General features: G+C 39.0%; 8 protein-coding genes and 2 pseudogenes across 15 annotated transcripts; 5 read left to right on the top strand and 5 right to left on the bottom strand.

Moving 5' to 3' along the window:
- Nucleotides 1–9373: 9373 nt before the first annotated feature.
- On the bottom strand, nucleotides 9374–10207 carry LOC148804324 (uncharacterized). The gene is made up of 2 exons (XM_088900594.1): nucleotides 10055–10207; nucleotides 9374–9937 (listed from the first exon to the last, which is right to left on the bottom strand). Exons 1-2 carry the CDS (start codon nucleotides 10205–10207, stop codon nucleotides 9374–9376), a joined length of 717 nt encoding a protein of 238 aa, XP_088756720.1.
- A 24446-nt stretch (nucleotides 10208–34653) lies between these two features.
- Nucleotides 34654–35515, bottom strand: LOC104602269 (21 kDa protein pseudogene; annotated as a pseudogene). Its single transcript, XR_016080867.1, has one exon. The product of XR_016080867.1 is annotated as a 21 kDa protein pseudogene (transcript).
- Nucleotides 35516–40392: 4877 nt separating this feature from the next.
- Nucleotides 40393–44038, bottom strand: LOC104602405 (IRK-interacting protein-like; annotated as a pseudogene).
- A 615-nt stretch (nucleotides 44039–44653) lies between these two features.
- Nucleotides 44654–71183, bottom strand: LOC104602268 (myosin-4 protein (DUF641)). Of its 2 annotated transcripts, XM_088895747.1 has the most exons (4): nucleotides 70911–71183; nucleotides 69930–69979; nucleotides 52231–52343; nucleotides 44654–46248 (listed from the first exon to the last, which is right to left on the bottom strand). In XM_088895747.1, the coding sequence occupies exon 4, from the start codon at nucleotides 46178–46180 to the stop codon at nucleotides 44912–44914; it is 1269 nt and encodes a 422-aa protein (XP_088751873.1). In that variant the 5' UTR covers nucleotides 46181–46248; nucleotides 52231–52343; nucleotides 69930–69979; nucleotides 70911–71183; the 3' UTR covers nucleotides 44654–44911. The 2 variants fall into 2 exon arrangements, with proteins under 2 accessions (XP_088751873.1, XP_010264192.1); XM_010265890.2 differs by lacking the exon at nucleotides 52231–52343.
- A 15881-nt stretch (nucleotides 71184–87064) lies between these two features.
- On the top strand, nucleotides 87065–88190 carry LOC104602404 (non-specific lipid transfer protein GPI-anchored 7-like). 2 transcript variants are annotated; one of them, XM_088886792.1, is made up of 3 exons: nucleotides 87065–87447; nucleotides 87698–87748; nucleotides 87866–88190. In XM_088886792.1, exons 1-3 carry the CDS (start codon nucleotides 87108–87110, stop codon nucleotides 87973–87975), a joined length of 501 nt encoding a protein of 166 aa, XP_088742918.1. In that variant the 5' UTR covers nucleotides 87065–87107; the 3' UTR covers nucleotides 87976–88190. The 2 variants fall into 2 exon arrangements, with proteins under 2 accessions (XP_088742918.1, XP_010264392.2); XM_010266090.3 differs by having other exon boundaries at nucleotides 87863–88190.
- Nucleotides 88191–92063: 3873 nt separating this feature from the next.
- On the top strand, nucleotides 92064–109829 carry LOC104602267 (FAM10 family protein At4g22670-like). The gene is made up of 11 exons (XM_010265889.3): nucleotides 92064–92316; nucleotides 92414–92477; nucleotides 92652–92822; nucleotides 92926–93013; nucleotides 93082–93162; nucleotides 93259–93323; nucleotides 93581–93721; nucleotides 93823–93939; nucleotides 94027–94194; nucleotides 94729–94786; nucleotides 109530–109829. Exons 1-11 carry the CDS (start codon nucleotides 92207–92209, stop codon nucleotides 109625–109627), a joined length of 1161 nt encoding a protein of 386 aa, XP_010264191.1. The 5' UTR covers nucleotides 92064–92206; the 3' UTR covers nucleotides 109628–109829.
- A 7299-nt stretch (nucleotides 109830–117128) lies between these two features.
- Nucleotides 117129–118982, top strand: LOC104602266 (MYB-like transcription factor ODO1). The gene is made up of 2 exons (XM_010265887.3): nucleotides 117129–117520; nucleotides 117976–118982. Exons 1-2 carry the CDS (start codon nucleotides 117258–117260, stop codon nucleotides 118544–118546), a joined length of 834 nt encoding a protein of 277 aa, XP_010264189.1. The 5' UTR covers nucleotides 117129–117257; the 3' UTR covers nucleotides 118547–118982.
- A 17437-nt stretch (nucleotides 118983–136419) lies between these two features.
- On the top strand, nucleotides 136420–137230 carry LOC104602403 (putative acetyltransferase At3g50280). The gene has a single exon (XM_010266089.2). It carries the CDS (start codon nucleotides 136433–136435, stop codon nucleotides 137228–137230), a length of 798 nt encoding a protein of 265 aa, XP_010264391.1. The 5' UTR covers nucleotides 136420–136432.
- Nucleotides 137231–140510: 3280 nt separating this feature from the next.
- On the top strand, nucleotides 140511–150765 carry LOC104602265 (arginase 1, mitochondrial). Of its 2 annotated transcripts, none has more exons than XM_010265886.2 (7): nucleotides 140511–140867; nucleotides 142758–142900; nucleotides 143519–143678; nucleotides 145088–145221; nucleotides 146479–146688; nucleotides 149819–149929; nucleotides 150208–150765. In XM_010265886.2, the coding sequence occupies exons 2-7, from the start codon at nucleotides 142760–142762 to the stop codon at nucleotides 150466–150468; spliced, it is 1017 nt and encodes a 338-aa protein (XP_010264188.1). In that variant the 5' UTR covers nucleotides 140511–140867; nucleotides 142758–142759; the 3' UTR covers nucleotides 150469–150765. The 2 variants fall into 2 exon arrangements, with proteins under 2 accessions (XP_010264188.1, XP_019054168.1); XM_019198623.2 differs by having other exon boundaries at nucleotides 140529–140862.
- A 2661-nt stretch (nucleotides 150766–153426) lies between these two features.
- LOC104602263 (putative serine/threonine protein kinase IRE) lies at nucleotides 153427–278253 on the bottom strand. Of its 4 annotated transcripts, XM_010265884.3 has the most exons (17): nucleotides 277685–278253; nucleotides 277459–277526; nucleotides 277196–277366; nucleotides 275767–277086; nucleotides 247150–247322; nucleotides 246641–246890; nucleotides 204373–204465; nucleotides 204140–204280; nucleotides 203926–204018; nucleotides 163519–163723; nucleotides 163312–163397; nucleotides 162440–162528; nucleotides 154545–154596; nucleotides 154390–154446; nucleotides 154125–154301; nucleotides 153953–154033; nucleotides 153427–153865 (listed from the first exon to the last, which is right to left on the bottom strand). In XM_010265884.3, exons 1-17 carry the CDS (start codon nucleotides 278106–278108, stop codon nucleotides 153785–153787), a joined length of 3561 nt encoding a protein of 1186 aa, XP_010264186.1. In that variant the 5' UTR covers nucleotides 278109–278253; the 3' UTR covers nucleotides 153427–153784. The 4 variants fall into 4 exon arrangements, 3 of the variants coding, with proteins under 3 accessions (XP_010264186.1, XP_088751870.1, XP_088751871.1); XM_088895744.1 differs by lacking the exon at nucleotides 154390–154446; XM_088895745.1 differs by lacking the exons at nucleotides 163312–163397; nucleotides 163519–163723.
- Between the last annotated feature and the right edge of the window lie 10105 nt (nucleotides 278254–288358).

Below are 288358 nucleotides of genomic sequence, written 5' to 3'. Positions count from 1 at the left end.
CCATCCTGCACTACACCATCTTCAGTGGGAGCAGTCTTTGGATCCTTCCTTGGGCGTGAACACCTTTGTTGGGGGATATTATTTCTCTGTATCAGGTATAATCCTCTCCTACTCCTTTTGGTTCAGATCTGGTTCAGTTTATGGTTCAAGCATGATCCTTGAAAATATGATTTTCTAAATAGGGAATGTGATTCCCAGTTGAAGGGAGAGAAAAAATTTTGAAATTCGCCCCCTTTATTCCGCAATCTTTGGGCATCCATAGGATGGATCTCTCATCCCTTCACAGTATCAGAGCCACGGTTCAAATCTTGAACCAATTTGTTTTAGATCTGAACCTGCGCAAATGGGCAGAAGGCGTTCTACCCAATTTGCACAGATATGGGTTTTGGGAAATTTGTTCCCAAAATTAATGGGCGAATAATCTGAAATTAATTTTATATAAATCTGATTATTATTTAGAATTGTTATGTATGATTTTCTTGATTTATGAACTGTTCGTACAAGAGGAGTCAAAATCTTGATTTGCGCAGGGAACCTGCGTTTTTGTAGATTTTGGATTATTTTGTTACATTTGGTCTGTAAAATAATTTTTTTATTTTTAGACTGAATGTGTAGGTATTCGATCTGGTGCAATCATTAATAAAAATATGATTTCTATTTATTTTTATTTTTGGATCAAAAATGGTAGCGCAGAAAAGGAGATTTCGCAGAGAAGGAGATTTCGCAGATGGGAGAACTACAATCTGCGATTTGCAGTTTATGAAATTGCAAACTGTGATCTAACCTCTGTTTTACCGGATGGATTGTGCAAACAGCCCTGTTTGATTGATTGTTGATTTTCTTTTATCAGTATTTAATTTTAGATTATTTTCTTGAATTAAAGATTTAATTAAAGATCAAACCCTAAACCCATTCGAACCAATATTGGTTCAAACTGTTTGGACCGAATCTAGGGTTTAATCAAGGCTGAAAGTCAGCCCTAATTTTCCCACTATTGGGCCTAAGGATTGATATTTAATTAAATGGTTAATTCGGCCCAACCTGTAAAGGTCCAGTTTTAAATAGTTAAAACTGCTAAAAGCCCACTTAACACATAAAGCTATATGGGTTGAACCATTCGACCCATATACCCAGATAATATTAATTGTTAATATTATAGATTAAAATGGGCTTCAAATGGGCCTTACAGATGATTAATTGATTGGATCAATTTGTCCCTGCATGAGATGTATGGATGTGTGATGTGCTACGTACATGGGCCATAAGTGCTTGGCCCATGCTTAATCGACAATGGCTCTTGCGCACACCCTGGCTGAATGCACATCATTGCCTTGGTGTCCCTTTTGGTCATTGGATGACCTCCCTCAGTGGTGGGCCCCACACCTTCATTGTTGTAGGTCAGGAAAACATGGTTTGTAAACTTAATAGATCCATTTATGGACTTAAGCAAGCTTCTAGAAGTTGGAACATCCATTTTGACTCTGCCGTCAAATCGTTTGACTTTGAGCAGAATCCGGATGAACCCTGTGTCTACAGGAAGTACAGTGGAGATAAGGTTACCTTCTTGGTTCTGTATGTAGATGACATTCTACTCATTGGGAATGATGTAGGAATGTTAACTACGGTGAAAGTATGGCTTACACAGCAATTCTCCATGAAAGATCTTGGAGAAGCCTCCTATATACTGGGTCTTCGACTCTATAAAGATAGATCGAAGCGGATAATAGGATTATCCCAATCTGCTTACATTGACAAAATAGTCGAAAGATACAGCATTGAAAACTCCAAGAAAGGAAATGTTCCTTTCAGGCATGGAGTCACACTCTCCAAGATGTCTCCCAAGACTTCTAAGGAGATTGATGGCATGTAAGATGTTCCCTATGCCTCTGTCGTAGGGAGCATCATGTATGCCATGCTGTGCACTCATCCTAACATTGCTCAGGTAGTGAGTATACTAAGCAGATTTCAGGCCAACCCAGGGCAGAAGCACTGGACTGCTGTGAAAAACATACTTAAGTACCTTCGAAGGACAAAAGAGTTATGTCTAGTATTCGACGGTAGCACACTACAGATCCAAGGGTATACAGATGCCGATTTCCATTCGGATCCAGATGATAGAAAGTCTACATCTGGATTTGTTTTCACAATAGGATCGTGTGTTGTTTGCTGGAAAAGCAGCAAATAGGGGTCCACTACAAACTCCACGACCGAGGCTGAGTACATTGCCGCAAGTGAGGCTACCAAAAAAGCCGTGTGGATGAAGAAGTTCGTTCACGAGTTGGCAGTAGTTCCGTCCAGTACATCACCCATCCCATTGTTGTGTGACAACAATGGAGCCATTGCTCAAGCTAAGAAGCCACGAGCCCACTCAAAGTCGAAGCACATCGAGAGGAAGTACCACGTACTGCGGGAGATTGTTGGTAGAGGGGACGTCCTGATTCAGAAGGTAGCGTTAGCGGAAAATGTAGCAGACCCATTGACGAAGCCTTTATCACAGAAAGTGTTTGAGAAACACGTGGAAAGCATGGGACTCTGGCTTGTACCTGATTGGACCTAAGTGCAAGTGGGAGCTGTTAGACAGTAATGTATGCCCTTAGCTTCAATCAGAATGATGTACTTTATGAGTTTATTGAAAATTAATAAAAGTGCATATTTGATTCATGTTCCCTTGGTATGTTTCTGTGTAATACCCTTAAACTGGACACTTAATGAAACTCGTGTTAGTTTAGAATGTTCACAGCCAGTGGGTCGGTCTGGGGAGACCTATCCTGATAAGGCTGACACTGTGGTGCCACCAAGTCGGTTGGGGTGGCCTGTCTCAGCTGCCAGGGTGAGACCCTAGGCACATACAGTGTAGGATAAATTGAATCTTTGAACTGGACCAGATTTCCAGTGTTGCCCTGGACCTTGGAGATTAATGGGCAGAACTGGAATGTTACACCCGACCCCTAGACTCGATTATGATACTGCACTGGGTGTCGGATTGGGCTATCTTTGATGTACCAATCAGTGAGATCCTTAGCGGGGGCCAAAACCTGGGTATGTTGAGACAGTCTGAGAATTCATCTGAGTGGGTGATCGTAGTGACAGGATCAGCCCCTTGGTCAGACAAGGGTAATGATCGGGGATGCATTCTCACTGATGGAAACCAAGACTACCAGCAGCCGATTTCAATCGTTGAGATTTGTTTTACAAAATATATTTTATATGAGATATAAAAGTATATAAATTATGGTTTCTAAAATGTTTGCAAGAAGGTTTTAATTCCCGGGATCCATATAAGTAGAGAGTGCAACACTATTCCTTGCAGCCGAGGGAGAGGTCATCTCTTGTCGGGCAGTGTATGATCATTATGGGCTGAGAGGTTAAGTGTAAGACCATTGAGGATAATACCTGATGGGCTAATCTTGCATCTGCCCACAATCCCTGGGTGTTACAAGGTGGCTTGGCCCAGGGACCACTTAGGGTAAGTGTTGGGTCCATAGAGCCCATTTGATGGGTTTCAAGGGGTGCACTGTCCATAACAATGTATTCGGCCAGGCCTTGTAACAAAGGCTGGGCCGAACCCATGTAGCTGATGTGTAGATCAATGCTTGGGTCCCTTGCCATACAAGGAAGCCCAACTGGGCAGTAGTTAGGAAGGTTAAGTGAGCACATAAGCTCAATGGGCCTAAAGCCCATTTCGAACTGGGCTATTTAATTAGTTAATTATGGGGGGAATTCTAATATGGATTAGCAGATAGGATAGGGTCTTGACCCTATCCACTCAGAGAGTCCAGATCTGAATGTGATTCAGATCTAGAAACCTCATAATGGGATTAGGAGAAAGCTAATCTAATCTGCAGATAAGATAAGGGTTTATCTTTATCACCTAAAGAGAGGACTGATCCAAATATGATTTGGATAAGCAGCTCCTAATTGGATTAGGAGCTGATCTTTTAAATTAACAAAAGAAGGAGGGGGCGGCAGCCTTTAGAAAACACACATTCAGATCCTCTTCAGGGCTAAAATCAAAGATGGAAGAATTAAGCATCCCTGCAGAATTCTTTCTTGCCGCCTCCCTGCTCTTGCCGCCCATGTTTACCAGTTCGATCTTCAGTTGTGTGAGAAGTCAGGATTCGATCTTGACATCAATTCTTTCCGGAAAAAATTGATAGGAAGTTGTGCTCACGTGCCATCCTGTTGATTCTTGCGAATGATAGAGTTCTTGGAAAAGAACATTACTTCATCATGCACTACACCATCTTCAGTGGGAGTAGTCTTTGGATCCTTCCTTGGGCGTGAACACCTTCGTTGGGGGATATTATTTCTCCGTATCAGGCATAATCCTCTCCTACTCCTTTTGGTTCAGATCTGGTTCAGTTTATGGTTCAAGCATAATCCTTGAAAATATGATTTTCTAAATAGGGAATGCGATTCCCAGTTGAAGGGAGAGAAAAATTTTTGAAATTCGCCCCCCTCATTCTGCAATCTTTGAGCGTTCATAGGATGGATCTCTCATCCCTTCATTTAGATCAGCAGATAGGATAAGGGAGTGTCGCTATCTACTCAGAGAGTCCAAATCCAAATAGAGATTTGGATTAGGAAACTCCTAATTACATTAGGAGGAGAACCTCTCTTAAAGAGAGTCTATATCCAAATACAAGATTTGGATTAGGAAACTCCAAATGAGATTAGGAGAACCTCTCTTTAAGGCTATAAGTAGAGGAGCAGAGCAAACCTCCATATCATCCCATCAGTCTACTGATTTAAGAGAGAGGACAGCATACAGTTTGACTGCTTCTGTCTTCTACTCTGGCTCTCTCCTGCTATTGCCACCATACCAGTTCGATCTCCACTATGAGAGAGATCAAGAAATGGTTCTTGATATTACCTTTTGGTAAAAAAGTTAATCAGAAGTCGTGCTCACTATCCCTCCATCAGATTCTTGCTGAAGAGCCATCCTGTTGATTCTGCTTCATCCTACACCGTGTCATCTTCGGTGGGAGCAGTCTCTAGATCTTTCCTTGGGCGTCAACACCTTCATTGGAGGTTATTGTTACTTTGTATCAAGTATAATCCTCCACTCCCTTTTGGTTTCAGATCTGGTTTGGTTTAGGTTCAAGATTGATCCTTGAAAATGTAGTTTTCTAAAATAGGGAATGTGATTCCCATGTGGGAGAGAGAGAAATTTTTGAAATTCCACCCAACCTTCCTGCAGGGTTCGGTCATCCATATGATGGATCTCTCATCCCTTCTAGAGATGGAGTGTTTTTGTAAAAATCTGAGCACAAGAGGGCGTCTCCTATCTGCTAAACCCAAAATGGCGCCCCCCTTCCACTGTATTAGCATACTCCCCTCTCCTTAGAAAACCCTAGGGCACCTCTCCGCTCATTCCTTTCATCCTTAACAAACCCCAGCCGCCCCTAACTGCTAAATCCTCACCTTCCATAACTTCTAATCTCCACCATCCATTCTAGGGCACTTTCTTTTTAGCATTCTAACCCTAGGGAGCCACCTAACTTCTAATCTTAACCATTCAGCATTTAGCCATTAAATCTCAGCCCTATATAATATTGGGTGCCCTCTCCTTTTCTTTTCAAGCTTAGGATCACCTTAGAACAATCCTAACCCTCCATTCTAAACCCTAGGATGCCCATATTTCTGCAAAAACCCACCTGCTGCCCCCTCTTTTTCTCTAATCTCAGTTTTATCCACCATTCTCTATAAAAAGGACTCCAAGGGCCCTGGAGAAGGGGTTGGTCAACTCACCCAGTTCACAAGGTTAAGGTTTCTTGAGGAATTCAAGGGTTGTAGAAGGGGGGGGGGGGGGGGACACCTAGTTCTTGTCAGGAGGGGTTCCTACAAGTTGTTCAACCAATCTGCAGCTACCGCCACTGGATCTAATCAACCATCATTTTATTTTCTTTATTTTCTTTCATGCTATTTTTATTTCAGCAATCTTTTAGATTTAATTTCTGTTCGTATGTGTGTTTTGCAGATCCGAATTCATCTGGTTCAAGGCTAAGGTGTCTCGAGGGGTTCGAGGGCTGAAGAAGGGAAGGACGCCCAGATCTTGTCAAGAGGGGTTCTTGCAAGCCTTCCAGCCAATCTACAGCTACCACCACTAGATCCAAATTTTGGATCACTTTTATTTATTTCTTTTGTTGATTTCAGTGTTCTTTTATTTCTGAATTTTCATTATTGTCTTGTTTAATTCCGAACCTTTAATTTCAACATTAATAAATTTCATTTTCTTATTTCCTGCAATTCCCAGTTCCATTTTCTTTTATTTGTTCGGAACGAGAAAATTATAATTTTTCCCTCGCATCCCTGTGGATACAACCCGCTCTCACCATTAACTACGTTTGTAGTTGTTTTGAGAATTGGAGAAATTTATAAATATTAAAACTGGTGTTCCGAAGTGGTTACCGACACGCTTCTGGCTACATCATGTATATAATTAATTCAATTCGGATTTTAATCGAATCGGATCAACGTGAATTCAAATTCAAATTTGATAAATTAATCGGTAAAATGTATAAATTCAAATTCAACCGTTAAATTTATTGAACCATTCGAATTCGATTTGGTTACGTCGGATATCGAATTCAGAATTGGATAATCGAATACGTTTACACCCCTACATGTATGCATTTTACTAATGCTATCTCCCCACATTGCATGATATAGAACTGATAAAAACCACTTAATGATGAATTCATTATCCCCAATTCCCCCATTGCTTCATCATCCGACCGACTTAGTCACCAACTCACAAGTGTAGGTGAAGTTTGATGAGAGGTTATGCAGCCCTCATTGGCATGTAAGCTAACGGAACAGTGGGATGACCACCTACAAATTTGGCAACATCTTGAACTCGCCTTTGCATGATACCCCATCGGTTAGAAACATCATGGCCTGAATTGCCTCTATTTAGCAATCCGTGGAACAAGGGCCTTTACTCTTCGTGCTCTTCTTAGCCTCTCCTGAAAGGGATAGGGTTTATAGCTACTTTAACATCTGAATTGGCGTTGTGTTTGACAATGTAATCAAAGTCAACATGCTGCTATGAGTGCAAGAGAGAGCTGATTTTCTTAACCCCATGCACTAAAATGTATATGGGTTTTTGGAGGGATCCACTCCACTACAAACATCTCTTTGATTTAATGTAGTCGAGTTTTGTTTTTTTTTCTCTCTTTTTTTTTTTTACTAGTTGCGGTGCTACAATCATCTATTGTTTGAAATTCATCCACATGAACATTGCGACTAATGTTGCACTTCCTTTCTTTATTATAGAGACACTTGCGAAGCGCTCTATTTGGTGGAAGCACAATTCATTTCAGGTCACATGAGATCCATTTGCTTCTATGGGTCGAGCTGAGCTAGGGCTTCACCACTTGGTACATTTGTATGGCTTCATCATCAGTAGGCCCTTGCAGACCTTTAATGGTCTGGGGTCCCTAGGTCCAGAGCTTCGTAGGCTTTCGGGTCCGAAGTCTCTTGGATTTAGGGATTAGCTTGTATAGATCCTTTTCACTAGTGAGACACAACATGCAAAGCTTCATCAGCAGCGAGACCTCGCAGACCTTCAATGGTCCGGGGTCCCTAGGTCCAGAGCTTCGTAGGCTTTCGGGTCTGAAGTCTCTTGGATTTAGGGATTATCTTGCATAGAGCTTCTTCACAAAAGAATCACATCATCTGGAGTTTCATCAACAGTAGGCCCTCACAGACCTTTAATGGTCTGGGGTCCCTAAGTCCAGAGTTTCATAGACTTTTGGGTCCGAGATCTCTTGGATTTAGGGATTACCTTGCACAGAGCTTCTTCACTTGAGAGTCACATCATGCAAAGCTTTATCAACCGCAGGCCTTCGCAAACCTTCAATGGTCCAGGGTCCCTATGTCCAGAGATTCGTAAACTTTCAAGTCTGAGGTTTCTTGGATCTAGGGAGTAGCTTGCAAAGAGCTTCTTCACTAGAGGACTTGATGCACAAAGCCTTCTCTTCTTCAAGGTAATGTACTTTTATAATTTTTTATTGTATTAACACTTCTCTTTTGCTTATGCAAGTGATGTCTTCTTCTGGTTCATTTGGTTTTGAAGCTTCATCGCCATCTTTGATACATCCTCTGCCGAAGAAGAAATTGCCTCAAGAAAGAAGATTAGCAAAGTCTGAAGACCTAACTGTGAAAGGGTGATACCTTTACTTTCCTTGTAGAATGATCAACACACTTATGGTTGTTATTGATGAACTTTTAACAAGTCCTTGTTGTCAACACAAAGTTGAGTAAGAGAATCTCTTTGAACCTGATGAAGGCATAAAAGATGTGTTGGAAGACAAGAATGATGATTATTCTCCTTGATGATGTGATACTTGGGCATGTATCATGTTGAGGAACAATCCTTCGCTAATCTCATAGTACCAGCTTTTTAATTTCTCCAGATTCATCTCTATCTATCCAACATAGAGGAGTTGTCATGGTTCACATAGTGCTAGAGTCCTTTGTTGCTTCTAGAGAGTTTGTTTGACTTCTATGAGATCTTATGGGATGAGCACATTCCTTTAACATGGGAGGGAGAAGATTCTTCGTACCCTTTTAAGGAAGCTTGTTGTGAAGATCCTTACCCACATGAACGAATGGGTGAAGATCAGTTGACATGTCTTCCACTGATAACAAGAAACCCCACATTGATGTAATGTCTTGTACCTTTCAGGAGGAATGGCAAGGAGTAGAGGAGCAATAATAAAAGCAGGTGGAGCAATACTTTTCCTTAACCTCCAAAGACAATACTCTAGCAAGAAGCAATAGGAAGATAGTAAAGCACTTGTAGCGGAAAAGCTCAGCATGACAAGTTGAAACAATTGAAGGCAGCCAATAAGCAGGAGATGCAAGTCAATGTTAAGTGACAACACAATTTGTAGAAGCATCCATTGCTCTTTGTAAGAGTGTATTTAATTATGTAAAACTCCAAAAAGTGGTCTTTCTCTTGTCAATGAAACAACTTTTACATTGTAGTCAAATGATGTTGGAAATGGACTTGATATTTCCTTCATTTTCTTTTAAGAGAGAATTTCTCATATTTGACATTTGTTTTGTCGTTCACTGTTTAGGCTCATGTGGACCAGGAGCGTTACAATGCCAAAAAGACTTTTTTTTGTGTTTTTTTTTTTTGTCGTTCATAGTTTAGGCTCATGCGGGCCAGAAGCGTTACAATGAAAAAAGACTTTTTTTTTGTTTTTGTTTTGTCGTTCACAGCTTAGGCTCATGTGGGCCAGGAGCGTTACAATGCAAAAAGACTTTTTTTTGTTTTTGTTTTGTCGTTCACAGTTTAGGCTCACGTAGGCCAAGAGCGTTACAATGCCAAAAGACTTTTTTTTTGTTTTTGTTTTGTCGTTCACAATTTAGGCTCATGTGAGCCATGAGCGTTACAATGCAAAAGAATAGGGGTAGTACCTCTTAAGGTATTTTCCATTAATGGGCCCAAGACATAGACCCTCTGCATGACAAGGAGAAAAGCACCATTAATGTAGACTTCTTTTACCACGTGAGCCCCATCCCATTTAGGGTCAAATTTCCTCCCTGAACGGTGTGAGAGAACAATAGGTCGTCGAACAGCAAAGACAAGATCTCCTTTCTGAAAGGAGCAAAGACGAACATTCTTGTTGAATGCACAAGCCAAACAAGCTTGGTAGCACTCTATTCTTTGTTGAGCATCTAACTTCTTCTCGTCTAGCGCTTCGATCTCAGCTAGTTGTAACTTTGCATTCTCATCTTCTGTAATTCCCTCTTGGATAGCCATCCATAGGGAGTTCATTTGTCTCTCTGGGGGAAGTACAACTTCTACACCATATACTAAAGCAAAAGTAGTTGTATTTGTAGTGGTGCGATAAGATATCTGATATGCCCATAAGGCCTCATCCAAGTGTTCATGCCAATCTCTCTTAGACTTGGACACAATCTTCTCAAGTAATTTACACAGAGTTTTGTTAAAGGCCTTTGCAAGTCCATTGACCGTTGCATTTTACATGGTTGAAAACCTCTACTTAATGCCAAACTTATCACAAAACTGTGTCACCAATGCTGTTGAGAATGGCTTCCCATTATCCGTGATAATATAACGTGGAACATCGTAGCGGTAAACAATGTGAGTCCGGAGGAAGTTGACAACATTTTCTTTCTTTACTTCTCGAAAAAGAACTACTTTAGCCCATTTGGAAAAATAATCCATTGCTGCTAGAATGAAGAGGTGCTAGCAAGAAGACTTAGGCAAAGGGCCAACCACATCAAGTCCCCATGCATCAAATGGCCATGATGCAATTGTAGGATGTAGAGTTTCTGGTGGTTGGTGAATAAAATCCCCATCAAATGGCTTGACATCTTTTGACATTATCAATTGTGTCTTGTACCATTGTTGGCCAATAGAAGCCCATTCGCTTAAGGTGATCATAGAGCTTAGGTCCTGATTTATGAGCACCACAAGCTCTAGAGTGTGCTTGGTCGAGTGCACTTTGGACTTCGTCTCCGTGGATACACCTCATGTAGACATCATTGAAGGAATGTCTATAGAGGTTGTCATTGAGGTATAGGAAATGAGATGCTCAACGTTGTATCTCAGCTCTACGCTTGGGATCTTCGAGCAACTTCCCATGCTACAAGTAGTCAATGAAGGGTTGTCTCCAGTCCCCAACATCTATAGTGAATACAGAAACCACATTGCTCTCTTGCTCTATCTCTTCTTGAGGGGACTTAGGGGGAGAACCCATTTTGCACAAATGGGTATTATTGTTGCTTCATCATCCGTGAGTGCTAAGACTGCCACTAGATTGTTAAGGGCATCTACTTGCTTGTTTTCGTTTCATGGTACATGTTTAATGGTAGCATGCTCAAACTCCTTCAGTAATTGGATTGCATAATGGTGATAAGGAACTAGGTCATCCTTGCGCACCTCATACTTTGTCTTCAATTGGTTGATTACCAACTTCAAATCCCCATATACTATGAGGTGGTGGATTTCCAAGTCAATGGCCATTTTCTAAGCCAATGATTAAAGCTTGATACTCTGCCATGTTGTTAGAGCAAAGCTTAGTTAAGACAAATGAGCATGTGAGGATTTCTCTTTGTGGCGAGACAAATACAACACCAGCACCAACACCATCTTTGTGTGCTTCTCCATCGAAAAAAATCATCCATGCTAGTAAGATGTCTATGTAGAAAACCTCTTCATCAGGAAGGTTTTCGGAGAGTTCCCAATCTACTGGAATAGGGTGATCTGCAAGAAAGTTTGCTAGTGTCTGTCCTTTCATGGCCTTCTGTGAGACGTAGATGATATCAAATTCTGACAAGAAGAGAGCCCATTTAGCCAATCTCCCTGAAAGTACAGGTCGTTTCATGATGTACTTGAGGGAGTCTTCCCTTGAGATGAGGTGGACAGTATGTGCCAACATGTAATGTCATAACTTCTCGTGGAAAAGATGAGAGCAAGACAAGTCTTCTCTATGGGTGAATAGTTCAACTTGGCTCCTATTAGTGTCCGACTGAGGTAGTAGAGTGTATTCTCTTTCCCTGCCTCATTGACTTATGCCAACAAGACTCCCAATGACTACTCTTGTGCAATGATGTATAGGATGAGTGGCTTCTCAGGGATTGGTGCAACAAGTACTAGGGGTTTGAGGAGGTATTATTTTATGCTTTCTAAGGCATTTTTGTAGGCCTCATCCCACTCAAATGGAACATCCTTTTTCATCAACTTGTTGAATGGTTGACAATGTCCTGCCAAGTTAGAGATGAATCGTTGAATGTAAGCCAATCGTCCTTGGAGACTCTTCAACTTTTGTAGGTTTCGCGGCACTGACATGTTTTCGATGGCATCAATCTTTGACTAATCAATTTCAATCCCTCGATGGCGAACAATAAACCCGAGGAACTTGCCTAAGGTGACTCCAAATGCACACTTAAGAGGGTCCATTTTTAATTGATATCTCCTTACCCTATTAAAGATGCTACGGAAATCATTGAGATGGTTTTCTCTCTTCTTATACTTGACAACCAAGTCATCGATGTAGCACTTGACCTTCTTGTGAAGAATGTCATCGAAGATCCGTTGCATCGCACGTTGGTATGTGGCACTGGCATTTTTAAGCCCAAAAGGCATCACTTTGTAACAGTAGATCCCCTTTGGTGTTCGGAAGGCCATGAGTTCTTCATCCTTAGGTGCCATGCGAATTTGATTGTATCCAGAGGAACCGTCCATGAATGATAATGCCTCATGGAATATAATTGCATCTACCATGAGTTCAGTGATAGGCAAAGGAAAGTCGCCATTTGGACAAGCTTGATTTAGATCTCAGAAGTCAACGCAGACCCGAATTTAGCCATTTATCTTCCTCACAGGAACAACGTTCGCAATCCAAGTTGGATACTTCACCTCCCAAATGAAACCAGCTTCAATGAGCTTGTTAATTTCTGCTTCAATTTGTGGGATCAACTCGGGCCGGAATCGATGTTCTTCTTACTTGATTGGTCGTACCCTATGCCTAATAGAAAGTGGTGGACAGCAACCTTTGGGTCTAACTTGGGCATTTCCTTGTATGTCCAAGCAAAGACATCCTTGTGCTCTTAAAGTAGTTTGAAGTATTTGGGTTCTTCCTCTGGGCTAAGGAATGCACTGATGTAGATTGGCATGGGTTCCTCATCAGTGCCAAGGTTCAACTCCTTCAAATCGCCCACTATTGCTTGGCCTCCTTCTTCAAAGGTAGGTAGGGCAGGTTCAAGTTCTTCATCTAAAGAAGTGTTTGACAAATCATCATCCTCCTCCTTGATGGTGATGTGATTACCTGCGACAATGTCTTCATCCTTAGTTATCTCTTCACTTTGTTCTTTCATGCTTCGTCTTAGTTGAAGGTTGAACTTTAATTGAGAAGATGATGGAGATGTAATGACAAAAATCTGTTGTCTAACTGTCAAGGTCTCGTTAGAGTAAACTTCCAAGTTCACCACCCTCTTCGTATGAGAAGGAACAACACTTTGAGGCTTTGACTTCTCCTTTGTAGCAATGATGCACTATAGGCTTTGACTTTGTTGTCGGGCTCTTTTCTTCATATTGGCACCCTTGGACCCTATGCGGAAGAGTACTGAAGTCCTTTGTGGTTGAGCAGATGTTGTTGGAGTAGCATCTTGTCCTCCGATCCTGCCAAACACTGATTGTCTCTCTTAGTTCTCCTAGCTTGTCAAAGACTGAACTCCATTGTGTATGCTTCTTTTCCTTCTTGTCCACCACTTCTATAGTGATGTGGTTGGATGATGCCTTCCTTTGTGAAATTTGAGTTGGTGGATTTCGATGGTATCCTAAGCCAATATTTTGCTGAGGGATATGGGAGCCTCCACTTTGCCAAGTTCTTTGTGTGTTTGTTAGGCCATAGGTTTATCCACTTGTAAGGACTGGCTCAAGGTTCCCTAACTAATGATTTTTACATTCCTTGTAACCTACCTTCTCGAGGTGCTTCTCAGAGTTGGGGTCAAACCACCCTTCTTGATATTGCCCCACTTTACTGGTTGATGAAGCTCTAACAAATCCTTTTAGAGGTGGTTTAGAAATGGATGACTTCGATGCTATGGAGATTGAAAGCACAAGATCCTTCTCGAGAACTCCAATGTCACTCCTTGATTTTGCTTCAGTGCTTGGTGCAGCAATGACCTCAAAAGGTAGTTGCTCTTCCCTTCTCTTTGAATTTGGTGTGTAACGAAGCACAGGGACTGATTGGTTACAAGAAGAGGAAGTCGATGGTGGAGTTGTTGGCAAGGAAGCATATGCATGCTGGTTTTGTAGATGCTTCTTATCACCACTTGAATATGCATGCTAGAAGATTTTGGCACAAAGACCAAAAGAGCTTCTAAAATGACCTTGTTAACAAAAAACTTTGCGTCAGCAAAATGTGCTTCAACTTTGTTGAAAGGCTTTGGCTTGGTGACTACTTTCCTTTGTATTCCATTACGGTAGTATTTAAAGCATTGGCGTCATGTTGAAGGAACCACTCCTGTCTCATGCAACCAAGGACGTTCCAAAAGTATTTGGTAGGATGTCTTAGCGTCGATGACATGTAGAAGGGCCGAAAATGTCAAGTCCCCTATTTCTATCTTAAGATGCACCATGCCCACAACACATTGTCCCTTTTGATTGAAACCTTGGATTGTCAACTTGCTCTTTAGCAATTCATCCTTGTCAATCCCAAGTTGTTTCATAGTGGAGACTGGCATGAGGTTGATGGCAGATCTACAATCAATGAGGATGCATGACATCCTCTGTTCACAAACATATCCAACAACATACAAGGGTTGGTTGTGTGGACTTGACCCAAGTTGTAAATCCTCATTTGTAAAGGTAATTGTTGGCATGCAATTCTTGTAGTTGTCCCCTTTTAGTACTTTGCTTTGGTACTTGTTGGGGAGAATCATGGTCTTCGTCATTGCAAAGTGAACTTTTTGCAGAAGTTGTAGTGCTTGGGTGAGACTTAAGTGGGATGACATTTCCCTCAGTTGCTTTGTTACTTCTTCATCACACATGTGGTGCTCTTGAAGAAACCTTGTTATGTTGTCTTCGTCCTCGTCAAATGAAGCTTCTTCTATTGATAATGTTTCCTCTTCATCAACTATCACCATGTATGCTACTACACACTCCTATGGAAAAAGATCTCTAAGCAAGAACTCTCAAAAGGGTTACTGGAGTTGGATGAGGTTGTTGAAGCACTTCCTCCTCACTAGCTAGTGGTACTTGAGGTTCTTTCTTCTTTGGAACTTTCTTCTTCTTTAAGGAATTGTATACTCGCCATATTCTAGTCCGCTTTAGTTTGGTTGACACAAGGATGACGGGATGAGGAGCCTTGTTCCTACGCTGAGAAATGATGGTCCATCCAATCTCGTCTTGAGGAGATGTTTTCGAGTCACTAGAGTAGATGGAGATAGTCTTGCGCCCATTTGAAATGATTCCTTCAGGTATGTGTCGTACCTTCTCCTTGGGTTTCTTACTGGTGAAGGTGGACCACCCATCTTCTATCTCATCTTCTAAAACAGATGACTCTTCCCAGTAGTCCAAGTCATCAGTCATCATCTCATAAAGAGTTGGAATGTCGGGATTGCCGAACCTTGGCATGTAAGGATAGGCATAAACCATGGTCACCACTTGATCAACAATAAACTGGACAGGAACTGCCCCCTATAAAAGGGGTATCGTAGGAAAAGATATCGTTGGGGGTCCAGCTACCTTGCCTTCAATCTCTATAATTTGGTGAGAATCCATTGAATTATGTTGTGGTGTTGGCTTCCTTTTTGCGGGTGCAGAGTTCCTTAAGGTCTGGACACTCACTGTAGCTTGAGCAGAGGAGGAAGAATCTGTAGAGGGTTGCAGTGGTACTGGGTCAAAAGACCCAAAAGTCACCATAGTGGCATTAGTAGCAGTGAAATTATCACCAAGGTCTAACTCGATCTTTCTTTGTTCTACAAGATGGAGTATTTTGTCCTCCAAGACAAAGCACTTTTCAGTTGGATGACTTATCATCCGATGGTATTGGCAATACTTGGGGTCTGTCACACGTCCTTGCTCTTCAGGTCGCTTGGGTGGTGGAAGCTTAATCAACTTTGATTGGAGTAGTTGGCTGAGCATTTTTTGAATGTTGGAGTCAGGGAATGGATACTCCTTCTCTTCTAGTTCCTTCAGAGTAGGTCTAGACTTCTCTTGGCCTTGGTTTGCAAAAGATTTCACTTTGATCTCCATCTTCTTCTTCTTGCCAGAGATCTTAACTGGTGCAGTGGTAGTGTTCATGATTTCCTTTCCTTTGGAGGAGGAGGAGGTATTAAGGTTCTTCTTGACTTCCTTCTTACCTTCCTTCTTTTCACAAGGATCACTTAGTTGGGGATTCCCATGCTTGGCTATCTGGATCTCCAAGTCATGAACTCGAGTAGCTAACTCTTCGAAGGTGGTAGGCATGTTCCCTTTAAGGTTGTAGAGTAGACCCAATGCATCCCTTGGACACATGTGTCTATAGCAGAGGATTGACTGATTTGTTCCTTGCACTGAAGGGCGAGGTTTCTCCACCGCTCGATGTAGTCGATGACGGACTCATCCTTTCTTTGCCTTGTAGTGGAGAGTTCTGGGAGTCCAATCGTTCGTTGTGTACAGTAGAAGCGAGTGAGGAATTTTCTCTCAAGCTAGTCCCAACTGTTAATGGAGTCGGGCTGGATGTCGATGTACCAATCAAATGTTGTAGACTTGAAGGAGCGAACAAACTACTTCACCATCTGATCGACATAGGTTCCCATGTTGTTGCAAATCTCGATGAAGTGGGCTATGTGTTGCTTTGGATTACCCTTCCGTCAAACTGCTGGAACTTAGGAGGTTGATAGCCAACTGGCATGTGCATCTCATCAATGCGATGTGTGTATGGTTTGGCATACACTAGAGAGGTCTGTGGAACTCCTTCATATTGAGCCCTTATGGTGTCAGCGATCATGTACCAGAGCTATTGCACCATTAGAGAAGCAATAGAGACCTGGGTGGTGTCTTGCATCATGTTCTGCATTGTAACACGATCATGCTCCTCTTGTTGCTACTTCAATTGCTCTTGGAGGTTGGGAGTCGTCGGAGGAGTTAATCCTAGAGGGTGAGAAGGTCCTTGACTGGATTCTACTTGACGGTTTTGTATCTCTAGTTTGTTCATTAGGAAGGAAATCTGGAGATCCTTTTCAGCATTGGAGCTCTTGAGGTTATCAACGGCTTCGGCCATCTTCTAGAGTCGTTCTTCCATCGTCGCGGCTTCTATCATCATCAATGGTACGATGCCACTAGAAGTAGAGTAGGAGTTGTGTGATGGAGAGGAGTAAGACTCCGTCCTCGATGTAGTGCTAGATTGGTCTTCTGAGAGATATTGCTTTTTTCCCTTCACATCAATGTGAGGAGAGTTGAAGAGCCTTTCTCTCTGCAGAGTAGTCGCCTTGGTGATTTTCCATGTTGGAAGCTCCACTGGAGACAGTAGCTACACTTTGTTAGATTTCGCCATAGCACATGTGACAGAACGGTTGTAGGAAGAACCAAAAGCACCAGAAGACTTGTAGAAGGAAGTTGCAGCCTTCTTGGTAATCATTGGATGACTTTTGTATTTGTCGACTCAAAAGATGAGAGGAAGAGAGCGTCCCACCGGACATGCCAGAAATTTGTCGACACAAATTTCGTGTATTTTGATTAACACAAAATATGAAGACAAATTACAAAAATAAATTTGTAATAAAGAAACAAACAAGGGAATGAACTCTCTTTAATTTATGCTCAACGACGTGAACAACCTCTAATTGATGGTCGAATTTGGTGAAGACGAGAGTCATTGGCATGTTTCTCGTACTTCTTGAAGTGTTGATGTAGATTTTCTTGATTTTGGTGCTTTAGGAGATTTGATATAGATTTCTTCACTCTGGGCTTCATGTTTGATCGGCTGTGAATGATGCTTCTCTAAGAAGGGCCCTTTTGTGGTGGCTTGATCTTCTTTAAAGACCTTGAATCCAAATGTTGTAGAGAACGAAGAAGCTTTTCCCTTCTTTCTTATCTCTTGATCTTGTAGTTGCTGGAGCTTGTAAGAGCTTGTGGTTGCTTGCAATCTTCAGTGTTGGTGTTTGAGGGCTTCTTATAGTGTGATTCTCCCAAAAAGGAAAAGGAACCCTCTTTCTTCCTAGGCAAGACTATTTATAGCCAAGGGTTAAGACTGCCACTTCAGCCCACTTAACTAACAAATCACATGTGAGTGGGGTGTTGGGTTAGAGCTAACTCCCATACATGCACCATTATGTAGGAGTTAGTGGTCTTGCCAATGGGACCACCCTATTACAATAGGACATGGGCCATATTGGACTTAGTACACTTGGATCCTTGAGCCACCAAGTCATATTTATGTAGATTTGGGCCTTGGGCCCATGGAGGCCCATATTAACTTGAGAGGGCTATCATGTATATTAAGCCCATTTATTTGGCTTAAATATCCACATGTCTACACTCCTCTCTATCCAAAACAGAATTTAGTAGACCACTTGCAACCAAAAGAAATTGGGTAAATTGCCGAAACCTCCACTAAAGTTTTGGATTGTTGCTAAAACCTCTCCTAAAGTTTGTTTTGCAATCACCTCCCCTAAAATTTCTTATACATTTGCAAGTAAACCCCTCTCTTAGAATCCTCTATCAAGAGTCATGAAAATGACCAAAATACCCATGCAATTATTATTAACATATTTATTTTACAATTTCTCTTCATATCAATTGCTACCCCAAACCCTTTCAATATCTTTTCCAAAAATTTCCTTTCATTAAACTCCTATTTTTTGTTGTTCATAAAGTTTGTATTTTTTTTTTCTATGAAACCAACCATAGTAGTAATTGCTATGGGATTTTGGACATTTCCATGCCACTTGCTAGAGAATTCTAACAGAGGGGGTTTACATGCAACTATATCAAAAAGTTCAAAGAAGACGATTGCAAATAACAAACTTCGGGAAAGATTTCAGCAACAATCCAAAACTTCAGTGACAATAGATATAGTAAGAACTATCATTGTTGATATAAGGAGGCCATCTTACTATAGTAGCAAACTCAAGATACACTGTTGTTGGAGGATGTTTGATCCATGTAAGAACTATCATTTTTTGGATTTTTTTTTTTTTGCACCATTGGCAGAGGTTTCACGGTGGTCTATTTCTAGTGCTAGGAATGCAAATGAATTGGATCAAATTTGAATCAAGGTATATCCAAATCCAATCTAATATACATATCCTGAGGTCTGATTTGATCGATCTCAATCTGAATCCATTTAAGCATGTTAGATATCCAAATCTGATCCGATCCGATTCGTATTATGAAAAAATTAATAAATTATTAAAAGAAAAAGTAACGTGAAGTTTATAAAATAAAAACAATAAAATATAAGTTTTTTCAACTATTTTCATCATATATATACATTAATATATACATGTCTTTTTATAAAAAATTACAAATAATACAATATAAACATATTTATAAATAATAGTATATACATGTTTATTTATAAGTAAATGTATTTATAAATACACACACACACACACACACACACACACACATATATATATATATATATGTCGGATCAGATCGGATAGGGGGTAATCCGAATGCAATCCAATCCAATTTTCAATCAGATCCAATTATGCAATCCAATCTGAGCCAAAATTTTGATAATAGGTTATCCAAATCTAAGAAAAATATGATCAGATTCAGATCCGATCCATTTGCACCCCTACGAGGTGCCCAGATTACATCTTTTATTAGTAGCTTAGGTTTGTTTTTACTAGGATTGATTATTGTCACTACTTCTTAGTTTGGTTTGCCTTTTAGACTTAGTTTGGAAGGAGTATAAATACAAATATGTAGAGTGCAAAACCTTATATTTTGTATGTATTTGTAGTTTGTACTCTTTCCAAACTAGCCATATGTCTTAAAAAAACAAAATTCACTTACGCTATGTTTGGTTTGAAAGAAAGAATAGAGCAAGAAAGGAAATGCAGGGAAACCTATACAAGATTTGTAAAGATTTCCTTTCCTTTCCTTTACCTACTTTTTCCTTCAAACCGAACATAGCCTTATTGTCTTCATCTCCGTGACAAGGACTGTTAACTATAGGATTCTTCACCAGGATTCTAGTGAAACATGAGAATCCTAATCCCACATAGATTGAGATCACTCTTTCATCCTTATTTTTTCTTCATTGTTTATACTTTATATCTTCATTATAACAAAATCAATATATAGTAACGGAATGGTATCCCATTACCTTTATTCTCTTTCTCTTTTACGTTATTCTCTCTACCTCTCTTTCTATTTACGGTTGTTATAGGGATGCATCTCCCCTCCCACCCAAACCTCTCTCTAGAGTCATACAAGTGCACTTAGGGAAATACCATATGCATGACTGAATCATTCAAGGAGTGTTTGGTACAAATTGTTATTTCTACCTAGAATGTCAAATGTAATGTTTTTCACATACATACATTTTTCTACTTTAGCTGATGGTCATATGAATTGACAATGCATATTTCTCACAAATTTGTATTGATCAACCCAAAATAATACATCAATTCAACACCACAATAACAAACACCCCCTCAGTTATGTAAGGGAAAGTTGGCCATTATAACGCCTTCATTTGCTTGAAGGTAGAATATTGAAATGTGATACCATTTTCCAATAGTATTTTTCAATTTTCCAAAATACATTTTGCAGTTGTGTGACTATCTCGTGCATGGAAGCAGTTGCCCATAGCATTGCTCTTTTTCTTTTTTTCTGGCTTCTTTTATGTGTTTGTGGAGTCCAGATCTGCTCCTTATAACACCAACTTTACAACACATCCCAACCATACATTGGAAACATCTCCTATATTGTGTGTTATAACTCATGGGAAGATGTTCTCAATACACGGTGCGAATGTACTGTAAGGTCAATGTGAGGCCTATTCTGTGAAGAGCAAATCCCAATTAGTATTTGTACATACATAAAATATGAAAAGGATACCTGATTTGAGGAATTTATACTACATTAAACCCCACCCTCAGATTGAACCCCTTGCAAATTTTAAAAGGTATTCAGCCCAGGCCCAACTTCTTTGCTGTAATGCCTGTTTTCTTGGTCTTAACTTTGGTTCCAGATTAGCCTCACTCACCTCACGATGGGAGAGGGGTGGATACCAAGTTTCCATTGTAAGAAGGGCAAAAATATGGTAAATGAAAATTTTTCAACCCTAACCACTACAATTGGAATAAAAGTTGTTGGTCTACTTCACTCATGCCACGAAACCCGGCCATTCCAGAAGTTGCAAATTGAAAAACATGATAACACGGGGATGATGATAGTGACAAAAATGATGTTATGATGTGGAGGTGATGGTTGAAAATGTGATGACCATGATGATATGATTGACCATAGCATATGTAGTTTTAGAGATAATAAAAAGCTGTGTTAGCGTTCATGATAATAAAAAGCTGTGATTGTAGCTAATATCTCAATGGTGACGATGGAGACATGTGCTCTGTCACTGGTAAGTTATTAAGACCAACGAGGATGCCGGCTAGATTGCCAATGTTTATTAAGACCACGAGCTAACACGGTTTTCAAAACCGGATAGGAAAAATCAGAATAAAATTGTTTATTTGGTCAGCGAATTGTTGACCTAGGCAGTCGGTCCGTTAAATCGTTAATTTAGATAATAGTTTTTGGTCATTTTTTGTTTTTTTTTATTTTTTTCTATTAGAATGAATCATCCTTTCAGACCGGATGGTTCAGAAATCAAACCCCAGAATGATTCTCTGTCTGATCCGATTTTAAAAATCTTGATTTGAAAAGTTTTTTTATTTGACTCTCTCTCTCTCTCCTGACACCACTCCATGCTCCAGGCGTGTTACCTCGTTTAAAATCACCAGAATTTTTATTTTCTTAGGTAAAATCACCATAACCATTCCTTGGCTATACGGGCCCAAAGGAAATGCACAGTCATGGCAAAAAGGTTGTGCTTTTTTTTTCGCTTCAGATCAAAAAAATCAGTCTATGCAAAGATTATTTTGGCCACTTTTTTAGCTCCAAACTTACTCAAGATGGAGGGATGTACACCTTAAGATTTTATTAAAAATAAATAGAATAATTAAGGAAAACAGGGGAAGACATAGCCCACCTTGCCCCAAACCCAAGATGCAAACTCTCTCTCTCTCTCTCTAAACCATTCAAGCGCACCCAATAGACAAAAGAAAAAACTAAGCACTTGAACTGGATTACAAACAGTCCAATGCAATCATTAAGATTAGGGGTGTCAATTGAACTGGATTTGGTCCAATCCAATCCAGTCCAATGTGAGTCCATTACAAATGAGCCAGGTCCAATCTAATCTAATGAATATTTTGAACCATTTTGAACGAATCCAATTTAATGTTCAGACCATCTAATCTGTTCAAATTCATTTTAATTTAGATTGTTCTCAATCCAAACCCGTTCCATTAACACCTATATTCTTATCTTAGATCAATGGACTGGATATTGGCTTAATTCAACCTAATCCAATATAAATTTATTACAGACAGACCAGGTCCAGCCCAATCTAATAAATATTTTGGACTGGAATGATCCAATCCAATATGTCTTGTTGGCCCGTCCAATCCATCCAAATTGATGTTGGATTGGACCAGGTCCAGTTCAAAACCGGTCCATTGACACCCTTAATCAAGAGCAAGTACTTTGGCATTAAATGGTAGTTGATTAACAGATTGATAGCTACATCTTATGCATTTTTAATGCCAGTATTAGCTAGCGCATCTGCAATCCTATTTGCCTCCCTGTATATATAATAAAAAGAAATTCTCATCTGAGAGACAATATGCAAAACTTCCCGAAATCAGAGTATATGCTCCCGGAAGGAGCTTTGCCATCATTAAGAAGAGAAACAATGATTAGGTTGTCACATTCCACAATGATGTTAGTTTTATTCAGATCCAAGCAAAGGAGAACACCTTCACAAATTGCTTTCATTTCAACTTGAATAGAAGTGCACTGGCCATTGGAGGAGAAACCTGCAATAATATTTCCTTGACAAGCACCATCACTATCAAGCTTCAAAAATCTTGAGTAGGGGGTGCCATTTCACCCTTTTATTTTTGTGGGCAATTGTGTTTATAGGAAGATGGAGACATCGCGCCCACCTTTTATCAATTTAGGTTCGGTTTGAAAATAGTACAAATACAAATATGTACAATACAAATATATAAAAAACATATAAGGTTTTGCACTTATACTCCTTCCAAACTGAGCCTTATGAAATTCGAGGATTTGGTTGTAATTTATTTAGTTCAAAAATCCAAGATTTAATTCATATTATTACTTGACTGGCTGGAATGGCTTTACCATCATACCGGCGTCTACATCTCTCCACCCAGATTTCTCAAAGCAAAATGGAAGGAACAATCTTTAAAATTTGGCTCCTTTGAGAGTTTCTCTTACATAAATTCCACGTACCAGCTCAAAAACCGGTGTTGAGTCCTATAAAAGGGAATATCAAATATTGTTGCAAAGAAATTGGAGCATTTCATAGCTAGGACCCCAATAGAAAACAAGTGATCAAGGGTTTCTTGATTTGAATGCCCACAACAGATACATTTTGAACCAAGAGATACACTTGAAGAAGTGGTCCAAAAATTTATCCGAAGAAAAATACATTTTACATGAACCCAACAGTTCTCTACAAAAGAATGGGAAAAAATGATCACCTCCATGAATTTTGACTTTTGAGATGGGAAAGGTTATGGTTGTCTTATCCTTCTATTTCTTATTCAAATATCGTTTTAGTTAATTATAACCAGAGATTTTGGTACCCATTAACAAAGCCACCAAATGAATGGATTATATCTATAGGAATATCCACAACTCTACTTTGTCAAGATTGATTCTTTAATTAGGTATAACAGAGAATAATGGAGGAATATAACATGATTCATGATGCCATCTCCGGTTCGGTGGAAGAAGGTAATTGGTATTATTGATGGTGAAACATCGCCGTTTTACTCTATAAAAGACATACGAATATATTCCTTTTGCTTTAATCAGCTTCATACTTTTGATAGGATATATTTGGCTCTACTTCAACTTGTAATCTTTAATTTGATCGCCGTTGTTTCACTTGAATCCCGTGTTTTGAACCATTATTGACTCAGAAAGTCGGACCATTTGGCCCAGGAATCGCCAGGCAAACTGTTAATTTGGTCCATTTCATCTTTAACCGAGTTCTTGGCCCAAAACCATTAATTTGGTCAGTGATCCGCTAATTTAGGCGGTCAAACTGTTGATCCATTAAACGGCATTGATTGTTTTTTATTTTAATTTTATTTTTTTAAATTAGAATGGGCCATCCATTTGAACTAAACAGTTAAACCGTTGACCCAAAAACTGGTAAACAGAACAGTTTTCAGTTTTAGGTTGATTTTTAAAACCCTGCTTGAATCACTTCCCTAACATCCTAAATATATAACTCATTTTTGTTGTCTTTAAGGCACATTTGGGAGGGCTCAGAGTCTGAGATATAAGCTTTGGTTCAGCTAAGATGGTTCAACTATTTTGAAACAGTTTTTTTTCCCCATAAATTAAGCTGCTATTATCTCTAATAATTATTATTTCAAAATGATCCACCTGGATAACCTTTTCTAGTTCTTTCTCCTTCTTCTACTGGTCTCGTAAGCTCTTTTTTTATTTTAATCTTTCGGTAATCAAAGTTCATGCTTGTAACTAAGAAAAGTGAAGTAGTTAACCTAATTGGCTTTAAAATAAAGGGAAAATTCCCAATCAATACCATGTATTTTGGCTTGAGTAACAATTTGGTTTCCGAACTTTAAAATGCGATAACCCAGTATCCAAATTTTCAAAATGTGACAATCCAATACTCGAACTTTCAAAGTGTGACAATTTAGTACCTATTGTTAACTAGTCCGTTAATCAGCCATTAAGTGACATTTGAAAGGACAAAAATGCTCTTTGAATGTCATCTAATTCTCTTTATCAACCATCCAAACATTGACAATAAAATGACCAGTCCCAAATTCTAGCTTCTTCTAAACAGTCATTAGCTTTTTTTAATAGAAGAGGCTAGGATTTGGGACTGATTAGTTTTTTGTCAACGTTTGAATGATTGATAAAGAGAATTAGATGGCATTTGAAGGATATTTTTTACTTTTCAAACGTCTCCTAACGGCTGATTAACATATTTGATGTAACCGTTTCTGGTCACGTACCATTTTTTGTGATGTATAAATTTTTTGGCCAAGTACCTCGTTGTTTGACCCGGCGGTGACGTGCCTTGGTGATGAGCTACTTGGTGGCGAACTGCCCGGTGGTGAGCTCCCTGGTGGCGAACTGCCTGGTGGCGAACTCCCTGGTGGCGAACTGCCTGGTGGCAAACTGCCTGGTAGCGAGCTGCCTGGTGGCGAACTGCCTGATGGCGAACTGCCTGGTGGCGAACTGCCTGGTGGAGAACTCCCTGGTGGCGAACTGCCTAGTGGACTCGTCACTTGACTTGCTCCTAGGCGGCTTGCAACTCAGAGGATGGTGGAGCTCCCTGGTGCAGCGCAACCCGACTACCCCCCGCGTAAGGTGATTTCCTCTCCTTTGTAGGCAGCGGGAGTTGAGGGACCTGCGAGAACTGAATCAGAGGACCCGAGGGTATTTTCCCGGTGGGGACTCTCCGATGCCTAAGTTAGCATTCTGATTACAGAGAGCTTGGAGAGAAATGAGAGAGCTAGAGAGCAGGGGTTACCATCCTTTTTTCTTTTCTCCTTGGCTTTGGGGGTCGGAGTCCTTATATAGTGGTGTCCTCGTGGGTTAGGTGGGTGAAAAGCCTTCAAACGGTAAGACTCGTCATATCCCGTCAGAACCGGGGTACGGTGATGAACTCCTCAAGGTTGTCAGGCCGGCGCTTGTGTCAGGCGGCCAGGTCGGCGTCTGGGCCAGGTTGTCAGGTCGGCACCTGTGTCCGGGCCAGGTTGCCAGGTCGGTGCCTGTGTCCGGGCCAAGTTGCCAGGTCAGATCATGTGCCAGGCTGATCTGGCCAGGTCGCACAGGCCGCACAGGCCGTGCCAGGTCGCGCGCAGGCTGCACCAGGTCGCACGCAGGCCGCACAGGCCGCGCCAGGTCGCGTGCAGGCCGCGCGGGCCGCGTTAGGCCGTGTGCAGGCCGCCCGTAGGCCGCGTGCAGGTCGCGCCAGGCCAGCCAGACCGGTGCCCGGGTGGGACACCAACTTGGTAAGTTGTTTGCCTGGGTGTTTGCCTAGTTGTCACGAGGTGCCACGTGTCGCAATTTCATTGGAGGGCCAAATCTGCCCTCATCAATTGCCCCCCACTCCCGAGCTGAGAGTAACTCGGCGAAGGGAGTAGATTTCTTTTGGCCCGTAAGTCGACGAGCTAGTAAGTGCTGATCCAATTCCTTAGGCTTCGGGAGTTGCCTGTATGTGGCAAGCTGCCACTAAGGCAAGGGGGTCTCCGCCAGTTCAGTAGTGTAGCCCTTAGGCTCTAGGGCAACTTATAGTTCACTGTTGCTGATTTTGCTCCTACTGAGGAAGCGGCTGGATATTTAGCAATAGTGTGGTCCGTAGGCTTTGAGAGTGACTCATAGTCTACTCTTTTTTGACTTTGGTCCATGCCAGAGAGGCGACCGGGCCTTAAGCAGTAATGTGGTCCATAGGCTTTGGGAGTGACTCGTAGTCTACTCTTTTTTGACTTTCCCGTGCCGGAGAGGCGACCGGGTCTTAAGCAGTAATGTGGCCCGTAGGCTTTGGGAGTGACTTGTAGTCTACTCTTTTTTTGACTTTGCCCGTGCCGGAGAGGCGATCGGGTCTTAAACAGTAATGTGGCCCGTAGGCTTTGCCTGTGAGGTGTCGAGCTATGATTGTGCTGCATCAGCTTTGTAATGCTGGTCACCCACTCCTACAAGAAGCTACTAGGAGCTCGACCTTCGGGGGCAGCACTACTAACTTTAGGTTGCCAGCTCACACGGGAGCCTTGGAAGGCTCGACCGGTAAGGGCGCCTATGTAGTCTGTTGACCGTCAACTCCCGCGGAAGCCACGAAGAGCTCATCTTTGTAGGGGGGACCTTGCGGAGAGGACTGATGAGGCATTATCTGAATTGAAAGTAAGGTTGGTAGAGCTACTTAGTCTGTTAGCTCCCTACATAGTCTTTGAGTTCATAAAAAATGTAAACTATAAAGTGATAGCTTCAATTTCTAAAAAGTGAGGACTTAGCTTTGGTAAGATGAGAACTTAGCTTTTTGTAGCGTGTTCCCATAGACGGCGCCAATTGATGTAACCGTTTCTGGTCACGTACCATTTTTTGTGATGTATAAATTTTTTGGCTAAGTACCTCGTTGTTTGACCCGGTGGTGACGTGCCTTGGTGATGAGCTACTTGGTGGCGAACTGCCCGGTGGCGAGCTCCCTGGTGGAGAACTGCCTGGTGGCGAATTGCCTAGTGGCGAACTGCCTGGTGGCGAGCTGCCTGGTGGCGAACTCCCCGGTGGTGAACTGCCTGGTGGCGAACTCCCTGGTGGCGAGCTGCCTGATGGCAAACTGCCTGGTGGTGAACTGCCTGGTGGCAAGCTGCCTGGTGGCGAACTTCCTGGTGGCAAACTCCCTGGTGGCGAACTGCCTGGTGGCAAACTTCCTGGTGGCGAGCTGCCTGGTGGCGAACCGCCTGATGGCGAACTGCCTGGTGGCGAACTCCCTGGTGGCGAACTGCCTGGTGGACTCGTCACTTGACTTGCTCCTAGGCGGCCTGCAACTCAAAGGATGGTGGAGCTCCCTGGTGCAGCGCAACCCGACTACCCCCCGCAAGAGGTGATTTCCTCTCCTTTGTAGGCAGCGGGAGCTGAGAGACCTGCGAGAACTGAATCAGAGGACCCGGGGGTATTTTCCCGGCGGGGACTCTCCGATGCCTAAGTTAGCATTCTGATTACAGAGAGCTTGAAGAGAAATGAGAGAGCTAGAGAGCAGGGGTTACCATCCTTTTTTCTTTTCTCCTTGGCTTTGGGGGTCGGAGTCCTTATATAGTGGTGTCTTTGTGAGTTAGGTGGGTGAAAAGCCTTCAAACGGTAAGACTCGTCATATCCCGTCAGAACTGGGGTACGGTGATGAACTCCTCGAGGTTGTCAGGCTGGCGCTTGTGTCAGGCGGCCAGGTCGGCGCCTGGGCCAGGTTGTCAGGTCGGTGCCTGTGTCAGTCGGCGGATCGGTGTCTGGGCCAGGTTGTCAGGTCGGCGCCTGTGTCTGGGCCAGGTTGCCAGGTCGGCGCCTGTGTCCGGGCCAAGTTGCCAGGTCGGATCATGTGCTAGGCTGATCTGGCCAAGTCGTGCAGGCCGTGCCAGGTCACGCGCAGGCCGTGCCAGGTCACGCGCAGGCCGCGCCAGGCCATGTGCAGGCCGCCCGTAGGCCGCGTGCAGGTCGCGCCAAGCCAGCCAAACCGGTGCCCGGGTGGGACACCAACTTGGTAAGTTGTTTGCCTGGGTGTTTGCCTAGTTGTCACGAGGTGCCACGTGTCGAAATTTCACTACGGTAAGTACTGGATTGTCACATTTTGAGAGTTTAGGTGCTGGGTTGTTACATTTTGAAAATTCAGATACTGAATCATCACATTTTAAAATGGGAGACTAAATTTTCCCTAAAATAAATAAAAAACAACCCAATTAACTATTATCGCGATGCTTTAGCTATGACAGAAGCACATGCACATCGTGAGGGCGTGAGGCTGTGTGATCGTATGAGCAGCGTAGTTACAGAGCTAGCTATTAACTCCCTCCGATCAAAGCACCCCCCATTAACTATTACAAAGAAAAATAAAAAAAGCAAGAGCTAATGCACACAGATTCGAGATTCAGTTGAGTGCCATTAATTCAATGAAGAAGGCAACAGCTTTCTTAAATGTTAAATCCAAGGACAGAAACTGGCACCAGCTCCATTTATGACTGACCGACCTTCTCCCTACAAATTTTCAGACTCGTAAAAAAAAGAGTCTGCATCCATTGACTGTGGAAAGTGGAGACGCTTCCGTCCACATTCTTCCATTAAAATCCATTGATTAAAGTCGCACTACTGTCATCAGTCTCCTTCCTATTCTATTCTATGTTCATTAAATGGCATGCTGTATGATTGGTACATCATTTCTTTATATGGATACTATATTGTAAAAGAGGGGAACACCAAGATCCCCCTTTCTGGGGATTAAAGCTTTCAGACACTTAACAACATAAAAGATTCCATATTTCTTGGGTATTTTTATCTCCCCAACATCAAATTCAATTACTCGCCATATACCGAAATTAAACTACTCTTTGATAGTGAATTCGGATTGGCTCCCACAATCCCATCACAAATAGGGGAGATGTTTCCGATAATAACAAGTAGGGGAGATGTTCCCAATAAACAGTTGGAATATGGAATGTGGTAGGTCACGTTGTTGTGGGGAGTCAATGCGAATTACTTGACAGTGGGGTAGTGAATTGAAATCACGATTCAATTGTCAATATATAACCAAGGCAGAAACCCTAGACCTAGTCAAGAAGGCTGATCTGGGACTATTCTTGTTTGAGTTGGGATCTCTTCCAATAAAATCAGTCCCAACACTCTTCCAACTATGGGTGCAAGTGGGGTATTCAATTCTAAGATTTTACACTGCATCGGACCCGGATTTTCAGTTCAGGCCCATTCACTACAAGTCGGGTATCCAAGTTGCAGCCCTGCTTCCAAGATCTATGTTTACACATACCATCATAAGACTGAGACTAACCATGTATGAAATTAAATGCATGGACACAAATCATATTGAAACATGTTAAAACTGTGTTTTGTTGTGAAGAGATCCGGACCACTCTGATTTGTCTATGCCGAGGTCCATTTCATTCTTTAGTTATATAATACACCAAAGTGTGCATACATACGTGTATGTATATGTGTTTTAAGAGTTGGGATCTATTTTCAATAAAAATGCTTCCAACACATTCCGATATGATTTGACACCGCACATCTCAGACACGATGGATCTCGTGGTGAGATGTGTGGTGTCATATATAAGGTTGGAACAAACATCTTTCCTTTCCTTGGAAAAAGATCTAGTCATCAAGGATGTAACTCGTATTGGCCCAAATTAACATTTTGCACTGCTTCCAAATTCTAAACTTGGGCAAGGTTCATTTCAAAATTTGACAAAAAGCTAACCAAACTCAATCAGAGATCACATTGGCACCCTGCAGAGCACATCTCACAGCACATCCAAACCATACATTAGGAACTTATTCCAATGACAAATATAAGAGATGTTCCAATGCACGCATGAAAACAAATGCGAGGCACAGATGTGAATTCACCTGACCCCACCAAGCCTAAAAATTTTGAATAAATTCTGACAGCCTATACTGCCACTGGGGCTAGAGTTCCTTGTACACTATGATCCCGGCTGGCCTCTTAATTTGATTGCCAGCTCTGGGATCAAGGGGGGAGCTGGACATAAATCATAAATGTATGCATCATGCACGTGAAATAGAACCAATTGAGCTTTGAGCAGAATATGGAATCAGTCCTGCTTTCTTTTTTTATTTATTTAATTTCATGACCAATCACATGTTGGCTTTGTATTTTTTTTTTTTTTTTGCTTAGGGTCATTTATTAGATCATCCCTTATAATTTCACATATCTTCCTTTAATCTGTCTTATAGTTTGTATTTTACTAAAATACTTTTTATAGTTTGCAACTTATTTACTTTTTGATCTTTCATTAAGAATTATTTGTTTTGCCATCTGAAAATAGTAACATGTTCACCTTGGGCCCATGGTTGTTTATTCCAAAAGTACCCTTAAATTGAGTGGAAAATATTCAAGGGTTTGGATCCATAGTTGTTTATTCCAAAGGTATCTCTAACACTTTTTGGTATTGAAAACAAAATTTCCCAAATAGAGAAAAATAGAGTGATTGTTTGTGTTTTACTAAGGGCAAAAATGGAATTTTTGTTTTTAATTTATTTTGATTAAATTTATTTAAATGAATGTTAAAGTTAAAATTGTCATTTTCTATTTTCATCTAATAGAAGATCAATTAAATAAAATGATTGCAAATTACTATAAGGAATGTTTTAATAAAACACAAAATTATAAGGTAGGTTTTAGTAAATTCATGAAACTATAGAAAATGTTTTAAATAACCCATTTGTTTATTCATTTATTTGTCTTGCAGTATTTACAAGGAGAGAAGCACATAGACATCCTTAATTTTTCATGGCTGAAGTGCAGTTCATCAACAAATAAAACTATGGGTATATATGCAGCAAAAGAAAAAAGAAAAACAAATAAAACTATGGGCTGAATCAATTAATTACCTGCTCTCACAAATATAGATGCCATATGTAGGCTATTTTAGTCATAAATAAGCTCATCAGTAGGCCATAGACGCTACCTAATAGCAGGGCTCATTGGCTCAATAAATTTTTTAGAATATTTTTGAGTGGAATTCTTTATTAGGGAATAAACACACGCATTCTTTCCTTGAATTGAAAAAAAAAAAAAAAAAGAAACAATGCTTATCTGAATATCCTTCATTTGATTGCTTGCCCCTAATTAATTTCCTTGTTCTATTGGGGTAATGTGCTTTCTGAATGAATTAAAAAGCTAATTCTAATTTTCTCATAAATGAGCTCTAAATTTCAATTTACAAAACTTCTGCGAGTCCCATTGGGGGGCATATGAAAACTTTTCATAAAAAAGCATATATACCCCTTCACCTCAAAACTCAAAAGCTTTTCCTTCTCTGCCATCTTCCGACCCAAAATCACTGTAACAAATTTAAGATATTGTAGATCATGTTTGATCTTTATGTCTAAGGAACTCCTAGATCCTACGCATAATCATCAAGAGAAGAAAGGTGGAAAATACAATTTATTATTAGGCCAATAAAGTAGCACCCAGATTTTGGATTGTTGGGCTTACTACTTTGCTAGAAATCTTGATAAAGAGCTTCTTCATACTGTAATAATTAGGAATAATTTTGGATATGAACTGACCTCTTTATCTTATCTTTATGGCTAAACATGCCTACGCCCACGTGGTTACTTATCCTACATATTTCAGCTTTAACAAGGAATACTGGCATTTTTCTTCTAGCAAAGCTTCTTTTACAAAGTGATGAATTCTAATTTAATAAAAATAAAAAGAAAAAGATGAAAACAATTTATATACAAGAATTGGCATATTTATATACAAGAATTGTCATATTCATTTAAGGTTTTAGGTTAAAAGTGGTATCTAATTTTTATATATAAACCCTATTCACATATACTTAATTCCCTTGGCAAAACATTGCCACCTATTGTGAAAAAATAATTAATATTGATGGCCACTTGTATCGTTATAAACGGAGCCCATGCCTTCCCCATCTCTATACCCATAACCAAGGGTAGCCCATCCCTTACATCCTCACTCAATTTGATTTGTTAAAATCCCAATTCTAACTTTAAAATAATTCATTACGTTTTCCTTGCATCAATGGATTTTTAGATTGGTCTTGAATTATAATGATTTATTTACTTTATTTTGTACAATTGAATTGGGCAATGCCTTAATTTTAACCTAATCTAGAAATTTTCACCCAATTTCGATTTTTTATTATTCAACCTAAAGGCTTTTATGTATTAAGTGAGGTCATTGAATAAGTTGTTATTCTCTAACAAAAACCGACTGTGAGATGTTGAGTATCATTTGCTGCTCTCTGGCCCATAATACCAGTACCGTACATCATCGACGGTTGAACCTTTCCATCTACCCAAATTTTCTGTATATCATGCATAGCCACGTGGCTTAACTTAGTACGTACCATTCAAACTACAAAATTCAGTTCATCATCAACAACATCGAAAGGAAGAGAAGGGAATCAAAGGCAGGGTCCAGCTGAAGATTTTCCCTGTTTTTTAATTGGAGGGAAATGTGACCTCTGCCTGCTGGCTGGTGTGTCTTCAGTCCCCACTCAACAGTCACAAAAGAGTCCACCGTCTCCATGTGACCTGCCATGGCCAGCCCCCAATACTTTAATTCGTCCTCTCCTTCACTGTTCCTTTCTTTCTTTAATTTCTCCACTTTGGAAACAAGGTCACTCCCCACCTGGTAGGGCCCCATGTTTTTTGGTGCTATCACTACACTTTGCTTTCACACTTTGAAAACAATATGCCATTAATTTACCTGTCTTGTTATTCCCACAACACATGCTTCTGGTTTTCAATTGCACAACTCTCTTGAATCCTGATGAGATCAATATGAGTGAGTCATGTTTAATTACTGCATGAAACTGGTTGGATCTTTAGGTGGATCCTCTCAAATCCCTATCCATATCCCAAAAAAATGGGAAATGGGTTCAAATGCGGGTCTGATCATCTCATATGGGTAGATCAGTTTATGCATCCGGGCTGGATTATGGTTCAGAACCTGTGTAGGAAATACTTGTATGGTGGATGGAATACATGTAACTTGTCCCTGGTCTTTACAATCCAAACCCGCTAAATATGGGAAAGGAGAGGGTTTGGATCTCAGATGGACCAATTAAATTTCATGTCCCATGTTCAATTTAATCTTCTAAGATAAATGTCTATAAAAACTTTTAGTTCTGTTGAACTATTTTCCATTCCTTTTTTTTGTGTATCCATTTGTTTACATGCTTACTCACTCCAAATGGAACTACTACATTTCCCCAACCACACTGCTGGCTCCCGTGAAGTGGGAAACCCAAGGGGAAAAGGGTAGAAGATATATTTTTGAAAAGAAAATTCATGTCTGTTCTGTTTCTTTTGTTCTTTTGCTGTGTTTCAACTTTCAATGAAATTTGAATTCCCACTTCACCAAATTTTCTCATTTTCACATGTTCTCTGTCTAACATTTCCACCTGTTTTCTTGTTGGGCAGTGGATAACAAAGAATATATACAACCCTGTTTCTCATTTAGTCATTTTGATGGAGCAACTTTTTTATTTCTGAAAGGTAATGGGCTCAATCCAATGCCATGAGAGAATAATGAAGTGGGCAGAAGAAAATCGATACAGAACATTGGTAAAAGAAGAAGGAATAGGAAAAGTTAAAGAGAAAGATTGAAAGAGTAAGGTTGGACTCTGCTTTTTGTAACTTTTACTTTGTCCGTGTTTATCTTTATCAAGCCGTAAATTGCGGACACATTTTCCAATTCCAAGTGTCCAAAACTTTTTCAACCCCCAACGACCACACCAAGAACAGTTGAAAGTCATCAATGAATGAACTGATCAGAATGTATCTCATATTAAGCCCAACTTTTGCAGGTTTAATTGTTTGAAGTGACTAATACAGTGGTTAAAGCTAAGCTTATTGGGGTGATCGACAATGAAAGCAAATGCTTGGCTCCACTAAATTATTAATAAATAATGCTTGAAGCCTTGAAGGGTCTGCAACATAATCAAAGATTTATTTGTTCTATTCAGAAAACCTATCTGTTACACAATCGTGAATAACTTAATCCTAGCTGACTTGTATGTGATATTAAATTATCGCCAAGTGCCATTAGATAATTACTATTTAGAAGATTCGAGAATTGACCGCGGTCAATTAAATACCACTAAAAAGACACCAAATGCTGTGTTCGATTTGACAGATTAACAGAGAAACGGATAGTTGAGAGTTGAGAGGGGGAAGTTCTTTATTTACACGCAACTGAATTGCAGAGTTAATTTACAGCAATGACACGTCGGAGGCATTAAAATTCAGCACAACTCAACCAAGAACCAATTGGGGGTTCCTTTGCTGCAAGCGGACTTCAGAGTTAAGAGACTCGTTTTGAAGAAAGAAAGAAATGGACCATTGTTAGTAGTTGGATTGGACAACGGAAACAACATAGACCATGTGATGTGTTCCTTCCCCAGTCAATCATGGGTCAGATCAGGCAGATGTGGATTGGAATTTGGAAGCTTAACCAACTGATCAACCAAATGCAGGTGGCTTCACTTTGCAACTTCATTCCCTCACCAAGGCAAAAGACTCTTCTTATACACACGGATCACAGAGTGAGAGACTGAGAGACACACGCAGAGGGGGAGGGAGAGAGAGAGGGAGATTATAAAAGACCTCCATTAAGGATTTACATATACATGTTACATTTACAAATTACAAATATCAACTAACTTTCAGACTCTTTTGCGCCATTAGCACAAAAGGAAGGCAAAACTAAACCAGAAACAGGAGCAAGATAGCTTTGAAACTAAGAAACATACTAATAATTAATAGCTAAGGCTTGTGCACGGCTGCAGCCTGGTGCCCTGAGGCAAATCTGTTAAGCAACGCCAAGGCATTGCTAGTAACTTGGGCGACATTGAGGATCTTCCCCCTAATGGCCGTCTTCACATGTCCGTCCATGCCGTGACCAGCGAAGCCGTCCATACAAGTGTTCTCGTCGGTGAGCGCAGCGCTAACCCAAGTCTGAACGTTGCTCATATGCCACATGAAGTCCTGACTGGCTCCTCGGTTGATCTGTCCCAGCTCATGAATGGATCGGCTGATCCGGTCCACACTGTCACCCAGGTTGTCAACGCAATCCTTCACAGCTTGGTATTGTCTGCCCTTCAACCCACGAAGCCTGGTCATCTTCGACACGAATGCCGTGGCCGATCTGGCCCGGCCTAGGCTAACCTGCAAGGCTGCTTGAGCCAATTGGCGCGGGCTTTGTTGGATTGCGTTGGCGTAGACGGAGAGACTCTCCACACAGACGGCGGGGTAGCGAGTCACACCACAGGAGGCCTTGATGAAATCTGTTGGACTGGAGGACTCGACCCTGCCGGTGCCGGCTGCATACACGATTATTGAGACCAGTAGCAAGGAAAGGCTAACTTGTGCCATTATCGTTCGAGTTTTGACAGATGAAGAGAAGGGATTGGATTGAGATTGAGTGAGTGGGGGGAGGGAGGGTCTATTACTTTGTTTATATAGGCGGACGTCTCTCATGACTCATGATTAGTCCTATTCATTCGTAAGGTTGGGTCACATGCCTCCTACGGTCCTACCCTATTTACTCCGCCTATGTGCCACAATTAGTTGAGTTGCACCACACAGATGTGAACTGAACTGGGTTTTGGAAATTGGGACAATATTTTACAAAATAAAATAGAGCAGAGGGCTAGAGAACCATTCATTCAAGGCGTAAATACATATATGGTGGCAACGAGCCGAACTTTTAGCTGCTCGAGCTCGGCTCGTCAAAAGTTCGGCTCGGCTCGGTCGGCTTGGTTTCAACCGAGTTTGAGTTCAAACTCGAGTCCAATTCAGTGACTCGATTATTAAATGAATCGAGCTCGAACCTATTAGAGCTCGGTTCGTGAGGTTCACGAGCTGGTTCAAATATATATATAATTATAGAAAATAATATATATATAATAAAAATATTATAATTCTTAATTTTTTTAATATAAAATAAAAAAATTATATATAATTTTTATTTTTATAAAATATTTTTATAAAATATAAAACGAGCTGAACCAATCCGAGCTTGAGCTTATGTACTTTTGACTCGAGCCGAGCTCGAGCTCAAGGTTCTAGCTCGAGCCTTGTAGAATAGTCTCGAGCCTGATACTATTTGGTTCGGCTCAGCTCGACTCGAATCCACCCCTAATATATAATAAGCATATTAGAAATGGGTTTTTCTTAACTTTATCGAAAGCTTAGGCTCTGTTTGGCAATATTCTCACCTGTTTCTGTTTTTTTTAAAGAATCCTGTTCCAGAACAAGAATTTTATATTTTGTTCTTTAGGAATAACAGATTCGTTTGACAAATTGTTCTTCAAAAATGATTTTTTGTTCTATAGAAACAGAAATAGCGTTTGAATAATGAAACTATTTCTTAACATCAGCTTTAGAAATTCCTGATTTTCTTCTATTTATCTCTCTAATCTACCACTACTTCTACTCCCTTCTCCTCCAACAATATCAAATCTAATGATGTAGGATAAACCCCATGATACTTATAACCTTTCATCCCACCAAATCTCATCTCCTTATTTCATAATTTTTTATGTTACTTCACAACCTAGAATTTTCATCCTTGTGCAAGACAGACTCGAAACTACACCAAACTTGGTCGAGCATTTACATCCATCTAGGGCAAATTACTTGCAATGTTACATTGAAAAATTCCAATCATAGATAGAATTTGATGCCGGTCAAGCATTTACATCCATTTGGAGTTGCTACTATATCCCATCAAATGTGGAGTCTAAGGCAACTCGTTGTAAAAGATGTTCAATCAAACAAAGTATCAATACTTCACTGAGAAAAAAAAGAACAGAATAATCAATACAAATCATCACCATCAAGCAATTCTGAGTAGGCATCAATCACCTCTTCATAACAAACCAACATAGCTTGTAAATGATTGGGTTTGCGGTAAGAACTTGGATTTGTGGTGGGAGCAAAAACATATATAAAAAATTCCAAAAAACATATATAAAAGAAAAACTATCATCTTCTTCCGCCTCCTCTTCCAAAACCATCTAACGGTGCGCGAACTTCATCAAACTTGACTCAGAGAGGGAACATTACATCAGCCAGGGAAGAAGAGAAGTTAAGCAAGAAAACGGGTCCAAACGGCAACATTAGTAAGATGAGTGATGAGATTTCAATTTCATACGGAGGAGATAATATTAACGGTTGTAATAGACTCTGTTAATGCGGTGAGAGCAAAAAACGACTTCAAAGGTGAATATGGTCGGAGTTTAAAACAGATGCCAAAAACCATACCTATTGACGCTCGCCGGTGTGTTCGGTTGGAGCCAAGCCGAGATCCTCCTTCCTCTGAGTTCTATTGTTTAGTGCGAAAAACCGAAAACACCCCTTCTCAGTTGGAACCACATATTTCATGGGAATGCATTTTCTGAGACCGTCGATTTTTCACTCCCAAAAAACGCAAAATTTGAGTGTTATTCTCATGCAAGAATAAGGTGTTTTTTTATTATACCAAACGCATATCTGCTCCGTCAGAACACCGGAAATGCACGAAACGTTCTCAGGAAATGTTATCAAATAGGGCCTCAAACTCTAGAAAATAAAGTTAGAAAAACAAGTAGCCACTAGCATAGCCAGGGCACGAGCCAAAAGGTGGGATCAATGACCCACATCTTTGTCCATTTTACGCATTCGGTCTGGAACTACGCAATAGGACAAATGAATATGCACTGGTGCCCAACTTTCTTATTGAAAATTGTCGTTGTATTATATATTTTTTAGATGGGTCTTTAATTAGGACGGCCCCTCGGATTACTTCAACCCGCTCCATATCATGTCTTGGAAATGAAACAAGTTTTAATTTAATGAGGTTTTACTTATTTTTTATGTTTTTTAGTATTGAGTCTGAAATAATGTATGTATGTATTTAAATAATAAAGTTCCTCACACGAGGTGGCAAATAAATAAAATCGCGCTAAATAGGTCACGTCTTTTTCCAAATTTATGTTGATGTTGAATCGAATGCTGTATAGGCTTCAGGAAGCTAATGTAAATGAAATTGGTCGTTTAGTTTCGTACTTTTGTTTGGCATTTTTTGTTTTAAAATGCTGTATAAGTTGCTCAGCTAAAAATGGAATCGATATCTTTATATTCTCTCTCTTACCCACAAAAAAAATAGAAGTTTTAACTTTTAATTTATAACGAACTAGATTCTCTATCTTGTTGTTATTCAAATCCAACTTAAAAATGTTTTTTTTTTTTTCAATCTCAAATTTAACGATTTTATTTGGCTCCAGACGACCCATCTGTGCAATTAATTGGGCGGAAATTTGGTCTTGATTCCGGTAATCTCTCGCTATAATCTGATTAAATCAGCAGCATCATAAATATTTGTTGAATTTTCGTCGAGCATTTGGTTGGAATTTTGGTTTTCTGTTTCTACTTAGAGTCGCATTCTAAAATTATCACGAGAAGAAGTACGGACAGGCCATGCAGAATTCTGAATTCTTTTACAAATCTATAAACATTCAAAAGTTCAAAAACCCGGATTCTATAAATTCATATCCATCGGTAAATTGACATCAATTTCAAACTAACAATTACTCTAATTGTACTTTGAGCTTATGAATTCTATACATGGGCTGAACGGTCATTCTTCCCCTCTTAATCAGTGTCACTGGTCCAAAATAATGTATTATTACATATGGAGAAGGATGATAGACGATTGGGACGCACGTGTCCGAAGGTCCTAATTATCCACATGAGTCGGTTGATATGTGCACGTTCTTGCAATCAATCTAAAAGTAGGTTTTGATTGAATTGGGGCCTGTGAACTCCGTTTTCTCCCTGCCGAGCGCCGAGTCGCCGACCTCTAATCCAAGGTTTTTAACCCAGACCAGAACCAACAATGTTGCCTCTTAAAATTCGAGATAGACCGACCGAGCAAATGGGCTTTAGGAATTGTTTGGGTACTTGGAAGTCCCAACCATCCAAATCACCATGTCAAGTTGCGTGATTAATTGAAGTAATATTAGGCATATATCATGAATGAAGTTGGGGAGCTTTGTCTCCCAGCCATGAGCCATGAGCCATGAGCCATGAGCCATGGGGCCTGGCGCCTGGACCTAGATTTGAGATGGAGATAAGAAAGGAGACGCTCTCCGCTCCACCGCCTCTACGATACAGGGCACATGGACCACTTTGATGCAACAGCAAATGTGAAGTTTCCCAGGCTATTTGGATTCCCAAGATCCAACAAAACCTTAAAAGAGACTTAACTCCGATAAGATGACAGGGCCCATTGAATGGTAATGAGTGTCCCACATCAGCTTCACCGGCCGACGTATCCAGGAATACTAGGCTACAACTATAAATCTACAATTATGAAGTGAATATGGTCCCAGACAGCCAGACTGACTGTTGCCTGCCTGTGCGAGTTATTAATTCAATTGAATATAAAACAGACAAGTACGGATACACAATTCTGAATTCCAAACCCCTTACTACTGGCCCTTTTCCCCTATAAACCACATCCTATCCATGAATTTTACATCAATTCACGGTCATGATGCATTCTTTAAGGCTATAAAATTTTGACCTAGGGTGATTGGTCATTCTCCCAATATAAAAAGGCTAGAATAACAAAAGTATGGAATGCCCTCCGCCCGTCATAGGCCCTGGATTGGATCCTTCCAGACTATCCAACAATAGTCCAAAGTCACGGCTCACGAGTTAGCTTTTCAGTTTCGGAAAATCTGCAATGCCCATGTCGGTGAGTCTGAACACTGGAATAATAAGCAAATTAAGCGGAGTTCAAATCAGCCCCCATGAGATTGTCCCACACAACGTCTCATACCACATTTCATGACATCATTATTTATGGGATTATCATCAGAAGATGTTTCCAATATACAGTGGGATGTATTGTAGAATGTTGTGGGGGACAATCTTGTGAGGGTTGATCTTTTGTTTGGTATCGTTGCCATTGTTCCAGAAAACAGCGCCATATTAGTACTACGTTGGAAAAAAATCAGTGCTTTAAGAAACAGGCATTTGTATAGAATCGTTTTTTCATTAAAAAATGGTGCGTTAAGCCATGTCTCGGAAATCGGAAAGGCATGGCTTGGAGCAACACCAAAGTTGGTGTTTCCTAGAGCTACAATTCGTTGCTGCCAATAGGACAGTGATGATGTGGCATTAGATAATAGGTACCAGTACTGAAAATGTTTCCTGGAGCATTGGAACCAAAAAGAAAAAGTTATAAACACGGTTTTCTCAGAAAAATGATGCTTCCAATTCACACATCAGTAGTGCTGCATCTGCAGCATTGATGCCAAACATATACTAAGAAGTTGCAAAATTTATGGTCACATATTTTGTTTGTTCTATTTATTTGTTTATTTTTAGACTATCTCATAAAGGTAAAGGGAGGAGTCGGGTTGGATTGGATTGGATTATTCTGGTTTTTTATGTGAGCCGGGTCAAGAACATCTCTGATTACGGGGAAAATTCCCGATAGGTACTATGTACTTTAGGTTGAGTGCCAATTTAGTACTTGAACTTTAAAACGCGACAATCTAGTATTCGAACTTTCAAAATGCAACAATCTAGTACCTACATTAATGGACCATCAGTTATGTATATCACGTGACCTCATGTGCCATTTAAGATTTTTGAAAATATCAAAACTACCCTTATGTATATCTCCATCCACCACCAGATTATGGTCACTCATGTATTTGGCATCATCAGAGGCAAGATACAGTGCGGCATTTGCAATGTCTTCAGGTTCACAGTTGGCCCCAACCAACTCTCCAAGACCCTGAACCATCTCCACAAGGCGCTGCTTATCAACGTCGAGAAGCATCTTGACCATTTCTTCCATCACAAACGAGGTGGGAATGGCGAACAACGAGACTGTAGACGTAGAATCCTGGTGCCACCATGATCCGAACCACGGCCGGAACCAGCTTCCGAGCTTTGTTTGCACCCATGTCCTCGTCCTCCATGTACACCCCATTAGACCTCATCCCCTCATCCACCCTGAATACGGACAAGCTTGGGTGCATCAAACAAGCCAACAAATGAACCAGCCAAACGTTCTTCACTGCACCAAAGAATGCTTGCAACAGTGGCTCCGACCATGCCAGGTTCCACCCTAACATCGCCACGATCTCGCTCATCTTTCAATCGCAAAACCGGTTGAACTCCTCGCTGAAGTGTCTGGTTCCTTTGTTCAACACCTCATCCCCCAAGTGAGTCTTCTGAGAAGAGTAAAGGAAGCGTAGTTCGCTTTGCATTTTTGTATTGGGTTGAGGATTCGCTGGGACCCACTTTTTTTAAATCCGATGGATTTGAAGTCTTCGTAGAATGCTCGGTTCAGGAGTGCTTCCAGGTAGAATAGGTGATTCTTGGGTCCTTGGAAGATGAAACCCTTACGTCATAAGGTTGGAGAAGAGCAGAGATGCGCTCATAGACTCTGCAACCCATCTGCCGAAGCTGGAGGGTGAGAGACCAGCTTAGAGTCTGGACCGAAGACCGGGCTTTAGACATCGAGTTGAGAAATGATTCAATAACTGAGTCTTGATGTCTGAGTCCTTTAACTGCACTCATCACCATCACAGGGTTGATATTTTTCGGCACCAGATGTGGTGAATTGCTATATACCTCGAGACCAAACTTAAGGTTGTGGCAGTAGATCTCAAGCTTGTTGAGCTTCTTCTCTAACTTGGACATGGAGTACTTAAGTCGAGAAGCTTCTTGGAGAGCTTCATCTCTCTTCCAAGTGGCTTGATTGAGCTTCTACGATAGGTCTACGACAACGAGCTTCCATTGCTCTTCCTTGGTGGTTGAAGGCGACAACTCTAACAACCTGGGGCTCTTTCTCGTTAAACAAGAAAATTAGATTGCTTCCATTGCTCTTCCTTGGTGGTTGAAGACGACGACGATGAACTCCCTCTCTATAGTTATTGTAGTCTTGTTAAAAAAAATTAGATGACATTTAAAGGGTATATATATCTTTTCCTATTGTATTATTGTATTATGTACATTGATATTGATACGAAGTGAACAAAGTAAAATACCAAATTATTAAAAAAAGAAAATAGCTGATAAGGCTCATACCATCACTCCCCTATCCCTGGAGCCTACACTAGATGATGGCATATAATTATTAACCGGCAAATAAGCACCATCATTGTGTAGAAAGTCAATGAATTGGCTTTTGTATAATTGTTGCTGAGCAGTTTTTGCTAGGTGATGATATAAAAAAACGGGTTGATTAAATCGGCATAACCGCATAATCCCCTTGATTCCGGCTCAAGGTGAAAAGGACTACGAAATTTCCGCTTAAAATAGATCTAGACGTCTCACAATACATTATATTGGGAACATCTCTCCGATGATAATATGATGATGTCATCATGGGGAAAATACAAAGCGCAAATATATTGTGAAACATTATGGGGGGGGGCTGATTTAAACTCGATCTAGATAAGAAAAATGCAGAGTGCAGAGAAAGGGGCGTTATTGGAGTTTGGAGATCTGATTTCCATAGTGTATGTGCCGATTTTCAAATTTCAAACCACTTACCTGCCTCTGCCTCTGCCTGGACTACCGCCTACCGCCTCATTAATACAATCTTAGGCAGCATAATGTTTCAATCCTTTTGGAATTGGATGCCCAAACACATTCTTTCGGCTATAACTGCAAACACCCTTCGGCAGGGAATGGAATCTATTCCTCACACAGGGGCGCCTCATATGTACATCCACTGTACATTGAGAATATCTCCTGTAAATAATATAAATAATAATTTATAAGTACGACAAATATTCTCAATACAGGTTACGATGTACATGTTAGGCGCGAGTGAAGCGCCCTATGTGAGGAGCAGATCCTGTCTCCTTCCGCAGTTGAGCACGAGGTCTGTCTCTGTGATTATTGGCGAGGCAAAAGTCAGGTTAGAGCACATGGCTGATGGCTCCAGTGAAGGGGACTCACGGGCCACGGCCGGACCGGTTTAGGTGGGTCCCGTCCTACGTCAGTCAGAGACCACCTTGATTGGATGGTTGTAGTTATCCGACTTGTTCTTTGATATTTATCGCCACCCGTATTGCACATGCCTCCTAATCAAGCATCTGAAGCACTGAACCATCATCCCAAAAAAAACAAATCTATGGGTACGGTATCCCATAGGAAACTGTGGTTGTAAGTTGTAACTTGCAACCCAATGTTGTTCCAGGAATGGATGCATTTATGGTGTGAATAGTGAATTCTGCAAATTACAGATTTGCATCTCTTCAGTCGTCATTTCTCTCTTCCAAGTCCTAAAAGCCCTCCAATTTTCACCAAACTCTGAATTCAGATGCTAGTTGAAATGAAATCGTTGTAGATTGCAAATAGCATTTGAATTGAACCCACAAAGCCACAATGTCCTCGTCTCAAAGGATGTCGGTTATGGACTCTGGTTGTCAAGAATCATGAAAAATAATTCGATTATCGTAGCCCCCAAATGACCCAACGCTCAGTTTGGAAAGACGCAAAACCCTATATTTTTTGTAAACAGGATGAACCCTGCCTCCAAAAGAGGGGAAAAACGGTGAACTCAAATTGAAATCTGAAACAAAATCATGTTTCATTCCAGGTGATCTCCAAACGGTCCATTTTATCAGATTTTCTGTCCAAAACTCAATAATTTGTTTTTATAATATTTTCAAAAAAATCTTGTGTTTTATTTTCAAATGTACTGATTCTTTAATGGATGTATACTTCTTTTATTTCCTTTTCGATCATGATGTCAGATTTTGTTGTTTTTCTTTTTCTGAAAATTGTCTTTTATGTTGTATATCCACTCAAAAAGAGCAAGGAAAATAAAATAATGGAAGAACCGACTTATCCACATCATAATTCTATACCAGTTCCCACTTACCAGAGATGCCCCATTCAATGAATGGCCTGCGAGTTCGGATATTTCAACCAAGTGCATAAAAGAAGGGTTAAGCATTTAAACGAGTCCCCTGTCAAACACTCAACGATCAAAGGTGGGTCATTGTTCAAACCGTAAAATGTTCTCATCAACACGCAAACCAAAGCTTGCATTAATATATAAACCCAACAGTTGATCCATCTTGAATTTGGACTCTTGCCTGCACTCATCATGTAAACATGGAAGTTGGCTTCTAAATGGGATTGGACAAAAATAAACTCACCGTATCCGTATGTGTGGTCCTACCAACAACCTCATAATGCAGCCTGTACTGTACAGCTCTACAAAAAATGAATAATAGGATCTTGATTCATCACCATGTGATGTGAGCCCACAATTGTCCAATTTCAGAAGACACTTGCAGAAAGCTGATCTTATAACTTGCAATATTATAAATTCCAGCCTGTATAATAATAGCTCTGTTGCATAACTCATGGACTCCCACATTACATGAAAGTAAATATGATCCACCCAACAGAGAGAACTACTTATTGCTGCTCGTACAATTGAAAGATTAGTTGTTTATGAATCAAACTTAGAGTCAACACAAATTGCTGAGCTGACCAGGATACCAGCAGAAATTGCTAAACTTTATCAACCACCTTTTAACTTTAAGGCACTAGTACAACTATATCACTAATATAATGTCAGGAACTTGATTAATAATTCGCTTAAGAAATTCATCATCGCTACAAGAAATGTGCAATGTTGTGCATAGGCGAAGACAATTTGTGGACCAGAAAAAAGTGGCAGCTTCCCAAGAACCATTGGGATTGGTACATGCACTAACACCAGCAGGGATAGTATTACATATAAGTATATAACGGAGAAAGAAACACAACACACATCATACACATTCCCAATGCAAGTATGCACTATAGAGAGCAACAGTCATTCAATGCACTTCATGCCTGAAAGGTAAACCCGGCATTGGATGATACTACCACCAATACAAAAACCAGGCATAATCATAAGTCCAACTTTTGGCTTCTGATCACTTTCAACTGGAACCACATCTTTCACCACACTTTCCATATAAACTTCTGAGAACTCGCTTCCCCTTTTGACTTGAAAGACCTTAACTTTGGGATCGAAAGAGTAGGCCAACCTATGCAAAAGCCAGATTGATTTAGCCAGCTTCAGAAAAGCCTGGTAGAAAGGTGTCCTTGGGTGCCCACCACCTATGACGTAATTCCTCTGATCCAGATTCCCAATGAATGAAGCCTCCATTTTTGGATGAACAACAACCAAATACTTGCTCCGGCAGAATTTTCCAAAAACAGAATCTGGGTTTTGGCTCAGGATATCTAAGGGATCCATTGTCCTCAAAGCCAGGAACTGATGGAAGAAACTCTCCTTAGATACTGTAATATTCTCTGGCTTAATGGAGAAACTTTCTTCCTGAAATCCACTGAACATTCTTTGACATATGTGGGATTCAAACGCATACTTCTTGTGAGCCCTCTTCGCATAAACCACTGTTGGTTCAATTGAACTTGCAGCTGCATCAAGGTCCCACCCAGCTGCTTTCATCATGTTGATCAACGGTTTAGAAAAATCATGTATAGCTTTGGAGGCAGCCTCTAGGGCAGATGAGAAGAGATCTGGAGTTAGCTCCGTGTTGAGGAAACCATTATCAGCTTGTAATTCTTCAGACTCTTTTGTTGGCAAGCCCCTCAGTTTCAGTTTCTTCTCCAATTTCACCCGCTTCTGGTTGGATTCTTCTATCTGCTGCTGCAATTGAAGAATTTCAGAATCTTTAGTCTGCAGCTGGGACTGGAACTTCTTCACCATAACCTCGTAAGTCTTCAACAGGTTCTGCTGTTCCTGGATTTCAGCAACTAAACGGGAGTCCTGAGGAGAAGCCAAGGTAGATTTGGGGTTGTTCTCCCTATGGGAATGCTTCAGTTCAGAGAGGTTCTTGAGTTCTGAAATTACAAGCTTATCAGCAGCTTGGATCTTGTCTGGGTCATAAGGAGTATGGGCAGCTTGGAGCTGGATGTATGCCGATTTTAAGGAAGAAATGTTTGTAAAAATTTTGGATATCAGGGCTTCCACAGCTTCCTGGTTCTGATTCATGGACTCTTCCATGGGTTGAGGGTGGACCTTCTGATTGTTATTCTCACGGTTTTGGGTTTCTCTCGATCCTGTGGGTAGCATAGTTGCTTCCTCTGTAAGTAAAAGTGCTGCTTGGGTTTTCTTCGGAGAAAACGCCAACCAAGTTTAACCTGCAAACCGTCACAAATATTACAGAAGCCATCGGTTAAGATTGATAAAGGCCTTAAAGAAGCAAGATAATGATTCTAACTTCAACCCCCCCCCCCCGGCCAAAAAACAGAGAGAGAGAGAGAGTTTTACTGCAGAGTATTTTAGTGCTTTTCATGTATTATAATTTTTGCTCTCCTTGTGAACAATGATTCTAACTTCAACCCCCCGGGCCAAAAAACAGACAGAGGGAAGGAGGGCGGGAGAGAGAGAGAGAGAGAGAGAGAGAGAGAGAGTTTTACATGTTGTACAAGATAAATGCAGAGTGTTTTAGTGTTTTACATGTTTTATAATTTTTCGTCTCCTAGTGAACAATACACTGATACAGTACAGAAGAATCTGTTTTCCTTGAGATAAAAGGCGTGGGATATTATGTTCAAACTCAAAAGATACTACTGTAGCATAAGAAGCCTGAGAAATGGTATGAACATCTTATATCTTCCCAGCCCTACAATACCCATGTTGCTTGTCCAAAGATCAAAGAACATTTTCAGAAAAGGAATACCAATGGCCCACTTTTCCACTAAGTTTTTCCATGTCAATGTGGTGATACAAAGTACAAATCCAGTACAAGGTTTTATGGACGTACTCGAAGTTGATCATGAAGGCGTACATACTCACCGAGACAAAACCAAGATAAAAGGGACATAATCAATTGATCATATGGATTTCAGAACGAAAGAACCAATCACAATAAAAGAGGTAAGAAAAGGGAAGAATAAAGAAGTTGATACCAAAACATACAGGTACTGGCCCCTAATGCCATCAGTACCAATACAGCTCCTAAAGGAGGGTCATAAAGGCACTTTAGAATATCCAAAAAAAAGCATGTTTGCATACACCATTTTTGGAACTGGCATGACATTAAAGTAATAATTTCAGTAATGACCTGAAGTGGCTTAAACTTCTTTATTAATCAGTATTAAGTCGCATAAACTTTAAGCAAAGGCAGAAACCTGATAAAAATGTTTCTGACTAGGTCAGATCCAGATAAAAGTTTCATGAGAGATCACCTTTCACTCGGGATTTCTAACCTCCACTATAATATCACCACATGCAAGTAACCATGCATCAACTTCTGCTACGTGTACTTTTTTGGCAGAGAAAACTTGATCATTCTAGAAAGAGGGCGTTTTGAGATTGGTAGACCTATATCCACCTTACAGCACTGGATCGTTGACCATTTTCATGTATAGCCTATCTTTGATCTATTAGTAACTTCCAAAGAGGAAACAGGCTAAAAACAAAATTTCTTTTTCCAGATACACTTCTTGCCTCAGTCTTTGGACCAAAATAAGAGAGACAAGGAAAGACCCCAACACACACTGCAATCAACATTGTACAAATCCAGTACTTTATGAAGGTTTTACAGAGGTACTACACCCTTACACTCAAAACCCATTTTCTGTGCATTGATGGCAGGGCATCAGAGCATTAGGGTCTAGGGGACAGAACCCCAACCCATTATCTGTGCATTAATGTTAAATTCATCCATATGCCAACCATAGAGTGGTATTTTCAATAAAAGTTTCATTCTTGGTTGCAAACAAATTAGGAACTTCAAGAAAACATAATTCAATAATCTCTGAATATAGTGGTCATAGTGCCTAGGTGACTAGGCGGTTTTCCAGTTTCGCCTCGCCCAAACGCCTATAGTTTTGTACCCAGAGACTTAGGCGGGTGCCTAAATCCAGCTTCAGTGCTTTTTTTCAAAAAAACAGGGGCTCCACCCCTATACACCTCCTTCTTCCCAGCTTCGGTTCTTTTATTTTTCGAAAAAACAGGGGCTCCGCCCCTATTCTCCTCCCTTCTTCCATCCCAGATTCAATGCTTTTTTTTTCGAAAAAACAGAGGCTCCTCCCTTCCTAGTTCCAGGCTTCCTGCACTTAATATTTTTAACAGCCGAACCTACTCCCTTCCTAGTTCCTAAACTTATAAAATAGTTTAGGTCGAAGTATAGAAATCTATAGATTAACATATTTATAGATTCCATCGCCTAGGCATTGCCTAGGTGCCTGGATGCCCCATGGTCGCCTAGTCACCTTGACAACTATGGTAGTGGTATTTTCAATAAATGTTTCATTCTTGGATTCCCGGTTGCAAACAAATTAGGAACCTCAAGAAAACCTAATTCAGTAATCTCTGAATATATATACTAGCTTGCTCACTAAGGCTGTACAAAGTTGAATTGAGAATGGTGAGTTTTGTAGGGATCTTCCATGGACATGGGAAAAAAATGTCAAACCATGTAAATCCCTACTAAGGTGGTAAGGTAACACCTTGAGCTTAATCTTTCAACAACCAACAATTACAAAAAGGAAGTCTCATACAGCAACTTCGCAAACTAAATATCAAATACTGTTCATCGGCCTCTCAACTCTGCCCCTACTATTATTTTTGTTCATTCTCTCTTCCTTATTTCTCCTCTCAATTCACAAGCTCTTCTAACAAATGCCTTTCCCCCCAAGAACCATAAACCAAACCACTTACCAACCTCCATCTCCCCTATCGACAATTTTTTCAAGCTCCATATTTTCATATCTCTCCTCCTCTCCTGATAAAATCTCATCAGTTCCCTCCTTATTTTCACTTCCACCCTCCTCCTCCTTTGCAGCTACAGAAATCTCCGGCTCCCCTTCAAACCAAACCATCAACTGATCCTTATCTTCAGAGTCTTGCTATTCATTTGGGATAACTAAGGAATGTACTGACCAAAAGGGAATCAAAAGCCTCCAAGGCCAATGATTATAGGAAGTCTTTGGAGCATACTCACTAATTAGCAAAATCAATTCTACAGCATAAAGATGACCATGGAAAACAAAATCAAATACACCTAGCCTCCACAAATTGCATCTGCAAGCTTCTTTACAAATCCCTGTCTTATATCTAGTTTTCTTCAAAGCAGAGGACCAGAGTAACAGGAGTTGCCAGATTCTTGAATTCTAGTTTACATATCACCTATATTCTCTAGAAATACAGTTATAATATAGGATTATAATTTATGATATAGGACTATGGTTTATGGGTATGAAAAGGAGAGAGGTATATGGAATATAACATAGGTTCAAGGTTGTCACACAGATGTCAAAGAGTTAAAATACCAACCAAAGGACCCTTGGAGAGTAAAACTAATAAAAAACAAAATTTTTATTTGTTGATTTTAAGGTATAAAAATTAGTTTATAAACCCATATGTTATAAAAACTAATAGAAACGTTACGAATATATCATTAAAAAGAAAGCCAAAGAACTATGCCAATTACTCAGCATGAACTGGATTTACTTTACAACAATTGACAAATTACTCAGATCTAAGAGCAATATAAAAATAGAAAGTTGTACATGTTGAGTAAGAAGTTTAACAGTCCTACTAAGAATTGCGGAAATCAGTATTCAGTTCTGAAGCAATCTAAGGAAACCAATGTAAATAGTATACTAAGCACCTTAGAATATCAACACAATGAAAAATCTGTTGCATCACATATAGTTTCCATCACAACAATGCAAAGGATGTACCGACTGATTAACTACCAAAGAAGAAGAATGTACCCATTGGTTTAAGTTAGAAAGACTAATTACAAATCTAGTTAAGTAAGAAATTGTGCATGTGACTGACAGTTTTGACTCCAAGTGCATTTCATTTCCATCACTGTGAGATGGCGACTCATCTTTTGATTTCTTGTCCTTTTGCTTCTTATTTGTGGGATTGATTCTCTTCATTGTTTGGTTGCAGATGGAATCCTCCCTTGGGTGTGCTGAACCTTTTTGACTCTAGCTTCTTCCGACAACCAAGGAAAAGACGCAAGGTAATGTGGAAAATAACAAGAGCAGCCATCCTATGATCAATTTGGGAAGAGAGACAATAGGATCTTCCTAGGGCAAGAAAAATCCAAGGAAGCACTTGTTGAGGTTGTCACCATCAAGGTTATGCATTGGCTGAAAGTACATTGTCTCTTCAAGGACTTCTCCTCAGCTGACTTAATTAGAAATTGGAGTGCTATAGCTGTATGCTCTCCTTCCTCCCCTGTGGTACAAGAAAGTTGGGTACCACCACCTCAGTTCAGGGTGAAGCTAAACTTTGATGGAAGCTCCTTGGGTAATCCAGGTCAGTCGGGAGTCGGGGTGTGTTCAGAAACAAGGAAAAGTCTTGGCCCTTTACTCGGGCCCAATTGGGGTGGGAGATTCATTAAGGGCAGAAGTAATGGCCTTACTTCTAGGTTTGAGACTGGCGAAACAATGGGAATGCAGCAATTAGAAGTGGAAGGAGACTCCAAGCTGGTAATAGGGTGAATGCAATCTGGAAACTTGGGAGTTTGGCCTCTTAGACAGCCTCTAAGAGAGATTATTAGCTTAGCAAGGGAGATTGGGGTGCATTTTAAATGGATATGAAGGTCAGCAAATGGAATGGCTGACACTTTAGCTAAGTAAGGAGCCACTAGGGAGGCTTTGTTTTGGGCTTGTTTGTAAGATTTTGTTTTGATATTCCATCCATTTTGTGGGTGGTAAGTCTGTAATCTTTTCAATTCTTTAATGAAAGTTACCGTTTCCTATCAAAAAAAAATTAAAACAATGAACTCAAGCACATGGTTTTCAAGGTACCAAGGCAAAGCTAGGTGACCAAGGAGAGCCTAGATGGCAAGGCAAGCCTAGGCAATGAGTTTTGAAAGTAAAAGACCCCATATCCTAAGCTGATTTCTTATTTTGCATAGTTACCAATAATCATCTACGCTAACAATTAACAATAATATTCATTAAATAACTATAATTTCATATCAAAACATGGAAAATCATCATATTCATGAGAAGATAGACATTTAAATATAACAGTTTCAATATTTCAAATATAATAATTTAATATAATAATAAAAATAAGAATTCAATAAAGCAACTACATTAAAAAACTAAGGAATGATAAAGTACTTCCACACCAAAGAGCACCTAAGAAAGTATTGAGTATTGACCATGAGACAAAGCAATAGCCATAGGCCAATAAACCAATCGATTCAACCATTTCATCAGCCTTTATCAAACAGACCCTAAGATAAGTTATCACATAATTTTTCTTCAATTAAAACAATCATAATCTGTTTACATGATCCTAATTTATATTTTAGAGTAACAAATTCCAGAAAAAAAAAAAAAAAAAAAACATACAAGTATAAAATAGAAATAGATGCAGAAAATATATGAGCTCAAAGTTGTTGATAATTATCCGGCGTGTCATGTTTATTTTAATAAAATGAATTCATCAATTGACCAATTAAAATATTTTGAGCATGTTTTTAAGTGCCTGCCTAGTATCTTTAGACGTAAAAATGTGGCAAACTATTCTAATCATAGGCAGGTAGTACCTAGAACATGGCAATCTGGGACAGTCCGGAGTGGGGGTACTATGAAGGTAATATCTTGATGAGCTATTCAGGGTCAGCAGGACAAAAGAACACTGTAAGGGCAGAGATACTCACACTTCAAAGGTTGAAATTGGCATCTAATACTGATTGAAATGGCATTATAGTAGGAGACTGCCAAGTGGCATTTCATTAGATCCTATCAGTGGCAGATGGGCCTTTGATGCTTAGATCCTTCATTAAGGAAGTTAGAAATTTAGTATCCAATCTGAATCACTCATTCAGGTGGGTTCCAAGATCAGCAAATTGAACCAGGCAATAGTTTAGCAAAGGTCCACAAGAGTACCTTAGAATGGGATACACAAGGTCCACAGACAGTTTTAAATTCTTGTGCCTGATATATCAAACATGTGATTGTACTTGTACCCGATGCTATCCATCTATTTCTCTAGGCATCTAGAGAGTAGTGTTGTATTAGACTTTTCTGAAAGCTTAACAAAGTTATTTCTTGTTACTGAAAAAAAAGTAGTGTCAAACATACACAATAAAATACATATTTATCTGTTTATCCATTGTTCTTGCCTAGACATTGGCTTACCGGGCCAAAATGTGTTGCCCATCTGCCTTGACTACACTGCTTAAAGTTCTTCTTCCTTCAAAATAACCACCACTCTTACTACATCTCCACGCTACTGGTTTTGATTGATGAAACTACAGTGTGCATTGGTGTCAATGCACTAAACCTTATGATATAAAGGAAAGCAAATAGCAATAGATTCAATAAAAATCTAGGTGCACAAGTGCATAGTTGTTATCTCCATGCCACTGCTTTTGATTGATGAAACTACAGTGTGCACTGGTGTCAATGCACTAAACTTTATGATATAAAGGAAAGCAAATAGCAATAGATTCAATAAAAATCTAGGTGCACAAGTGCATAGTTGTTATCTCATGTTTTAACTTTTAACAAGACCAACAAAAGCTTCTTTGCATATCATGAAGGTAAGTGGTGCTCCATAAGTCAATGGGTACACTAATGAAGAATTATGTTGTTGTACGGGCACTCATAGTGAACACTATGGCTTACTTTTTTGCTTAAGCTTCTAGACAACAACAGTATTCAAGGACATAGCCAACAAATGCACAAATTATCTTTTCTACAAGTCATTATGTTGTTGCACGGGCACTCATAGTGAACACTATGGCTTACTTTTTTATTGGGGGCTTCCTTTTTCCCTTTTTTCTGGCTGGTGGTTCTTTTTTTTATTTTGATTAGTGGACTCTATGGATCCATAATGCCCGACTGTTGTTCATGACCAACCGGCCCTTGTAAAGTGCTTAATAACTCTACCATTAGAAGTCTCCATAACCAATTGACCTAGAATTCAGTGTTAAAACAGCACCATTGCCATCCCTAAATACTCTGCCTATGAATTACATTTCTGATTATTGACAATCCAGCCACCATTCTCCATCCTCTAAAGATGCCATCCATTGAAAGTGGGGCAAACACATCCATGGTTTAATCCAAATCGCCACCTTCATAATTAAACTTTGCCCTTTGAAGAACCTAGCATTTCTTTCCTCCCTTATAGTCCAGAGAACCACTGCTCTTGTGTACATCCACATTATTCTCTCCCTCTTGGTAGGCAACACAGGGAAACCATGATTGAAAAGACTAGCTACATCTTGCAGAGGTGTTCACTTGCAATAAGAGAAGAAAAACACTTCCAAATAAACAGGAATTAACATATTTTGAGTAGTCTCTGGCTCTCTGCACTTGCACTACAAAGAAAGCATATATGGGGAAATAAATACCAATTTCATATCATTTTCTGAAGAATGTCACAAGTATTAATTTTCCCAAGAGTAATCTCTCAACAAAAAGACCATATTTTGGGGGGCATGGGTCCACTCACACTTCTTTAACTGGAAAAGACTGGATGGAGGTGGGAAAATGTGAAAGTATACAGAAGAAACAAGAACAAATAAAAAATAAAAAAATAAAAAAACTGAAGGAGATACAGTTCAAATACAATTATCCAAAAGTAAATAATCCAAGAACACTCCTAGAGTATTCAAAAGATCAATGATAAATCTGAACCCACTTCCCCAAGACCTCTTCGAAATTCAAGATCCCAACTACCCCCAAAAGAAGAGCTCCACAAAAATAAAAATAAAAATAAATGGAGATAAGTTCTTTCTTGTACGAGGAAAGGGAATAAGGGTTAGGATAACAATCTTTCAAAGTAGTATCTCCACGCAAAAGGTCTTACCAGAATAGGATCTCATTGCCAGAGAAACAGATCCTTATAACCTCTTGCAAATATATATTAGTTATTAAATAATACAAAGTAATGAGCTTGTATCAATCTTAAGACACAAGGGTAGACTGGATACAGACCTAAACTCTTGCTAAATGAATAAAAGAAGTTGACATGCATATTAGGATCCCATTACCCAATGTTAGTCCCAGCTATTTGGAGTCTTGAAAAGGGTAGACTGGATACAGACCTAAACTCTTAACACTTTTCACATAAAGTGGCCAGTCTCAGACTCAAACCCATCTGTAGGTTTTCAAGACTGCTATTCAGTCTTGACCACTAAGAGATTTCAGGTTCGATGAGAAGAGAAAGTGAAGAAGAAGTAGAAGAAAGAGTGGTGAAAGAGCAGTAGAACACAGATTTTGAGGAGAACAGAATGTCAATATTCTGCCGCCACCACTTTAAGTTAAAATATATAGGTTATGCTAGTTACATGAAAGGACATATCTGCCCTTGGTGTTTACATCATAACTGCTAACAAATAACAAACAATATAAAACGGAAACTAGAAATAACAGAATAGCAAAATAACCACAGCTGTGACTAAATACATTCTACCCTACGGACAGAGTGGGACCACAGCCGTGGGGCCCACATCAATGTTCTCTACACTCCCCCTCAAGTTGGGAGTATATGTTCATCATTCCCAACTTTGATAGATCCGCCTCTAGCTTCTTTCTTGATACGGCTTTAGTGAGGATGTCTGCTAGTTGCATACTGGATGTGATGTAAGGGAGGCATACTTCTTGAGATGAGACCCTCTCTCGCACAAAATGGCGGTCAACTTCAATGTGTTTGGTTCTGTCATGTTGTACTGGATTATGTGCTATATTAATGGCGGCTTGATTATCACAGTACAGCATCAGGGGCTTCTCATACTCAATACCCAACTCCTCAAGTAGAGATCTTAGCCATAGGATTTCAGCCACTCCATTGGCCATGGACCTGTATTCTGCTTCAGCACTTGACCGGGAGACAACACTTTGTTTCTTACTTCTCCAGGAGACAAGGTTTCCTCCCACAAGGGCACAATATCCTGAGGTAGACCTTCTGTCATCAACACTCCCAGCCCAATCTGCATCAGTATAGACCTCCACCTTCATGTGATTGTTGTTCTTGAAAAGTATACCCTTACTTGGGCATCTCTTCAAGTAGGCTAAGATTCTTTCTGCCGCAAGAAGATGTGTGGCTCTAGGAGAATGCATGTACTGGCTAACAACACTAACAGCATAAGTAATATATGGCCGAGTGAGGCAAAGATATAGGAGTTTTCCTACCAGTTGCTAGAACATAACTTTGTCTTCAAGAAGCTCCCCACTCTCGGCACTAATCCTGTGATTCTGTTCAATTGGTGTATCTGCAGGCTTGACACCTAACTTTCCAGTTTCTTCCGATAGGTGTAGGACATATTTCCTCTGAGATATAAAGATCCCCTGTTTGGATCTAGCAACCTCAATACCCAAAAAATACCGGAGTACACCAAGGTCCTTCAACTCAAATTCTTGGTGAAGAAGTTGTTTAAGAGACTCAATCTCATGGCTATCATTCCCTGTGACCACAATATCGTCAACAAATACGGCCAGTAGTGTCAAAGAGGACTCCATCCTCTTGATGAATAGGGTATGATCTGACTGGGCCTGTACATATCCAAACTTCACAAGTGCTAGTATGAATCTATCGAACCAAGCCCTAGGTGACTGTTTCAAACCATACAAAGCCTTGTTGAGCCGGCAGACCTTCTTACCTATTTCTGCATCATAGAATCTAGGAGGCAAACGCATGTAAACTTCTTCCTGCAGATCTCCATTCAGAAAGGCATTTTTCACGTCCATTTGGTATAAAGGCCAAGTGTGACTTGCTGCAAGGGACAATAGAACTAAACAGTAGTCATCTTGGCTACCGGTGCAAATGTCTCCAAGTAATCTATGCCATAAGTCTGTGTAAACCCTCTTGCAACTAACCGAGCTTTATACCCCTCAATAGATCCACCTGCATTATGCTTCACCGTAAATACCCATCTGCATCCAACTGGTTTCTTTCCTTTTGGCAAATCAACTACCTCCCAGGTGTTGTTTTTCAATAGGGCATCCATCTCAACTTGCATTGCATCTTTCCATTCAGGGACGGATAGGGCTTCTTGCACTGTTCTTGGAATAGGGACATTGAAAATGGAGTTAAGGTAGGACCTGTAGGTAGGAAATAGGCGATCATAGGATAAAAAATGGGAAATACAGTGGGTTGTGGATGTGGTACAATGTCGTTTCCCTTTACGGACTACAATTGGAAGGTCAATCTATAGGGGAAGCCTCTGTGGGCTCTGGGACTGAAGTATCTGGACCTGGAGCTGCAGATGAGATTGGAGTTGGTCTGGACTGCTGATGATCAGGATCAAGCTGCTTGCACCGCCTATGATAAACCCTCAACTCCTGATCCCTTTGACCACCCTCACCATTGCAGCTTTCCCTCAACTCCTGATCCCTCTGACCACCCTCACCATTGTAGCTCTCATCACCCAATGGAATAAGTAAAGGAACTACCCCACTCTCACTGCTCTCCCCCTGAAGACAAGAACTCAAACCCCCACTCTCACTACTCTCCCCCTGAGGGGCAACCCGAGGATAATAGGGTGTCCCCTCAAAGAAAGTGACATCCATGGAGACAAACTTCCTCCTAGAGACAGGATCATAACAGCAATAACCCTTTTGAGTTTGTGCATAACCAAGGAAGATGCATTTGGATGCTTTGGGTTCGAACTTGGAGGGATGGGGTCCGAGAAGCTGAACAAAGCAAGTGCAACCGAATGTCTTAAGGGGAATAGAAAACAAGTCCTCACGTGGGTGTAGAAGCGAAAAAGGAGATCGCATATCAAGGACCCTGGAAGGGACCCGATTAATAAGGTATACTGCCGTGAGGATAGCATCCCCCCAGAAGCGAATAGGGACATTGGAAGTAAACATGAGGCTTCTAGCCACTTCCAAAATATGCCTATTCTTCCTCTCGGCAACTCCATTCTGCTGAGGTGTATGAGGGCAAGAGCTCTAGTGGATAATCCCATGATGAAGAAGATAAGATGTCAATGATTTAGCAAAGTATTCCTTTGCGTTATCAGATCTGAGAACTTTGATCTTGGCATCAAACTGGGTTAGGATCATTTGGTGAAAATTTTGGGTCAGGGAAGGTACCTCATCTCGTGAACGCATGAGATAAACCCAAGAAAAACGGGTATGGTCATCAACAAATAACAAAAAGTATCTGTACCCACCCATGGAAGGGATATGATAAGGCCCCCAAACGTCAGTATGCACAATATCAAAAGAATTATCACTCCTTTTATTACTCAATAAATAAGGCTTTCTACAATGCTTAGCAAACTCACAACTTTCACACTGTAGCTGAGACAACTCAATAGACTCAAATAAAGTAGGAAACAGACTCTGTAAAGATCGAAAAGACAAATGACCTAATCGGTTATGCCAAAGCATAACCGGACTCACACTCTGAGAAACAAAAGACAAGTTCTCTACTGACTCTCCCTGACGGAACCGCTCCCCGAGCAGATAGATCCCATTCGTCTCACGGCCAGTCCCAATCACCTTCTGCATCTCCAAGTCCTGAAAAACACATCGGTCAGGGAAGAAGGTTACTGAGCAGTTCATATGCTTGGTAATACTACTGACTGAAAGAAGGTTAGTATCAAGCTTAGGAACATGCAAAACAGATGATGGGGAGATAGTATCTGAAAGCTTGATGTCACCCTTCCCAGAAATAGGAACCAGGGAGCCATCAACAATAGATACCTTATCCCTACCAGAAGACAAATGGTAAGTAGTAAACAATGAAGGCAAGCTAGTCATGTGATCAGATGCACCCGAGTCTATTACCCAACAGGCTTCAGTAGTACCTGGAGCTGAGGCATGATAGGCTGAAGCTCGAGTACCTGAATGGGCGAAGGCAGATATGACAGGGGCTGATGGAGGCTGCAGTGGCTGAGCTAAATTTCCAACCTCCTTTTCTAGCTGTATTAAGGCAGCCCGAACTGCAGCTAAGGTCTCCAAAGATGTTCCTTTTGTGCCAGATGAGGATGCTGAATCAGTGTTCATGGCTACATGAGCAGTGCCCTTCTTGTTTCTTAACTTCGCAGGAACCAAGTGGGGATGCAGTTTCCAACATGTCTCTTTTGTATGTTTGGGTTTCTTACAATGTTCACATACTACATCCTTCTTGTCTTCCTTCCTCCTGTCCTTCTCTAAATCACCCCCTGATTTTGGTGTAGCCGCTAAAGGCTGATGTGGGTTGCATCATAACCTTATTTCTGGTCTCTTCATTGTGTACAAATGAGTAAGCCTGAGAGAGAGTCACACTGTCTCTAGTCAAAATCTGCTGCCTCATAATATCATTATCTGAGTTCAGTCCCGCCAGGAACTCAAACACTCTGTTTGTCTCGATGTGCTTTCTATGGGTCTGAGCATCTTTGGGACTCTCCCACTCAAGAGTCTCTAAGTGATCAATCTCGTGCCACAAGGACTTCAAGGTAGAGAAGTAGACCGACACCGGTTTCTCTCCTTGTTTAAGGGTGTTCACTTCACATTTCAATTCATATGCTCTGGCAACATTAAGGGGTTGGGAGTAAGTTTCTTTCATAACATCCCATATCTCCTTAGCTGTCTTTGCCCACAAATAATTCCGGCTAATATGAGGCTGCACAGAATTACACAACCATGTCATAACCAAGTAGTTTTCTTGCATCCACTTGGTATATGTCGGGTCTCCCTTGGAAGGTTCTTTCATATCTCCCAAGAGATACCCTAATTTACCTCTTCCACCAATAGCCATCATGGCTGATTGGGCCCATTCCAAATAGTTTGATCCATCAAACTTTACGGTCGTAATCTGACCACCCATCTCAGAAATACCACCATAACTGATGTTCCCAAGACTGCCTTCTACCTGAATTTTAGACTCCATTTCTGTCAAGTCTCAAAATAGTACTTGAATCACCAATCACAATCAAAACAGTATAGGCTTGATCTGTATTATGAGTGTATGTGCACAAAACCGAAATAATTCTGATCTAAAACCAACTAGCCAACATAGCAATAGCTATCCGTAGATCTCTAACTCCCTTAGAACTCTGAGAACAGCTTTAAAAAAAAAAAAAACTAATATGCTAGGGAAAGTTAGGGTTTTAATCAGTCCTGAAAGGAAGCAATTCAGTGCACAGTTAAAACTATATACATGAGCTTGTAGTAGGGTTTTAATCAGTCCTGAAAGGAAGCAATTCGGTAGCACAGTCCAAATTGTATAGATGAGCTTGCAGTAGGGTTAATAAGAAACCCTAGAATCTGATCGGACCTACCAATAAACTTAAGAGTAGCTCTAGGTAGATCACAGGGTTCAGTCAAACACTAGGGCTTGCCGCAGATCACTTTCAAACCCTAGAGTAGAGAGAAACACAGTTCAGCCAGGGTTTGCTATAAAACCCTAGTGAATCGAAGAGAGAAAGAACTAGAATGGTTCGGCCTTCCCCTCTAGATAGGTCCAACCTATCTTCTCTGATAGAACTTCTCTTAAAAAGTAAACAACTTACAAGGAAAAAATAGTTCGCTGCCTTCTAGGGCTACCTGAACCCTAGTCTTCTCTGATCCTTCCTGACCACCAACACTCTGCAACCCTAGCAAGTTTCCAACAGCTGCTAGCACCTCTGGCGATCTCCAAGAATCAGTCTGCGAACTCCTCATTTTCAGCTTTCAGTCCTAGGGAATTCTCATGTGGTCGGCTGGTATTAGACTCACATGAAAAACCTTAACTTGGCTCTGATACCATGTAGGTTTTCAAGACTGCTATTCAGTCTTGACCACTAAGAGATTTCAGGTTCGATGAGAAGAGAAAGTGAAGAAGTAGAAGAAAGAGTGGTGAAAGAGCAGTAGAACACAGATTTTGAGGAGAAGAACAGAATGTCAATATTCTGCCGCTACCACTTTAAGTTAATATATATAGGTTATGCTAGTTACATGAAAGGACATATCTGCCCTTGGTGTTTACATCATAACTGCTAACAAATAACAAACAATATAAAACTGAAACTAGAAATAACAGAATAGCAAAATAACCACAGCTGTGACTAAATACATTCTACCCTACGGACAGAGTGGGACCACAGCTGTGGGGCCCACATCAATGTTCTCTACACCATCTTCCCCATACTTGTCAGCTTGAGATTTACCATCGCACACAGCAATGACCCCTTCGCAACCCCAGATTAATCCCATGAAAACACAATATTATTAAACCTTCCCTTAGGAAGATTTCTTACAACTTACCATCAAGATAACTATGCACATACTAGAATTACATATTCACTATAAGCTGAGAAAAGAAACTATTTGGTTAGAAAGGAAAAGCAACAAATCATTTCTTCCACCCACCACATAAACCGGGTTAACTACACATGATTCATCATATGAGCTGTTGACCTTTGGGTCACATCTCTATGTATTTGATGATAACAATCACACCATGAGTTGTTGGTACCGATTGTTTGTGTTAGAGTTGGTCGAGTAAGGGTACCTTAGTACTCTCTAATTCGACAGCTTTCTTCTTCTTCTTCGTCTTCTCTTTGAACAAGACTTATCTGAACCACTAAAACATGGTATCAAAGCACTAAATAAAATAGAAGGAGGCTGTGATCTCAAGTTCCTGGACCTGCTATCTCTTCTCTTCTTTCCTCCTTTTCTCTGAGGTGTGATCTCAGTTACACAGGTAGAAGGCTGCGGCAACCCTTTGTTGGTGATCCAGGACTGCCGCAATCCCCATTACAGGTGTTAGTAAGGTGTGGCAGCCCTAGGTGAGTAGTTCTCAGATTGCTATCACCATGAGTGACAGCCCTAGTGGTTGTGTGGTGGTGTTTGTTGTGTTACAGACCCTCTACTGAGCAGTTTCAAGAGGGGATTTTTCTTTGTTTATGTTTTAATGGTGATGTGAGAAATAGTGTGGTTAACAGTAGTTGTGTGAGAAATCAGTTTTTTTTATGAAGGAGATGGCAAAATGTGTCTGAATGGTGGTATATGTTAGTGTTTTTTTATGGTGACTGGTTGAAAAAGTGCCATAAGGTGATGTGCAGATTGCAGCAGTGTTGATTGAATAGCAGAAATCATTTTTGTTGGTTGATAATTCAGAACTAGGAGAAATCTAGTGTATTGAGAACAAAATGGCAGCAACCGAGATGATGGTGGTGATCAGAAATCTAATGTGGTTATCCCCTCAGACTATTTAGGTGTGCACATGACATCAATTAAACTTAATGGTGAAAATTATGTTCCATGGGCCAAGTCAATGAAGGTTTTTCTCAAGGCCAAGAGGAAGGTGAAACATGTGAAGGAGGATAAACTATCAGTTGACTCTCCAGGGTTTGATGATTGGGAACAAGAGGATGCCCAAGTCATGACATGGTTATGGAACTGTACGGAACCCAAGAAAAGTGCAAACTTTATGTTCTTAGATACAGCCATGGAAATATGGGAACATGTAAAGAAATTTTATTCTAGACAGGACAATACTACAAGAGTATATAAGCTCTATTAGGAGTACTTCAATTTACAGTAAGGAAATCAAACCTTTGAAAAGTATTATGCCAGTATGAGGAACCTCAGGAATGAACTTAATGTCCATCACCCCCTCACTTCAAATGTCAAAATTCAGCAACAACAACATGAGCAACTTGATGTAACCAGGTTTTTAGTAGGGCTGAAATCAGAATATGAACCATTTAGAGCACAAAGGGAGGTTCTGCTCTTCCTACACTTGAGAAAGTATTTGCTCGGCTCCGTAGGATTTCCCTGGGACCCACAAAGAGTACCACAACTTCTAATAGATCAGTGTTTGTTGTAGCAAGAGGAGGTGGACGTGGAAATAGAGGGGAAGGACATGCATTTCGAGGAGGCTGTGGTAGTCCCATATTTGGTCGTGGTAGTGGAAGTGGTGGAGGTCGTGACTCAGGGGGAGGCTATGGTAGAGGAAGAGGGCACACTACTAGGAAGTGTACACATTGCAGTGATTTAAAAAGGCGCGCCTCTAGGCGCTCAGGCGAGGCGCATTTTAGGGTAGGCGCCTCGCCCAGGTCCTAGGCGCACGCCTGGTGCACCTTGCGCCTTAGCCCAGGTGTGCGCCTTTTGAAAATTTGCTACTTCTTCCCTTTTTTTGAGTCTAGCCGTTGGGTCGGGGGCTTTCACTCGCTTGCCGAAGCTTCAAGAACCCCCTATTTGGTAATGTTGTCCATTCATTCATCTTAATAAAATATCTTCTTAAAAGCAATTTAAACTATAAAATTATTATTTTTTGTGTGAAATATAAGAATTTAAGACCCTAACATGGACATGTTTGGGCTTGCCTCGAGGGGCGTGGCACAAAGGCGGCTCGTAAAATTAGGAATGTAATATATCACATTAGCTACTTGGTGCAATTGAGAAAAAAAAGGGATTGTAGGTTTTATATTCTTGAAAATGTTTTATATGTTTGATTTCATTTTTAAATTCTCATTTGAATATGCTTTACATATTATATTTATGTATTTTAATTTTAGATAATAGGTTTTTTAAAACGTTTATTTTAAAACTTAAATTAATATTTTTATTAATATTATGTTTTATAATTTTTTAATTTTTTGAATTTTTTGCATTTTTTTCGAATTTTTTGCATTTTTTTTAAATTGTGCACCTTGCCTCAAAAAGGCGGGTGCCTCGCCTTGTGCCTCAGACGCAAAATGGCCCTTGCGCCTTGCACTTTTAAAACACTAACACATTGTGGCAAGGAAGGACATTCAATTAATTTCTGATATGATTTACATGGCCCACTTTCCACATGGGCTAACCATGCAATTGCTAGTAGTGGTGATGTGAGTGATAATCAATAGACAAATCAAAGACATTCTACATCTACATCTGCTTCTGAGAAGGAGATGATGAGTGTACCATGAGATGAGTATGAGAGGTTCCTTCAGGCCACTTCACAACAGAACACTGCTACCCTTGCTCATTCAAGTATGGTTTGTCTGGCATCCAAACATTCTCATTGGATCATTGATTCTAGAGCCTCTGATCATATGACTGGGACTCCAAGTGTGTTCTTTTCCCTCTCTAAAACTTCTACATCCCAAACTGTTACCCTAGCCAATGTCCAATGGTTCTTCTTCACCCATTTGTGGTGTTGGTAATGTTGATACTGCATCTCTTTCTTTATCCTTTGTTCTATATGTGCTCAAATTTCCATTCAACCTTATACCTGTTAGTAAATTAACTAAGGCCCTTCATTATTCTATCACTTTTTACCCTTCATCTTGTGTTTTTCAGGATCTCAAGACGGGGAAGAAGATTGGTGGAGGGCATGAAGCAGGTGGATTGTATTATCTTGATGATGGTGGATCTTCAGTTGCACTTCAAACTTCCCTGACTCCTATCCAATGGCACTGTCAGCTGGGACATCCATCTCTCATAGCTCTCAAGCTACTAGTTCCTTCTTTGTGTCATTTTCCTTCTTTGCAATGTGAGTCGTGTCAGTATGGGAAACACCATCAAGTTTCCTTTAGTCTTAGGGTCGATAGTCGTATGTTGTGTCCTTTTGCTTTAATCCATTCAGATGTTTGGGGTCCAATCGGAATTGAGTCCTATAATGGTTACAAGTATTTTGTCATTTTCATTAATGATTGTTTAAGGATGACATGGATTTATTTAATGAAAGAAATAAGTGAATTGTTTTCTATTTTTCAAAATATTCCTTGCTGAAATACATACGCAGTTTGGTGTTCTAATAAAATTTTTCGTTCAGATAATGACAGAGAATACTTTCTTACTTCCTTTCAATAATATTTGAAACAACATGGCATCATTCATTAGACCTCGTGCATCCAGCCCTCAACAAAATGAGGTGGCTGAACGAAAAAATCGTCATCTTCTTGAGGTTGCTCAGTCTATCCTTCATCATATGAATGTTCCTACGCGTTTTTGGAGCAATGCAATGCTCACAAAATGTTTCCTCATTAATCGGATGCCCCCATCCATCCTTCATGGTCGGACTCCCTTTTCTATTTTGTTCCCCACTTTATCTCCCTTTCCATTAACTCCCCGGGTCTTTGGGTATGTGTGCTTTATTCACAATCTGGGCACTGTTTTAGACAAGTTGGAGTGTTGGACGCACATTCTATTAAGTGTATCTTTCTTGGCTATTCTCGGACTCATAAAGAGTATAAGTGTTACAATCCTATCACTCATAAGTCATTTGTCTGTCCTGATGTCACTTTTTTTAGTCCGTGTCATTCTTCTCGGGTCCTGATGTCCCAACCTCTTCACCGTTGATCCTTCTTCCTCTTCCCGTTGGTGATCCCATTCCAATTGTTCCTGTTATGCCTGAACCTTCACCTCCTCTAGTGCAAATTCCTACTGAACGACCACCGATCCGGCATGTGTATACTCATCAACAGACATTGACACCTCCAGCTTCTACCTCATTTGCGGATCCTATAGTTGCTCCTATCCCAAAGTTGCCTACCTCTTCTAACCTAGATCTTTCCATTGTGTCGTGAAAAGGTAAATGTAGTTGTACTTTACATCCCATATCCAATTATGTTTTTGTTTCTCATCTTTCCACTTCACATCGCTAGTTTGTTTCTTTGTTGTCCTCTATATCTATACAGAAGGATCTCCAAGAGGCTCTTACTTCAATAGGATGGCGTCAGGCAATGGAGGAAGAACTCTCTGCTCTTCAATACAATCACACGTGGGAGCTCACCACTCTTCCTCCAGGTAAGCATGTTGTAGGTTGTAAATGGGTGTATATCACTCAGTGTTTTAAAAACGCAAGGCGCAAAAAAGGTGCAAGGGCCAATTTACACCTGAGGTGCAAGGCGAGGCGGCGCATGCCTTTTTAAGAAAGGCGCAAAATTACAAAAAAAAAAGCTAAATAATCAAAAAAAAAGTCAGAAAATTCAAAAAAAATGCCAAAAATATTAAAAATGCAAAAATAATCAAAAATATTAAACATAATGTTAATAAAAAATATAAACTTAAATTTTCAAATAAATGTTTTAAAAAACCTATTATCTAAAATTAAAATACATAAACATAACATGTAAAGCGTATTCAAATGAAAATTTAAAAATAAAAGCAAACATATAAAGCATTTTCAAGCATGTAAAGCCCACAATCACTTTTTCTCCTTAATTGCATTGCTTCAAGTAGCTAATGTGATGTAAAACATATTGCATTCTTGATTCTATGAGTCACCTTGTACCACGCCCCTCGAGGCAAGCCCGAACAAGTCTATGCTAGGGTCTGAAATTCTTATTTCTCACATAAAAAATAATGATTTTATAACTTTCATTGTCTTTTAAGAAGATATTTTATTGCAATGAATGAATGAACAACATTAGCAAGGGTTCTCAGAGCTTTGGTGAGCGAGTGAAGAGAGCGAACCGGAGCGGAGTAGAACCCCCTATTTGCTAATGTTGTTTATTCATTCATTGCAATAAAATTTCTTAAAAGGCAATGAAAGTTATAAAATCATTATTTTTTATGTGAGAAATAAGAATTTCAGGCCCTAACATAGACTTGTTCGGGCTTGCCTCGAGAGGCGTGGTCGGGGGTCCGGGGGTGGAGCCCTTGGCCCAGTCGTTAGACTCAAAAAACAGCAAAAAAAATGCAAAAATTTAAAAAGGCACACGCCTGGGCTGAGTCGCATCGGGCACACCAGGCGTGCGCCTTTTGAAAGGGGTGTGTCTAGGACCTGGGCGAGGCACATACCCCAAAATGCGCCTTGCCTGTGCGCCTAGGCGCGCCTTTTAAATCACTGATATAACTATTAAATATTTACCAGATGGTAGTGTGGAATAGTTGAAAGCCCAACTGGTAGCTAAGGGTTACTCTCAATTGTATCAGGTGGATTATATGGAGACATTCTCTCTTGTTGCTAAAATTGGTTCAGTTCATGTCTTGATTTCCTTGCCAGTTATGTATGATTGGCATTTGTTTCAACTTAACATTAAAAACGCCTTCCTCCACGGTGATCTTTTAGAGGTCTACATGGAGCAACCATCAGGGCTTGTTGCTTAGGGGGAGGATGGTAAAGTGTGTATACTCGAAAAGGCAATTTATGGGCTGAAACAGTCTCCTCGTGCTTGGTTTGGGAAACTCAGTGAAGTGGTGAAAATTTTCAGAATGAAACAATGTCAAGTCGATCACTCAATGTTCAGCTATGATTCTGAAACCGAAACGATTTTATTAGGGGTTTATGTGGATGATATAGTCATAACTAGTAGTGACAAACTACGGATTGACAGGCTAAAGGCTTGTTCACAAAACACGTGAGTTCAGGTGATCAATGGGCAGACTTGTTCACAAAAGGTTTGAGTTCAGGGAGAGTGAACTATATATGTAACAAGTTGGGATTATATGACATATATTCTCCAGCTTGAGAGAGAGTGTTAGAGTTGGTCGAGTAAGGGTAACTTAGTCTTTTCATTATAGTTTAAGTAGTGTAGTGATGTGGCAATTCTGATTTGTTTTTTATTTCTCTTGTCCCATACTTAAGTAGGGGTATATTTGACTTTGTACCCTTATTTTAGTATAATAGAGATTATGGTTGACTAGGAGGGTTTAAACTCTCTAGTTCGATAGCTTTCTTCTTCTTCTTCTTTCTCTTTCTCTTTGAACAAGGCTTATCTAAACCACTAAAACAGTTTGAAAATAGCTTTTCGCGGCCATTTAAAGTTCAAGTGGATTAAAACACCTTTAATCAAATGGTCTGCCTAAGAACTTGTTCTGGATGATGCTCAGGACACTAGAATTGGCCAAAGCTTGAAAAAGAGCAATTAGACTACAAATCAGGGATTTAGAATAGGTCTTATCTTTCATTTGATGTATAAAGAACACCTGCAAGCACCAGAGCCTCAATTTTGATTTCATCCATAGTTTTCAAGGCGTCTAGGTGATTCTAGGCGACACTAGGGTGCCTAGTCGCCTAGGCGACAGCATGTACGTTAATTGAAAAAATAGCAATTCTCTTTATTAAGAACATTAAATTTCCTCTAAAAATGTGGCAAATCATCACATCTAAAAGATAAAAATCTTTTACATATATTAATTTCATTATTTTCAAAAATAATACTACTATAATAAGTATGTAAAAGAGAAAATTCATATTAATTAGCAGCTAAGGATGGTTATCAACTTTATATGATAAATATTCAAGATGGAAAGTAGAATAGAAAAAAAAACAAGGATGGAGTTTCTGTTTTATTTAATTAGAGAGAGAATAGAAAAAATAACTTTATTATTTTATTCTTTCTTTCCTCTTTCTTTCCTCTTTCTTTTCTTTCTTTCTTTCTTTCTTTTTCTCTTCTCAAAACCCTTTGATCTTTTAAATTTCAATAGTAAAACATTAAAACAAAGTATAATTGATATATATAGCATATAATAAAATGTATTAACACATACATTAATAAGATACAGCAATATAAATGATATTATAAAAGGCGCCCGCCTTGTCATTTGTCTCCTAGGCAGGCACTCAATCGCCTAGGCGGGCGCCTAGTTGCTGAAAGTCAAGGCATTTGGGTGAGGCGCCTAGTCGCCTAGGCGACACCTTGACAACTATGATTTCATCAGACCCTAGAGTACAAGACTCACCTCTCACAATCATTAGAATATTTCAAAGTCAAGTTACAATGAAATTGGGATCAGTTTGGATTGATTTGAACAAGGGAAGCAAACTATTAAAACTTAAAACTGCTAAGTTTCTAGATTGTGGGATGAGATGCACCCCTTGAATGAGGGGACATCGCCCCAAAGCCTTTGGTTTGAACCAAGTATTTTCCGAAAAATTGGAGATGACCTCAAGTGTTACTGGGACCTCCCTTCTTTCTGGAAAATTGAGAAGCTCCCAATGAGTCACCCCCACTTTGCTAGAAGTCAACGCTGTGTATCATTGGAACAAACCCAGAAAATAAAGACAACCCCAAGTTGAGAAGGGAAATCCCCATCGTCAACAAATACTCAACGGTTAATTTTTTAAGCAGAAAAACTGCATTCAATGCTCTATTTTAAACGGGAAGAAATGCATTTAATGCTCTGATTCACGCTCCAACGGTCATCAGGTCTTTCTCTATAAATACCTTTATGATTTGCTGAAAAAGATTATGAAAAACAAAGGAAAAGGGAAATGGATTTGAATTTGAAATGAGTCTTTGAGCCCTACCTTTGCTCTGTTCCTTGTCTTTAAGTTGTATTTGCCTATTCAATACGTTTGGGATTCTTATTCCTGCCATTTGTAGATTGTATTTGAGATTTATGAAGTAAAAATCAAAGGTTGAACTACCTTTGTGGTGTGGATAGCGCTAGATCAACTAGATAGTTTACAAAAAAGTTCCTGTGAGAAAAATAGGGGGTGTATGGTGTGGCTAGCACTGAATCAACTACCTAGTGTATGTATGGTGTGGCTAGCACTGGATCAACTAGCTGATGCAAGTTTTGATTGAAAAGAGTGCCACAAATTCTAAGAGAGGACATAGACCTGGTGCGCGCATGTGTGTGTTCAGTCCACTTGCATTTATCACTTCTTATTTACTGAACACTGTGTTGTAAGTTTTTAGTATTCAATTGCAGTTGGTATCTATTTTATTACATTTACTCCAGTAGTGTATTGTAAGCATTAGGTTGCATTAATTTGCACAAAGCCACCTCATTTTACAAAAACCCAATTCACCCACACACCCACCCCCTGTTGGGTTGTATTTCTGGGCAACATGGGCTTCAGAAAATCCAATAACTCAGCAAACATCCTAAGCTTCTGCTCTAATAAAATTGTCTTTCCTACATATTCCTAAGCAAACATAGTGTTTCAATCTAGTTGTTCTTAAACATACAAGCATCTATGTAGACCCAAGTAACACAATAGGCATCCATAATAACTTTTCTTTGTTACAATGGATACTCCAAAAAAAGGTATCATACCAATGTCAAACATGTAGAACATCAAAATAAGCCAATGACTTGGCTAGTTCTCTTACCTTATAGGGTTTTTTAGGTCTAAGTTGGTGTGTGAATTTTCAGGCCTAGGATAAGGCTGTTTATACCATCCACAACCGAATGCTAGAGTTTCTTATATGCTTTCCATTAGTTGAACTCATTTAACATCATCGCTGAGCAAGAAATGGGAGAATGGAAGCAGGAAGAACAACAAACTAGGACTGTTGCTTACTTACAAGCACCTTATAAGTATCAACAAATGGAAGGTGTTTGAATCCTTCTACTTTCAAGTACTTTTAGTATGGCTGTTCTCAGTTCTTGTTTAATCAGGCAAGGTGAATATGATTATGCATAACCATCAGATGGTTGCATAACCCTAGACATTCAGATATGTTCCCAAAGGATACATGAGTTCAAAGGGGAATGCAAACTAGGACTGTTGCTTACAAACGCCTTATAAGTATCAACTAATGGAAGGTGTTTGAATCATTCTGCTTTCAAGTACTTTTAGTATGGCTCTTCTCAGTTCTTGTTTAATCAGGCAAGGTGAATACGATTATGCATAACCATCAGATGGTTGCATAACCCTTGTTCCTAAAGGATACAAGAAGCTCAAAGGGGAATTCAAGATCAAGTGCACTGTGTGTATGAGGGGGGGTGTGAGAGAGACAGACAGAGAGAGAGAGAGAGAGAGAGAGAGTAAGACTGTGAGAGAGACTAGATTTAATTAAAAAGTGACGATAACATCTGGTGTGGTCATGGTATAATGAGTTAAAGTTCAGAAACGATGGGTATTTGACTATCTGTCTCCACAGTGCAGACAAATCAAAATCAATCCAATATGTGCTATGTATTTGTGCAATCAGCCATTTCATAGCATATATATGAAGAACAATATATAATTCCTTTGTGTCACACATACAAAAAAAAGGTATAGGAAGAGAGATGAAAGAAACACTTGCCTATATTGTCTGCATGCTACAAATGGAAAATATCCAGCAACCATAATACCCTGCAGCCAAAATAAACTTGGTTAGGTAAACCATCATATTTATAAGGCACATGAAATTTATCAAAAAAAAAAGTGAATTTTTCAAATTTCAAACGAATCTCAAATAGAATTGAAGTATTGAACATCAGAGGATATATTCCTTTTCCTTTTTCACCATCAAACTCCAGAAGCTGGTATAAATTTTTGGTACATAAATTGCAACTCAAGATTATATTATCCTATAAAGTATCAATGCACATAATAAAACCGGCTGTGAGTGTACAGTGAATTCATCAAATTTCAAATGAGCCCCGAATGGAATCAAGAGCCAGGATTTTTTTTTCTTTTTTATCACCAAAAATCAGGACAATCTAATGGGATCTTTTGCTACGATCAAAAATACGTTGCAACTCAAAAATGTTTCACCCAATAAAATACGGATGATCAATTCTGGATCATCTGCAACAAATTGATAAAACAGCTATAACAAAATACGATACACCTTTTAGTAAAAGTACCATTAATTATTAGAAAAATGCTGACTTCATATTTGTCCATTGGGTTGGGTACTGAAAATGCATTTCGGTAACAAAATACCAATCCCCTTTTTTTCCGCATTGCACTAATTAACCATTAAACCAACCCTTAAAATTAAACATTCTTTCCCAAAATAAATTACTCTAGCCTTTACGTTTGAAATGAATATTAGAAAACCTGAAAACCACTCTTGAGGAACTCCCCTCTACCAATGGTTCATAGGCTCTTCTAAGACATAAAAAAAAATGCGATCTTTCGAGATGCAAAGCCGTTATAGTGACGATTTGCGAATTAGATCATAACCCCAGTTTGAGTGGGCTATACATGGCTAAAAAAGGAGCAGAAGCGGAAGCGGATTACTTTAGTGAGGTAAAGAACTCCTGGAGGGAGGAGAGAGAGAGAGAGAGATGCTTACCCGAAATTTAGGGTTTCGTTTCAGGTAGCTAGATAACGTCACTGTTTCTCACTATTTGAATCTTCCGCGTTCTAAAGCATAGTTGCAGCACATCCGGAATTCCTCAGTTGCCGTGGACAAAGGGGAAGCAGCAAAGTGGGGAGAAGTTTAGAGGAAAAGAAGGCAGAGGGCCAGAAGGGAGGAGTCAAGAGAGGGAATCTGAAAAAGGGATTTGGCGTGGTTTCGTTCCCAGCTTTAATAATTGCTGATTATCTCCATATCTTCTTTCCATGTGCCAGTAGCAATTCTTGTTTTATTGTGGGGGTTACAGTACACTGTACACCCCATAGTTTCAAACATGCCAATTGGCATGATTGTTGTGATTTTTATACGTTACATATACTTGATACGAATGTATATGAACTAAGGGCCCGTTTGGAGAAATGATCTGAAAATTCAGTTATTTAGCTGCTTTCAAACGCTCCGGATAAACTATTCTTCGAAGAGGCTGAAGTGGACAGACATTCAAGAGCCCGTTTGGGACAGCTTCTGCTTTGGAGCCTTGAAGGTGAGTTGCATTGATTGACGTGGTTGGTAAGCACCTGTGTTCCAGACCAGAGTAGCAGCTTACGGTCCTGTTTGACAGCTGATTTGGAGTTTTACCAAACAATACTTTTATGAATTCTGTGTGGGGGACCAGCTTGGAATGTGAGGGAAGTTGCGTCCAAAGCCCTCCCAAACGGTCAGTCGGTCACCAAATGATTGATTGACAGATGATTCGGGTTTTTTCGGATTTTTCCAATTGTGAAGACCATCTCCAAACGCCCCCTCGTTCAGCCCTCCCTGTCCCAAATGAATGTGAATGAGAGGAGTCGGGTCCAAATCAGTCCCACACCAATTATTAAGCATTGGATAAATTTCTTAAACTACTATTAGGCTCAGTTTGGAAGCAGTACAAATGTAAATATGTACAATGTAAATACATACAAAATAATGTAAAATATAAAGTTTTGCACTCTACATATTTGTATTTGTATTCAATCTTATGGGTTAGCTAATTGGGTAAGTGTACCTTTAATATTTGAAATTTGACTAATGTTAATCCTAATGTTTCTAACAATTAACAAAAGCGGTGTTCGGCAAGGTTCAAAGTATCAATACGTATACGTATCGGCTGATACGTATCGTTTCGGGACCACTCCGATATGCCCCTATAGTTAGGGCTGCAAGTCGAGTCGGGTTAGGTCAGGTTAAGGCCAACCCTAGTTCAACCCTAAGTTTTAAACCCCAACCCTAACCCTAACCCAACCCGACCAATCCAATCCTAACCCTAACCCTAACTAAATTCCTTCAACCCTAACCCAACCCAACCCAACCCGAAGTCAATTTTGGATTGGGTTGGGCTCAACTCAACCTTCTTCACATCCTTTAAAATCTCATAGAATTTCTCAATTTTAGATCTTAACTCAACTTTCACTACATATATTAATCCTATGTTTCATTAGTATTTGTTTGTTGACGTTATTTTTTCTTTTTTTGTTCTTTTAGTACAAAATTCAGAAAAACAAGTGTTAGAAATGACTATAATTTATTATGAGTTATGACTTACGATAGATCTTTCTTGGGCGGCAAACAACAGAGAGGAGATGAAGAATAAAATTTTTAAAAAACATAAAATAATGTTATTAAGGTTTTAGTCTTTCTGATTAGGATAAAGTGAAGTGATTATCTTAAAAGAAATACATGATACTATGTGGTGGGGGCTATACAAATATAATGCATCTAAACAAATCAATGTATATTATATATTACATATAACATATATTTATATATGACATGTACTATAGAGTCAAGTTTTGGTTGCGTCGGGTTGGCTAAGGGGTCAACCCTAACCCAACCCAAAGTAAAGTTGGGTTCATGAATTTCAACCCTAACTCGAACATTAACCCGACCCAATCCAACCCAACTTTTCGGGTTGGGTTAGGGTTAGGTTTGGGCCAACCCGGCCCAAGTTGCAGCCTTACCTATAGTGGGTGTATCGGGGGTCTGACCGGTTCAAGGGGTGGAGGAGCCCTAAACCGGCCCCCTGAACCGGTTTCAGAAAAAAATAAAAAAAAAACAATATCAATTCGCCCGATACGCCCCTACCGGCATGACGAGCGTATCGATATTTTGAACCTTGGTGTTCGGTACCATGTTCATCTCCCGTCCACAGGATGAATACTCGTCCGATTGGGTGTGGACGGTCCTCACCACAATATAGCGTGGATAGGTCCCGTCCACACCCCAATATATTGTCAACGGGAAAAACTCGTGGATATGTCCCGTCCATGGTTTATTTTTTATCCCATGCTTCAAGGAGTAGGGTCAAATGCCATGTGATGTAAGACAAACAGTAGATACACCTTCGGTTTTATCTCTGAAATTCTTGTAGTTGCATTTCGGCTGTATGATCTAAAATATTAATTGTTTTATTTAATTTTTTAATTTTTATAAGTTCTAATGTTTGTATCAATAAAATAATAATTTTAAATATTTAAAATATATTTTTTAATTTTTTAATTATTTTACTATTGTTTTATAAAAAATTAATATTTATTGCAAGGTTTTTAAACCTGACCCCGAGAATGAACCGGTCAGGGGTCTGGTTCTCGGGTCAAATGGTCAACCCATTCTGACAAAAAATAAAAAATGGTTAAAACCATTGAATGGTTTAACCACCCGGGTCAATGGTTTGCTGACAAAATCAATGTTTTTTTTTTTTTGCAAATTTCTAATTTTGGAGAAAAACGGAACCAATCACCTAACCGGTTCCCAGTTTTCCAATCGAACCGCCCAGTCCGGTTTAGTTTTAAAAACCATGATTTATTGGTTAACATTAATTCATTGATGCATTTTTTAAAATATTTATCATATAAAAATACAAAAATTAGATATTTGTGATTAACTGTGTATATCATTCATAAAATGTATATGAGATACATGGGATCAAAAAAGTGTGGCGTGGACTGGTCCACACCACGCTATAGAACACCACTGTGGGTGTGGACTGATCCAATCCACACAATTTGTCCACAGTTCAGAACAGTTGTGGACTGTGGTGTGGTGTGGATTGGTCCCTACCACACGGTGTGGTGTGAACCAGTCCACACCCACCAATTTGTCATCCACACTACAGAACACCCCCTAATAATTCACTTACTGCTAATATTCCGTCATAAACCATTCAAATGTGTATCACGTGACTATTATAACTTAAAAAAATACCCAACTTACCCTTATTATAACTTCCAACACTGGCACCGGCTCTAACGGAATATCTCATTGTCCCCTCTGGCACCGTCTCTGACGAAATATCTCAGTCGACATGAAAAATAAGATTGATCACAAGTTTACCATTTGCTTTGGCACATTCTATTGCAATATCCAATGCTGATTTCCAAAATCCCACCACTGTAACACACTTTCCTTTGATAACTCAGTTGTAGTAGCATCATCGATGGCTTTGTAGTCCATTGCATGTATTACCTTGCCATTGAATACCTCTGGTCCCTTGTTTTCTGGGAATACTGGAATATTTGGGAGGTTGTTGTAGTGTCCAATGCAAAGAATCACAAATTCCACTTCGTAAACCTATTTTTTGTTTAACCCCTCTCTGTGTCTATGGGAGATCAATAGAGAGTACCATTTTTTATCATACCTGAGTGGTTCTATGTTGGCCTCTTGAACGATGATGTTTCACTTGCCTCTAGGACCAAAGGCCTCTCTAGTGCCACCCCAAAGACTCCAAGAGAGAATCACATCATTAGAAGCTCCCTCGTAGTCGATGCCGACGATTCTGTTCAAGTGGAGCTTCTGGGTTTGAAAGGTTAGGGTTTTAATGAACCAACATCTTTTTCCCTTTTGAAATTTTTGAAAAAGAATAAAGGGTAAAATAGTCTTTTTTGTCTTTCTGTTAACAGACGCTAACGGTAAAGGAAGTATTAGTCAATTGTTAGAAATAGTAGGGGTAGCGTTAGTCAATTTTCAAATAGTAAGGGTACACTTAGTCAATTAGCTAAATCATAAGGGTAGTTTAAGAAATTTACCCTTAAACATTTTTAACTAATAAATTATTTATATGTTAATAAATTAAATATTTTTAACTAATATTATCTTACATATTATTTATCAAATATACCATTTCAAGCACAAAATATGATAGAAATTATAAGAAAATCTTATATATTTAATAAAATAATTGTTCTATGTCTAAATTAGTTCAGGACATACCAGAACCAGAGCTAACCCAATTATTAATCATGACAAAATCATGGAACCAAAACCATTATAATCGGTTCAAGTCCATTTGGATCCATCGAGTAGATCTGACCCATTGATAGCCCTAAGTAGTCATGGTGAAGTAAAGAGTCTCCCACCACAAGCTTCACACAATGTCTCCCTTATTCTCCTCTTTCACACTTGTGGAAAATTAAAACTAAAGAGATTACTAAAATGAAAAAAAAAGACTTTCAAATCCCAAATATATATCTATATATTAAAACAAGGTTATCTAGGCATAGCTCTTTTTTTTTCTTTTTTCTAAATGTTGAAAACTCCAACCGTTTCAACGACCACAATGGTCTCAAGTGCTCATAAAACAAAATTTACTAATATGTGGTAATCTTGGACATCACAAATCAAAGAGAAGTTGTATTGGTCTTTGTGATTTTTAACAAACTCGTAACTTAAAAAAATTTTAACCAAAGTTATTTTATTGGCAATTTCTCATCGAAGTCTTCTCATAGAAAGGTATTATGGTAATATCTCCAACAAATACAAATTAAGTAAGAAACTATAAGAGGTATAGTAGTTGGTTGAGATTGAAATGAAAATCAACTTTTTGAGTTTCTAATGTCAAAGTCAAATATCACAAATAATATTGTATACAAGCCATAATAAGCAAGATATTTGTGGTCTTACCTTTCACTCTAATATACTCTCTTGGTGTAAAATTCCAATAAAAAAAACTTTTAATGTTTGCTAAGATAGATAAAATGGATGGTCAAACATAAATTGAATGATTAATTTACGTTATAGTATATAGGACCATATAATATTTGCTCTTATAATAATTAATAATTATGATAATAAATAGTAATTACTAAAATTAATAATTTTTATTTTATTTTGCCCATTTTTTTATTTTACGTCCTTCTATGATGTTATGGCTTCATGCCGAACGCCATAAAAGTTATTTGACTTTTGACACAAAATGAATTGTGCACACCACATTTGGGCAATTTAATTTGATGTGGACACACCACAAGTGATCTATATTTGATATGGTTACACCAAATTTTACATCCCATTGTATGCATGGGGTATTAATGAAAATATGAATAAGATTTTATTATTTGAGGTAGGGTTGCAAACAAATTTATGTTTTTTATTTAAGAAAATGAAATAAAAATAAAATATGGGCTACTCGCATTCAATCTCTCATTTTAACATTGGCATATGCATCACATTGGGCTCTTCTAATATGTAAGTATGTTACATGATAGAAGATTTAACAAAGCTAGTTCAACTACTTTGAAGCACTCCAATAAGCCAATTAAAGAGGCTTAAGTGGAGGGCCCTTTAAAATGATTGACTAACAACCAATTTGCCCTTTTTACATTTTTCACCAAACATGGCTTATAAGTTGTTCCACCTAGGAAAGCCAAAGGTTGTTGTGCAAATGGATTGGAGCATGATACAACCCGATCCGAAATCATATCCTATTTTGTCAAACTCAAATATCCCCTTTCAGATTTTCAAATCAAATTCAAGTCATCCCCTATCTAATCTTATTGTATGTGTGTATATGTTATTTATTTATAAATATGTTTATATTGCACTTTTGTAATTTTTTTATATTATTCCTTTTTTAAAAAAACATGTATATATAATGATGAAAATAGTTGAAAATACTTATATTTTTTATATAAACTATTATATTTTATTTCATTTTAATAATTTATTACTTTTTAAATTAACTGGATCAGATCATATTCAAATATCCAACATACTTAACGGATTTGAATTCAAATCAATGTTTATGAGATTTGATCAGAACTTCAGATCTGATCAAATTGGATTTATGGTTTATAATATCGGATCAAATTCGAGCTTGATATGATTCGTTTGCATCCCTATAGTTAGAGAATAAGGATCACTTTCTTTATGAACTTTCATCTGTGACAAAGGGCCCCCTTAAACTTCCAGATTACAACACTTCGTCCCCTTGTTAAGCATTTTTAAATCCCCAAACTACATTTTTCTAAATGTGTGAGACCATTTTTCCCTTTATCTTGCATATTAACATAAACCCTCTAGTTACTTATGTTGTTTGTCTTGTTCTTTTTTTTTTCTTCACGAGGGCATTGTTTGATTGTGATTTAGAAGTAAAAAGGTAAGAGATATTGTGATTTTTCCCTCCCACTTTTATTATTTTGAAACATCATTATCACATTTATACAAATCTTAAAGGGCATTCTAGTAAATTAGTTTACTCCATCAATCCAAGGAAAAGGCAAAGTGTTGAAATATAAGTTTAAGGGGTATTTTTTGCAAATGAAAGTTCATAGGGCTAAGTGTCACCACCCCAATTTACAAGGTGATAATTTATCCTTTTTTTGTGATGATGTATGGTGCTATATTAATGAGAACTTGTTCATGTTTACAACAATCTTCAAAAGAAAAAAGTGATATCAAACCCCTATTGTCCTGGTTGTCAATTTCAACTGAAACAATTGATCATGCAATCCTCCATTGTGAGTCTATAACGCCGTTTTGGTTAGGTTCTCAACTGGGTCTCAAGTTCGATAGGGATTGTCAAGTCTCAATTCATAAGTTGCTCTTAAACTAGGTGGAGGATAATTCCAAAGCAATTGTTTTTACTTTTTTTTTTGTTACAACTTGGCAATTGTGGAACAATATAAATAGTTTTATGCACACAAAGCCCTTAATCCTGTATCTTTTATTGTTTGGTAAGTTCCTGTATCTTTCATTTTCGCCCTTTTCAAGTTCTCCCTGCTAGAGGCAGAGTTCAAGAGGATCAACCATTCTACTTACCTGGAAGCATTCATCAATTGTAACATCAATGGCATCAATCATGTAGAAAAAGTCATCACTAGAGGGTGCATGTTTTATGGCATCAGACATTTTAAAAATTATTTCCTCATCTTGTATCCGAAGGCTGAGTTGTCCTTGTTGGACATCAATCATTGCTTTCCCGGTAGCCAGGAAAGGTCTCCCAGTTTCCTTTTGTTTGCCAATAGTTCTTTCAAAAATTTTGCATAGTGTGGCATATGGGCTAAAGCATCAGCAAAAGGAATATTAATATGTAAACTTTTAAATATTTCAAGGAACTTACCGAATTCCTTCTCCATCTTTTGTTGCTTCAGCCTGTTAGGAAATGGGACTTGTGGTTGTTAGTGTATCCCTTGTTGTGCTTCAGGTTGTTCCTTCTTCTACTGTCCGGTTCCAAGGCTTGTGTCTGCCTTGAGTTCAACCCTATCTTTCTTCTCTACCTCGGGCAACTCCTTACCACTCCTTAAAGTGAATGCCCCACTCTGGGAGGAACCACAGAGGGCTCAGAGAAAGTTGCACCTGCCACTAGGGGAAGTGGGGCGCTCACCTACGTGGTGCTCGGTGGTGCAACAGTCAGCGATGGGACTCTAGACGTTGTGAGCGGAATGGTGAACTGACCGATGCACACCGTAGGAGCTTGGGGGAAGGTTGGCTGCTGGGCTTGCTCCCCGGTGGTGTTCATCTCAACGCTTTTCCCGGTGTGGCTGGAGGATGCCATTGAAGTTGAAGTTGAGCTTGAAGCTGCAAAGAGATAGGAATGACCTTTCGATCGAATTCCCACGTACGGTGCCAATTGATGGTGCACGATCTGACTACTCCTAGCTGGAGGGTGATCTGGACTCCAGGTGGACGGTGAGCTGGATCAATCTGCAAAATAGTCTATCAGAAAACTCGGGGTAGCTAACCCGACGAGGTCGCTCTGATGCTTAAGTTAGTAAGTATGCCGTAAATGCAAGCTGAATGCTTGAGAGCTTGAGAGCTTGAGAGCTTGAGAGCTTGAGTGCTAGTGAGTAGAGTAATCACGCGTACCTTTGCCTTGAGATTTTGAGTCTTTATATACTGGAATAGTCGTGTGCTTCACGAAAGAGCTCTGGGTTCCCCGAGCTGTAGAGATAAGGTTGGTTCCGCTTTTGGAGGAGGGTGGTACGTGGATGAGGCTTATCGTCCAACTCCAATTCAGGCGGAACTGGGATAGGTTCTTATCGTGACCTCAGGAGATTCGGGATCAGTTGGGAAGGCCTTCGGAGTTGGTTATACGACGCTTCAACCCGTTAGCTCCGAGCTGGAACTTCGATTCTTCAGTCCCGAACTGGACTGGATACCCGAGGTGCCTCTAGGCCGAGGCGGGTTTGGAGCCGAGGTGGCTGGGTACCCGAACTGCGCATGTTGCGAACTGGGCTTGCCCGGATGAGCTGTCATCCTTCAATCAGATCGCGCTTACGTGTCCCCTTCCCATCAGGTTGTGCCAAATCACCCTTCATCAACTTTAAATAAATAACAACTTAAGACTTGGCTTTTAATAATATGATCTTAATAAAAAGGACACTAAAATAATAAATTATTTATATGTTAATAAATCAAGTGTTTTTAATCAAAGCGATCTTATATATTGTTTATCAAATTTACACTTTTACACATAAAATATAATAAAATTACAAAAGATCTAGGAAACCTTTATATGTTATTAACAAAATAATTGGTTTGGGCATCAATTATTCAGAACAATTTTTATTAATTGATCAAAAAATATTTTCAAAATTGATCCAATTATTAATGAGGACACAATCACATGACCTGAACCAATACGTAGAACCAACTTGTTGACAACTCTATCCTTTGTTAAAAGATGGGATGTGCCCGAATTACTCCTGCAATATTAAGCACATTTTGTCAGATTTTGCTAAGAGCACTTTGTTCAACCATGCAATATGCTTGAGATGGGGCTTCGTTGTTAGGTGGTCAATGGTCACTAATCACAAATTCATCGCCTTGGTCAAGTCTAGGTGTTATTACAATTGAAATTAATGGATTTCATCATAATTTATGATATACTAGGGCTAAAGTATTGGGCCTAGGCCCAGGCTGAATGATAGAGTGCATAATTTCCATATTATTTATATTTTTACTTCTTATTTTATTGGCAAATTGCACTTAATTGGTAGATTTAATTGTGTTTTATTTTAGAAAAGTGCGAATTGGAAAATTGAGCTGAAAGGAGCTTGAAGCATAATTCTAGCATCAATTGGTGAATTTCCAACACTTTGGAAGGAGATTAGCACGATTTTAGCAGAAGACTTGAGCATGCAAGACGTGGGCACGCTCTATCAATCTCACACCTGGTGGAATTCAGCTAAATTGGAGGCGTGAATTACATCTTGAAAAGGGAAATTATTAGAGTTTATTTCATACTGTATTTCTGAAAAGAGTCTCATTTTAATTAGAATTCTTATTCCTATTTAGGGATGAGAATAAATTAGATTTGGGGTGATCGTTATCTCTTAATGAGGATAGACTTCTATTTGAGGAAGAACTCTTAAGAGATGCAAAAAGCAGCCTCTCTAGGGCTATATTAGGGGATACATTCTTTTTGTCTTGGGACTGCGTTCTCTTCATGAAGAGCGACTAAACTCCTATTTTCTGGTTGAAGGTTAAGGAAGCTTTGATTTTACAAACAATTGTGAGATCTAATTGATTTTATCAATTCATTATTTCTTGAGTATTTATATATTTTTTGTAATTTTCTGAGATGATTAATTTTATTGATTGAGTAAAAAGGATCCATTGCTCAATTGGTGAAATAGTTTATTGCCAATTAGATAATCAAATTCGTATATGTTTGTTAGGTTTAATATTTGTGGCAAATAACATAAATTGATTATGGACAAGTTTTCGATTTATGTTATGAAAATATATAATCTAATTTAAATGAACCGAGCTTGCGTGTTTGTTGATTAGAATTGGGTCTCTCTAATTCTTAATGCTATTGGTAGATTAAATCCTAAGAACTTGTTTAGGATTGTCTATTAATAAGAGAAATAATCAAAGAGCTTGTTTTGGTTATCGAGAAATCAAGGAGAGATTGGCTATTAGAGCTTGTTAATAGCTATAACCAATTTACTCATAAATATATGAATTTATCTTTGCATCAATGATCAATTGCATGAATCAAATCTGAACTTATTCCTTTAACCAGAAGTTGCCTCCTATTGATTTAATCTTTATTTTATTTGAATTCCTTTTCACAATAACTTCCCATTTTTATTCTTGGAAATAAATCAACCCAATCCCTGTGGATACGACCTTGTTCATCGCTATATACAAAAGTATTTATTTTGAGCAGGATTTTTATTTTTGTTGGATTCGACACCCACCACTGAACTTGTACACAAAACCAAAGACCAAGCCTATACATTTATGAGTCCAGATCTCCTGTACATTTGTCCCTGTAGAGGTTCCTGTACATTAAATCAGAGGGTGCCATGTTAGCACCCTCTCATGCTTAAATCTCACATGTGCGAGTTGGAATAACAGAGGTTTCAAACATCCACCCACCGTGTTTTTAATACATTAAAATTCTAAAATAAATTAAAAAAAGGGGTTAAAAGGACTTCTTTCTATTTCATTAAAATCATTCTCCAACGAATGAACTGAATAACACTAAAAGAAAAATAGGAATAAAGGGTTTAGAGAATCGAACACCTAGTTGAGATGACTCTATCTCATATCTTTTACTCTGCTGTTAAATATCAACTATCAACCAAACTTCAACTAGAATCATTGGATCTCCTACAGATTCGCCCCTGTAGAGAATCATTCAACAGCCAACGATTTTCACAAGATTTGAAACTCAAATAAGCTATAGCTATCTGTTTCAATTGTTTTTTTTTCCCTAGATTTCCATTGCTTTAAGGGTTAAGATAATCAAACGCCTGGCTGAGACAATTCTCTCTCACATCTCACTCAATGTTGTTAAGTAAACCAAACACCAACCGGTTTTTTCTGCTTAGTGATATTCAGCTTTGTAAACCCTTGTTTTTTATTAGTGATATTCAGTTTTTTTTTTGCTTAGTGATATTCAGCTCTATAAACCCTTGTTTTTTATTTGAACGAAATAGGAAGAAGAAACCCTAACCACTATTTTTTATTTGTTTTAGACTTTTAATATATTAAAAATAGGATGGGAGAATGTTTGAAACATTTGTTACTCCCACTCCCACATGTGAGATTTAAGCATGAGAGGGTGCTGACATGGCACCCTCTGATTTGGTGTACAAGAAGCTCTATAGGGAAGAATGCGTAGGAGATCCGGACTCTACATTTCTAGGTTGGGCTATGAAAGAACATAAGGGTTATATTCTGGAGACAATGGTGCATTTGTTAATCCCTCCTTCAATCCTTTATCAAGATTGGGAAGCATCCCTCCACCCCCTAGGTGCAAGTTCGACAGGTTAGGTTAGGTCGAACTCAACCCTCACCCTTAATCCAAGGTTCAGGTTGGCTCAATTCCTTCACCTTTTGTTTTTTTTTGTTTTTTGCTTTTTTCGTTACTTGTTAGTTTCCATTTGTTTGTAGTGTAAATCTAAACTGCATAAAAGTAGTTTCATATCTAGTTTAGTATTTGCGTCCATTTGTTTGTAATATGATTTGCATTCCTATCAAACATATAATTTGTACTTTTGCCTCTTTTGCACTCATTAGTATTTCAACTTACCTCTTGTCTCACTCTAAAACAAATAACCTTCCTCCTACTTTTGTTGTCTTTCATATAAAATGGGGACCATTGCATTTTACGTCTTACAAACAAATAAGACAAAGTCACGTCTTAAGCAAAGATAAATTATAATTTACAAACTTTTTGCACTCCCATGCATTTAAAGTTTAAACCAGTGCAAATAAAGAGCATCTGAGACTAAGAATTAGGACGTAAAACTTGAATCATCGTATTTGAGAATGTCTTCCCTGTTTGTGTGCCTTTCTTTTGTGTACTTGGATTTTGATTAACTGAATGGTGATGCCATATGTATTTTATTTTCAGTCCAAAGTCCTCTAGCTAGACATATTTAATGCGGAAATTAAATATCTAATGCCTTGTGTCATTTTGCTATTATGAGTTTATCGAATTATTAGAAGAAATGCTATATATTTTAGAAAGTTGTTTTGGTTGCTTAGTTTTTGTTAGCAAGAAAGAATCTACTATAACTAATCTTGTCCACGTGGAAGACAAATTTCCAAGTGGCTTTTCACCGATCATGTATACCAAACATGAATAGAAAGACAATTTTCTGGCTTTCTTCTTCGGTTTGTCCCTTTGTCTTTGTCATGGTATCAGAGCGATAACAATCGACTCTGCCTCCGCTGCCCCTATCTGTGTTCCGGCTTTATACTCCGACGAATTCTACAACTTCAGTCAATCTTGTTCAAAATATGAGTGATCATCTGGATCCAATCTCACCATGCTACTTACAACCCTTGGACAATCCAGGGGCGATTCTGGTCTCTTGTCCTCTGACAGGAGATAACTATGCAACATGGCAGCGAGCCATGAAGAACGCTTTGAAGGCAAAGAATAAGTATGGTTTCGTTGACGACAGTCTTTAGAGACCTGAATTTGGTTCGACAGAGGAAAGATCATGGTCCAAGTGCAAATCCATGGTCATTTCTTGGATCTTTAACTCTCTTTCCCGTGAGTTGCATTAGAGTGTTGCATACACTGAGCTCGGAAGGGAAATTTGGTCCAATCTTCAAGAATGATTCGCACAGAGCAATGCTCCACAAATCTATGAACTCAAAATAAATCTCTCATTCTTGCACCAAGGAGAAGATACAATAGCTGCATACTTTACGAGAAGATACAATAACTCTCACACCAATACTTGCCTGCACCCGCGACGCGTCTAAGGAGATGATTGCAGATCGTGAAAGAGAAAGGCTCAACCAGTTCTTAGTGGGCCTCAATGACACCTTCAACAGCATCCGATCGGGTATTCTTGCTTCTGATCCTCTGCCTAGTGTCAATCGTGCCTACACCTTGTTGGTACAAGAAGAGAAACACAAGCTGTTCTTTCTTAGAAAGGAAACATGACCCCTAATGCTTTTGCATGCCTTTCAAACTTTTGCACAACGTCCAGGTAATTGTGGCAACTTCAAGTTAAAATATAAATGTGATCATTGCAAAAAGCAAGGTCACACAAAGGAACGTTGCTATGAATTGAATGGCTATCTGGAGGGATGGGAAAAAGGCAAAGCATCTAACAAACCCAAGAATAGCCATTTCTAGACCACAACAAATTGTGTACAATCTGATCCTCTCACGGACTCATTAATCCCAAATCTCCTACATGAGCAATACACTCAACTACTAAGGATTCTTACCAACAATTCTACCAATACATCTGATGTTGCAAATATGGCTAGTAAGACTCCTTGTTCCATTGATCACTCAAGTACTTGGATCTTAGATAGTAGAGCATCCCATCATATGGCCCCAATAAGGATCTACTACTGCATCTTGAAACTTTAACTATGCAACCCTTAATTTGCTTACCCGATAGTTCCACCTTGAAGGCCACTCGCAGAGGGTCAATTCTCTTGCAGCCCAATCTAACCATCGCAAATGTCCTTTATGTTCCCCAATTTAAACACAATTTATTGTCAATCAACAAATTAATATCTCAATTGCATTGTAGTATTATACCATACTGTTTTCCTCCAAGCATTGCACAATACAGGACCCAGTCTCTCACAATTTGATTAGCCAAGGAGAATTGCGGAATGACATCTATCATCTATAGCTACCTCACCTGCATTCTCCTTCCTCCACTGCCTTTTCTACATACATGAATAAAGAGTACCAGACATGGCACAACTGCCTTGGACATCCCTTTGTTCAACAACTTTCTCTTTGTTTTGATGGATGCTTTCCTTCACAAGTAGAGGGTGCATGTGATGCTTGTGAACAAGCTAAACATGCACGTATCCCATTTCCAATAAGCTCCACACGAGCACCAGCACCATTTGATCTCATACACTACGACATATGGGGAACATATCACACACACACCTTCCTTATCCGGTGCCAAATTTTTTCTCACAACTGTTGATGACTACAGCTGTTGTACCTGGTTATTTCTTATGAAACAAAAGTCTAAAACCTATCAACTACTTGTATCATTTTACAACATGATTCTTACACAATTTGATCAAAAAATCAAGATGGTTAGATCGAATAATGGGAAAGAATTTTTCTTTGGACCTATTCTACAATTTTTTCTACACATGGGATCATCCATCACCACTCTTGTATTGATTCCCCTTAACAAAATGGCATTGTTGAAAGAAAGCACCACAACCTTTTGGAGGTAGTATGGGCCCTTTGATTCCATGCTTCTTTACCCAACTCATTTTGGGGTGAATGTGTGCTAACAGCTGCCAACATCATCAATCATCTATTGTCTGCACCCCTACATGGCAAAACCTCATTTGAATTACTTTTTGGTAAGCCACCAACCTACGATCACTTTCGAACATTTGGTTGCATATGCTATGCATTAGAACAACCCCTTTCTGGTGACAAGTTTGCCCCTAGAGCTGTCTGATGCTTGTTTGTTGGCTACTACCCATATGGTTAAAAAGGATATCGGGTTTATAACTTATCCATAGGGCGTAACTTCACCTCCCGAAATGTAACTTTCTACGAAACCACTTTTCTTTATGTTGGCTGATATTACCAAAACATTTCAAAGTCATGGTCTTCCGAATGTTGTAATACCTCTTCCACAACTTGAAGATGACATCATTGCACCCATTGAACACCACAATAGGTCTAATTCTAATTCTCACTCTATCCTTGAGCCAACATAAAATGAGACTGAATTCACTCCTAGTGAGTCTTCTAATGGGCCAAACACTGGAAACTCACCAGCCCCATCAACCAAGCACCCTCGAAATCAAAAGCCACCAAGCTACTTTCGTGATTATGTTTGCCATGGTCCTACACATCAGCCCCACATTGATGGCTCAAAGACTATTGCCATCACAAAGTCCACATCATATACTCAGGCTTCTCGAGATTCCAATTGGCGTTAGGCCATGCAAGAAGAAATTAAAGCACTAGAGCGAAACAAGACTTGGTCCATTGTTGACCTTCCTCTTGGGAAGCATCTCATTGGTTCCAAATGGGTCTATAAGCTCAAGCATCCCATTTGTCCCTTTGTCTTTATCAGTTTTCAACTTGGCCAGCCTACCAAGCTCACCTAGGTTTGATCCCAATCCGAGTCATGTGCTAGGTCTAACATAGATTATGATTGTGATTTAACCTTGAGGTCAGACTGAGCCTTGGCCGAGGTCTAGATTTTAAGGTTGGCCTTGTTGGCTAACTCAACCCACTTGGGTTGTTCTACAAGTACCCTTGGTTTAGTCATGTATAATGCTATTATAAAAGATATATGCCATCTTTCTTAAAATTAGTGTTTTTGAACTGTTGTTGATCCGAAAAGTTGGACCTTTTGGCTTGGAAATCGTCCAATCAACTGGTTTTGTTTCATCCTTAACCTTGTCTTTGGCCAAAAACCGTTGATTTAGTTAATCACCCGTTGACATGGGCAGTTGAACCCGTTTGACCCATTCAATGGGTTTAGGCCATTTTTTATTGTTTTTTAAGTTGGAATAGGTCATCTGTTTGAATTGGATAGTCGAACCATCGACCCAAAAACCAGTGGCAAGAACGATTACGGTTTTGAATTGGTTTTTAAAACCTTCCTTAAAATGAAATTAAGAGAAACTAAGGATAGCTATTTTATTATTAATTTTTAATTTTTTTATTGAAAGACGTACAAATAAAGAAAAATTTTAAACATGAGAAGTGGAGTAATTAAAATTTGAATGATTGGTACTCTTAATAATGGATTGGATCCATAGATATATAGGTAGATAGATATGAAACGATATAAAGGCTGTAACATTCACGGAAAACAGGTAGATGCAGCTGTGAGCTGTGTTGGAAGTCTAGAAAGTTAGAAACTATAATTGCTTGTTAGAAGACGGTTAGAAATCCATTATAAATGAGAGAATAGCTAGGAGCTAGAATCGAGTAGAGAGAGAGAGATGATGGGTCGTTTTAAGAAGAGCGATGTTGGTGCATTGGTTTTGGTGGTGCTAGCAACTTGGTTGTCGTTGGTGGGGGGAGGAAGTGATCAGCAGGCAGAGGAGCAGAATCCAGAGTGTGCAGCGCCTTTGCTCGCATGCGCCAAATACTTAAACTCAACCAGTACTCCGCCCGAGTCATGCTGCAACGCTGTTCAAGAAACCATAAGGAACCAATTTGTTTGTCTCTGCAACTTCTATAAAAGCGGCCTCCCACAATCTCTTGGCATCAACGTCACACAAGCCCTTGAGCTACCCAAGTCCTGTGGAGTTAAGACTAAACTTACTGGCTGCAGCAACGGTAACTTGACTGTTTCTTTAACTCTCTGCTCCTCTGCTGCCATCGTCCTTTCTTTAATTAATCCATATTTTAGATTTAATTTGTGTATGTGGTCATGGATGTGTTGTTAGTTCTGGGCACTTGGAAAGCTCTTCATCAGCAGTAAAGAGTAGAGACGAATTAACTCATAATGAAGATCAGCCCGTTCGACTTGGAATTAGGTGTTCTAGTACTCTATTAGCTGATTTATTAATTTACTTTTCATTTTCAGTTGCTGCATCTTCTGCCTCATCTCCATCAGTTCCACCTCCATCTCCCCAAGGTATAGATCTCTCTCTCTCTTAATCAACTGCTTAATTGTAAATTCTATGTTTCTTCTTCTTCTTCTATGTTTCTTCTTCTGATACCATATATAATTCGAATGAAACAAGAGTAGCAGAGAGTGATGGAAGTGGGGCGGCGAGCAAGATAGCATGGACGGGAATGTGGAGATTGCTTTTACTTTGGATTTCCGTGAACCCCATTGGAGGACTTCGTTTTCTTCTTTGATTCTATTATTCAGATTTATTAATTTGAACAATGATTTGGTGATTGCTGTAGTTCTTCCTCCTTTTTTTCCTTAAAAAAATTGATAACTTCTTCGTTCTTGTACTCATGAAAGTAGTTATATTATATATAGGAAATAGAAGAAACCATGTGAAGTGAAAGTACCGTTGGAACTGTTAGCTCATCACCACGAGGCTACGTGAACGCCGACAAGTGGCAACACAGACATTTTGTTGGTTGGGGGGGGGGGGGGGCGTTGGACATTATTGATTTATTATTCACGGTTATAAAGGTTGGAGTTTGATTAGGGCCCCTCTAGGAGTTAAAATTTGTTTGGGAGAGCTTTCACTGCGGTTTTTGACTTTCCCAAGTGGGATCCACTCACAAAGCCCCGATGAACAATTTCTTCAAATTTTGGAGAGCCAAACTTTGGTCACAGTACAGTCGCTTAATTGTTGATTAAATATGGCTGGTGCTTTGAATAAACTACTGCAAGTGGAAAGGGCTTGTGCGAAGAGTCACCTAAGTAGTTGTTTGTTTATTAAATATGGCTGTTCATTTTATGTTTTTTAACTCTTTTTACCAAACATTATTTGTAGGTTTTTTTGGTTAGGCACTACTTTCCAAAGAGCTACATCCCTCCCACCACTAATTACAGCTATGCACCGGAAATATCTCCCTCGGAGATTTTCTCAATTTCCGTGGCTAAGGAGTTCTTTCCAAAGCCAAAAGCCAAAATGTGAAAGCCCTCTCAGCTGAAATGAGCGCCTCTTTCAGTAGCTTCTTCAAAGCAGCTTAACTAGCCCTCATAGAAGCATATATGAATTGGAGTGATATTTTACGCCTAAATTTTTTATCATATATCAAAATATATGGTGCTCTTGGTTTTATGCCATTTTTAAATTAGGAATTTTTTTAACATCTATTTGAGCAATTATCAAACAGTGGCCCCAGTTTGGTTTGTACTTTCATTTTGTTTCTATGTGGCTTCAAAAGGGGAACAGGCAAAACTTGTTCTCTGACGGTCTAGCCTATATTTTAACCATTAGTGAAGGTCATCTCTGTTTGAAAAATACCCTTCTTTCTAAGTGGGTAAACCTTTCATGCACTATATATTTATATTAGAAAAAAAAAAGAGAAAGTTGGACTGAGTCCACAATCTCAATCTCGATATTTGAACCATTGACCCATTTGACCCATTCAATTCAATGGGTTGTCAATATCATGGTTGACATGTTGAATTGGATGACTAGACCATTGACCCTTTGACTCAGATCTGAGAGAAAAAGTGGTTTGGGGACACCTACTGACCTACAACTAGAAATGAAACCCCTGGTGGAACACCTCATTATACTTCCTTGTTAACAGCTAGAAATGACTACTTGTACAAGGGACTTCTATCCAATTAAGGTTGATATTAAGTAATCCCTCAATATCTCATGAGTGTTTTTCAATTCGACTATGGGGCGTTAAAGAAGATGGATAAACTACAAAGAGGTTTCTATGGGGAGAGAGAAATGGGAGGGGTAAGATGGCCTACATGAAATAGAATGAAGCGACTAGTCCAACATCCCAAGGAGAGCTAGGTATTTGAATAGCAGATTTGGTAAATAAGAGGGTGATGATAAAGGTTATAGCTCAGGCCCAGCCGCCCAGGCCCCAGGCCCAGACCTGAGGCTAAAATATAAGCCCAAGCCAGGCTTTGGAGTTTGGACCCAAGAAATTAATAAGGAAAATTTAGGCCATGTTTGGTTCATTGTCTTAGGCCTCATTTTCTTAATTCTTGCTCATTCTAGGCAAGAATGGGCAATAATGAATAACATTAGAGTGTTTGGTTATAAAATTCTTGCCCATGCCACATTCTTTTTAGAATGAAAAATCAGCCCCATAGCACAAAAATTGACTAGCTTGCAGCATGAAAAATAATCATGTCCCATCTTGCTCATTTCATTCTTTGAGGAAACTCTACCTATAAAACTGTTGTCAACTTGCCATAAATGTTTACTTTTGTGAAAGCATTTTTACAAAAGTACTTTTACGAAAGCACTTTTATAAAAGTACTTTTACATGAAAGCACTTTTATGGAAATACTTCTATGAAGGCACTTTTATAAAAACATTTTTTACGGAAATACTTTTTATGAAAGCACTTTTATGGAAGTACTTTTACGAAAAAACTTTTATAAAATCACTTTTGCGAAAGTACTTTTTATAAAAGAACTTTTATGGAAGTACTTTTACGGAAGTACTTTTATGAAAGTACTTTTATGGAAATACTTCTATGAAAGTACTTTTATGAAAGAACTTTTACAAAAGTACTTTTATGAAAGTACTTTTATGGAAGTACTTTTATGAAAGCACTTTTACAAAAGTACTTTTATAAAAGCTCTTTTACAAAAGTACATTTACAAAAACATCTATGCCAATTGGTAAACATTGACTATTGGAGACCTAGGTTGGCAGTTTGTGAATTTTTTTTTGAAGAATGAAAATGAGCAACATAGTACACTTGTCAATTTGAAAGAATTCATTTTTAGGAAAAAAAACATTTGGTTCATAGCAATATTTTCTCATTTTGCTTATTTTTACCCATTCTTTTCCATTTTAGAATTTTATCTTGGGTAAGAATGAAAAAGAATGATAATTGAACCAAACATAGCCTTAATATTCTCATTTTGAAATCGTTTTTAAATTCATTAAAAAAATCATTTTAAATTACTGAACCCAAAACTGGGTGGTGAATCCATGATATCTACTCCTATTATTCACTCTGTTTTCCTCTTTGAAATAATAATAATAATAATAATAATAATAATAATAATAATAATAATAATAATAATAATAATAATAATAATAATAATAATAATAATAATAATAATAATAATAAATAAATAAATAAATAAATAAATAAATAAATAAATAAATAAACAAATAAATAGTGATAAAATTACAAATAACCCTCTATATTATGGGGTCAGTGACAAATACCCTAACTATTAGAGTTAACTTTGAAAAAAAGATACTCATTCAGCTGTTTAAAATTTTTTAAATTCCCAAACTACCATTTGATTATTTTATTTGAATGATTTATGATTTAATTAGTTTTCTAAATATAACATTGAAACCCTCTTGGTTGCTCCAATAGGTCCTTTGCAAATTTCTGGTTGGAATCAATGTTCAAATGACATGATATAGGTTTATTCCTTATAGATATAAATTTATGGTTTAGTTTTTTTTTCTTAATTTATTGGAGAAAGGAGTGGATAATTTTTATATTTTAAGATGAAGAGACACATTGAAGTGAGTGAAATGAATAAAGAATTTATTCTTTTTTATATACTAGTGAAATGAGTATAGAAAATGAAAGTATTTTTCGTCAATTAGGGTTTAAGAAAAACATGATGAGAAAATGAAAATAAGAAGAGTTTATGTAAACATTTTGGTAATTTAACATATTCTAACATCTAATTTAACCATCAGGGGGTATATGTTGCAAGGTGAAATTTAAAGGGGTCTTCTAACAAATGAAAGTTGAGAGGGTATTTGTCAGTAAAAACCCATGGTAGGGGGGGTCTTTGTACTACATAAAACTAGGGGTAGCAACCTCCGAAGTCCTTTGAGTATAGCAATTAAAGTAATTTTTTTTTATATATTTGAAGTTCGTGCAATAATTGTCTATAAAATTACCTCCCAAAAAGAAAAACATATGTTGTGCACATATGCAACGATCTGACTCATTTATAAATAATTGAATAAATATTTATACATATGAAGTTAAATCCAGTTAGGGTTGATCTAGGCTTCAATTCTAATCCAAATCATATTTATGTCAAATTCATATTTTTCAATCTTAACCCTAACCCTAATTCTAACCCGAACTTCAACCCAACCCAATCCACCCCTACATTTTAGGCTGGGTTCGGATTAGATTCGGACTAACTCGATCCATGTTGCAAGCGTACCCATTAGATTATCAGCCGAAAATCCTGAGATTTATGGGAAAATTTCATTTCGGGTATAGGCTCCGAAATGTCGGGATCCGGGTGGTCCAAAAGTGAAAATAATTGGCTAACCGCTAGTGCCTATCTATTCGAAACTTTGGAAGCTACTAGACGGACTGAACCAGATCTTTTGTCGCTGCCTCGTCAACTTCCCGTTTGTTATAGAAAGTGGAAACCGAAGAGAAACAGAGAACTGCGAAATATCCCGCTCGCTTTTCCTATTGAGAAGACGCCATGGATGCGGCGAAGGTGACCCAGTTGAAGCTCTTCATCGAACAATGCAAGTCCAATCCTTCCATTCTCAGCGATCCTTCCATTTCCTTCTTCCGAGATTACCTCGAGAGGTATAAATTATTCAATCAAACAAAGAGAAACTTAACTCTTTCTATGTTTGCTTGTTCGAATTATCTCATTTCTCTCGATTCGATGGGTTTCTTTCAGTCTCGGCGCTAAACTTCCTCCCCCAGCTTACAAGCATGGCGAGTCACCTCCAACGCGCAGCTCGGTACTCTTTCATCTTTTCTATACCTACGCTGTGTTGGGTTTTGAGTGTTCCCAGAAGTAGAAATTTGAACTTTTTTTTTTGTAGTTCTTTCTTCTTCTTCTTCTTCTTCTTCTATTTTTCCCTTTGCATTTTGTTGAATTTATTGAAACTATTAACTTGGCAATTCAACTATAGAAAACCCAAATGGTGAATGAGAGCGACGAGGAGATGGATGACCTAGAAGGTAAGGGCTCTCACCCAGAAGGATCAACTACAGCTGATGAAGGATACGAGAGTGAACTTATCGAATCGGACATCGAGCTTGAAGGAGAGACTCTAGAGCCGGACAATGATCCTCCACAGAAGGTGAATGCTAAATAAATCAACATTTTGAGTCCGTCGTTTTCAGTAGTCTTGTGTGTATATGTGTAGTTGTATGGCTCTTTATCGCTGATTTTTATCCACATAGATGGGAGACCCGTCTGTTGAGGTTACGGACGATAACCGTGATGCGTCTCAAGCAGCCAAGGCACAAGCCATGGAAGCAATTTCAGAGGGTATGTTTTTGTTCATGTTTTTTATGTATTATTTCTTTACAAGAATCTTATAATTTTATCTTAATCAGGTAAGCTGGGGGAAGCAATCGACCATCTAACGGAGGCAATTTTGCTGAATCCAATGTCTGCGATAATGTATGCAACCAGAGGTATTGTTTATGGATTTCGTATTCTGTTAATCGTTTTACTTCGTCTTGTGAGTTAAGTTATATTGAGTTTCCACTGCTTATCTGTTTTTTGTGCAGCTAGCGTGTATATCAAAATGAAGAAACCTAATGCTGCAATTAGGGATGCCAATGCAGCGTTGGAGGTCATTTCTCTTCTCCCTAGTTTGATTGCATCGCAATACGATAATCAGGCTTTTTTCCTTAAATAAAAAATAAATGCATCTTATGCAGAAGAATCTGCATGCATAAACTGGCTTTATAATATGACTTAGCATGCACATGGATGTAGAGTTAGTATTATATACGAGACTACGCAAATACTTTTGCCTTCTGCATATTTCTGGTTTGTTGTGCAGCTTGTGCTTACCTTTCATATAATTATTTATAAACATTCTCCCAGATCAATCCTGATTCTGCTAAAGGTTACAAGTCTCGTGGTATTGCACGATCAATGCTTGGCCAATGGGAGGAGGCTGCTGTGGACCTTCACTTAGCATCAAAATTAGATTATGATGAGGAAATCAATGCAGTACTTAAGAAGGTGGTTTTATCTATCCATTATCATTTCTCTTCTACAGTTCTACCCATCTATTAAGTATTTTTGGAATGTTTACAGAACTTGACCTGTTGGTTGGTTTACAGGTTGAGCCCAATGCTCATAAGATTGAAGAACACCGTAGGAAGTATGAAAGGTTGCGCAAGGAGAGAGAAGAGAAGAGAATTGAGCGTGAGAGACAACGTCGAAAGGCCGAAGCTCAGGTAATGGCTGTTATATTCATCTGGTGAGGAAATAATTCCTATTGATTGTTTGTCACACAACTAATATGTTTTCATGAAACTCTGTAGGCTGCATACGAGAAGGCCAAAAAGCAGGAGCAGTCATCTTCAAGTAGAAAGCCTGGAGGCATGCCTGGTGGATTCCCTGGTGGAATGCCCGGGGGCTTTCCTGGGGGTATGCCTGGAGGGTTTCCAGGTGGAATGCCTGGAAATATTGATATGAGCAAAATCCTGAATGTAAGTGCTTAGTTTCAATGAGTATACACCGATTTCTTATTCTTGGGTTTGCTTTTGATTGTTGGTAACTTGGTATTTTGATCTCTTAGCATGTCTACTAGTTTTGGGTGGTTATATCCCTACTTCAAATTTCTATTTCATGGTTGTACCTATGCCTCTCTGCACGGATATTTTCAGTTTTTTGTTGACCTGTGTTAATATAGTAAGATGCCCATAGCCATCTGAGCTAGTTTTGGGCTTTTTTACAATTTACATGAAACTTTATTTTATTTATCTAAATTGAAGTACTGTAAAAAGATACTTGGCTTTGAATAAGATATTTAGAACAGAAAGCTAAAGTTCCAATTTTAATGTCAGTATGTTGGATAAGATACTTGCATCCATATTATGTCTTGAATATTGATATACGAATTGTCATATACTTATATCATGTACAGAGCAAATAAAAGAATATTTATTTTTAAGCATCCTAGATGCACATGATGTGATTTTTATTGATAGTGTTTTCTTCTTAACTATTTTCTTTTGAAATAGGATCCTGAGTTGATGGCAGCATTCAAGGATCCAGAAGTCATGGCTGCTCTTCAAGATGGTATTCTTCTGTAGCTTCAAATTGTTTTCTTTTTTGTCTTATCTCTTCCTCCTCCTCCTCCTCCTCCTCTCTCTTCTTCACTGATTTGGGGCCCCAGTGTTGATTTTGTTTAAAAAAAAAATCAAAATCATACATATTGGTGAACAACCCCTTAGTTTTTTAAGTGGTAGTTTCTGTTAGGTTTCTTGTTTATACTGATGTAGTAGGGGTTTTATAGGCTTTTCTATTACATTATGCTATTTAATATGCTCTAAAGGCACTAAACCATTAAAGAGCAAGTATTGGAACTGGATTTGTCAACATTATTTATAATTGTTTTTGCTGTAAGAATGTTGGAAATATTAGCTTTCACTCATCAAAAATAACATTAGAAGCATGTCTTGTTTCCTATGATTTGTTTTAAGTGTTCTATGATTTGATAAGAATATAATATCTTGCTTAAGTGGTTCTGTTGATATTCAAAGATTCAACAATGGTGTTGAAGCATTGTACTATATGGATCTTAGCTGAGGAGTTTCTCTTGTCCCAATGTGAGATGCATCACAATCCACTTAAAAGGCATTAGCTAAATATATATGGTAATTGAAAAGGTAACTTGACATGTTAGGGGATTCATATTCTTCACCAGTTGAATTGGTTATTAGTTAGGGTTTTGGATTTTTTTTTATTTGCTTAGAAGCTACCTCATGATCATGTATTATATTTTTGTGACTTAGTTGCATGGAAATTCCTTTATCAATTTTGTGTGGTCAGTCTTCATAGTCCTAGTCTCATTGTGTGTGGTATAGTATATTAATTTTCTGTCAGAACCAACAATCAATGGGATTTTCTTTTCCCTAATATGAATGAGAATGACAAAACCCCCACATACCAAATCTTTGGAATGTAGGAGACCCAGTGATTTAAAAGGCGCACCTCAGGCATGCCTAGGTGCTCAGGCAGGGCACATTTTAGGGTAGGTGCCTCGCCCACGTCCTAGGCGCAACCCATTCAAAAGGCGTACGCCTGGTGCGCCTAGGCGTGCGCCTTGCACCTTAGCCCAGGCGTGCGCCTTTTGAAAATTTGCCGCCTTTTCCTTTTTGTGTAAAATCTAAGAATTTAAGACCCTAACATGGACTTGTTTGGGCTTGCCTCGAGGGGCGTGGCACAAAGGCGACTCGTAGAATTAAGAATGTAATATGTCACATTAGCTACTTAATGCAATTGAGAAAAAAAAGAGATTGTGGGTTTTATATGCTTGAAAATGTTTTATATGTTTGATTTCATTTTTAAATTCTCATTTGAATATGCTTTACATATTATATTTATGTATTTTAATTTTAGATAATAGGTTTTTTAAAACATTTATTTTAAAACTTAAGTTAGTATTTTTATTAATATTATGTTTTATAATTTTTTGATTTTTTTTTGAATTTTTCGCATTGAATTTTTAGCTTTTATTTTTTTTTTTAAATTGTGCGCCTTGCCTCAAAAAGGCGTGTGCGCCTCACCTTGCGCTTTGCTCCTCAAGTGCAAAATGGCCCTTGTGCCTTTTTTGCGCCTTGTGCTTTTAAAACACTGGGACAGATGAGTTAGTGATTGAAGCAAAGAGGCTATTGTTCGAGGAAGGAAAAAGTAAGGACTGGCAAACTTTGAAGATCAGAGAAGGGGTTTTGGTTGTTGGTTGGTGAGGGTACTCTTTGGCTCAAATGTTTTATCGATGGGGCAAGCTTTTCTATGAAACATAATAGGTGGAGAAGCTCTATGGAGGTACCAAGAAGAAGGTATCAGGTGGAACTATGAAGTAATGTAAAAGGTTGGTTCGTGGTGATTTCGGATTTTTTTGGCACCAACAAAAAACAAATGGTCTGTTTCCCGGAGGGTAAAGAAGGTAAGGGCTGGAAGTTGGTAGCAGAAAAATTGCAATTCTTTCTCCTGTTAAAAGAAAAAAGCGAAAGGAAATATTTAAATTCTGTGCTTGAGGGCCAGAGCTTAAGCTTTGGAAAAGAAACGACAGAGGATGGAGCTCACAAAGGAAAAACAGTCAGGCGGTTAAGAATTGCAGAATGAATGCAACCATGATAAGCTCTAATAAAATCCAAAAAATCATGCTGGAGGCAGAGTAAAGGTTTTGGGAACAGAGGTACATTATTACCGCTAGTAGAAAGGTTACAGAATGGAACAACATTTTGGCATCTGTTGTGAACAATATGAAAATCAAGGATAAGGTAACATTGATACCTTTCGATGATATGAAAGCCCTTCTGGATGTGGGAGAAGAGAGGGTGGAATCTTCTACGTTTGAGACAGAGATAGGCATGGTTCTGGTACAAGAATGGAAAAATGTAACAGTAACTTAAAAAAAAAGTCATGTAACAGCAAGGAAATTCGTGACAGAGAGTTCACCCTGAAACTGTTGGGGCTTCTCTTTCATCTATGGAAGGAGACAATCTTTCATAACATTGCTAGAGCGATTGGTGGTGTGCTCATCAGCTTCAACATCACTGATCTGTATGTGGCAAGACAAAGTGGCAGGGATTAAACCGGAAGATGCACCACATTTGTTCAATGCTCTCTCTGATGGACGGTGGTGTAGAGTGTGGCTGGCAACGGAAGTGGAAGTGTCGCTATGGAGAGGGCTTACCAAGGTTGAAGATGGTGATGAGGTGGAAGGGTGGTGCACACGTGGAAGGAAAGCAGAGGGGGTTGGAAGTGGGATGGGAGGATGTGGCCTTGAGGAAGGCGAACAGTTGAATTTTGGGAAGGGTAAAGCATTGGAAACAGAAAATGGGAGAATGAGCTTTTGTGCCGAAGGAGTTAAAAAGGGGGTTTTGTCAGACCCCACTTGTTTACTTCCCAAGATCATTCAGGTCAGGTCATCTGCTCCAGTCAAGAAGTTGATCCGGGTTAGGTCAGTTCACGTGATGATGTTAATACTCACAGGGGAGAAGGCTTGGTTGAGTCAGTTGAACCCAATGCAAGGAAGCCCAAAGTTGTTGGACTGAGCATGGACCAGGGTTTGTTTATTAATAGCCCTATGATAAGAGAAAAGGTTCAGGTGACTTCAAGTGATCATGTAAGGGTCATTGGGAGGGGGTTGATGATGAACAAATGTTCTGGTCTATCATCATCTTCCTCTATTGGTGTTTGACAGGAGAATTTGGGGACTGTCGCTGATGGGATGGAGCATGGAGAGCTTCAGGAAGATGAGGCAGATAGGACAGCTGGGTTACTAGTGGAGGGGGTAGATGAGGAGTGGGATTTTCCTGCTGGAAGCGATTTACAACGTATTGGTATTGAAAATGGAACAGGGCCTGGTTTGACTGCTGCAGGTGTTTGGATAGAAGCAGTGGAGAGAGCAAAAGGGAAGGGAAGCATAGAAGTAGAAAGGGATTTAAGGAAGAATGTAAGGGCTGTTAATGAAGGATCTTTAGGATGAAACCTCCCAATGAAGATTTGAATGATGAAAAGGAAGAGGAAGAGATGGTTATGATGGATGAAACTCATGAGGTCAAGGGGAAAGCTGATCTGGAAACGGTTATTGACATAGAGGTGGAGGTTAGTAAAGTTCTAGGTTTATTTTTCTTGGGTGGAGAGGAATTTGTTAGAAAAGCTTTTGCGGAGGTGGAAGAATTGGCCGGGGGATTATTGGGAGAGAAGGCTGAAGGTCCAAATTCTGTTTGTGGGACTTTAATTGAAGATGCGGAAAAGGGCGTGGTTTTGACAGCGGAGCAAGTATTTGCGAAGAATGCGGTTTTAGAACTAGAAAGGATTAATGATGATTATGGGCAGAGAAGAAGGATTAAGGCTAATTCTTCTGCTGTTAAATGATTCAAACATCAGAATAGTTGCAGAATTGTGACGGTGTCAAAGGTATTTGATAGATTGAAGGGAGCTCTATTCGTGGTCGGAATCAAGGTTTTTAAAACTGAACCGGACAACGAACCGATCAGGGGTCCGTTCCCGGGTCAAACGGTCTAACCGTTTGAACCAAACGGATGGCCCGTTCTAACAAAAAAATAAAAAATGAGCAAAACCGTTGAACGGTTTGAACAGTTCGATTGCTTGGGTCAGCAGTTTGCTGACCAAATCAACGTTTTTTGGCAAAATAACGGTTCTAGGGTAAAACGGAACCGATCACCTGACTGGTTCTTGGTTTTTCTGGTCCAACCGTCTAGTTCGGTCCGGTTTTGAAAACCATGGTTGGAATTATGAAAGGGGAAAGAAGACAAGAAAGGGCCCTAAGAGGAAAAAAGAATGTAATTTTTCAATAGAGGAAGGTTTGAATTGATCGAATCCTAAATTTAGTCTTAGGAAAAAGGTTTGTCTTGAGGCGGTTCGAGTTTGGGCTTGGGATGATGGGAGGAAAGGATAAGGGAAGGTTTTGGTTTCTTTTTTGCCTTGGGTTGGGTGGTTTTGAGGGTTGTTTTAAGTAGGTATTTTATGGGTTTGGGTGATATCTTATCACCCCTTGTAATCTTTTTCTCCTTTTCCCTAATAATTTTTTTTTCTTTATTTATCTTTGAAAAAAGGTTGCCTCTTATTGTTAGTGGCAGTTTGGGCGTACACATACATGATAAATGGGTAATATTTTATGCACTCATCGCCCATCCCCCAACCTATAACCCCCCACCTAGGGTGTAAACGGATCGGATTCGAAACGAATCAAGCAATATCCGAATTCGAATTTGATTAGAAAATCCGATATCCGAATTCTATTCGATATCTGATGGATATTGAAAATTAATATTCGAATATTATTTGAATTCAACCAATTAATTATTTTAGGTAATTGGTAAATATATAAAATAAATATTTTATTTATATAAATTATATAAATATATAATATGATTTAATTATTTATATTTAAATTATATAAAACATTTAAATATTTTATATATTATATATAAGTAAATTAAATAACCGGTCGAATTCAGATATTTATCGAATCAAATTGGGTCATATCCGAATCTGAATCTGATTAGCTATTCAATATGACTAGGATATCTGAATTCAACCGATTAGATATTCGAATTATCTGAATTTGATTTGATTATTTTGAATCTCGAATTTGGAATCGGATGTTCGAATACCATTGACACCCCAACCCCACCCAACCCAAGTGCAGGTGGGATTCGAATCCAAATCTCCACTACGACCAGCAAGAGACCTTACCAACCTGCTGGTTGGCACCTTGCCATTTTTTTTACATACATATAAAGATGTATGTATGTATGTATATATAAAATTATTCTTTTTAATCTGCACATATAAAATTTTGATATGATACATCTAATACAGGGTGCATCATATTGTTTTTTGAGGAGACCGTTGTGTAGCACAGATGGAACTGCCCAGTTTTGGTGCCATTACACCTGTTCTCAATACATCAATTGATACATACCATCAAATCCTCTATATTTAAAGCATTAATACATTGCCCTACTTATTTAATGCTTTATTATTTTTTTTTTCTTATTGAACTCTCCCATACATATCCCTGACATTAATGCATTAATTACACTATATTTCTTATTAAGCTCTCTTTTTTCAAATCACCCACATTTAATGCATTAATTAAACTATACCTATTCCTTTTATAGATTGATTAGATTCTCCTAGGCTTTCTTTTGTCAAACGAAAAGCTCTCTCTCTTTCTCTCTCTTGAAGAGTTCTCATTGTTCAACCAAGCTTGCTCATTACATGGAATTACCTAGAATTAAAAAATCAAAAATAAAAAATGAGAAAAAAGAAAGATGCCATGTCAGATCATTTCATTTTAATATATAGATATAGATTATACTCTAAATTCTCCTAGAGACAAAATTTGCATGTTATTTCTGTGATTTGAACCTGTGTTGATTACATGACATGCAAGCATATATCCAATGAGAAAAAATTTGCAGTACACTACACCAAAGCATATTTTTGGATTCTTCTTAGTTCCCCTAGCGTTTTCAAGTGCATCCTAATCATTCCTCCATATCAATGTGATTCAAAGCATATATCAATACATATATTAAAAGTAGCCTTACTGATACTATTTGCAATATCAATAGTTTGAATATTAGTCCTACACAACACATCAAGTGACTATTTTCTTTCTCACGTTTCTCGTGTGGATACCATATTCTTTGATCATTAACTACAATCAAAGAAATTTCATTAATGAAAATAGAATAAAGCTAGCAAGTGATAGAAGGGACTCATGTAGATGCCATATGTACAACTGTTTGGCTGGACTTGTTATTGCAAAAGTAATATGTACATTGAAGTGCAATAATATGATTGGCATGCCAAGTGTATATGTAGATTTCATTTTCTTTTGGGCTTTATTTCCATTTTCCAGCCATAGCATGGAAAATATATAGTTGAGAAGATTTTAAGCTAGAGGAGAATATACATATTACTTTATGGTTTAGAAGTTACTACTTGTCATTTTCAGGAGCTTCAAAAGATATTTATATTTACTTTCTTCCGTTTTAATTCATAACAATGAATTTAGTTAAAAGATAATTTTTAAAGAAGAACAAAACCACTGCAAAATCTTAGAAGAGGACAAACGCTTCAAGACAGCCATTGGCTGGTATTATAATCCAATCTGCTCTTGAATTTTATTAGAATAATGACTGTAGAAGTAAGAGAAAGATGAGAAGAAGAAGAAGAAGGAGAAGAGAAGAAAATAGAGGAGAGAAATCTGTCTCTCTCTCGTCGGCCAGACCAATTTATATGTTTCTATTTAAATAATAAAAAGACTCCTTTGCCCCTACTTAAGTGAGGGGCACAACTACTAATAGAACATTACACATCAACAACTTAAACATAAACATAAAGACTAAAATACCCCTACATAGTCAACATTAACACTCCCCCTCTAAGCTGGTGAGTATATATCATATAGTCCCAGGTTGATACATATGTAGTCCACTCTCCCCCGACTCAACCCTTTGGTGAACAGGTCTACCCATTGTTTTTCTGTGTTAACATATGCAGTATCTATCACTCCACTCAGCACCTTCTCTCTCACAAAGTGACAGTCAACCTCTATATGCTTGGTTCTCTCATGAAACACCGGATTAGAAGAGATATGGATTACAACCTGATTCTCACAATAGATCTTCATCGGAGTGTCAATAGAGTATCCCATCTCCTGTAGAAGATTCTCAGCCACATTAATTCACAAGTAGTATGTGCCATAGCTCTATATTCTGCCTCTGCACTGCTTCTTGCCATAATTGTCTGTTTCTTACTTTTCCATGTCACCAGATTACCCCCAAGGAAAGTACAATAGCCTGTAGTGGATCTCCTGTCAGATATAGAGCCATCCCAATCAACATCAGTATATCCCTCTATTTCAAGTTTTCCTCCAGTTCTATATATCAAGCCACGACCAGGAGCCCCCTTTAAATACCTCCCAATCCTTAGAACTGCATCCCAATGTGGAACCCGAGGTTTCTGCATGAACTGACTTACCACACTAACCGCAAATGAAATATCTGGCCGAGTAATGGTTAGGTAGTTTAGTTTACCTACCAACTGCTAGTACCTTCCAGGATCTTCAAACTCTTTACCCATATCATTGGTCAGCTTAGCATTTGCTTCCATAGGTGTTTCAGCTGGTTTGGCGCCTAACAATCCTGTTTCTTCCAACAAATCAAGAACATATTTCATTTGACACAAATTAATACCATGCTTAGACCTTGCTACTTCTATCCCCAAGAAATATTTTAGTTTACCAATGTCCTTTGTTTGAAAGTGTTCCTGCAAAAAGATCTTCAACCTATCAATTCCCACTTTATCATTCCCAGTAATGACAATATCATCTACATATACCACTAATAGGATCTTTCCAACCTGAGAGTCATGACTGAAGACTGAGTGTTCAACCTGGCACTGTTTCATACCAAACTTCTTTACCACCTCACTGAACCTACAAAACCACGCACGTGAAGACTGTTTAAGTCCATAATTGGCCTTCTTTAGTTTGCACACCTTACCATCCTCCCCCTGAGCAACAAACCCCGGTGGTTGCTCCATATAGACCTCCTCAAGTAGATCACCATGTAAGAAAGCATTCTTGATGTCAAGCTGAAAGAGAGGCCAATCATACATAGCAGCTAGAGATATCACAACACGAACGGAACCAATCTTAGCAACCGGAGAAAAGGTCTCCGTGTAGTCAATACCATATGTTTGGGAGTACCCTTTGGCAATCAGTCTAGCTTTCAACCGCTCTACACTACCATCAGGTAAGTACTTAACAGTGTATACCCACTTACAAACGATAGCCTGCTTACTAGGAGAAAGTGTTGTGAGGTCTCATGTATGATTATGAGTTAGAGCTGAGAGTTCTTCCATTGCATGGCGCCACCCTGGAGAGAGGCAAGAGCTTCCTGAACATTCGTAGGAACAACACCAGAGGATAACAAGGAGATAAACTGGCAATGGGAAGTAGGAAGGTGAGTGAGAGAAACAATTAGAAATAGGATGAGGGGTGCAACTGCATTTACCTTTTTGCAAGACAATGAGAAGATCAAGTTCAGAAACCGAGGTTGGGGCTGGTTTGGGAACAACTGCCAGATCTGTTGACGATGATGGAGCTGGAGGAGCCGGTACATGTTGGTGATGTGTATACACTTGACGAATGGGTGGCCGTTCAACAGGCGGTGGCACCGGAGGCAAAGATTCAATCACAATTAGAACAAGGGGAATGGGATCCGCAACTGGAAGTGGAAGAGGAGGAAGAAACATCACCTGACCCCGAGAAAAACGGAGTGGACTCAAAGACAGTAACATCAACACGCACAAAGAAACATCGAGAACTAGGATTATAACACTTGTACCCTTTCTTGGTCTGGGAATAGCCAAGAAAGATACACTTAATGGATCGTGCATCTAACTTGTCCCTTCCCGGTCCCAGATTATGAACAAAACAAACACACCCAAAAACCCAAGGATAAAGGGGAAACGGAGACAAGGTAGGAAACAAAGTGGTGAAAGGAGAATGACCATCAAGGATAGACGTGGGCATCCGGTTAATTAGGAAGCAAGAAGTAAGCACAACATCACTCCAAAAAGGTTTGGGTACATTCATATGGTGCATGAGGGATCGAGTAATTTCCAAAAGGTGACGATTCTTTTTCTCAGCCACCCCATTTTGTTGTGGGGTGTAGGTACATGAAGTCTGATGGATAATGCCATGTTCCAAATATCCCTGAAATGGTGTATAAAAATATTCATGTCCATTATCGAAACGAAGAATTATAATGTGTACACCAAATTGGTTGCGAATTTCAGCATAAAATTTTTGGAAAACGGTAAACAATTCACTCATTTCTTTCATTAGATAAAGTCACGTCATCCTTGAATAATCATCAACAAAAATAACAAAGTATCTATAACCATTGTATGACATTACTTTATTTGGACCCCAAACATTTGAATGAACTAAAGAAAAAGGACTCGACATACGTTTATGAACTGTAAGACTAAAGGGAACATGATGATGTTTCCCCAACTGACATGACACAATCCAAAACAGAAAGATGACTCAATGAAGGAACAAGAGACTTCAAAACTTTAAGTGACGAATGACCAAATCGGCAGTGCCACTGAAGAGGAGAAGGAGATGTCTGGAGAGTTGTTTACGTTCTTCCACCACCATTAAGGTAATACAATCCACCAGCTTCATGCCCTCCACCAATCTTCATCATTGTCTTGAGATCTTGAAAAACACACGAAGAAGGGTAAAAAGTGATAGAGCAATTAAGAGACTTGGTCAACTTACTAACATACATAAGGTCAAAAGGAAATTTGGGGGCATACAAAATTGAGGATAAAGATAAAGGATCCATGTGAACATTATCAACACCACAAATGGGGAGGATGTGGAACCATTAGCAAGGGTAACAAATTGTGATGTTGGGTAGTGAGAGAGAGAAGAAAACACACATGGAGTTCTAGCCATGTGATCGGAGTCTCCAGAGTCGATAATCCAAGGATTGGGTTTGGATGCCAGACAAGCCATACTTGAGTGTGCAAGAGTGGTTGTATTTTGTTGAGATGTGGCCTGAACAAACCTCTCATACTCATAATGGGGAACACTCATCATCTCCTTCCTGGGAACATCTGTGGATATAGGGGGCATCTGATCAGCTGAATGTCTCTCCTGTCTGAAGTTGCTATCACTGGTCATGGCATGATTGGCCCAAGTTGAAGGTGGACCATGCAAATCATAGCAATAATTGATGGTATGTCCATCCATACCATAGTGTGTACGGACCAGAACTTCGTCCTCTGCCATGGACTCCCCCTGAATCTCGACCTCCAGAACGACCACCACCACGATTATAAATAGGCCCACCACCACCACTACGGCCATATACCGGTCCACTGCTACCACTACGGCTAGATGAGCTCATTGAACTCTACCTCTAACACCACGACCCCTTGATACTGCAAAGGCTGATCTATCGGAGACACTAGAATTCTCGGTAGATCCAATAAAAATCCTCCTAAGTCGAGCAAACACCTCTTCTAATGAAGGGAGAGCTGATCCTCCTAGTATCTGTGCCCGCACTAGTTCATATTCATACTTCAGCTCCACCAAAAATCTGTTCACATCTAGTTGTTCTCTCTGCTATTGCTGAATTTTAACATTAGAGGTGAGGGGGTGATACACATTCAGTTCATTACGAAGGTTTCTCATGCTAGTATAGTATCCTCAAGACTCTGATTATCCTGCTGCAAATTAAAGTATTCCTGATACAACTGATATACTCTAGTTGTGTTGTCTTGTCCCGAATACAGCTTCTTAGCACGGTCCCACACTTCCTTGGCAGTATCGAGAAACATGAAATTCATACTAATCATGGGTTCCATACTATTCCATAACCATGTAATAACCTGTGCATCTTCTTGTTCCCAGTCACCATACTCATGAGATTCGGTAGAGGGTTTTTCCTCCCTTATGTGTTTCACTTTCTTCTTTGCTTTAAGAAAGACTTCTACAGATTTCGCCCAAGGTACATAATTTTCTTGTTGTGGATGCTTTTACAACCGCTAACAGCAGCAGTGATGGACAACAGCAGTAATGGGCGATTAATTCAGAGTTTAATGGATAGTAGCAGTAATGGGCGATTAACTCAGTGTTCTCATCTTATCTAATTCAGTGTTTTCATCTTAGTGTTCTCATCTTATCTAATTCATTGTACTCATCTTATCTAGTTAGATACAACTCTATCTTATCTAGTAGGGAGTCTTATCTGTTCAGTGTACTTATCTAAATTCAGTAGTATAGATCAGTAGGGAGTCCTCCTAAAAGTGGGATTCTTATCTTCTTGTAGTCTCCTATTTAAAGGAGCTAATGATATTCAATAGAGGCATCGAAATTCTCAGTCAAGACAGAGTAGAGGAGAGTTGGTGATCTCTTGAACAAATCACCATTAAGGTGCCAAGATAGGTTCCTCAAGAAAAGGGAGGAACAAAGGAAAACAAGAGGTTTTCCCTGTGGACCGACCCGTGACGAGATCCTATTCACGGGCCTGTAACATTTCTCCATTCAACTTGATAGAGGTCATCTGAACATTCAGATAGTCAGTAGGAACCATCACACTAGTTTTACTTTCATTGTTGTCTCCCATGACTGATTTTTTTTCTTATTTCACCCCTCCCCAAACTGCACAATAAACCACACTGTTTTCAGCACCTGTTATTGCTGAATTCTTCACTCTCTACACCACAACCCTACCACACGACTACCTGAAAACTCACCACACTACTCGAAGATCACTCCCCCCTTCAAACCACACTGAAATCTGCATAAACCCTAACACACTACAACCTGAATTTTCACCACACGACCTGGGACACATCCACCATTTGATTCACAATAAAAAACTGCATAAAAATCACTTACCTAATCACCAGAAAATCAAACTGTACTTGACACTCCACTGCATCACTCGAATCAGCCCTCTTCTCTTCATCGATTAGGGGGGCTTCCTACAAACCACAACAAACACCCACGAACTGCATGACTGGAGGCATAGAAACCTCCAAGGGAAGAGGGTGATCACTCCTTTTCAGCCCCTTTCCTTATCTCCAACTGATGGCGAAGAAAAAAAAAGAAAACCCTAGACTGGATGCGTGGAGATCAGAATTCTGGGCTGATTCGATTTTCTCAACCTAGTTCTGATACCATATTATAATCCAATCTGCTCTTGAATTCTGTTAGAATAATGACTGTAGAAGTAAGAGAAAGATGAGAAGAAGAAGAAGAAGAAGGAGAAGAGAAGAAAATAGAGGAGAGAAATCTGGTTCGAACTAGAGAGAAATCTCTCTCTCGTCGGCCAGATCAATTTATATGTTTCTATTAAATAATAAAAAGACTCCTTTGCCCCTACTTAAGTGAGGGACACAACTACTAATAGAACATTACACATCAGCAACTTAAACATAAACATAAAGACTAAAATACACCTACACAGTCGACATTAACAGCTGGTAATGTCACTCCTAAGGCTTATTTAACAATCCCCATTCTAATTCATTCATATTTCTTAAGTGACTTTTGATATAGAAAGAACATTGCATGGACATATTTGAGTGGTGATATGTTAGAACACCTGTGGGAGAGACATCAAAGTGTCAAGTTACAATAGGACTTCACCAAGGTTCATGACTTGGTCCTTATTTATTTGACGAGCATATTGGCCCATGGTGCATGTTGTTTGCTGATAACATGGTATTAATAGATGAAACTAGAGAAGGATTAAATGCAAAATTAACACAAGTAGAGTAGTAGTTAATACCTTAGCAATTGGAGACTAGACCTGTTCATGGGCCGGGCCAAACCGGGTCAGGCTTTTCACAAGCTATGTTAGCTTGACTCGTGAAAAACTCAATTCGAGTCGGTTTAAACCGAGCTTTGAGTTGAGCTCGAGTCCGACATATAGGCTCGTTTGCTAGTGAAGCTTGGCTTGTGAGGCTGTGAGCCTAATCGAGCCTTCTATATATATATATAATTTTTATTATACATATCATACATGTATGCATGCATGCATACATACTTGTATGATAATATTTTGATATATATAATTCTTAATTTTTTGTATGTAAAATAAAAACTAATAATTTTTATTTTTTATAGGAAGCTTGGCTCATAGTCGAGCTTGAGTTGAGCTGAGCCGAATTCGTGTTCAAGTCTCTAGCTTGAGCTCGAGCGTAACATTGTTTTGGCAAAGCCGAGCTCAAATAGCTAGGTATTCAGCTCGACTTGGCTCGAACCCAACTCTATCATCAGGCCTAGGTCTTGAGCTCGAGCCCGGCCCTCAAAGAAAAGCCCAAAGCCCAACCAGAAATTTGAAAAAAGATTTTTTTTCTTTTTTTTATTCAATAAAAACTCTTTTATTTATATTAATAGACCTTAAAACCCAAAAATAATGAAAGATCTCACTGTTACTTGAAAAAAGAGAAGAGGAACAAAGAAAAAACATAGTGTTTATATATGTTTATTATATATTGTCAAGTCAGGCTCGGTGTTTTGGGCTCGAGCCTGAGCCCACGAGCCTAAAGTCATGTCCAAGCCTGACTTAGAACGGGCTGGACTGGTCTGGCCCATTGGGCTACCTGGCTCAGGATCAGGTCTATTGGACAACAAGAGATATCTCAGTGTGACTTTTTTTTTTCTAATAAATGATCTCAATGTGACATCTTCCATCTCCTTGATTCAATAATCCACAACAAGGGAGGGGTTGAGACCATGGTTGCAACTTGGGTGGCTCAGGTTGATCAGTTTTTAAAATTTGAATAAATCCAGACCTTTGCATATTCTGTTAGTTGTGTATCCAATTGCCCCTTAATTGAGGACATAACCCTAGAACCAAAGCAGGATGCAAAAAATGGAGGAATGCATCTAGAGTCTTATATGGTAGGAGAATATCACTTAGGCTTAGAGAAAAATTTTATAAAACATTTTATAAAAAAAAATTTATGAAACGTTCATAAGGCCAGCAGTGCTGTATGGAGCAAGGCATTGGGCGGTCATGAAACAATTTGTCCAAAAAGTGAATATGGCAAAAATGCAAATGCTGAGGTGGATGAGTGGGAACACCAAAAAATATCAAATCAGAAATGGGTTTACTTGAAGGAATCCAGGGGTAGCTCTAATAGGCGATAAAAGAGAAAGTTGACAAAGTTGGTTTGTGCAAGTACGGCAAAGAGAAGACCATCCATAACACCAATAAGAAGTGATCTGTCATAAGTTGAAAGAGGCTAGAAGAGCTTGATCCCCATGCCCATGGTTCAACAGTGGATATGACACTGAATGTAAGTAAACGTAATGGCAGAACAGGGTTAACGTAACTGACTCCATATAGTTGGGATAAGGCTTAGATGATGGTGTTTCAAATACTACTCTGCAAAGTAAATAAAAGGAAAAATAAGTGGTCACTGTAACCTAATACGTATTGATCCCCATGCCAAATGCTAAATGACCTCTAATCCCTCTCCAGAATAAGTAAATAAAGAAATAGATACAAGGCAAAGAAAAAGAAATAAAGAACTAGCCCGAGCTTCTGATTGTGTAGGACACATGCATGTCAAGGCACCCATGTAGTTTCAACCTGAATTTATTACCCATGTAGTTTCAACCTGAAATAAAGAACTAGCCTAGTATAAGTGCAGCATTGATGCTATCCCAAAGGAACTTGATGTCACTATCATCTATGGCTGACGGTTGTCTTTTACATTGATGATCTTGCAGTAATGAAGAACCCTGCTAATCTTGCAAAGCACCAGGCCAATCCCAAGGTGGCTCCTATCATTGCAAAGATGATGAGCAAATTTGCGGGACCTAAATAAATAATGTTGGAGGATGAGATCAGTCCCATGGGAGCTCCCAACTTCGGCGTTGCTTGATTATGATCGTGTGCATAAGTCACCATGTTTACTCGGAACAGACTCGGAAGTCGGAACGTTCTACTAGCATAAGCCCATTTTTACATTTGGTTAACAAATTTTTATTCAAAGTGCTGAAAAATTTATAGGTAAGGATTATTGTTCCTGTCCTAGAGTTTAATGGCATGCATGATAGGGATGTGGCCCGTGTTCTATAAAAGAAAGTTCTTAATACTAGTATTGATGCGATTCCCTGCAAGCAAAAACTTTGCACACGCTCTGAAAGCATGAGAATCCAGCTGCACAGTGGGAATATCTCTCCATGAATTTAACATGTGAGAAAATATTTCCAATGCGCTTCTGGTTCTGGATGCCATGTGAGCAGAGTTTTTGCTTGCAGGAGATATGAGCTCGTACTAGTAGGACAAGGGAATTCTACTTTGATGCCCGTATGTTTAATGGGCATGGATGGCTGTATCGTTGTAAACATGTCTTTTAGCAGGTAGGAACTCAGTCTCACAAGCTTCAATTCATGCATCAATCTGTATGAATTTAACACATCTGCTCCGAATACCCCCCTCCCCGTAAAGAAAGCCAAGAACAAAGAGAAAAAGTGGCATAACTAACCGTATTACCCACCAGGAAAAATTAAGGAGAAAACTTATCTATTTGGAGGTAGGCCATTGTGATGGCGGGGTCCATGAAAGCTACTCTTTACTCTTATCAGCAGACTAGGCATCAAAACAACCACTTTCAATTTGTGTACTTTAACCTTTTCTCCCCAGAGATTGGCACAGAAGTTGGTTACAACTCCTGGGAGGTTAACTACTAACAGACAGACTGTTCTAAATTCTAATATGCCCCGGCCTCGTTGATTCTTGCGTTCTGATTCTGATTCAAGGGCTAAGAGGCCATTTAACTAATACTATGCCAATTATGAAACACCACGTGAATTCTTTATCACGTAGTAGGGTGCTTTCAAATTTCAACCATGGTGGTTGCCTTCATCGTCACGACGGACTGATGTGCTGTAATTTTCAAAGAGCTGAACCACACCAGAATGAGACTATTTGATTGGGCACCCTTAAAGATGGAGTTTGCAATTTGGAGCCTGTCAGAAAAAAAAGCAGTTCCTACTGTCCTTCAGTAATGGCAGCAAAGATTTTTTTTTTTTTTGATTTTTTTTGAGTGGGGTTCAGGTAGCGTGGCACCCATCTTTCATAAATTTTGTCTTTAGATCTTCATCTGCCGAGGACATGTTAAAAGCTGTTAACCTAACCATAACCTCCATGGCCGAGGAACAGATTTTTCATTTTTGGCTTGGTAGTTGGGAAAAAGTATCAAAGATTCTAAGCTCAGTGACTTTAGTGGAGTGAATCGTTTGGCCCGTGATGCAGTTATTTCCAAGGTTCAAAGTATTGATACTGGGTACCAGCCCCTTTTTTTTTTCTGATTTTGGTTCGGAGGGGCCGGTTTAAGTCCCGGCTACCCTCTGAACAAGGCCCTAACCTGATACAACCCCTGTAGGGGCATATCGGGAAAGGCCCGATAGGATACGTATCGGCCGATACGAGTCAATACGTAACGATTTTTTGAACCTTGGTTATTTCGGGCTCAGCTGCTCAGTGGTTTTAGTCTCGGTAAAGTGAGCTGCTTGATCCACAATGCAGTCGTTTCGGACTTGGGAGCAAGTCCTGAACCTTTGTCAACTCGTTTTCCAGGCTGATGCATGAATTGTAGCTCTGTGAGACTGAGGATGGCGTGTTGTTTGCCTTTCTTTATTTAGAAGAGAAGAGGGGGAAAAACAGAATTGGATTTACCTTCTCTTTTTCCAGGTTTCGAATTTTCAAGGACCATGATTCTTTTGTTCTAGAATGGTAGAATTTTTTTTCTGACCACGGTCTTGCCTACCTCAAGTCCAGATCAAACTCAGCAGCCGGTTATCAGTTTATGCTGATGTATGTTCAAAAATATAAGTAGTAACTGTCACCCACTATTTTTACACAGTTTCAATGCCGAACCGCGTTTTGACTAGTTCCAGCCATGAAGGCTATTCCCTCACGGAAAGCTGTTTACAGTATTTTTTTGGGTATTCAAAGCTGTTTAGAGTATGAAACCTTAGAGTCTTTCGTTTTTCTTTTATGCCGTGTTTGGTCTTATAGAAAATAAGGGAGAAATAAAAAATTGAGGGAAAGTTCTCGGAGAATTTTATGAAATTCCTTCAGAACTTTCTCTCTTATTCTTTGTCAAATGCCTTAGGTGCCATTGGTAACAGCTGAAGATGGTGAACTGAAAAAGCTTATTACTTTATCCTTTAGGCTGCGTTTGAATGTGGTGGAAAAATCCACCATGTAAAAGAATCGATGGAAAAATTTATTGTATAAAAGTTTATTGATTTAAAACTGCCTGGACCATTGGGAATTTTTAAGTGAGAATGGATGTAAAACTACATCGATTTTATCAATGTATCAATTTACATCGATTAACGATGTAAAAATTGGTTAAAAAATAGGATTACATCGATTTTCAATATAACTTTTACATGGAAAAAAAACAACTATCAATATTTACATTAGAAACAAATGGATGTAAATGCAAACCGATGGTTGAATTTTACGTCGATTCACATTTACACCTTAATCAAATACAGCCTTTGTGAATAATTGTTTTTAAGGAGACTGCAAAGTTAGGTAGATCACACTATATCCTTGAAAGTTTTACTATTTAATTTATCAAATGGCTACTTAGTTTGAAAACCCTAGGGGGGTTTGAATATTACAAGTTGAATAGTTATATAATGTGAACTGAATAGTTTGAATTGTGGATCAGTTCACACCAATGAGCGGACTCATTAATTCTGGTAATCAATTAAGGATACTGATGTAACCGTTTTTTGGTCACGTACCATTTTTTTGGGATGTGTAAAATTTTTTGGCTAAGTACCTCGTGTTTGACCTAGTGGTGACGTGCCTTGGTGATGAGCTACTCGGTGGCAAACTTCCCGGGGGAGAACTGCCTGGTGATGCTTCCTGGTGGCGAACTGCCTAATGGCGAACTGCCCGGTGGCGAACTGCCTGGTGGCGAACTGCCTGGTGGCGAATTGCCTAGTGGCGAACTGCCTAATGGCGAACTGCCTGGTGGCGAACTGCCTGGTGGCGAACTGCCTGGTGACGAACTGCCTGATGGCGAACTGGGTAGTGGCGAACTGTCCGGCAGTGCTCCCTGGCGAACTCGTCACTTGACTTGCTCCTAGGCGGTCTGCAACTCAGAGGATGGTGGAGCTCCCTGGTGCAGCGCTACCCGACTACCCCCTGCGTGAGGTGACTTTCTCTCCTTTGTAGACGGCGGGAGCTGAGGGACCTGCGGGAACTGAATCAGAGGACCCGGGGGTATTTTCCCGGCGGGGACTCTCCGATGCCTAAGTTAGCATTCTGATTACAGAGGGCTCGGAGAGAAATGAGAGAGCTAGAGAGCGGGGGTTACCATACTCTTTTTTCTCTCCCCTTGGCTTTGGGGGTCGGAGTCCTTATATAGTGGTGCCCTCGCGGGTTAGGTGGGTAAAAAGCCTTCAAATGGTAAGACGTCATATCCCGTCAGAACTAGGGTGCGGTGATGAACTCCTCGAGGTTGTCAGGTCGGCGCCTGTCAGTCGACGGATCAGTGTCCGGGCCAAGTTGCCAGGCCGGCGCTTGTGTCAGGGTCAGGTCATCAGGTCGGCGCCTGTGTCCGGGTCATGTTGTCAGGTCAGCGCCTGTGTCCGGGCCAGATCGCCAGGTCGGCGCCTGTGTCAGTCGGCGGGTCGGTGTCCGGCCAGGTTGCCAGGTCGGCGCCTGTGTCCGGGTCAGGTCATCAGGTCGGCGCCTGTGTCCGGGTCATGTTGTCAGGTCAGCGCCTGTGTCCGGGCCAGATCGCCAGGTCGGCGCCTGTGTCAGTCGGCGGGTCGGTGTCCGGCCAGGTTGCCAGGTCGGCGCCTGTGTCCGGGTCAGGTCATCAGGTTGGCGCCTGTGTCCGGGTCATGTTGTCAGGTCGGCGCCTGTGTCCGGGCCAGATCGCCAGGTCGGCGCCTGTGTCAGTTGGCGGGTCGGTGTCCGGCCAGGTTGCCAGGCCGGCGCTTGTGTCAGGGTCAGGTCATCAGGTCGGCGCCTGTGTCCGGGTCAGATCGCCAGGTCGGTGCCTGTGTCCGGGTCAGATCGCCAGGTCGGCGCATGTGGCAGGCTCATCCGGCCAGGTCGCGCAGTTCGCGCAGTTCGTGCGGGCCGCGCGCAGTTCGCGCGGGCCACGCGCAGTTCACGCAGGCCGCGCGCAGGCCACGCGCAGGTTGCGCGCAGGCCGCGCCAGGTCACGCCAGGCCAACCAGACCGGCGCCCCGGGGGGGACCAACTTGGTAAGTTGTTGCCTGGGGGCTTGCCTAGTTGTCACGAGGTGCCACGTGTCGCAACTTCACTGGAGGGCCAAATCTGCCCTCATCAGATACAACAAAATCCCCACGCTAAATTCACTTTACATGTTCATTTTATAATTGTATAAACATTAAACATTCTTGGAGATTAGCAAAATGCTAGTTAATTGGTTAATCGTGTCTAATTCTATCTTATGTCATTATCTAAGTGGAGTGCATAAATAAGTTACAGAACCATGATTTAATAAAAAATGAAAGAAAACACAATAGTAAATACGATTTAAGAAAAAAAAGAAAGAAAAACAATAATAAACCACCCAATAAGACAAAAATAATAATTAATGTTGAATTAGTAGATGATTTGAGTGAGCAGGTGATTCAAGAATAAGCATGGAATCAAGTTACATAAAATCCAATGAGTTGATCCAATACCCATCATCAATCAAACAAACTGCTAAGATCCAAAACAGTGATTATAAAAGTTTAATTCTGTGAGACTTAAATTGGGTGCTTCAGAAAATGATAGAATTACCAAGTTTCCTTAATTCTAAAGCAACCAAAGTAATTAAAAAATATATTCACTTGGTCTTCATTAATCATCTCAAGTTTTCAACCACATTGAATTTAATCCCCCACATGGAACACTGAACAGAGTATTTCAAACCCTATTTTTCTTTTTCCCCCTGCCCCCCTAATTTCCACCAACTCATATAAGACAAATCATTGGACCCCGGCCTAGAGGGCTAATCAATCATCATCGTAATTAACAAGCTTACGACGACTCATGAGGCTAAAGCTATCTTATATTTCTTAATCAAACTTAAGAAATCCGATCTTTAGAAAAGTGTCTTTATTGGATAGATTTATTACGGAGAAGACTCAGCACAGTCGATCACCTTTCTATTTGCGGAGATAGGCCGCCTGCGCCTAGGCCGAATAGACTCGTGGCCTGGGCGCATCGGCCAGAGCCTATTGGGCGCGGCTGACTGGCTGAGCCATGGCCAATGAGAACCGCAAGGCACGGATGTTGCCGACATGATACTCAAAGTCTGTGTTGGTTGGACTTACTAAACACACTCATCAAAGATCAAACCCTCCTCCCGTCATTCTCCTCCTCCTCTCTTCCTCCCTACTGGCTGCTGTTGTTAGCCTCACATTTTTTTTTGTTTGTTTGTTTAAGAAGGTTTACTTGTATTTGAGATGTGACGATGCCATTACTCACACGTTACGTCATTGGGTCCTCTAAGGCACTGTACATTCTTCAAGTTTCAGGGCTGAAAAGCATTTTTATTTTCTGATTTGGTAGCTGGGGAGTCGCTTTTTCAAGTGGGGTCTGTCCGTCAATGGTGGTGTTTGAGCTTATCGTACATTACAGTTACTGCAGGGCCCAAATTTCTCCCAACTGGGTCACCACGGTGTGGTCGATTTCGATCTGTCCGCTTCATACGTTAAGTCATCTGTTCATGTCTTCACAGTAGCATCCACCATGAACCAGAAATGGGTCAGGCCCAAAATTAAAGTTTGTGATCTGGGTTAGGGGATGTGGATGGTTTTTACGGCGATCCTCGACTCGATCATTTATAACTGCTACAGTAAAGGTTCTTCAGTCCAGTGTGGGCCTGCGTGCTGGAGGGAGAGATCACGAATGCTGAAGGCACTGGGTTTATATGATGGTGATCAACTCATTGAGTGTAATATAGGTTTAATACTGTGAATTCATAAAGAAATGTATTAGTTTATGACAAGAAATTAGTACATTTGGATTTTGGTATAGTACAATAGAAATCAATTATCTAATTTTAGTACATTTGTTATAAATGTTCTACCAAATATGGGCAAACATACTATGGGTTGTAGCTGACGTCTTCTATCCTTAATCAAGAACATACACAAATCTTTTACTTGTACACAAAGTTTGTTTTTTTTCTTCATTCGGTTTGGCATGGATCAGGTCATGATTCGGATCCGGTGGGAAATATAACGGCCTGAATTGGCTTGGCCAGTACTTCCCTATGGGAGTGGGAGAGGTCGGGATGGAGTTGGCGGGTCGGGTCGGGTCGGGTGGAAATTCCCTCCTCCCCATTCAACACCAAGCAAATAAGCTTCTTGGTCAAACAAATTAAGATCGATGAAGCAAGAAGGACAGTTAACTATACTTAAAGTCTATCTGGTTCTGGGCATGTAAAAAGCTGAAACAAACAATAGCACAACAGCGTATTGTCCAAAAGAAGGTCTAAATATTGAATGATTTTAAACTACATGTCAATCTAAATCAATATCATCAGTGGGCCACCTTCTGATGGCCTTACATCCAGATGATACTGATCGGACAGTCTTAATGATGTGTAAAAAAAGTGGACCCGGGTACAGGTTGGGTTGGTATTAACAAGAACAAAGTTTGTGGGTCAAAGATAAGAAACCATTTTCTTTTACTTTTCTCTTCATTCTTGTCTCTGATCAGATTTAAGCGTCCGTGGTAGAATGTGATTGAGCTGGGCGCCCAAGGAATGTAGTTTCAGTACTACTGCTGACCCTACACAGAAGGAGATGGATCATCTTATAGTTGCTAGCTGTTGTAAGTCAAAGGCCACGAATGGCCTGTGGAAAGAGGACCCGACCAGATGAGATGTGAATGTGATACCAGTGGTGGCCCACTGAAGACAAACGAACGGCATGGGTTGATGAATAGGCTGATATTGTTGAGTTTAGATTCTCCCCAGCTAAATCTCAGACCTTGATGAAGAACACCCTACAATTTGGCAGGATACGGACAACAAAGCGTAGTGATGACGAAATAGGTGATGGAGTGGTTGAGTAAGAGTGCAACCAGGAGGAGGAGAGGAGGAGAGGAGGAGTGGATTGAGTGGGAAAAATGCTTAGATGTAGCGCTACCGTTGGGTCTGCCGTCATCCACCATCGCAATCATATGAAGCAAAAGACACGGGAACAGGTTTATTGCAGTTCGGGGGCACCATTCTGAAACTGATGGTGGGACCAGGATTCATATTTTTATAATTCTCCCCTCTCTGTCATCCCTGGTTGCGCAGCAAATAAAGGTAAAAGCTTTATTTAAAGGTGGGTGTGGGGGTTTTAGCCTTTAGGGTGTTTTAGGGTATAGTAGGAGTAGATAGTAGTAGAGAGAGAGAGAGAGAGAGTTGGATCTGTAATTATTCTCTAGTGGTGTTGGTGTAAGTGATGGGCAGACAACCTTGCTGTGACAAGCTTGGGGTGAAGAAGGGGCCATGGACGGCCGAGGAGGACAAGAAACTTATTAACTTCATCCTCACCAATGGCCAGTGTTGTTGGCGTGCCGTCCCCAAGCTCGCCGGACTCCTCCGCTGTGGCAAGAGCTGCCGCCTTCGTTGGACCAACTACCTTCGACCCGACCTCAAGAGAGGCCTTCTTACTGAAGCTGAAGAACAACTGGTCATCGACCTCCATGCCCGACTTGGAAATAGGTTTGCTCTCTCTCTCTCTCTCACACACACACACACACACACACACATTTTTTTACTCCTCTTAGGCTCTAACGAATCATCAATCATCCTAAGTTGTTGTTGTGTTGCTCGGTTCTCACAGTCACAGGTCAGGTTGGTTGCAGGAAGCAGCCAAATTTGAATAAGCTTAGTCAACTTGAACTATTTATTCATCGTTACGACCCACCTAATATGATAGTTAATATATCAAATTAAAAATAATGATCAAGTTTATCAAGGCCAGTCATGGTGTTGAAACTTGAAATGATTTTACATTTTTCGTGTTGACGAAAGAAAGAAATTGAAGCATCCCTAGCTCCCCAGATTACAGTAAAGGACTGTGGATGGTTTGAAAATTAATGAAATATAATATTAAACCAAGTTCATTTATCGTTGGTCTGCTGTTTAACATAATGTGGGATTCCGTGTTATCTCAGGTGGTCGAAGATTGCAGCAAGGTTGCCTGGAAGAACTGATAATGAGATTAAGAATCACTGGAACACCCACATCAAGAAAAAGCTTACCAAGATGGGAATTGATCCAGTGACCCATGAACCCCTTCATAAACATGCTGCTACTACTACTGCTACACAAGTAACTTCCTCTATTACTTCTGCTGATCGTCACCCGGACTCCAGTAAGAAAACGCTTAGACTGCCCTCCCCAGAAAACAATGGACGTCTCACCACACCTGATCAGGAGAATTCGAGCTCAGCAGCGGAAAATTGTTCCGGCGATGAGTCTCGGTTGTCGGATAACAACGGGGGCCAAGGCTCGTTAATGAGTTGCCTGCTGTGGGGAGATGACAAGCCTCTTGTGGAAGCCTCTTGGAAGTTTCCGACAACTTCTGCCGGAGAAACCTATAACGACGTCGGCAGTTTGTCTTGGGAGGAGAATTGTGCATGGTTGTTGGACTACCAAGACTTCGGGGTGGAAGAGTTTGGTTTTGGTTGTTTCAACGACATAGCCATGGACATGAGCACGCTAGAGATGGGCGACAAGCCCTAATACTCGGCTCTCGGCACGCAGTAATATTAGTTACAGTTGTTGCCTTCTCCGGCTGGCAAAAGAAAAAAGAAAAAAAAACGATATAAATTAAAAACTGAACTAGAATTTAGTGAATCACCTTTATGACCTTTTAGCCCAGATTTTAAGTTATGTAATCTTTGTGAGTCGAACCTCCTGTCCTAAGAGGAGTAAGGGGTCCCTCACCCACCAAAAATGAAACAGCAAAAAACGAAGAGAAAAGGTGACAAAAGTTGGTCCCTCAGCTCGATCAAATGCGTTGTGCTTTTATTATTTGAAAACAAATAGACATACACTATAAAGTGTTCAGATGGGTCTTATGAATGTATTACCCTTGTAGATATATGCTAGCTCTTGATTATAATAAATTAATAAAGAAAAGAAAAGAAAAGAAAAGAAAAGAAAAGAAAAAGGTTTATTAGTTGCTGTGGTTAATTTGTAGATAAAAGAGATCGATTACTATAAGAAATTAAGTAGTCATCATCCATCTCTTCCTTCAACACTGTCTTCGTCTGTTCATATGAATCCATCTGATTGATTCTTAGTATTTGATTAAAATTTTCTTAGTTCAATGGCACATAGATTAGTTGAATTGCACCGTGGTCAGGTTCAATTAATTGCAACCAATCCGCCAGAAAAAAAAATAGAAAACAATATTGAGAGGAAGAGATGGTTTGGTTGACAGTTTCAAAGCATCTCTTATGACATATATGTCTTATCCGGAGAAGAGAGATTAATTGAAACATATGTTACTTGCTGGGAAAACTGTTTGTGAAGCAATCATGTATTATACTGTTAAAAACCATCAAATTCAGGTAATAAAAAAAAGAACAACAAGATCACGAATCACCTGATCATAATGTACACTAAATTATTAATATCGGGACTCTCTAAGACTAAATGAAATGGTTCAACAACAATTTCGAGGTAGGGTGGTCCATGGCCAAATCTCGACTTGTATAAGAATGATGCAGTAGGCCAGTAGCTACATCTATACTTGATGTCACTTGCACTAAATGATGTGGTGACCTCTTACCTAATTAATGAATGAGCCTCGGTCTAAGTGGATAGAGTCTAAAGTATCTCCCATATTCGCCGTGAAAATTACTCGCTTCACAGTTGATTGATACTTTATTGGTTTCCTTTCTTTTCTTTTTTTGAGAAGGAAAGAAGGAAATTTATAAAAAAAAACGGATATTTACAAGAGAAACACTTGGGCTATGTATGGTTTGAAGGAAAAGGTAGATAAGAGAAGGGAAAGACATGGAAACCTATACAAGGTTTCCAAAGATTTTTCTACCTTTCCTTACCTTTTCCTTCAAATCAAACATAGCCTTAGGTTCCCTAGCATCCTCCATGACTGATGATGCGTATTTCGGCAGTTCTTGGCTTGCAGGTGACTCAGATGCCTGGCTGAATAATCCCTATCTGGAATGTGGCTTGGATGCCTAACTGAATGGTTCCTACCGCCCTCCTCAAAAAACGGAACCAACCTTATCTCTATAGCCCGGAGAACCCGGAGCTCTTTCGTGAAGCCCACGGCTACCCCAGTATATAAAGACTCGAAACCTCAAGGCAAAGGTACGTGTGATTACTCTATTCTCTAGCACTCAAACTCTCAAGCATTCAACTCGCATTTACAGCATACTTACTGACTTAAGCATCGGAGCGACTTTGCCGGGTTAATTACCCCGGGTTCTCTGATAGACTGTTTTGCAGATCAATCTAGCTCGCCGCCCATCTGGAATTCGGATCGTCCTTCAGTTAGGAGTAATCAGATCGTACACCATCAATGACCAAATTAGAGATCGAGCTCAGTGCCCAGGGACCCCGAGGGCAGCAAAACAACCTCATGTACAATCAAATTAAAAGAGTTATTTGACATGTTGCTCCAAAGTTTTATTATTAGCTTACTTTAATTTGTTTTCCATGTTTTAGATTAAAGATGAAATTACATTAGAGTAAACATGGCATCAAACAAAATCGTGCGGTGAAGAGTACACCATTCAGCTACGCATTGGAAACATCTCCCCATGAATTTAACATATGAAATGTGGGGGGTGCCATTCTTTCAGTGTGTTTGAACACTTTTTTTTTATTTTTTCTTTCAGGAGACCGCTTCTGAAATGGAAGGGAAATGGCAATGCAGGATTCATGTAGCCAACTCTATATATTATAGGTTTCTTTTTTGGTACAGTTGCTGTTTTAACCAGTAGAAAACATTTTGGTTGATCAATACTAATTGGTAAGAGCTATGCATTTGTCACATCACTTATGAGAGTGGCTTCAGTTAGCTAGATTAGAATGATTAGACTTCACCCCTTCAGAGCAAGAAACATCAGTTTGACGTTTCTACAAACAGCCACCCAAACATTTTCAATGTATTGTCAGTTTCATCCATAAACAGCTAGCCAATTGTATACTTGTATATGTGAAATTGTGCCGGCCAACCCAAAACATTTTAGATAGAATTAAACAGTGGTACTACTAAACACAACTATAGTTGGGACAAGGCATAGATGATGATGATAAAACATTACATCAAGTAAAAATCATGACAACAAATATGTACAGAGAAAGCAGCCAATGAGAGTATTTTGTAATCAACATTGGCCATAACGAAAAAGGATTAGAAAAAAATCAGCTCTCCTTAAAAAAAAAAGGAGGAAAATGCTGCTTGGTTCTAATACTCACCATGAAAAAGAGTCAATGAGTGAGATAAGCAAGCTCTACTGCCCTAGAACACATGGCATTAGCAGATTTCCCAGGGAAGGACTCTACACCCTGAACCATATACCTATTACCTAGCCAATGATCCCAATATGACAAAAAGATAAAAAAAGGAAAAAAGTTTGAGAAAATTCATGGAATCTTGGAGAAATATAAGTTGTCGGCAAGAAAAGAAATTAAAATAATATAATCTTGATCATGATATCCCCCTTCTAACATGCTAATTAGCTTTAAATCTTTAGTGCATTTGTTGGTTAAACTTGCACCTAAACAAACCCATAGTGATTCTGCTAAAACTAGAGCCACCTAATTTTGCTATAAACACCTACAAATTAAAATGATTAAACAACTAGCTACTACTTGAATTTGCAACATTCTTTACTAAACCTTCTTGAATAAAAAATTTCTCTTAATTTTACTGGAGCTGTAAGAAATTAAACTTTGAGGAACAAATCTGATTGGTAACTGTTTTACTTAGTTAAGCAGAATTATTATCTCAAGTGTCTCAACACTAGTAATATTCTCCATACTTAGTGGATTGCTTGTCATCAAAAAATTAAAAATAGAATATAACTAGCTATGGGAGTCTAACATAATGCACTATTTTTCCTATTCTTATATCTTATAGAATAGAGAAGTGTCTATCAGGATTTTGAGGATCATAACATGCAGAAGTAGAACAAGAATTTTCAAATTACTGATCTATGAATTGAATTACTTGAATTCACAGTTAAGACTACCTAATATCACAATATTTAAGGAACCCAACCCAACAAAGCTTATATCCGCATTCCAAAGTTATATCGACTACGGATTGGTTTCAAAATATTTGTAATTTCAAATCATGCACATGTATACATTGTAGTTGTTTATTTGGATTAGTTGCTGAGTTGCAGGTAAATTAAACCTTTTAACTAGAAAGTAAGAGACTCCAAATATTATACCAAGTTAAATAAGTTAATAAATTAGAAACCAATACATGCATCTTCCATTAAATTGATCAAATTAAGGTGATCAAGTCATTAATCAATCGATCTGTAATTCTGTATCATGTATGACAAACCAACATCATACAGGATTTTCCCTTATTGAATTTTTTTATAGAAGTTAGAACAATAAATAAAAGTTGGGGTGCAACATGAGGACTTCCAGGAGGTCAAAACTCAAATTTTAATATAATGGAGATGCCGGGTATTAATCCCCGTACCTCTTGCATGCTAAGCAAGCATTCTACCATCTGAACTACATCCCCTCTTTTTTGAATTTTTAATACAAAACTCCAAATCTAGCTTTCAGTAGTAAAGACCCATAATTAATAATCCCAATGGAAGATTAAATGAACCAAGTAGGAGCACCCCTTCCCTCATTCACCTTAATTTGATTGTGGACATGGAGCATATATCTTTTAAAAAGGGGGAACTGCCCTTATAAACATGGGACTCCTAGAATCCCCATACAGGCATACAGCTCATGGTGGCCAGTGGCCTGATCTGGACCCAGAAAATTTCAATTTCTGAGTGGAATGTTGAATCACTTCATGGCTGGCTGGCTTTTTCATTTTAGTCTGGTCTGTGTTTGATAGACAAACGGATGACACTTGATACTCTATTATTATTAATTAATTAACTATTCCTCAAAGCTATCAGCTAGAGCTATCATAGTTCCAAGAAATAATGGCTTGAATATACCACCCAAAATCTCTTTAGATAGCTTCCTGGGCCCCATTTTGTGAGGGCAAGTAGCACAACCATTGCTTATTGCTCATTTCTGTAGTCTGTAGTCTGTACTGGGTGAAAAAGTTCTACCAACCGCTAAGATAAAGGATGGACAAAGCGAGCAACAATGCAACCAAAAGTGTAGCGTGGAATTAATTAATTATGAGGATAAAGAATTTGTAGCATGAATTCCATCATCCTTCTTACCTAAAAAAATAATAATAAAAAAACAAGAATTAAAAACTATCGTCCTCAATTGAAAGTACTACCTTTAGTTGGGCAACGCATGGCCCATAAATTCATGCATCAAGAATGTCCAATCAGCAGCCCACCTCTTGGGCTTTGGGAATAACCCAAATGCACGCGTTGAAGGTTCTGAATGTGGCCAATGAAAAGTCAAGTAGCATCTCTGGCTCACCCAGCAGATATTTCCAGTTCAAAGCCACCAATGGAAGGCCCAGGAGGAAGGAAGGCCTTAATCTGCTTGTTGGTCTAATTAATGGGCTTTGTCCTATCATCCATGGTAATGACTCCATTGATTGAGTGGAAGTGGAACAAATTCATGGCTAGATTACCCAACTTTATTGTCAGAATCGAGTTTCAATCTAATTTTTTAATGTAATATTACTTCTTTAGCTCAAATGTTTTTTAGTTCAATTATAGTATATTTATTAATATTAATTGTACATTAAATTAAATTCAGATCTCAATCAATTAATTAATTTTTCTACATACAATATATTTACTTTTATTAAGATGTACTTGTCATCACATTAAATCAATAATGTCTATTACTTAAGAGGATATCATACAATTTGCCTCATTTTAATTACTACACAAAGAATGGCCCATTTAAGGGTCCAATCCACTCATGTCCCCCTCAGCACAGATAATGAGAAGCTAACCCAACATTGATCCAAGTCTGTGGTCCAGGCTCTTTCCTGTCTTCTTCTACTTCTAATTCCTTTCACTTGCTTTCAAACTTTTGCGTAAAGCAGAAATTAGGGTAAATTGCTAAAACCTCCTTTGAAGGGCAAATTTAGAAAATAAATCAATTTCATAGGTTGCATGAGTTACAGCTTTACCTTTGAATGATTGATATGAAGGGCAAATTTAGAAAATAAATCAATTTCAGAAAGGAGATTGAAAGGATTTGGGATAATAATTCATATGAAGAGAAAATTTGAAAAATAAGCATTTTGGGACAAAATTACCCATTTTAATAATGAATTTTTATGACTAAAACAGTTATTGGTCTTATTTACCTAACAAATAAAGAACATGAATAAATAAATGATTCCGTACCTGAGTAAATAACTTCCGCAAAAGCAAACTTGCCCCAAAGACAAAGTTTATTCAGTTCAGCATTTTCAGCTATTATCAAACGTCCCCAGGGGGGCCAGAGTCTCCTACAAAGAATTTCAGACGCTTTTATAATAACCAGGTTTGCTAGGCTGTCAGCACATTTGTTTGCCTTTATAAAGCAGTTCTGTAAGTTCATTTCCCAGATTTGATATCCAAGTGAACTACGATCCAATCTCTATCTTCACAAGCTTTTGGATATATCATATGAGCGTGGTGATATTGGACAAAGAGTCATATTCCAAGAAAACTTCCTTGAATCCTTTTTCCCATGCTAGTTTTAAGATTCTGATTGCCCACAGTCCACCAATACCATTTGCATGTGGTAAGCCACTTGCTCTGCTTTACTTGGTTGTTCTTTTGTGACACTGTCACTATTATGGCAATAATTTCTTGCGTCAAGCCCTATGGTCAATGTTTTAAAAACCAATAGGAGGCTGAACCGTTTTTGCCTTCGGGTTGTGTGTCATCGGTTCGATCGGTCGGATCAAACAGTTTAGACCGTGTCACATCATCACCTATCTATCTATCTATCTATCTATCTATCTATCTATCTATCTATCTATCTATCTATATATATGTGTGTGTGTGGACGTGCATATGCGTATATGTATGTGTATAAATATGTTTTAGATATGTTATATGCATTGTTTTATATTTAATATATATATATATAATTTTTTATTTATAAAAATATTAAAAATTATAATTTGAGGCCAAAAAGATTTTTTTTTGTGAAAATAACAGGGCAAAGCACCTACATCATATTCAGATGTATAGATCTCAAAAAATTACCCAAAATAAAAAAAACCACCCTAATTGGATATCAAAATGCAAAGTTATGGCCTTCGAAAGTTTTGTATGCATTGAGTGCGCAACCTGCAACCCGGTCACTAGGTTGAACGGATCAACGATTGAACCGTCCAGGTCGAACGATTCTTAACTAAGTCAAGGGTTTTTGACCATCTGACGGGTCTTGATTGAATCGGACCTGGAATCCTGACCGAGTGATGGTTCGAATGGCTAGGTCAACAACGGGTTGAAAACACTGCCTCTTATCATCATTGGTGTTAAGTATATATATATATATATATATATATATATATATATATATATATATATATATATATATATATATATATATATATATGTATAGTCCATAGAGTATATATATAGACTAATGGTGCAATGCCTCTAAAGATTTTATCATTCTTTGTCTTTCAAATATAGTCTAGAGAGTAACAAAATTTAAATTTTCTTTCTTCATAATTCAGTTCAGATTTTCTTGGATCTAGTTAGCCATTGTTGAATTATTTCTACTTAAATTTGTTCTCAGGCTAGTTCCCAAATGTTGACACTAAATAGTCGATCCTTTGAAGTTGGGGTGATTATGGGATATGCCAGGCCAGGCCTGGAAACTTGTGGGCCTGGGCCCAGATAGGGCTGAAAATAATCACCCCTACTTTGAAGAAATGGGTAGTGGTTTCCTCTTCGTTCTGACAGAAAATACCAAAGTTTTGAATTTAGAAGTTTAAGGCTACAAGTTGGCCTTTAGTCGGGAGTTTTTTCACAAAGGAGCCAAAGACCAGCTTGTAGGGTAAGATTGATATTGAGATGCCATACGGCCCATACCTAATTATCTAGTTTTTGATTTAATGAAGCAAAAGGAATAGCTTTGTTTTTATTAAATTATTTTCTAGGGTAAGATTGATTCTATTAAAAAAGAAAAAAAAAAAACAGATTCCAGTCACCCTACTAGTTGATTTTGGCCATGGTCCTGGGAGAAGAAAATTTCATAGAGATAGTTTTATCAGGCCAAAAGTCATTCCATAGGTCGGAGCTCCAAATTGCCTATATATTTGATTAATAGGGAGGCCTAGAATGAAATCCTTCCACTGTTCCACCCCCAATAGTAATTGAACTTTATTTTCATATCAATAAATGGTTGCCTTCTTTGATATTTATCTAAGAGGATCATATCAAGCCACGAGTTTTGGTTGGTCTAGACTCTCCAAACAACTTTTGTGATGAGGGGAAGTTCAAAGTACTTAGCATGATTCTTTGGAACAATACTTCTTACATTCAAGTTTCTGTCTTGGCCAGTCTCCACGGGATGTTGGGAATCTTGAATGTGGTGGATTTCTAGAAATCCACAGTTTCTCTAGAAAGGAAACCAAATTCCTCAAAAATAGATATAATATAGTTGATTTGATTAACTATTACTTTAGCAAAAATGGAAAGGTCATTAGAAAAGAATAAATGGGGCACAGAAGGGTTTGATGGGGTTCGAGCTATCAAAGGGCTACACTTAGGCTGGTTCAGCCGAAATAATAGAAAAGCCTGAATTCTTGGGCCTAAGCTCATCTAAGGACCAAAATTCTAAGTTTAGTTCATGTAAAATTTTGGGCTGGATTGGTTAAAGTTCGGGTTGGGCCTGCCCAAGTTGCACCCCTACTTTGAATCTGTCCAATGCAACGCTTAGGATGAATAATGCACAATATGGCTTTGTTTTTGAAAAAAGATGATATAGCATGTTGCCAAACACCCCCTAAAGATCTCTATAATGTTTTATAAAGAGTAGTGAGATCTCTTTCATGTCAATCAGCTTTTGGTTATTACCGAGCTTTAGAGCAAGGATTTTATTAGTAATGGCGCTTTAAGCGTCAATGCATGGAAATTTTCATATTAGAGTCCCCCTACACTTGCTTTTCGAGACCAAAGAGTTTGGTATGCTGCTTCCTTCTAAAAATACTACTGAAGACACAGAGGTTATTAACATTTTGGAGATAGCGGATACATTCAGGGTGTTTGGTTTTGTGGGCGTTTATTCAATAAATGCTGTCACATAGGTGTCACTTCAGCAGTTTCCCTCTCTTGTTCTTCCATTCGCATCGAGAATAACAAAAGTGGATTTTGGTTTTTATGCACACTTATCATTTGGGGAAGTTATTTTTTAAAACTTCTACAAATGACCAAGTGTTTTTCCACTGTTACGCTGATGTAGTGCCTAATGACGCCACTAATTGTCATAAACAGTTGTAATTATTACCTTTCTCGGTTTTACAAATAAAAAGAGTACAAACATTAAATGAAAAAAACGTAAATAAAATCAAACACATACGTTATCTGCAATCTAACAACGCTGTGGATGACAAGTTCACATTTCTATTGCTGTCCAAAATATTTAAACTTTTAAAGCAATGCTGGCATGATTGGCATGTAGAACAATTCTGTTTTTTGAATTTCTTCAGCTCTACTGCTCTGCTAATTGATAACACTGGATAGAAGATTTGAGAGATTGAAGGTGCCTAGACCTAACGTGCATTCAAATTTGTTGATGGTGTTTGGTTCTATCACAATTTATCAGAAAACTGGCATCAGCTAAATACCAAAAAAGTGTTTTTCCCAATAGACTTTGAAATTTTGTTTGATTAAGTTGTTTATGGAAAATGTTTTTCTTAAATTATGTGAGAACCATCCATTAGAGGAAATGACTTTTTTTTAGCACTTGTCCAATTTTTAGGACAAAAATATAAAAACATTTTCTATAAATGACAATGAAACCAAACAGTCACTTCATCAACGGTTTGAATTCCAGCGAAATACTAGTGGAGTCATTTGGCCAAGCATTTTCTTTCTTTTTTAGGTTCAGAAGCCCCAAGATAAAATGAGTCTGGGGATTTGCTGCCAGCACGACAATCCACGCATCTGATCAGGAACATACAACAAGTGTGAGAAAATTTCCAATGCACCACCGGATTGCCACACTGTCACAGGATTTTTGCTAGCAGCAGATCCCGAATGTACGGCTATAGTGGCTTGTTGGGAGCAGTTTTTGGTTCTTAGTGGCTTGCTAAAATACAAGTAAAATACGTTCTTTTTTTTAGGTATTTGCAAGTAAAATACGTTTGGTTTGTCCTATCTTTATTGTGATAATACACAACAAAAATCATACGTTTCTTTCTTTTCAATTGATAAACACATAAACATGCACTTCTGGTTGTCACATAAAGGTATCATTTATGGGGTCATATATAGCCAGAAGGCCCCACAATATTTCCAATGTGTGGCTGTAATGGTTTGTTGGGTGGAGAATATACAAATGACTTTTGGTTATGAAATCTAAGTTCAGTGATGTTTTATTTGCCTTTTGCACATGCCGCCTATACCTCATGTCACTACAAGAAAAACGGAGGCCTCATTATTAGCTGTTGGTATTGTTATTGGCTAAGCTGGCGGACATTGACCACTGCTTTAGGACCTATGTAACTACAACTTTTTGTCATATTCATAGCTAAGCTGGCATTTATGACCGTCGGCATAGATCTATTTTTTCTTCTCTCTATATATTAAAACTGGTCCTCCCATGTCAGCATAACTCTCTTTTGACAAAAGTTATTTATCTATTTTTTTCAATTTTTGTATTTTTTCTTATTTTTTTTTATTCTAAAAATATAAAACAATAATCATTGCTTATCTTGATTAGATTAAACAACCAATGACATGCACTTTTCCACAACTTAAATAATCTCTTCTTCTAGAATTTCTCCGAAACTAATTCCCCAACTTTCTCCAAAATTATCTCTAATTCCTATTTATCTTCAAAATTATCTCTAATTTAGTAGAGAGTTTCTCTCCTAAATTATCTCTAATTTCTATTTATCCTCTCCCCTACTTTTTATCTATATCTATCTAAAGAAAGTTTGGATTAAAAAAATTAAGAATTATTTAAATATTCTAACAAAATTATACAATAAATTTAAAATATTTATTAAAAACACAAAAATATATAAAATATATCACAAAATTATCTACTAACAATTTATATTATGTTTTTCTGGATAATCAATTTAAAATTTTTTCAAATATTTAATAATTTGTAATAGTTTTAAATAAATAAAATTCAAATAACAAAAAAATTTAAATATTTTTTAGATTATTTAAATATTTATCATAACTAGATTTTAAATAGTTAAAATAACAGAATTATGTAATAAATTTTAAAATTTCTTTAAAGTAGAAAAATAATTATAACATAACATTGAAATTAATAATAAGTTAATGTATTACAAAATTAATATGAAATTATGTAATAATAGTATAAATTATGATTTTATGGATAATTAAATTCAATAAATAATTAATATTTTAAAATTTAAATATTTTACATATTATTTAAGTATTTAAATAACTAAATATTTTAAATAACAAAATATTTAACATAACTAGATTTTAAATAGTTAAAATAAAGAAGTTATGTAATAAATTTAAAAACATTCTGAAAAGTAGAAAATAATTATAACATAATATTGAAATTAATAATAATTTAATATTTTACTTAATATTGTAAATAACTAATTTCACTTATATCAAGTAATAATTCGAGAAAATAACTTTCAAAAACATTAATATTTATTAATAATAAATTTAACTCTTAATCTGTATTTCTTATATAATTATATATACTAAAATTAATATTTATTGTATTTCACTAATTATTTATTGTTTTTTGTGATAAATGTATTTTCAATGATTATGTATAAATTTATTTTGTTTTGATTTAACAGAAAACTTTCAACAATTATTGGAGATTAAACTACTAATATTGAATTTTTTAAATTTAATTTATTATACTTATTGTATTTTTGTTATAACTTATTGATTAATTAATATTAATTAGAGGTTAAACTATTATTTGAGATTATACTATTTATTGACTAAGTTAATATATTTTTAGTACTTATTGTATTTTTGTAATTTTTGTAATTATTGTATTTTCATTATCAATATATTTTCAATAATTGTGTTTTCGCTAGAAATTTTTAATAATTATTGGAGTTTAAACTATTGTTATTTATTGGAGATATGACTATTAATTTAGCTAAAATTATGAGTGTTCGTAAGTTGGTTCGGACATGTCGTAGCCTATTTGGCCAACCAAATTGACCTGGTCAGGTTGGGGAGTTGGTCAGCTGAAGCAAACTGACCTTTTGTGAAAACTGACCCACTCAAGTTGTATCGGTTTGGGTTGGTTTTCACAGAGGGTCAGTTGGTGCAAAAGATATAAACTTAAAAGCTAAGTTTAATTTTAAAAATTACAGTGCAATTGTAGAGGAGGTGTTAAACTAATACTATGCGAAATGCCTGTAATGAGTCCATAACTCATCGCACATCTGCAATGAGTTCATAACTCATCACACATCTGTGATAAACTCATGGCTAAAACAGGTTGTGATTAACTTTGGACCTATACGGATTTGCAATGAGTTTAAATCCATTGTAGAACCACGATGAACTCCGGACCTGTGTGGACTTGCGATGAGTTTAAAGTCATCACATAATTGTGATGAGTGTAGACTCACCGACCAACTCGGGTTGGTTGATCGGATTGTTTATTAAAAAGTTCAAATATAAAACAATTATATACTCTTATGTATTCTATCGTTTAACTTTCGCTTAAAAAATCACGGGTCCCCATCACCATGCCTCTCCTTGCTCCATTATTTCCACCCTGCATTCTCTTTGACTTTCTCTCTTCTCCCCTTTCCACCACTCCCATTAAGCCATATCACCCAACTACCCAAAAATATTCATATAATCTCTCTCCTAAGGTTTCTCATTTAAACCAATAGGAAAGTATCATGTTGCCCCACTCCCTAAGGAATTCCTAAAATGCATCCCCCCAATCTATATCCACTCTCCCTCATTTAAAATATTCATATTAATTAATAAATAGTTAAATACGGTTAATATTTAATCAGACCCATATTCAATGAGTATTAAATAGTGTTATTACCAAAAGTTAATAAATACGATTAGTAAATTACCAAAAATTAATAAATACTGTTATAAATTAACTCATTAACAACATTTATAGAAATTGAAAACTCTTTAACTAATTTCTATAAAATTGAGAATTATATTTAACAATTATCAAAAAGTATAAAATTTTAGTTATTGTTATTATTATAATTAATAACCAAATACAAATGGGGGAACAAAATATTATAATGTTAGAAAATGAAATTATTAATTAATTTATATTGAAAAATAAAAGATAAATGAGTGTAATTTTGTTAGTAAACTACCAAATAAAGAAATATTAAAATTTTTTTCAATAAATCCCCATAGATACACAAATGTAATAAAATTTTCAAAAAACTACATTTTTGTAAAATAAGATTTTTAAAATTAAAAGATATAAAGTATTTGAAAGTTTATTTAAAATGCATTAAATAATTATTGAAAATTATTAGAATATTCTCGAAATTTTAGGAAAATTTATTACATTTGATAGATTTTGGAAAACCATTGAAAAATTATGTAATTTTCAGTGCAAATTATTAAAGATAAATGACTATGGGAAATGGAAAACTATAATTTGAACAAATAATTACACAAATTATTAAGATAAATTAGTATAATATTGGAAAAAGGAAATTATTGGTTAGTTTATATTAGAAATTATAAGATAAATTTGTATAATTTTGTAAGTAAACCATTTAAAAAGAAAATAAATTATTTAATAAAAAATTAAATAAATTTGAATAAATTTTCAAAATTACACAAGTACAATAAAATTTTCAAATTTTCCAAATTTTTCATAAAATTATATTTTTCAATATTAAAGACAATAGTGTACTTTTAGAAATTTACCATGTGGTTGATACTTAATATATCATTTTGATCATCTCTATCTTCAAATTAAATATTGGGTTGACGGGGACAGTGTTTTCAAAACTTGATCAAACTAGATGGTTAGACCAAAAAATTGGGAACCGAACATAGTTTCACCTCAAAACCGCTTTTTGTCCAAAAACCATTTATTTGGTTAGCGAACCGCTGACATGGGCGGTTAAACCGTCAACCCGGACAACAATTTTTTACCTCTTTTTGTTTTTCTAATTTTTTATTTTTATTTTTTGTTAGAGTGGGTCATCCATTTGACCCTAGAACGATTCTCTATCTGGTCTAATTTTAAAACCCTTGGACGGGGAGTGGGTGCCTTGCCTTAAGCTTGGCTAGGTGTGCGGCATGGCCTTGCCCATGGACCAGCCCGACCCATAGCACGGTACGGACTCTTGTGGGCTTGACCCGTGGGTCGTGCCAAACCGACCTCCTAAATTATTCTAGAGGAGGGAGGCATGGTCCGGGACGCCTCGTGGGCTAGCACGATACGACTCGCACATTGTGTGGGCCACATGCAGGTCGTGTCATGCCGATCCAGCACGACCCAATTTACACCTATATTTGAACCTGCCCAATACTGGGAATAGGGTAGGGAAATTCGAGGATTTTCCATCCTTGATGAAGAGTGGGATGCCTTGCCCCTGAACTCACTCGACATTGAGGAGTTGTTACCTTGCTCTGAACTTGCGTGTCACTAGGGTCAGAGCAGGAATGGGGTAGAGTGTCTTGACAATGGGGCAGAGGAAGGGATGGGGTGCCTTGCCCTGAACCCACCCTGTTGTCATTCCTATATAATTGTTAATTATTAGTGGAGTTAATAAAAATGTTAGCTTTTATAATTATTTTTATTTATTTTAAAATTAATCAAAATTTCATTTAAAAATAATAAAAAGAACAAAATTATTAAAATTACTACAATTTTTAATAAAAATAAATTTATTAAAAAATATTTGTTCATATTCAATTAACAATAATTATTTTTTATAAATCAACATTAAATGAAAAATAAAATTATTAAATCTTTCAGATTTTATCGTGCATCGCACAGGTCCCTGCTAGTATATATATATTTCCGTGTGTGTTAAAAGAAGAAAGTTTAGGAATTTTCTCATATTTTTGAATTTTTTATTTTTTTTATTCCATGCCATTTTTTAACAACCAATGAGATGCTCTCCTTCCCCATAAAAATTACCTAAAATCTCTTTCTCTCTCTCTCTCTCTCTTCCACACACATTCCGAGAAACCTAAATAATCTCCTCTCCTAAAATTTCTCATAAACTACCTCCCCCACTATCCCCTACTTTCTCCTAAATTATCTCTAATTCCTATCTATCTCCTAAATTTAGGACTCTGGATCTCCTGCCCACGAGAACCTTGTCCACGCCTACCCACAATACACCACCCCTTGTGAATTGGAAACATCTCCCCCTACATAATACTATGTAGAGAATGAGATGTTCTCCATGTGTGGCTGCGATAAACGTGGGCAGGGTTCTCGTAGGCAGGAGATCTGGGCTCTAAATTTAGAGAGTTTCTCTCCTAGGTTATCTCTAATTCCTACTTAACCTTTCCCCCACTTTTTATCTACATCTATCTAAAGAAAGTTTGAATTAAAAAAATTAATAATTATTTAAATCTTCTAAAAAAATTATATAATAACTTTAAAATATTTATTAAATAGACAAAAATGAAAAAATTAACATAACTAGATTTTAAATAGTTAAAATAACAAAATTATGTAAGAAATTAAAAAACAATTATAACATAATATTCAAATTAATAATAATTTAATATTTTACAAAATTATTAAAGAAATTATGTACTAATAGTATGAATTATAATTTTATGGATTATTAAATTCAATAGATAATTAATATTTTAAAATTTAAATAATGATACTATTTAAATAACTAAATAATATTGTAAATAACTAATTTCAATTATATCAATTAATAATTCTATAAAATAACTTTCAAAAAAATTAATATTTATTAATAATAATTTTAAAATCTTAATCTATATTTATCATATATTTATATATACTAAATTAATATTTAATGTATTTTAGTAATATTTATTGTTTTTTGTGATAAATATGTTTTTAATAATTATGTATAAATCTATTTTTGTTTTGTTATTTAACAGAAAATTTTCAATAATTATTGGAGATTAAACTACTATTATTTAGCTTTTAAAATTTAATGTATTGTACTTATTGTATTTTTGTTATAATTTGTTGATTAATATTTGTTAGAGATTAAACTATTCTTTGAGATTACACTATTTATTTACTAATTTAAGATATTTTGTAGTATTTATTGTATTTTTATAATTATTATATTTTTGTTAGTTATTTATTATATTTTTATTATCAATATATTTTCAATAATTGTGTATTTTTGCTAAAATTTCAATAATTATTGAAGATTAAACTATTGTCATTTAGAGATTAGACTATTAATTTAGCTACAATTAGGAGTGTTCACGGGTTGGTTCGGTTTGGTTGTAGGTTGTTTGGCCAACCAAATCGACCTGGTCAAGTTTGGGAGTTAGTCACCCAAAACTAATTGACCATTAGCGAAAATTGGCCAACTTGCGTTGTATCGGTTTGGGCCGATTTTGGTTTGATCGGTCAGTTTCGAAAGATTTAAACTTAAAAAATTAAGTTTAAATTTTAAAAATTTACTATGGAATTATTAAAAAATAAATTTATAATATAAAATATTTTAGACAAAGAAATATTGGAAATTTTCCACTTTTCTATATTAGAAATATATTTAAAATATATAATATTAATATATAACTATGGTCAAGTCGTTCGATTTTGGTCGGTTTACAAATTGCCAAAGTGAAACTAATCCAACCTGGTTGAGTTGGGAAATTGTTGAATCAAAGCCAACCAGAAATACTAGAAATCAGGTTGGTTAGTTTCATCAATTTAATAAACAATCTTAGATGATGATAATAATAATAATAATAATAATAATAATAATAATAATAATAATAATAATAATAATAATAATAATAATAATAATAATAATAATAATAATAATAATAATTTATTATTATTATTATTATTATTATTATTAGTAGTAGTAGTAGTATTAGTATTATTATTGTTGTTGTTGTTGTATTGCAGAAAAATATTAAAAATAGTATATAAAATATAAATAATTATTAATTATTTAAAATGGTAAAAATATAAAACAATTATATACATTTATGTGTTTCTATTGTTTGTCTTTCACTTTAACAAATCTCATGCATCGTCCCGCTAGTTTGTATTTAAAAGACATGATTGAGTTTGCCATTGAAGTAGCTGGTAATAACAAAAGCTTTGAATTGCAGCAGAAGAGCAAGCATGGCTGATCTTCTTGAGTCCTTCGGAATATCAGCATGTACCTCGAAATCCATTCTTTGGTTCTTGCTCGCATATTCTTTTTGTTGTCTTTTATCTTTGCCAAATTGTTCATTAATCTAAGGCCATGTTTGGGAGTGCTTAAAATAAGTGCTTATTTAGGCCATTAAGCACTTATTGGTATTTGGGAAATAAGCCCAAAATAAGTGCTTATTTAAAAAATAAGGGCTTATTTTTTAAGCCTAAATTTCCAACTTTTTTTAAGTGCTTATACAATAAGCACTTATTCAATTTTTTTCTTCCAAAATTATTTATAGTTGAATTTTAAAATACCACTTATAAAATTATCCCTAGTTGAATTTTATATAAAAGTACTTTTATGAAAGCACTTTTACAAAAGCACTCCTATAAATTTACTTTTATGAAAGCATTTTTAAGAAAGTAATTTTATGAAAGCACTTTTGTAAATGTACGTTCATAAAAGTGTTTTTATAAAAGTAATTTAATAAAAGTTCTTTCAAAGGGTATATTTTCAAAATTTGAAAGAAATAAAGGACAAAATAGTCACAAATGCTTATTTAAGTGCTTATTAGAGAAAAAGGCTACCAAATGCCCTCTTGTACTTTGTTTTGCGACAAAGACCCCCTTATACTATGACCGTGGGACAAAGACCCCATTCCGTTAGCCTTTCGTCCAAAAAGGTCATTGCAATAATTTTTAATCCCCATACTGCTCTTGTAATAACTATTCAGACGAGAAAACACTATTCATCTTCCTTGACCTCACGATACACTAACAACTGCGGCGGTAATCCCCTCTACCTTAGATTCCTTCACATTTCTCTCTCTCTCTCTCTCTCTCTTTCTCTCTCTCTCTCTCCCTCCCCCCGACCTCTCTTTCTTCCCCTTCCCCTTAACATCCCCGCTGCTCTCAGGGCTTTTGTGCTAAAGGTAGAGAGTAGTGAGAGAGAGAGAGAGTGTGTGTGTGTGGGTGAGACATTGAGAGAAGAACAAAATGATTTCCTCATCTTCTCTTATGATCATCTCCAAATGCATTGTGTTCCTAGAACATGAATCCTCACTTGGATTACTCAAGCTTTCCGTCTCTGATCTCCATATGCTCTCCTGCCATTATTTACAGAAGGGCCTTTTTTACACTCATCCTCCTCTTCCCATCGATTCTCTTCTCTCTTTTCTTAAACGCGGCCTTTCCAAGACTCTGATATATTTTCCTGCCCTCGCTGGGCGTCTCATAATTGACGATGATGGTTACGTTTACATTTCCTGCAATGATGCTGGCATCGACTTTCTCCATGCCAACGCTGCTCACCTCCCCATTCGTGACATTCTCTCTCCCATCCACGTTCTGGACTCCATTAAGGAGTTATTCGCCTTTGACCGCACCATCAGCTACGACAGCCATTTCAAGCCCATAGCCACCGTCCATGTGACTGATCTCGCCGACGGAATCTTCATTGGTTGCATTGTCAACCACGTAGTGGCTGACAGTATGTCCTTCTGGAACTTCTTCAACGCCTTTGCTGAGGTATGCAGGGGTGTCAACAAACTCACGAGGCCACCAGATTTTTGCCACAATTTTGTCAACGGTTCTCTTGCGGTGCTTCGATTCCCAGAGGGCGGTCCCCAGGTGACGTTCTCAGCCGATGCCCCTCTAAGTGAGAGGATCTTCCATTTCAGTAGAGAAGCGATACTAAAGCTGAAATGCAGAGCTAATAAATGGGTCGACAGAAGATTAACAATCGAGGCTGAGATTTTGGCACTGCAACCCTATTACATCCATGAACCTGACTAACTACTTTACCCCCCCCTATACATCACCTGCTAGTGCCCTCTTCAGCATGGTGCTTGACGATGACAACAAAATGACAATAAGGGTGTTAGGGGTGTTGCTGCCACTTCTGCACCTACCCCGGCTTAAGAGCGAGCGGGCTCGACAAGACTCGGCACTAGCTTTGTATCACCTCTCACTCGTTCAGAGCAAGTGCACCAAACTAGTGAAAATGGGTTGAATCCTGATGATGTTAAGGGGAAGGGGAAGAAGAGAGATCGGGGGGAGAGAGAGGAGAGAGAGGGAGAGAGAAAGAAATGTGAAGGAATCTGAGGTAGAGGGGATTACTACTGTTGCTGTTAGTGTATCGTGAGGCCAGGGAAGATGAATAGTGTTTTTATCGTCCGAATAGTTATTACAAGGGTAGTATGGGGATTAAAAAATATTGTAACAACCTTTTTGGACGTAAGGCTAACGGAAGGGGGTCTTTATTTCACGACCATAGTACAAGGGGGTTTTTGTCGGAAAACAAAGTACATGGGGTCTTTGTCATAGACCCCATAGTACTGGGGGGTCTTTGTAATTTATCTTAAAATAAATGCTTACTTTAAAAAATAAGCACTTGAAAAATTTGAGTGTGAAATGCAAATAAATTCTTATTTCGAATAAGCACTTATTTAATAAGTACTTATTTTTTTAACTTAAGCACTCCCAAACATGGCCTTAGATTTATATCAGTTTTTTTTTTATGGGAAAATTCCCGATTAGTACCCTGTACTTTGGGTCTAGTGTTACTTTGGTCCTCCCAAATCCATGCCCACTTAAACGTAACCCCAACTTTCTTGAATGGAAGAAGCAAGGATTTGGGACTGTTAATTTTTTCTGTCAACGTTTAGATGGTTGATAAAGAAAATTAAATGACACTTGAAGGGCATTTGTGTCCTTTTCAAATGTCACTGAATGACAGGTTAACTGATTAATGGCAAATACTGGATTGTCACATTTTGAAAGTTTGGATATTTGTATTGCGCAATTTAAAGTCCGGGGACCAAAGTGACATTAGGCACAAAGTACAAGATACTAATTGAGAATTTTCCCTTTTTTTATTTTTATCTATAAAAAAAGGATTTTTATTTTTGGCAGGTGAAGTTTAGATCTTGTACCTAGTACCTGATTTTTTTCTTCTGATTCTTCCGTGGATGATATGGATCTCTCCTTCTCTCATCTTCCTTGTGTGGTGCTTCCACCCCCCTAGCTTGCTGAGAATGGAGAGTAGTAAGATCTATCGGATCATTTTGTTTTTGTGAGGGAGGAGGAATTGCATAATGCAATTGCTCGTTTCGTGGGAAGAAAGTGGTTTAGTGGTCCTAAATTGACAGGTGTATATAACTCGGGCTTCATATGATTCATTCATTGGCGCCGTTTGGCGCGTCTTTTTGTGCGGTCTTTCGGTTGTTTACATGTGGGAAGATTGAAAATCGATCTATTCCCGTTTGGCACACGGAAGATCTAACCGTCAAAAGACGCGCCGAAAAAACGCGCAAAGCCCATTTTGGGCTGATTTCGGGAAGCTCCAAATGAAGCTTCTCGCGTCTTTTACGTTTTAATCTTGCGTGGAAAGACCCAAAACAATGTATGAAAAGACACGCATCTGCCAAACGGTCTTCAAGCTATCTAGATCTTATATCAAAAGCTCAATTTGACTATTAACTATCTTTTCAAAAAGACTGCCCAATTCTTCGAGTGGATTTTCAACTTGAAATTTATAAGACGTGATACTTGGTGAAAGGCTCCTCGTTTTCTCTAAAATAATATTTTCTGAGACGTTTCGTTCTCGTCGTTCTCTGTTTCAATTTATGATATTGCGCTCCCGGTCTGTCAAATCGCCACCGTCCGTTCATATCTATGGCTTTTTAATACATTGTTACAGTGTATATTTCAGGGCAGATTATAATTTAGGAAATAAAAGAGCCTTAAACCGATCCTTCTGAACCAGATTAAAAAAGTAAAGAAAAATAGAAAAGCGAACTTCAATACAGGCCAATACATAATAATGTATCGAAATTTTTTCCAAACAGGTATCGGACTTTTGAAGTGCATTACCAGCAAGGGCTTGGACATGTCACATGTGCACCTTAATCATATGCGCCAAAAGCAAAAGTGTAGGAATTCAAATGGAATTCTAAAATAAAATAAAGAAAAAGAATACCAATCTTCCATCTTCCATCTTCCATCTTCCATCTTCTTCAAGATGCATGTATCTTGCATAATGAACTTCCCTTTTCTTAATTTTTTTTTGATAAAAAGAGTAATAATTTCAAGTTGGTAGACATACTGAAATGGGCAATTCAAAGGATAATATAAACAATTCTATACATCTAATCATCTATCCCGAATGTTGTCAGGACCTATAAAAGACTGGGACCACCTGTTGTTTGTTATTAGGCTACCAAGCCCAATTCGCCAAGACAACCACTGTAACAGTGGGATAGGCCTAGGTTTGCTAGGATTGGTGCTTAACTGGAATTCACAATCTCCGCCCCACAGCATTGTGGGGCGGGACGTTGTGGGGCGGAGATGTGGTCTCGCTTAACTGAGAGCAGGCCTTGGCCTAATTCTTCCCAACCCGACCATTTTCAACCTAAGAACAAGTGAGAATTTTAATCATAAGATTAAAGGAAATAAATGTATTCAGTAATCGGGTGTTCTCTTGGACCCGTTTACAAATGGGTCTTAAAACCCTAGGAACTGAGTTGGGATCCAATATTAATGCTCCATTCTCGGATCCAGTTTTGTAGAACCGGATTACTACTTTACTAGTGTGTCTGACTCTCGCTTTTATCATTGACATTAAGAATCCGCTGTCTGTAGTAAAACTTGGTTGGAGTCTGTGGGTTCTCATTTCTCAATGAATGGTGGAGATGGGCCCACGGCGTGCATTATTTGCCCATGACAGCTGGCAAGTTATGGGCCAAACCCAGATAAAAGTCCAAAATCATTCATAATTGATCAGACATCCATCGAATCCACCGATCCGAGACCGACAGGTACTATCTGGATTCCTAAAGTTCCTAAAATACCCATCAATGGCCACGTGTAAGCACACTTACGGTGGATGCTCACTGCAAAAGGAAAAGAATGATTTATACCCACCAATAAAAAACAAAAGCAGACGTATAGGCGACAGCAGTGAACAGAAAAAGGATACTCTAAATTCTAATATTAATAAAGGATATGTGCGTCCTGCACCCCTGGCGCAGTATAATACCTTTAAGGCTTTAATAAATAAATAAATAAATCATCTGTATCAACATGGAAAAGCGTGACGTCAGTTTCCACTTCGAGTTTGTTATTTCTTGTCCGTGGGTTACGTTTAGCGCTTACGCTCTGCTCTGCTCTCCGTCTGTTGAGCTTCGACCTTCGAGGGATGAGGAATCCATTAAAAACGGATAATATTATAAAAATAAGCAGCATATCCATATGATTGATTCGTCGTTCATTCAGTACTAAAGCTGTTGCGTGTGATGGCGTCTTAAGTTGCGTTTCATAACCATGCGATCGATTGATTGATCCATCTTTGCTGTTGTTGGTGGTTGCGGTTGCTCAGCTCTTCTTCTGCTTCTTATTTCTCATTTACGACTTCTGCGGTTCTTCAGGTAAGGTATAAATCTTAAAGTTTTTATTACCTTTCATTTTCAGCGTCTAATAGAATCATTGTACTCTGTTATGATCATCTCTTGCCGTCTTTCATCCTTTTCTCCCCCTATTTTTTTTTTATAACCATTTTGAAACAAATCTTTAAAACCCTATTCTATCGTTTTGTAGAATTTCATTTCTTTGACTCGAGATTGGACAAAGTGTTGGATTCCAAGCCTCTGTTCCAAACTCAAGCTGAGCCATTCTGTCCCCAAGGCCCCAAGGGTTTCTTTTAAATTCACAACTATAATTTATCAGCAAAAAAGTGCGAGTTCAGTGTGCTAAGACAGCACATAGTCTGTTACTTTATGTGCCTTTTTCTTTTTTCTCTTATGCTGCTCGAGGTTACAGAGTAATATATGTTTCATGCCAGATATTCCATGTCTGATGGTGCCTGGATTCTGGACCCTTTCTCCCTGAATGAACCATCGCCCCAAGCTTTACCACTTATTAATTGAAAATTTTCAAATCAAGAAGATTGTCTAGGAGTGACTTAATATGATTTAAGCAGCGGTTTGAAATTTTGATAAAAAAACATAGAAAAAGAAAAGAATGGGTAAATCAGCTGGTCTTGGTACTTAGTTGAAATAAAATTTGCATTACCAAAGAATATATGGGTCGCCAAATGATTCACTGGTTTTCTCTGAAGAAATGTCGGGCAGAAATTTCTGTTTGAGGCATAGAAATCTCTTATATTGCTTCTACAAGCTATATATACTTTCATATTAAATTGGCCTTTGCTTTAATTGAACCTATTTATTAAGAATGTGTTAGGGACTGGATTGCTAATTTGTTTACCAAGCATTATTGTGGGCATTCTGCATTATTTGCTGTGAGCAAAAGGAAGTCCCTCTAACTGCACTTAGTCCGAGTTCCAGTAAAACACAATAATAGAGAATTTGACTAGAAGGAAGTGTAGTGCTAACCAATCAAGTGGTTAGGCATGAAACATGGGGTTGGGTTTAGCAGTCTTCGCAAAGTTTACAATGAATTGTCTGACATGGAAACAAGACATAATCTATGGTTTGTGATTTAGGTAACCTGGAATCTGTTTTGCTGCTTTTCCTTTGCCTTTATCAAGGATTTGCATCCATATATGCTTTCAGACAAGCATGGATATCTCATTTGGGAGTCAAGTTCATTGTTGATCTTCTATGCTGATACTACATATATATATATATATATATATATATATTTAACCTATGCTTTTATTTTTAGTTTTTCTATTAGTAGAATTCTAGTTCAACAATGGTTTCTGGGTCATGCTAGTTCCCTTGTTTTGTGTGAAAGATGTCAATCATGATAATGATCATCATCCAAGCCTTATCCCAACTATATGGAGTCGGCTGCATGAATCCTGTTTTGCCATTCTTTTCTGTTTAATACCACATCCATTTTTAAATTATGAGCACTTGAATCATTTCTTACTACTTCAACCCATTTCCTTTTTTGGTCTAATTCTAGCCCTTCTATCCCCTTCAACATGCAATGAATCATTTCCTAACATGTGCTGGCAATGGTCTTCTATGCAAGTGACCTATTTGAGCCACTACATTCTCAAATTTTCAAATTTTATCACCTATTTGAGCCACTACTGACTTCATTAGAATGACTTCATTTTTTATATTATTCTTTATATTTTTACCACTCATCCATCTCAGCATATGCATTTCTGCTACAGTCATTTTTTGGACATGTTTCCTGATTGCCCAATACTCTGCTCCATACAGCATAGCTCACCTTGCATCTTCAGAAATCTTCAAGAAACTCAAAATATTTTCAAAGAAATATTGGCTTGTAAGCACATATAATAACAAAGGATTAAAAGTGCTGGATCTTGTCTTTGAATTCACAGGCATGTGGAATTTTGGGAGGAGAGGTATCCACTACATGCAAAAACTGAATGCTGCAAACATCCCTTCTGCTTTATTAGAGAAGGGTCAGAATCGTGTTATAGATGCTTCACTCACTCTGATTCGTGAGAGAGCAAAACTTAAGGTATGCTTTCATTTAAACTATGTTCTACTGTGTACACAGAAATCTACTTACGTGTCTTATGTAATTATCATCCAAGGCCAATTTATGTTAATCAGTAATAGGGTTATTCTTTGTCCAATTTGCAAGGAAGCCTTTGCCAGTCAAATATGAGCTATACCAAGAAATAGGATAACTTCTTTCTAGTTCCCTGTGCTACAGCTGTTGCTACCTGCCTACCCCAAAAGTTGAGTGTTTTATTGAGTTACCACAAGCTGTTTAGGGAAGTGGTTAAGTGACAACAATGCTTTCAAAGGTGGAGGTGTGAGGTGAGCTGGTGAGGTGGTAGGATCTTTAAAGGAATGAGGCACAAGCCTTGAAACTTAAGAGTCAATATGGGATCTCATCTTTCTAAGAAAAAGTTTAAATAAAATGATAAATAAGTGTATATAAATTATTCAACTTATCATATCTCATATGCTGGTTTCATCTGAGCACAAATGGTAAGTAGAATTAAGAAGGAAAAACTGAGATAAGAAGGGAGAGGAGCGGAGCCTTACATATTTCAACGACGCTTCTAAATTTCATCTATCATAATATAACCTTACGACCTAAGTTTCAATAATTTTTTTTTTTCCTCAGGGAGAGCTGGTGCGGGCTTTAGGAGGTGCTGTGGCATCAGCATCACTCCTAGGAGTTCCATTGGGACATAACTCATCTTTCCTTCAGGGTCCAGCATTTGCTCCTCCACGGATCAGGGAAGCTATCTGGTGTGGCAGCACAAACTCTACAACTGAAGAAGGTAAAACATTGATTTACTCATGTACCATATGAGAGAAGCCATGAATCTAACATATTTACTAGAGTGGTAGTAAAAGCGGAAAAAGAAGCTGGGACTAAAATGCATTTGAAAGATGAGAAGTGAGTGACCGGGTGATGGACATGCACTGAATCAGAATCATTTGGTGGTTCTATTTGTAACCTAATTCATTCTACCCTTTCTTGCATTCCATTTTACTTTTTTTTTAATTGAAAAAGATCAAAGCTTCAATTGTTACTCCCTCTTCTCGGGAGGCAAATTGCAAAAGTTTCTTTGTTTTTTTATTTCTTTGCATCCATATAAAAATCTTGTTATTTTTTCTTGTTTCTTTTTATTTTTACCTATTTATCAACTTCAACTTTATTTGTCACCATTTTACCATTCCTTAATCATTCTATTTTGTTGTTTGTCTCCTTCTTTTAGTCCATATAAAAGTTTGCTTTATTTGATACTGTGATAAGAAAGGTTAATGATTATTGGATCCAGATCCTTATATAGAAAAATTTGCTTTTAGTAAGGGTACCCCTCCCAAGACCCCAGACAGCTGGGATCAGCATTGGGTAGTGGCCTTTAGAATTATCTCCTTTACTGATAAAATATGAGGGGCATTTATCCAATGTTGGTCCCTTCTATCCAGGGTCTTGGGAGGGGTGAATCGGATACAGACCTAATCTTTGGAATTTTTTTGCACAAAGTGGCTGCTCTCAGACTCAAACCTGCATTCTCATGCACAGTCAGTCTGATATTTTATCATTGCACCAAGCGATGGCCCCTTTGTTTACTAGTTAAGCAACAACAACAACAACAATTGGGATTCCACTGAAGCAGAAGAGCCTTGCTAGTTGGTCTCAGAACAACCAAGTAGCTACAAATCACATCAATGACAGTGCAAGGTGATTCCAGAATTGTTATTTCATGGGCCCGAAATGGGGGCAGTGGTCCCTGGGGACTATCGTACCTCTTGAATGGAGTTAGAGAAATTCATTATGAGCTGAATGGTCAGATTAGATAGGGACTTTAGGATGTTAACTTTACATGGCTGATAGATTAGCTAAATCAGGAGTGGAGGGGTCTTTTTTGTATAGCACCACCGTAATGCCCAAGTAGTTTGTTTTTTTAGTTGGGCTATGTATCCTTGCTATTTGTGTGGCTTGTACATCATCTCATGTATATATTTCGCTCTTCTGTTTTCTAATGAAGTTACTCCAAAAAAAATCCATGAGACACTGTCCGAAGTGGTTAGAATGTTGCAGCAACCAAACAAATCCACATGACCTACTACATCTATAGTTTAACTATTAAAAAATGATGTCTCTTCCCATTGTTCTGCATGTTGCATATTTTTGATATTGTCAATGTTTTAAAATAATATGACACTTGGGACATTGCAGGGAAAGAATTAAATGATCCACGGGTGCTAACTGACGTTGGGGATGTTCCTGTCCAAGAGATTCGTGATTGTGGTGTAGATGATGATAGATTAATGAATATTATAAGTGATTCTGTGAAGCTGGTGATGGAAGAAGTAAGCTTGCTTGTACTGTGAACTCTTCTTCAAGAATGCCTATGGATATTTCTGCTGTTAGAAATTCGAAAAAGTTAAAACATTTTACAGAACATTCTGTAATTGGACCTTCATTTTTAACCTTCTACATATTTAAACTGTTTGTGTCTGTGTTCTTGGTTGCACAACTCCTTTCTTTTTTTTTTTTTTTTTTTTTCTTTTGAGGTTTTCTCTCTCTTTTAAATTATGGAATTCGAAATATATTTTGAGAAGTGAAGTCTAATTAACATATGTCTGGTGTTTGTGTTAGAAAGGTCATGCATTGTGGTGGAAAAGTAGTTTTTTTATTAGCATTTTTACATAGCTTTTCTGTTTTATTTTATTTGGTCACTTTTAGTATCAAACTATTTATTGTATATGTCCTTCAATGCTTATATACACTTTTTGTCCATCGTCATGTTTCTTTTTTGGAAAGTGAATCTTACTAATATGAATTTAATCTCTTCTAGTAAGGACTTGTGTGAATAAAGTTCATGAGGAACCAATCTTTTTTAGTGTAAATTACAAATACCTTACCAATAATTATTTGATTATTACAGATCCCCCCTTTGTCAAATAGCATGTTGTCACATGATATATTCGAACATTATGATGACATTATTCACCCTTTTTATTAACTTTAACAATCAAAATGATCATATCGGTAGCATGAGGAAATAACCAAAACATAATGAGATGCTCCAACAAAGGAGGAAAAATTGGAAGTTGTGTCTCATGTTTTCATCTTTAAACAAGAAAAGTGACAAGTTCATCAACCATTTATCATTTTTAGTTTATATGAAATTGACATTTGGAACCATCCCAGCCACTCTTTGGTTCTAATGGCAATCTATCTGTTGGTAGTGACTAAAATATGAAGTAATTGCAATGTTTTTACTTGTTAAGGGTGTTGTATTTTCTAGTGGTATTATGAACCATGAGAATGGGGAATGCTGAATGACCAAAATGTCCAGTCTTTATTTTCATGTTTTTGGTGGTTGTTTGGTATGCTGGACTGTACCACATATATACATTGACATTATTAAATGGATAAATAAGATTGCATATTAGATAATTTTTTGACAATTTAATCATGCTTTTCTGATGTTATAAGTCTCTCTCTCTCTCTCTCTCTCTCTCTCATTTCTTTGATAGTAAACGAAATTTTATTACAAAAACAAAAAAAGGAGTATAAGCACAACTGAACTAAATCCTTGACATGTTTCAACACTTATTCAGGATCCACTACGCCCACTAGTTCTAGGTGGGGACCACTCAATATCTTTTCCTGTTGTAAGAGCTGTATCAGAAAAGCTTGGTGGGCCTGTTGATATTCTTCATTTAGATGCTCATCCTGATATTTATCATGCCTTCGAAGGAAACAAGTATTCACATGCTTCTCCTTTTGCCCGGATAATGGAGGGTGGTTATGCTCGACGGCTTCTACAAGTAATGTTATACTTTGTTAAATGTAGATTTTATAAATACTGTTTCTTTCTGAGGATTTTAGTAGTGTTTGACAATATACATGGCTATTGAACATATTGATTTGCGACAACCATTTCCATGCAGTCCTACCATCTTTCATATATGCCTTTAGATTACACGTTTGTTCTCACTTTTGGATGTATTGAGATTTAATTCAATGATATAAAATCTAGTCTGTTTGCTAGGGCTGTGTTCAATTGAATTGAGAATAGTTAGTTTCATAGGGATCTTCTGTGGACAAATGCACAAAATGCCCCAACAACATTGAATCTTGTGTCTTCTCTGTTTGCACTCTTTTCTTTTGTATTTCTTGATTTCTTGTACAAGAAGCACCCCTTTGTCTTGAATTTGCCTGTTTGGCCTGATTCACTGTCATTGGAAAGGTTATTCAATTACCTGTTCAATGATCAAAAACATGATTCGGTTATTATTTGAGCATAGATATGTGGATTTGTTTAGAATTTCGATAAGCAGTCCCTCTAAAAGACCTAGGTTTTGATGATTATGGAGTAATTCTACATCATCCTCCAGTTTCATCATGATTGATGAATTTGCTACTGCACCAATATGGGAACAAAATCAATGAGTACTATATACTGTTTGAGGATTCATTCTGCAAAGCATATAAACTAAAATCAGGGAATGCAGAATAAAAGAATGTTAAGTTGATAGTGAAGGACCCAAACAGTATATGTCTATAAGTGACCATTGTGTTCAATTAGTTGTTACAATGAAGGGAGGAGTGCAACTTTTTCTACATGAACTAATCTATAACTCCATTTTGAAAACTTTATCTAGTTCCAGTTTTTGAAATGCAAATGATGATGTGCAGATGAGTATTCAAGTCATTCAAAGGAACCTAGGAGTAGCTTCAATAGGGTGATAAAATGAGAGAAAGTAGACTAAAATGGTTTGGTCATGTGAATAGAAGACATCAACAGCACCTGTAAGAAATGATTTGTTGCAAGTTGAAGGGGCTAGAAAGGCTAGGGGTAGGCCAAAAAGGACATAGGCAGAAGTAGTAAGAAACGATTGAAGCGCCAATAATTTAACAGCTGATTTGCCATTGAACAAAACGGAATGGCGAAACAGGATTAATGTGGCCGACCCCCTATAGTTGGGATAGGGCTTGGATGATGATGATGATGATGGTGATGATAATTTAAAATTGGGTTTTGAACAGAATTTTGACCTGGCTTGAAATGGAATCTTTTAACAAAAATTCTGTGAAAATTCATCATTTACTCATAATTTCAGTAAAAATTTCAATGCTTTGAAATATCAATACCAATTTCCTTATTCTTTTTTTACAGAATCCTTAAGCCTCCCTTGAAGTTTCTTAAATACTAAAACATTCCCTCTTGACTGATATGGCCGGACCAAAACCTCCCTTCACTTGTTCCAATGTTGGTTATTGTCAACACTTGATTAAACATGACATAAAAGTTCTGCTGAAATCCCAATAGGAGGTAATCCAGGTCCTTCGGATATAGGGGGAGTATTCAGAGATGGAGAGGGCAGAATTTTTGCAATGTTTTCGGGGAGAATAGGAGGGGGACTCATTGAGTGTGGAGGCGATGGCTTTGCTTCAAGCGGTAAGATATGCAAAACAACCGGGGTTACATCAAATTGAGATAGAAGGGGATTCCAAATTGTTAATCGACTAGATGCATTCAAGCAGATTAGGAGCATGGATATATAGACAGCCCATAAGGCTCAACATAACAAGGGAGATTGGAGAAAACTTCAAGTGGACAAGAAGATCAGCTAATGGACTAGCTGATACCTTAGCCAAACAAGGGACTGTGAGGGAGAGTTTGTTCTGGCCTTCTAGGCAGTGTTGTAAAAAGATGACTTTGGGTTCAACTCCCTAAAATAGGGGTTGACAGTTGTATACTAATTTTATGTTAATGAAGTTACCATTTCCAGTCCAAAAAAAAAAAATCCCTAAAGTGCCCTTATTCAAATTTGACTTTAAATCAAAAAGACCAAAATGCCCATTGTGACTTTATTTTTACATGTAAAGTGATGTTTGGCATTGATGCTGATTCTTCCTTATTGATTGTTCAAAAATCGGTAAATTTTGTTATTTAGTATCATTTCTGCCATGTAAGCCGATTTTTGAGAAATTGGCTTTGAGCCTGTTTGGTACTGATTCTCAAGGGCTGATTATTTTTGCATTGGAGTTATTATTCAATGCCACATTGGATGCCATGTCATCCTCAAAAAAATCAGAATCAGCTGGAAATCAGGAAATCACCAAAAATATTCCTGAAAAATGACAGATTTCAAGAATAGATTTTTGGCTGATTTTCTGAAAATCACCAAAATCGGGCGACCAAGTAGAAATTTCAGCACTGATTCCTCTAATGCTGACATGACTGACATGACAGTGATTTTCAGGAAATCGGCATTGATGACAAACATCCCCTAAATGTTTAACTGAAAAATCTACCTTCTCAAGTCAAAAGAAAATGAAAGTGTATTGCATGTACATCACCAAATACTCCTCTCAAAATCAATCCTGTTAGTGACATCATCTAATAATTTGCCCTTTGAAATTTTGTAAAAGTCGACATCAAAGTTTGGATTATATCTTACCCTTTAATTGGTCACATCAAAATTCAGGTGACCCACCTACAGGTAGGGCATTTTTGGTATCAGATTCAACCATCCAAAACCCTACAAGGACATTTTTGATATTTCTCCTGTTCTGTTAAAGTTAACAGCAGAATCATTTAATATGGGATGTTTAAGGATTAGGACAAAACTGGGGAGGTGTTAGTATTTATAATTATGGCAAACCTCGGGAGGTTTGAGGATTTTTTTTTCTCCCTTTTTCATCTTTCTCATGTCAATGTTATCTTTTTCCGATTTGATCTTCTAATTGTCTAAAGCTTCCTTTTCTTCTCTATTTCACAGTAGAATTATATAATATTATAATTCTTTATGGACTTCTGTCTGGTCATCCTTGAAACTGAAACTGAAATTAAAATTTATATAATATTTTAATTTCTATTTTTTGGCTCTCATATAGGTTAAGGCTTTGCACTAATTTGTACTAATGCACTTTATTTTGATGGGATTTTAGGTTGGTATTAGGTCAATAACAAGAGAAGGGCGTGAACAAGGGAAAAAATTTGGTGTGGAGCAATATGAAATGCGAAACTTTTCAAGAGATCGCCATGTTTTGGAGAATCTGGTCTCTCTCTCTTCTCTCTCTCTCAGACACACACGCACTCGCACGCACACATGGTATTGCTATGAATTGGTCATAGTTCAGTCTGTTATTGTTGACCTTAAACTTAACTCAAATCGTACATGCAATTAGAAGAGAAAAAAAAATTAATTCAGACACCAATAGATGTTTAACACAATGCTGCGACCATGATCACATGCCACCCCAATGAAAAACCAGCATTTGAAAGAAAATAATGGTATGCTGAATTACTCATATATGTTTTGAAATATTTTGGACAGAAACTTGGGGAGGGCGTGAAGGGGGTATATATTTCATTGGATGTGGACTGCCTTGATCCTGCGTTTGCTCCTGGGGTGTCGCACATTGAGCCAGGAGGTCTTTCTTTCCGTGATGTGCTAAACATCATCCACAATCTCCAAGCTGATATTGTAGCTGCAGACGTTGTGGAGTTCAACCCACAGCGTGACACTGTTGATGGAATGACTGCAATGGTTGCTGCAAAGCTGGTAAGAGAACTGACTGCAAAGATATCAAAATGACTGGAGCCTTTCACTACGCCTTGACTGTATCAGGCATTTCTTCTTTTTGCTGCACCCTTTTTTTCCTGGTGCAACTGCGAAGTTCAATTAGTGCCTCCATCAGATTCAGATTAGACATTTCTCCACCGGGTTTTAGAAGCTGAACTTGTAGCGTTGGGTTGGTGTCTAGTTGGTATGAAAGCCTTTTTTTTCATGGTGATTTCTTCGTAATAATAATATGTAACAGTACTGGTATTTGTAGATTTTGGCTTAACAAGGCCTTAAAAAAAAATGAGAGAAGGGGTATTTTGTTGTGTACGTATAGCGGAGCTGCATTTTTGTGATTCCTTTAATCGACAAGGTCTAAAAGTGGATGTTGCCATGTTGATAGATAACAATTAAATTATGACTACTCAAATATCATGTCTTTGTAGTTTCGTGGCAGAGATGATCCACCATCCACAAATAGATCTTGATTTTCAATAGGTAAATGCTCTAGACCCTGTTCCCGATTAGTCCAATGACTGACCATATGCTTTAAGCAATTCTTGAGAAACCTTACATTAAACATTTTAAAATCACAAAATTGTACTTTCTTTCCCATTTTCGTTTTCAAATTTGAATAAACCATGTTTTGAAGCAACGCAGCAGCCTGTGCATCAACCTTCATTTTCTTGCTCAGTGATGCACGAATTGGGCATAATGGTTTTATAATTCTGTCTCCTTTTTTCTGGTAACAAACAATGAAGTCTTCTCTCCCCCATTCACTGGGTCTATTTCTATAATAGGTATGAGAAATGGGAGATAGGAGTGTAAACGGAGCGAATTTGAATTGGATCAGGTTTGGTTCGAATTCGAAACCGATTAAATAGATACATATTCGAATTCGATTCAATATCCGACGTTTTCTTAAAGCAACACATTGAATTTGTCTAAATAATCGAATGTTCGAATTTGATTCGAATTTGAAATACATTTTTAACACCGACCTCTTCATCAAGGGAAGAAGAAGAAACCTGGTTTGAAGTTTTTTTTTTTTTTTTCATTCCCTATTGATTTAATATTCAAAAAAAAGAAAAACAAATTAATTATTTTTTTGAATCATAGCCGTCTATCAATTTGATGTCACTGCAACAAGCATCACCATTAGTGTGGTTTGCAACAGAGAAATTGTCCACCAAGTTCATGTGCTTTGCAACATCAAGAGGGAAAGAGAGCAAGAGATGGAGAGAGAGGAAGAGAGAGAAAGCGACTAATAAAAAACACTTGTATGTAAAAAATAAAAAAAGGAATGAAGAAAGGGAAATTAACATTAAAACTTACAAGTTGCAATGGACCAAAAGAAAAGATGCGAAGAAAACATGTTGCAGAGTAAGAACTGAGGAAGAAGAAAGATGAATAGTAAATTAAAAGCGATTGAAATGAAAAGTACAAAATAATTAATGAGATGCGGGCCTTTTGATAAAAAAATATTAAAATATAACTTTGTTTGTTCCAAAAATCATCATAACATCCGCATTGGTTCAATTGTTTTATTATTAAAATATAAAAAGTATTAAAATATTATTTTATTTGACCAAAAAATCATCATAGTGTCTCTGTCTTTATTATTAAAATAATATTATAAAAGAAAATTTTCAAAAGGCATCATTCATTGTACTCCAACAAAATAATATATTAATATATATATCGATATATACGTATAATATATATTTATCAAATCGAATAATTATCGAATCAGATCAACTCCTATTCGAATTCGATTTGATTAATTAATCGATAAAAATGCTTCATTCAAATTCGACTGCCAATGGCATTCGAATAATCCAAATTCGATTAAATTATATATAATCTCGATTTTGGACTCGAATTTTCAAATACCGTTTACACCCCTAACGGGAGAGACTTGTTTGAAACTAATGTAAATAATGAATGCAGCCTCCTCTCCAAAGTTCACTGTTTTTAGAGACTATTGAATTTCAGAGTTGCTTCTGGTCTCAGTGCAATCATTATGCCCTTCTAATTTGTCATTCCATTTTGTTTATTTTTCCCTAAGTTGTAGAATTGATCTTAAATAAATTAGTAAATGGTGGGCAATTTGATAATTTACCATCCGCATTGTTGAGGGTGTTGTACTTGAGTGTATATTTCAAAAAGTTCAGGATAATAAGTTGCACTCGAAAGCTCAGACTAAGTTTTGCTCATCATTTTATATATTGGAGGTAAAATTAGTTCTAAGTAAGACATACCTTAAGTTGCAAATGTCACTATCCCTAAGTACAAGGTACTTATATATAATTTTCACGTTGTCAACGTTTGTGCCAACATGCACATCATTTGATAACTTTGAATTCATTGAATTTATCATTTATGGATTGAGCAAGGTAACCTGTTCACACCAAAACATCGACGTAACCAGATGAAACTCGCTGAAATTTTTTCATCTAAGTCTACACTGGACTCTTCTCGGCGTACTGCCCACACATCTTAGGTTTGTTAGCCCATTTACACCATGAACTGTATAAGATCATATTTTCTGGATTGGTTGGGTTTTCGATTAATCGTTCTACATCAGTTATGCTCATCATTTTATATATTGGAGGTAAAATTAGTTCTAAGACATATCTAGGTTCCAAATGTTTATCCAAAAATTTTATGATACCGGAAAGGCATGATACCTTATAAAACTTGTAACTAATCAACCGGTATTAAAAATGGTATCAATCAGCTAGTATTCATCAAAATTCACAGTGAACCTGATTGGTCAAATTTCTTTCGGTGTCATACCTTTCTGGCATCGTAACCATTGGCTTCCAGGAAAATTTTGGAGAATGGTATTAGATAGAATTATTGCCGTATATTTTGTAATCAGAAACTATCGTGTGTTTTTCTTGAGCGTATTAAAAGCATCACCTTTAATATTTCATTGTGTGACGTCAGCGCTACTGTGTTAACACTACTAAGAACAAAACTGAAGAATGAGAAGAAAAAGAGCTAAATTTCAGTAATTGAAAGAGAAAAAGATATGTACATATGGGCAAAAGCTAGAAATTCGGTGTACACCATTTCAATGTTCGTATGAAAGAAGAAATAAATTCAATGAAGATTATACTTTAATCAGTTCTAACGCCCTCGATCTGAGTTGAATATATGCACCTGGTGTCAATTCTACCTAGATGATCAAACTTTGCTCTTCATGAACATTTGTTGTTTCCGAAACAAAATCACCAACATCCAGACGTGAAAGAAGGTAGATGAATAAACAGAGATTCGCAGGAGATCCATGAGAGTAACTCATTGTTTATGAAGCAACTATCTAAATTCACTGTTTTGTGATTCAAGGATCGGAAGGTTCTGAAAAATCCTTGCTACACTTTAGAAGCATATCATAATTGATGGAAGCTAGCTGAGACAAATTCTGAATATACAAGAGAAAGAAGAGTTGTATCCTGGTTTCTTAAATAAATAAAATGCATCAAAAGATATCCAGCTATAGCAGGTTTACCTTAAAAGAAAAATTGCTGAATGAATACTTCACTGAAAGGGTGGGAGTTCCAAAATCTGCAAGATTACCACACTCATCCCCCTGTTTCACAGGCATCCAACCGTTAGAACTTAAAAAGGATGATATACAGTCTATAGATATTAATTGAATGGTCTAAGAAAATTGTCTATACATCTTCATCTTGTGGGTTGCTGAATGAGCTACCACTACAGGATATGCTGCAAGTTTCAGTCGTGTCATCAGAGTCATAGCCTGCTGAACGAACTTGCTCATCTGATGAATTCCATGCATAACGGCTTGTGAAATAACTTGTATCATATGCACCTTCTGCTGATGGAACAAATGCAGCCTGTAAATAATAAGACCATACTCCATTAATGTTTGTGTGGCATTTAAGAAAATTAGTTTAAGAGAAAATAAACTAAAGGGAAAATGACCTTCTGTCTGGCAAGTGTGTCCCAGTTGATGTTTTTGAAGAAATCATGGCACTTCACCTGCCACAATGATCATTCTTTTTTGCTAATCTTCTACCATTATTTAATGTGCAGAGTTGCATATAATATATATTCATCAACAACAGATAGGACCTTACCTCTCCAGCTCCAGTTGCTCCAAGTCTCTGGACTGGATTTTCAGTCAACAATCTGAAAGGAAGATAAAAGAAATTCAAAGAACACATGCATGTAGCTTACCTTATTGACACTAGCAATTTTTTTTTATGAATAATTGACGCTAGCCTTTCACACATTAAAGAAAGATTATCTGCTTTCTGGAATCAGTAATACAGATTCTGCGAGGTTGGAAAACTAAAGGTCTGAACAGGAGGGATAAACTATTATGGAATATTTTCCTGGCAGCTATCATCTGGTTAATCTGAAGGAAAGAAATAGTCGTATTTTTGACAATAAATATTCTGACATGGAGGAAATTAAAAGTAATCTTATAGGTTTGCATAGTTCTTGGTTGGGTGTACAAAGAATATTTCAGCGTGTCCAACTAAGTTATGTTTTGCAGGTTGGACCTTTTTTGGATGATTGGCTAATGTACTTTCTTTTTGCACATTATTAATTTATTATAAATCAATTCAATACTTTGCCTTAGTAGAAATATACAGAAACAAAAATTGCAGAGAAAGAAGAAAATAAGTTTTTGTGAGAAGAGAGAAGAAGAGAGAATGGAGACAAGAATGAGAGAGCTATCAGATCTGGTTGCCCCCTCTTATTGATATTCATACTTTAAGTAAAATCATGTATAATGACTAATATGCCCTTATAGGGCGGCTAACCCAAAATACTCGATAAAATACTTTAAAACACCACTCTAAAGGGTCCCAACAAGTGTGTTGTGGTCCCTACTCTCTAACTAAACAAATTAACCAACAAATCTGCACAAAATCTTCAACCCTCCCCTTCAAGTTGGGAGTAAATGTCATACATTCCCAACTTGCATAGGTCATGTTCAAGTTTGTTCTTTGCAACCCCTTTGGTATCAGCTAATTGTAACTCATAGGAGACATAAGGCAGGCTCAAGGATCAAAGTATTGGTACTGAGTATCGTATTGGACAACTTGGATACGGATACGCCTTGGAAATGCATGGATACGGATGAAAAAAATGGGAACGCTTAGATACATTAGGGAAACACAAATAAATTCCATAAATATATTAATAACACTAAATTTAAAATCAAATAGTTACAAATCATGCATAAATACAAAGGAAATGTACATTTTAATGGTATATATGATAAAATATATTGCAATTAATATAACAGGATGCATAAACATCACACAATTTTATTTATAATGCATCAATTAAGAATCCAAGACACATAAAAAATGCACATATTATATTTTAATTATTATATCAATTATTTTCTATTTTACTATTTTTAATTTTTTACATTAACAAAAATGTCAACTAAATATTAAATTCTCAAATGTAAACTAAAATATCAATTAATAATTTATAAAAAATATAATTTCAATTTAAAATATATCAAATCTGTTAAAATTTCTAAGATACATATATGCACATATATATATATGCAAATTTTTAATTACTAATATAACTATTACATTGTTGATAGTTTTGTTTCTATGGTTTTTTCTAAAATTAAAAATCATTTTTTGTTTAAATGTTGATTAGTAGAATTGGTAGATTCTATTTAATATTATACTCAAATATTTTCTAAACATTTTTTATTTTTGTAAATACTTAATATGTTGTTATTTAAGGTAATGTAAATTAAAATATTAATGAATTAATAATTTAATACATATATATATATATATTAATTTTTAAGTATTAAAATAATTATTTTATTTGCATAAATTTCTTGAGATTAAAATCATCTTTTGATTTTAATGTAGATTTGATAGATTATGTATTCCATTGGTTTATATAATATCAATTTTGAATATTGTTCTTTATAATTTTTGGTTAAAATTATTGAACATAAATATAATATTTATTTGAATTACATGTACTATATAGATGCTATATGTAATAAAAGTTATTTTATTTTAAATATTTACACAAGTACGAAGTTGCCTTAATGGTTTAGGAGTTGCCTTAAGATAAAGGCGCTTGCCATCTAGGGAGACATAGGTTCGAGTCATGCATTTGTCTTTAACTTTTAATAAACAAGCTCGCGCCTATCAGTCCGTATCGCATGGTATCGGACCGGTATGCACCGATACAAGGCAATATGCGCTTGTATCGACCTGATACGCTTCGATACACATGAATGGCAAGATACACCTTCAGTCGTAGCGTATCGTGTGCCGGGTATACGCTTTGTCTTGACATACTGAACTGGATCGTGGGCAATATTGGTTGCAGTTGGGTTGTCATAATATAACATCATGGGCTCCTTTGCATCTATCCCAATTTCACTCAGCAAGGATCTAACCTAAAGTAATTTTGAGACACCATGGGCCATAGATCTATATTCGGCTTCTACACTTGATCTTGCCACCACTGGTTGTTTTTTACTTTTCTATGAAACCAAATTTCCCCCACAAAGGTACATACCCCTGATGTAGATCTCCTGTCATCTAGACAACCTGCCTAATCTGCATTTGTATAGGACTCCAATTTCAAATTCTCATGGTTTGTAAATAAAATTCCTCTTCTAGGATGTTTCTTTAGGTATGCAAGTATCCTATCAATAGCTTCCCAATGTTGAACCTAAGGAGTATGCATATATTGACCCACAACACTCACAACATAGGAAATGTCTAGGCGTGTCATGCACAAGTATAGTAGCCGACCTACCATCCTTTAATATCTCCCCACCTTCTTAACCAACTCACCATCCAGAGCATTAATCCTGTGGTATGGATCAAAAAGAGTATCAGTTGGTTTAACTCCTAGTTTCCTGCAGTAGGTCCAATACATACTTCCTCTGAGAGATGAATATCCCATGCTTAGATTTTGCAACCTCAATCCCTGAGAAATATTTTAGTTTACCTAGATCCTTAATCTCAAATTCTTGCTGTAGTGACTTCTTGAGTGCATCAAATTCCCTCAAACCATCCCCTATAAGACAACCAGTATAAGAACCATCTGGTAGAATGATGAGAACCATCAATCTCCCTCACTCCAAACTGTATGAGAACCATTTGGTAGAATTTCCGCACCAAAATAGATACCTCATAATGTGATCTCATCAAATATATCCAAGAATATTGAGGGTAATCATCCACAAACAAAAGAAAATAGTAGTAACCCCCCATGGAAGAAATATAATAAGGTCCTCATACATCAATGTAAACAATATTAAAAGAAGAAATACTTATTTTATTACTTGGTTTAAAAGAATGTTTACAATGCTTTCCCAACTGACAACTTTCACACTCCAGACTAGATAACTAAACAAGCTCAAATAATTTTGGAAACAAACATTTTAATGAACTAAAAGAAAGATGACCTAAACGACTATGCCAGAGCATAATCTAACTTGCTAACTCTAACCCATTACTACTGCTACTAACATGGTGGCTCTGATGTCTCGGAAGCTCATCTAGAAGGTAGACACCACTCTCCTCATGACCACTCCCAATCATCCTAATTTTACTCCAGATCCTACAAAACACAATTACCAGGAATGAAAGTCACTGAATAGTTCAAATTCTTTGTCAAGCCACTCACAGAAAGAAGATTAGTATGAATTGAAAAGGGTAAACATATTGGTCATGTGCTCAAATGCTCTTGAGTCTATAATCCAATGAGGTCCCTCCTTACTCGAGGTGGATGCATAATTTGCAACTGCATATGAACTACCTGTATGAGCAAAGGAAGTAGTGTGATTGGCTTTTGGATTTCCTGCACTTTGTTGCCCACTTGAAGAACTAGAACTAACCAAATCTTTCTTACTCATAAGCTGTCTATACTTCTCCAATTCAGTTTTGACTGTTGCCATTGCAATGGACTCCAAGCCGGCTTAGGTAAGAGGTCTCGAAGAGTCTCTAGTACTTGCCACATTTGCATTTCCCTTCTTGTTCTTTACCCAAGCTGGTATGAGATGTGGATGGAGCTTTCAACAAGTGTCTTTGGTATGCTTAGGCTTCTTGCAATAGTTACACACCAAAATCTTTCCTATCCTCCCTCCTGATCTCACTACTCCCCATGTCTTTATTTGACTTAGGCTTGATTGTACTAGCCATAGCTGATTGGTCAATCCCAGATTGTCTCAACATAACATTCCTCCTACTCTCCTCTCTAGACACAAAGGCATGAGCTTAAGAAAGAGTCGACTCTTTCTGGGAAGGATGGTTGCCGGCAATATCAAATCCAAGGTTTAGTCCAACCAAGAACTCAAAGACTCCATTCTTCTCCACCAACTTCTGACAAGTTGTAACATCTAATTTATCTGTGGTAATAATCCCAAGTCCAAAAGAATCATTGGTACCTCCACCTAGTCCCAAGTTACTGGTTAACTTCTGCTCAATACTCCAGCCCTCCATAGTTCTTACAATAGATTAGAAAATACAAGCATTTGATAAAGCCTGAAGATTTCTAGTTAGCATAGAGGGAGAAGGTTCTCTACTAATTTCAAATTTGCCAACCCCATTCATCAGTTTAGAAAGCTAGCCAAGTGAAGATTCTTGTCTTCTTCCATTCTTTTATACTTCTAGAAACATGCAACAATATTCCCAAAACCACTTGAATTGGTACAAAATAGTGGTCTTCACATGTGGCGATTTCTTTTTCCATAAGTTGCACACCTGTTTTCTAATTAGTAAAAGTGCATTTAATTATTGTCAAAAGAAATCATTTATTAGATAGTATTTGTTAGAATAGTTAGCATTTTGTACTATATGTGCCACAAGGACAGTAATGTCTTTTTGCCTTTTTATTATTGTCGCACTATATATACTAATAAAATCTGGCGCCACCGGACTGTTGCTGTTCTCAAATCTTTCTCCTTTCTTCTCTCTCTTTTCTCTCTTCTCTCTTCTTCCTCCATATTTCTTCTTGTTTTCTTCTCCAGATTGGGATCAAGTGATGCAGGAGCTGAAGAGTCAAACTTGGAATATTATGATATTTTATGTATTTCTGTATTTAGGATAGTAGGGGTATTTTTGTCATTTTTGCAATTTTCTGTAGGGTCCAATGATAGGGTTTAAATTGTCTAGTTATAGTTTGCTTATGCTTAAAATTTCAGAGTCATTGCATAAGTAGGATTAGAGTTATTGAGTCTTCTTTGAATTGAATTAGGATATAACAGCTTAGTTTGAATCCTACTAGGATTATTGAGTCTAACAGTTTGACTCCTAAGACTATTATGAGTCTAACAGTTTGACTCCTAGGATTATTATGAGTTTAGAGTCTATAAATATGTATGGACGTTTTACACAAAGGCAATGAATCATATTGAGTTTTCTTCAGCTTATGCTAGCTATGGTGAGTGATTCCCATGCCCTATAGTGATTCTAGGCACCCTGTGAGTGATTCCAGGTATTTTCTCTCTTCTTTCTCTCCCTATTTTCTCTCTTATTCCTTCAAGAAGCCATTACAGCCATTGACAGCCATAAAACTCTGATCAAGAAGACCATTCAACATTCTCTAAGGACTAGAACTGAGCTGGTCCTACATCATCAAGGGACACACCTATGACTGATACAGCAGGGGTTTTTTCCCTCTTTCTCCCTTCATCTTCAAATCCAGTGCAACGGTTTAGAGGATACTTTAAGGAAGGAGGTACAAAACGGAGAAAAGGATTATTGAGGTTATATTGGGAAGTTGAGATGGGACTAGAATACTATGGGATTGCCATAAGAAGTCGAGGGGGAGTGATAAGAAAAAGAAAGAGGTCTATAGGGATCAAGGTGTGCTGGGATGAGAATAGAGGACTATGGGATAAGAAGAGTGGTAGGGTTTTCCATGATGGAAGTGGGGGTAAGGAGAGGTGAAAATGGTAGGAATGCATTGGCCAAAGGGCCTCAGATGTGGTTGTGGGAATTGAAAAAGGAAGAGAGAGAGAGAGAACAAAATCACCTGGAGGTACTTTGTTCGCCACATAACTTTTCTACTGATATTCACTGACCATCAGTAGAAAAGTAAAACACTTTGTCTTTCCATCTATAAAACAACTTTGATAAGTTTAAGTAAATTAGGTGATGCAAAAAAAATATGGCTGATTATAGGTAACTTATGTGATAAGTTACTTCTTGGTAAGTAACTTACCATAGAATTATTAACAAACCAAATGTCACCTTAAAATCTAAGTGAGATTGAGGGAAGAAGGAAGGAATATGGATGTTCTAGGAAGAAGAAGATTAATAAGGCGAAAGGATAGCTATATCATTAGGATGAGGGTCATATCAGAGGATAAGATTTATTATAAAGAAGGATAGAAGTTAGTTGTGAGACCTATCGAGAGAAAATATAGAAGCTAGTTGTGAAGTGCAATTTTTGGAAAGCAGTTTCTACTGATTTGTTGTTGGGAGTTGGCAAGAAGTTTATTGATTGGCATTTTAGTTTTAGATCATAGTTTTCAAAGTGTCTAGGCGATTCTGGGCGACACTGGGGCGCCTAGTCACCTAGGCGATAAAAATTTTATAATATAAAAAAAACTGACTTTTGGCTAGTTTCCTAGTTTTATATACCATTCAGCATGTATGTTAATTGAAAAAATAGCAATTCTCTTTATTAAGAACATTAAATTTCCTCTAAAAATGTGGCAAATCAACACATCTAAAAGATGAAAATCTTTTGCATATATTAATTTCATTATTTTCAAAAATAATACTACTATAATAAGTATTTAATAGAGCAAATTCATATTAATTAGCAGCTAAAGAAGGTTATTAACTTTATATGATAAATATTCAAGATGGAAAGTAAAATAGAAAAAAACAAGGATGGAGTTTCTATTTTATTTAATTACAGAGAGAGAGAGAATAGAAAAAAAGAACTTTACTATTCTATTCTTTCTTTCCTCTTTCTTTTCTTTCTTTCTTTCTTTCTTTCTTTTTCTCTTCTTAAAACCCTTTGATCTTTTAAATTTCAATAGTAAAACATTAAAACAAAGTATAATTGATATATATGCTATATATAACAAAATGTATTAACACATACATTAATAAGATACAACAATATAAATGATATTATAAAAGGCGCCCACCTTGTCATTTTTGTCGCCTAGGCGGGCGCCTAGTTCCTAAAAGTCAAGGCGTTTGGGCGAGGTGGCCAGCCAAGGATGCCTAGTCGCCTAGGCGACGCCTTGACAACTATGGTTTAGATATAGGGTCTTTTTATCTTGCTAGATATGAAGGGGTGCTATTATGTAAGGGTTTTATTTTCTTCCTTTTCTCCCCTTGCAATATCTTGTCACCTTTAGGCCTGTCAATGATACCCAAAAATTCGAGGCTGACCTGACATCCATTCCGATTATCTCGGATTTGGATGATGTATTTATGTAATCAGATCGGATTCGGATTTGACCCCATTCGATCCAATTAAAACCCGAATCCAATTATTTTACAATATTTATTAATTTTAATATATAAATTTTATATAATTACATTTAAAATTATAAAAGTATATTCTATATATTATATTATATATGATTTTATATATAATAAACTTAATATGTTATATTTATATTAATTTATTATATACAAATGTTGAAAAGTAAATAAATTTTTTATTTTTCTGGTATTTTCATAAATTTATAGTGGAGTTGGATTAAATCTGCATACGATCCGAGTCTGTTAGGATTCAAATTTGAATCCGAGTCTTTACATCTGATCATATTCGGATGTACGTTCTTAGTAATCGGATCATATGTGGATTTTGCTGCATCCGATTCGAGTCTGATCCAATTACAGCCCTAGTCACCTTGCTTTGTTTCTTCATTTTTCTTTTAATAAAATTTTTCTTTACTATCAAAAAAAAAATACGTGCATAATGAATCATTGAGATTCTTTAAAAAATCACTGGTCTAAGGTGATTTCCTATCAATATTTTAGGAACTTACTTATCAATCAGATCATATGCTTCATAACTCATTTCCTCGGGTACTTGTGGCCAGGGTATATCTCTGTTCATTATATTATCAAAAATTTGCTGCAATAAATAACAAACCATTAGTAAAGAGTGTTGGCTCTGTATGTCTATAAAAATGAAATGGTACAAAATTTGAAATGCACTGATTTCCTCATAAATGCTTCAAGAACAAATTTGTTACTAACTTCCTACGTTATGAAAAAGGAAAAAAACAATATTGATGAATATTTCACAAAGATCTTGTTAAGTGCAAAATAGATGATACGGTACATATGTTGCACCCTTGCAGGTTTAAAAGGAAATCATTGGATGAAGAATAGTAATTGAATTGCCAACGTATTTGGTTGATTAATTTAATCCCTCCAATAGAAGTTCTAGGATTAAAAATGGTATGCATTTTGTGATCACATACACACAACTGAAAACAAGAAGCTCGGAAAATTTCAATTTTTTTTGAAGATAGAAGAGAAATTTTTATTGAACCAAAAAAGATGGTACAAGGAAGGTGATGAGCAATCACCTGAAGAGGAAGACCAACCTGAAAAGAACCCCAAGGAGACAAAAACAATCCCAAATCAACAAAATCCAGAACCAAACTAAATAAGTCCCAGTTAACGAAAGCCCCTTACACATAACAATAGAATACAAAACAAAAAATGACAAAAAGAACCCAGAAAATCAAACCAGCCTGATGCCCCTCAAATACCCAATCAAGACACCAAAACCCCCAAAATGAATCTCAGAAAAATTCAATTGCCAAGTCGGAAACATGAAAAGGAGCATCTTAAATGCTTTTTAGAAGCATTTGGAAAAGTCTATATGTTGTCAATATCAGATGACTACCTGTGGATGTTGTGCGTTGAATGGCGGGATACCAACAAGCAACTCAAAAAGAATAACACCCACAGACCACCAATCTGCTGTTGTACCTAGAAATAGAATAGCACAAGAAACTAAAAATCAAAAGGGAAAAAATAAAAAAGAATAAGCTTAATAAGCTTACTGGTTTATACGGTATATGTTACTTCAGGTTAATATAAGAATACAAACCATGTCCCATTCCTAAAAGTATCTCAGGTGCCAGATAATCAGGAGTGCCAACAGCTGAATGCTTTTGGCGCTGTTCCCATTTAGGTGTATGCTGTTCAGCATATTTTGGTTCATCTCCTAGAAGAGCACTGCCACCAACTGCTGGACCTGATAGATCATCTGTGCTGTTAATAAGACCAACCTTTGAGAGCCCAAAATCTGTCAACTGTAACAGAAGGGATTAGAGATTTGTGAGAGATGACAAATAAATATTATCAGTTACAGTGGCAACAATACCAAATACAAAACTCTATTACATTGACATCAAAGACACAAGAAAATAAAATGAAAGAACATTACAAATTCCATCTAGACCTAAACTTAAGCTGTTGGTCGTAACCAATAGTAATCAGACCTGTTTTAGCAAGAAAACAGAAAAGAAAAGGAGAAAAAGAAGAAAGAAATCAGAGAAGAAGAAGAAGAAGAAGAAGAAGAAGAGAGACGAAAAGAATGAGAAAAGGGGTGCAGGATCTAAATGTCCTACCGCCCCATTGGCTGCTATTTATATTAATCAAATAAAAGAGATATACATTGACAGGAATACCCCTGCCACCAATATGAAAGAAAGAAAAGACTAATAATGACTGACAACAAAACAACAATAATAATAAACCAATGGACCACAAACTAATTAGTTGTATCTCTACAATCCCCCTCAATTTGGGATAGATATTCATCATTCCCAACTTGCGTAAATCTTTATCTAGCTTGACTTTGTTTGACTGCTTTGGTGAAGAGATCAGCAAGTTGCATATCAGAAGCTACATAAGGAAGACACTTCCTAAGAATCAACTCTCTCTCTCTCTCTCTCTCTCTCTCTCTCTCTCTCTCTCCCTCTCTTTGATGAAATATCGATTTGCTTCAATATGTTTTGTTCTATCATGATGTATTGGGTCATGAGCAATGTTAATGGCAGCTTGGTTATCACAATACAACACCAAGGGTCTTTCATACTCAATGCCCAATTCTCCAAGTAGGGATCTCAGCCATAACACTTCAGCCACACCATTTGACATAGACACATACTCTGCTTCAGCACTAGAGCGAGCAATAACATTTTGTTTCTTACTCCTCCAAGAAACAAGATTTCCTCCAACAAGAGCACAGTACCCTAAAGTGGATCTCCTATCACACCTTGCCCATTCTACATCAATGTACACTCCTATCTTTATATGACCATTATTCTTGAAGAATATACCTTGGCTTGGACACCTCATCAAGTAGGCTAGTATTCTTTCAACAATAGGAAGATGGGTTGTCCTAGGAGAGTGCATATACTAATTGCATTAGAAACATCAGGATGTGTCAGGCAAAGATAGAGAAGGTTTCCCACCAGCCGTTGATACATGCCTTTATCATCAAGAGGCCCACCCTCTTTTGCATTTATCTTATGATTTTGCTCAATGGGTGTGTCTATAGGTTTAACCCCCAATTTTCTAGTTTCCTCTAAAAGATTAAGGACATATTTCCTCCAGGAGATGAAAATACCATGCTTGGACCTAGCCACTTCAATTCCCAAGAAACACCCCAACTCACCTAGATCCTTCACTTCAAACTCTTGATTGAGTAACTGCTTAAGAGAATTAATCTCATCAATATCATTCCCCGAGTTCCTACTACTACAATATAATCAACATACACAACCAAGAGAGTCAAGGCAAAACCTACTTTCTTGATAAAAAGAGTGTGACTAGACTAAGCCTGTATGTACCCAATTTTTCCCAAGGCAAGTCTAAATCTATCAAACCATGCTCTTGGAGATTGCTTCAGATCATGTTTTCTTCAACCGACAAACTTTCTTACCAGCATCTATATCATAAAAAAAAAGAGGCAACTCTATATGCACCTCCTCCTACATGTCACCATTTAGAAATTTTTAACATCCACTTGGAACAACCCTGAAAAATTTGCAGCAAGTGACAACAAAACTCTTATGGTGTTCATTTTGGCAATTGGTGCAGGTTTCCAAGTAATCAATACCATAAGCCCATGTGTACCCCTTAGCAACTAGTCAAGCATTGTATCTTTCAATTGAACCATCTACGTTGTATTTTACTATGAATATCCATCTGCATCCAACAGGTTTTCTTCCCTCTAGGTTGATCCACTAATTCCCAAGTATCACTTTTTACAAGAGCATCCATCTCAACTTTCATTGCTTCCTTCCACTCAAGCACCACCAGGGCTTCTTATATTGATCTGCTAATGGGTATAGCAACAATGGAAGCCAAAAAGGATATATATAATGATGAAAGATGGTCATAAGAAAGAAACAGGGACATACAATGGATAGTAGATGAGGTGCAATGGTGCTTTCCTTTGCGAACTACAATAGAAAGTTCAAGATCATCTGAGGCTAAGGCTCAATGGTGCTAGTAGGGATGTCATCTGTAGTAGTAGTGGGTGTAGTCCAACAAGAAGCAAAAACAAAAATAGGAGGGAAGAGAGAAGGGGGAAAGGAAAGAAGAAGACGAAAGAGAGAAGGGAGAAAGGAAAGAAGAAGACGAGAGGGAGAAAAGTTCTATTCAAAAGTATGTAGTTGGCGACACTCCCCCTCAAGTTGGAGCATATATGTCAATCATGCCCAACTTGTCACACAACTCATTATGCCACAAATAGTGAAGACCCTTTGTAAGGACATCAGCTAATTGTTCCTTGGAACTGATGTAAAGGTACAAACTTCTCCCTTTTCAAGTTTTTCCCTTAAGAAATACTTCTCAACTTCAATATGCTTGGTCCTGTCATGAAGAACTAGGTTGGCTGCAAATATTAATGGCAACCTTGTTCTCATAGTAGAGAGACATTGGACCATCAATGGAAATACCCAACTCTCCAATCAAATTCTTTACCCAAAGCAATTTAGCAACTCCATGCGCCATGCCCTATACTTGGCCTTAGCACTAATCTGGCCACTACACTTTGTTTTTTGCTCCTCCAAGTGACCAAATTTCCACCAACAAAGGTACAATATCCTCTAGTTGATTTTCTATCATCAACTGCTCCAACCCAATCTGCATTTGTGTAGACCTCCACTTTCATATGACCATATTTCTTGAATAATATCCAAGTTCTTGTATATTTCTTTAGATATTTGAGCACTCTCTCAGTTGCCTCAAAATGGGAGGTTTTTGGAGCATGCATAAACTAACTAAGGACACCAACAACATAAGCTATATATGGCCGAGTCATTAATAAGTAAAGAAGTCTTCCTACAAACCTTTGAAACTTCTTGACATCTATCACTGGTTCTCTAGTACAATCACCAAGTCGATAATTTTCATTAATAGGAGAATCTGCAGGCTTTTCTCCCAACTTTCCTATGTCTTGTAAGAGATCTAGGATATATTTCCTTTGAGACATAAAGATGCCCTTTTGAGAGCGGGCAACTTTAATACCAAAGAAATAACGTAGTTGTCCTAGATCTTTCACTTCAAACTGCACAACAAGGGATTCTTTGACTCTCTGAATCTCAAGAGTCCCAATTCCCTATAATCACAACGTCATCAACATGCACAATCAAGACTACAACATTCTTTTGGTTCCTTTTGACAAAAAAAGTATGGTCAGACTAGAACTACATGAACCCTATTTGTTGAAGACCCAAGTGAAATCTGTTGAACCAAGCCCTTGGGGATTGCTTCAAACCATATAAAGATTTTTTTAGTTAATAGACTTTCGCTTCACACCCATGTGCTACAAACCCAGGAGGCTGAATCATGTATACTTATTCTAGATCCCCGTTCAAGAAAGCATTTTAATGTCCAGTTAGTGAAGTTCCCAATCAAAGTTAACAACCAAAGATAGCATAATCCAAATACTATTCATTTTCACAACTGGGGCAAATGTTTCTGCATATTCAACCCCATACACCTGTGCATACCCTTTTTCAACTAACCCATCTACTTTGTGCTTCATGGTGAATACCCGCTTGCACCCAAGGTTCAAAATTTCGATACGTATCAGGCCATATCAGCTTATACGTATCATATCGGGGGCTTCCCCATACACGCCTACAGGGGGTGTTTCAAGGTTTAACTCAGTTTAGAGGGTAGATGGACCTTAAACTGACCCCTTTGAACCAGGTTTAAAAAAAAACTAAATAAATAGGGGATCGAGCCCCGATACAATCCGATACTGGGCTGTATCAATATTTTGAAACTTGCTTGCACCCCGCTGGTTCCTTGCCTTCAAGAAGATCCATCGAACTCCCAAGTGTTGTTTCTATGTAGAGCACAAATTTCTTCCTTCTTTGCATCTATCCATTCAGGTATAGATAAGGCTTCTGCAACACTTTTGCAGTCAAGAAAGAACGGAATGAGGGTGAGATGTTTCCATAGGACAAGAAATGGGTAATAGAGTGCTTAGTAGTACATGATCCAACACCCTTCCTATGAGTAGTTAGAACATCGAGATCATTGGTAGAATCATCAATAGCAATAGGTTCAGTAATGTCAAGGGGAACAAAGGTACTTTGATTTGCCTCTAAGGAGTCAAATGATGCTAGATGTATAGTCTCTGGTTGCTCCACATCCTTTGAATTTAGTTGTCTCTTACGACACCTCAAGAAAACACGAAATGGAGAAGAGTTAGGAATAAAAGGGAGAGAAACCTATGGAACTTGCCTCTCCCCCTGAGGAGAGACCTGAAAGAAGGGTTAAGACTCAAAAAAGGACACATCCATCGATACAAAGTACTTGTGCATGATAGGATTAAAGCATTTGTAACCCTTCTGGGAAAATGGATAACCCAAAAAAAGACACGCATGGAATAGACTTGGGATCCAACTTACCTTGGTTTGGAGATAGGTCATGAACAAAGCACTTACAACCAAACACACGTAAAGGAATAGAAAATAAAGGAGATTGAGGAAAAAAAAACTGATGTAGAGCCTTGTATTGCAAGAGACATGATGGCATACAATTGATAATATAAGCCGCGACCATCACCCCATCAACCTAGAATCGTTTGGAAACATTCATGTGTAGCATCATACTATGAGCAACTTCAAGAAGATGTTGTTCTTCCTTTTGGCAACACCATTCTATTGTGGTGTTCTGGCACACGAGCTTTTATGAAGAGATCCATGAGATGAGAAAAATTCAGCTAGATCATGATGAAAGTATTCCTTTGCATTATCCAATTGGAAAATTTTAACTTCAATATGGATTTGAGTAAAAACCATGCAGTGTAAATCTTTCACAATTCTGGGTACCTCTTCTCTAGAATGCATAGGATATATCCAAGTGTATCAAAAGTAATCATCAATGAAGCTAATAAAATACTTGTACCCACCCTCAATAGGTATGTTCATAGGGCCCCAGACATAAGAAAAAAACAACATGAAAAGGCAAAACAAATATTGTGTTATTTGATGGAAAAGTTGTTCTACAATGCTTACTCAATTGGCATGTTTGGCATTGCAATCTAGTGATAGACACAGATAAAAAGTTTGGTTGCAAACCACAACCAAACTTGACTCTTAGTAGACTGACTCACTGACTGACTCATAAGACTCATAGGAGTTGATGTTGTAGGACCAACTTTATTCTCCAAATGTAGAGGCCATCAACCATATCTCCTTTACCAATCATCCTCCCCGAGGCTAAATCCTGGAAGACACAAGAACGAGGAAAAAATGTTACACAACAATTTAAGAATTGAGTAATACTACTATTGGACAACAAATTAAAGGGAGTTTGGGAACATGAAGGGCATGGGGTAAAACAAAGCCATCAGGAAGGGATATAGATCCTTGACCAACAATAGTGGAGAGGGACCCATCAGCAAATCTCGCTGTCCCTCCCAGAGAGAAGAGTGTAGGTCTGAAATAAATTTGACTTACCAGTCATATGATTTGATGCCCCTGAGTCAATGATCCAAGGGGACTTTGGAACAAAAGTACACACATGAATGTAGAAGCATCTTTACTTGATGTAGAAGCAAATGAAGTGAAAGGGGCAGAAGCTGACCTATCCATCTGTCCTTAGGGTCTGAACCAATAAGATGGTCTTGGGAAGTACCAGCAGTGAGATTATTTGATTGAGAATTTTGCACAACTAAATTTGCAGAGGTAAATTTCTTCTGAGGAGGCTTCTTTGATGTGTCTTGATTCTTGGTTGCCCATTTAGGCTTCCCCCCTAACTCCCAACAAGTCTCTCGAGTGTGTCTAGGCTTTTGGCAGTGAGTTCACCACAGCATGTCCTTGTCATCATTTTTTCTTGATTCTCCTTTTTAATTCTAGTGTTACCCCCCTCCCCCCTTGCAGCTAGAGCAACCAGCCACTTCCCTTCAGAAACATTCATTAGATTTTTTTTTTGCTCTCTTCAGATTGAGTTAAGGCATATAACTCCTCAACTGAAGGAAGTTCTCTACTTCCCAAGATCCACACCCGAAGTGGCTCATAAATGGGATTCAGCCCCAACAAGAAAGAAAACACTTTTGTTGGGAGACAAGTTTTTTGTATGCTTTATCATCCTCGTCATTCTTCAACTCAATAGTCTGATAATGGTCCAACTCCTTCCATACAAAGGTAAAGGCTGAATAGTATGCAGATAGGCTACGGTCTCCTTGCTTACACGTAAATGATTTTGCTTGGAGCTGGTAAATCTTGGCAAAATGCCTTTGTTCAGAGTAGGTTGCCTTGGCTTGTTCCCAAATATCACAAGCTATTTTTTCTTTTACATGAGGCAGCATGGAACCTAAAAGCCATGACATAACCACGCTGTTTTCTTGTCCCATCTATCATGTTCAGCTGTACCAGATTTTGGTTCTTTAATCTTTCCATTTACGTAACTAGCTTTCCCCCTAGCTGTGATATATAGTTTAATGCCTTTGGACCATTCTAGATAGTTCAGGCCATCAAATGGGGTAATAGACACAGAAAAATTCGTGTTGTCCATCCCCCCGTTAAGGTTTCCTTGAGGGGACGGAATACCAGAGGTTGTTGAATCCTCAGTGGCCATATTATCCAATGTTTTTCTGCTGATTTTTCAAGAAAAGACTGAGAAAGAAGTTCTGTACTTCTACAACACTGTTATTGGAACAAATAGAAGGCTCACCAACCACCGAAACAGAGAGCAGCACACTAAACAAGGTGGACTGTGAAGAGTCTCATTGATCAACCATATTAGTGTAGTCCCTGTTGTATTATATCTCTTATTTTGTTGTTATTTTCTCTTTAGCCCTGCAAGGGCTTTTCTGTAAATATCCTTATTTCATTAATCTATATATTAAGGCTCTTGGGGTTGAGCTGAACTATTCAGTTCTTCACCCCAGAAATCTGTCTTCTCTTCTCTGGTACAAACTGCTTGTTTGACATGGTATCAGAGCAGGCTGCTTTGTAATCAGTACTTGCTTCATGCTCACTCTTTGACATCTCAAAGGCTACCGATATCTGGGTGTTTTGTCTGAAGATAGGGATGTTCTGATCAACCTTAATCCTTGCTCTCTGTTCTGCGATTTCAACAAGAGAGGTCTTCCTAGAATTCTCTTGGAAAGCTTCTGTTTGGAAAGAAACTTGATTGGTTGTGTCACCCTGGTCTGTTCTCCTAACTCAGAAACTTTCTTTGAGATTGGACAAGTTTTGGAGGAGTTCTGATCTTCTCTCTAGGGCAGCAGAAGTTTTCTTCATCCTTCCTTGGACTGGTGTATTCCCAGGTATTCTCCAAGCTCTGAACATTAAATCCTTGGCTGCAATTGCTTCAGATTGAGGAGTTTCAACAGACCTGCTACATTCCTCTTCAAGCTGCCCATCTGAATTCTATTGGTGGATGTGGAGATATATCTTGATGTATATTATTAGTATAGTCCTTGTTGTACAATACTCTTATTATTTTATTTGTTTTGTTTGTTCTTTTTATCTTTCAGCCCTATAAGGACATTCTTGTAACTGTACATATCTTTTAATATAAAAGGGGCTCTTTGGGGTGGGGGTCGACTATTCTTGACACCCCTGAATCTCCTCTCTCTTGTTCTCAGTTCTGCTCACATGGTATCAGAGCAGGTCATCTGTATCAGCCTGGGAGTTTTGGTTTCTACACAAGATTGAAGAGTGCTTTACAAGGCTTCCATCAATACTGTTCGGATTCTGATCTGGATCTACTTGAGGGTTGTTTTGATCAGCACAAAAACCCTCCTTTCTTCTGAAAAAAGACGCCTGACAGGTTGGTTCTTCACACTTTTCTCTCTTTCGACTGATCCAATCAGCCTATAACTCTAGATCTGGTGTCGCCCTAGGCCCCTCTTGCCCTCCAGTCACTTGGATCTCTTTTCCATCTCCTTTTTGAAGGGCTTTTGGTCCCCTCTTTGGTTCGACAGTCCTGAAACATACCTTTCCGGGAGTGTCAACATTTTTTTGTTTCCTAAAGTTGTTCAGACCCTGCTATGGACTTCTCTGGATTGCTGTAGTACTGGTTCACCCTTTCGTCCTCTTGGGCAGAAGTAGATTGCTATTCAGAATAGTATTTGGACTATTGCCAAACCCTTTTTTTGTTGTTTTATGCTGTAATAGTTTCATACAGAGGGGATATTATTCCTATGAAACTGAATGGACAAAATTATGAAATGTGGAAGTTCCACTTGATTTTTATGTTGAAGGAAAAGGTTTGGAAGGACACCTGAATGGGACTGTCACTGGACCAGCTGAGGCCGAGGCCAAAGCCTTACAACATTGGAAACTAGATAACGACAAGATTGTTTCCTAGATTCTCAGCTCAATTGATTCTCATATTTTTGTACCTATAAGGAGAATGAAAACAGCCTATGAAATGTATTATTGTTTGAAGAAATTTTATCAATAGTCCAATATGTCTAAACAGTATCAAATAGAATCAGAGATATTTGCTTACTATCAAGGAGATAGAAGGACAAGAATACTATGCAAGCTTTCTTGATTTGTTGGCTGAATATGAAATTTTCCATATTGATCCCTCGGACTCAGCAGAATGTGTGAGATATCTCTAGAAACATTTTGAGAAGAGGAAAGCAAATCAGTCTTTTATGAAGCTTAGACCTGAATATGAGATAATCGGGTCAAATATTCTGAGCTAAAGAATACTTCCAGATTTGGATTCTGTTTTGGGGGAGTTACTGAGGGAAGAGACTAGGCTTCTCACTGGAGCTGGATTTGAGGGAAAGATGACTGAAATTGGGGCTGAAACAGCTTTTGTTGCTCATTGAGGTAAGACGTCAACCTCCGAGGACTTCTCCAAAACCTAGTGTTATGAGTGTAAGGGTTTTGGACATATTGCCTCTCACTGTAACAAGAAGAATGTGTTCACCTATTGCAAGCAACATGGTCACATCATTCCAGATTGTCCAATCCGACCAACTAAGGGTTCTCAGAAAAAGACTCAACCTCGGGCCTATCAGGTAATAGATGGCAATTAACATTGTGTCCACTAAGGGTAATTCTTTAGTGAAAAGTGATTCCACTGGATCTATGGATGAAGAAAAGATTCGGCAATTGGTACCCTCTGCCATTTCCTCTACTTTTTCTGCTATTGGCTTGTCTTGTAAGTTCTCTGGATATTGTTCTTCTCCTTCACATGCTTGGATTAGAGATTCAGGTGCCACCAATCATATGACGGGAGGCTATTTCAATCAACCAAATGAGTTTATTGAAACTCACCATAAACACATTGTTACTGCCAATGGTGAAAAGTTAGACATTATTGGTAGTAATGACTTATCCCTTAAACAGTCATCCACTATGTCCCTCCCTCTTTCAAAAACCCTCTTAGTGCTCAACCTTACTACTAATCTAATTTCTATTGGCCAACTTGTTGACGAAGGAATGTTCTTACCTTTTCTCATGATGGTTGCTTGATACATGACCGGTACCCTAGGAAGGTGAAAGGGAAGGGGCGTAGGCTTTACCGCCTGTTTGCGCTGGAGTTCGAGAAATCTCAATCAGCAGCATCCTCGGCTTATCTTGGTTTCTATATGTCTGGTTCCTTGTTGAGTCATAGAAATAATGTTTGTCATTTATGGCACAAATGATTAGGTCATCCATATTCTCAAAAATTGAACTTTTTGTTTGACTCTGGTTTAATTAAGAATAAAATTCCTCCTGTTCATTCTTTTGATGTTTCTTGCACTTCTTGTTGCTTAAGTAAAAATCATGTTTTACCTTCTCTTCACAGTTCTGAGCATGCCACTAAAGCTTTTGAGATAATACATAGTGATGTTTGGTTTGCTTCTATTACTTCACGATTGGGATACAAATACTTCATATTGTTTATAGATGATTGTACAATATACACTTGGATTTATTTTCTACGACACAAATCAGAGTCTTTGTGACGTTTAAATTATTCCATACTATAGTGCAAACTCGCTTCAAGTGTAATGTGAGCAACGTCCGTTCAGATTCAGGGGAGAGTGTACAGATGGAGCCTTTCAAGCCTACTTGAGGAGTTATGGAATCCAATCTCAGTGCAATTGTCTAGACACTCCTCAACAGAATGGTGTAGCTGAATGTAAGAATGGACATATCCTTAGTGTTGTGCGGACATTACTACAAGAATCTCACACTCCGACTTCGTTTTGGGTAGAAGAAGCCAACACAACTGTGATTTTGATCAACTATCTTCCTTCTTTTGTTCTTGGCAACACTTCTCCCTTCCAAAAACTTTTTGGTTATCTCCCAGACTTCTCCAATCTTCATGTTTTTAGTTGTCTTTGTTTTGTACATCTTCCTATTCGTTAATGTTCTAAATTAATTGCTTAGTCTGCTATTTTGTAGGATATAACCCTGACCACAAAGGATTCTTGTGTTATGACCTTGCTATTCGTCGTATTTGGATTTCACAAAATGTTGTGTTTCTTGAACATATTTCCTTCTTTGCTGGAATTCCTAGATTGTCTGCTCCTATCTCTGTTTTGTAGGACTTTGATTCAGATAACACTCCTACTTCCTCTATTGAGAAAGATCTTCTCGTCTTCACTCGCAAGCAGCCACGTGTCCTAGATCCTGCGCCTACAACCCCCCTTCCACCCGGTCAAGAGCATCCACCTCCTACACCTTCTATAAGTGACATTTCGCCCCAAGATCCTCTGGTTTTAGATGGTAGTTCCATTCTGTTTCGTCGCTCTACTCGTATTTCTCAACCTCCTAACCGCTATGGTTTTCCTTGAAGCCATAGCTCCTTTTTTGTTGTAATTTCTTCCACAGATATTCCTAGTTCTTATCATCAAGCCATTAGAAATCCTCATTGGAAAGAAGCCATGGGTGTCGAAATTCAAGCCCTCCATGAGAATGATACTTGGGATCTTATGCCTGTTCCTCCAGATGCTTCTATTATTGGAAGTCGTTGGGTCTACACGATCAAACTAAAATCAAATGGTTCCCTTGATCGATATAAGGCTCAATTAGTTGCCCAAGGATACAGTCAGGAATATGGGATTGATTATGAAGAAACATTTGCCCCAGTTCCTAAGATCACTAGAGTTTGTGTTCTTCTAGCCTTATCTGCTGTTCATTCCTGGACTATCTACCAATTAGACGTGAAGAATGCTTTTCTTCATGGTCAACTGAAGGAGACAATCTTCATGAAGCCTTCACTTGGATATTGCAGTGATTCCTCTCGTGTCTATCGCCTAAAGAATCCCTATATGGTCTGAAGCAGGCAGCCAGGGCTTGGTTTGAGTGCTTTCGAGATGTTGTTGCAGCTGGATATAACCAGAGTTCCTCTACTCTCTCTTTGTTAGGAAAAGGCCCCAGGGTATTACTATTATACTGTTGTTGTTGATGACATGCTTTTAACTAAAGATGATTATGATGGCATTAGTGAGTTGAAGTCCTTGCATCATTCATAACTCCTTTCACATGAAGGACTTGGGCCCTCTTACTTATTTCTTGGGTTTGGAAGTCCATCATAGCAGTCGAGGGTATTTCATTTGTCAACAAAAATATGCCTCTGATCTCGTCAAACTAGTTGGAATTATTGATGAGAAACACGTTGATACCCCTTTGGAGCTGAATGTCAAGTTGTCTAAATCTGAAGGCCTAGTTCTTCCTGATGCTACTTTGTATCGTTAGCTTGTTGGATCTCTGATCTATCTCACTATGACTCGGCCTGATATTTCACATGTTGTTTAGGTCATTAGTCAGTTTGTTTCTGCCCCTCATCAACCTCATATGACTGTTGTTTGCCGCATCATCCGTTATGTTAGAGACACAACTTCTCAAGGACTGTTTTTCTCTTCCTCATCACCCATACAGTTGAGAGTTTATGCTGATGCAGATTGGGTTGGTTGTTTTGACACTTGCCGATCCACTACTGGGTGGTGTGTCTTCATGGGTGATTCTCTCATCTCTTGGAAGTGTAAGAAACAACAAAATGATCTGAACTTAACAAAGTAATACCCTATCTTGAAAACTCCCCACATCAGGTTGGTGAATCCCTCTGTCTTCTCAATTGATTGCCATTTACTTAGAACCCTCGTATTCTTTGTGCTATCTTAGGGTATCTTTACCCTTCGGTTACTTGGTAGGAGTTTGTATTCAGTATTGGAGGGTATTTAATCCTCTCCTCGGTTTAACAGTCATGGAACACTCATGTTGGATTGTCAACACAACACACAATCTGGTTGGTGTTGTGCTGGATACTTTCTTGGAGGATTTTGATTCCTCTACAGAGTGGCATATCTGTATTAAAGATATTCGATCATATTTCTCTTCTAGACCAGATTTTGTTGCTGTTTGTTTGCATTGCTTGCTGCAACCTTGATATTAAGTCCTTTTTCTCTGAGAAAGCTCTGTGATCAGTTGATGCAATGCTACCTTTTAGTACTTAAACTGTTGTTGAATTAAGTGAAGTGGTTAACAACCCTAAACTACAAATATCAGTGCTGCTACTTTTCTCCCTGGGTTGCCTTTATTTATTTTTGATGGCTGAAAAAGTAGATATTATACCTACAAAATTTGATGGAACCAACTACAGTATGTGGAAGTTCCATTTCGATTTCTTCGTTGATGGCAAGGGACTTGAAGGCTACTTGAATGGCACTGTCTGCAAACCCAATGAAGCGGACAGCAAAGCCTTAGCACAATGGAAGCTAGACAATGGAAAATTAGTTTCTTGGATTCTAAGTTCCATTGCGCCTCATATTTCTGCTCCTATGAGAAGACTGAGAACAGCCCATGAGATGTATTCTTATTTGAAGAAAGTTTGCCATCAACCCAATATGTCTCGGCAACATCAGATTGAATCTGAAATCTTTGCCTACTGCCAGGGAGACAAAAGAATACAAGAATACTATGCAGGCTTCATTGATCTATGGGCAGAGTATGAACTGATTCACACTGAACCATCGGATCCCACAGAGTGTGTCAAGTATCTGCAAAAGCATTTTGGGAGTAGAAAGGTGAATCAATTCCTTATGAGGCTAAGACCTGAATATTAAATAATCAGGTCAAATATTTTGAGTAGAGGAACTCTTCCATATTTAGACTCTATGATGGGAGAGTTGTTGAGGGAGGAGAATAGACACATGACTGCTACAAACATAGAGGGAAAGCAACTTGATTCAGGGGTTGATACCGTTTTTATTGCACATGGGAGTAAGAAATTTGGTGGGAAGGATCCCTCTAAAACTCAATGTTATGAGTATAAGGGGTTTGGACATATAGCTTCACACTACAAGAAGAAGAATGTATGCACCTATTGCAAACGGCATGGTCATATCATTCCAAATTGCCCAATTCGTCCATCCAAGGGCACTATGAAGTAGAATCAGCCATGGGCTTATTAGGTGTCCAAGGGACAAATGACCAATTCCTTTACTGCCAAGGGAGAATCCTCTGCTTCCATGAATAAGGAAGAGATATGACAACTAGTATCCCATGCTATCTCATCTGCCTTTTCTATTATTGGTCTATCTGGTGAGTTCTCTAGTTGCTGTTCTTCTCCCTCTCAAGTTTGGGTAATTGATTCTAGTGCTACAAATCATATGACTAGAGCCTACCTTGAACCATCAAAGGCCAACCATAAACATATTGTCATTGCTGATGATGAGAAACTTAACATTATTGGGAGTGATGATTTGTGTCTCAAACTCTTACCTTCAAACTCCTTGTCCCTTGCCAAGACTTTCCTTGTCCCTAACCTTTCTGCTAAACTTATTTCAGTTGGTCAACTAGTTGATGAAGGTCACATTCTAACATTTTCCTCTGATGGTTGTAGATGTGATTCAAACCAATAAAATCAGTAGAATATTTCAAAATAAAGCAAAAGAAATCAGAGAAGAAGGAGGAAGATTGGAGAAGAAAGGAGAAAGAAAAGAGGAGTTTGAATATCTCCTCTTTCCCCTACTCTAATCTTTTATTAAACTTGCTTAAGTTACATAAATTACAAGGAGGCCCTTAAGTAGGTGTCCACATTAGCACTAAACTTAGAAGACATAAATAAGAGCTAAAGGCCCAATAAGAAAACATAACATGAAAGAACTAATAAAAAAGACACTAATGGGCTAGGGCCCATTCGGCCCAGTCTCTCTACACTCCCCCTCAAGCTGACCATAGATATCCATCATGCCCAACTTGCTTATATAATGAACCAGCGTTCCTTTAGGAACACCTTTTGTCAAAACATCAACCAACTGTTCTTCAGAAGCAACAGATGGTAGGTAGACTTCTCCTAAGGCAACTCTCTATCGTATAAAATGCCTGCCAACCTCAATGTGTTTAGTTCTGTCATGTTGAACAGGATTGTGTGCAATGTTGATAGCAGCCTGGTTGTCACAATATAACATCATTGGCTTCTCACAGTCTATACCCAATTCATCTAAAAGTGATCTCAACCACAAAAGTTCAGAAACTCCATGTGCCATTGCCCTGTATTCCGCTTCAGTTGAAAATCTTGCCACTACAGACTGCTTCTTACTCCTCCATGATACAATGTTCCTTGCTACCAAAGCACAGTAACCTGAAGTAGACCTATTATCAATACATCCAGCCCAGTCAACATCAGTGTATGCTTCTAGCTTCATGTGTCCATGCTTAGCAAACAAGATACCTTTCCCTGGAGTCCCTTTTAGATAGCACAGAACTCTCTCAGGAGCTGCTAAATGTGCATCTCTGGGAGAATGCATAAACTAGCAGATTACACTAACTGTATAGGAAATATCTAGCCGAGTCATGCAAAGGTAAAGTAACTTCCCCACCAGTCTCCGAAACACCCCCTTATCAGGCAACAATTCACCTTCAGTCACTGGCAACTTATGATTTAGGTCAATAGGAGTAGAAGCAGATCGAGCCCCCAACTTCCCAATCTCTGCAAGGAGATCAAGAACATACTTCCATTGAGAAATGAAGATGCCATCCATAGATCTGGCAACTTCAATTCCCAAGAAATATCTGAGTTCTCCCAAGTCTTTAATTTCAAACTTAGTGTTAAGAAAACTCTTGAGATGAACAACTTCCCGAGTATCATTTCCTATAACCACAATATCATCAACATAGACAATCAGGAGGGACACTAAGGAATCTCTCATTTTAACAAACAAAGTAAGATCCGACTGAGTCTGTGTGTACCCAAAAGCAACAAGAGCAGCCTGAAATTTGTCAAACCGGGCACTAGGAGACTGCTTAAGGCCATAAACAAACTTCTTCAGTTTACAGACCTTTCCTTGCATCTCCTTCCCATATACCCCTAGAGGTAAAGACATATAGACCTCTTCATTTAGGTCCCCATTCAAAAAGGCATTCTTTACATCAAATTGATGAAGAGGCTAGTCAAAAGTAGTAGCTAAAGATAGCAAAACTCAAACTGAAGTCATCTTGGCTACTGGGGCAAAAGTTTCTAAGTAGTCAATACCATATATCTAAGTACCATCAAAATGATACTTAATAGTGAACACCCACTTACAGCCATCAGAATGATGGCTACAACCAAACGAGCCTTATATCTCTCAACAGTACCATCAAAATGACACTTAATAGTGAGCACCCACTTGCAGCCAACCGGTTCCTTTCCCTCAGGCAAATCCACAATTTCCCAAGTATTGTTCTTATGCAAAGCATCTAGTTCAGTCATCATAGCATCTCTCCATTTTGGTTTGGACAAGGCATCTGAGATAGACCGGGGAGTTACATTGTGGAAACAGAGGCAAGAAAGGAATAGTAGGAAGGGGAAAGGAGGCTATAGGACAGGTGTTTGGAAATACAATGAGCTGTGCATTTTCGTTTGGCTTTGTGAAGGGCAATAGGGAGATCAAGGTCAGGGAAGGTATCCGAAGTGGTAGAAGAAGGCTGACCTGTTATCTCAGTAGTGATGGGAGGAGCAAGAGGCACATCTGAAGGTGTGGAAACAACGTGCATGTCTCTAAGTCTTTGTCTTTAGTATCACCTTTGGGTAATAGGATGGGAAGGAAAAGAAGGGGGATAAGTAGGAGGAGGAGGGGGAGCAGGGATAGATGACTCAACAGGAGGAGACTCTATAGAAGATTCAATGTGAATTGGAAGAGGAACAAATGGTGATAATGCAAATAACTCGTCTGAATGCTCCCCCTTAAGAGAAGTACCAAAGAAAGGGTCTGACTTTGAAAATGTGACATCTCTAGAAACAAAGCGAGTGCCATGAACTGGATCAAAACAGCAGTACCCCTTCTATGTGGAGGCATATCCCAAAAAACACACTTGTGTGCTTTAGGCTCAAACTTATGTCTTTGATGACTGTGAACATAGACATAGCAAGTGCACCCAAACACCCCGAGAGGAAGAGAAAACAGATCCTCATTTGGAAAAAGCAAGCTAAAGGGAGTTTTAAAACCCAGAACTCGAGAAGGCATTCGATTTATCAAGTGTGTAGCTATAAGAACAACAACACCCTAAAATTTAACAGGAACATGGGAAGAAAAAAGAAGGCTCCTCGCAACCTCAACCACATGTTTGTTTTTCCTTTCCGCCACTCCATTTTGTTGAGGAGTGTAGGAACAGGAAGTCTGGTGAATAACTCCGAAGGTATCAGAGTAGGAGGGGAGACTCTTCTCAAAATATTCCTTTGCATTATTAGATTGGAATATTTTGATCTGAGTGTTCAACTAGGTAAGTATAAGTTCATGAAACATTTGTACAATATTTGGTACTTCATCCCGGGATTTCAGAAGGTAAATCCATGTATAATGAGAGGAATCATCAATGAAAAGAATGAAATATTTATAGCCCCCCATAGTATGTAAATGATATGGCCCCTGTTGGTTCAGCTGGTTTATTGTTTATGTTAGTCATATTTGTGTCTTAAGTCCTTAGTTATTGGGCCTAAACTTGTTTAATGTTTTATTTGTCTAGGTGTCCCATCACTAATCAGGGCCATTCTAGTTCATTCATGTAACATTATTTTATAAACATCTAAACTTGTTTAATGTTTTATTCTTCTTCTTCTTCTTCTTCGGCTGTTGTGTTCCAGCAAACATGGTATCAAAGCACTAATCCGTCTGTCTGGTTACATCCGCCACTTTTCTACTCTTCTCTATTCCTTTTTTTTCTTCTCTCTCTCCTATCTTGGCTACTGTGAAGAAACCCTAGGGCTGACCGTAGAACACAACAAGGTCTTTATCTAGGGTTTCCCTTGGTTGTAGGGCCCAAGGGGAGTTTGTTCCAGAAGCCGATGCCCTACTAGACACCTTGCAGCAGGTAGTAGCCATTCGGCTGCTAAGAGAGATCTGTGTGGAACAGATCTAGGTGGAAGGACTGACTTCGACAGCCCTAGTATAGATCGTAAGGGTGATCACAGTCTACGACAGCAGAAGTCAAAGCCTAGCCTAGTCCAGAAGAGTTCAGCACAGTACAGAGGTGGATTGTTCTTGGTTTCAAACCTGTTACGAGGGGTTCTCAGACTTGTAACAGCTTCGGTAAGTCTGAAATAGTGTTCTTTGTACTGAGTTTTCAATTGTGATCACTGTAAGAGGAAGGAGATGTCTTCAATATCAGGAGAAGTGTCTTCTAGGGATAATAGAACTGGTGGGAGGTCTCCTAATCTGAAAAATCCAAATCTGCATAGCTTGCAGATCACCAGTGTATTGTTGGATGAATATAACTTCAGAGAATGGTCTGTTTCAGCCATGCTCTCCATTACTTCCCAGGAACTTACGGGTTATTTAGATGGACAGAAGAAAGAACCTGAAGTGGGTAGTGCGGAGTATGCAGTATGGCGTAAGGAAAATGCTACTATTATGTCTGGCTGCTTGCTTCAATGACTCCAAGAGTGGCCAGGACTGTTCAACACTTTCCCACTGCTGCTAAGATTTAGGAGAAAGTGTCTAAAACTTATGGACAGAGAAAGAACAATGCCAGAATTTATAGGCTAAACCAAGACGTTGCATTGAGACAAGAAGATATGACAGTTGCATTGCAACGTATTTTGCAACCCTAGAAGGACTATGGGAAGAACTTGATCATCATCTTATTCTTGCTTGGGAGAATGCAAAAGACAAGGAGAGGCATGATAAACAAATTGAAGAGGGTAGAGCCTTTAAGTTCTTGGCTGGTTTAGACCCAATGTATGAGAGCATAAGGTCTCAAATTTTGGGAAGGGATGAAATGCCAGATTTACACCATGTCTATTATCTAGTAAGAAATGAAGAGGTTAGGAGGAAAGGGATGCAAGTTGACACTCAACTACAGCCAGCTGAACAGCCTGTTGAACATTCAGCCCTGATTTCTTCAAACCAAAAGGGGAGCAAGCATTCAGACAAGAGGCATCTTAAGTGCTCTCATTGTGGAGGTGAAAGGCATGTAAAAGAGACTTGTTGGGTTCTTTATCCTCATCTGAAACCAGCTGCATTAAGGAAAGACAAGAAGCCCCAGAAGAATCAAACAACAAGTGGGAACCTTGTTACTAGTCACAGTGGTGATAGCTCGAAGAACACATCTACAGTTGCATCTTCTCCCATGGGACAGACAGCTAATTCCTCCACATCCGGGTCCTTGGATTTCACTGCTGATGAAGTAGAGGTCCTTAGCTGGACCTTAACCCGTCTAAGGACTAATTCCCTTGCTTCCACCTCTCTTGCCAGATCAAGTATTGTCCCTGCTTATAGCGCAACTAGTTCTATAGACTCTACTTCTTGGATTATTGATTCCGGTGCAACTGACCACATGACACACATGTCCTCTTTATTTTCTTCTTACCAATTGATGTCTGGTCAAGATAAGATGAGAGTTGCTGACGGTTCTCTCTCCACCATCTTTGGGAATGGGGGGTTGACCTAAGCAAGGACCTCTCTCTTAAATATGTTCTACATGTTCCCAATCTTACTTCCAATCTCTTATCTGTTTCGAAGCTTACCAAGAATTTAAACTGTAGCATAACTTTCTTTCCTACTCATTGTGTCTTTCAGGAAAGATTGACGAAGAGAACGATTGGGAGCGGTCATGAGTGTGGAGGTCTCTACTATTTTGATGCAAACATCAGTTCGGCCTTACAATCATCTGCTACCAGTAGTCAGAATAATGAGGAGTCAATAGCTAGGTTACACTTGTGGCATGCTAGGCTAGGTCATTTACCTTTTTCATCATTGCAAGGGTTGTTTCCTGAATTATTCAAGGGTATTTCAAGTCAAAGTTTAGTTTGTGAAGTGTGTCAGTTGTCAAAACAATGTAGAACTCTTTATCCAATTTCTAGTAATGAAAGTCAAGCTCCTTTTGATTTGGTCCATTCTGATGTTTGGGGCCCTTCACCTCTTGTTTTTGTAGATGGCTTTCGTTACATTATCAGTTTTATTGATCACTACTCACGATGCACATGGATCTACTTGTCAAAAGGACGTGAAGTTCCACGGATAACCATGGCATTTTGTAAAATGATTGAAACTCAATTTGACAAGAAGATTAAACAATTCGTTCAGACAATGCTACTGAATATTTTGAAAGATCCTTGAACCTGTTCATGGAGGATGCTGGCATGCTACATCAGTCATCTTGTGCTAGTACCCCTCAACAAAATGGAATTGTTGAGCGCAAAAATAGACACTTATTGGAGACCGCTCGAGCTTTACTATTTCAGCACAAGGTTCCCAAGCACTACTGGTCTCAAGCAGTCCTTACCGCATCATATCTGATAAATCGGATGCCATCCAAGGTGTTGGGTATGAAAACTCCTTTCTCTGTCCTTTGTCCTAATCTTCCAGACTTTCCTCTTCCACCTAGAGTCTTTGGTTGTGTATGTTTTATACATGTAAAGGATCCAAAGAAGACCAAGTTGGATCCTAGGGCTACGAAAGGAATCTTTCTAGGGTACTCTCCTACACAGAAGGGTTACAAGTGTTATGATCCTGTCACCAAGAAGAAATACGTCACAAAAGATGTGGTATTTTTTAAGTCTCAATCCGATTTTCATTCTTCCCATAATCCTCTTTAGGGGGAGACTAGTGGGATGGAAGAGGATTCTTCTTCCCCCTCCTTTTTTGTAACTCTTTCTGCCTCGGGCCTTCCATCTTCTCCTCCTGATCCTCCTAGTTGTAGCATCCCGGGTGAACCTAGTGAGGCTCCCATTGCACCTGTTACAACTCTTGATGCTGCAGATGTAACTGAGGACACCAGTAGGCAACAAAAAGATATAAGAATAACCTACAACAGAAGGAAAAAAAGACCCTCTAACTCATGGCAGCAACCAATCGGACTCGAATCAATCTGTCTCAACAACTCCAGGTAATCTTATCACTCATACTTCTGATTTGGATCTCCCTATTGCTCTTCGTAAGTCTACCCGTTCTTGTACTATCCGACACCCTATTGCCGAATTTGTTTCTTACTCACGTTTATCTCCTCATTATTATTCCTTTGTGTCTGCTCTCTCCTCCGTGCATGTCCCTACTAGGTACTCAGAGGCAGTGTCTGACCCAAGATGGAGAGAGGCTATGAATTAAGAAATGAAAGCCTTAATAAAAGCAAGGACTTGGGAATTAGTGGATCTACCAGAAGGGAAGAGCACAGTGGGATGCAAGTGGGTGTTCACTGTAAAGCATAGGGAGGACGGGTCCATTGAAAGATACAAGGCCAGACTTGTGGCAAAGGGGTTTTCTCAAAAGGAAGGGATTGACTACAAAGAGACCTTTGCTCCAGTCACGAAGCTCAACACAATCCGGGTTTTATTGTCATTAGCTACAAACTTCTCATGGGAGCTACATCAATTGGAGGTGAAGAACGCTTTTCTAAATGGCGATCTACGTGAAGAGGTATTCATGGATCCTCCACCAGGTTATGGCTTTGATGGGAAAGTATGTAAACTGAGGAAAGCATTATATGGTCTTAAGCAGTCTCCTCGGGCTTGGTTTGAGAAGCTTTGTGGGGCCATGAAGAGAGTGGGATACACTCAAAGTGGTGCAGATCATACCTTGTTCATAAGGAAACAGAATAGCAGACTTACGGTACTCATCGTCTATGTGGATGATATGGTGATTACAGGGGATGATCTGGAAGTGATAAAAAGATTAAAGGAGTTCTTGGCTTCTGAGTTTGAGATCAAAGACTTGGGCCATCTGAGATACTTCCTTGGAATTGAATTTTCTAGGTCACAAGAGGGCATCTATACATGTCAACGGAAGTATGTCCTTGATCTTCTAGAGGAGACAGGTATGATGGGGTGTAGACCAGCAGATACTCCAATAGAACAGAACCATGGTCTACAGGAATCAGTTGGAGAGGACTACCTTGATAAAGAGAGATACCAAAAACTGGTAGGGAAGTTGATATATTTGTCTCTCACTCGACCAGATATTGCTTATGTTGTACATGTTGTCAGCCAGTTCATGCACTCTCCAAAGATTCCTCATATGAGAGTAGCGGAAAGGATTCTTAGGTACTTGAAGACTTGCCCAGGAAAAGGAATTATGTTCAAAAAACACAATAAAATTGAAATTGAAGCGTATACTGATGTAGATTGGGCTGGTTCTGTTGGAGACAGGAAGTCTACTTCTGGGTATTGCACATTTGTTGGAGGAAATCTGGTTACATGGCGAAGTAAAAAGCAGAATGTGGTTGCTAGATCAAGTGCAAAGGCTGAATATCGAGCTATGGCTCATGGTGTTGCTGAACTACTGTGGCTTAGGACCCTTCTTGGTGACCTAGGGATAAAGGTCAAGTGTCCTCTCAGGCTGTACTGCGACAACAAGGCTGACATCAACATTGCAAATAACCCAGTGCAACATGATAGGACGAAGCATATTGAGATTGACTGACACTTCGTTAGAGAAAGAATAGTCTCAGGAGAACTCTGCATTCCTTATACTCCTTCCGAGATGCAGATTGCAGATGTTCTAACAAAAGGACTAGATTCAACGAAATTCTTAGACTTACTTGGCAAGCTAAACATGACTGACATCCATACTTAGCTTGAGGGGGAGTGTTGGTTCAGCTGGTTTAGTGTTTATGTTAGTCATATTTGTGTCTTAAGTCCTTAGTTATTGGGCCTAAACTTGTTTAATGTTTTATTTGTCTAGGTGTACCATCACTAATCAGGGGCATTCTAGTCCATTCATGTAACGTTATTTTATAAACATCTATATAAGATTGTAGGGCCGGCTGAAGTGAGTATGCCGCCTTTCCCAAATCTTCTTCTCTTCTTCTTCTTCTTCTTCTCTTCGACTGTTGTGTTCCAACAAACAGCCCCTACACATCAGAGTGCACAATATGGAAAGGAGAAACAAATCTTTTATTACCCACTGAAAAAGATTGTCTACAATGTTTAGCAAGTTCACATGACTCACAATGAAGACTCGATAGGGATATTCCCTTAACATTTCTGGAAACAAATGACTCAAAGCTGAAAAAGATAAATGACCAAATCTGAAATGACATATCATGACTCTATTAACTGACTCTAATAAAACAGACTCCAAAGCAACTCCACTAGGTAATCCAGGACTTTGATCAAAGACATCCAACAAGTATATCCCATTCGCCTCATGGCCACTCCAAATCGTCCTCTGAGACTTTAGGTCCTAAAAAACATAAGTAGGAAAAAAGGTTATGCTACAGTTCATTGATTTGGTTAAACTACTAACAGATAAAAGGTTAATGCTAAGTTTGGGAATATGAAGGACAGAGGATAATACAAGTGAATCAAAGCCTTTAATATTCCCCTTGCCAGAGATGGGAGCAAGAGACCCATCGGCAAGAAAAACCTTCTCTACCTGAGAGGAGCTAGTATGAACAAAAAAGGTTGGGTAAGCTAGTCATATGGTCTGATGCACCAGAATCTATGACCCAAGGAATTCTACGTTTACCTGAGACTGTAGCATGATTTGCAGAAGCACGAATACCTGAATGGGCAAAAGCAGATGTAGAGGGGGTGCCCAAGGAGGAAGATGCAACAGTAGACTCCAAGTGATCTATCAACTTCCCATATCTCTCAAATTCTGCCTTCACTAATACTAACTGTTCCACAACAGATTTTTCTTCACATTCAGACACTGTGGCAACATTTGCATTCTTGGGTTTTCCAGACTGGCCACCCTTCTTAGAGCTATTGTTGTTCCGAAACCTCTCAGAAAGAAGATTTGGATGAAGCTTCTGACAAGAATCCTTAGTATGCTTCGGCTTCTTGCAGTATTCACATATCACTTCCTTTTTCTCATTTAGCCCCTATGGTTTTATTCCAGCATGTGCAAAATGTTCTGGAGGAGGTGGGGTCTGTAGTTGTACCTGTCGCTTGATCTCTTCACTGCTCACCATAAAGTATGCTTGTGCAAGTGACTCATCATCCTTGGCCAAGATATTCTGCCTTGTAATATCAAATTCAGGATTGAGTTCTGTAAGGAACTCAAACACCCTATTTCTTTCCACAAATTTCCTGAAAGTTTCAGCATCTTTGGTGCTTTCCCATACAAATGCTTCCATAACATCCAACTCCTGCCATAGTGACTTCAACATCAAATAAGAGACAACCACACTTATCTCCCCCTGTCTTAAATTCTTCACATCACTCTTTAGTTTATAGGCCCCTACAACATTTAATTTCTAAAAGTATGTCTCTGTCACACTATCCCAAATCACCTTGGCTGAAGTCATCCATAGATAGTGTTGACTTATATGGGGTTGCATAGAATTTACCAACCATCCAATAACTGTGTAGTTATCCTGCATCCATTTCTCATATGTAGGGTCAAACTCATCCGACATCGCCTTACTACCCATTAGAAACCCTAATTTACCTCTACTACAAACATGGATCTTGATAGATTGTGCCCACGCAAGGTAATTTGTTCTACCAAGTTTAATTGTAGTCAGTCCTATCAAAAAGGAATCTACTAGACCAACCCCCGACATCGGGATCTGCTTCACCTCACTTCCAAATTACTCCATCAATCAAACGAAAATCAAAAAACAATGTTTTTAACCTTTATAGACCTAACTAAGGACAGTCAAGCACTCAAAAGCCCCAAAACTAGGGTTTCACCGTACCTGGCCTCTAAGGAGAAAGAGAGAAGAGGTAGCCGCTAAAACCAAAGCTATCCAAACCACATCCAATTGCAGCTGCCCACTTTTGGAGATAAAAAGGAACCCTCCAAGCCTTGAGCGCCACACCCAAACAGCCTCTTCAACCCATAACTAGAAATTCTCTACTCGGCTAGGGTTTTAGGAAAAAAATTGCAATCCCACTTTCTTGGCAATCTTCGATCAGATTCTGACTCTCCAAACCCTCTACCAACTAGGCAAACAAGATCTCTAAATAATCAGCAATTTATCTCTCCATACACCTTTCGATTAGAAAAAAGGTGTATGGGAAGAAAAGGAAAAAAAAAAGGAAAACGGAAGAGAGACCTGCTCTGATACCAAGATGTGATTCAAACCAATAAAATTAGTACAATATTTTAGAATAAAGCAAGAGAAATCAAAGAAGGAGACAGCAAGAAGAAGGAGGAAGATTGAAGAAGAAAGGAGAAAGAAAGGAGGAGTTTGAATATCTCATCTTTCCCCTACTCTAATCTTTTATTAAACTTGCTTAAGTTACATAAATTACAAGGAGGCCCTTAAGTAGGCATCCACATTAGCACTAAACTTAGAAGACATAAATAAGAGCTAAAGGCCCATAAAGAAAAGGCCTAATAAGAAAACATAACATGAAAGAACTAATAAGAAATACACTAATGGGCTAGGGCCCATTCGGCCCAGTCTCTCTATAGTTGTTTGATTCAAGACCGATGCACTAGGAAGGTGAAAGGGAAGGGGCGTAGGCTAGGCCGCATGTTTGCATTGGAATTTAAGAGATCACAATTAGCATCATCCTCTGCTTATTTGAGCTCTTCCAAATTGAGTCACGTTTTGGGTCAGAGAAACTATGTCTGGGATTTGTTGCATTAACGTTTGGGTCACCCAAACTCTAAAAAACTTAAATATTTGTTTGTCTATGAAATCCTTTGATACATCTAGTGTTTCTTGTTGTTTGAGTAAGAGTCACATTTTTCCATTCACTCACAAAGTTGAACATGCTACTTCACTTTCTGAAATTATACATAGTGATGCTTGGACTTCATCCATTGTTCCCCGATTGGGATACAAGTATTTTGTACTCTTCATTGATGACTATACTAGGTACATTTAGATATGCTTTCTCAGACACAAGTTAGAAGTTTTTCCAACCTTTTAGTTGTTTCATACCATGGTTCGAGTTTAGTTTCAAGCAAGTGTGCAGATCTTACGCTCCGACTCAAGGGGAGAATACAGTGACAGAGAATTTTTGGTTTATTTGAAAAATCATGGCATACAAATCCAACGGTGCTGTTCAGATACTCCTCAACAAAATGGTGTGGTAGAATGAAAGAATGGCCACATTCTCAGTGTTGTGAGGACTCTTCTACAAGAGTCACATGCGCCTCCCACCTTCTGGGTAAACGCTACTAGTACGGATGTGCATTTGATTAATTGTATCCCTTCATCGATTCTTGATAGCATGTCTGCTCACCAAAAGATGTTTGGATCCCCCCCACCCCAAATCTTTCTGATCTTCATGTTTTTGGGTGTCTATGCTTTGTACATGTTCCTCCTCGTAAACGTTCAAAGCTTTCAGCTCAATCTATCATGTGTGCTTTTGTGGGATATAGTCCTAACCACAAGGGGTTTCTTTTTTATGATCCCTCTACACGTCGTATTCATATTTCTTGGAATGTGATTTTTCTTGAGCATATCTCTTTTTTCTCAAGAGTTGCCAAGTTATCTACACCCTCTATTTCTGTTTTGTATGATTTTGACTCACAGGATGCTTTGTCATCAATAGATCTGTTCATGGGTCGGGCTCGGGCCGGGCTCAGGCCAGGCTCGGGCTAGGCTTTCAATCTGTATTAACAGAATTTTCTAAGGCCCGATCCTGAGCCCAGCCCGATCACCGGGCCTACAACTTGGGCCCGAGCCCGGCCCTCATAAAAAGCCCAAAGCCCAGGCCTGGGCCCGAGCCCGAAGTTTAGCCCATACTATTAGCGGCTGAATAGAGAGAGAGAGAGAGATTATAAAGAAAAGAATAAAAAATGTATATATTAAATTATAAATATATATTTTAATAAATATTATATTATTTATATATTTTATATAATATATAAAATGCATATTATATATTTTATAAAATATATAATGCTGAGTCGGGCCGGGCTTTTTTGACAAATCCCGAGCCCGGCCCGAAACACGGTCGAGCTTACTGTGTTAGGCCCGCGGGCCTAATTACATGACCTAGCCCGACCGGAGTGCGGGCCAGGCCATCGGGCTACCCGGCCCATGAACAGGTCTAGTCATCAACTACTAGGAAAGATGTTCTCATCTTCTCTCGCAAGCAAGTTCGTGATCTAGCATCTATGTCTACGACCCCCCTTCCTCCCAATCTGGATCCTTCGCCCGTCTCAGATAACCCTGTAAGTGACATTCCTATTTTAGACTCCTCGGATGTTCCTCCTGTTCCTTTACGTCATTCTACCCGTATATCTAGACCACCTAACCGCTATGGTTTTCCTTTAGACAATAGCACATTTTCTGTTGTTTTGTCTTCCATAGATATTCCCTGCTCATACCAACAAGCCATTAGCAGCCCTTAATGGAGAGATTCCATGGATGCAGTCAAGCTTTGCACGACAACGACAGTTGGGACCTAGTTCCAACACCTTTAGATGGCGCTGTTATTGGGAGCAAATGGGTCTACTCCATGAAGTTGAAATCTGATAGGTCTCTAGACCAATATAAAGCTTGGCCCGTGGCATTTGCCCCAGTAGCCAAGATCATTACAGTATGTGTTCTCTTAGCCCTCTCTGCTACACACTCTTGGACTATCTTTCAACTACATGTGAAAAATGCTTTTCTACATGGGCACCTAAAAGAGACTATATATATGAAACCTCCACCAGGGTATTGTAGTGATCCCTCCCTCATCTGTCGATTGAAGAAATCTCTTTATGGACTAAAGAGAGAGAGAGAGAGAGCTCGAGAGAGATTTTGATAAAAGAGAGTTGGGTTGATGTTTGAAACAGCCGCCCCCCTCTTATATACATAGTATCATACTTGTAAAAGGACTGAATTGCTTACATGGCAAGTTAAGATAAGATAAGATAAAACTGAAAAAAGACTAATCCTAATCTTATAAAAGACTAGTCCTAATCTTATCCTAATCTTATAAAAGACTAAACCTAATCTTATAAAAGACTAGTCCTAATCTTATCATAAAGAACTAATCCTAATCATAACTTATTGCTGATATACGAACAGTGGGGACCACCTTAGTGGGGTCCACATTAGTGCTCTCTACACATAGCAATGTCATCTGTTTGTAGCGGAGTTGTTTGGCTTCAATCTTTATTTAAGGAATTGGGTCATTCCTCTCCTACACCCATCCCTCTGTATGTAGACAACACTAGTGCTATTAAGATTGCCTCTAATTCTGTCTTTCATGAAAGGACGAAGCATATCGAGTGTATTGCCACTTTATTTGTGACCTATTTCTTGCGAGCTCTATCTCTCTCCCTCATGTTGCCTCCAATATGCAAGTTGCAGACATCTTCACCATGACAAGATCCAAACACTTATTCCTTGTAAGCAAACTGAAGTTCATGCCTTTGCATTAGTTTGAGGGGGAGTTTGAAGAGTCTCACTGATGTACCATATTAGTGTAGTCCCTGTTGTATAGTATCTCTTATTTTATTGTTATTTTCTCTTTAGCCCTACAAGGGCTTTTCTATAAATATTCTTATTTCACTAATCTATATATTGAGGCTCTTGGGGTTAGTCCAAACTTTTCAATTCTTCACCCCAAAAATCTGTCCTCTCTGGTACGAACTGTTTGTTTAACATGGATGGCAGTACCTCCACCACCTGTAGCTTAAAAAAGGGCTCCAAAAAAACCCTAACCGGATTGTAGGCCAGAAAACACTTCAGCTTATATAGAAAATGAGACAACCAGCTCTTACAACTCCAAACTATAACATTCACAGCAATCACACTTAAATGTGAATGTAATAGTACATACCTAGAGTACAGTAGTTATTCCATGACCCACAATCCATACAAAATAGATGCAAACCCTAGAAATACTGCTTACTGCATTCAACTGGCACCATAATCACCACAGAACCTCTTCTTGGTACAACGACCAAGAGAGAAAGAGAAAAGAAAAACAAGAAGACTAAAAGACTAGGTCAGTCCAAAGGATTTTTCTCTTCCTCTTCCAATCGAAAAATAGTGTTTCAGATCAAGAACACGATCTGAGAAGATTAGGCCCAGATTAGTGTTCTGATACCATGTAGTCCAGCAAGAAGAAAAAATAAAAATAGAAGGGAAGAGATAAGGGAGAAAGGAAAGAAGAAGAGAGAGAAGAGAGGGAGAAAAGAAGTTCTATTCAAAAGTATGTAGTTGGCGGCACCTAAGTTGGTATTTATACTTAGGGCGACAGCTTATAACAAATAAAGAAGGAAATGCCAGAAATACCCTTATGCTAGTACACCCAAAGACACAAAACGAGTCCCAAGGACAAGACCATAATAGTAATACCCCTTTTGATTTCGTGTATACCCAAGAAAAATACACTTTGTTGCCTCGAGATCAAATTTATAACAATTAGGTCCAAGGATTTGAACAAAGCAAGTGTACTCAAAGGTCTTAAGGGAATAGTGATATGTCCTTGTTAGGATACAACAAGTTAAAAGGAGCTTTAATGTCTAAAACCCGTGAAGGAACCTTGTTGATAAGAGAGACAATTGTGTAGATGGCATCCCCCCAGAAACATATAGGAACACTAGAATTTAACACGATGCTTCAAGCAACTTTCAAGATGTGTCTATTCTTTCTCTCAGATACTCCATTTTGCTAAGGTGTATGGGGCCAGGTACTTTGATGGATAACCCTACTCAAGAAAAATTGAGGCCAAGAGTTTTGCAAAATACTCCTCAGTATTATTAGATTTGAAATTTTTTATTCTGACTAAAAACCAAGTCAAAACAATTTAGTGAAAAGCACAAGTCAGAGTAGGTACCTTATTTCTAGAACGTACAAGATAAACCCATGAGAAGCGAGAATAGTCATCAACAAATAACAAAAAATATTTGTACCATCCCATAGCAATAATATGATATGGTCCCCAAATATCGGTATGCATAATTCCAAAAAGAATAATGCTTCTTTTATCACTTAATGAATAGGCTAATCTACAATTTTGTGCCAATTTACAACTCTCACACCTCAAACTAACTCAAACAAAGTAGGCAATAAACTTTTTAAAGACCTAAGATAAAATGACCCAATTGAATATGCTAAAGAGTAATCTAACTCACAAACTAAGACAGAAAAGACTTTCGAACTTCTTTATTCCTCCTAGGTGGATGCTCAAGCAAATAAATTTCATTTGCCTTATGGCCAATCCCAATCACCTTTTTTGTCACTAGATCCTAGAAGACACAATGATTAAGAAAAAAATGTCACTAAATAATTTTGATTTCTAGAGATGCTAATAATTGAAAGCAGATTAGTACTAAACTTTGGAACATGTAGGACTGAGGATAAAGAAATGGCATAAAACACTCTAATGTCTCCCTTGCAAAAAACAAGAACAAAAGATCCATCAACAATAGATACTTTGACTTTGCTAGAGGATAAGCAATAAGAGGTGAATAAAGAAGACAAGCTAGTCATATCATCAAAGGCAACCGAATCTATAATCCAAAAAAGGCTAGAGTTACCTAGGGCTGAGGCATGATAGGCAGTAGCCTTTGTACCTAAGTGTGCAAATGCTGAGGTAGGACTAGGATGTACTATAGCTAACTAACACTGTCCAATAATGCCAAGGCATTTAAAGAAATTCATCAAGTGTTAGATGTGAATGGAGCCTCTATAGTAACAACTACATTGATATTCCCTTTCTTATTCTTGATCCTTACTGGAATAAGGTAAGGGTGAAGCTTCCAACAAGTGTCACTAAGGCATTTTGGCTTCTTACAGTAGTCACAAAACACTTCACCCTTTTCTCCTTCGCTTCCTTCTCCTTATCACCTCCAAGCTTCGACTTTACAGCTACTAAAGTTGATTCCATAGGTGGATTCTATAGCATAACCTTCCTCCTACTTTCCTCACTATGTACTAGGGAGTAGGCCTAAGATAAGGTGACATTATCTCTAGTAAGGAGTTACTGTCTCACAATGTCATAATCTGAATTTAGTCCAACAAGGAATTCCAACACCCTATTTGTCTCAATTAACTTCCTATATGTTGTTGCATCCTTTTGGCTCTCCTACTTAGGCCCTGTTTGATGATTAAGTACTTGTTAAAAGAAGTACTTGTGCAACAAGCACTTCTTAGAAGTACTTATTTTAACAACCACTTAAGGCTGTTTGGTAACCCACTTTCCAAATCACATAATATGTTTCTAAGCACTTATTGGGGTGGGGATATTTGGTAAGCTACTTTCCCCATAAGTGCTTATATTGACACAAATGACAAGTTTAGCCCTCACTTCACTCATACATATATACAATGCTTTTCACATGTTATGCTATACATTTTAACTAAGTGTCCACGTGGACCCACATGCGAATCGCCATCTAAACCCAATTAATAAAAATAATAATAATGATAATAACAATAATAATAAATAAATAAATAAATAATCATAATAATAATAATAAATATTAATTATAAATAATCCTAATAAATAATAAATACTCCGGCCTCCCTCTCCATCTCATACTTTTTCTTCCTTTTCTTCTTTAGAACCCCCCCCCCCGAAATCCACTATTCACCATCTTCCTCACAGTGTAGAACCAACGGCGGCGGTGAATCCATTCCGATCTCCACCTCCAATCTCTCATCTCTCCTTTTTCTCCCACACCCTCTCTCTTTCTTCTTTTTTTTTCTTCTTCTCCTTAGTTTTCACTCTTTCCCTTTCCCTATTCATCATCGTCGTTGCAGCGACGGGTTCAAACCAGCAACAATGGTGAGTGGCAGCGTTGAACAGGAACAATGACTGATCCATCCTCGTCAGTTCCTTGTGAAACCCGCACCTAGATCGTTGAACATCTTCCATTTTTCGGTTGAAGCAACCAATCTCCATTGTCGATAGAAGAGAGGAACTCAGGAGCGCATCTCGCACTCAGCCAATCCCCGATACTCCGTCATATTCGTTGCCTAGATCTATTGAGCTCTTTCCACCTCCAGTGTGCTTGGCTTTGGTGATTGCTTTTGCTTCAAAATTTAACTGACATCTAGAGCTAGGTGGAGAAAGAATGGGTAGAGATGTTCAAATGAGAAGAGATGGAGGTATAACCCTCGCATGGGAGCATTTTAGGTATTACAAGAAAATATTAGGGACCAGTTTGTCCCATTTTTTTGGAAAAGTACTTCTTTAAGAAGTGCTGAAAAAAAGCCAACTTGAAGTCACTTTTTTAAAGAAGTACTTCTTCCCCACTTTTTACCAAACACACAAAACCACTTAATGTGCGGTCCTAGCTCTTAAAAGAAATACTTCTTACAAGTGTTCTCAAACAGAGGCTTAATTGTCTCCAAGTGATCAATATCATGCCGTAATTGTGAGCAGAACTGAGAGCAAAGAAGAGCAGATTCAGGGGTGTCTTGAATAGTCGACCCTCACCCCAAAGAGCCCCTTTTATATTAAAAGATATGTACAGTTACAAGAATGCCCTTATAGGGCTAAAAGATAAAAAAAAAAAGAACAAATAAAACAATAAATGTATTGTACAACAGGGACTATACTAAGAATATACATCAAGATATATCTCCACAGTCCCCATGAAATTGACGCATAGACAACAACATCAGTTTGCCCATGATAAAGAGGTGTCAACCCTTAGTCATGGCCTTGGTGAAGATGTTGGCAATCTGCATGTCAGAGGCTACATGAGGAGGGGATATAGAGCCAACAATGAAAAGATCTCTAATAAAGTGACAGTCCACCTTGATATGTTAGGTCCTCTCATGGAAGACAAGATTAGATGCAATCTTGATAGCACTTGAGTTGTCTGCATATAGAGGGGTAGGAGTAGGAAGCTGAGTACCAAGATCCATGAAGAGAGACTTCAACCAAACAATTTCACTACAGGCAGAAGACATGGCTCTATATTCAGCTTTAGTAGAAGAATTAGAGACAGTTTTCTATTTCTTACTAGGGTTGTTCATAGAATGTCAAAACCGACCAGACCGGCCCAACTCGACCCGATGTGGCAGGCTTTTAACTTAATTTGGTTGGCTTCGGTTTAGAAATATGCATAAACTGACTGATCGGTTCGGTTGCGAATTATAACTTTGTAAACCGAAGTAAACCGACCCGAACCGGCCATATGAATGATGCTTGCATGTTCTAGTTTAATCTTTGCAAAAAAAAAAGCAAAAAAGACGAGTCTTTTTATGAGATAATGTGCAAGAGGGTGGAAGTGTGATGTCAAACCTGAGTCTGAGGCCTAGCTCTCAGATATAGTATGACAAGTCTGGATTTTTAATGCTAATAGGACAGTAGTAAGAAGTCTAATCTGAGCCTTAGGCCCAGCTCTCAAGTATAGTACGGCAAGCCTTAGGCCTAGCTCTCAGGTATAGTATGAAAAGCCTTAGGCCTAGCTCTCAGGTCTAATCTGAGCCTTGCAAGCGACAGCATCAAACTTGACAAAGTGCTTGATGGCTTCAAGACGATGTTTCGGTTGAAACCAAACAAACCGACCGATCGGTAGTTTTTATTGCAAGTCAGTTTTTTTATTTCTCTAGATCGGTTTCAGTTGATTTAGTAATCAACCCGACATAGTCGGTTCGGTTGAAAAAACCATGTGTAACCCAACTGAATCAACCCGTGTACAGCTCTATTTCTTACATTTCCAGGAGATGAGAGAATCACCCATGAAGACGCACCACCCAGTAGTGGATCGACGAGTGTCCGGACAACCAGCCTAGTCTACATCACCATAAACTCTCAAAGTAGCATTAGGAAGAACTAGGCCTTCAGATTTAGACAATTTGACGTTCAGCTCCAGAGGGGTATCAACGTGTTTCTCATCAGTAATTCCAGCTAATTTGATGAGATCAGAGGTACATATTTCTACTGACAAATGAAATACCCCCAACTGCTACGGTGGACTTCCAAACCCAAGAAATAAGTAAGAGTGCCCAAGTCCATGTGAAAGGAGTTATGAAGTAAGGACTTCAACTCACAAATGTTGTCATGATCATCCCCAATTAAAAGCATGTCATCAACGTACAACAATAGAATAGTAATACCTTGGGGTCTTCTCCTAACAAAGAGAGAGTAATTAGAGAAACTTTGGCTATACCCAATTGCAACAACATTTCGAAAACGCTCAAACCAAGCCTGGTATGCCTGCTTCAGACCATACAGGGATTTCTTTAGGTAAAAAACGCGTGAAGAATCAATTATAATATCTAGGAGGAGGCTTCATGTAGTTTGTCTCCTTAATTGACCATGAAAAAAAGCATTCTTCATGCCTAAATGGTAAATAGTCCAGGAATGGGCAGCAGACAAGGCTAGAAGAACGCGAACTGTGGTGATCTTAGCAACTAGAAAAATGTTTCTTCATAATCAATCCCATATTCCTGACTGTATCCTTGGGCAACTAACCGAGTCTTAAATCGATCAAGGGAACCATCTGATTTTAGTTTGATCATGTAGACCCAACGACTACCAATAATGAAAGCATTTGGAGGAACAAGCACAAGATCCCAAGTATCATTCTCATGGAGGGCTTGAATCTCGCCATCCATGGCTTCTTTCCAATGGGGACTCCTAATGGTTTGTCAATAAGAATGAGCAATTTCTGTGGAAGAAACTACAACAGAAAAAGAGCTATGGATTGAAGGAAAACCATAGCCATCAGGAGGCCGGGAAATAAAAGTAGAACGACAAAGCGGAATAGGAGAACTACCATCTGAAATAGGAGGATCTTGGGGCAAAATGCCACTTATAGAAGGTGCAAGAGGTGGATGCTCTGGACTGGGTGGAAGGGGAGTTGTAGGCGCAGGATCTGGCACACGTGGCCACTTGCGAGTGAAGACGAGAAGATCTTTCAGATGTGACTCAAACCAATAAAATTAGTAGAATATTTTACATTAAAGCAAAAGAAAGTAAGGAAGAAGAAGAAGACAGCAAGAAGGAACATTGGAGAAGAAAGGAGAAAGAAAGGAGTTCAATAATCTCCTCTTTTCCCCCACTAATCTTTTAATAAACTTACTTAAGTTACATAATTACAAAATTGCCCTTAAGTAGGCATCCACATTAGCACTATACTTAGAAAGCATAAACAAGAGCTAAAGGCCCAATAAGAAAACATAACAAGAAAGAACTAATAAGAAACACACTAATGGGCTAAGGCCCATTCGGCATAATCTCTCTACACTTTCTCAGTAGAGGAAGTGGGAGTGTTATCTGAATCAAAGTCTTACAAAACAGAGAGAGGAATAGACAATCTAGCAATTCCAGCAAAGAAAGAAATATGTTCAAGAAAACACAACATTTTGTGAAATCCAAATACGACAAATAGAACGGTCATAACACAAGAATCATTTCTGGTCAGGGCTATATCCCACAAAGGCACACATAGTAGACTAAGCAGTTAATTTAGAACATTAACAAACAAGATGTACAAAACAAAGACAACTAAAAACATGAAGATTGGAGAAGCCTGGGGATAACAAAATGTTTTTGGAAGGGAGAAGTGTTGCCAAGAACAGAAGAAGGAAGATAGTTTATCAAAATCACAGTTGTATTGGCTTCTTCTACCCAAAACGAAGTCGAAGCGTGAGATTCCAGTAGTAATGTCCGCATAACACTAAGGAAATGTCCATTCTTACATTCAGCTACACCATTCTGTTGAGGAGTGTCTGGACAACTACGCTGAGATTGGATTCCATAACTCCTCAAGTGGCCTGAAAGGTTCCATCTGTACACTCTCCCCTAAATCTGAACGTATGATGCTTACATTACACTTGAAGTGAGCTTGCACCATAGTATGGAATAATTTAAATGTCGCAAAGACCTCTGATTTGTGCCATAGAAAATAAATCCAAGTGTATCTGGTACAATCATCTATAAACAATACAAAGTATTTGTATCCCAATCGTGAAGTAATAGAAGCAGACCAAACATCACTGTGTAGAATCTCAAAAGGTGCAGCGGCATGCTCATAAGTGTGAAGAAAAGGTAAAACATTACTTTTATTCAAGCAACAGGCAGTACAAGAAACATCAAAAGTATGAACTAGAGGAATTTTATTCTTAACTAAACCAGAATCAAACAAAAACTTCAATTTTTGAGAATATGGATGACCTAATCATTTGTGCTATAAATCACAAACATTATTTCTGACTCAACAAAGAACCAGACATATAAAAACTAAGAAAAGCCGAGGATGCTGCTGATTGAGATTTCTCAAACTCCAGTACAAACAGACGGCAAAGCCTACGCCCCTTCCCTTTCACCTTCCCAATGTACCGGTCATGTGTCAAGCAACCATCATGAGAAAAGGTAAGAACATTCCTTCACCAACAAGTTGGCCAATAGAAATCAGATTAGTAGTAAGGTTGAGCACTAAGAGGGTTTTTGAAAGAGGGAGGGACATAGTGGATGATAGTTTAAGGGATAGGTCATTACTACCAATAATGTCTAACTTTTCACCATTGGCAGTAACAATGTGTTTATGGTGAGTTTCAATAAACTCATTTGGTTGATTGAAATAGCCTCCTGTCATATGATTGGTGGCACCTAAATCTATAATCCAAGCATGTAAAGCAGAAAAACAATATCCAGAGAACTTACAAGACAAGCCAATAGCAGAAAAAGTAGAGGAAATGGCAAAGGATACCAATTGTCGAATGATGTGAACCCTTAGTTACCTGATAAGCCCAAGGTTGAGTCTTTTTCTTAGAACCCTTAGTTGGTCAGGCTGGACAATCTGGAATGATGTGACCATGTTGCTTGCAATAGGTGCACACATTCTTCGTTTTACAATGAGAGGCAATATGTCCAAAACCCTTACACTCATAACACTGGGTTTTGGAGAAGTCCTTGGAGGTTGACTTCTTACCTCCATGAGCTACAAAGGCTGTTTCAGCCCCAATTTCAGTCATCTTTCCATCAAATCCAGTTGCAGTGAGAAGCCTAGTCTCTTCTCTCAGTAACTCCCCCAAAACAAAATCCAAATCTGGAAGTGTTCATCAACTCAAAATATTGGACTTGATTATCTCATATTCAGGTCTAAGCCTCATCAAAAACTGATTTTCTTTCCTCTTCTCAAAATGTTTATGGAGATATCTCACACATTCTGCTGAGTCTGAGGGATCAATATGGAAAATTTCATATTCAGCCCACAAATCAAGAAAGCTTGCATAGTATTCCTGTATCCTTCTATCTCCTTGACAGTAAGCAAATATCTCTGATTCTATTTCATATTGTTTAGACATATTGGACTGTTGATAAAATTTCTTCAAATATAAATACATTTCATAGGTTGTTTTCATTCTCCTCATAGGTACACAAATATGAGAATCAATTGAGCTGAGAATCCAAGAAAAAATCTTGTTGGTATCTAGTTGCATTGTTGTAAGGCTTTGGCCTCAGACTCAGTTGGTCTAGTGACAGTCCCATTCAGGTGTCCTTCCAAACCTTTCCCTTCAACATAAAAATCAAGTGTTCCACATTCCATAATTTTGTCCATTCAGTTTTACAGGAATAATACCCCCTTTGTCTGAAGGCATTATAGCAGAAAACAATAAATCACACAGAAAGCCAAAAACAGTTTCAGCAATAGTCCAAATACCAATCCGAACACCGGTCCGAACAGCAGTCCTCTTCTGCCCAAGAGAGGGAAAGAGGAACCAGCACTACAGCAATCGAGAGAAGTCCAGAGAAGGGTCCGAACAGCTTCAGCAAGCAAAAAAGGGGTTGATAGTCCAAAAAAGGTAAGTTTTAGGACTGTCAAAAGAAGGGACCAAAAACCCTTCAAAAAAAGGATGAAAAGGAGATCTAAGAGAATAGGCAAGAGGGGTCTAGAGTGATACCAGATCTAGAGTTAAAGGCTGATTGGATCAGCCGAAAGGAGAAAAGTGGGATAAACCAACCTGTCAAGCATCTTTTTCAGAAAAATGAGGGTTTTTGTGCTGATCGAAACAGCCCCCAAGAAGATCCAGATCAGAATCTAAACAGTACTGATGGAATCCTTGAAAAGCACTCTTCAATCTTGTACAGAAACCAGAACTCCCAGGCTGATACAAATGACCCACTCCGATACCATGTGAGCAGAACTGAGAGCAAAGAAGAGCAGATTCAGGGGTGTCTTGAATAGTTGACCTCCACCCCAAGGAGCCCCTTTTATATTAAAAGATATGTACAGTTAAAAGAATGCCCTTATAGGGCTGGAAGAAAGAAAAAGAACAAATAAAACAATAAGTGTACTGTAGAACAGGGACTATACTAATAATATACATCAAGATATATCTCCACACTAATGATTTCACCTTACTTTCCAGCTCATAGGCTCTAGCAACATTAAGGGGCTGAGAATATGTTTTTTCATATTATCCCAAATCTACTTGCCCAAATATAGTTTCTGCTAATATGAGGCTGCATGGAATTGTACAATCAAGTCATAACAAGATAGTTCTCTTGAACCCACTTAGCATGTCATTGATCTTCCTTTGCTAATTTTTTTGTGCCTCCTACCACATATTCTACTTTTCCTCTTCCCCCAATGGCCATCATGGCTGATTGGGCCCACTCCAAATAATTTGTTCCATCAAATTTTACTATGGTAACCTGAAAAGAATTGTTGTCTACAACACTTCCAGCCCTCACAAGTCCTTCCCCATATGATTTAAATTCATTCCCGGTTGTCTCATGCTAAGCACACCCCAAGTGATTCACAGGCTAGGAGAAAATTGCAGAATTCCACTCCTTTCCACACAAACTAGTCCCTTCAGAAGTTGTTCAGCAACCCCTAAAACTGAAAACAGCCCACAAACTTTTTCTAAGAACCCAAAGAAAAGGAATAACAGATGAAGAATTGGCTGAAAACCAGTAGCTGATCACTCTTCAGAGGAAACCCTAGAATCAGCCCTGGAGAAAGCCTAAAACTGAAAACCGCTTCCTCCAAAGGATTCTAAAAGACTTCTGACAGGTGTCGATCTAAATACTAGTGTGAAATATACTCAGAAAAGTCTGAGTGCCACCTTCAATCACTGATTTAAACCCTAAATCACAAAACTAACCTGTTTTCTTTAACTCTACCTGGGAGGTAGCCCGTCCCCAAACCTACAACCACCCCCCTCCCATAAAGGTGGAATTCAATCCAAAGTCTCCGCTACAAACCAGCTAGAGACCTTACCAACTAAGCCAGTTGGCAACTTCATTTTTTTTTTCCTGGTCAAGCAGCCAAGGACAAGCATAGGACTAAGAAAACAATTTCACCAATAGTGGCAACAGTCCTAGAGATTTGCAATTAAAATTAACAACAGCAAGGGCATAGTTGAATTAATATATAAAAGCTGGAGGTCCCCAACTGAAGAAAAACAGTGGGATAAACTGAAGATATGTCCACTGAATAGATGTCAGTTTCATGTAAGAAAGTAATAAATAATCTTGATTCTTGCAGAGCATAAACATGAGAAGTATCAGAAAGCCTTGCTTTGGAGGCTTCATAGGGTTATATAAAGAAGTCAAAAAGAAATAGATTGGAACTTCCTAGACCTAACTTAAAATGTAAGAATTGCTATGCCGTCCTACTCTCCCACATAACAACATTCAAATCATATGAAAGCCTATTGAGTATTGAACAGAGTAGCAAGCACCAATAAATGGTTATATATTCAGCTAAGTGGCTACCAGAATACTGCCTCTAATTCTAAAATTCAGGAGCGATATTGTGAATTTATTTGCAATATTTACTTGAAAAACCATATAACCAATAACCATGTAAAATGTAATTATCTGAAGGGGTGATGGAAATAATGGATTTTGAAGAAAGATGGAGAAGATGGAGGTGGAGCTCCTGTTTTTGGGAGGACTCATTAGGGCATATTCTCCATCTTAGATTGTTGGAACTTCTTTCTATCTCTTTTGGGTTGTAGTGACTTGGGAAAAGATGGCCTTATTTTCATTTTGGAAACTGCTGGTTGATTTTTCCCCTTTTTTCCTTCTCTTCAGCATATACGGAAGGAATGGAATAGGAGAAGATTTGAGGATTCATGTCTACCAAGGATTTACACCAAGATTAGAGCCACTTCTTCTGGATTGGTTCTCTACCTCAGAAGTGCTTAAGATCTTGGATCTATCTTCTCTAGGGGGAATTGGGGGTTGTGGATAATACCAGACAATGTTCCTAACTTTTGATTGTTGGGTGATGCTTTTTCCTTGAGATGATGTAGCTTCTTATATGGAACACACACACACACACACATATATAAGACGAGAATAAACATTGTTATGGCATAGGAAATTATCAGTAAAACTTCTAGATATGGCATTATCTTCATAGTATTCATATTTTCAAGAACTTCTGCTATTGGAATTTCTTGAATAAAAATATACAAATCACCAATAATCATCAATGTTTTATTCACCTGACTTACCATCATTACTGCAGTACTTTCAGTTTACTGTTTTACATTATGCAACATAGTAAATGTTGATAGAAATTGGAAAACAAGACTAGAATCAAATAGCACAAAATTAAATTATAGGGTAAAAAACAAAACCTGACTTTGAAAGATTTTCAAATGCCAGGCTTCATTTTTGGACATGTACTCATATTAGACACAAAAAAATAAAAAAATAAATAACACAATCGTCAAGAAAAGCAAAAGGAACATTTTAATATTTAGCCAGAATTATGTCCATGCAATTATGCAAATACATAGAACTTATTAGATTTATATAAATAAATAAGCAAGATAATGACCTTGATATGGCCATTATGAGCAATTAACAAGTTGTCTGGCTTCAGATCTCTATGAATGATATTTAAGGAGTGCAAATATTCCAATGCAAGAACCTGAAATAATTAACAAGTACATAAAGTTATCCAAGTTGAACATTTGCTTATATAAACCATGACGAAACAGATATAAGCAGCTGTATATCTGGATGATAACAAGAGCTGGACAAGTTCTTACAACTTCTGCTATATATAAACGGGCCATATCTGCATCCAAACAACCTAAGTTTCTCAACAAGGAATAAAGATCTCCTCCATTCAAGTATTCCATGACCAGATATAGATTTTCCCTGCATGTGAAGGAGTAGAAAAAACGGACCTGTTCACCATTTGATTAGAAACACAAATTAGAAAAAGTAGTTTTGCATACTCTCTGCCCTTGAAGTAGTTAAAAGTTGCAGAGCAGCTCACCACAAAAGGATTGCGAACTGTCATTAGGATGTTTCGTTCAGCCAAAATGCTTTCTACTGCATTTTTGCGAATCATATCTGCCTTTTTCAGAACCTGCAGAAAAATTCGGTGATACTAGCATCTTAATGATCAAACAACCAAAAGTAAACATTCCACTAAGATTTTTAAAATGACTTCTTTACTTTCTCTGAGGTAGATCAGTATGCAGTTGAAATCCATAAAAGGTGGTATAACCAAAGGTAGCTAAAACATTCACGTACAACACTACTATTAACATGCAAGAAGGAACACAACCAAATTATGATGTAGAAGTATATGTTAATTACAATCCATGATAGTTGCACCTATACAAAAGCCCACATAATAAAATTGTTCAAACTTAAATGCATAATTCAGTGGAGAAGGGAAAGCTTAGAGTGAAATTTACCAGATTTACATCAATTTAATAAAAATAATTATGAAACCTTGAATTTAGGCAGAATCACAAGGCAATTTTATTTTCTCATTCTTGCTATGACCATGATTCACAATTTTGCGGAAACTTTGCAAATTATGCCAATATTTTATTTTTTTTAAAAGAGTAAAGAGTTGAAATAAAATCCCTTAGGTTTAAAAATGATCCACTTCCCAATGGAAAAAATGACCTTCAAGTCCACTTTTCAGGACATTTCTGACACTTCGAATTTTCTTATATACCTACATATCTGCAAGATAAAGATAACTTCACTATTAATGCTAACTTGAGGAGGAGCTATTTGTAGTGATAGGCCCGTGTAGTAGAACCCTTGCTCCCTTCTAAATGTTGATTATGAAAGGAAAAAGGAAAAAGGACTGGGAAATTAATTATAGGATTTCTATGGGATATGAATATTGCAAGTCGAATTGGTTACCAGCTCCAGGGTGCCTCTATCTCTGAATGATGATAGAGTGATATGGGTCTGCAACCCTTCTAGGCATTTCTCAACAAAAGCTGTTTGGGAGAAAGGTAGGAGGGAAGAGCAGGTTCGATGGCATAAGGTGCTTTGGCGCAAGGCGATGCCAACAAAGATTGCCTTTTTTAATTGGAAGGTTATTAATAGCAGACTTAGGGTGGATAAGGATATTCAATGCCTTAGAAATCCTGCGTTCTAGGTGTACTTGTAAAAACCCGAGTGTAGAAGATATAAATCACTTACTGGTGAAAGGATGCCTAGCACGTAAAGTTTAGGCCTTCTTTAGTTTGGTTTTGGGTATATGATTGTTTGATTCTAAATCAGCTAAAGGAAGACTTTATAGGTGTCTGGACCTGGGTTTTCATCATAATAATGAATGGGCTGTTGTGGGGGGAATGACAGCTTGTTTTTTTAAAGGCAACTTTCATTCAAACAATAAGGGAAGGGTGTACATGAGGAGATATACACACACAAAAAAAAAAAAAACATGGCTTCCTTAAAAATAAAATAACTAAATCCATCTCAAGAAAGAGAAAAGGTATTTGCACTATGCATCAAATTCCTTCCTAGCCCACTTTTAGCTAATGCATCACCCACAACATTGAAGTTCCTAGGGAACCATCTGAAACAGCAATGGAGTGGAATCAAAGAGATCAAGGTGTAAGTGGTTACTGGATGGAGATGGGAACTCAAAATTCTTTCTTCTTTTGCTAATGGGAGAAGAAGGAAGAATATAATCTCTAGCATTGTGAGTGAAGATCAGCTAATAACTTCAAATGAAGAAATTGAAAAGTGCTTTGTGGATTATTTTAAATCAATTTTTCCACCCTAGAAGAAAGGATTGTGAATTTAGGGGACTTGAATTGGGACAAGGTGCCGCTTCTTAAAGTTGTGTTCTTGGAAAGAGCATTCAGTGAGGATGAGGTCCATGAAGCAGCCTTCAATATGGAAAGGCCAAAAGCCCCAAGACCTGATGGTTTATCAACGGCTTTCTATCAGGACTTTTGGGAAATCATAAAGGATGACTTAATGGTTGTATTTGTAGAGTTTCATGAAAAAGGGAAAATTTCACTGAGAGCGAATGCAACCTTCCTAGCCCTAATACCCAAGAAGAAAGATGCTAAAACCCCTAAGGACTACAGACCTATAAGTCTTATTGGTAGCCTTTATAAAATCATTGCAAATGTCCTAACAGGAAGGCTAAAAACTGTTCTACCCTTGGTAGTTTCCCAAAACCAAAGGGCCTTTGTTGCAGGGAGACAAAAAGTGGACCAAATTCTAGCTGCAAATGAGCGTGTCGCAACAAAGATGAAACAGGGAGGACAAGGCATAATCAATGGAATGGATTAGTCCTTCCTCTTATGCTTGTTATGGAGAAAAATGGTCTAGGAGAAAGATGGAGAAAGTGGATCAAAGGTTGTATTAGTTCGGTGCATTTCTCAGCTCTAATCAATGGAATGGCTAAGGATTTATTTCCAGCAAAGAGAGGAATAAGGCAAGGAGATCCTCTCTCTCCCTTCTTGTTTGCATTTGTGGTTGAGGTTCTAAGTAGGCAAATCACAAAGGATGATTACGAAGGTCTTATCAAAGGTTGGAGGGTTGGGAGATCTGAGGTGGTGGTAACTCACTTGCAATTTGCATATGATATTATCTTTTTTTGTGAGGAGGTTGATAATTACAGTTTGAAGAATTTGTGAACTTTAGGGGAAGAGTCAACATGGAAGAGGATGAAATCCAATCAGTGGCACAATTACTTGGGTGTGAGGTAAAAAGTTGGCCACTGGAGTACCTCGATCTGCCATTGGGTGGTAATCCAAAACATGAGGACTTTTGGAAACTAGTCATAGAGAGATTCACTAAGAAGTTAACCATGTGTAAGAGAAATTACATCTCGTTGGGAGGAAGGATTATGTTGATTAAGTCCACCTTAGCAAACTTGCCCACTTACTTCTTGTCCACCTTTAGGATCCCAGCAAAATTAGCTCCATAGCTAGAGAAGATAATGAGGGATTTCTTATGGGAGCCAGGAGAGGAGAAGAATGACCATTTAGTAAAATGGGAACGGGTTTATAGACCCAAGGAGTAGGGAGGACTAGGGATTGGGAACTTAGTGAAGAGGAATACAGCTCTACTAGGAAAATGGTTGTGGAGGTTTCCCCGTGAGGAAGATAGATTGTGGCACAAGGTCATTGAAAGCATTCATGGTGTAGCAAACAATGGCTACGATGCATTCATGGTGTAGCATTCATTCATCTTGATGTTGGGCATGGGAACAAGATTTTATTCGGGAGAGACTTTTGGCTTGGAGACCAACCACTTAGCTTGCAATTCCCTAACCTTTACTCTCTATCAAACCTAAAGGCTGAAACTATATCTAGGGTAGCTACACCATCAGAAATTGGGTTAAATTGGGACTTAGTGATGTAGGACCAGCTCAGTTCTAGTCCTTAGAGAATGTTGAATGGGCATCCTGATCAGAGTTTTTATGGCTGTCAATGGCTATAATGGCTTCTTGAAGAAATAAGAGAGAAGATAGGGAGAGAAAAAAGAGAAAAAATACCAGGAATCACTCACAGGCAAGGATCAAAGTATCGGAATCGGGTATCGTACATCGTACCGGATAGCTCGGATATGGATATGGATACAGATACGCTTTGGAAACGCTTGGGTATGGTAGTGAAATGCATACAAATCACATAAATATATTAATCGTACTAAACCAAAAGCTGAATTGTTTATGAATAAAATATAAACACATGAGAAATGCATACTTCAATAGGTTATATGAAGAGAAATATTACAGTAAACAATATTGGGACTCTAGAACATTCAAACATTGTACAATATTTATCACTCTTTCAATTTTATAATTATAATTTTCAATTTTTATTAATTTTTGGGAATATTTATTAATTTAGTATTTTATTTAAATAACAAATATTTTTAAATAATAAATATGTTTTCATTTTTAAATATAACTTTCTTATTTTAAACATAATTGTAAAATAAAACAAATAAATCATTTAAGGTAGATAAAATAAATTATATTTAATTTTCAGTTTTTATTAATTTTTTGGGGAAAATTAAATCTTAAATTATTCATTTCAGTCTTTATATTTATAATTTTCTGTTTTCCAGTAATTTTGTTGGGAAAAATTATTTATTTAGTACTTTTATATAATTACTCTATTTTTTCAAATAATAACCATGTTTTCATTTTTAACATATAATTATGTGTAAAATAAAATATACAAATCATCTAAGGTAGATGAAATATATTATTTTTATAATTTTTAGTTTTTATTAAATTTTTTGGAAAAATTAAATCTTAAATTATTTATTTTAGTTTTCATAATACTATTTTTAAACATGTATTAAAGATGAAAAACAATCCAAAAGTACTCAATGTACAATTTTGTCAAACTAGACACTGATACACCTCCATATCGGTGTGTATTGGACCGTATCCACCGATACAGTGCAATACAGCCCGATATGAAGGCATATCGTACTGATACACACGACTCGTAGGATAAATATCCAGTCGTAGTGTATCATGTATCCATGATCATGGATACAGATACGATATGCCCCGTATCGGGAGTATCGTATCAATACCTTAGTCCTTGCTCACAGGGTGCCTAGAATCACTCTAGGGCATGGGAATCACTCACTATAGCAAGCATGAGCTGAAACTCGATATAATTCATTGCTCTTTGTGTAAAACGTCCATACATATTTATAGACTCTAAACTCATAATAAACCTAGGAGTCAAACTGTTAGACTCATAATAGTCCTAGGAATCAAACTGTTAAACTCAATAATCATAGTAGGACTCAAACTAAGCTATCATATCCTATTTCAATTCAAAGAAGACTCAATAACTCTAATCCTACTTATGCAATGACTCTAAAATTTTAGACATAAACAAACTATAACTAGACAAATTAAACCCCATCATTGGACCCTACAAAAAATTGCAAAATGACAAAATACCTCTATTGTCCAAAAATACAAAAATTCATAAAATTCCAATTTTGACTCCTCATCTTCTGCATCACTTAGGGTTCAAAAGGGGTTTGAGAGACAATTAGTGTGATTCTCTCCTTGCCCTTTTGTCAAAGTTGGAAATGGTTTACCTGGACTAAAATGGCCTTGATAATAGAATTTGGCATCCAACTTCAGATGGCTTGTCTTCCTATTCTTCTTTCTTCAACATGCTTGCCTAGTTGGATAATTGGGGGTAAATTTCCTTGTAAGAGAAATATGGTGCAAACCAATTCCTCCTAAAGTACAAGCTCTTTGCTGGGAAATGTTCCTAGGGAAGGTAAACACCTGTGACATGCTATAGAAAAGAAGCCCAAAACATGTGCCTTTCCTCATGTGTGTGTTCTTTGCAAGGCTTGTGGTGAAACCCTTTCTAACTTACTTCTCTCTTGCTCATTTGTTTCTTGTATTTGGGACTATTTTTGTTCTCTCTTTGGTTGTAGATGGGCTCTCCCCCACAAGACATAGTAAGCCTTTTCAACCCAACTTTTCTTAAGGCAACAAAAGAAAAGGGGAAGATGCATGTGGAAGGTAGTACGTGCAGCCGTGGTTTCGTCTATTTAGGAAGAGAGAAATCATAGGATCTTCAATGAAAAAAGTAAATCCTTAGAGGAGGTGGTTGAAGCCATTAAAATCATATTAGTACATTAGGTTAAAACCTTGGAACTATTTGAAGGTATTCCCATGAATGACTTCTTAAGAAATTGGAAAGAAGTGTCACTCTCAGAACCACATAGAGAAATTATAAGAATGGAGTGGAAACCACCAGGTATAAATAAACTAAAGCTAAACTTTGATGGTAGTTCATTCGGCAATCTAGGAAGAGCAGGAAATAGGGGGAGTTTTTCGAAACCATCAATAGTAGTGATGGCCTTGTTCTAGGACCAATTGGTTATGGTGTCTCGGTTCAGGCTGAATTGCAAGGACTGAAGCTTGCTGAACAATTAGCGGCAAGAGAGTTAGAAATTGAAGGAGACTCCCTTCTAATCATAACATGGGCAAAGCAATTTGAACCAGCACCTCGGAAACTCGGGTTCACTTTCAAACATGTTGACCAACTTGCAAAGATTTAACTCTACTTTTAGATGGGTTAAAAGGGAAGCTAATGGGTTGGCAGATGTGTTAGCCAAGCAGGGAGCTGATAGACCATCCTTATTTTGGGCATTGTTGTAACCTAATACTTATGGGATCTGTATACTTGTAACTAACTTTCAAATATTTAAATTAATAAATGAATTTCTTTGCTGATCAAAAAAAAAAAAAAGGTGATCCTCCCAGGGCCTACACTTTTGCTTTTAGCCCACCCAATAATGATTCTAGAATCTCCTTCCACCAATAAAGGCTCCACCTGTAGAGCACTAGCTGCCTGATGACCCACCAAAAGAGCTTGAACCTCAGCTTCAGAAGCATCTTGGGCTGAATCAGGGCCACTGAAAAACTAAGAAATAAACCCCTCTGAGTTGTAAATAATTCCCCCAATTCCTACCATCAGAGGATCTTCTTAAGCTGCCATCAAAGAGTGTAAGCACAATCAGGCCTTGGGGAAATGGGAGGCTGAGGGCCAATTGAAGAAGACTGTTGGATCTCTAACAAATTCCTGCTTAAGTCTCCATAGCTATAACCAGTGAAGGCTTTCTTTGTCTTCAGCCAAGAAATCAGTTGAGTCATAATCCTCTCCTCCCAAATGCACCACATTGTAGCATTTACTACAGCCTTCCAAAAAATCCTACTCCTTTCACCCAAATTTCTACCTTTCCATGGAGAGATAAACTCACCAACTGTATTGAGAAGGACCCAAGAGAAGCTGCCTTCATAAATCAAATATAGTAGAAATCACCATAAACTATGGGCCAAATTGCAATTTATCAAGAGGTGGCCAATAGTTCCTCTATTTTCAAAGCACATAATGCAGACATGAGGAGAAATGCACCACTGCTCTAGACTTTTCTTTTGAAAGATATCACAAGTATTTATCTTGCCACAAGCTACATTCCACAAGAATCACTATTGCTTGACTTGTAGCTTAAAATACTAGGGGTGATCAAGAAAAACTGAAATGAACCGATGAGACCAAACCAAAAATTCTGGTTAACCAAACCAAACGGTTCGGTTTTGGCTCAGTATTTTCGAAAAACCGAAGGTACCAGTTCGGTTTCGATTAACCAATATAAAAAATCAGCGATTAACTGAACTGACCACTGTGTGTATGATGTATGTGTGTGTGTATATATATATATTATATATATATAAATGAATATATATATGCTTTACATATACACATATACATATTTATAATATATAATATATTATTTATTATTTATTACATAATATTTTATATGTATTTCTATTTTTATTATATTATATATATATATATATATAATATATTTTATAAAAATAAAAAAAAATGAAAAATCAACGAACCAAATCGACAGTTAACCAAACCGGTTAACTGGTTAACCGATTGGCTTCAATTCAATTTCAGTTACAGGTTTTCCAAAAAACCGTAGCACCCCTACAAAATACCACTAGGGATGGTGACATAGCAACTGATTTGTAGTTGGGATGAAGAGAAGCTCTTAGTGATGAATCAAGTGAAGAAAACATCGGGCAACTTGAACGTGATCAGCATGAAAGGAATAACAACCAACAACGGGAAGATTGAATAGTGCAAACTTTACAATCCAATCAAGGTCATGGTGTTCAAATTCATATTATTGAGTTTGATGGTGAGTTGGAACCTAAAGAGTTTTGGATCGACTTGACAACATTGAAAACCATTTTGATTGGAAGAAAATTAATGAAGAAAGAAATGAAACTTGTAACAACGAAGATGAGTGGGACAGCCTTGGATTGGTGGAAACATTATTAACGAGACAGAGAAAGGAAAGAGAAAAGAAAGGTTAGTTCTTGAGAAAGAACGAAAGAGAAGATAAAGTTGCAATTCTTACCACCGGATTATGAGCAAACTTTTTACCAAAAGGTGCAGAATTTAAGGCAAAGGGAAAAGTGTGTAAAGGAGTACATAAAAGAGTTTAATAGACTAACTCTTCAGAGTAACATGACAAAAACTGAACAGCAAAAAGTTAGTAGATATATCAATGGTTTGAAGTTGCCAATACAAGATCAAGTCAGCCTACATTTGTTCATATAAGGTAAAGGGTGCATATCAGCTAGCTTTGAAGGTTGAAGCTCAACTAAGTTAGAGCTCAAGGCAGAAACTAAGTGTTGTCCAAAGGTACATCTTTATCAATAGGTCAAAGTGTTGGGGTTGGTAGGGGTCATGTGATCAACCAAATGAAGCAAAGAGCAAAGAGCAACCAAGGGCAACCTACTATTAGATGTTTTAAGTGTATGAAGTTGGGACATCGTTCTAATGAATGTCCTAAGAGTAGGATTGGAGGGAAAACACATTTAGTTGATGAAGTTTTGATGACAAGTAAGATGATATAGGCCATGTTGAGGATGGACAAGTGGCTGAAACTACCAAAGCTAATGCTTTAGAGGAAAAAAACTTGGAAGGGGACATTGAGGGTGAAGCTCTAGTGGTACGATACTCCATGGTTGCACCTCAAGAACCACTACTTGGAGATGGTTGACAAAAAATATCTTTAGAACATGTTGTACAGCTGGTGGGAAGTTGTGTAACCTAATTATTAACAGTGGGAGTAGTGGGAATCTTGTTTCTCAAGAGATGATGGAATTGCAGCTCAAGATTGTTCAACACCCCCAACCATATCGCATTTTGTGGTTCAACAAAGGAAATGATGTAAGAGTTTCTTCTAAATGCTTAGTTAATATCTCTATGGTAACACATTTGAAGAATCGGTTTAGTGTGATGTTGTCCCAACGAACGCAAGCCATATTCTATTGGGACGCCCATAGCAATACGACCGTAAGACCATTCATTATGGAGACAAGAATACATACAACTATGTGAAAAACAATAAAAAGATAACTCTAAAACTAATGCAACTTGATTCATTTCTAAAGATGGAAGCTAAGCCAACCACTACCCTTTTTACCTCAAATAAATTGGCTCAAGGAGATGGGATTTTGGATGTTGTTCATGTGCTAGTTACAAAAGAAGTTAGCAAAGAAACACATTCCAGAGATGGTGAAGAAGCTACTTCATGAGTATGTTGATGTGATGCCTGAGGAATTACCCAATGTCCTTCCTCCCCTAAGGGATGCACACATCATATAAATTTAATGTCGGGAGAAGAATTACCTAACCTGCCCCATTATGGAATGAGTCCTAAGGAGCATGAGAACTCCAAAGACAAGTAATAAGGTTGTTGAAGAAGGGATTGATCCGTGAAAGCTTAAGCATTGCTCTCGCCAAATAAAGATGGCAGTCGGCGTATGTATGTTGATAGACATGTTATTAACAAGATTACAATTAAATATAGGTTTCCCATACCTCACTTTGATGACAAGTAGAACCGTTCATGGGTCGGGTCAGGCTTTGTCTCTTTATCAACAGAAAATGTGCAGGCCTGAGCCTGAGCCCGAAGCCCGACCTGTACACAAAATGTCTTATTTTCAATGTACTTTTATAAACTAATATTATATTAATTTAGTAATAATTTAATAAATTAATAAACTAATTTGTATTTCCTAATGGTAAATTAATATTTATTAATAACTTAAGAAATAAATATTATATATTTATTATATATAAAATAAATGCTTTTTATTATATGTAATAGTATCGGGCTAGGCTCGGGCTCGGGTCGGGCTTATTTGAGAAAGCCCGAGCCCGAGCCCGCGGGCTTGAAGTTTTTTCCAAGCCCAAAAAATAACGAGCAAGGCCAGGTTGGGCCATCGGGCTACCTGGCCCATGAATAGGTTTAATGACAAGTTAGACACATTGGCTTGCTCACAAGTCTTTCCAAAGATAGATTTTGTAAACATACGAGAAAACAGGAAGAGAGAAGAGAGAGAAGAGAGGAGAGGAGAAGAAGAGAAAGAATGTGGGAGTCGAAAATCATGGAGCTAGCGACTACAGCTCCTCTTTTATTTAAAATGTTATAACTTATAACAAATATAAGAAATTGCAATTAAGCCCCTGGGGCTCACCCTAATACAAAGAAAACATGTTGATAGCAGTCTAAGCTGACAGCATTGTAATAGCATAAACAAAGAAAAAACTATTTAAATCTAACAACACTCCCCCTCAAGTTGGGTTGAATATATCTATCATACCTAACTTGTCACACAGCTCATTGTGCCGCAAGTGTGGAAGTCCTTTTGTGAGAACATCAGCAAGTTGCTCCTTGGATTTGACATAAGGGGTGCAAATTTCTCCCTTTTTCCAACTTTTCTCTTATGAAATGCTTGTCTACCTCAATGTGTTTGGTCCTATCATGTAGGACTGGATTACTAGCAATGTTAATGGCTGCCTTATCGTCACTGTAGAGGGACATAGAGTTGTGGACAGTAACCCCAAGTTCTCCTAAAAGGTTTTCCAGCCAAAGAACTTTAGCCACCCCATGTGCCATGGCTCTATATTCTGCTTCAGCACTTGATCTTGCCACTACACTTTGCTTCTTACTTCTCCATGTCACTAGATTTCCCCTACAAAGGTACATTACCCACTTGTGGATTTTCTATCATCCACAACGCCTGCCCAATCAGCATATGTGTAGACTTCCACCTTCAGATGATTATGTTTGTTGAATAGTAACCCTGTTCTTGGATACTTCTTCAAGTACCTATGAATCCTCTCTGCTGCCTCCATGTGTTGTCTTTTAGGGGAATGCATGAATTGGCTTAGGACCCCAACTGAGTAAGCAATGTCAAGGCGAGTCATGGACAAATAAAGCAACCTTCCCACTAGTCTTTGAAACTGTTTCACAACTTTTAGTGATTCACCATCACAATTTCCCAGTTTATGGTTAACATCCATAGGGGTATCGGCTGGTTTTGCACCTAACTTTCCTGTATCCTGTAACAAATCTAGGATATAATTCCTCTAAGAGATGAAGATGCCCCTTTTTGAGCGGGCAACTTCAATTCCAAGAAAGTACCTTAGGGGCCCCAGATCTTTTACTTCAAATTGAGAAGCTATGAATTCCTTCAACTTTTGTATTTCTATGCTCCAATTTCCTGTAATGATGATCTCATCTACATACACTATTAACACAGCCACTTGTTCTTGATATCTCTTCACAAAGAGAGTGTGATCAGACTGACATTGCTTGAACCCCACTTGTTGAATTGACATATGAAATTTACTAAACCACACTCGAGGAGATTGTTTTAGACCATAGAGAGACTTTCTTAGTTTACACACCTTACTTTCACTTCCTTTGGCACAGAAACCAGGAGGTTGAACCATGTACACCTCCTCCTCTATATCACCATTTAAAAAGGCATTCTTAATATCCAGTTGATGCAATTTCCAATCAAGATTTGCAGCCAAATGATAGAAGAACCCGTATTGAATTCATCTTGGCTACTGGAGCAAATGTCTCATCATGGTCAACACCATAAACTCGGGTGTACCCTTTAGCTACCAGCCTTTTTTTGTACCTTTCAACTGTCTCGTCTGCCTTGTGTTTCACGGTAAACACCCACTTACACCCCACTGGGTCTTTCCCTGTTAAAAGATCCACTAACTCCCATTTTTTGTTCTTGTGGAGGGCATTGATCTCCTCCTTCATAGCATCTGTCCATTCAGGGTGTTTTAAAGCTTCTGCCACATTTTTGGGTATGGGAATACTATCAACTGCAAATAGGAAGGCACGGTGAGAGGGGGAAATGTGGTCATAGGACACATATTGGGTAATGGGATGTTTGGTAGTGCATGACCTGACCCCTTTTCTATGAGCAATGGGAATGTCAAGGTCATCCACAACCGAAACGGGGGCTATGGGATCAATAGGTGTTGGACTTACCTCCTGGGAATCAGACAGTGTTGGTTACTCAGTGTTTGGTGGCTCCACCTCATTGTCACATTGCTGATCTCTACGGCGTTGACGTTGGAAGACACGAAAAGGAGCGAGATCTGGAATAGAAGGAAGGGAGACTTGACGAACCTGAGCCTGCTTCTCCTCTTCCACATTACTCTCCCCCTGAGGAGAGGCAGGGAAAAACAGTTCAGACTCAAAAAAGGAGACATCCATGGAGACAAAGAACTCCTGGCCAACAGGATCAAAGCATCGGTAACCCTTTTGCGATGAGGGATACCCTAGAAACACACATGGAATAGAACAAGGATCCAACTTACCCCGGGATGGAGACAAGTCGTGGACAAACGCACGACAACCAAACACCCTCATGGGAATGGAAAAAAGAGGAGACTGAGGAAACAATAACTGATAAGGGGCCTTGTAGTTTAACAATCTAGAGGGCATGCGGTTTATGACATAAGCAACAGCAAGTACAGCATCAACACAAAATCGTTTGGGAACATTCATATGTAACATCATCCCCCGGGCTACCTCAAGGAGGTGTATGTTCTTTCTTTCTACAACACCATTTTGCTGTGGTGTACTTGCACATGAGCTTCTATGAATCGATCCATGGGAAACAAAGAACTCATTTAGCTCACCATGGAAATATTCATTTGCATTGTCGGATTGAAAAATCTAAACTTCCACATGGAACTGTATAAACACCATCCTTTGGAAATCTCTTACGATCATTGGGACATCGTCTCTGCTACGCATGGGAAAAACCCATGTATAACAGGAGAAGTCATCAATCAATGTGATAAAGTACTTATACCCGCCCTTTGAAGTTATGGTACTGGCCCCCACACATCAAAATACACAATATAGAAAGGGAAACTTGATCTTTTATTACTTGAACAAAATATTATTCTACATTGCTTGCTCAATTGACACTTTTGACAATGGAAATCTAACACTGAACAAGACTTAAATAAAAATGGAAATAAAGACTTCATTATTTTAAAAGACACATGACCTAACCAATTATGCCACGAAACAATTTGACCTTGTTTGACCATGAGACTCTGAAGATGACACCGAGAAACCAGCTTTGCAGTCGAGAGTGTAGAGACCATCCACTAAGCTGAAGGGATGAGAGATCCATCATATGGATAGCCGAACCCTACAGGTAGGTAGGGCGAAATTTCAAAAATTTCTCTCTCTCCCATATGGGAATCACATTCCTTGTTTTAGAAAATTGCATTTTCAATGATCAATCTTGAACCCTAAACCAGACCAGATCTGAAACCAAAAAGTAGGAGAGGGATATACCTGATACAGATTAGTAGCAACTCCCAATGAAGGTGTTCACGCCCAAGGAGATCTCCAAAGATTGCTCCCACTGAAGATGACACAGTGTAGGGTGGAGCAGAATCAGCAGGGTGGTCCTTCAGCAAGAACCTGATTCTTCACCAAGAATCTGATGGAGGGCGAGTGAGCACGACTTCAGATCAGTTTTTCTCCAAAAACTGATATCAAGAACCTTTCTTGATCGCTCCTACAGGTGGAGATCGAACTAGCAATGGCGGCAACAACAGGAGAAGGCAAGAGCAGAAGATGGCGTCAGTCCAACTGGAGCTGTCTTCTATCTTGAATCGGTAATCTGATAGGTTTTGTGTAGGTTCGCACTTCTCCTCTATTTATAGTCTTAAAGAGAGATTCTCCTAATCCCATTAAAGTTTCCTAATCCAAATCTTGAATTTGGATCTGGACTCTCTTTAACAAATAAGGATAATCCCTTATCTTATTTGCAGATAAAAATCAACCCTCCTAATCTTATTAGGAGTTTCCTAATCCAAATCTTTATTTGGATCTGGACTCTCTGAGTGGATAGGGACAATCCCTTATCCTATCTGCTGATCTAAATCCCAGAACCGCCCCTCTATAATTAATCATATTAAACCAGTTCGAATTGGGCTTTAGGCCCATTAAGTCCATGTGCTCTCTTATCCTCCAAACTGCTGCCCAATTGGATATCCTTGTATGGCGTGGGACCCAAACATTGATCTACAAATCAGCCACATGGATACGACCTAGCCTCTGTTACAAGGCCTAGCCGAATTCACTGTAGGAAACAGTGAACCCCTGAGTCCATCCCCATGGGCTCTTAATGGGCCCAACATTTACACAAAATGGTCCCTGGGTTAAGCCACCTTATAAAAACCCAAGGACTATGGGCAGATGCAAGATTAGCCCATCAAGTATTACCCTCAATGGTCTTACACTTAACCACTCAGCCCGTAATGATCAAACACTGCCCGACAAGAGAGGACCTCTCCCTCGGCTGCAAGGAACGGTGTTGCACTCTCTACTCACATGGATCCCGGAAATTGAAACCTTTTGCAAACATTTTGAAACCGTAATATATATGTATATCTCTATATAAATATATTTTGCAAAACATATTTCAACGATTGAAATCGGCTACCGGCAGCTTTGGTTTCCATCAGAGAGAGTGCATCCCTGATCATTCACTTTGTTCAACAAAGGGGCTGATCCTGTCACTATGATCACCCACTCAGATGAATTCTCGGACTGTCCCAACATACCCAGGTTTTGACCCCCTTTAAGGATCTCACTGATTGGCATATCAAAGACAGCCAAATCCGACACCTAGTGCAGTATCATAATCGAGTCTAGGGGTCAGGTGTAACATTCCAGTTTTGCCCATCAATCTCTAAGGTTCAAGGTTTCAAGAAAACCCACACTGCAAGTACCTCAGGTCTCACACTGGCAGCTAAGACAAGCCACCCCAACCAACTTAGCGGTACATCAGTGTCAGCCTTGGCAGGATAAATCTTCCCAGATCTATCCAACGGCTGTGAAGATTCTAAACTAACACGAGTCTCATATGTGTCCAGTTTAAGGGTATTACACAGAAACACACCACAATAACATGAATCAAATATGTACTTTATTCATTTACATTAAATGTCATATGGTACATCATTCTGATTGGAGCTAAGGGCATACACTGTCTAACATAAGCTTCCTCTACCAATCGTCCTCCCAGAAGTTAGGTCCTGAAAAATACATGAATTAGGAAAAAAGGTTACACTGCAGTTTAATGAATTTGTGAAATTACTAATAGAAAGAAGGTTGGTAGGAAGCTAAGGGACATGTAAAACATTATTCAGGTTAAATCCTTGGGGAAGGGATATTGATCCTTGACCTGGAATGGAAGAAAAAGATCCATCTGCAAGTCTCACCATATCCCTTCCTGACAAAAGGTTGTAAGAACTGAATAGGTTTGGCTTACCGGTCATGTGATTAAAATCCCCTGAGTCAATGATCCAAGGGGAATCGGTAGTTGTAGAGACACGGAATGCAGAAGCTGCATTACCTGATGTAGACGCAAATGAAGTAGAAGGGTTACCAGAGGCTGATCTGTCCATCTGGCGCAAGGCCCTACCATATGATTCCAAGTGACTACGAAAGGAGTTCATAATGTCTTCCTTGGGGACAGAACCAATGAAGTGTTCTCGAGTAGTATCAATTGGCACCCCCATAGACTGAACTTCTTGGGTTACCACATTTGCTGCATTGTGGGTTGTATTAGGCTTCTTCTGACTCGGTACCTTACCCTGTTCTTGGTTCTTTACAGCCCACTTTGGTCTCCCATGGAGCTCCCAACATGTGTCACGTGTATGTCTTGAATGGTGACAATTGGTACAGAACAACTTATCCTTATCATCAGCTTTCCTGTAATCATTTTTCTTTCCCATGTTATTTCCGCCTATTGCAGCTAATGCTACCTGTTGCTCCCCCTCAGTTGTAACCATCAAACTCCGTCTACTTTCCTCAGACTGAACAAGGGCATACACCTCTTGGACTGAAGGCAACTCTTTACTTCGTAAAATCTGAACTCTAAGGGGTTCATATATGGGGTTTAGTCCCAACAAGAAGGCAAAAACCCATTGTTGAGAAACCAGCTTCTTATAGGCTTTAGCATCATCCTCATGTTTCCATTCTATAGCCTAATAGTGGTCCAATTCCTTTCAAACTAAGGTAAGAGCTGAATATAGGCTGATAAGTTGTGGTTTCCCTGTTAACAGGTTGAGGATTTAGCTTGTAACTGGTAGATCTTAGCAAAGTGCCTTTGCTCAGAATAGGTGGTTTTGGCCTGTTTCCATATCTCATTTGCAATATCTGCCCACATAAAATTCTTCTTCACATCTGATTCCATGGCTGCAAGGAGCCAGGACATCACCATACTATTTTCTTGCTCCCGCCAATCATGTTAAGCAGTCCCACTCTTGGGTTCTTTAACCTTCCATTTATGTAACCAGCTTTCCCCCTTGTTGTTACATAAAGTTTTACACCTTTGTCCCACTCCAGGTAGTTCAAACCATTTAAAGGAGTGATCGGCATAGGAAGCATCATGCTTTTAGTCCCCATACCTATTGTACCATGGGTTGATGTAACCCCAGATGATGCAGATTCATTATTCGCCATTTTCAAAGGCAGGTCTACAAGCCACAAACAAAAAACTGCAGGTGCACAAGACCAGTCCTCACACCAGTACTACTTCTAATAGTCACAATTAAGGCATGAAACTCCACACACTACTTCTGAAAACATGTACACACTATTGCAGTACATAAACAGTCCAAAACACAGTCTAGGAAGAAGAATACTGTTGTACTTCACACTTCATACACCAATTCTAGCACATACCTGGACAAAGAGGATCGCACACCCTTGTACAGCACCTGTACAAAGGTACCAAAAAAAAAAAAAAAAACACATAACCAGGTCTTCAACAGCATCAGCCAAAGGTCAAAAAAAGGATGTATATGCCTTCACAGCATCAGTCAAAGGAGCTAGGCCTTCACAGCCTCAGCCAAAGGTCAAAAAAAAGAGGTTTAGGTCTTCACATCATCAGTCGATGGAGGTATGGAGCCAAGCCTTCATAGGCTCAGCCGAAGGTCAAAAATCTGAAGTTTAGGTCTTCCGATGGAGCCAAGCCTTCACAGCCTCAACCGAAGGTAAAAGAAAATGAAGTTTAGGTCTTCACAGCATCAGCAGATGGAGTCAAGGAAGCTTCACAGCATCGGCCTCTACCAAATAGGGCTAACCTTGCTGCTACGACCAAGGAAGAACCCAGAAGAAGTGCCAAGAGATATTTCTGATCAGTTCGATTGAGTATTTTTGTCTTCACAGTCCAAGAAAACAGGCACCTGGGTTGAGTGAATACTTCTCAACAAGAAAACCACACTTCCTATTGCCCAGAGTGTCGCTCTGATACCATGTAAACATACGAGAAAATAGGAAAAAGAGAGAAGAGAGGAGAGGAGAAGAAGAAGAGAAAGAATGTGGGAGTCGAAAATCATGGAGCTCACCCTAATACAAATGGCTACAGCTCCTCTTTTATTAAAAAAGTTATAACTTAAAACAAATTAAAGAAATTGCAATTAGGCCCCTGGGGCTCACCCTAATACAAAGAAAAGAACATGCTGACAGCAGTCAAAGCTGGCAGCATTATAACAGCAAAAACAAAGAAAAAACTATTTAAATCTAACAACAGATTTAAAAAGTAGGTAACCACCAAATTCGTAACCAAGAGGAGGATGAGTATAAGACTGCATTCAAAACTAAAGGTCTTTGATGGTTGGTTATGCCATTTGGGTTGTTAATGCCCCTAATACCTTTATGAGGTTTTATTAGTGTTTTTGGGGTATTTTTTTCAGCCAAGAGGATTGAAGTGGATGAAGAAAAGGTTTAAGCTATTCAAAAATAGCCAACACCAAAGACCTTAACTAAAATCTGTAGTTTTCATGGGCTAGCAACATTTACTGTCAATTTATAAAGAATTTGAGCACTATTGTGGCACCCAATACTGAATGCTTGAAAGGAGGTGAGTTTACTTGGACACCCGCAGTTGAGAAAAGTGTCCAATAGCTAAAGATGAGGATGGCCAAGTCTCCAATACTAGCTTTACCTTGTTCTAACTTTAATAAAATGAGGAAAAAGTGAAGAAAATGATAGAAGAAAGAAAGAGAAGAAGATAGGAAGAGAAAGGGAAGGGAAAGAGAAGAATAGGAGAAGAAAAGAGGGAAGACAAGAAAGGAGAAATCTGTTTTATTCTCCTTACTGTCGACCTAGGTTGTATTAACATTATATTAAGGCTGAAATGACTACAATACCCTTAGGAAAATTTCAGCAGATATAAGAGAGAAAGAATAACATGAAAATGACAATACTGCCCCTGTTAACTACTTCTAACAATTCTGACACTCCCCCTCACGCTGGAGCATATATATCATAAAGTTTCAGCTTGTTACAAATATAGTCCATCCTTGAGCGACCCACACTTTTAGTAAAAATATCAGCTACTTGGTCTTCAGATTTAACATAGGGTGTAACAACCTCTCCACTTGTCACTTTCTCTCTCATGAAATGGCAATCAACTTCAATGTGTTTAGTCCTTTCATGAAACACTGGATTAGAGGCAATATGTGTTGTGGCTTGGTTGTCACAAAACAATTTAATTGGTTGACAAATTGTGATATTCATCTCCCGAAGAAGATGCTTCAACCAGACTAGCTCACAGGTAGCATGGGTCATTGCCCTGTATTCAGCCTCAACGCTACTCTTAGCAACTACGTTTTGCTTCTTGTTCTTCCAAGTAATGAGATTTCCGCACAAGAAAGTACAATAACCTATAGTAGACTTTATGTCCATCGGAGACCCTACCCAATTTGCATCTGAGTACCCTACCAAAGACATATCTCCCCCTTTCTTATACAAAATCCCTCGACCAAGAGCACCCTTTAGATACTTCAGCACCCTCATAACACCATCCTAATGAGCAGTCGTTGGATTCTGCATGAATTGATTGAGGACTGCAACACTGCCTAGTGATGGTAAGATAGATCAACTTGCCTACAAGTCTCTGATACTTTGTAGGGTCTTCTAATGGCTCCCCCTAACTATCAGTCTCCTCACATTGGGATCCATGGAAGTGTCAACTGGCTTGGGTCCTAAAAACCCAGTTTCATCAAACAAATCTAAAACATACTTTCTTTGTGACTGAAAGATTCCCCACTTTGATCGAGATACCTCAATTCTAAGAAAGTACTTCAAGGTTCCTAGATCTTTAGTTTGAAAGTGTTGCTGTAGGAACTGTTTCAATGCACCAATTCCATGTGTATCATTGCCAGTGAGAACAATATCATCAACATACACTACTAGAATGATCTTCCCAAATGACGAGGCTCTACTAAACACAGAGTGATCAACACTGCATTGTTTCAAGCCAAAATCTTGCACCACACTACTAAAACGACCGAACTATGCCCGCAGTGATTGCTTCAGCCTATAGATAGCCTTCTTTAATCGACACACCTTTCCTGACTCCCCCTGAGCAACATACCCAAGAGGTTGCTCCATATATACCTCCTCTTGAAGATCACCATGGAGAAATGCGTTTTTGACATCAAGCTGAAATAGAGGCCAAGAAAAGTGGGCAACTAAAGAAATGAGGACTCGTACAGAACCTATTTTAGTCATAGGAGAGAAGGTTTCTGAATAGTCCACACCATAGGTCTGAGTATATCCCTTTGCAACAAGTCGAGCTTTAAACTGCTCAATATTGCCATCTTGATGGTGTTTAACTGTATATACCCATCGACAACCAACGGCTTGCTTCCCAGGTGGCAAGGAAGTGAGATCCCAAGTATTGTTGGACTAAAGAGCATGAAATTCTTCATCCATCGCCTTCTTCCAATTAAGAGATGAGAGGACTTCCTGTAGAGAACACGGTAGATAAACAGAGGATAGAAGGGAAATGGAACGTTGATGTGAGGGAGACAAGTGAGCAAAGGAGACATACCGAGAAAGGGGGTGATCTATGCAACATGCAAGTATGCTTACCTTTACGAAGGGCAATAGGAATATCAAGATCTGAGGATGGTGGATTTATCAACGGAAAAGACTCTAGTGGCATGTCAGATCAATCAAGATCTGAGGATGCAACATGCAAGTATTCCTTGGCATTATCTGAATGAAACACTTTAATGCATACACCAAACTGATTCCTTATCTCAGCATGAAAGATAGAAAAATAGAGAACAATTCTAAACGATCCTTCATTAAGTAAATCCATGTCATTCTTGAATAGTCATCAATAAATGTTACAAATTATATGAATCCATTATAAGATGACACACGACTAGGACCCCAAACATCTGAGTGGACTAAAGCAAAAGGACTCAGGACTCTCTTATCATCCCTAGGAACAAAAGACACTCTATGATGTTTACTCAACTAACATGACTCACAATCTAGCTGAGTTACAGACTCAAAGGTTGGGACTTGCTTTTTCAAAACACGCAAAGAAGGATGACCAAGGCGACAATGCCATTGTTGTGTAAGAGAGGAATGAAGAGCCTTCTGAGAACCATGATCATCCAAGTAGTATAGTCCTCCAACTTCATGACCACCACCAATCGTCTTCCCCATCTTGAGATCCTAAAAGACACAATATGAAGGATAAAATGTTACGGAACAATGACGGGTTTGAGTAAGCTTACTTACAGAAAAGAGACTAAAGGGTAACTTAGGAACATAAAAAACCGAGCGTAAACTAAGGTCAGAACCAAGAGACACATTACCGGTACCAGTAATAGCAAAAGAAGAACCATTAGCTAAGGTAACGGTTTGAGAGGTAGAAGGTGGTGACAAGGAGACAAACATATTTGAGGAGCCAATCATGTGGTCTGAAGCTCCATAATCAATTACCCAAGGTGAAGGTGAAGAACTAGAAGCAAGACAAGCAGTACCTGACTTTACGAGTGTAGCAGTGGCAGAACTACAAGAGGAAGACTGGTGAAGCTTTTCATACTCCTCACGTGAGATGGAAATTATGTCTTTATGCTTACCAACATTGGAAGTAGGAGCAATTTCAGTCACACTAAAATTCCCAAAATCACCTTCCACCATTGCTTGGTTAGCCCAGGAGGATGGAGGGCCATGAAGATCATAACAAAAGTTGACTATGTGACCTTCCCGTCCACAATGTGAGCACTCACGGGCTGAACCATGGCCACTACCACTACGACCACCACCACCAAACTCTCTACCACCTCCTCGTGCACCTCTAGGCCCACGGCCAAAACCCCTCACATTTCCTCCACCTCTACCATGCATATGTCTACTAAGAAAACCTCCTCTAGAAACCACCATGGTTGATCTCTCTGAAGGTGGGGAATGATCACTATGTGGATTTGAGGCTCTCCTTATGCAAGAGAAAACCTCAAACAAGGATGGAAGATCACTGCTCCCTAAGATTTGGGCCCACACTGGTTCAAATTCAGACCTCAACCTAGATAAAAATCTTGCTACATCTAGATGTTCTCGTTGTTCTTGTTGAGTCCAGTGGATAGGGGTTGATAAACATTGAACTCATTCCTTAAGCTTTTTAGAGAAGCATAGTATTCTTCAACACTTTTAACACTTTGTTGAAGAGAAAAATAATCTTGGTACAACTAGTAAATTCTTGTGACATTGTCTTGTCCAGAGCACAATTGCTTGGCATGGTCCCAAATCTCCTTGGCCGTGTCTAGAAGCATAAGGTTTACACTAATGTGATACTCCATACTATTCCAAAATGATGTCATAATTTGGGAATTCTCTTGTACCCTTTTGATTCACTTTTCAATGGACCCTCCTTGATGTACTTCTTGCAATGAGAGATACCTCAACCGACTTGGCCCATGGGACATAATTAGTACAATTGAATTTCACCGTAGTTAATTGAGAAGTCATGAAATCTGATTGCACAACTACTGTAGGTTAGTGCTACCATTTGATGAAGCCATGAGGGAGAGGAGACCACTGATTTGTCACTTAGGCAAACTGTCAAACAGTAAGCATGCAACTACTGTAATACACCTTTTTCTTTAGGAAAAACACCAACAATCATCAGCCCTCTACTTTAGAAACAGTTGGAAAAGATTGCATACTTACCAAAAGGTGTCACCACAGAACAAACTACTACAAAATCACCACACATTGAGGAGTACCTACCTCACAACTCGAAACATCACAAAGTTGCCCTCTTCGAACTGCTGAATAGAGGGCTCTTAAAAAAACACCACCAACTCACACAACACTGCAACTTGAGGCATTAAAGCCTCTTTTCCAAGTGGGCGATCAGTCCTCTAAAGTCCTTTTCCTTTCCAACAAAGAAAAGAGGATATTCTCTATTCTTAGGGCACAAAAAGTTGGGATGTGAACAGTGCCGCGAACAGTACAGTCGACCTCAAGACTCTAATACCATGTTCCAACTTTAATAAAGTGAGGAAAAAGTGAAGAAAATGATGGAAGAAAGAAAGAGAAGAAGATAGGAAGAGAAAGGGAAGGGAAAGAGAAGAATAGGAGAAGAAAAGAGGGAAGACAAGAAAGGAGAAATCTGTTCTATTCTCCTTACTGTCAACCCAGGTTGTATTAACATTCTATTAAGGCTGAAATGACTACAATACCCTTCGGAAAATTACAGCAGATCTAAGAGAGAAAGAATAACATGAAAATGGCAATACTGCCCCTGTTAATTACTTCTAACAATTCTGACATACCTAATTTTAACAAACTCTTTGAAGTTGAATTTGATGCATCACATGTTGGGATTGGGGTTGTCCTTAGTCAAGAAAGCCATCCAGTTGCTTACTTTAATGAGAAACTCAATGATGCTAGAAGGAGGTATTCCACTTATGATGTTGAGTTTTATACCATTGTACAGGCCTTCAAGTTTTGGAGGCATTACCTTATCCAACGGGAGTTTGTGTTGTATTCAGACCATGAAGCATTGAAGCACCTTAACTCCCAGCAAAAGATAAAGGAAAGCTGATGTAGGACCAGCTTAGTCCTAGTCCTTATAGAATGTTAAATGGTCTTTCTTTTATCAGAATTTTATGGTTGTTGATTGTTGTAATGGCTTCTTGAAGGAATAAGGAGAAAAAGAAAAGAGAAAATACCTAGAATCACTCACAAGGTGCCTAGAATCACATTAGGGCATGGGCATCACTCACCATAGTTAGCATAATCTAAAAAAACTCAATAAACTTCATTGCTCTTTGTGTAAAATGTCCATACAAATTTATAGACTCTAAACTCATAATAAACCTAGGAGTCAAACTGTTAGACTCAATAGTACTAGTAGGACTCAAACTAAGCTATCATATCCTATTTCAATTCAAAGAAGACTCAATAACTCTAATCCTACTTATGCAATGACTCTAAAATTTTAGACATAAACAAACTATAACTAGACAATTAAACCCCATCATTGGACCCTACAAAAAATTGCAAAATCACAAAACTAAACCTATTGTCCAAAAATAGAGAAATACATAATTTTTTTATTGGAAAGGGTAACTTCATTAATACAACTTAAGCATAACTTTCCAGAATTACGTACAACTCTCAACCCCTATACAGGTGTTGAGCCCCTAGTAATCTTTCTTACAAAACTGCCCAGTATATTCTCTTCCCCACAATCCCTTGTTTAGTCAACGTGTCAGCTAAACAATTAGCTGATCTCTTTGTCCATTTGAAGCACAGACCTATCTACCTTGTTATGTTGAGGCCCCTCATGGGTTGTCTATAAATCCAGGCTCCCAACTTATCAGATTGCAGCCACTCAATCAACAATTTAAAGTCTCCCTCTATCTCAATTTGGTGTAACCCCAACTATTTGGCATATCTTACACCTTGAAGCAAGGCCATCACCTCCGCTCTCAATGAGTTACCCACTCCAATTGGCCCTGAATGTCAGAGTTGGATCAAAAAGTCAAAGAGAGAGAGGAGAGAACACAGCAGATTGGTGGGTGTGTCACCCAGTGACTATCGACACCCTAAAGGAGATATTTATATTAGAAAAGGATAAAAGGACAAATCTTCCCTTAGTGTACAAGATAAAGAGTACGTAAAATATGTGTACAACAAAAGATGGTAAAAGTACAAAAATAGCCCTGCATCTATATCTTCTATCTCTATACTCCCCCTCAAATTGATGCCTAGGAATAAGCATCAGTTTGTCCATGAGAAATTGATGTCGAGCCCAAGTCATTGCTTTAGTCAACAGGTCTACCAGTTGGAGCCTGAAGGAGACATGAGGAAGAGATATAATACCCTCAAGAAGGAGGTCGCAGATGAAGTGGCAATTAACTTCTATGTGTTTGGTGAGCTCATGGAAGACAGGGTTGGAGGCAATTTTGATTGCACTTACATTGTCTGCATAGAGGGGAACAGACAATGATGGTTCATTAAGTATGTCAAGTAGAAGAGCCCGAAGTCATATGATTTCACTGCACATGGAAGACATAGCTCTGTATTCACCCTCAGTAGAAGATTTTGATACAATAGGTTGTTTCTTGCACTTCCACGAGATGAGAGAGTTGCCTAAGAATACACAACAGTTGGTAGTGGACCATCAAGTGTCAGGACATCCAACCAATCAGCATCCGCATAAGCCGTAAGGTTAATTGGGGATGAAGATGAGAAGAATATCCCATATGATAAGGTACCTCGTATATATCAAATGATTCGATGAATTGCAGATAAATGAGGTTGTCTCAAAGAAGACACGAACTGGCTCACAAGTTGAATTGCATATGATATATCTGGCCAAGTCATGGTGAGATAGATTAAACTACCCACTAGTTGACGATAGAGGGTAGGATCTTCAAGAAGGGAACCATCATCTTTACTAAGTTTCAGATTCAGTTCTAGTGGGGTGTCCACAATCTTGGAATCACTGAGATTGGCCAATTTAAACAGATCAGTTGTATACTTTTGTTGGTTAACAAAATAGCCCTGAGAGTTTTGGCTCACTTCAAGTCCCAAGAAATATGTCAGAGGCCCCAAATCCTTCATCTTGAAGCATTCATTGAGTAATTGTTGCATCTCAACAATTCCTTCTACATCATCCCCTGTAATGAATATACCATCGACATAAAGAAGTAAAATCGTCACTCCCTGCTTTCGCCTTAAAGTAAATAACGAATAATCTAAAGAGCTCTGGATAAATCCTACATCAATGATAACAGATCTGAACTTTTCAAACCAAGCTCTAGGAGCTTGCTTCAAGCCATAGAATGACTTCTTCAAATGACAAACAAGTTGCGGGTCTGTATAGTATCATGGAGGGGGCTTCATATAAATTGTCTCCTTCAACTCCTCATGGAGAAAAGCATTCTTTATGTCCATCTGATGGATTATCCACTGTTTGGATGCAGATATAGCCATCAAAAGTTGTACAGTGGTCATTTTTGCTACAAGAGCAAAAGTCTCCTCATAGTTTATCCCATATTCCTGTTTATAACCTTGTGCAACCAACCTAGCCTTGTATCTGTCTAGGCTCCCATTAGATTTCAATTTCACAGAGTAGACCCATCGGCTTCTTATGAAAGATGTCTCAGGTGGAGCTCTGACCAAGTCCCATGTGTCATTCTCAAGAAGGGCTTGAATCTCAAAATCCATGGCATCTTTCCAATGTGGTTCTGCTACAACCTGCTGGTAAGATCCGAGAATGTCTGTCGTAGATAAAATAGCAAAGAATGAGCTTTGGTCAGGTGAAAAACCATAACGGTCAAGTGGGCGAGAAATTCTAGAAGAACGATGTAAAGTTAGTGCAGTGGGTTCAAGGGGAGGATCGGGTACACTTACTAGGATAGTTGGAGTGACTAGATCAACAGGTGGTGGTGAAACGGAGGGGGGCATTGAGACTGAAGAAGACTGTTGCTTCTTGAAGTAGGTCTAAAGTTGCTGCAGAGGTGGCATTGGTATGCTTGAGGTACCTGTAGAATCAAAACTGTGCAATAAGGAAATGGAAGGAGCTGGGAGTTTTATAATATGTTTGAAAAAGGACACACTTTCAAGGAAAACTGCATTATGAGAGATCCGAATGCGGCGAGTCGATGGATCATAACAAAGGAACCCTTTATATTCAGAACTGCACCCCATAAAGGTACACGGAGCCACCTGTGTAGTTAGCTTTGTGCGTTCATGAGGTGGAAGTGAACAAAACAAGCACAACCAAAAACCCTGAGCATAGATAGATTTGGAGGTTTGTGGAAGAGAGATTGGAAAGGAGAAGAATTATTTAAGACAGACAAAGGAAAACGATTTATGAGATACACAACAATGTTGGCTGCCTCCACGGCTCCACCCAAAACCAAGGGAGTACATGGGAGTCTTGTAGAAGTGTTCTAACTACACTCAAAATATGTCCATTCTTTCTTTCTGCTACCCCATTTTGTTGTGGGGTGCCTAGACAGGATTTCTGGAATTGAATTCCATCTTGTTTTAAGTTTGAAAACCCCCATCAAAATACTCTCCCCCTGAATATGATCATAGTACACATATCCGAGCATCAGATTGGGTAGTAACATAAGCATGAATGTGTTTAAACACAGAGTAAACCTCAGATTTCTTTCAAAGAAAATAAAGCCAAGTGAAACAAGTGCAGTCATCAATAAAGGTTACAAAGTACTTATACCCCAGCCGTGAAACAATAGGAGACGACCAAACATCACTATGTATTAAGTAAAAAGGGATTGTAGCATGCTCAGAGTGAAAAGGAAAAGGCAAAATATGACTCTTACATAAACCACAAGTAATACAATCTTTATTAACATTCTTGGCAGTAGTAGAAACAGTTAAACTACCAGAAGCAAATAACTTATCAAGATTCTTAGAAAACAGATGGCCAAGGCATTTATGCCACAAATGCCAATCATTATTACAATTAAAGGACTAAAAACTAAAGGTAGTAGAAATCAAACAAGTAGAAACTGGTGCAGCCTTATTCTTCTCAAACTCCAAAGCAAATAGTCGTCTCAATCCCCTTCACCTCCCTAGTTTTCCGATCCTGTATCAAACAACCATCAGATGTGAATGAGGCAATGTTACCTTCCTCTACAAGTTGGCCAACTGAATTCAAATTGGTGGTGAGCATGGACCACTGACCAAGTGTGGCCCCTGTCATATGGTTAGAGGCTCCTAAGTCAATATACCAGATATGATTCGATGAGGGACAATAGGTTGGTGAATTACCAGACAGACCAATAGCAAAGAAGGCTGAAGAGATGGCCGAGGACATAAGCTGTCGAATCTGTTCTTCAGACATGCCACTTGCAGTGTCATTTTGGCCAGCCACAAAAGTAATGGAGGATACAGCATTTGATCCATCTACAGCAGTCTGATAAGCCATGTAGCTTCCTTTCTTCTGATTTGATCCATTGCTTTTCCGAGGCCGAGTATGGCATTCAGTAATAATATGGCCAAACTGCTTACAGTAAGTGCATGTATTCTTTTTCTTGCAAAGGGAGATAACAAGCCCGAACTCCTTACACTCATAGCATTGTACTTTATAGAAGTCCTTCCCCTTTAGTTTTGTTGCTAGGAAGACAGTATCGATGTTGCACTCTTTTCTCCCATCCAGAGTAGTCTGTGTAGCAAGTCTGGTTTTAGCCCTCAGAATTTCCCCAAGAATAGAATCCAAGTCGGGAAGTGTTCCTTGGCTCAAGATATTAGATCTGACAACTTCAAACTCAAGCCTAAGATGCATTAGGAAGTGCATAATCTTCCTTCTATCAAAGTGTTCCTTCATATACTTCACGCAACATTCAGACGGATCTTTTCCCATGTGTACAAGCTCATACTCTATCCAAAGGTTAATAAACCCAGCATAATATTTTGGACCTTCCTTTCTCGAGATACTCATACATCTCATAGGTGGTCTTGTATCCTCTCATAGGAATTGCAATATCAGTTTCAACCAATTCTAGGATCCATGATGCGATTTTCGCACTATCCATTCTCCACTTATTAAGACCCTTAATGTCGGAATCATCAGGTTTAACTACAGATCCATCCAGATATCCCCAAAGACCTTTTGTCTCCACATGAAATTGAAAATTAAATTTCCAAAGTGCATAGTTCGTACCATTAAACTTAAGGCCCTATTTGCTTTTTGGTAAGTTATTTACCTAGGTAAATGCACTTACCCGGGTAAGTGTTTCCCAAGAAAGATTTACCCGAGTAAGTGCATTTACCTGTGTTCTTTTATTTTCCATGTAAATAAGGCAATGACCATTTTAGTCATAAAAATCCATTATTAAAAGGGGCATTTTTGTACCATTCAAGTGTTGGCAACTTTTTCCCTAGGTGAGAAAGTAATTTACCCACCTAGGAGATGGGTATCACTTACCCGGGTAAGTGATACCTAGGAAAATAAACTTTCCATGGTCCCCACATAAATCTGAAGAAAGAACATGGGTTTCTTAGTCAATGGTAATCAAAATCCCATTGACCAACTTTCCCCCCTCTCAAAATCCAAAAAAAAACGAACGCCCCCTAATAGGGAGAACCTCCATCCTTTCTAATGCCATTGAATCACAAGAGCAAGAAAACCACACTTCTAAACAAAGAGTAGGGCTCAAAACAGAAGAAAGAAAGAGGTACTTTTAGCCAATGTCCAGAAAAGGAAACTACAAGGATCTGCCGAACTCAGAAGTGGCTCAAAACCCTTCTAAAAAATTCCGATTCAAACCAAACCAATTAGAGTCAGTAGATCTGCTCTGGGCGACACTAGATCCAAAGTTTTAGTATGATCCGATGCCTCTAGAGGGAGATCCAACAAAAAAAAGAAATCTGATGGCGCAACAGTCCAGGAAAAGTGTCTATAGAGTTCTAATCAAATGCAGCCACAGATAAGGGATTCAAGAGCACTCGAAGAGCCTCCCAAAAACTGTCAGGGAGTACTCTAGATAGCAGAAAAGAAAAGGGTTACGAAGAGGTTATATGCAGATCAGATTGTGACCTGCTCTGATACCATGTCAAAGTCAGATCAAAAGTCAGAGAGAGAGAGAGAGAAGAGAGAACACAGCAGATTGGTGGATGTGTCACCTAGTGATTGTCGACACCCTAAAGGAGATATTTATATTAAAAAAGGATAAAAGGACAAATCTGCCCTTAGTGTATAAGATAAAGAGTACATAAAATATGTGTACAACAAAAGATGGTAAAAGTACAAAAATAGCCCTGCAGCTATATCTTCTCACTATCTCTACACTGAAAACATAGCCACATTTTTGCCATTTTCATCTCTGAATACTCCCCTTATACCTGAAGGGCCCATGTTACCTCTAGAACTCCCATCAAAGTTCAGTTTCACTCTTTGTTGTGTTGTTGAGGACTGTTGAGAAAGTTTAGGCAAGGGTGTTTTTAGTCTTTACCTCTTCCCTTCGTACTCTCTTGGGCACCCAAGTAGGGACCTCTTTGTAATTTCTTGTTTCAAAATATAAAGTGCCTTTGGAGGGTATGAACAGTAAAAAGAACACACCACTCGGCACATTCCTCTCTTCTTCTCCTTTCTCTCTTTCTTTCTTTCTTTCTAATACAAACCCTAGATTTACGATACTAGTTTCCAACTTGGTATCAGAGCGGGTAAAGGCACTTGGGAATACCTTTCTTGCTAACTCTCTTGCACGAGATGAACTGTTAACGTCAGACCACCACCGGATGACGTCAGAAATCCGTACAAGTGTTGGCGGCAATACATGAATCATATATGGTTTGATTCGCCCTGATTTTAGAAGATTTTTTGTATGACTTGTCTTTGTTCGAAGCATTTATGATTTGTAATAGATTTTCAAGCAGAAAATCGCAAAAAATCCAGATTTAATGTCGAGCCTTATACACTTTGTTTAATCAGTTTTTCTGCCACAAAACCTAGACCGTTCAAGTCATTTTTTACCTTGGAAGCAACAGGAAGTGGTCTCGTTTTTTTCTAAGCCCTAGACAATTTTTGGGAGTTTTTTTTTTTTGATCAGCAAGAAATTTTCATTAAAAACAAAGAAATTCAGTTACAATAGATAAAGATTGCAGAGGGACATTAATCTGAACTGCAATCTCCAGAAATCAGTTATAAATCTGCCCAATACAATGAAGATCTATTTGCCCCTTGTTTTGCTAGGGTATCCGCCATCCCATTTGCATCCCGTTTGACCCAACCAAACTGAGAGTTGATCCTCCTTGCAAATATGTCGATTTCTCTTAATAAGATAAATTTGAGTTTCCAAGGTACTGATGTGATGTTTTTGGCCCAAGAAATGACCAATAGTGAGTCTCCTATTTCTAAATCTGCTATTCCTATCTGCTCAGCCATCTTTAGACCTTGAAGTAGGGCTAGAGATTCAGCTTGTATTAGGTCACCAAAACCTATTGGTCCTAAGTAGAGTGCCACCACCACACCTAGATGATTTCTAAACACACCCCCTATGCCTGCCCTTCCTGGGTTGCCAAGAGAACTCCCATCAAAGTTCAGTTTTAGTTTGTTCAGTGTCGATGGCTTCCATTACATGCTTGCAAGTACTTTGGGTGCATCTGTTTGTGCTACTTCAGCCCAATTTCTTAGGATATCATTCGTGGAGTAGTTTCTGAATATCTCCATGGTCTTCACCCAATGTGCAGTTCTGATTTTTATGGCTTCAATAACTTCCTCCTTTGTTTTACTTTTTCCAAAAAAAAATTCTTAGGTTTCTTTCCTCCCATATAGTCCATACTGTAGCTGCCCTTACTGCCTCCCATAAGCACTTTCCTCTTTTCTTCTGTTGACACAAGAAAGAGGGGCTGAATAGACTTACCACATCCTATGGGGGAACCCATCTGCATCCAAAGAGAGAACAAACAACATTCCAAATACCAAAAACAAAAGAGCAGGATAAAAGTAGGTGGGTTAGGGTTTCACCACAACCCAAACAAAGGACACACACATGAGGAGAGAGGTAATTTTTTGGCCTCCTTTTCTGTAACACATCACAAGTGTTTACCTTCCCTAGGAACACTTCCCAACAAAAAGCTTGTACTTTTGGAGGGATCGGCTTAGACCAGATTTCTCTCACTAGGAAGTTCACACCCATAGGATCAACGTGAGTGAGCAAACCAAAGAAAGATGCACAGGAAAATAAGCCATCAGAAGTTGGGGACCAAACTCTACAATCAGCTATTTCTCCCTCTATTTTGGCACCAACTTAGTTTTTTGGCCTTTTTTTGCCTCTTAACCATGTGGTGGCCTAGTTTCTTGGATCCTTAGTTGTTAAGTATTTGGGGCCCCTTTTGGTTGACACAAAAGTGTTTTGATAGATTATGGAATCATCTAAGGATGTACAAATGGTTTCTAGTGTGTTCCTAGGAAGTGTAGACATTTCAAGTGGTATGATAACTACTGTTAAACTTGATATAACCAACCTTTTAGAGTGATCCCAATCTACTAAACTTACCATCACTAGGAGAAGTAAATTGGGATTCATCACTAGAAAGGAGGTGAAGCCAAATATGAAAGGTCCAAAATATGCAAAGTGGGAACAGGATAACTCCCTTATAATGTCATGGTTGATTTGCTCAATGCAACCTCATATTGCCCAGAACTACATGTTTCTTCCAATGGCCAAAGATATTTGGGATAGAGTTGTTGCTACTTATTCCGAAGTTAATAATACTGCTAGAGTGTACCAACTTCGGAGGGAAGCTTGTAGTAAGTGTCAGGGGGAGAGATCTGTGGCTATGTATTTCTCTTCTCTACAGTCTATCTGGAAATGGATCAGCTGAAGACTCTTGTATAGAAGGACCCTGAAGATGGTGAGCAATATCGAAAGTATATAGAGGAGAATAGTCTTTGATTTCTCAATTGGCTTGAATCCAGAGTTTGATTTTACTAAGCAACATATTCTTAGTACCAGCATTGCCACTCTTGCTTCCGCGTACTCCCTTGTACAAGGGGAAGAGTTGAAGGAGAGCCATGATGCAACCACCTATGATTGATCACTCTACCTTTATGTCATCTCGATCCAAGCAAAATACTACAAAGCACCATGTTATTGAGAAGGCTGAGGATATGGTTTGTGATTATTGCAAGAAGCCAAGACATACTAAGGAAAAGTGTTGGAAGTTCAATCCTCACTTAAAACTAGAAAAATACAAAACCAGGAGGAAGGGAAATGCTCAACCTTCTGATGTTCATGACTCCTTTGATGTAATGGACAAACTCAGGAATATACTGTTGCAGCTGGAAAAGGGTGGTACATCCTCCTCATCCGGTTCTGGACATAGAAATCCATCTAGTTCATATGCCAAGACAGATGCTGCACTTGCTTGTTCCACATATTAGTCCTTGGATTGTAGACTCCAAGGCTAGTGCCCATATGACTGGTATGCCTTCACATTTTACCTCATATAAGTTAACCCCAGGGAAGGGCAAGATTACTATTGTTGATGGATTTCAAACCCCTATTTCGGGTTAGGGTGAAGTCAAACTTAGTCATAACTTTTCTCTTGAATCAATTCTTCATGTGCCCCAATTACATAAAAGTTTGTTGTCTATTAGTTCTCTTACAAAATCCCATAATTGCTCAATGACATTTTTTCCTACCCATTGTGTTTTCCAAGACTTGAGCACGGGGAAGATGATTGGAAGTGGGCATAACGCTGATGGAGTCTACCTCTTTAATGGACCTTCAGAGCATGGATTGTCGAGCCAAACTGAGTCTTGTCCAAATGAGAAAATGAGTCTTTTGAAATTATGGCATTGTCGTCTTTATCATATGTCTTTCAATTCTATAAAACTTTTGTTTCCAAACATATTTGGCTCAGTGTCAAAGTTGAATTTTGAATGTGAAGTTTGTCATCAATCAAAACAATGTAGAACCACATATTTTGCAAGTAGTAAAAGAAGTAATGTTGCTTTTCATTTGATTCATACTGATGTTTGGGGCCCATGTGCTATCCCTTGCATGGGTGGGTATAAATACTTCATTGATGACTACAGTCGGTATACATGGCTCTACTTGATGAAAAGTCGAGATGAAGTTTCTATGGTAGTTCAAAACTTCATAAATATGATAGAGACTGTTTCAGAAAAGAATTAAGATAATAAGACCTGGCAATGCCAAGGAATACTTTGAACATCATTTGGATAGATTTCTTGAAGATCGAGGAATTATTCACCAGAGTTCATGTAGTCATACTTCACAACAAAATGGGGTAGCTAAAAGGAAGAATAGGCATGTGGTTGAAGTTGCTCGAGGTTTACTGTTTCAGACTCGTGTTCCCACCCGTTTCTGGGGTGATGCTGTTGAAACATGTGTATCTCATCAACAAACTTCCTCCAAGGACCCTTAATCTTCAGTCTCCTCATTAATTTCTCTTTCCTGATGAACCTCTTTTCAATCTCCCCCTTAAAATCTTTGGTTGTGTTTGTTTTGTTCACGATATGAGTCCTTCCCGACGTAAGTTTGATCCTAAGTCAGTTAAATGTGACTTCCTTGGTTACTCCCCTGTCCAAAAAGGCTATAAATGCTTTGATGCTCTCTTTGGCAAGAGATATGTCTCTAAGGATGTTACCTTTTTGGAGTCCTCTTTTTTCCAATCATCTCGTCCTCTTCAGGAGGAAAATGCAAGTGAAGATCGAACTCCCTTCTGCCTTCTTGTCCCTGTCTCTTCTGTTCGTCCTTCTCCTTCCTCAACTCCCTGTAACGATGGTATTCCTTCTCCTCCTCCTATGTGTCAGCCTCGGTCCTGGCAGCAGTTTTTCATCAAGTGCAATAAGAGGGTGGCTCCTGAAGTAGAATGCCCATCACAATCTGATCTCCCAGATCAGGTAATATTGAACCTCCTGATAATTCTATTATTGATCCTGACCTTCATCTTCCTATTGCCATTCGAAAAGGGAAAAGGGCATGCAGCAAGTATCCTATTACTAACTATGTGTCTTATGATGCTCTCTCACCTTCCTATCGTGCCTATATTTCTACCATCTCTTCTGTTTCCATCCCTCACAATGTTACAGAGGCAATGCAGTCCCCTCACCAGAAGTAAGCTATGAACCAAGAGATGGAGGCCCTGATAAAGAACCAAACTTGGGAGGTTGTTCCTTGTCCTAAGGATAAGACTCTTGTTGGGTGTAAGTGGGTCTACACTGTTAAGCACAAGGTAGATGGCTTAAATGAGAAGTACAAAGCTCGGCTTATAGCCAAAGGATACACACAAACTTATGGCATTGATTATCTGGAAACCTTTGCTCCAGTTGCAAAAATGAACCCTATTTGTGTGATCATGTCTCTTGCTGCCCATTACTCTTGGTCTTTATATCAACTGGATGTGAAGAATGCCTTCCTCAATGGGGACTTACAAGAGGAAGTGTATATGGACTTACCACCTGGGGTGAGTTTTCCTAACAGTGAAGGAAAAGTTTGTTGCTTAAAGAAGTCCTTGTATGGGCTCAAGCAATCCCCTAGAACTTGGTTTGACAAGTTCAGAAATGCTATCTTAAAGATTGGGTTTTCTCAATCTCAGGCAGACCACACTTTATTCATTAAAAGAGTTGATGGAAGAGTAACAATGTTAATAGCATATGTTGATGACATTGTTGCGATAGGTGACGATATCATAGGTATCTCCCAGTTGAAGTCCTTCCTTGCTTCCGAATTTGAGATTAAGGACCTTGGTGATCTCCGATACTTTCTTGGCATGAAGCTGCAAGATCTAAGAAGGGAATTTTTCTGTCACAAAGGAAATATGTACTTGACTTGCTTCATGAAGTTGGGAAATTATGGTGTAAACCTGTAAAAACTCCAATTGATCCCAACCACAAGTTAAGTGCTACTGAAGGAGAAGCTCTTCTAGACAAAGGGGTATATCAAAGATTGGTGGGCTGCCTTCTGTATCTCTGTTTGACTAGAGATGAGGTGAGAACTTCTGGAGTCTACCGTCAGGTTTGCCTCAACTTACCCGAATTGGATGTCATTGCTGATTTCTTTCCTTTAAAGTTGGGCTCTATGGATGTCATTCTTGGTTTTCCTTGGTTAGCATCCCTCGGGGACTCAGTGATGAATTGGGGTAACATGTCTATGAAGCTCAACTTGGGGGGTGTCCGTGTGAAATTGCAGGGCGACCCTTCTCTCTACTCTTCTCAGGTATCTTTGCATGCTATGATGTGTAACTTACAACATGAGGGACAAGGGGTTTTGTTGGAACTGGAACAATTGCAGGTGGTGGATTCTTCGTTGAACTATGTCTTGCCTACATCCCTGCCAATTTCCGCTTTACTGGATGAGTTCAAAGATGTTTTTGATATGCCTACGGGTTTACCCCCTACTCGGGCCACGGAGCATGCTATCGTCTTGCAGGAGGGCACTTCCCCTATCTCTGTTCGTCCTTACAGATACCCTCGGTTCCAGAAAGATGAAATTGAACGCCTTGTCTCTAAGATGAAGGTTGCGGGTATTATTCAGCCAAGTACAAGCCCCTACTCGAGCCCGGTCCTTTTAGTCAAGAAAAAAGACGAAAGTTGGCGTTTTTGTTTTGATTACAGAGCACTTAACCGTGCTACGGTTCCGGATAAGTTCCCCATTCCGATTATCGAAGAACTTCTCGATGAGCTTCATGGTGTTTCTATTTTCAGCAAAATTGATCTTAAATCGGGCTACCATCATATTCGTGTCCGCAGTGAGGATATTCCCAAGACTGCATTTCGCACCCACGAGGGCCATTACGAATTCCTTGTCATGCCCTTCGGTCTCACCAATGCGCCATCGACTTTTCAGTCGTTAATGAATATTGTCTTACATGATTTCCTCCGTCGCTTTATGCTGGTGTTTTTTGATGATATTCTGGTTTACAGTGCTTCCGAAGCTGCCCATTTGGATCACCTTCGACAGGTCTTCTCTGTGTTGTGCGCCCACCGTCTCTTTGCTAACTCAAAGAAATGTATCTTTGCTCAGCCTAGCATTGAATACATGGGTCATATTATTAGTGCGGCTGGTGTTTCTACCGGTCCTTCTAAAATCCAGGCCGTGGTTGATTGGCCCCAACCATCTTCACTTAAAGCTCTTCACGGTTTTCTGGGACTTACAGGCTATTATCGCCGTTTTGTGCATAACTACAGTAAAATAGCATGGCCATTGACACAGCAGCTTAAAAAGGATGCCTTCTCATGGAATGCGGAAGCTGAGAATGCCTTTCAGGAGTTGAAACGGGCTATGACGACCGTACCTATGTTGGCCCTTCCGGATTTTTCCCAGCCCTTCTTGATCGAGACAGATGCATCCGGTGTGGGTCTCGATGCGGTATTAATGCAGAATAATCGACCTATAGCTTTTTACAGCCACAAGCATAGTCCGTCTGCACAGTCGAAATCTGTTTACGAGCATGAATTAATGGCTATTGTCTTTGCCATTAAAAAGTGGCACCCCTATCTTCTTGGAAGACGCTTTATTGTTCGTACCGACCAGTGTAGTCTTAAGTATCTGTTGGAGCAGCGGGTTGTCGAAGGTGAGCATCATAAGTGGCTCCTTAAGCTTATGAATTATGATTTTGAGATTCAGTACAAACCGGGTACCGAAAATGCCGTGGCTGACGCTCTCTCCAGAGTTCCTGCTGAAATGCACTTAAATTCTCTTACAGTCCCTATTTTTCTTGATTTTGATGACCTTAAGGAGCAAGTTGATGCTGATCCTTTTCTGGCCAACATTAAAAATGCCATACAGCATGATCCAGCAGCCTATCCTGCCTACTCTTTAGTTGGAGATCACCTCCGTTATCATGGTAAATTGGTTATGCCAGCTTCTTCCCCATTTATTCCCCTCTTACTTAAAGAGTTTAGTAGAAGATCAAGACTGTAATCAGTCTTGAATCCTAATAGGTTTTAGGTTTACAAAACAGAAGAAAAGTGAGAAAAATGAGAGAGAATAGAAGAGAAATAGGAGAACACAAGTGGTTGAAAGGAAGGACAGATTCTGACAGATCTGCCATCGCCACTCTCTTAATATTTATAGGTTATGTTTAGTACATAATGGAAAGGACACATCTGCCCTTAGTACTTACATAATAAATAAAGTAAATAAAAGCTGAAATAAATAACAACTGAATTAACAAACTGACTCAAACTAACACTACTATAACTGAAACAAATAACTACACTGCTGTCCTACAAACACAGTGGGGACCACTGTAGTGGGGATCACTGTAGTGGGGCCCACATCAGTGTTCTCTACAAGTTTCATTCTGGTGTTGTGGGAGGACACGCTGGAATCCGCCGGACATATCGGCGAATAGCAGCCGAATTTTACTGGTGGGGGATAAAGCGTTTTGTCCAGGAGTTTGTGCAGGCCTGTGATGTGTGTCAATGCAGTAAATATGAAGCCATGTCTCCTGCTGGCCTTTTGCAACCTTTACCCGTTCCTGAACAGATCTGGGAGGATATTGCTATGGACTTTATTGAGGCTCTTCCTAAGTCGAAGGGATTTGATACAATTATGGTGGTGGTCGATCGTCTCTCAAAGTATGCCCATTTCATCCCTCTCAGTCATCCTTTCTCAGCTCTCACGGTTGCTCAGGCTTTCTTACACAACATAGTTCGTTTACATGGCATCCCCCGATCAATTGTGTCTGATCGTGATAAAGTCTTTATGAGTTTCTTTTGGCGCGAGCTTTTCACCTTGCAAGGTTCAGAATTGCGTCGTAGTTCAGCTTACCATCCTCAGACGGATGGTCGGTTGGAGGTGGTTAATCGCTGTTTAGAGACTTATTTGCGATGCTTTGCAGCTGATTCTCCCTCCCACTGATCTTCCTGGTTATCTTGGGCAGAATACAGCTATAATACCTCTTTTCACACTGCTGCTGGCATGACACCTTTCAAGGTGGTTTATGGGCGTGATCCTCCTCCATTAATCCGCTATGAGCTTGGCTCTACGGCTAATACTGATGTTGAAGCTGTTCTCCTTCAACGTGACGCTATACTTAGGGAGTTGTGTGCTCATCTACACCGTGCACAACAAAAGATGAAAGACTTGACTGATGCGAACCGACATGATGTGAATTTTGATGTCAGGAATTTGGTGTATGGACCATTTGCTATGGTCAATGAAAAGCTACACCGTGCTTATCGCCATTTTGATGTCGGGAATTTGGTGTATGGACCATCTACACCGTGCTTATCACCCGCAGTCTCTAGCTCGCCGAGTCAATGAAAAGCTTGCCCCTCGTTTTTATGGACCATTTGCTATTGTGGAAAGAATTGGCGTTGTCGCTTATAAACTTCAACTTCCTCCAGATGCACGGATTCACCCAGTTTTTCATGTCTCGCAACTCAAGAAGGCTATTGGCAATCATATCTCTTCTCTTGTGATTCCTTCCACTCTGTCGGCCGATATGGAGATGCTTGTGGAACCTGCGGCCGTACAAGGGGTGCGTCCATCCACTATGCCTGGAGTTACTGGTTTGGAAGTGCTTATTCATTGGCAGGACCTACCTGATTTTGAAGATTCTTGGGAGCCTTTTGACTTACTTCGAGACCAATTTCCTCATTTTAACCTTGAGGACAAGGTTAGACTTTGGGCGGCGGGTAATGATAGGCCCCCAATTAACCTTACATATGCCAGGAAGAGGAAAGGTCAACAATCGGCTAAGGGGGGAAATAATTGAACAATTGAACACATGGGGGCAATTATAGCTGAAAGGAATAAGGAGAGTCTTGAGGCATTTATAGCTATGTCAGTTAGGAATAAGAAGAGTGTTGGGCATTTATAACTTGGCCAGCTGGGCATTTATAGAGGGAGTCAGTTATGTTGTGAGAAGAGTATAAGAAGGGGCTTTGGGGGATGGGGGGAGGTATGCTTTTTTTTGAGTGAAGAATACTGTGAGTGATTGGGAGAGCCGGCGGTCTCTCGAAGAACCGACCAACTGTTAATGTTTTCTTCTAAATGAATACCAATTTCTTTTGTTGATGTTCGAGTTGTGTGAATTCTGCTGTGAGTCTGAGAATTGTGTGTGAAGTTTCTGGGACATAACATAAAGTTACTGGGCCCCAAACATCAAAATAAACAATATGGAAAGGAAATTTAGATTCATTATTCTTTGAAGAAAAATGAGTTCTACAATGTTTACTCAACTGACAAGTTTGACATATCAACTCTAACACTGACTTAAACAACTTTGGAAACACAATTTTTAAGGAATCGAAGGATAAATGACTAAGACGAATGTGCCTTAAATAGGCCTAACTCTTACTAGACTGACTCTTTGACTGCAAGACCAGCCTTATTCTCCAACAAGTAGACACCATCCACCATACATCCTCTACCAATCATCTTCCCCGAGGCCAAATCCTAAATCACACAATAAGAAGGGAAGATGGTTACTAAACAATTTAATGAATTGGTGATAATACTAACAAAAAACAAATTAATAGGGAATTATGAAACATGTAAAACATTAGAAAGAGTCCACATGTAAAACATTAGAAAGAGTAGAACCAAAAGGAAGAGAAATGGTTCATTGACCAGATATGGTAGAGAATGAACCATCAGCCAGTCTCACTTTGTCTCTTCCAGAGAGAAGATGATAGGTCTAAAAGTAAGTAGACTTACCAGTCATATGTTTTGACGCTCTTGAATCAATTATCCAAGGAGAGTCAAGGGAATGAAACGATACATGGAGAGTTGTGGTAGATTTACCTGATGTAGACGCATATGATGGAGGAGGAGAATCCATCTGACGAATTGCCCTACCATAAAGTTCTAAATGGTCATGGAAGGAATTAATGATATCCTCCTTAGGGTCAAAACTAGAGGTGTATGTCTAAGCTGCAATAGTAGTCAGGGGGTAGTTCTCCTAAGTAGCCATGTTTGTTGTAGTGAGCTTTCTTGAACCTTGCTATTCTAACTTCTTATTCAGATCAGAACCCTGTTTCTTACTTAATTCCTAAGCCCATTTCGGCTTCCTATGAAGATCCCAGCATGTGTCACGAGTGTGCCTAGACTTCTAGCAATGGGTGCACCATAATTTTTCTTTGTCATCCACCCTTTTTTGAGAGTCACCATTCTTAAAGGGATTTCCCCCACCTGTAACAACACTTCCTTTCGCTGCCAACACGACTGCATCTCTGATCTCCCCCAGAATTAGGGCCCGTTTGGCACGTCCTTTAGAGAAGATCTTGTAGCTCTGACAGTCAAAAGACACATTGAGCTTTTGACATAAAATCTGAGCAGCCCGATGGCAGTTTGGCAGACGCGTGTTTTTCGTTGCATCTGCCCACATCCTTCCATACGAGATTAAAATGCGAAAGACGTGGGAAGCTTCAAATAATCAGCCCGAAATGGGCTTCTCGCATCTTTTCGGCGCACCTTCTTTTGTCGGCTAGATCTTCTGCGAAGCAAACGGGAATAGACCAAAAATCGGTCTTCCCGGCTTGTAAACAGCCGAAAGACCGCGCGGAAAGACGCGCCAAACGGGCCCTTATTCATCAGATTTCTTCTACTTTCCTCTGACTGTACTAGAGCATATACCTCTTGGACAAATGGGAGATCCTTGCTTCCAAGGATCTGTACTCTAATGGATTCATACATAGGGTCCAAGCCAAGGAGAAAGGCAAAGACTCGCTGCTGTGAAACAAGAGACTTGTACGCTTTGGCATCTTCATCACACTTCCAATCTACACTCTGATAGTCATCCAACTCCTTCCAGATGGAAGACAAGTCTGAATAGTACACAAAGAGATTCCTCTCCCCCTGTTTACAAGTAGAGGATTCTACTTGTAACTGACAGATTCTTTGCATAATGGCACAATTCAGAATATGGTTGACCTTTCTTGTTCCCAAATCTCATAAGCTATTTCAGCCCACATAAAATTTCTTCTCACCTAAGGTTGCATAGACACTAAGATCCATGACATTACCATGTTGTTTTCCTGGTTCCATCTGTCAAGTGTCATGTTCAGCACTCCCAGAATTAGGTTCTTTAATTCTTCCATTTATATATCCTATCTTTCCCCTTGCAATAATGTATAACTTAATCCCCTTCGACCATCTAAGTAATTGAGACCATCAAGAGGTATGACATCCATTGGGAAGGATAAATCCATACCCCCACTCAGGTCATTCCATATTGAAGAAACACCAGATGTGGTAGAATCTTCACTATTCATGATAACTGGTTCAAATCACACTCAAAAGAGTTCCAAAAAAACTAGAAAAAAATACAGTCCAACCTGTTTCCCTTTCACACAATGTATTATTTCTGAAAAAAAAAAAATAATTTGCACCAGGAAACTAGAGACAGCCACCTTTTAGTTCGAGCACAGTCCTTCAATCACCAAAAAAATGTTTTACTGCTATTACGACACCTACAGGTCATCACCGATCTACACACTAACCACCGGACTGCTGTCACAGCACACACAGGTCATCTCCGACCTACAAACAAGCCACAAAGCTGCTGTCACAGCACATACAGGTCACCTCCGACCTACAACCACCACAAGGATCACTCGATCCTACAAAAAAGGAAGGTACAGGTGCTGATCACCTCACATCAGTTGATCGATCCCCTTGTTTTGGTTCTGTCCTGATACATGATCAGGAAAAAAATAAAATTAAAAAAAAAAAGAGAGAGAGAAGCTTCTGAGATCAGTCCAAAGATCTACCTTGGTTCTTCAGAGAAAAAATTCAGCAGCAAGTGAAGGGAGAAGACAAAAGAGTGCTTTCTCGATCTCCTTTTAGATCAAATGGGCCCATTCTGATACCATATTATCCAGAAGAGAAAGTGAAGAGAAGAGAGAAGAGAGATCTGTGAGCAAAACTCAGTGCTGGCGGTGCCAGCTTTTTGGTATTTATATTAGGGCAACCATAACATAATATAAAAGAGGGGGAATTACAATAGTACCCCTGTGATACTGAACAGAAATAAAAACAAAAGACGTTTGCCTATAAACAGCCTTTTAACATGTTGCATATAACTTGTTTTCTTGTCCACATCAAGTTGCTTAACCTTCTCTTGTATTTCTGTCTCATTGAGAATTTATATCTTATTAATCTTTTTTTTACAAAATCCAATTGAACTAGATACCAGGATATCTAAACAAGGGCATTGTACCATGTCAGATACTTGAATTTTTAGTTTAATTTTTGTATCTAACATATCCAGCTGTGTGACTGTGTCCTTATTATGTCTGGGTAACACAGCAATTCAATAGTTCTATTAATATCAAAATCTCTAACCATGTTCATTACTAGAATCATATATACAAAAGAAGAATATAGGAGAATGCAGTGGTTAGCATAATTTGCAATCATATATAGATACATCAAGTGTATCAAAATCATTACAATCAAATTCCAAAATGAATACCAAAAGATCCATAAAATTCTAAACTAACATCTACCATTTGAAAAAAGAAATAGAAGACTTCAAAGGAAAAGATTAACATTAATGATTGGTAATTAATTTGTTTCTACTACTACAAGTTGGAATGTAACCCATATATAGAATCTTACCTTTATAGCAAATAAGTCACCGGTTGCTCTTTTCCTTGCAAGGAAAACACGTCCAAATGCCCCTCTGCTAATTGGTTTTATAATTTCAAAATCTTCTATAGATGTTCGGTCCTTACTATTTGGATTTATGGAACTTGCACGCAAGCTACGAATTGGATCATCTTCTAATGAACCATGTTCATCAATCAAGACCTTCGATGAATCAGCTTTTTCATCTTCTATCTGTGCACAAAGATGTACATATTTTTCCCTGTGTAATTGGGGAACATGTTGGATGAAATAGAAATAAAGGGCTATTAGATTGAATAAAAAAAAACGAATCAATGAGGGAGGAGTACAAAAGCACCAGCAATAGGTCTTTTCATAAATAAAAAACAATGTATTGAAATATTAGAAATACAATAATAAAGTAATATGCTTCACTATTCTATAAACCAGGAAATACATTTTACAGTTATATTTCATCAATGACATTTTAGTGTTGTATTAGAATTAAGAATTGTACTCACTGTAGCAGTTTCTCTATCCGCCTTCCAAATGTTTCAACAATAAGGGCATCCACCTTCCTATCTTGGATAGCATATTTCAGGTCCTCTAGGCGGTACACCAGGTATTCTAATGTACTATAGTCATTAGTGTTTATACTTGCAACAGATCGAGCAATATCCAACAGTTTGTTTATCTGCCATTCCATTAAAAGAATTAAAAGAGAAAAACTATAATTAGAATAAAGAGTGTCTATGGGTATTGCAGTGTAAAGAAAACAAATAACTAAACTATCTTTAACAAGTAAAGCTAGTAAATCTCAAATTTAATAAGAACAATACAGTAAAGAAACTGAAAAATTGGTTCTCGTTATGACAAACCCAAGACCTAAATTGATTGGCAAATAAAGTAACAGTCAAACAGAAAAGAAACAAAAACAGATTAACTTAAGAGCACATAGAGATTTAACATGGTTCAGCCCTTTTCCTATGTCCACAGGAGGAGGAGAAATCCAATTAGTCAAAAATCAAGTATAAGTTTGTGCATCCTACACAAACCCTAACTCCATGTACACCCAATATGCCCCCAAAGCTTTCTCTCTCACGAAATATATATGGGATCCATATACGAAATGGGTTGGGTACATGGGGCTCCACCCCGCACCAGCCCAAGCCCTCCACATCCACCACAGACCTCAATGGAATTTCCCCTTGGGACTCCTCCACAAATGTTAGGTTGGGTCATGGAGTGGGCTGCAAAACAAGAATTCAAGGCACAAACTTGGCTTGAATTCCACCAAGCCATACAAGAATAAAAGGCTCTCTCTACCTTCACCACATAGGCCCTCAAGGGGTATATTTCAAGTGTTGCAGACACCAATCAAATCCAAGTAATGCTTGAACCAAGGTACAAAGTATCGATACATCCCGATACAATGGAAGGGATGTATTGGTACTTTGTACCACACTCTTTTTGCAGGTCTTAGGCTTGCCTACCCCTTGAAATGGATTAAACCCCCAAGAGATGCACATTTGGCATATCGAGCAGATAAGGCCCAATACATAACAAAATTTTGAACCTTGGCTTCAACTTAGCAACAAGGAGAGGCTTTGTCAACATATCAACAGGATTCTCAATCATAGCAATCCTCATCACAGAAATAACACAATATGAACTGATACAAAGGCATAGGATACTGACAAATCGGAGGTTATGTGCCAAATTGTAGTATGCAACATACCCCCCCCCCCCGATACTAATACAATACACCCCATATTGAAAGGAGGAGGAGCTATGGAGTTCAAGCCAGTGACAACATGGAGAAGAGAGCTGGAGTTCGAAGCCAAAAAGCATGTGTTTGAAGCTTGTAGAAACAAGGGACAGGTGTGCCTGAAGATCAGGGAAGAGAAAAAAACAACTATTTTTCTTTGCAGAGATGCAGTGATTCGGGTGAAGGGTTTTGTGGATGGAGTTACTTACAGCAAGAAAGAAGTTGGATGGAAAGGTCAGTTGAATATGGAAAGGAAGAACTTTATAGCTGAACTAAGAAACAACAGAAAGGGGTGGTTTATGGTGATAACAGAATGTTTTGGGGAAGGCAATAAGGAAGTTTGTGTATATCCCGGAAGGAAATAGGAAGACAGGTTGGAAGTGTTTTGCAGAAAAGCTACAGGAATACCTAGTATTGACGGAGACAAATGAAAAGGTTCAGCAAAAGACTTTAAAGGAGAAAGCAGAGTTGGGGGAGAGTGAGAGTGATATGGTAGGCAAGGGAGAGCAAATAACTCAGAAGGCAATGGAGGAACAGAGACTAAATATGTCAGTAGCTTGCTCTGTTAAATTAAGTAAGCTGGAGTTGAAAGTAGATAAACAGAAATGGAAGAACAGATTTGTGTTGATAGCTGGAAAAAAGATTAATGACTGGCAGCTCGTTGCAGAGGAAATAGTGAAGATTTTTAGCATCAAAAAAACCTATTCTTGTGGTACCGTTTAGTGAAAACAGAGCCATTCTCGACACATGGGAAGCAAAGATAGAACTTTCTTCTATCGAAACCCAGGAAAGGTTGATCGTCATCAAAGAATGGTGTATGTCTTGTAATGAGCGAGATATTACAGTAGGTTGTTTCAACATTAAGCTTGTTGGGGTGCCTTTCAACTTCTGGAATAAGTCGACAGTAGAGAAAATAATCCACACATTGGGTGGCTTGATGGAGAAATACAGCTTCAGTGACATGACAACGATCAAAGTAAGAATCTGCGGGATCAAGCCGGAGGAGGTGCCCCGCTTGGTGACTATCTTCTTGGAGGAACTATTGAGGAAGATTTGGGTACTGACGGAAGAGAAAGTGTCTTTGTGGAGGAGTTGTTCGAAGGAGGAAGACGAAGGTGGCATGGAGGAAGGAAGCACACGTGGCAGAAATATAGTGGGAGAAGGAAAGGAAAAGGGAGAACTTTTTTGGGAAGAGGAAGAGTCGAGTCCCAAGGAAGTATTGGGCGGCCACCTTGAAAGAGAAAAGAATTCAAAAAATATTAAGTTTAAAAGTCAGGTGGTCGGACCATCATACGCAGACATAGCCAGGAGGTCGGGGCTGGTGTGGGTCAGCAATAAAAACATTACGAGTTTAAACCAGGCCCAGGATTTTCGAGCCTCTAGGTCGACCCGGGGGTGCATGTGACTCTAAATCTGAGTTGTCAATTAATGCACGTATGGCCTGTCAAAGATCCTTCAGGGAGGTGACAGCTAGAAGAGGCGGTAAAATGTCATTAAAGTTTAAACCCGCACCATTAGTGAAACCGATGGGGAACCGAGCGAACCAAGGGCTCAGACGTGCAGATCAGCCCAAAAGTTGGTGGACAGTATCAGGGGTCTATCATCATCTTGTTCGACCCCTGACGCTCGCCCCCCCCCCTCGGCCGTGATTTTGACGCAGAGTTGCAGAGCCACTTCTAAAGCTCCTGGGGGTGCCGGAAAAGGAGGCGCCACCACATGGGTATGGATGCCGGTGCGGACGAACAACTCAACATCTCCCGATAAGCCCAATCCGAAATTTAATGGGCACGAGAGCGACGAATCTGAAGAGGAAAGCGATTGGGAAGTTGGGAAGACCTAAGGCAAGAGGTGTATCAATCGGAGCTAGAAGATAGTATCGGAAGTGTCAACACTGCTAAAACGTGCATCTTGTGAGACGGTGAAATGCTAGGAACAGAGTTGTTGTTCGAAGACCCCTCTACATACACCAGCATGGCTCCAAGAGAAGAATCCAATGATAGTCCTGCCCCAGTTTTAGTGGCGAACTCAGTTTCAATCAAAAGGGAAGATGGAGAACTCCCAGGGGAGGCACAACGTCAAGATATTAATAAAGGAGTGTCAGATCTTGTTACTAACCCAGACAAAGAAGCACAGGAGGAACAGAACATTGATGTTATATCAAAGTTGCCTGTCAAGATTTCCAAATCAGTGGGTATTGATAAAGGAAAGGAATCAGGCATGCTTCTATGGGGCGGATCTGAGATTAATGTTTGCAAAAGGATTGGGCGTTTAACCTTATCCACTCTGAGAGACCAAATTCAAATCAGATTTGAATCTGGTAACCTCCTGATAAGATCAGGAGTAAACTAACTTAATCTGCAGATGGGATTAAGATAATCCTCTATCCAAATACTGATTTGGATAACTCCTAATTAGGAGGTTTCTTAATCAAGAAGAAAAGAGGAGAAACCCTAAGAGAGAAATATCAGATTTCGAACCAAGGGTTGTAAGCAAGAAAGCAACCTGCGAACTGAGATTAGATCTCATTCACACTCCAGAGAGAAGAGAAGCAATTCAGCCATCTTCATCCCAGGAGTTCTCCTCCAGCCGCCGCCATTCCTTCTGGCAAGATTTGATCTTCACAGAAGAAAGAAATCAAGAAATCAATTCTTGACATCAGTCTTGCAGAAAAAGACTGAAAAAGATTTGGTGCTCAGAGTTTCCAGAGGATTCTTGAGAAGGATTCAGTGTGTAGGATGCACTCTGCTGGTTCCGTTCCACATACAGCTGTGTCATCTTCAGTAGGAGCGGATCTTAGTGTCCTCTTTGGGCGTGAACACCAACTTTGGGAGATACTGCTTCTCTAGATCAGGTATAATTCCTCCCTTCCCTTTTGGTTTAGATCTGGTTCGATTATGGTTCAAGTAGGATCCTTGAATATTGTATTCTAAATTTAGGGAATACGATTCCTAGTTGAGAGAAGGTAGGAAAATTTTTGAAATTTTCCCACCCATTCCACAATCTTTATGGCGTCCATTAGATGGATCCTACCATTCTTACAAAAAGAAAAGCAATAATCAGTTTCCTAAACTGCAAACTCCATCCTGCAAAACAGAGGTTAGATCACTGGTTGCAGTTTCATAAACTGCAAATCGCAGACTGCAATTCTTCCATCTGCAAAATCTCCTTCTCTACGAGATCTCCTTTTCTGTGCTGCCATCTTCGATCCAAAATAACATAAATAGAAATCCTAATTTCTATTAATAATTACATCAGATCGAATACCTATACATTCAGTCTAAAAAATAAAAATTAAAAATTATTTTACAGACCAAATGTAACAAAATAATCCATAATCTGCAAAATCGCAGGTTCCCTGCGCAAATCAAGATTTCGATTTCCTCTTGTACAAACAACCCATAAATCAAGAAAATCATAAAAAACAATTCTAAATAATAATCAGATTATTCGCCCATAATTTTGGGAACAAATTTCCCAAAACCCAAATCTGCGCAAATTGGGTTAAATGCCTTCTGCCCATTTGCGTAGGTTCAGATCTGAAACAAATTGGTTCAAGATTTGAACCATAGCTCTGATACCACTGAAGGGATGAGAGATCCATCATATGGATGCCCAAAACTTGCGGAATAAGGTGGGCGAATTTCAAAAAAAAAATTCTCTCCCTTTCAACTAGGAATCAAATTCCCTATTTAGAAAATCATATTTTCAAGGATCAATCTTGAACCATAAACTCAACCAGATCTGAAGATGGCGAAGTGCAGGATAGAGCAGAATCAGCAGTATTCTTCTCCAAGAATTCTGTCCTTCGCAAGAAACAACAAGATCCCACACCCAAGGAAGGATCCAAAGACTGCTCCCACTAAAGATGGCACAGTGTAGGATGGAGCAGAATCAGCAGTGTTCTTCTCCAAGAACTCTGTCATTAGCAAGAAATAGCAGGAAGGCACGTGAGCACAGCTTCCTATCAGTTCTTTCTCCAAGAACTGATGACAAGATCGAATCTTGCTTTCTCCCACAGAGTAGGAGATTGAACTGGATGTCTGGCGGCTACAGGAAGGAGGCGGCAAGAAAGATTTTCACAGGGATTGCAGAAATCTTTCTTTTGGGATTTCTGATCTGAAGAAAATGTGAGTATCTATCTCTAAAGGTTGCCACCCCCTCCTTCTTTAATCCTAAAAGATCAGCTCCTAATCTAATTAGGAGCGGCTGATCCAAATCTTATTTGGATCAGACATCCTTTTAGATGATAAGGATAAACCCTTATCTTATCTTCATATTAGATCAGCCTTCTCCTAATCTCATTAGGAGGTTTCTAGATCTGAATCATATTCAGATCTGGACTCTCTGAGTGGATAGGGTTAAGACCCTATCCTATCTGTTGATCCATCTCAGAATTTGCCCATATTAATCTTATTAAATTAGTCCAATTCGAAATGGGCTTTAGAACCATTAAGCTTATGCGCTCACTTAGCCTTCCTAATTGCTGCCCAGTTGGGCTTCCTTGTATGGTATGGGACCCAAGCATTGATCTACACATCAGCCACAAGGGTTCGGCCCAGCCTTTGTTACAAGGCCTGGCCAAATACACTGTTATGGACAGTGCACCCCCTGAAACCCATCAAATGGGCTCTATGGGCCCAACACTTACCCTAAGTGGTCCCTGGGCCAAGCCACCTTGTAACACCTACGGACTGTGGGCAGATGCAAGATTAGCCCATCAGGTAATATCCTCAATGGTCTTACACTTAACCTCTCAGCCCATAATGATCAAACACTGCCCGACAAGAGAGGACCTCTCCCTCGGCTGCAAGGAACAGTGTTGCTCTCTCTACTTATATGGATCCCGAGAATTAAAACCTTTTGCAAACATTTTAGAAACCATAATATATATACTTTCATATCTCATATAAAATATGTTTTGCAAAACAAATCTCAACGATTGAAATCGATTGCCGGCAGTCTTGGTTTCCATCAATGAGAGTGCATCCCTGATCATTACCTTTGTCCGACAAAGGGGCTGATCCTAATCCCTTTTCTTCGTGTTTACCTTTTCAGCCTGTGAGTCCTTGTTTAGACCCCCTCTAAATTATTTTCATGCATTTGCACAGGTACAGCCAATGACATTCCTCCCAGGAATCTCTCAATGAAAAGTGCCACAGCCCAAGATTCTGAGAACCTACCGGACAATAGCATAGAACAAGAGAGAGCTAGAATTTGGTCCTAAATCCTGGAAAACCTATTTGACCCAACCCTAGTTTTGGAGAATAATGAAGGTGCTTGGAGGCTGAATCAGGAGGAGAAAGAAGAGTCAGAAGGTAAGAGAAGAGTGGGAAGGAAGAATGAAGGAAGTAAGGTATGCTTTCTTTTTTCCTCAAGTAAAGGGAGTTAGAGAAGCTTAAGTGTGGAATAAATTATGAGAAGAAGGAAGAGGGGAGCCTGAAAAGGAAAAGAGGGGAATATTAGGCAGCCATTGATAAGGGGTCATAAACAGGTCGAAATGAAGATAGTTGGCTGGAATATAAGAGGCCTAGAAAGTGCCAAAAAGAGGAGGATAATCAGGAATACTTTTAGAAAATAAAGACCAGATATGATATTGATTCAAGAAACCAAATTTTCATAGCCAAATAGAAGGTGGATAAGAAGCATTTGGGGAGCCAGGGGTCTAAGATGGTCGTATGCCCCATCATGGGAGCCTCAGGAGGGATCTTGACCATTTGGAGAAATGAGGAAATGGAATGTGTGGAGGAATTGATTGGTAGATATTCAGTCTCCTTAAAAATTAGAAGACTATCGGATGGGCGGGAATGGGTGGTAACAAATGTATATGGCCCTAACTCCTATAGAGACAGGGAGGCTTTTTGGGAGGAATTATGTGCTATTAGGGGAATCTGGGAGGGACCATGGTGTGTAGGAGGTGACTTCAATGTCATCAGATTTTCGGGAGAAACAAATAATCCGAACCAAGGAATCACTACCAGCATGAGGAAGTTAAATAACTTAATAGATTCCTTTGAATTGAGTGAACCTCCGATGCCAAGGGTGGACTATACTTGGTCAAATTTTCAATCCCCCCAACCTGTTCCAAACTGGATTGGTTTCTCATTACTCCCGACTGGGAAGAATTGTGGGGCTCAATGGTAGTGAAAGGGCTACCTAGGGTTACTTCAAACCATTGCCCCATTTCCATTGAGAAGGAAAGTCCAAGAGGAAGCCCTACTCCATTCAGGTTTGAAAATATGTGGTTTGAGGATCACTCATTTAAAACTAGATTGAAGGAATGGTGGCAGAAACTCAGAGCTTTGGGGAGTATGAAAATGTTAAGCTTTGCATGGAAATTAAAGAGAATAAAAGGGAAAATAAAAGAGTGGAATAAAGATCATTTTGGGAGGGTAGAGGAAATGAAAGATAACATAGTGGGGAAGATTGAGGAGCTAGACAAGAAAGAGGCTATCAAAATGTTATCAAAAGAAGAGAGAGAGGACCAATGGAAAATCAAGCAAGAATTGGAAGAGATATTAACAAAGGAGGAAATATGTTAGAGGCAGAAGTCAAGGTATCATTGGATTGTTGAAGGAGATGGTAACACTAAGTTTTTCATGCAATTTTTGCAAACGGAAGAAGAAAGAAAAGCTTAATATTTAGTGTGGAGGAGGGGGGTCAGGAAGTAAGAGAAAATCAAGAGATCACAAGGATCTTTGTAAACCATTTCAACGAAATTCTCACAAGTTCATGCAAGGTGACAAGAGAGCTACTAGAAATGGAAGGGGATAGGATCTTAGAAGAGAAATCCTTGTTTTTGGAAAGGAATTTTACTTTGGAAGAAATCAAGGATGCAATCTTCTCCATGGAAAGATCAAAAGCCCTTGGGTCGGATGGATTTTCAATGGCCTTCTTTCGAGAATGTTGGGATTGGATTAAAATTGATATTCTGGAAGTGTTCTGTTAGTATCGAGTATGTAGGGGTATTTCTGTCTTTATACTTATGTTGAGGTTGCTGATGTGTAATATTATGTTAGAACTAGTGTCCCTCACTTAAGTAGGGGAACAAGTGTCTTTTCCATTATGTTAGTAATATAAAACATATCTGGCCGAATGGGAGAGGTAATTTTTTCTCTCATTCGAACCAGACTTTTCTTCTCCTTTCTCTCTCTCTTTCTTTCTTCTTTCTTCTCCTCTCTTCTTGGTTGTTATCAAACTAACAGAACTCAAGGGTAGGCCGAATTATAATATGGTATTAGAGCTCAACTAAGCAACTCGGATCTGCCCAGATTTCTGTTTTCTGCGCACCCAGTCTAGGGTTTTCTCTTAGTTTATTTGTCATCGGTTAGAGATAAGGGAAAGGGCTGAAAAGGAGTGGTCGCCCTCTTCCCTTGGAGGTTTCTATTACACAATGTATGCCCTTAGCTCCAATCAGAATGATGTACCTTATGACATTTAATGTAAATGAATAAAGTACATATTTGATTCATGTTATTGTGGTGTGTTTTTGTGTAATACCCTTAAACTGGAAACATATGAGACTCGTGTTAGTTTAGAATCTTCACAACCGTTGGATCGATCTAGGGAGATCTATCCTGCCAAGGCTGACACTGATGTGCCGCCAAGTTGGTTGGGGTGGCTTGTCTCAACTGCCAGGGTGAGACCCGAGGTACATGCAGTGTGGGTTTACTTGAAACCCTGAACCGGACCAGAATTCCAGTATTGCCCTGGACCTTGGAAATTGATGGGCAAAACTAGAATGTTACACCTGACCCCTAGACTCGATTATGATACTGCACTAGGTGTCGGATTGGGCTGTCTTTGATATGCCAATCAGTGAGATCCTTAGAGGGGGTCAAAACCTGGGTATGTTGAGACAGTCTGAGAATTCATCTGAATGGATGATCATAGTGACAGGATCAGCCCCTTTGTCGGACAAAGTGATCAGGGATGCACTCTCTCTGATGGAAACCAAAACTGCCGGCAGTTGATTTCAATCGTTGAAATTTGTTTAGCAAAATATATTTATATATATACAGTTTCAAAATGTTTGCAAAAGGTTTTAATTCCCGAGATCCATGTGAGTAGAGAGTGCAGCACTGTTCCTTGTAGCCGAGGGAGAAGTCCTCTCTTGTCGGGCAGTGTTTGATCATTATGGGCTGAGAGGTTAAGTGTAAGACCATTGAGGGTAATACCTGATGGGCTAATCTTGCATCTGCCCATAGTCTTTGGGTTTTTATAAGGTGGCTTGACCCAAGGACCATTTAGTGTAAATGTTGGGCCCATTAAGAGCCCATGGTGATGGACTCGGGGGTTCACTGTTTCCTACAGTGAATTCGGCCAGGCTTTGTAACAAAGGCTGGGCTGAACCCATGTGGCTGATGTGTAGATCAATGTTTGGGTCCCACGCCATACAAGGATACCCAACTGGGCAGCAGTTTGGAGGATAAGAGAGCACATGGACTTAATGGGCCTAAAGGCCAATTCGAACTGGTTTAATTTGATTAATTAAAGGAGGGTCGGATCTGGGATTTAGATCAGCAGATAGGATAAGGGATTGTCCCTATCCACTCAGAGAGTCCAGATCAAAATAGAGAATTGGATCAGGAAACTCCTAATCAGATTAGGAGGGTTGATCTTTATCTACAGATAAGGGATTATCCTTATCTCTTAAAGAGAGTCCAGATCCAAATAAAGATTTGGATTAGGAAACTCCTAATAGGATTAAGAGAACCTCTCTTTAAGGCTATAAAAGGAGGAGGGCGAACCCCAGTACACCTAATTCTGATTACAGATACAAGAGAGGAGACAGCTCCAGTGAGACCGATGCCATCTTCTGCTCTTGCCTTCTCCTCCTGCTGCCACCATTGCCAGTTCGTTCTCCACCTGTAGGAGCGATCAAGAAACGTTCTTGATATCAGTTTTTGGTGAAAAACTTATCTGAAGTCGTGCTCACTCACCCTCCATCGAATTCTTGCTGAAGAATTCGGTTCTTGCGGAAGAACCACCTGTTGATTCTACTCCACCATACGCTGTGTCATCTTTAGTGAGAGCAGTCTTTGGCGTTTTCCTTGGGTGTGAACACCTTCGTTGGGAGTTACTGTTACTCCGTATCAGGTACATCCCTCTCCTACCTATTGGTTTCAGATCTGGTCTGGTTTAGGGTTCAAGATTGATCCTTGAAAATGCAGTTTTCTAAAACAGGGAATGTGATTCCCACATGGGAGAGAGAAAAATTTTTGAAATTTCGCCCAACCTACCTGCAGGGTTCGGCTATCCATATGATAGATCTCTCATCCCTTCAATTTCTATGCCTCCAATTGTGTTATTCATGGTCGGTTGTTGTGGTTTCTAAGAAGCCCTCCCCTAATCGATGAAGAGAAGAGGGCTGATTCGTGTGGTGCAGTGGGTGTCTTGTGTGGTCTGATTTTTGTGTAGTCTGATTTTCGAGTGATGAGGTAAGAGATTTCTATGCAATTTTTTTGTTGTGAATCAAATAATAAGTATGTTTCAGATCGTATGGTGGGATTTCAGACTGTAGTGTGCTAGGGTTTATGTTGTTTTCAGTGTGATTCAAAGGGAGGAGTGGTCCACATGTAGTGTGGTGAGATTTCAGGTAGTCGTGGGGTAGGGTTTGTAGTGTAAAGAGTGCAATCTTCAGCAATAACAAGTGTTGAAACTAGTGTAATCAATGTGTGGTGTGGTCTACTGTGCAATGTGCCAAATTCAGCAATAATAGAATTCAGCAATGGTAGACAGCAGTGATAGCAAGTCTAATGTGATGGTCCCTACTGACTACCTGAATGTTCAAATGACCTCCATTAAACTGAATGGAGAGAATTATGTACCTTGGGCTAAATCTATAGAAATTTTTCTTAAGGCAAAGAAGGTGAAGCACATAAGGGAAGAAAAACTCTCCACTGATTCTCATGAGTATGATGACTGGGAACAAGAGGATGCACAGATTATTACGTGGTTATGGAACAATATGGAACCCAAGATTAGTGTAAATTTCATGTTTCTTGACATTGCCAAAAATGTGTGGGACCATGCTAAGAAGTTGTATTCTGGCCAAGACAATACAACCAGAGTATATCAGCTATACAAGGAATACTTTAATCTGCAACAAGGCAAACAGAGTCTTGAGGAATACTATGCTAGTTTGAGAAACATTCATAATGAGTTGAATGTTTATCACCCCCTCACTTCTTATGTCAAAATTCAGCAACAACAGAGAGAACAACTTGATGTGACTCGATTTTTGGTGGGGCTGAAATATGAGTATGAACCAGTGCGGGCTCAGATACTAGGAGGATCAGCTCTCCTTTCCTTAGAAGAGGTGTTTGCTTGACTTCGGAGGATTTCCATTGGATCTACTGAGAACTGTAATGTTTTCGATAGATCAGCCTTTGTAGTATCAAGGGGTCGTGGTGTTAGAGGTGGAGCTCGGGGAACTCAATATAGCCGTAGTGGTAGCAATGGTCCGATATATGGCCGGAGTGGTGGTGGACTTACATATAACCATGGTGGTGGCCGCACTAGAGGTAGAGATTCAGGGGGAGCCCGTGGTAGAGGACGTAGTTCGGGTCCGATGAGGTGTACTCACTGTGGTATGGATGGACATACCATTAATTATTGCTATGACTTGCATGGTCCACCCTCAACTTGGGCCAATCATGCCATGACTTGTGACTTCAGACAGGAGAGTTGCTCAGCTGATCAGATGCTTCCTACATCCATAGATGTTCCCAGGAAGGAGATGATGAGTGTCCCCCGTGATGAGTATGAGAGGTTTGTCCAGGCCACATCTCAGCAAAACAAGGCTACTCTCGCACACTCAAGTATGGCTTGTCTGGCATCCACACCCAATCCTTGGATTATTGACTCTGGAGACTCCGATCACATGACTAGAACTCCAAGTGTGTTTTCTTCCCTCTCTCATTGCTCAACATCACAATCTGTTACCCTTGTTAATGGCTCCACATCCTCCATTTGTGGTATTGGCAATGTTAACATGACCCCCTTACCTTTATACTTAGTTTTGTATGTCCCTAAATTTCCGTTTAACCTTATGTTTGTTAGTAAGTTGACCAAGTCACTCAATTGCTCTATTACCTTTTACCCTTTTTCGTGTGTTTTTCAGGATCTCAAGGCAGGGATGAAGATTGGTGGAGGGTATGAAGCTAGTGGATTGTATTATCTTAACGGTGGTAGAAGAACATCAACAGCTCTCCAATCATCTCTCTCCTCTCCAGTGTCACTGTCGATTTGGTCTTCCTTCGCTGAAAGTTTTGAAGTCTTTGGTTCCTTCGTTGAGTCAACTTTCTGTTTTAGATTGTGAGTCATGTCAGTTGGGGAAACATCATCATGTTCCCTTTATTCCTAGGGTTGATAACCGTGTCGAGTCCTTTTTCTTTGGTTCATTCAGATGTTTGGGGTCCTTATAAAGGATGTCATACAATGGACATAGATATTTTGTCATTTTTGTTGATGATTATTAAAGGATGATGTGGATCTATTTAATGAAAGAAATGAGTGAATTGTTTACCATTTTCCAAAAATTTTATGCTGAGATTTGCAACCAATTTGGTGTTCACATTAAAATTTTTCGTTTCGATAATGACTGTGAATGTTTCTCTTAATCATTTCAAAAATACTTGGAACAACATGGCATTATACATCAGACCTCATGTACCTACACCCCACAATAAAAATGAGGTGGCTTAGAGAAAGAATCATCATCTTTTGGAAACAGCTCAATCTCTCATGCATCACATGAATGTTCCCAAACCCTTTTAAAGTGATGTGGTGCTTACTTTTTGTTTCTTGGTTAATCGGATGCCCACGTCTATCCTTAATGGTCATTCCCCATTCATGACCTTGTTTCCCACCTTGTCTTCGTTTCCTCTTTCTCCTCGGGCTTTTGGATGTGTCTGCTTCGTCCATAATCTGGGCCCCGGGAAGGACAAGTTAGATGCACAATCCATTAAGTGCATCTTCCTTAGCTATTCCCAGACCCAGAAAGGGTATAAGTGTTATCATCCTAGTTCTCGACGTTCCTTTGTGTGTGTTGATGTTACCTTCTTTGAGTCTACTCCGTTTTTCTTGGGGTCTGGTGATGTTTCTTCCTCCTCATCACCTCCTCGTCTTCCTCTTCCAATTGTGGATTATGTTCCACTTGTTCTAGCTGTGACCAAGTCCTAGCCTCCAGTGCCACTACCTGTTAAACGTCCACCTATCCGTCAACTGTATACACATCACCCACATGTACCAGCTGCTCCTCCTCCAGCTCCATCAACGTCGACAGATCCGGCAGTTGTCCCCACACCAGCCCTAACCCCAGTATCTGATCTTGATCTTCTCATTGCCTTGCGGAAAGGTAAATACACTTGTACCCTACATCCTATTTCTAATTATGTTTCACTCACCTTTCCACTTCCCATCGCCAGTTTATCTCTTTGTTATCCTCTGTTGATGTCCCTAAGGATGTCCAAGAAAACCTTGCCTCTCCAGGATGGTGCCGTGCAATGGAAGAAGAACTCCCAGCTCTAACTCATAATCATACTTGGGACCTCACCACTCTTCATTTTGGGAAGCAAGCTGTCGGTTGTAAGTGGGTTTATATTGTTAAGTACTTATCTGATGGTAGTGTAGAGCGACTGAAAGCTAGACTAGTTGCAAAAGGGTACTCCCAAACCTATGGTATGGACTACACAGAGACCTTCTCCCCAGTTGCTAAGATAGGTTCGGTTCATGTTGTGATCTCTCTTGTTGCTATGTATGATTGGCCCCTCTATTAGCTTGATATCAAGAATGCTTTCTTGCATGGTTATTTGCTCGAGGAGGTCTATATGGAGCAACCACTGGGGTTTGTTGCTCCAGGGGAGGATGGTAAGGTATGCAGACTAAAGAAGGCTATTTATGGGCTTAAACAGTCTCCTCGAGCATGGTTTGGTAGGTTCAGTGAGGTGGTAAAGAAGTTTGGTATGAAACAGTGCCAAGTTGATCATTCAATCTTCAGTCATGACTCTCAGGCAAGAAAAATCCTATTGGTGGTGTATGTAGATGATATTGTTATTACCAGGGATGATAAAATGGGCATTGACAGGTTGAAGACTTTTCTGTAGGAACATTTTCAAACAAAGGACCTTGGTAAATTGAAATATTTCTTGGGGATAGAAGTAGAAAGGTCTAAGCATGGTATTAATCTGTGTCAGAGGAAATATGTGCTTGATTTGCTGGAAGAAATAGGTTTGTTAGTTGCTAAACCAGCTGAAACACTTATAAAAACAAACACTAAGCTGAGCAGTGATATGGGTGAAGTGGTTGAAGACCCTGGTAGATACCGGCGACTTGTAGGTAAACTGAACTACCTAACCATTACTCAGCCAGATATTTCATTTGCAGTTAGTGTGGTAAGTCGGTTCATGCAGAAACCTCTGGTTCCCCATTGGATGTGGTTCTAAGAATTGTGAGATATTTAAAGGGGGCTCTTGGTCGTGGTTTGATATACAAAAGTGGTGGAAAACTTGAAATAGAAGGATATACTGATGCTGATTGGGCCGGTTCTATATCTAATAGGAGATCTACCACAAGCTAATGCACTTTTCTTGGGGGTAATCTGGTGACATGGAAAAGTAAGAAGCATACAATCGTGGCGAGAAGCAGTGCAGAGGCAGAATATAGAGCTATGGCACATACTACTTGTGAATTAATGTGGCTAAGGAACCTTCTACAGGAGATGGGATACAATGTTAACACTCCAACGAAGCTCTACTGTGACAATCAGGCGACAGTTCATATTTCTTCTAATCTAGTGTTTCATGAAAGAACCAAGCACATAGAGGTTGACTATCACTTTGTGAGAGAGAAGGTGCTGAGTGGAGTGATAGACACTGCATATGTTAACATAGGGAACCAATGGGCAGACTTATTTACCAAAGGGTTGAGTCAAGGAAGAGTGGACTACATATGTAACAAGCTAGGATTATATGATATATACTCACCAACTTGAGGGGGAGTGTTAGTGTCGAGTATGTAGGGGTATTTCTATCTTTATACTTATGTTGAGGTTGCTGATGTGTAATATTATGTTAGAACTAGTGTCCCTCACTTAAGTAGGGGCACATGTGTCTTTTCCATTATGTTAGTAATATAAAACATATCTGGCCGAATGGGAGAGGTAATTTTTTCTCTCATTCGAACCAGACTTTTCTTCTCCTTTCTCTCTCTCTTTCTTTCTTCTTTCTTCTCCTCTCTTCTTGGTTGTTATCAGACTAACAGAACTCAAGGGCAGGCCGAATTATAATATGTTCAATGAATTCTTTTCCAAAGGAAAGGTGCCTCGAGAGGTAAATGCCACTTTAATCCTGAAGAAGAAAGAGGCCAAAACCCCTAAAGATTATAGGCCAATTAGTCTTATTGGGAGTGTATATAAAATTATTGCAAAGGTTCTCTCAAAAAGAATCAAGAAAGTGCTACCATCGATCATCTCACCTTTCCAAGGTGCCTTTGTGAAAGGAAAGCAGGTTGTGGATCCAATTCTAGTGGCCAATGAGTGTGTTGTAGAAAAAAGAAAGGGTAGAGGAAAAGGGTTGATGTGTAAAGTGGACCTAGAGAAAGCCTATGATATGGTTAACTGGGAAGTTCTTCTTCAAATGTTAGAAAGGTTGGGCTTTGGAACCAAATGAAGATCTTGCATTAGAGGATGCCTAAGTTCTGTCCATTACTAAATTCTTATTAATGGTGTAGCGAAGGATTTCTTTCCGGTTGAGAAAGGAATTAGGCAAGGAGACTTGTTATCCCCTTTTCTCTTCACTATAGTTGCTGAGGTGTTAAGCAGAATGGTGGTGAAAGTTGATTCCCAAGGACTGTTCAGAGGGTGGAGGATAGGTAGAAATCAAGTGGTTGTTTACCCACCTCCAATTTGCAAATGACACAATATTCTTTTGTGAGGGTGGCAATGAGGAAGGAGTGGTAAACCTAAAATTACTATTGGATAACTTTGTGGGGGTGACAGGATTAAGGATAAATTGGACTAAAACAGGCAATGTAGGGGTTAATCTAGAGGAAGGGGAACTCCATAGATTCGTAGAGATTTTGGGGTGCGCGATTAGAAGTTGGCCAATGAGCTACTTAGGGTTACTTTTTTTTTATCAATAACACTTTCATTAATTCATCAGTAGAAAATTTACAAGTGGAAGACAAACACACTTATCTTCCAAGAGTCACAAAAAACTTCAAGAAAGGAAAGAAGAAAATACAAAGATACAAGGACACTACCATTACAACTTAGCCCAAAACAAGGAATCCCTTTCTGCCCCTTGTTTTGCTAAACCGTCAGCTAGGGAATTAGCTGATCTCTTAATCCAACATGTCTTAACTTCCATCTCCCGCACCAGCCATTTGAATTTCCTCTTCTCATTGTTATACTTCCAAAGATCATTTTGTTCTTTGGTCAGCACCCTATCACCACCTCTGAATCCCCTTCAATTATAAGTTTCTTGATGTTCAATTCCTTAGCTTTCCGGGCTCCTCCCATAACTGCACATATCTCAGCTCTAAGGGAGTCACCCACTCCAATTGGGCCTGAGAACATAGCAGAGATGACCCCATTTTCATCTCTAAAAACACCCCCGATCCCTGATTGTCCCGGGTTTCCCCTACTGCATCCATCAAAGTTTAATTTCAAGAATCTCCACTAGGTGGGGGGGTCCAAGCCACACTCATTACTGACTTGGTCTGCGTGCAACTTGCAATTTCACCCCACTTCCTCAACATGTCATCCACAGTGTAATCTGTGAATATTTCCAGAGATTTCAGCCACTGTACCGCCCTAAACTGTATAATAGTCCTCAAATCTGCTGTCCCTCTCTAAGTTTCTGAGAATATCCTGGAGTTCCTTTCTTCCCACAGTGTCCAACATACTGCAGCCCTTAATCCTCTCCACATTGTCCTTCCCCTTTTTAACCGCCACCTGAAGAAGAAGGGGGCGAAAAGGCCCTGCATGTCTGATGGGGGATTCCAGCTGCATCCAAACAAGGAGAAAGCCCAATCCCACAACGACCTCGCGAAGTGGCATGACACCATTAGGTGAAAACCAGTCTCCCCATCTGCTTTGCACAGAACACACCACTGAGGTGACAAGCAAGTATTGGGTCTCTTCTTTTGGAGTAGATCACCAGTGTTGATTCCTTCCAGATAGGCTTCCCAACAAAAACTACCAACCCTAGGAGGTATAGCTCTGCACCAAACCTCACCAACAGGAAAAGGGGACAGGGTAGGACTGGTGGACTGACTTAAGACTTTGAAGAAAGAAGCACAAGAGAAAATGCCATTAGGGTTAGGTGTCCAAATTCTAGAATCCTCCCTAGTGGGGTCTAAGACAACGTTATCAAGAATTGCAAGAAGGCTCGAGATACAGTCGAAGTCTGAATCCCTCAAATCCCTTCTTAGACCCAAGTTCCACCCAACCCCAGAAGTGGAAGAGGACGGGGTGGTGAAAGACGAGATCGGCTCATTTTTCAAATCAGAAAGAGCGTACAAAGACGGAAACTGATCCTTTAGAGGGGCGCTCCCCACCCAGGTTTGTTCCCAAAATTTTATGGAATTACCGGAATTCAAGTCATACCTGATATTAGGAATGAAAACTGGTAGCAGGTCATGAATGGCTTTCCAAGGAGAATTGCTTGTGCTCCTAGCTTTGATTCCAGCGTCCCATCCGTTGTGCTCCAGCCCATGAATACTTGCCACTATTCTAGCCCATAGCTTCTCCTTCTCCATAAGAAACCTCCACAACCACTTCCCCAGCAGAGTCATATTCCTTCTCCTAATACTCCCAAGCCCCAAACCACCACACGACTTACTCCTGCACACTATTTCCCAGCTAACTCTATGATCCCTCTTCTCTTCTCCCGGCTCCCACAGGAAATCTCTCATTAACTTCTCTAATCTGTTAGCTATCTTCATTGAGATTTTAAACACCGACATGAAGAAAATGGGTAAGTTAGCAAGCGTGGCCTTAATTAATGTAATTCTCCCGCCAAGAGAGAGGTAATTCTTTTTCCAAGATACCAATCTTTTTTCAAACCTTTCCATCACCGGGTTCCGGAAGCTCTCTCTCTCTTGGGATTATCACCTAATGGTAATCCTAAATAGTTCAGAGGCCACCCCGTGACTTCACACCCCAGCACTTCAGCACTCTCCCTGATCTCTCCCTCCAAATTCACCCCCACTACACAGCTTTTCCCAAGGTTAACCTTCAAGTTGGACAGTTGCTCAAACAGTTGTATCACCGACTTTAAATTCCTGATAAACCTCACATTACCACCTTCACAAAACAGAATCGTGTCATCAGCAAACTGTAAATGTGTGAGGGGGGTTTCCATCCTCCCAACCCTCCAACCTCTAATGAGCCCCCTAGAATCTGCTTTATGAATCAATTTCCTCAAAACCTCCGCAATTAAAATGAACAAGAAAGGAGAAAGGGGGTCTCCTTGTCTTATACCCCTACTGGCTAGAAAGAAATCTACCACTGTCCCATTCACTAGCACTGAATAATGACAATTCTGGACACAACCCATGATCCACTTACACCATCTAGCCCCAAACCCGAATTTGGTTAAAACTTTCCTCAAGAACTCCCAGTCCACCAAGTCATAAGCCTTTTCTAAGTTCAGCTTACAGACCACTCCCTTCTTCTTATCCCTCTTAAAGTTCTCCACACTCTCATTAGCAGTTAAAATCCGGTCTATAATTTGTCTTCCACTCACAAAAGCTCCTTGATAGTGTTCAATGATATCCGGAATTACCTTCTTCAGCCTCAAAGACAACACTTTTGCAATGATCTTGTACAAGCTATTCACCAAACTTATTGGCCTAAAATCCTTCGGGTGGGATGCATCTTTCTTTTTGGGAATTAAGGCTATAAATGTAGAGTTCACACCCGGATTGACAATTCCTCTCCTGAAAAACTCCTCAAACACCCGCAAGAGATCATCTTTCAAAATATCCCAACAATCCTGATAAAAAGCCATTGTAAACCCATCCGGCCCTGGAGCTTTTGTTCTATCCATTGTAAACCCATCCGGCCCTGGAGCTTTCAAAATATCCCAACAATCTTCTATATTAAAGCTTCTTTCCATCCTTCTCCTGTTCTCCACCCCTACATCTGGCCAATCCAAACCTTCTACTCACAGGCCTTCTTAGAATAGATTTGAAATGCTCCACACAGGCCCTGGCAATCTCCTCTTGCTGTACTAACTCAACTCCATCTACTACCAATTTGGAGATAAAGTTCTTCCTTCTCCTGCCATCTGCTAGAGAGTGGAAATACCTAGTGCTTCTATCTCCCTCTTGCAACCATTTACACCGAGATTTTTGCCTCCAGCTAACTTCCTCCTTGTGCAGGCAATCCTCTAACTGTCTTCTCAATTCTCTCCTGAGGTCATTGTCTTCCTCTCCAAATTCTCCCCTTTCCTCTTTAAAGTCAAGGCTTTCAATCTTCTTCATCAAGTTCTACTCCTTAATTCTTGCTTTCAAGAATTGTAGTTTCTTATGGAATTTTATCCCCTCCCACTCCACCGACGGGTTACACTCATGCCACCACTCCCTCACTTTGTTAGTAAACCCTGGATGCAGTAACCACATATTTTCAAATCTAAAGGGGGTAGGACCTCCACACCTTCTTTCCTCCTTGCATAACACTATGGGCCAGTGATCCGAGGTCACCCTTGGGAGAGCTCTAGCATCCAAGGTTCCCCAATGTTCTTCCCAATCCAAAGAGAACAGGAATCTATCCAGCTTAGAGCAAATGGGTCTAGATTGGAGATTTGACCATGTAAATGCCTTATGTGCTAGGGGAATCTCTTTAAGCTCAAAGGCATCCACAAAACTGTTAAACTTCCTCATGCTTTTTGTCACCCTCTGGTTAATCTTATTGGACTCTTTCGAGAACCTTATCACATTGAAGTCCCCACCCATGCACCAAGGCCCATCCCACAACCCTCTAACATCAACCAGTTCCTCCCACAGCTCCTTTCTCTCTCTGTAATCATTCGGTCCGTAAACATTTGTGAGCACCCACATATAATCATCCTCTTGCTGCTTAAACTTCATGGAAACCGAGTACTTTCCGATCAACTCCTCCATCCCTTCAACCACATCCCTCTTCCGCATTGTTACAATCCCCCCGGAAGCACCCCATGATGGAGCCGCCACCCAGCTAATCCCCCTGGCTTTCCATACACTCCTTGCCCATTTGTCACTAAACTCCATTCTCTTAGACTCTTGCAACAGCACAATGTCTGGGTCATACCGTCTTATTACCTCTTTTATTGTTGCTCTCTGCTTCGCACTCCCAATTCCCCTCACATTCCAACTAAGGATCTTCATTCCGCTTCTTTTTACAAAACCCCTTGCCACCTACCCGCTACTTTCCCCCTTTCCTTCTATCTCCTTTTACATCGAGCTTCTTGTCTCCTTCTACATCTCTCTTTAGTCTCTCTACTTCACTCAACCTCCTCTTCTTTGTTATGATCTGCATCTTCCTCTTCTGTAAACTTTCTTTCAACTCGTTCAAATCCTCCAGCCTACAGCCCAACTTCCCTACAAATTCTGCTAACGTGTCTTCTCTCACCGATTCCACCACCCCTACCCTTCCTACAGAATCCCCTTCAACTCTGTCCACCTACCTTTCCTTCCTCTCCTCTATTCCCACCTCAGTTCTTTCCTCTCCAACCTTCCTCCCCTTACTGTTACCTCCCTCCTTCCTTGCTTTCTCCCCGTAAACCTCTCCATCTCTACCCTCATTCCTGTCCCTCCTCTCCATTGAAAGATTTGCTAGGGTTACTTTTAGGAGGCAATCCTAGGTCAGAAGGTTTCTGGAAGGCAGTCATTGAAAGATTTGCTAGGAAGTTAGCTCTGTGGAAAAGGAATTATATCTCTCTAGGTGGAAGGATAACCTTGATTAGAGCCACTTTGACAAATCTCCCTATTTATTTCTTTCAACCTTTAGAATACCCTATAGAGTAGCAAGAAAATTAAAGAAATACATGAGAGATTTCCTATGAGACCTAGGAGAGGAGAGGAAGGTTGACTTGATTAATTGGGACCAAGTTAGAAAGCCCAAGGATCAAGGGGGTCTGGGAGTAGGAAATATTTCACTCAAGAACTCAGCTTTATTAGGAAAATGGTTGTGGAGATTCCTTTTTGAGAAAGGCAGGTTGTGGCACAAAGTCATTGAGAGTATTCATCGTTTGGATGGAAATGGTTGGGATGCAAAAATTGCCCCTCATGTTTCTTCATTTTCTCCTTGGAAAGCAATTTATGAAATTTACCCAACATTCCTTAATTTCATTCGACTTGATGTGGGCTAGGGTAATAAAATTCGTTTCTAGGAAGACCTTTGGGTGGGAGATAGTCCACTTAAGGACCTTTTTCTTGACCTCTACACTTTGTCAAATTTCAAAGGGGAAACAGTAAGAAATTTGGGAAATCCTAGTCCAAATGGGGTTAATTGGAATCTTGGTTTCAGAAAGGGCCTCAGGGAAAATGAATATGGCTCTTTAGTTCAGTTGCTGGACCTAATAGGACAAGTTCATTTGGACCCATCCTTGAAACACTCTAGAATATGGAAAGGCTCCTCAGATGGCCCCTTCTCTTGTTCTTCCTTCTTTAATGTTCTTACTTCACCTAGCATCCCAGTTGGGGATTTCCCTGTGAAAAAAATATGGAGTAAGTCTATTCCCCCAAAAACTCAAGCTTTCTGTTGGGAATCTTCCTTGGCAAGGTAAATACTTGTGATATGTTGCAAAGAAGAAGGCCTGATGTAAGCCTTTCTCCTCACATGTGCTCCCTTTGTATGGAAAGTGGTGAGTCCCTGGCACACCTGTTATTATCTTGCTCCTTTGTGCATCACATTTGGGAATTTTTTTGTAGTCTCTTTGGTTGCAGGTGGGTTTCCCCTCAAGATGTGGCAGGACTCTTCAACCGGGACTTTTTGAGTCAACCAAAGAAAAGAGGGAAGGTTATGTGGAAAGTTACAAAGGCAGCTATTTGCTGGGTGATTTGGAAATAAAGGTAGCGGTGCAAGTCGAGCGAGTTGGGTCGGGTTTATGGTCAACCTAGGCCTGGCCCTAAAATTTGGGTTTAAGGCCCGAGCCCGAGGTCAAGCACAATTTTTCCAACCCGAGCCCAGGCCGCCCTGTAATTTGATGCACTTGGGTTGGGCTTAGGCCCAAGCCAGGTCGGGTTGGTCAATGAACCCACTCTAAAACTATACATATATAAATGTATTTATGCAATATATATATATATTTGTTTATGTATGTATGTAAATATGTATGCAAAATAGCTATACAAATGTTATATATACAAATATGTATATATATATATGTAAAAATGCATGCAACATTTACATATATACACGTATATATGCATAAATGTATATAATTGGGCCAGGCTCGGGCCGGGTTTGGGCTACCTAAGGGCTAGGCCAGAGCCCATAAAAAAGCCTGACTTCTTGGGCCCAAGCCCAGCCCGTGTAAAATTCCGAATTAGGCCGATTCGAGCTTAAGCTAGGCCCGCCCAAGTTGCACCCCTAAAGAAAGGAATAACAGAATATTTTTTGACAGAAGTAGAACAATGGAGGAGGTAATCGACACCATCAAAGTTAAAGTAGCTCACTGAGTAAGATCTATGCATATCTTTCAAGATTTCTCAAACATAGATATTATGAGATCTTGGACAGAAGTAGCACAATCCTCAAGAGAAAAAGAGAAAGGATGAAATGGTAACCTCCAGATGGTAACAGGTTTAAACTGAATTTTGACGGAAGCTCTTTTGGAAATCCGGGACTGTCAGGTATTGGGGGAGTAATCAGAAATTCTGAAAGGAGAATATTAGCTTTGTTCTCTGGACCGATTGGCATGGGCAATTCTCTAAAAGCTGAGGTAATGGCATTGTTACAAGGGCTGAAGATAGCTAAGCAACTGGGAATGAGGCACATTGAGGTTGAGGGGGATTCCAAGGTGATCATTTCTTGGGCTAAAAACAATAGAAGTATTCCGTGGACCTTCAAACAAGTGATAAGGGAAGTGGAAAAGGTTGCAAGGGATGTAGAGGCTGAATTCAAATGGGTTAGAAGGAATGCAAATAGGCTAGCTGATTATCTTGCTAAACATGGGACTTGTTAGACAGTTTTGTATGCCCTTAGCTTCAATCCGATTTGATGTACTTTTGTTATTTAGTGGAAATAAATAAAGTGCATGTTTGATTCATGTTGTTTGGTTTAATTCTGTGTAAGACCCTAAAACTGGACACTTATAGAGACTCGTGTTAGTTTTAAATGTTCACAGCCATTGGATAAGTTTGGGGAGATTTATCCTGCCAAGGCTGATACTGGTGTGCCACCAAGTGTTGGGATGGCCTGTCTCGGCCACCAGGGTAAGACCCAAGGCACATGCAGTATGGGATTACTCGAATCCTTGAACCGGACCAGATTTCCAATATTGCCCGGGACCTTGGAGATAGATGGGCAAAACTGGAAAGTTACACCTGACCCCTAAACTCGATTATGACACTTCACTAGGTGTCGGATCGGGCTGTCTTTGATATGCCAATCAGTGAGATCCTTAGATGGGGATCAAAACCTGGGTATGTTGGGACAGTCTGAGAATTCATTTGAGTGGGTGATCATAGTGACAGGATCAGCCCCTTTGTCGGACAAAGGTAATGATCGGGAATGCACTCTCTCTGATGGAAACCAAACTGCCGGCAGTTGATTTCAATCGTCGGAATTTTGTTTTGCAAAATTAATATATGTACGGTTTCGAAATGTTTGCAAATGGTTTTAATTCCCGGGATCCATGTGAGTGGAGAGTGCGGCACTGTTCCTTGCAGCCGAGGGAGAGGTCATCTCTTGTCGGGCAGTGCTTGATCATTAAGGGCTGAGAGGTTAAGTGTAAGACCATTTAGGATAATACCTGATGGGCTAATCTTGCACCTGCCCACAGTCCCTGGGTTTTTATAAGATGGTTTGGCCTAGGGACCACTTAATGTAAGTGTTGGGCCCATAGGTCCATGTGATGGACTCAAGGGTTCATTGAGTTTTTCAGTGAATTCGGCTGAGGCTAGGCCGAACCCATGTGGCTGGTGTGTAGATCAATGCTTGAGTCCCACGCCATACAAAGAAGCCCAACTGGGCAGCAAATTGGAAACTAGTTAAACACTGAACACTTAATGGGCCAAAAGCCCATTTCGAGCTGGGCTGATATGATCACCCATCTATGGGGCGAATCTGAGATTAATGTTAGTAAAAGGATTGGGCCTTTAACCTTATCCACTCCAGGAGACCAAATTCAAATTAGATTTGAATCTGGTAACCTCCTGATAAGATCAGGAGTAAACTAACTTAATCTGCAGATAGGATTAAGATAATCCCCTATCCAAATACAGATTTGGATTGGGATAACTCCTAATTAGGAGGTTTCTTAATCAAGAAGAAAGGAGGAGAAACCCAAGAGAAATATATCAGATTTCGAACCAAGGGTTTTTAGTCAAGAAAAACTCCCTACGAATTGAGATTAGATCTCATACAAAACTCCAGACAGAAGAGAAGCAATTCAGCCATCTTCGTCCCAGGAGTTCTCCTCCAGCCACCGCCATTCCCTCTTGCAAGATTTGATCTTTGCAGCAACAGGGAGTCAAGAAATCAGTTCTTGACATTAGTCTTGCGAAAAAGACTGAGAAAGATTCAGTGATCAGAGCTTCCAGAGGATTCTTGCGAAGGATCTAGTGTGTAGGACGCACCCTGCTGGTTCCGTTCCATCCACAACTATGTCATCTTCAGCAGGAGCGGATCTTGGTTTCTTCTTTGGGCGTGAACACCAACTTTGGGAGATACTGCTTCTCCAGATCAGGTATATTCCTCCCTTTTGCTTTTTGGTTCAGATCTGGTTCGATTATGGTTCAAGTAAGATCCTTGAATATAGTATTCTAAATTTAGGGAATATGATTCCCAGTTGGGAGAAGGTAGGAAAATTTTTGAAATTCGCCCACCCATTCCGCAACCTTTTGGCGTCCATTAGATGGATCCTACCATTCTTTCAAGGCTTTGAGGCAACAATTGTTTTGACTTGCAATGTAAAGTGGGACAGAAATTTGTAATAGTGTGGGAGCTTTAATCCCATACACAAAGCTGTAAAACCTTATTTTAACCCTAATTTCAAATAAAATTCTCTTTTGCTGATCAAAAAAAATACACCCCATATTGAACATATCATATCAATAATTGAATCCTTGCTCCCTACTCAATGGTCGAAGTATTGGTATCGTGTAATGTATCATATGGAACAGCTTAGAAATGAATGCAAATACAGTTTGGGAACACATGGTCATAAATCCCACATATACATTGACATGGCCAAATTTAGGTTCAAATTGACTATAAATAAGATATATAACATAAGAAATGCATATTTTAATAGTTTATATAAAAAATAGATTAAAGTCAATATAGTAGGACATGTATCCTTTTTTGGTAGAAAAGCCATTCATTAAGAGAGAAAACAAACATTTAAGATAATTTTGTAAATATTTTTTTAATTCTTTATCAATAATAAATATATTTTTATTTATTATTTAATGATTTATAGAATTATATAATCTTAATTAAAAAATACATCATAGCAATTGGAATTTCTTAAGTATGTATCATATGCACATTCATAAATTTTAATTAATAAGATAATTATTGTATTTTTAGCAGTTTATTTTGTAAATTATTAAAATTATAGATTTGGTAGACCATTTATTTTGTTAATATTTACAAAATGTTAATTTTATGATCATTTTTATTAATATTTTGGTTTGATATTCATATATACCACAATTTATTCAAAATACATTTGGCCCCCAAATTAAATAACACTAGAGTCAAATACTTGCATGGAATTAGAGAATGGCCTAATGGTGTGTCGTCACTACTTTGATTGTAGAAGAGCAGATTCAAACCTTGTTACAGCCTTGTGAGTTGTGAGACATTTTTGTAATTTGCATTTAATAAGAGAGATTAAGAAGATTAAGGCACAATGAATATGGGATATGAGATTTATCAAAAAAAAAAGAATATGGGATATGAGTGGAATTTGGTGCAGTTAATGACTGATTTAAATTTTAAATTTCAAAAATTAGAATTTCGAATTTCAAACTGAATGATATGTAATGATACAATACAATGCAAAACAATACAATATGATATTAGGCAATACATCACTAATACAAATGATACAGGACTAATTGAATCAATATTTATCATTCGACCCATATCTCATACAATATGATATCAGGTGTATCAAGTCGATATTTTGAACCATGTCCCTACTAGCCCCTTGTCTTGCCAAGGCATCCGCCAAGCCATTTTCTGTCCAGTTTACCCAATTAAATGTGGTTCTCAGCTCTCTTGCAATTCTGCTCACTTCTCTTATGGTATGCTTGTAACACCAAGGACCCACTCTTTTATTCTGTATCCATCTGATTACCAAGCTAGAATTGCCTTCAACCAGTAAACTGTTATAATTTAGAGTCCTCCCAATTTTCATCCCTTGCAACAAAACTTCAGTTAGAGAACTGGTTTGTGTCTTGTAATCAAAATAATACCTCAGAAAGTCTTCTCAAGCTTCAATTAGTAGGGTTACCTTCTCAAGCCCATAGGATGCTTTTATTTGTTTATGTTCTGTTTCTTTTGTTAATGGGCCTTTTATGTTTCTTTATGTTATGCTTAATTAAGTTAATCGCCCAATTAAGGGCCTCTCTGTAAATACCAAAACTTTGTAAATTATGTTTTAATGAAAAGGATTGGGGAAGGGAGTAACATTCGATTGACAATTCTCCCAAAACCCTATTGCCGCCAACTTCTTCTTCTTCTCTCCTCTTCTTTTCTCTTTGATGCTAATATCTAATACTTTTTCACAACTTTTAATTCAGTCCCCTCATTCTTTTGGACTGTTTTTCTTCTTGCACCAAGCAATGGCCATGGTTAAATACATATTGACAGAATTAGTATTACAATGTAAAAGAAATTTGGAGTAAGCCAATCCCTCCTAAAATTAAGGCATTATGTTGGGAAGTTTTCCTTGGAAATATTAACACCTATGAGGCTATGACATGTTGTAGAAAAAAAGGCCAAGTAAGTGCATTCCCCCTCACATGTGCATCCTCTGTAAAAACAAAGGTGAAACTATTTCTCATATTTTTTATCCTATCCTTTTGTGCTTTGTATTTGGGAGCATCTTTGTTCTCTCTTTGGGTGCAGGTGGACTCCTCAGGATGTAGTGGGTCTCTTTGACCCAAACTTCTTGAGATAGCCAAAGAAAAGAGGAAGGTTATTGCAGAAAGAAGTGAGGGCCGCTATGATCTGAACTGTTTGGGAAGAAAGAAATGGGAGGATTTTCAATGAAAAGAGTAGGACAGAGGTGGAAATCATAGACACGGTAAAAATAAAAGTTGCACACTGGGTGAAGACTGTAGGATTTCCAAGTTTTCTCACTAAATGACATTTTGAGAACTTGGAAAGAAGTGGCACTTTCAGCCCAAGTAAAGGAAAGAACAATCATGGACTGGAGACCCCCTGCAACCAATTTTACGAAACTTAACTTTGATGGAAGTTATATTGGTAATCAAGCTGCTGCTGGGTTAGGAGGTGTATTCTGAGACTCAGAAGGAAAGATGCTAGGCTGCTAGCTTCATATTCAGGGCCCTTAGTAAATGGTGATGCACTGACAACAGAACTGTTTGGATTACTCCATGGACTAAAATTTGCTAAGCATTTTGGACTCCACAATTTGGAGGTAGAAGGGGACTCTCAGGTGTTCATTTCTTGCACAAGATGCAGTACTCAAATCCCATGAATCTATGGGCACACAATTTAGGAAATTGGAAGTATAGCAAGGGAGTTGAGTGTTTCTTTTAAATGGGTGAAAACAGCAAAAGGGATGGCGGGTACTTTAGCTAAACAAGGGGCTGTTAGGCATCAAATATTTTGGGCAAAGCTATAAAGTTGTAGTTTTGGAGTGCAGAATTTTCCCACCTTGATGTAATATTCAAGTTTGACTTTAATAAAATCTTCTCTTATTGATCAAGAAAATGTAAAATATATTGTTAGTTCAAGAAGAAAGTTATATCAGGCTTCTTGCCCGTGGTTCCGAATTCCTGTTTTGTTCTATTTTAAGCCTGTCACACAAAGATGTTATAGATTGTACAGCTCAGACCTTGTTTTGTACATTCTCAATATCAACTGTAGCTGAAGAAAGTTAAGTTGACATTACATTTTCAGTGGTAGCTAAAATGGTCTCACTCTTAATAGTATGAAATAATACCTTAATAAGAAAAATACCTGTTGAAAGTCTTCAAGTTCTGAAATTGCATTCCTTCCACTCAACAGCAGTTCAATCTGGTTAGTCCGTGGAGTCAACAATGGAGATCTTGGAGTCGAGCTTCCAGCTGATGATGACGCTGTGCCCTGATCGGGCATTATAATAGAACCCATCTTAGATGACATGTCGGGCAAACTCTTTATATCATCCATGATAAAAAGACCATCAGTTTCAGGTAAACAGTCAAGCAAGTCCTCAGAAGATTGTTCAGGAAATACAGGATCAAAATCTTCAGCTATACTTGATGAAACATCCGGGCTTCCTTGTTCAGCATCTGAACCTTTTGGAGTGCATGTTTCTAGTATCTTTTCAAGAGTTTCAGCAACTCTTTCAAGACGTTCATTTACTGTTAATCCTTTTAAGTCACATCTATCAGAAATTGTACAGATTCTGGAGTGATCTTCAACATGTACAGTTGGTATTTCAACCTCACAGATCCGGCAGATCATTGAATTCTCATGCACTATGTTTTGTTGATCTCCATAGAAACCCCAAGAAACTCTTTTTGCATTTGAAGAATTATCTAAATTTCCAGGAGGGAATTGTGGGGTATTATCAGCACTCTTGTCAACACCCAATTTCATCTTATTCAGAAGCCCCGAGGATTCCAATTTATCTTTGGCCTGGGAATCTTTCTCATCTATGCCTTCCCTTCGGCTCTTCTCAGCAGAAGATGGAGATTTCTTCCAAGAGGGTATTCGATCCCTGCTTTTAGCATTTCCAATATTTGAAGCATTAACATAACTCAAATGCTGATCATCTTGATCTTGATGCAGATCCAAGTTGCTTTGTTCTTGCCCATGTGACTTATCTGTGTGTTTCTCATTAGCTTCCTTCCCACTCAATGAGCTTTTGACCCTTGGGTTCTCAGCCCCAAAAAATTGTTCTGAATAGACTCCAAGATCACTGAGTTGATGAAGCCCAAGAATATGTTCATCCTCAAAACCCCCTTCCTTATCGAACTGCAGCAGACGGGTACATCGGGTGAGGATAAAGAGAATGCGGGTATGGGCTTGTTTTAGAGTTCCCATGGGCAACTCTTGACGCCGGTCATCTAGATTCTGCACGATGGCTTCACACTTTGACCAGAACTCAGTGGCTGACATCTTAGCACATTTTCGGGCTATAACCAATAAATCCTCCAAAGTCTCTCTCCATTTTGGATGAGCATCAACATTCTTTTCAAGTATGCTCATCAAATCACCAGCAAAAATACCTAATTCGGAGTCAACTTCTTCCTTTAATCGGACAAATTTTGCCCTAATAACAACCATGATCTCCTGGGAGAGGTGATGCCATGAGAAAAGAACAAACCATCAACAATGAAGAGGAATAGCCCTATCAAAATTCACACATTTTTATAATCCATACGTGAAAGCAGATAGTTACCTCTATATGTCCCAAGGTACGAGACTTCCACAGTGGGAAGGGCCGTAAACCTTTGGAATTTAGTTCGTGAGAGAAGCTCCTGATGTCAGGAGTTCTCTTTCTACGACCACTTGTGACACGCATTATGGCCTGGAAGCGTGGAGACTGGAATTCCTTGGCTGTGTCAAAACCCTGCAATAGGGGATTTATCATGAAGCTGAGCAAACTAGCCTGCATTTCGCACTCAACCTCAAAGACTCCCAAGTGCATGAAGAACTCATTACCTCCAAACCTGGATTGAGTGTCATCGGAACCCTAAAGGATTTCGATTGAATCCAGTGGCTCCTTTTCCCTACACAGATCAGACAGTTGATCTCCAGTGGTTAAACAAACTGAACGCCGTAAGAATCAACGTCTCGCACTTAGTAAAACTAGTTCACGAGAAACTTCACATATTTTATCTCGGACCAAATATTCTGACACAAAAAGGATGAAAAAAATCAACCCTACCTGGCTCCCCTGAGAGGGAAGGGTGATGAGGAAGAACGAATTTGGGGCAAGTATTGCCTTCGTCTATGCTCTCGTTCTTTTCATTGGTCTGATTGGGAGAGGCGACAGGTGGAGATGAGAAACGGAGCGGTGAAGGAGCCGATCTAGTTCTAATGGGGTTAAGGCCGAGAAAAGATGCTAGGATCGGAGAAGGGTCATCGGGACCGAGTTCCATTTCGTCGCTTCCGTCGCTGGCTTCTTTTATCTCCGAGGTCTCTACCTCGCTTCGATGAATTGGTATCTGAGGGATCTTCCTAGTCTTGAATTTTGTTGTCGTGGTTGTTGTCGATGAAACAGGCGGTGCCGCCGATGAATCCCCGTTGTTCGGATTGGCATTTTGGTCTCTTGAATCAGAAGGATCTGAGGAGGTCGGGAGACTGGACATGGATAATGGAGAAGGTGACAATGGTGTTATTGTGCATGATCAGTGAGAGGAGTGATGTTTAGAGAGAGGAAGAAAGGGATAGAGAGGAGTGCAAGTTTTCGCGGGAAATTCGAGCTTCAACAGCTGCCACGAAATACGAAATGGCCGAAACACTCGGCTCGGTTTAAATAGTTCACGATGTTCATCATCCTGACTCCTGAGATGCAGCTCGGACTGCAAACGGATCGAATCATGGATATAAGGTAGGTCCAGATTTGAATCAAAACCGAATCAGATTCTTATGTATCGGATTTATAGAGCATTCGAACCGGATTTAGATTTCCCTTATAAAAGAATCAGGCCAAATGTCCAAAACACCCTTAAAAACATGTTTATGTTTCTCCCTCTCTCTCTTTCTCTCTCTCGTTCTTTCTTTCTTTTTTCTCTCATTTGTTTTTCATTTTCGACAGCTGCAACTTTCGAGAGTGGCAGCAAGTAACTCCTTCGACTAACCAGAGGTGATGAGTGACTCATATAGCTAACCAGCGGCAGCGAGTGATTCCTCCAACCTTCTTCTTCTTCTTTCATCTTCCGTTCATCGTATTCATCTTTCTTCTCCACTGAGTATATTCTATTTGTATTTTCAATTTTTTCTTATTTTCATAAATTACTTTTATTTTTTGTAATTTATTCATATTTTTTAATATTATTTTGAATTTAATAAATTATTTTTATGAAATAGTACAAGTTAAATTCAAAATTACCGAGTAGTCTAATTTATGGGTAAAATAGTAAAATTAGTGAATTTTATATGCTGAAGGTTTGATCCAATACAAACAACATTCTTTGTTCAGACCTCAAAAAAGTCAAAAAACAACTATGTCTCTTCTCAGATTTCAGACACTTCTAATCTCTTTCTAACTTTTTAGATTTATCAAACGCCACCTAAATAAAACTCTCTAATGTATTGCAGTTTGAATGGACCCTACTAGTAAGAAATTAAAAGAGAGATCACTCCATAGCCTCTCTTCGTCTCTCTTCATGTCCAATGCCCCTGACCTAGCAAAAAAGCTAGGGGTCCTTTAGGAAATTTGTTCACTTATCCGATTAATATTGTATCACAAAAATAACATGGGTACAGATACTTACTTGAGTAACACCTTCCTAGGGTAACACATTTATCCAAGTAAAATAATTTAATGTCAAACAAATGGGGCCTTAAAGTAACACTCTTGGTGTTGTATTCCTTCTCCATTTAGTGTGCATTTGGAAAACAGTGCAAATAGAGTGTAAATGTCAGTTCAGTGTAAATATGCACTATGGTTAAGTTTTATTAGTGTTTGGCAAGAATGCATCCAAACATTACAACTAAAAAGTGGATTTTGTAATTTTGCATCCAAAAAAAGAAATAAATTTGCATTAAAAGTGGATTTTGTTAATAAAAGGTGTATTACTTTTTCGGGATTCATGTTTGTATATATTACAACTAAAAGTTGTTTGGTAAGAAGGTAAATTTGTTAATGCAAAACTAACCCAGCTTTGCATTTGCATAAACCGAAATGCATTATGTATATTTGCATTTACACTCTTTTTGTATCATTTCCATATACAACCTTAGTGAGATGAAATTCTTTATATTTGAATCAAAAGATTAATTTAATAATTTTACAACAATTGTTCATCTTTTTACTTACTTATGTTTTATCCCAAAACTTCTAAAGGGAGTCTCTTGAGATATCAAAAAGTTAGGGTAAATTTAAGAGAATCAGAGAATGTAGGGAGTTTTAGATAATACCTTTTAGGGCTTGTTTGTTTTTTTTTTTTTTTGGATTTTGGGAGGGGGGATTTTTTTAGTAAAGGGAAGAGGGGGAGTTGGTCAATGAGAATTTGGTTCCAGCTCACCAAGATACCCATATTCCGTTTTCAAATTTATGTGGGATCCATGAAAAATTTATTTTCCCTAGGTAAGTAACTTTCCCACCTAGAGGGAAAGTTGTCAACACTTGGATGGAACAAAATTGCCCCTTTTAATAATGATTTTTTATAGATAAAACAATCATTGTCTTATTTACTTGGAAAATAAAAAAACATGGATAAGTACATTTACTAGGGTAAGTATTTCCCAAGAAACACTCACTCGAGTAACTTACCGAAAAGCGAACAAGGCCTTAAAAGACAATTAATTGAGTGATACTCGTAAATGTATGTATGAATTTATTTTATTCCATAATGGGATACTTGCTACATGTTCAAACTTTATGCAAAAGTCATCTTCATATTTAGTCATTCTGCATTCAATACGAAACAACAATTCTTACATACTTCCTTTGAGGCCCAATATGGTTAGCCTTATTATTTTACTAGTAATTATGCACGTGCTTTGTATGTAGCAATTTTTGTATGATGATTATAATATGTTTCCAAAATTTTTTACAATGTTTTAATGTTTTTATGTCTATAAAAGTTATTCTTATTTGTCACACTATGATAAGAATTAATACCTTAAATATAAGAATTAATGAAAGAAAATTTATTGTTCAAATTGCATTTTTGTTCTTACAATTAGAGAGTGACAAAATTAAAAAACTAAGGTGTTTTAGTCAAACAAAAATTTCACACTCCCATTCGCACTTTTAATAATAGTATAGATTTAGAAAATTAAATGGACTTTTATTTACACATAACAACCCACTTTATATAAAAGAATGGGACCTAGACCAATATAAGATATTGAAAGCCTCTGTTTTGGGTCATTTATTTGAGTCAATAAATCAAATCAGATTTGTTTTGCCACTAAAGGTTAGTTTTGAAAAATTGCAAATACAAAGGTTTTAAAATATTGTATACAATATTTTGCATTGTGTACTTCTCCCAACCTAAGTTTAATGGGATAATGGATAGAGGGAATATGCATTTTTTTTTCATGTCGAGGACAATTGGCACAAAATGGTGATATGCCTAGCGTTGCTTTCTTACTAGCAAATATGCATTGGAATTTGGGAAGTGGTATAATAACGTCATTATCAAGCAAGCAATTAAAAGTTAAATTAAGAGAGTCCAACATTGTTTAGAGTAGAATATGGACTCTATTGAATTGTCTAAACTAAGAACTTTTTTGGCTCTAAGGGGCGATACAGTGGGGTAGTCCATCCCCCAAATAAACCCCCCAACCTAAGTGCTCGCAGGAATCGGTCCTAATTCTTTAGTACAACTAGTAGGAGACTTTACCAATCAGCCAATTGGTACCTTGCAATTTAAACTAAGAACTTAAGTGTCATTATTTTCAACTTTTCTTTAACCAATCCACATCCACTCATGGTCAAGTTGGTTGTAAGGCATCTATCATAAGGAGGCATGAATTCAAACCTACAGGTGTTTGGGTTATGGTTGAACTGGCCAAGGATACCATGTCGGCACCACGTGGGATAGATAACTGTGACCAAGAAGGAATGTCTTGCACGAACGAGGAAGTTAACCCCGTCGAGGAAGAGGAGTCATCCCGAAGACCACGGTGGGCAACCTCATCCCGACAACTCTTAAAGCCTCATATGAGTAGAACACAAATCTTCTGTTATAAATAGTTAATCTCCGCTCAGGGTAAGGGACTTTTGGACTTTGATAGCTCTACTTTACCTCTTCGGCTTGGACCAGCACTGTTCTTACTAGCTTGGCCCGACCACCTACCATTCCATTCAATTGACTTGAGCGTCGGAATATCTACTTGGGAAACAACTCATCGGGCCTCTGACCTACCCTTTTGGTTGCAGATTCTAGTGCACGACTTCACCCTTCCACCTCGGTTTCATCCAGTTGGCAGGATTATCTGACTGCATCCTCTCTTCAGAACACCTCAGATAAGATAACATCATATTGCCATCGTCAGTAGGAAACGCACAAAAAGCCATTACCCAAACCTCCTTCCATGTACTCATAACAACTATGCATAGAAACACATCAAACCACTCTCCCCATCTCGGGGATCCCATTCTCACCACAACTCTCCACCTTGGGAGCCCCAACAACAAACCATGGTCGATCTTGCGTAGTTCTAGGTAATGCAAAAAATGTCGACCGAATTCTTCTGATAATAGAGACGTTGGGACAGCCACCTCAAGCCCCCAAACCATTCACCCTGCCGTGTAGGCGCTTACCACGGTTGATCCTCACACCTAGGACCCCAAAAAGTGCCACACAGACAGGCACAGGGTTAGGTTCAACCATGAAAGATAGCAGTCACCCAGAAGGCCAGACTCCCAATCCGGTCTCGAGCACATGACATTCACAGCAAGTCACACTGCACCACCCGAGTACCAGCGAAAGAATGGCTCGGCCAACATCCACCACAACTACCAATCTTGATAGCCGAGTCTAGTTCGGTCTAAGATCAACCTACAATTGAAAATGGAGAGAACTTCGTAGACGTGACTCTAGCCGACAAAGATGCTGAAATCAGGGAATTGAGAGAATGGCTAGCCGAATTGGAATGCAGCCAAGCAGATAGAAGCGTGGCACCTCAAATGGATCGACCCACAAAATACCATAGCCAGCTCGTGAAGGAACCAGTTTTCGTTCAAGAGATTGTGAATGAGCTTCTGCTAGGTGGTTGGCAACCTCCTCAATTCGAGAAATACGATGAAGCCTCGGACCCCAATGACCACATCGAAGGATTCAAGGCCATGATGATGTTGCATAGCTCCTTCAAAGGACTAATGAGCAAGGTTGTCATCACAACCCTCCGCGGAGTGACCAGAACTTGGTATGCCTCCCTCCCTTTGCGGTCTATATCCTCTTGGAAGTAGTTGGAGATGTAGTTTCTAGCATAGTTCAGTGCCAATCAGAGACACTAGAAGACATTGGCCAGCCTAATGCAGGTGCGACAGAAGAAGGAAGAGGCCCTAAGAGAGTACTTGGCGAGGTTTAATGCCGAGGCCCTACAAGTCCGAGCCCTTGACCCGTCTGTGGCAGTAACAGCTATCATGAGTGGCCTACACTCCTCCACGTTCAGTTTCTCACAGTAGAAAAATCCTCCTCCCAACCTAATGATGCTCATGAAGCAAGCACAAAAGTACATGAACGCCAAAGATGCCCAGACACTACAAAGGAGAGAGAAAGAGCATCAAGACTGGAAGAGAAAGGACCATGATGAGTGCAAGTCGGATTGAGAAAGCAAAAGTCAAGATTGACAACCTAACTGAAGACCGAGGACCCCGCCGCCGACATACAAGAACTTTACACTTTTGAACACACTATACTATGAGATATTGATTTAGATCCACGATCGTAGCTTTGTCAAGTGGCCCAAGAAAATGAAGTCCCATAACAACAAACGAAGTCAAGACAAATACTGCGATTTCCATCGAGACCACAACCACAAGACCGAGAGCAACTACGATTTGTGCCACCACCTAGAGGACCTCGTCAAGCATGGATACCTCGACGGGTTTGTGGACATCAAGGAGCACAAGCCAAAGGAGGAAGTATGTTGCCCCAACGCACCACTAACCCGAGCTCCCCCAGCATGAGTCATTGCTTTTATCTCAAACAGAATGGCTTTCGGGGGAGAGTAGCTCAGCCACAAGGCCTATGCCAGGATACATCAAATAAAAGACAAGGAGTAGAAAAGACGACAATAGGATGATCTGATCACCTTCATTGATGATGATCTCAGGAGGGTCCCAACTCCACATGATGATGCCCTCGTGATAACTGCCAAAGTGGCCAACTTCAAAGTCCAACGCATATTGGACGACACAGGGAGCTTGGTCGATATCCTCTTCAAAGAAGCCTTTGAATAGCTCAACATCATGAGGGATCGTCTCACGCCAGTCAACACTCCTTTGGTGGGTTTCTTTGGGGGCTCTCTCTTGCCCAGGGGAAGATCACCTTACCACTGCTGATAGGGAACAGTAACATCACCACCACGGAAATGGTTGACTTCATAGTTGTCTGAGTCCTTTCTCCATACAATGCCATCCTCGACCGACCAACTTTGAACACTCTACGGACCTTAGTCTCCACATATCGCATGGCTATGAAGTTCCCAACCCCATATAAAGTAGGCGTTGCTCACGAAAACTATAAGACCGCAAGGCAATGCTACCTGATAGTTTGTCGAGGAAGACCACGTGCCGCTGAGGCGCTCAACACAGAGAACAAGGACCTGAGAGATGAGTTGCAGACACAGCGAGGTTAGCCTATGGAAGACCTCATCCAGGTACCCCTTTCCAATGAAGGGGGTCCAGGTTAGGTCCTTCTAGGAAGATTGTCTTCAGGATGACATAGTGCAACTCCTCAAAGATAACGCCGATGTGTTCTCTTGGTCGGCAACAAACATACCCGAGATTAACCCCAAGGTCATCACCCATCTCTTAAATGCCGACCTATGCTACCAACCTATGAGGTAGAAGAAGAGGAGTTTTGCCTCGGAATGGTGGCAGGTAATCAACGAAGAGGTGCAGAAATTGCTCAACGTCAACTTCATCCAAGAAGTCACGTACCTAGATTGGCTAGCGAATGTGGTGATGGTCAAGAAGGTCATTGGGAAGTGAAGAATTTGCATTGACTTCACCGACCTAAATAGGGCTCATCCAAAAGATAGCTTCCCCCTACCGAGGAATGACTAACTCATCGATGTAACAACAGGGCACAAACTCTTGAGTTTTATGGATGCCTTCTCTAGTTACAACCAGATTCAGATGCACCTAGACGACTAAGAGAAGACAACCCTCATCATCAACCGAGGACTATACTGTTACAAAGTGATGCCCTTCGATATGAAGAACACCAGCGCTACCTACCAGCGACTAGTGAACCATATATTTAGGGAACAACTCGACCAGAACATGGAGGTGTACGTAGACGAGATGCTGCTGAAAAGCAAGAAATCCAAGCATCACCTGGCCGACTTAAAGGAAGTCTTTGCCACCTTCAGGAAGTACCAGATGAAGACAAACCTGATGAAATGTGCCTTCAGCGTCAGCTTCAGTAAATTCCTAGGATTCATGGTTACGCAGAGGTGGGTCAAGACAAATCCAAAAAAAATTCAAGCCGTCCTCGATATGCAATCACCACAGACCTACAAAAAAGTACAACGCCTCACTGGATGAATAACAGCACTGAGCAAATTCATGTCAAAGTCCGCGAATCGATGCTTGCCCTTCTTCAAGGCATTAAAGAAAGTAAAAGACTTCTAGTGGACCAAGGAGTATGAACGGTCCTTCCAGGTTGAAGAGCTACCTGAGCTCGCCACCTCTGTTCACATAGTCGAGCCCGGGAGACCAACTCCTACTATACCTTTCGTCCAGTACCGAAGTGGTCAACTCAGTATTGGTAAAGGAGGAAAGCAAGATCCAAAGGCCGATCTACGACACCAACAAGGTCCTCACAAGTGTAGAAACACGGTACTCAAACATGGAGAAGGTCAACCTGATCCTAGTCACCTCAACAAGAAAACTCAGACCATACTTTCAGGTGCACAATGCCCAAGTGCTCACATATTAGCCACTTAAGCAAGTCCTATAGAGACTGGAGACATCTGGCCACCTGATCAAATGGAACGTGGAGCTTAGTGAGTTCGACATCAACTATGTGCCTCAGCCCGCCATCAAAGCCCAGGCCTTAGCCAATTTCTTGGCTGAGTACACCTTCTTAGTACAAGACCCAACCAAAGTCCCACAAGCCTAGACTCTTCATGTGGATGACTCATCCAACCAACAAGACAGCGGAGCCGGATTCATCTTCCTCAACCCAAACAACACCATCCTGGAACACACTCTTAGGTTCAAGTTCAAAGCATCCAACAACAAGGCCGAGTATGAAGACCTGATAGCCAGACTTCGGCTCACCATGGACCTCAAAGCTAGGTGAGTTGAAGCCTTCAGTGACTCCAAGCTAGTGGTCAACCAGGTCATTAGCCAGTTCGAAGCAAGGGTGTCAACTATGGCGAGCTACCTATAGAAAGTGTAGGAGCTCATTCAACAGCTCAAACACTTCACCATACAGCAAATCCCCAAAGCTAAGAACATCCGAGCTGATGTACTCTTAAAGCTCGCTAATTAACCCCGTGCATACCTTAACATAATCACCCTAGCACAACCCTACTAATCCTCGTTGTTCAGAAAGAGCCATCATGTGGATGGACCCCATATACAATACCTATAGGATGGAACCCTCCTAGTTGACCGAACCAAAGCAAAGAGTCTATCCCACAAGTAAGCTAGGTACTGCCTTATCCGAGGACAACTTTATCACTCATACTCTCCCCTACCTGAGGTGTCTCTCTCCAGTAGAGGTCGATTACGTCCTCAGGGAGATACAAGAGGGTATGTGCGGAGATCACCCAAGCGCCCGAACCTTGGCTTATAAGGCACTACGACAAGGCTATTTCTGGCACACCATGAAGCAGGATGTAACTCTTCTCGTCAGGAGGTGTGACCATTGTCCGAGGCACTTAAATCTTCACCACCAGCTAGCGGCTCCCCTAACACCCATTACCAGTCTGTGGCTCTTTGCCCAATGAGGGATGGACATCATTGGGGCCTTCCCTACCACGGTTGGGGAGAAGAAGTTCCTCCTCGTTGCAGTGGAGAATTTAACAAAGTGGGTGGAGGTCGAGCCCTTGGCATACATCACCACGTAGAACGCCTAGAGCTTCTTATGGTAGAACATCATTTGTCATTTCGGTATTCCTCGGATCCTCATTATCGACAATGACTCCCAGTTCATCGATTAGAAGTACGAGACCTTCTGTGAAAAGTTGAAGATAGACCACTAGACCACAGCCGTTCATTGACCATAGAGCAACGGATAGACCGAAGTGACCAACCGAACATTACTCCACAGCCTAAAGACTAGACTTGACATGGCCAAGGGTAGATGAATCGAGGAACTACTAAGCATCCTCTGGGCCTATACAACAACACCATGGACAACCACTGAAGAGACTCCCTTCAGCCTAACATACGGATCCAAAGCAATGATCCCCATGGAAATCGGTTCTCCTACTCTCTGGACTAAGCTCTACAATGACGAGACAAAAAATGAAGATCTTCATGTAGAGCTCGACCTAGTGAAGGAGGCCCGCATCTGAGCACACCTCAGGATGGTAGCACAATAGCATAGGATGGCCAAATATTGTGACTCTAAAGTTTGGAGGAGTTAGTGACCTCGTCCTCTGCAAAGTCATACTACCAACACCAAGAGAGGGGAAGCTCGGACCCAACTAGAAGGGTTAATACAGGGTGACCAAAGTCTTCAACCTAAGCACCTACAAACTAAATGGGAAGTCGATGTTGAGGAAATAGAATATCGAGAACCTAAGGAATCAGCAACCAACTCCACATTATCTAAGCAATAAAGTCTCACATTTTTGCATATGACCGATGAACACACCCTACACACTCTCCAAGCCGAACTCTAACGGTTGAGGTCTCCAGGCACATCACTAACTCGCCTGGCCAAACTCTAACAACTGAAGTGTCCAAGCACAATACACACTCATCACTGCACACACTTACACACAATGGCACCACCGAGCTGAATTGGTACAATTAATAGACCTAACCGACCTAAAATGGCCGAGGCCCATGTAAGAATGGCGTCTCCACCCCAAGAGGACAGCCATCGAGCTCCGCACACCCAACTGACAAACTGTTAGAGCAAAGCCAGTTGAGGAACATGGCTAGCCTAGTCAAAACACAAGGCTCCCTCGAGACCAGGCGCCACCGAGCTACCCAAAGACATCAAGAGCTTGGAAGCACCTCGACTAGCACAATAGTAAGGCCATGGAACTCATGACCTCAGCCACTAGACACCTTGGCCAACACAAGACCGAGATCCACAACCAACTCGTCTCCAAAGCATAACAATAAAAGGGAAAGACACTGAAAATAATGCTCGGCAAAAATTTAAGTCTTTCATTAATTTCTAAGTCAATTACATCGATCAAAGCTTGGCATATTGAGTTGCATACATTATAACAAAAAAAGAGAGAAGGTAATGTGGGGCACTTTAGTCGTCAGTTGGGGGCTCCTCGGTTCACTCCTGGACATCGGCAACAATGTCCTCCCCGTCAGGTGTAGGGGGGTCGAACCCCTCAACAACCTCAGCCACCTTTGGGAAGTGGCACATGACTCTTCACCGGTAGAGAGCGAATCCCTCCTACCAAGATTTAGTGGCGAAGTCATCAAGGTTGTTCTGGTAAGCCTCTGAAGCCTTGTACTCGGAGACACCCTCTTCCTTTGCTCGAGTAATCCTTGCCTCGACGTCTCTGA

The sequence above is a fragment of the Nelumbo nucifera genome, chromosome 1 (assembly GCF_055504915.1).
Source record: "Nelumbo nucifera cultivar China Antique chromosome 1, China Antique-T2T, whole genome shotgun sequence".
NCBI classification, from domain to species: Eukaryota; Viridiplantae; Streptophyta; class Magnoliopsida; order Proteales; family Nelumbonaceae; genus Nelumbo; species Nelumbo nucifera.
Note: the sequence above shows the minus strand (reverse complement) of the source record. Positions and strands in the feature narration are given on the sequence as shown.

Excerpts from the sequence above, each read along its gene's own strand:
- LOC148804324 (XM_088900594.1), bottom strand. The coding sequence starts at position 10,207 with ATGGATTATTTTTCCAAATGGGCTAAAGTAGTTCTTTTTCGAGAAGTA. Across the intron at positions 9,938-10,054 it reads AGCCATTCTCAACAGCATTG|ATTGTGTCCAAGTCTAAGAG; the intron begins GTGACACAGTTT and ends TTACTTGAGAAG.
- LOC104602268 (XM_088895747.1), bottom strand. The coding sequence starts at position 46,180 with ATGCTACCCACAGGATCGAGAGAAACCCAAAACCGTGAGAATAACAAT.
- LOC104602404 (XM_010266090.3), top strand. The coding sequence starts at position 87,108 with ATGATGGGTCGTTTTAAGAAGAGCGATGTTGGTGCATTGGTTTTGGTG. Across the intron at positions 87,448-87,697 it reads ACTTACTGGCTGCAGCAACG|TTGCTGCATCTTCTGCCTCA; the intron begins GTAACTTGACTG and ends TTTCATTTTCAG. Across the intron at positions 87,749-87,862 it reads TCCACCTCCATCTCCCCAAG|CAGAGAGTGATGGAAGTGGG; the intron begins GTATAGATCTCT and ends AAACAAGAGTAG.
- LOC104602267 (XM_010265889.3), top strand. The coding sequence starts at position 92,207 with ATGGATGCGGCGAAGGTGACCCAGTTGAAGCTCTTCATCGAACAATGC. Across the intron at positions 93,014-93,081 it reads CATGGAAGCAATTTCAGAGG|GTAAGCTGGGGGAAGCAATC; the intron begins GTATGTTTTTGT and ends TATCTTAATCAG. Across the intron at positions 93,324-93,580 it reads ATGCCAATGCAGCGTTGGAG|ATCAATCCTGATTCTGCTAA; the intron begins GTCATTTCTCTT and ends ACATTCTCCCAG.
- LOC104602266 (XM_010265887.3), top strand. The coding sequence starts at position 117,258 with ATGGGCAGACAACCTTGCTGTGACAAGCTTGGGGTGAAGAAGGGGCCA. Across the intron at positions 117,521-117,975 it reads CATGCCCGACTTGGAAATAG|GTGGTCGAAGATTGCAGCAA; the intron begins GTTTGCTCTCTC and ends GTGTTATCTCAG.
- LOC104602403 (XM_010266089.2), top strand. The coding sequence starts at position 136,433 with ATGATTTCCTCATCTTCTCTTATGATCATCTCCAAATGCATTGTGTTC.
- LOC104602265 (XM_010265886.2), top strand. The coding sequence starts at position 142,760 with ATGTGGAATTTTGGGAGGAGAGGTATCCACTACATGCAAAAACTGAAT. Across the intron at positions 143,679-145,087 it reads AAACTCTACAACTGAAGAAG|GGAAAGAATTAAATGATCCA; the intron begins GTAAAACATTGA and ends GGGACATTGCAG. Across the intron at positions 149,930-150,207 it reads GCCATGTTTTGGAGAATCTG|AAACTTGGGGAGGGCGTGAA; the intron begins GTCTCTCTCTCT and ends TATTTTGGACAG.
- LOC104602263 (XM_010265884.3), bottom strand. The coding sequence starts at position 278,108 with ATGTCCAGTCTCCCGACCTCCTCAGATCCTTCTGATTCAAGAGACCAA. Across the intron at positions 277,527-277,684 it reads TTCCCTCTCAGGGGAGCCAG|GGAAAAGGAGCCACTGGATT; the intron begins GTAGGGTTGATT and ends TGATCTGTGTAG. Across the intron at positions 163,724-203,925 it reads CTCATAATGGCCATATCAAG|TTGACAGATTTTGGGCTCTC; the intron begins GTCATTATCTTG and ends CTTCTGTTACAG.